Consider the following 284,306-nt stretch of genomic DNA (forward strand, 5'->3'; position numbering starts at 1 on the left):
ACGCAAGTTCAATAATGACACAAGGTCATACGTATTATCCGGTCATTAGCTCCATTAGATGAAATTCAATACGCATTGTCTAAAACGACTCCAATAAAGACACGATGTGGTATACATCATCTAAGTCAAAGTTCGATAAAAATACATAATGATCTGTATAATCCGACCGGTATAAAACGAGACAACTACACACTGATTTGTATCATCATATACTAATAATAAACACACACAATAGAAAAGAAACTGTCACAGTTTCTCAAGGTTATCTATAACAAAATATAAATTCTTTTTGAAATAGCATTATGATTCAATGTGCTATTTTTAATATAAAAATAAGATGATGTGGTATGATTGTTAATGAGACAACTCTCCATCAATTTAAATGATATTCATTTTAATTTTAATCATTTTGATAGAAATAAAGATAGCATTTGCACAATATACACATGATGTACTCCATATCCTTTTTAAAAATTAACAATTATTTAATATCATCTGAAATTATACAAAAGATTTTTTTTTTTTTCATTTCGTGCTTTATTGATTTTGTCTATCCAAAGTTTAACTGTAAATATGAGGTAAACATGAACCTTTGCAAGTACAAAGCAGGAAACTAAATTATCAATCTGTGGCAGTTAGATTTCACACCTAGACATGCTAGATGACAACCTACTAATTTGCTTAGCAGGAAGCATTATTCAATTTTCCTAACATTCCATGGTTTATGACCCGATAAATAAATGCCTGGCATCCAATTTCAGACATAGAGGATGCTGATGATTTGAACGCTGATGATTTATCATACTATGTCCCAGTTTGTACTGTATAAACTAATGATACATTCATTTATATGTTTCGGAGTTCAGTGTGACGCTCATTTTCACTGAACTAGAACACGTTTTTGTTTAGGGGTCAGCTGACGCCCACATCCAGGTGCGCGATTTTCTCGCTGTGTTGAAGTCACATTGGTGACCTTTGGCTGTTTTCTGCTCCTTGGTCGGGATTGTTGTTTCTGTGACACATTCCCTATTTCCATTATCAATTTTAATGATATTTAGTTGATAATAATCAACTGATAACACAATTAATGTTTTAAACATAATTTGTGAGACCATAATAAGCGCTGAATAGACTTTTTTTTTTATCTCGAAGCTTTTGATAGTTATTTATCGCAATTTATAATCATTAAACAAAAATTGAAAAGTATTCTTTTGTTATTTTGTTATTTATTCTATTGGTAATCATTTATTTCAAGATTTGAAGGGCCTAAATTCGACATATTCAAAATGTTCTCCCTGGTAATGCCATATCTGCTTGTGAATCGTTTCTTAATATGCTTTTAACAACATTGATTAGAAAGCAAATGTTATTCGATGTGTTTATCATAGTCTTAAAGAATTGAGAGGACACAGTTAAAAGAGAAACCCTTGGTTGTTACAAAATCTATCCCCCTTAATTCATTTCATAACATACCACTTTTCTGCACAATCACGTGTTTATGGGTTGATGATGATCACTTTCATTACAATACAGGATCTTAAGAAATTAGGAACTTATATTAAACGTCCACTTTCTCTTCAAGTTGCATTATTAACACCCAAATTATTCTTCTATATGTAGTACAATTCACGAACTTTTTTCGAGAATCTAATTAATTGATGATTTATGATCATGGCAAAGATTACTATTTTTTTACTAATTCTATAAATATTTCGTCTATAATGATAGCGAGAGGTCTTTTGGATCAACCTTCGACTACATTTCATCAAAGATAATGTTTTTTTAAATTCTACGGCATTGACGTTTTCTTATGGACCAAAAACAAACTGGTTGGCTTTGAGTAGTTACATTGTGAGATAGCACTTTATTAATCCACCAAAATTGTATTTTTATTATAAATCAGACGTATTCAAATTTCATAAATGCACTGAGAAGATATCATACGATATTATAAAGCTGTGTATGTTTATATATAGTAATGTTATCGAAAATAAACTCATTATAGATACTAGGATTAAAATTGTGTACGCCAGATGCGCGTGTCGTTTACGAAAGACTCATCAGTAACGCTCGAATACAAAAAGTAAAAAGGTTTTGTTAGTCATCAATTAATCAGTCATCAATATATCAATATTTCGAGTAGCAGTACTAGTGTTTGTAAATTTGTAAACTGTTTGAAACCAGAACACCTGTGTAACTAATTTCTTGATAACTTTGAATGATATCGTTAGAAGATTACTGCTTGCATGTATGTATGTATGTAAAGGTATCAACATAACATTGCCTAATAAAAAAACTTTCTTTATCAAGTATCCTGATATACGCGTTAGTCTCAAGAGAGATCGGTCATTTTCACTCCATTGAAGAGATATATCATATGATAAGAATGTCAAAAAATGCTCAGTTTTGTGTTTTGACTTTTTTGACTTTTACACCAAACCGAGTAGCATATTTTGGTAGGTACATTAAGGAGATACATTTGTATTCACTTGATGGATGATATGTCATGGTAACTATAATTGGAAGTATAAGATACTGAATTGCAACATCGTTCAAACATGATTTAAGTTGCTGAAAGACAAATCTGATAATTTGAAATACATGAGCAATCGTTTCAATAATTCTATACAAAAAATAATAGATTTTAGAAAATAAAATGCATTCTAAGTTATATGGTCAAGTTCGGAACCTTATATGAAGATATTTGGAAAAGAAAACAAAAATAAATATGTGAAAGCTAGGGATGTATTTATATCATAAAACGTTAGCAACTATATGACCAAAAGGAATTTAAAACGGTCGGCCAAATATATCTACGACCAACTTCGCTGGGAAAAACAATAATATAAACTGATATTAGATTCAAACGTTTTGCCACCCCGAACAAGTAACTCTCTAGCAATGGTTTTGCAATGAGTTGTGGACGAACACTTTTGTTTAATCGTCTTGCTGTATTACAAAATTATTTTCAACAAAGTGCTATTAAGACTCAAAATTAGTGTAGCATTTGTTCATTCCTTCCCCGCAATCGTTTGAAACTAATCAATTGATAACTAACATAGCATTATTTTTTAAAATCAAATTGAGAAACGTTTTGTTCATTTTTTTTTAATGTTCGGTACTAATAGCCAGATGTGTTTATGCACAGTCATCATAATTGTTTGTTATGTTAATGTTCCGTCATGCTTATCACTGTATCTGTTGGTTTTGTTGATTTTATTGTATCTTAATAACAGATAATGATTCAATTCTAATGAAATATCAAAAAATGAAATAGGTTTATCAATTAAACGGCACCAGTTTAATCTTCATGGGTACCAATTTTCGTGGATTGAGGAAAACTTTCGTTTTCGTGGTTTTGCTAAAGTCTGCATACAAGCGTAAAGGAAATTTGTAATTCGTTGATCATTTAAATTACAAAATACACAAAATTGGTATACCATGGACAATAAGGAATCCACAGTACTTTGACGTATACATGCGAAAGATATTTGAAAATAATTCTGTGCTCGTCAAAATTATTTCGACGTAAGAATTGAGCCGATATATAAGGGGGACCTCTTTCAAATATCCAGATCTGTTTCTGCTTATCAAACAAATATAATAAAACAATTATGACATATGTGTAAGGCAACTTAATAATTACCAACGTTTTTCCACACAGGGATATTGACAGACTGATTTATGGCTTTTGTATAATTTTGTATAGATTTGGAACAGTATGTTTAAATATCTTTAGGGGAGGACTCTTTCAATACTAAAGTTTATTCTTATACGATGTTTTCAATAAAAAAAAAAACAAAATAGTTACTTGTTTTGCTAAACGTATTCTGATATTTCTCCGAAATTTTGAATTATTTGATATGCACAACAAGATAACAAATAAACTTGCAGATACCTGTATTGTATTGTTAGCTTTGTCGTCAAAATTTTGGTTTTATTGTGGCAGTTAACAGCTTATCGCGCTCATTTTCGATAGTTTAACTCGTAATGCGATTAAACAATACGTTTCGCTTATTCAAGCGTGAATGTTATAAGTTATCTGCTGATATTAAGATTATCGACAAATCTTCATTACCAGTAGAGCAAAAAAGAGTGCAACATGTATACTATTATACACAATGAGTTAAATGCCCCTGTATTCACAATATATCAATAAACAATTATACTTGAAAACAAATCTTGAGAAAGGAAAGAATTGTAAGACTTTAACATCAAGAAAAAAAAAAAAAAAAAAAAAACGCATGTCTATCACTTGATAGAAATTGAGAGACTGAACTGATACGGATTAACGTTGATGATTTGATTTTGAAGCAATTACACGGTTGTGATACACACAAATTCAATTTAATGCAGGAGAAAGAGTTTTTTTTGAGAATTCATTTTGTTTTTAAAATAGAAAAAAAGAGTATCAATCTGTGTTCTATCGAACATTCTGATTTTTTTATTAATCAATAGATAAAATTAAATAGTTTGACCAGATTGGTACATAGTTGTATTATGTAATTTCATTGTGCCTTTATGAGCATATCATAATTGTCAAGTTTCTGCAAATATGGCCGTGTTCGCCTTCAAATTGACCGAAATGTTGAATTACTATTTCTTTTTGATTGACAATTCTTTAATAATCATATTTACCTATCATAGAAACTGTAATCCGGTCAGAACCTCCACAAATTTCTGAATTGATTCCTGGGCAGTTCAAACGACATTCATCTTCTGATTTCTGATGCTTAGGACCTGGAGCAGGTGTCGTTGTCCGACAATAGCAAGCATCTCCCTTAAAAAAAACATGACTTAAGGATGTGCTTAGGTGAAATTAAGAAAAATCTAGAATTTAAAATTGATACTATAAGTCAGAAGAGCATTAGTTAAGGATCTACATTTGTAAATAAGCTAAAAATATTGATAGGGTATGGAGATCCTTTTCGAGATATTTGATTTTTAAAAAATGGCGGGAAAAGGCTGACTTCGAAATTGAATTACGTCAACGTGGTTCGTTTTATTTACGCAATATCATAACTTGAGACTCCGAAGACGAGGGAGGGGATTAACGATCTTGACTATCCAGGAGTGTTGCACAGTCGGTCAAATACTTTCCAATTGTCTTATTTTTGTTTACAATAAGATATAAATTTGTAGTATTTAAGTTATTAAATGAATTATAAATTTAAATTATACAATGAAGTATACTTTTAGGTTATTTATCAATTTAATTACTCGATCACATTAACAAGGGAGGTTACTACTTAACTGATAAGAAAACTAGCTCAGTCGTTAAAGTATACTCAGCAGTTATCAGATCAAAAGTACATGTAATTACATCGGAGATAAAGTCGACGAATGAAAAAGACTTGAAAAATCTTAAAATAAGGGTGCATGATCTATTCTGTTAAGTATTGAACTGTTGAATGATGATTAGAATTGATCACTAATGTCCATCAGCCAATATTACACGAAGATTTAGGACAATTATATATATATATATATATATAAGTGCCTATAAATAGCAGCACATGACATACAAATCTATGGGAGTGTGGATTAATCAGTACAGAGATTAATTCAATTACACAAATAAAATTATAGATTGCCTAACAATGTAATTTCAAAGAGATAAAATTCACACTGTCTATTTAAATCAGGATATGAATGATATCAATACAACAAACCATAAGGTCCCTAGAAAAAGAAAATTCAAAAGACGGAAACAAAAAACTGAAAGCATTGTTGTAAATTTGTCATCTAAAGAACTTACACGTGCTGAAGAATCTCTTTTAAGTAAAGGTTTAAACTTCTGTCCTATCCCATCAAATGTAAATAACTTTCAGCTAGACGAGGACTTAGACCAATTCGCTAGACGTTTACGCTTGAAAGATTTTTTCTACAATAGGGGCAAGAAAAACCTTGAAGAAGCTGGATTAACAGATTGAGATACTGACACCAATGAAGAAGTCACGCCCATCCCAAAATTTAAGAAAAAAAGTTCATGGAAACCACCTAAGAGTAAAAATGATAACTTGGAGTCATTCATTAACTACGTGAGGTCTAATATAAAGTCCTGTATAACAAATACAAGAAATTATAATTTATCCAAGTCAGAAAGCATTGCTTTGAAAGCGTTAAAAGATCAAGAGGATATCGTAATAAAACCTGCCGACAAAGGGGGCGCTGTAGTTGTCATGAATAAAACAGATTACATAGCAGAGGGAAATCGCCAACTTTCAAACTCCATTTTTTATAAACAATTAACCACAGATCCAACACTTAATAATATTCGAAGGATCAACACCATCCTTCAAGAGATGTTCGACAAAAAGCATATAGACAATGACACCTTTGATTATCTCCGACCTCTTGAGAACGAAGCAAAGGCCGGAAGATTCTATATGTTGCCTAAAATACATAAAACGGGCAATACAGGTCGACCAATTGTTTCAGCAAATAGTCATCCAACTGAAAAGATATCAGAATTTTTAGACCATCATCTAAGACCTCATGTGAAAGAACTACCCTCTTACATCCAAGATACGACTGATTATCTAAAGAAAATGGAAAGCCTCAATCCTCTACCAAGCAATACTATACTTGCATCCATGGACGTGTCTTCTTTATATACCAACATTCCACAAGACGAAGGAATAGCAGCGTTTGAAGAGGTATGGAACACTCGTAGTGAAAAAAATCCTCCAACTGAGTGCCTTGTTACACTTCTGAAACTAGTGCTAGAGAACAACAACTTCTCTTTCAATGAAAAACATTATCTCCAGATAGACGGTACTAGTATGGGCACAAAAATGGCCCCGTCATATGCCAACATATTTATGGGCCAACTTGAAAAACGCCTCTTGGCTAGTGCTCCATACCAGCCCTTATCATGGTTCCGATTCATTGACGATATTGATTTCAAATGGACAGATTCACAAGAACATCTTAATGAATTTCTAGGACACTGCAACTCTTTCCACCATTCAATAAAATTTACATATGAATCATCTATGGAGAAAATAAACTTCCTCGACACTACGAGTTACATCAAGAACGGAACCATTATAACGGACCTTCATACCAAACAAACGGACAAACATCAATTCCTTTCTCCTAAAAGTTGCCATCCTAAACACTGCTCCCGTGGCATCCCATTCAGCCAGGCATTGCGAATCAAGAGAATATGCTCTACTGAAAATACGCAAAATGCTAGACTTGGACAACTACGTAAACATCTAGTTGTTCGAGGATACAATAACAACATCATTGATAGCGCTTTCGAAAGAGCAAACAAAACTAGTCGCCAAGAACTTCTAGAGTACAAAGATAAGAATAAAGCAGCTAACAGAACACCCCTTGTACTCACTTACCATCCTGATTTTAAAAATGTGTCTTCCATTGTTCAGAAGCATTGGAAAATTATAGAAAATGATGCAAATCTTAAAAAAGTATTTTCCTCACCACCAGTCATGGCCTTCAGAAGACCTAAAAACATCCGTGACAAATTAGTGACATCTGTATTAGCAAAGCAGCCTACTCCATCTCCCGGTTGCTACAAACAATGTGGTCGAAGGAACTGCTTGTGTTGTAAAGCTGCCAATACAAGCAGTTCTTTCATCAGCTCCGTTACTAAACAAAATTATACCATCTACTCAAATTCCAACTGTAAAACGGAGAACTCAATTTATATATTAACATGTGACACATGTGGCATTCAGTATGTGGGAGAAACAATGGACAAATTTAATATTCGGCTCAATAACCATCGTTCATGGTACAAAACAAACAAAAACTGTCCTCTCACAAGACATCTTCGTTCAACGAAACATTCTTTTGATAATGTTACCTTCCAAATCATAGAAGTCAACACCGAGTGGGACACCACGGCGAGAAGGAGAAGAGAAAATTTTTGGATCCACCAACTCCACACTTTAGAACCTGATGGTCTTAACGAAAAAGATGAGAAAAGATACAGGAAAGATAAAGAATAATTTAGTACACAGCATTGTCCTTTTTATCCTGTAATATTGGCCAATGGACGTTGCTAACTTCAACTACCAATTTTGTAAAAATCTTGAACATCATCCAAATTATGTATTATTTTCAAGGCAGCTAAATTCAAGTGCAACATATACATTGAGCTGCAAAAGTTTCTTATCATCTACATCCGATTTCACCTGGATAGATGCACGCTTGATAAAGCTAGTTAGTCTAGCGAAATATTGCGTTTATTTTCATCATTTTGTAAATATTTTAAACATTCTTATATTTACATACTAAATAGTGTGTTAAAATTACATTGTTAGGCAATCTATATATATATATATATATATATATATATATATATATATAAAATATGTATACGCTATTAAGATAATTTTCAACACAAAAGTCGAGGTTTAGCATACCATCTTATGAATCACCAGAAAGCAGTCCAAAAGAGGATGTGTATAACCATGTTCTGTCACATAATGGTAATTCCCGCCTTACTTAATATATATCAACATATATAATATGATATATGATTGATTACTACGTCTTTTGTTTTATTAAGTCGCAAATCACAAATCATAAGGTTATGGGAATTAATCGAGTTTGTTCGGTTTCTTTATTATGTCGCCTAAATAATTGGTGATTTGTTTTGCTGGTTATTGACTTTGATTGGTGGCAATAAAGATATTATGTTAATCACTCATAACCGTGAACTTGTTGGACCTTTTTGCAAGCAGTAAAGCATCGAAACTTAATTTTTTGCATGATGATGGGTCAACCACAGAAATTGCCAAAAGCACATGCTCTTGAGATACATATGTATACACCCCTTTTCTCCCTTTTCTGTTTTTGAGAAAGGGGGGGGGGGGTCTTTAAAAGAGACAAGGCAAACCTTCCCTGGGCTTATTTCACTCAAAGGGTCAACATCTAAAATTGATCTAAAAATTCAAAATTGAAGATAACGTTATATAAGTTTGTTACAGTTTTACATATTTCCCGAATATCAAAATACTATTCAGTGCTATATGTTTCTGTTGAAAGCATTTTAATACAAAATTGCAAACAGATAGAACCAATTTCTCCAGTATGCGTCACTCACAGGTTTAAATATTTGCTTTAGATATCTTTATTTTACTTGAAATTTAATATTAAAGAGTGTATATCATGTAATTAAAAATTTTTTTGTTAATAATTTAACGCATAAATTTCCTTAACTCATAATGCTATTCAGCGTAACATGTTGCTGTTGAAGACATATGGATACAAGTTTTAGAAATTTGTTTGTTTTTGTTAAATTTGCATTGTAGGACATGATTACAAACATAAATTACTTAGTGTCCGAAAGATAATACATAGCTTTACTTTCAACATGAGTTTGGTTGTGATTAACAATGACCTTCTTATGCATTTTAGGAATAAATGCCAAACAGCAAAAATTAGCAGAAATTGCGGTTTTGAGATATATCAAGGCTTTAATTAGTTGGTGATATGTTTAGAATTAAACGATTACATCGAAAGAAAAGTGTACACTGTGGGCTGTGGTACTATGAATCTAAATAAAAATTGAAGTCCGATGGTCGCGCTGAAGTGCGATGGTTTGACGCTGAAGTGCATTTTCGATTACGCTGAAGTGCGATGGTGCCATTGTGACGCTATCTGATTGATAGCTACGCCGAAGTGGGTTATGGTACCGCTGAAGTGCGATGGATTACATCAACTATATTTTCAATGTTTTGCATGTTCACATGTCGATAAAGACGTCAACTTGTTTGTTAAAAGAATATTTTTTGATTTTAAGTAAATCATCGAGAGATGGCAGCAAAATTAGATAGAACGATTTCTCATTTAGTATAAAACTAAGGACATACATAATATGAAATATACTTTTTTATTTCCAAAGTTGCATACACCGTTTAAAATGATGTACAAACTCTTCTGGACCAAATCTAATAACACTTGGACACAAGCATTATTGGGTTATCTAGTTTAAAAAATATGTCCGATAATCACGCTTGTCAACCAATATGGCAGACATGGTTGAAAATAAAATATAGGGATAAAATTGAAGTTTGTTTGTATTGAAACTGTCAGACGAATTCTTATAGGAGTTATTGCCCTTAAGGTAGATTAAGTTTTTCATGCATAGTCCATACAAAAAATCTGATAATTTTTAACAACCTGTAGGTTGAAAAAAGCCTCGTTACCCAAACTATTTTATTATATGTTTCGGACAAGTTCCAAAACCAGTGTATATCAACTATGTATAACTACTTACTGTAAGATTGTGTTGATGAGAGTAAATGCAAATAAGCTAAAATATCTAAAATAATTTACTGAATCGTCACCACAAGAAAAGAAAAGTAAGAGAACAAAAGGGGGTCTATGCCCCAAGTGCATGTGAACAAGAAGTATACTTGACCCGTTAATGTATTTTGAAAGTTAAGATTAGGACAGGGGTTAAACTATTGTTAAATTAGATAGTAGCAATACGGCATAGATCTACAATTATAACTGTAAATTGTGTATGACACAAGATTTCTATACACCGCTATGCATGACACTGGTCCTTTTGCTTTTTACTTTTGTATGTTTTTTTGTTGTGCATTTACTGATTTTGTGTCATGGATGGATACCCAATATCCTTTGTGTTTCTTTAATAGAATGCTTCATTTCATTTTCGAATTCTAATTTGTAATGTATCTATGTATATATTTATTTGTTATTTAAAGACGTTTGTCAATTAGAGTTCCTTGCAAAGACATTTGAATATGCTATATGTTTTGACAACTTTATATTTTGCTGAAAAAAATTTCATTAGATTTGATTCTTTATGACGTCATATCTTCTCCCTTTCTATTTAGCTAGTTTTGACTGTCAACAGTTTACGTTTTAGAATAATTAGTAAAGTTTGTTATTTTGTAGAGACGTCTCGTGTTCAAGGGAATCGCTATAAAAAAATGACAATAAGAATAAAAGAAACTTACAATTGTCCCTGAAAAATTGTATTCTGTATTGGCAGCTTTACATCGATTTTCACACCAAATGTTAGTAACGGAATTATTCTGAAGAATATTTTCCCACTTTGGGTTGTAGAAGTCAAAACAGTTATAAAGAACTGCACTATCTACAAAAAATATAAAAATTTGAATATACAACTATAGAATTTATTTGACTGTGCTCTATATCAATTAAACGTGTCTGCGGATTTCTTAATCTTTCATTTCTTAATTTAAACAAAAATTATGGTCTTAAATTGTTTATTTCGATATGAGTCGCAATGGAAATAAAATGCCGTATTTCTGATTCCATCGAAATTAATCTGCTACTTGTGTACAAAATCTAAGTTTCAACAAACTCTTGGTTAGTCCCTCAGTATGTTATATTTAACAGTTCAGGAATATGACAGTTGTTTTCCATTCGTTTAATGTGTTTGAGCTTTTGACTTGCCATTTGATAAGGGACTTTTGAATTTTCCTTGGAATTCGGTATTTTTATATTTTTTACGTTTTTGGCAATCCATATTCTTATTTTGTTTTATAAAGCAACACATTGAACAGTTCATGTAAGACGCAATCTGTCATGTGCGATAATCAAATTATTAATCTAGAATTATTTATCTCGTTCAACATCACCTTATCTATATAAAACAAAAAATGTAATCCCATCATTTTGTTATAAATTAAACATTAACAACAATTAATTTAAGAATGTTTAAAGTTTTTTGAAAGCGACTGTGTCAGAAAGAACAGACCATAAGCCGATATCTAAAGAATGAATGCTATCCACTTACTGACAGACGTTATAACTATACTTCCATTGAATTTCACAGTACTAGAAAATAAAAGAGTACAAACGAAAAAAAGACGATAATACAATATTTGTAGACAAAACAAAAGCTTAGAAAAAAAACCTGAATTTTTCGAGTAGACTTAAATGTTCGTCCGATTTATTTTGTATTATATTACCTTTGGGAATATCATGAACACAAAACGGAACAATACCAAGTACGTCGACTTTAGTCAGTGAATCATTTTATGTAAAAATCACTAATACAGCAAGAAAAAATGAGTGGTACTATATCAGATAAAAAATGCAATGGATTAAAGAAGGAGAAAAGCAATCTAGTTTTTTCTTGAATATGGAATCTAAACATTTTATAAATAAAACCATTCCCAAACTAGTTAACAAAAAAGGGGACACAATTTGTAATCAAGATAGAATATTAGAAGAGGCCAAAAATTACTATAAAAATTGTATACTAAAACAGAGAGCTTGAGTAATCCATGATCCCTGATTCTGAAATTGAAAAGTTAAATGATACCTAAAATAATCTTTAGAGGGGAGATAACTTATAATGAATTGACAACAGCTTTGCGTAGAATGAAAAATGAGAAAAGCTTTGGGTCGGATTGCTTTACAAATACATTTTTAAATTCTTTTGGGCAAATGTAGGAAAATTTGTTTTCAGATCTATAATTTATGGTTATAAAAACAGGGATTTGTCAATAACCCCAAAACAGGGTATTGTTAATTGTTTATCAAAAGGCGATAAACCTAGGCAATTCATGAAAACAGGCGACAACTGGATAGGCAAAAAGAAATATAGTCAAGACACCATGTGTGTAAAATGGGGATTGGAATAGGGTTCCAGTAGGTTCACATTACTAGGAATAAACTTTTCTGACAATTTGCATGAAATGGAATTGTTGAACTATGCTCCAAGAATAAAATAAATTGAAAATTTTGGTCTAAACAAACATCAACACCATTTGGAAAAATAACAATCATAAAGACACTAATTATTTCAAAATTAAACCATATGTTTTGAACATTACAAGCACCATGCAAAAATACTTTTAAACAACTAATTGATAGAATTTATTCATTTATGTGGGAAAACAAACCTGACAAGATAAAAAGAGAAATATTATGTTTTGAATATAAAATAAGAGGCTGAAAATGCTAGATATTGACAAATATATTAAAAGGTTGAAATAAACACGGATTAGACGGTTGTTAAAAAACAACCCCAAAACTAAATACGCTATTAGAAAGTACTGAAAAAATTAGTATTGAAAGCCTAGTATATTAAAGCCCAACAAAAAGATGAAGAGTTTGCATCAGATTCGCTCTAGAATAATAAACATATTAAAACATCTATTTCCTATGAAAACTGGGCAGATAACGGATCTTTTTTGATACATGATCTATTAGATGATGAGGGAAAACAAATGCTTTTTCACCAATTTTGCCAATCTCTGCTAGGAACCCCGTGCTTCCATTATTAGAATAGTTTATACTAAAACAACTTAGCATTACCTTATGTAATGCTACTGTGTATATTGTTTAGCCTTCTCAACACTACCATAAATGATCTATATATTATATTTTCACATGTTGTTTATTGCTTTTTTTCCCTGTTAGTGCTTATAATCACAATTTAGTTTTGACCAATATTCTGCTGCCAAAAATCCAAACTTCAGTATTTTTTGTTTTTTGATTTTTTTTTTGCTTTTGTTTTTGGTTTATTTATTAGTATTAGTTTCTCTTCTGTCTTTTCTTTTTCTCTAAAATATAGTTCTCTCTTTATTGAACAATACTATGGAAATAATGGATACATAATAATATAGTACTGTATATTTCAGAATTTAGAATACTAACAATTACTAACTAAATCACTCGCTACGCGATTTCATACTAATTAAAACAAGTCACAACAGATAACAAAACTTCCAGTTATTTTTTTCTTATCAGATGATTGTTATGGTAAACGTTTCAAGTCCACAAAAACATGTCACTTTAGAGTTGCGGCAAACGCACACCGTATCGGTAAACCAATTTAAAAAATCTTTTACAGAAATGTTGAGTAATTCTGCGTTCGAGGATTGATTTCCATTATATCAATTCTCTACGAAATATCTCTAATGGTAAATAACCTCATTATAGTCTGCCAACCACAGTAACATCAAGGTTTACCGAGAAATACGCAAATAAAACAGACCAATAAATCATTTTACGCAAATCATCGAAAGAAAATCAATGACGATAGAACAATATAAATAGAAAAAAAATGCAAAAATATCCGTATAAGGGAATATCATTGCAAAGCTCTGCTCGAATCATGAAGTTATTTAAAAAAGTCTATATTTCTTTCCATTATCTTTATTTTTTTTTCAAACTCGTTTGTTACTGTTTTAGTTAAATCTTAATATGTTTGTCCTTTACGGAATAAAGATTTGAAAGGAAATCTTGTACAGTCTTATTAAATGTATTTGCGCCTTGTCTTAACCTGATACAATCGATATTTTTAATACATACATACATGTTCAGGATTAACAAAAAGGATGTTTAGATCCCACGAAATCATGATATGCAAATATTGATTATCAAAAATATGCTAAAAATACTTCGTGCTTTCATGAACTGGTCAGTTTGATTCAGATGTTGAAAAGAAAGAAAGATATCTCTTTTTTTTTATAAATTTGCTACGGTGGGACTCAGATAAACCGTATACAATAACATGTTAACCATGCTTTTTTGTATAGCAGTTTAAATGTCAGCAAAAACAAAATTATAAAGAGCCTCCATCCAGTTTTGGGAGTGTTATTCAAAATATAATTGCGAAAATACAATTATAGCATGTTCACGATAATTAGAAGCTTATCTAGTCACTTTAAGTCATCAACCGATAAAAAAGACAACATAATTATGATCGTAATATACATTTCAGCAAATGCAACTGAAATTGTCTATAATTTTTTTTAGTGTCTCAGTAAGATGATTTATATTTCAAATTTCATACAGTAATGTGACATTTTTAGATGAAAATGAGATAAAAGTTGAACTAAAAACAATTTTTAAATAGCTTTTCGTTTAGATTATAAAGTTATATTGTATAGTAAATGAAAGTATTCAGATATATCTGAAATATGATAGAGTTACAAAATAACCAAACACTACAAATGTCACAACGAAGTATATAGATACCATTCTGTTTTTGTTTTAAACTTGTCAATGAATTGTCGTTCAGGAAAAAATATGTATAGTTTCACACAATGTACGTTGGATGATGTTGAGTGCTAACCTCTAATTACCTTAAATATTAAGAATAACAGATAAATGATGAATCGTGAAAACAAATAAGAAATCACAAAAAATTTGAGATTGAGAAACACAAACTCCAGGAAACACTAGGAGTGACGAACATAATCTTTATTGTAATATTAAACTGTAGTTTAAAAAAGTTACCAAGGACTATATGAATTTTAAACGGAACCTCGAACTACATTTATATTAATATAATAGACGAACAATATCCCAACTTCTTGGTAAACTATACTAAACTATTCCGTTAATAATCTGCGATAAAATTAAAAAGACTTACTGCTGATATAATAATCTAGCTTGTTTTACATTTCAGTGTCCATTAATTTTTAATTGTGTTTGTATTTTTATTTGTTTTGGTGTTGTCACCGAATTACTTTTTGTTTAAACTTTGCTGTCTCAAGAGGAAAATATAATAGCACAAGAGTTATGGTGGTGGAAACTTTATCTAAATTATATGCAGGCAGATTGATCGATCTGCAAACATGTTGTCCCTTTAATGTTGTCATAAGGCATGCTCGTCTTTTCCGTGAAGTCACAAAAGAAAAATGAGAGAAAAGCAAACAATGTTACGTTATAATTGACGACAACGAGGCTTTAGTACATTTTTTAGTTTCTAGTTTAAACTGCATCAATTTGAAGTCAAACGCACGATAGGTTTTTGTTAATTATTAACTGATTTTAAAATTTTGTTTTGTACCGATTGAATTAATGTGATGATATTATTTCATTAAAATGGCTTTATCGAACGATTAAACTTTCACACACGTTCACTTAATAGCCCTGGCAATCTCATTAAGCATTATAATTATGAATTTTACACTTGGCAGTGTCATCATATTTTCCGGTGAATACAAACTCCCATGATTTGAAGTCGAAAGTTATTATTTTCAACATAATCATTAATTTTGATTCTTTTATCTCCTCTTTTATATTACAATTAAAAACGATAAATTGTTAAGATAAAACTGTAATTTTCAGATCCACAAAAACGCCAATAACTTCAGAGTACCAATTATTGTTGCAAGATTAAATTTTTGAATTTTAATTCAAAACAGTCCTAATATTGGGAAAACACCCTTTGGGACCAACCGTTGATGAGCTTAAACGCATATTAAAACATTTTTAAACGTACATCAGATTTAACAGTTAAGCGATGACTTCTTCTCTTTATAATAAATAATACTTATTTTTGAAAAACACAACTCTATAATACTAAATACAAAAATTACAGCAGAAGAATGAAATGATCTATAAAAAAACTATGAAAAAATACGTTTTTCTTTAGAAAAAATACAAACATTATTTTACAATTGTAATAAGTAGATGTATGCTTAATTCAACATATAAGAGAGACAATTATCACAATAGTGATGCCATTTATGCAACAACTTAAATGTTTTTGTTTTCATTTTTTTATAATGACATTTATAAACAAATAAAATGGTTGATACTGCTTTATTGCTTTTTTGTCGATATATACCCTGTTTTTGTAAGACTACGTTTTCTGTTCTTATAAAAGTGCATTGCAGTCCGTATGATATAGTTACAACATATATACTCGGGTTTAAATATTAAGCAAAATGATCTAATAAACCATATCAACTTTTACTTAAATGTTTTAATACCAGAAATATGATTGTGGCTTCGAACAGTTGTGTAAAACTTCTGAACTGAGATATATAAATGATTTTTACACTTTCCTGCAATAACTATTTTAACGATACATTGATGTCTCGCCGTAATAGCAGATGAAGAATAGTACAACTGAAACTTAAAAGACCCTCTTGAAATAGGACAATTTTTCAATCTTACGATATTGAAATTTTTTAACTAAACGAAGTTCTCTTTTTAATAGTATATTGTCGTTGTGTTTTATTTGGGGACATTACATGTGCAATTCGACGCCTGCACTAATGAGCTTTGTATCACAAATAAACCAATTTTTATCTGAAACGGTCATTTTGATCTTAACAGGATCTGAAAATTCTGAAGCATAAATTGTTAAGTCATGTTCAGCTTTTTAGTCAATTTTCAAACTTGTCCACTGCGGTAAATTCGATAACAGTTCGCTAGTAGTCAATTCAGTACTGTTCAGTAGCTTTTCAGACAATTCAGTATGTTGTCGACGCGAACAGATAAATAGCAGCTACTTAACTGTCTAAGCGAAGACTGAACAGATATTAATTGACTGCAAGATAAGTGTCTGAACAGTATTGAGTCTGCCGCAGTGGTTAAATCTGATCAAAATTGGTTTACTGATGTGTGCCACTGAAAATTTCATCAATTCAAAATTCGAAATGATAATAATATAAGAAAAACAAATAATCACTTACTCGCGTATGACATATCGTAAACATCTGAATATTAGTCAATTGTCCATCTGTGTTAGATTCACGTAAAAGATCCTGATATGAAGCTGACCTTTTGTTGTCAACCTCACTTAAAAATTTAAGATTGAAGCACTTACTGAAATGTCGGTTATTAAGCGACAGGACACTATCAGTATATCTGATTGAAAAACAAATAATAATCTTGCAAGATTATTATTTGCATTTGTCTTTCACAAGTTTTTACAAAACAACGTATAAGAGCATTACATACTTGAAATGCATCGATAATTTTTCTGCTGAATTAGTAGAACTTGAAATGGAAGCTAGAATATCACCAATTATGTCAGATTTCAAGAATAGTTGATGGAAATCTTCATTATCAATCTGAAAGAACAACATGATTTTCCCGTTTTAATTATGAGTCGAAACATTTTTTACACTTTAAGTTTAAATTATGTCGGCATTGTGTATAAGCGGGAAATCCCCAAATAACATTTATTGATATTTCATCTAAGTCTGTCAATCAACACATACACACTATTCTTTTTGAAAATACAGTTTTTGAGATTGACGGATAAAACGGCTCATACTTTCTGATATTTGTATCGATAAAAAATGTTTAATGAGTAGTTTAAATATTTCTAACGACAAATACGTATTTATCTTATTCTTTATTTATGTTAATTTGTCAATTTTAAGTATGAATAATGTCCTCCTCGAACAATTTCAAATGAAATAACGTAAAATTTCCACTTGTCAACTGCCTGAATGAGAGCTTTGAAAAAGGAAAATTATCAGTAAGTCAGCAACAGGGGCTAATAGTATGTCTACCAAAGGAAGGGAAAGAAAAGCATTTCACAAAAAAATGGCGTCCAATTACTTTACTTTGTGTGGACTATAAATAAGCATCTGCCTGCATAGCAAACCGATTGAAACGTCTACTACAAAATATAATAAGTCAGACACAAAAAGGTTTCTTAAGAGGAAGATACACTGATGAATGTGTTAGACTTATTGCTGATGTGATAGATAAATTAGAAGAAGAAGATATTCCAGGATTATTAATACTGGTTGTCTTTGAAAAAGCCTTCCACACGGTCGAATGATCCTTTATCGAAAAAAAACTTATTCATGGGTTTGGTCCCACACTTTGTAAATGGGTAAAATGTTTTTATACAGACATTACCAGTTCTGTAACAAAAAGGCCATCTATGAGATTTTTTTACATTTACTAGGAAGGGGGTAGGCAAGGGGATGCTTTATCCCCTTATTTCTTCGTTCTTGTGTTGAAACTACCTAGTGCAGCTTTAAAATATGATCCAAATGTATCTGGTGTCACAGTAAACGATTCGGAGTTTGTACTAAGTCCAGCTGCAGACGACTCCTCTCAGATTCTGGATTAAAATGAGGAATCTCTGCAACAAGCTTTCCATATTTTTTATTGCGTTGCTGCTTGTGATTGTTTGAGAGTAAATGTAGATAAAACTGTAACAATATTGGTTGGCTCAAGATTAGGCCGTAATGAAAAACAGTTACAAAATAATAAATTATAATTGAATACATCAGGAAAGTTTAAACTGTTGGAAATTCGTTTCAATCTCTTAAATGAGGATAAAACTTTAGAAAACTATACAGAAAAAAATAAAAGCATAAAAAGCCTTCTCAATTTATGGACATATATGAACTTGACATTTATTGGCTAAACCATTGTTATAAAAACTTTGGCTCTCCAACTTTTGGAACAAGTTTGACAGTACTTCCAAATCCACCAGTTCAGGTTATACAAGAAATACAACAAATTTTCATCAAACATAAGGAATGGAAATCCAGATAAAACAAAAAAGAAGGTTATTATAAATAATTATGATGAAGGAGGTTTAAAATTCCCTCATATAGAATGTTTTTGTATGTCCCGTAAAATGTCATGGCTTTATAAATTACTAGATCCCTTAAATCTTTACCCTTGGATGTTATATAGAAAATAGGGGGGATAAAATCTTGCACATGACAAAAGAGGGTTAGGAAACTATTGCAAAAAGGTTAAATCCTTTTTTGATAGACATTTTTTTAATCTGTCCACATTGAAGCCGGAAAATATGACAAATAAAAACAATGCCATCAACGTCCTGAGTCAACCCATTTGGCTGAATATTAACATTAACAGAAAGTCATTTATTTATTAAAAAGTAGTGTAAAAAGGGTATATTTTTTATAAATGTGCACTTTTTGCACTGAAAACAAAGAAAGCTTATTTTAGGAATGTGCATGTAGTAGAAGTATTTGGATTGCACTTCTAAACGTCTTATCAAAAAGTGGGTTTACCCTGAAACAGATAGATGCAAGGGATGTTTTTTTTTGGAATTGGGGAAATAAAAAAAGATAAGAAGGCAAAATGAAGTACCAAGTTGAAGACCGTTGAGGTCCCGAAATTTCGATAGTTTTTATTGGCCAAATACAGCAAGAATTATCTATTACTGGGGAATATAATCCTTAGTTTATCGAATAAATCAATTTTTGTAAACAGTTTTTTAGAGGTGTGACACCAATTTTTATCATAATTTAAACAACAAAATATTTTGGACAGAAATTTAATATCGTAAGACAAAACAAAAGAACATTCTACGAAACTTTAAGAAATTATGCCTTTAAATGTTGATTATCATCAGTTCTTTGCGTGTTTTCCCTAATTGTAAAGGAATTCAAAACATACTTAAGCATGTCTAAGCACTTATCCCGAACAAAGGAATACATAAAACTATTCCACGACATCAGTTTAGGCATATGCAATGTATAAAGAATACGTTTTACATTTCGTGCTTTCATAAGCTGGTCAGTTTGATTTAGATTTAAATAATAAAAAATAAAATGGTTTGTTTTTAATCAATTTGCTACGGTCAAACAGTAATAGCACTTCATCCAAGCTTTTGTGTCTTGAAATTTTGAAGTCAGCAAGTAAAAAATTTATAAAGAAATCCCCCCATTCCTTTTTAAAAGTTTTATTTAGAACATGGAGCTAACATATAACTGCAAAAATTCATTTTTTTTTGCATTTTTGCGATACTAATATTCTTACCTGCATTCTTTGAGTCAAAAACAGAGAAAATAGACATCACAATTATGAATGTGTTGTACAATTCAGCTAACACATCTGAAGTTGTCAATCACTTAAAAAGTAATATAATTGAACGCAATTTCTTTTTAAATCATACTGCACAGTCTCGGTCTCACCTACGTTTTTTCTCTAATGGATGGATTTATATTAATAACGTTTCCATAATTCAAATTGGCTGTTTAGATTTTGCAATATATTTCTCGTTAATATTTCAAATGTCATGCATGAATGTGACATTAGAAGATGAAAATAAGATGAAACTATTAAATTTCTAATAGTTTTTTGTTTTAGATTATCACGTTATATTGTGCAATAGATGAAGGTATTTGGATATATCTTAAATTTGACAGATTTATATAATAAACAAACACCTGTACTGTCATAACGGAGGTTATTGATATTTTTAAACGTACATCAGATTTAACAGTTAAGCGATGACTTCTTCTCTTTATAATAAATACTTATTTTTGAAAAACACAACTCTATAATACTAAATACAAAAATTACAGCAGAAGAATGAAATGATCTATAAAAAAACTATGAAAAAATACGTTTTTCTTTAGAAAAAATACAAACATTATTTTACAATTGTAATAAGTAGATGTATGCTTAATTCAACATATAAGAGAGACAATTATCACAATAGTGATGCCATTTATGCAACAACTTAAATGTTTTTGTTTTCATTTTTTTATAATGACATTTATAAACAAATAAAATGGTTGATACTGCTTTATTGCTTTTTTGTCGATATATACCCTGTTTTTGTAAGACTACGTTTTCTGTTCTTATAAAAGTGCATTGCAGTCCGTATGATATAGTTACAACATATATACTCGGGTTTAAATATTAAGCAAAATGATCTAATAAACCATATCAACTTTTACTTAAATGTTTTAATACCAGAAATATGATTGTGGCTTCGAACTGTTGTGTAAAACTTCTGAACTGAGATATATAAATGATTTTTACACTTTCCTGCAATAACTATTTTAACGATACATTGATGTCTCGCCGTAATAGCAGATGAAGAATAGTACAACTGAAACTTAAAAGACCCTCTTGAAATAGGACAATTTTTCAATCTTACGATATTGAAATTTTTTAACTAAACGAAGTTCTCTTTTTAATAGTATATTGTCGTTGTGTTTTATTTGGGGACATTACATGTGCAATTCGACGCCTGCACTAATGAGCTTTGTATCACAAATAAACCAATTTTTATCTGAAACGGTCATTTTGATCTTAACAGGATCTGAAAATTCTGAAGCATAAATTGTTAAGTCATGTTCAGCTTTTTAGTCAATTTTCAAACTTGTCCACTGCGGTAAATTCAATAACAGTTCGCTAGTAGTCAATTCAGTACTGTTCAGTAGCTTTTCAGACAATTCAGTATGTTGTCGACGCGAACAGATAAATAGCAGCTACTTAACTGTCTAAGCGAAGACTGAACAGATATTAATTGACTGCAAGATAAGTGTCTGAACAGTACTGAGTCTGCCGCAGTGGTTAAATCTGATCAAAATTGGTTTACTGATGTGTGCCACTGAAAATTTCATCAATTCAAAATTCGAAATGATAATAATATAAGAAAAACAAATAATCACTTACTCGCGTATGACATATCGTAAACATCTGAATATTAGTCAATTGTCCATCTGTGATGGATTTATATTAATAACGTTTCCATAATTCAAATTGGCTGTTTAGATTTTGCAATATATTTCTCGTTAATATTTCAAATGTCATGCATGAATGTGACATTAGAAGATGAAAATAAGATAAAACTATTAAATTTCTAATAGTTTTTTGTTTTAGATTATCACGTTGTATTGTGCAATAGATGAAAGTATTTGGATATATCTTAAATTTGACAGATTTATATAATAAACAAACACCTGTACTGTCATAACGGAGGTTATTGATATTTTTCAGTTGTAAAACTTGATGTTAAAATACCAAGTCAGGAATATGACAGTTGTTATCCATTCGTTTGATGTGTTTTTTTTTTATTTTGCCATTTGATTGGGGACTTTCCTTTTTGAATTTTCCTCAGAGTTCAGTATTTTTGTGATTTTACTTTTTGATAAAGCTGATCTCATGAGTCAATGAATTGTCGTTGAAGAAAGAAATATATAATTTTACTCAATGTAATTTTGATGATGTTGAACACTTATCTTTATCAACCTATAATATTAACAATGTCGGATAAAAATGGCAAGGCCTACTCAGGATAAAAAAAGCGGGTCATTTCGTGTAAAATTAGCAAAGTCAGTGACGCAAGTTTTCAAAGTAATTGTCACTGGTGATTCAGGGGAGTCAATGAAAACAACATTTAGGTATGGTCTTGTTGATCTTAAATGGAGAGTTGCATTGCCACTGACGTAAGCTTTCTCATATTGTGTCGCATGAACTGGATCAGTAGAATTACGGAAAAGGGCAGTCGTAATGAGTTGCTTACGTTTGTGGGGACGGTGGTGGTCATCGGTTTATTTCGAAATTGATCACTCAACAATTATCTTCTGATAATAGTATTGGTTTTTATGTCATCGTATTTATAGAAATGTAGAAATAACGTCGTTAGTCATGAAGCTTGCTAGAAAATCTAACTTGAATTGTTCTCATAGCAAATAAATGGTATTGTCAAAGACGATTGTGATAGGGTAGAACGTTTCAAATATCTAATTTAAGTAGGAAATGGTTGTTGTTAAATTACATGGTAGGTTTGTGTTTTTGAACATGACTTAGTTAATGTAGCAACACATCAAATCTATATGTCTTTAAATGTGTTTAAGTGTTTTGCTTTACAGGCAAAGACAAATTTTGTAATACATGTAAGATTGCTACGTATCACTGATATGCGTGACTTTAGTACATTTCCGTGGATTTTTACGAAAATGCGAGTCTATTTTCCGATTTGACCTGCAATAATGAGAATCAAACGATTGATAGGCTTTAATTAAGTGTTGATTGATTTTATAATTATGTTTTGTATCGATTAATTTTATGTATGGCGATGTTATTTCGTGTAAATGGCTCTCATTAAGCATTTAAAGTATGAATTTTATACTCAACAGAATAATTGTATTTTCCAGTGAACAAAAGCCTACCATAATTTGAAGGCGAAAGCAATTTTTTTCAACATTATGCATATCTTTTATTCTTATATCTCTTATCTCATATTACAAATTAAAACGATTTATTCTATAGATAAAACTATAATTTTCAGATCCATCAAAAACCCCTATTTCTTCAAATACCAATTACTATTATGAAATGATTGAAAATTAAGAAAATACAGCTTTGAAAGATCAATCCAGATTTTGTTTTATTTTATTTTCAATCATTAATTATGTTGTTAAACATTTTTTAGTAGTGTATTAATCTTCAACCGGTGTATAACGCTGCTTTACTGTTATCTAGCGTGACTTTACGTCATTCCCAACAACTTTAGAAAAGTAAAACTAACGTTACTATGCATGTGAAAATATGATAAAGCGATACAATCGAAATGACATACACGATATTCTGGTAAAATAATAGCGATGATTTGTTCAGCGTTTTATGCATACTGTTAAGTTGTTTATGTGTTCAAAAATTGATAAACAATTATAATAAATTTTACAAACGTTCTCGTTAAGTTGTTCCTGTCTATCCGTTTTAGTAGATTTTGTGCAATTTTTCAACTTACTAATGCTCTAGAATTTAATGATCGACATTCAATAATTATTTTGGATAAAATTTTTCTAATTTTAAGTCCCTCCTTTTATATATGATCGGATAAAAAACACTTGTTTACAAACGATATAAATAGGTTTATTCATTTGTTGTATGATTCTTATTTTATAAATTCACAAGTACGTATTTAACTTCTTCCAAACATATATTATACACATTTCTAATGTACAATCAACCCTTAGAAACTCGTTCTGTTATCTATTTTTTATTACTTCAAAATTTGAATTATTTACACATGATCTTCTCATCAAGAATTATTTATTTTTCTTATTTTGTATCATTTGTGTGTTCTCGAGGTATTGTACAATTCGGAACTTTTGTTTATAATAGTTTATAATTTTTATAGATATCTGACTTCGTTCTTTTAAAACTTTGTATTTTAACTAATTATTTATTTCTCGATTTTTTAAATTGCTTTTACTTTTCAGGTCGCTGAAACTATGCATTATGGCTTTTTCCTAGTTCAACCAATTGTAAATGGTTGTGATCGTTTCACTGAATTAACTGCATTCCGTCATAATTCGGTTGTTAATTTTTATTTTGAAACCGTGTCTGTACGATTATGATCATATGAAAAACAAAGTATATAGATAAATAAGCGTAGCAGGCTCACACAAAAAAACAAACATTTTCAGCAATAACATGAATAAGATCACCGACACAATATCAAAAATGATCAAATCAAATAGCAATTATATATTTGAGAATGTCCGTATCAGAGAATATCCTTCCAAAGTGTTGAAACACATTTCATGAGGTTGTAAGAATGTATTTCCTCTTTTGATTATCTAATTTTAACTCATCAGTGGGTGTCTTAGTAATTTGCTTGTATGTTACTCTTGCTGTTGAAGGGAAACATTGAACAATCTAGGTAAATGTTAAATGTATCCATTATTTGTCTGGACCTGCTATGGTTAAAATTTCAATACATATTTAGGCACTTATCCAAAACAAAGAAACACATACAATAATTCCACGACATAATAATTCCAAGAAATCATTTTAGGCATATCCAATTTATTAAGAATACGTTTTACATGTTGTGCGTGCGTCAACTGGCCAGTTTGATTTGATTTAGAAAATACAAATTCAACTGTCTCATTGTTAATCATTTTGCTACGGTGAAACATTAATCTAATGTAACATCGCTAGAACCAAGCTTTTATGTCTGGCAATTTTGAAGTCAGCAAATAAAAAATCCATAAAGAGCCCAATCCCTTTTTTGAAGTTTTATTCTAAATATAACTGCTAGAATACATTTTATAGCATTTTTACGATAATAATGATCTAACTGCACACTTTAAGTCAAAAACCGAGAAAATAGACACCGCACATATGATTGTATTGTACATTTCAGCAAACATTTTATGTATTTACTTTTTACGAAATTTTCGTCGATTTTTATTGTGCTTTTATTTTTGAATTTGATCTGCAATGAGAAGTAAAAAGGTTGATAGGTTGTATTTAATTGTTTATTGATTTTATAATAAAGTTTTTCACCGATTAATTGTATGTATGGAAATGTTATTTCATTTAAATGTCTGTCTTCGGGGATTTACCTTTTTTCCACACGTTCACTTTGAAGCTTTGTCAATTTCATTAAGCATTAAAGTTATTAAATTTATACTCAACATTTTAATTGCATTTGCGTTTTCAAACCTCCCATAATTAGAAGTCCAAAGTAATTATCATTAATTTTAATTCTTAGATCTATTGTTTCATATTTCAAATTAAAAGATTCATTTTATAGATAAAATTGTAATTTTAAGATCTATTAAACGCTACTAACCTCAAAGTATCAATTATCATTATGAAATAAAATTTTGAATTTTCGATTCAAAACAATGTTAACTGAGGAAAAATATCCTTTGGGACCAACAGTTGAAATAAATTTATTTTTTCTTTTGAACAACGGTATACTACTATTACCCTTATTCAATAGGACCTGCTTTCGCTTCCGGAGCACTTGATATCACCCCAGTTTTTGGTTGGTTTGTGTTGCTCAGTCTTTAGTTTTCTATGTTGACTTTTGTGTACTGTAGTTTGTCTGTTTGTCATTTTTCGTTTTAGCCACGGCGTTGTCAGTTTATTTTCGACTTATGAGTTTGAATGTCCCATTGGTATCTTTCGTCTCTATTTAATATGCTTAAACGAGCATAAAATATTACAGTTCAACGATGACTTCTTCTCTTTTTTAAATTAACAACGCCTACTCTAGTTGTGAAGGAAACAACTGTATAATACTCCCCCCTCCCCCCCCCCCCCCCCCCAAAAAAAAAAAAACCCAAAAAAAACATAAACATCAGAAGCATTAATAATATATGAAGAAATCCAAGAAAAAAACGAACCCAACCAAAATCGGAAGTAATGTCAGGTGCTCCTGAGGTTAAGCAGAAGAACAAACCAAATACTTCATTTATTGACGCCATTGCTGCAAAAAGTTGCATGTTTTTCATTATCTGATAGTGACATATTAATTATAAAAAATTACATTGCAATTATTTTGGAATATTGTCCTGTTTTACTAGGACTATTGTCTCCTTTCTTTTGTAGTAATCACATTTAAACGAGGGTCAAAATGTTACGCAATATGTCATCATTGAAAAAACACATACCTGTATTAGGTATATGTATATTAAAAGCACGATGCTACATTCGTCAGGAATAAGCTCCAAAAGTATATGTATTGAAATGAAAAAGAAACGATATGGTGTAATAATTCTTCATACAACGTAAACAAATATCTAAATCTGATATTGTAACATTTCATTTGTAGTTTTTGTGGCAGATTAATACAGTCTGATTTAAATCACACCTCTCACTTGTTATCATTTATTAAAATGTGGCGCCCGATCGCAAGTGAAAGTAATGATTTCAATCAGACTAAGATTAATATAGAATTGTGTATAAGTCTGAGGACGAATGCCTGACCCATAAAGTTTCAGAACGATTGTCGAGTTATTATTGAAAGGTTGAAAATTATATTTCACAGTTTAACTTAAATGGTTTAATGTCATACATCTGTATTTGACTTTGACCTGTTCATTGCTGTTGTCTTGCTGAAACATCTCAATGAAGTGTGACAATGATTTTACACTTCACTGCAGTAACTTTTTTAAGTTTCATTTTTGACTCACCGAAGTAGAAGCCTTAAACCCTAAGTTTAAATACCTGCTTGAAATATATCCATTTTTCATTCTTACGACATCAATATCCTTTAACTATAGGAATTTCTCTTTTGTTATCGGTGTGTTTTGTTTGGGTGTATTACAAATGAATTACGACGCTCGCACTACTGAGATCTTGTGCTCATGTCAATTCTACGTTGAAATGAAAAGTAAATACAACAAATAATCATAACTCGAGTATGACATAATGTACACATGTGGATTGCTTATGCTTAGTATTTATCAATAGTATTTACTAATCAATATTGTAAATTAACAATCCTGCGCAGCATGGCTCATCAACATTGACCGCAGACGTTTTATTTCAATAGTTTTACGTGCGGGTATATACATATATATATTCGTTTGTCTAAGTGGTATTATCAATATCTATATCAATTAGTATGTATACTTTTGGGATATTTTCGCAATTAACGGAACAAATAAAAATAACACATTATAAACTCCATGCGTCCGAAGCGCTTTTCTTGGTTTACCTTCATTTGGATCGTCTAAGCCAAATTATTTGAAAGCCAAGTATGTATTACAACCGAAATAATTGAAGAGCTGTATGACTAAATAAGGACAAATCAAATCAACAAACATTTTGAACCATGAATACTTCGTTGTAAGAAAAATAGAGAAGGGAAACAAGACCTTATCGCACACCCATGTGTTTAAGCGGAAAACATTGACATTTATGTTATAATAAGAATAATAAAAAGAAGGAAAGATGCATTTCGATTTAGCTATGAAATTTTCATTATGGCATTTTAAGGCAAATAGTATCAAAGAAATCATTCATAGTTACATAATAATCGACAATATGCATGACATGTGTGGTATTAATCTTAAAAGACATGGACAATGAACAATTTTTGCCCAAATCCGGTACAACAATTATTTAGATAAATCTGCATCCGGAACGATCAAACAAACAAAACAATAGTCCAAGATTTATAAACACTGGAGTATCTGAGGAGGTAGTACACATTAAACACGAATAGAAAAATCCTCCCAATGTCATCTTTGACTAAGAAATGTGGAAGATCTTTTTAAAATATTATTTGAATGTTTACACGGTGAAATCAAGAATGATATGTTACAAATCATGTTAGTGCCGCAGAAGGAGTTTTTAACAGTTATTCGTAACAACAACACACAATGCCAACTAAAGCTGATTCCTAAAATAAAATGGACATGATTTCAAAGATATCAAATGATTTTGATATCAATACAATCAAACTTTTAAACCAAATATCTGTGTACTTTTAAATATAGTTAAAATGTTTAAATTTTGTTTAGCATAAGCCCAGACTTCCAAAACTACTAATTATACATAGATATCTCTGAAGTTCGTGAAGTCATTACAGACACGGACATGGAAAACGAGCTAAGAAATATGAAAACCGTACAAAAGTGCCTTAAATGGAAATAAAAATGGATAAAAGACCCAAAATGCATAGCATTCAAACTTCGTTTTTGTATCTTTGGCTAAGGGTTATACCAAAATAACGGTTAACGTCAAAATTTATAATGGATATCTTTTCGTGATTCAAGTGTGTTTTGTTAGGGAGTAATGCTTGTCAGTACGATTTTGTGTTAATGTGTTATATGTTTTCCGTGACGTGTGTTTTACATTTTCCTCTTGGTATTTATTCCTTTTTGGAAAATTATAAAAACTGAGATGTATTTATCTGGTTTATTTGGTTCCATAGTGTAAGCGCATTGTTTGCGTCTGACGTTATAAATGTTCGATTTATTTGCAACTCGAAACTCTCTAGCTTTCAACGTACTGATGCAGGTTTTTATCGAAATCCGTGCCTATAGCATAGACATCGGTAAATAAAGTCCTGTAGACATGGAAAATGTTTTTTAGTCATTTAGATTATAAAAAAGTCAATAAATCAAATTAAAAAATTATAAATTTGTACACAATCAGGTTAATGTTGTTGATATAACTACATGCACCCCTGTTTAAAGCGATGTTACAAATCAGTATAGTATGTTTTCAGTGGTTTGTTGTTTATGGTTCGTGTATTTAAAAATGTATATTTAATTCCAAAATGTGATTTTCAGAATAACATTTTGAGTGTGCCGAGTAAATTAAGAAACTGTTCGATATTTTATCCTACAATATACCTGAACGCATTCAATTGTTTCCTTTGATATTATTTTGTCTCAGTTATAAAGTCACCAAAACTGACTCCACCTTATACAGTGAAGAGGAATTAAACGAGACAATCTGCTGTCAATTATTTTGGTCAGCGGTTTTCCAATGTTTCGACATGTATATGGAATACTGTTTAGGGTTTTGAATCATCATTGACTACGAACAAAAGGTGAGATTCATCTTTGTAAATTCTTTCGTGAGGAGTCTCGTCTTGGACAAAGTGTCAAAACATCAAGTTTTAGTATCTAATTGAAATCATAATGTACTATTTTATGCTATGGTCATGGATAGAACTATACAGCATAGCAATGACAAAATCAGAAATATGATTTTCCGACTAAAGAGTGATAACTCTAACAATCATCATTATCTATTTTATAAAGCAATCTGTTTTTGTAGCATTATGATAAACACTTTGAAGTTAGCAAAGCAGAAGGAATGCATCACGTCAATTTAGGAATTAATTGAAAACGTAACTGTAAACTCGGGTAAGAGACAGATAACCAAACAACACATATCAATAAGTATCCCATCGTATTTAGATCGATCTTCAAAATGCTTTGGCATTCTATTCTTGAGGGTACATGTACTATTAAGACGGTATACAACTAATATGTTCTATTTTCAATACGCTTCTGAATTCAGTTTACACGCTATCTACGGTATATCTTTGACGGAGAGAAAAGGATAATTTCTATAAAAATCGACCACGATTAGCATTCGGGACTACATGCATTTGGTGTAATCATTCATTCCTTAGATACTGCGATTTTCTGTTTTTATGAATTGTTTACATTTTGTTTCTCCACTGATCAAGATTCAAGTAGAAAAAGAGGGGATGAGATTAAACAAACAAGTCTAAATCCGCCAAATGATAATGTCTCTGTCCGAAGTCAAAAACATTAAACTGTTAATCTTTAGCTAATCATACTGTTCTTTTAGGAAGTGGTGTTAAGTTGATTCACAATTTTGTTAGACACGGGATGATATAAATTTACAAAAGAGAAGGTACAAATGTATGATAAGGCAAATGTTTTGGCCGTTTTAATTTAAATATCAAAAAGTACCAAATGACCACCTTCAGATGTTCCTAACAGATTAGGCTGTCGGACATCAGTATTCATAGTTTTCAATTATGTTTTATATGTTAACGTTAGGACTTCGAGATTTTATATTTAGTGCAAAGCAATAATTATATCAGAGAAAATTATGAAATGGGCTGTTAACACAAAAATGCCTGTTCTTCAGCAACTGCACATGTCAAAATTTTTCGTCAGTCGTTGTATTATCTATCTATATATATTCATGCAAGTGTTTCTTAACTTGTTTTTCTTTTTTATGTATCATTTTAAAGTTTTAAACATCTTATCTTGATTAGGCAATTTACAACTCGACTTGTGGTACGGAAATTTTTCAATTATAAAGACTGATTGTATGTTGACCTATTGACGTTGTTGTTAGAGTTTTGTTGTTTTAGGTTCGTGTTTTAATGGATGTATACCCCCAGAAAATCCAGTTTGGCATGCAAATCATGATAATTTTAAAAGAAGTCTTTATTTACAAACTATGTGTTTATTCGCATAGAGTACTACATTTCTATATTATTCATACTGTTCGTTAAGGAAAGAACATCACTCTCATGAGCGCAGTTTAAAATATGACATGATGAAAAATTAGATGTACTGCATCCATTCCATTCTGCTGTGCTGGTCTTCCTGTATTCTCTGATATGTTTCTTGTTTCATTTCGTCAGGATGAAAATTATTGCCAAATTTGCTGGCATAAAATTTCTTGGTGATACTGACATTTTCTTGCAGAGGCTTTGAGCTATCGCTCTGATCTTGAATGTTAGAAATTGCTCTAATTCGATTTCTTTTCCTTCGACCAAGGTAAGTTTGGAAGTGAATACAGCAGTTAAGTATGTCTATGGCAATAAGGAAACCCATTGGAAGAATGACAAAAACAATGCAGCCCCATCCTATAGATTGTGCAGATTTTCTTTTGTTTACCGAGGAGTGTTTCTTTCGTTCCTCTTTTGATACAGTTTTCTTGTCAACCGTGATCTCGGATTTTACATTCTTGTTGAAATCTTCGAGGACAATTTTCTTTACTTCTGAATTCGTTATATTTTTTCCATCAAGGACGTGCCATTTTGTATTAATTAACCTCTTTGGGCATTTACATAGCAGTTTCCTTGGTCTCATTCCTGAAATAACAACAGGAATCTTCTTTTTATCTTTCCGCAATATGTCATTGTTTTAATAATTAGTTAAATAAAATAAACAACCAAATGATATAAGCTATGTTATCAGCTAAATAAATGAATAAACAGTAATTATAGAAACAAGAAGATGTGGTATGTATGCCAATGAGACAACTCTTCACCAGATACCAAATGACATAGAAGCTGATAAAAAAATCAGTTGAAAGGTAAGGTTATATGACGAAATTGTGTTGATAGATTATCTTATGACGAAATAAGTAAATATGTTGATTGAAGCATAGGAAGGTTTCAAATGTTAAAAATAAAGTAAGGTATACTATTAGAACAAACAATTATATACAATGTCGAAGGACTACAATGAAATTACTCGAAAAAGAAGAAAATCAACAACAAATAACTCGGAAGTAATCAAAACTTACAAATGTAATAAAATACTGGCTTATCTAAAGTGCTTCAGAAAGGAGAATCTGTCTGTACTCAATGCCTGTAAGTGCGTTTGAAATGTATAGTCTGAATAACGATGTGTGAACTGTATTGCTACATGCGCGTAGAGTTGAATGACTTAAAGCAAGGGATGAACTCAAATACATTATACGTCGAGAAAATGACGTTTAAATACCTTTGCATATTCCCGGCTTTTAGCATGGTCTCTCTTCTATTTCTGGGCCAGAGCATTTTGCACCATTACATTTTCTCCATCTCCTCTGTATACCTTCGGTTTTATCCTCACGAACGCAGTTCACCTCACAAAATTTCCAGGAACTCCATTCTCCATTTGCTTCTAAACATAAAAGTTCATTAGATAAAAACGTTTTGATTATAGGACAATATGAATATCAACCTATATCGGTAAATTTGAACAAAAATCAATCAAACAATTTTATCAGTAAGGATAAATTACAAAAGGCATTTTGGGGTAAAAAATGTATTGTATTGGTCCAAACTACTACTTTACTTGAGATTTCTACACCTCAAAATAAAACGAAGTGAACTGAAACATTTTATTTGAATGAATGTCTTAAATGAATTCCTTGTGGCATTCAAAACAAATTGTTAGCTTCCCTTCCAAAAAGGGTCAACATGAAATTGGTATTTTTTTTGGCACTCATCGTCAGTAGAATGTTATATTTTCATCTTCTTTCCTGAAAACTTTTGACAGGATTTCAAAGTAATGGTCGTTACCAATATATCCATCTATGAAAATATTCAGGTAAATATTTGTATTTCACTTCAATCACTTTTTCAATAAATATGGACATAAACTGATCTGGAAAAGCTTTGAATACAAACACAAATATTTGTTATTTATAATTTTCAACCTGAGTTTTCAATTAACTGCCTACCAGTTTATTTTTCTTATTTATCAAGTTTCAAATATTCTGATTTTGTTCTGAAGAAGAAACGCAGACTTAAGCTTTACAATGTGTTGATTTTAATCAAAATAATCTAAATAAAAACCTCTTTATTTTTGGCAGGGAACACAAGTATAACAAAAATACCGTACTCTAGGGCAAATTCAAAAAGGGGCAGTCCATAAAAAATTATAAAATCAAACGCTATCAATCAAAGTGAACAACAACTGCCATATTCCTGACTTTGTACAGGCATTTTCCAAAGAAATGGTGGGTTAAAACCAGATCATGCATCATTATTATCATCATATGCTTTTCCCCTGTGCTAAGTTGAGTATAGGCCAAATACTTGTCCAGGAATATGTCCGTAAAAATGCAAACGGTGAATTTTCATTTTTATTATCTTTATTGGTTAAAATAGTAGTTGTTGTACACAGGAAAAATTGCAACATATGTTTTTCATATGTTTTCAAAACATATGAAAAACATATGATTTTCATATGTTTTTCATATGTTTGTCCCAAACATATGAAAAACATATGTTTACAAACATATGTTTACATATGTTTTGAAACATATGGAAACATATGGAAGCAAACATATGTTTTCATATGTTTTAAAAAATATGTTTACATATGTTTGTAAACATATGAAAAACATATGATTTTCATATGTTTTCATATGTTTTAAAGGACATGTAAAAAAAAATGTTTTGAGAAAATGTCAAAATTTGTCATTTAATTATCACATACATTTTTTTCATTCATTATCTATATAGTGTATTTCTCAAACAGGAAAGTGCACTTTCTACTCTTCCCACTAAATCCCACATCATCATGATGATATAAGCATGTCAGCCCTCAGGCTATGTGACCCCCACAGCAGAGCTATCTAATTCTGAATGGAACATAATGTAAAATAAATGAATGAGTTATAAATATTAAATAATAATATGAATAAATATTCTTTATTTAGTTTGTTCTTTATTCTCAATTCTTTTTTTTTATCAATAATCCCATTATTCTCTATGATTCTTTATTCCATATTTCTGCTTTTTTTAGTATCTGTTCTTTATTTTTTTTTCTTTATTTTGCACTTTTTGTCATTATTTTCTATATTCTTAAACCCCAATCTTGATTCCAGACCATCATATATATATATATACGTAAATGTACGAAAGCTTGCATGGTGCGTCGAATACGGAAACCCGGAAATCTTTTCACCGTTACCATTTATTATTTTATGACGCAAAATCCATGGACGCTCACGCGATCGCTGTTGTCATTTAAAAAGTTTGAATGGACAGAGACAAGATGATACAAAGAACTTTGGTTTTTCAAAATGGTGAATCAAAATTTATCATAAGCAGATAAATTGAAATGGGTGACTTGTCGATTAACTGGAAGAAACCGGGGAACGAAACATAGAAAATTTATAGAAAGTCAACGCAACGAAACAGCGAAAGTGATTTTGTTTTGATGGTTGTTTTATGTACCCTAAAAGCACAACGAAAGGTAAATATTATTATGCACATTTTGTTTAATTATTGGATAAAAGCAGGAAGATGTGTGTGCTTTATTTTTCACGAAAAACTATTTGACTAGATATATGTAAACCTGATATTTGTATTTGTTTATCAGTTGTTTTAAAAACATGGGGCATGACACTGTGCAGACGACTTTATAATCTCTTTAGCAATTAGTAGCTATTTTACAATTAATAGATAAGGGTGCCCCTGGGGATCAGTTACTCCCCCCTTTTCATTTAACTTAGATTTAAAAAATGTATATACCTTTTCATACATTGCGTAGGTAATAATGTACATGTAACCAGAGACATATAATACAAGAGATTCGCAACTCGGCGAAATCCCGTAATAACACGCGGCCACTAGTTTAACATCGCGAGATCTCCTTAGGTAATAAAGTCATTAATAAAAGTATTAAAAGTACTCGAAGTAAGGACGAATGTTTAAGCATAACATAAATTGTTTCAGTGTTAAATTTATCATAATTAATTAAATATAATTTGAGTACATATATAATTATTTATTTTAATGTAATTTTGATTTTAGATTTGTATTATTGAAAAAGAGACATAATTTGATATTGTATAAAAAAAAACTGATATTAAATAATTAACACTTGATAAATTGTGTCAGAGTTCATTTTATTTGATAGTTACATAATGGGTTTCTGTTGAATATACACCTGTCTGGGAGACATAATTTCACAGTGTGACATGTATATTAGGTTTGAATTATTCGATGACCAGGTAAATCACGAACATGTTATAAATAATGAGTTTTAATTGACACCTTGTAAACAAGAAGTTGTCACACCACAGGTGTCCACACTCTTTCCAAAAATACAAGTCACAAAATGTATAATTAATTAATATGGAAAAAAACTTAATTTATTTGTTAATTAATTGTTAATCATGATAGGCTTTGTTTTTTATTCTTGATATTTAATAAATTATTAAAATTTTATTTTTTTTATATTCCTCATTTATTGGGCTTTCATTGAGTTTTTTTTCTGTAGGATTGTCGGTAAATGGTTGTTTGACAGTTTTATCATATAGGCTTGCATTGAGTTGTATTTTTATATTCCTCATTTATTGGGCTTTCATTGAGTTTTTTTTCTGTAGGATTGTCGGTAAATGGTTGTTTGACAGTTTTATCATATAGGCTTGCATTGAGTTGTTTTTTTAAATGATTGTCGGTAAATTTATGGTTTCTTCATGTTCGAAGTGTGTATTGAGAATTAATATTTAAGAAAATTACAATTAATTTCTCATTTGAATAAAGCTTCATTCATGTGCACGCAATATGGAAAATTCCGATTTTATTTCGTGGGATGACAATCTTAATTTCGTGGGATGACAATCTTAATTTCGTGGGATGACAATCTTAATAGTTACGACTTAGATATACTCCTAGTTGAATAAACTGATAACGAACTCTTTGTTGATAGTGAAAAGGGCGAAAACATAAGCGAGAGACCCACCAACAAAAACAATTGACAATACTGCATACATAGATGGATATGTGTGTCCTCGAAGCAACAAAAAATCTATAAAAAAAACACAGGTCATACATCAAAGCAACACGGAAGACACTATTTAAAAAGTATTTTATAACCTTGTTATCACGAGACAATCATTTGTAGTGGTTTTTGTCTTTTAATCATTTATAGCGGTTTTTGTCTTTTTATTCTGGGGTAAAGAGATGGCAATTTAAAAGTAAGATTGTTTATGTGTATACATATACAAATCCTTGGTGTAAATAAAATCTTTTATTATCAAATATATATATATATTGACTCTTTCAAAATTCAAGAGTCTATCCTAAATTGAGGTAAATTATATGGCCTTCCAAATACCGTTTCGATTCCTAACATTACTGAAGAGACATTAATTGTCGAAATCCGGATATGGTGTACAAATTCTTGCACTTCATGTTTGCGGTATACCATCTTTTCCGCAAGTTTATTGTTTTCTGTTTAGTAATAATTTAATAATAAGATCTGTTTTGTTACATCTTGTGATCCGTTTATTTGGCAATCGCCAATGGCAGTCAGCAGGGTTTAAGAACATCAGTTGTTCGACCTGCTAGTCAAATGCCTTTTGTTAAAATATACTTTTTCACTCATTTGGTCTTTTGGAAAATGTTGAATGTGCTGTATTTAGATCCCTCTACCAGGAAATTTGTTTTGCATGCACACGTATAAAAATTGCAGTTTTTATCCAACGCAATCATAGGTTTGAACGTTGTTTTCAATTTAGACTTGTTTATATTTTTTCGTTTGGGCTTGTATTATATTTGCCTTCGGGTTTATATGATCCGTTCATCCTATTTTGACTCTTTCAAAATTCAAGAGTCTATCCTAAATTGAGGTAAATTATATGGCCTTCCAAATACCGTTTCGATTCCTAACATCACTAAAGAGACATTAATTGTCGAAATCCGGATATGGTGTACAAATTTTTGCACCTCATGTTTGCGGTATACCATCTTTTCCGCAAGTTTATTGTTTTCTGTTTAGTAACAATTTAATAATAAGATCTGTTTTGTTACATCTTGTGATCCGTTTATTTGGCAATCGCCAATGGCAGGCAGCAGGGTTTAAGAACATCAGTTGTTCGACCTGCTAGTCAAATGCGTTTTGTTAAAATATACTTTTTCACTCATTTGGTCTTTTGGAAAATGTTGTTTGTGCTGTATTTAGACCCCTCTACCAAGAAATTTGTTTTGCATGCACACGTATAAAAATTGCGGTTTTTATCCAACGCAATCATAGGTTTGAACGTTGTTTTCAATTTAGACTTGTATATATATATATATATATATATATATATCTTTTGCAGTCACCATTGCCGTGAAATGTCCTCAATACGATTTTAATTTAAAAATGAATTAGGTTCATGTTTCGAACGAGAAGCGTAGTCTGAAACGACAACAGATGCATATGAAGCTCATTCATAATATTACGACCAGCAGAAGGTTTCCTTTACTAGGAAAATTTTACTCCTTTTGTAAATTTACTGCATTCGTTCATCTTTGGCACCCTAAAAAGAAGAAAAAAACAATGACTTCAGAATAGGAGAAAATAAACAACTTTGCTATAAACAGAATGAAAAATGAATAAAATGTCTAACAAAATGCAGGCTATAAATTTCAAAGTGCACAAAAAAGAAGGACTGATTTAAGGAAACTTTTGTCCATGAACAATTTCAATATTTAGCCAGTTTAATAAAAAATTGCGGGTATCAATCAGAAAAAATCGCCACATTGTTGGATCAAATTTTACGAAAATAGTCTTATTTTCACGAAACAACATTTGGGAGTACTATTGGCCCATAAAATTATATATTTATTGGCATATTTTCAAGTTTTAAGAAAAAAATTGGGAGATCAAATGGTTTCTACGGCAATAGGTGAAGTAAAATGGGCCGAGTTTTAACTTTGTTTGTATTTGATTAATCTCATCATTAGAACACATTTTATCAATAACAAATTATTAGAATTAGTTTTTTGTAACTTTTAAATATACTTGCATGCTTTAGCTGTGAAAGGTATCGGCATATTAGAAAAATCGTGAGGCGTAGAACCTTTTACACAACAATACGGGTTATTACCCATAAATCCATCGGATTAATCGGCTTTCCGGTGGCCACGTCATTTCATTGGCTGTTATATAGACTCTACTAGAGTTGCGAATCTCTTGTATTATATGTCTCTGATGTAACCTTTTCCAAATTTTAATTATGAGTGATTCCAGGACATGCTGGAGCGGACAAGAATCACATTCTAGCATTACCGTGGAAAATCATCACATTTGATTAAAGCTCTTAAGGCAAATCAATACTTGCAACTAAGAAAATTACAGGGCTTTACATATGACAAGTACAATAAGCCTTAATTATCCTGAGTCTGAGACTACTTTTACTGAGTACTAGTGTGAAAAGGCTTAACTCATCTGACATCAGATCTGTATACGTACAAAGCAGATTTAACCACTTTGATTCATCACTTCATACAACGGTCATATGGATTTAATAAACAATTAACATAAGATGGATTATAACATTCAAATAGTTTAATACTTTTTATATAGTTAATTTTTTTTCAGGGCAAGTCTAGATCTGTTGTTCTTGTTTTAAAAGATCAAAATAAGCCAATTTTGTCATATAAAAATATTTAAGGCAATAAATTTGGCAGATATATTAATATTGTAACTTCATTTTATTATACATTTGTACATGTCATACATTATTTCTTTTAGCATTTTCAATGAAAGTACATTTTGTACTTCAAGAAGTAGAAGAATCTAAGCAACAGAACAGAATTCATTTGAGGCATTGGTTTCTAGATTATATAATGGATTCATAGATTGTCATATTGATTTATGTGCATATAAGGAGCAGCAGGCAATAATTATTTTGTGATGAGAGGTATGTAATGAAAAGGATAACTGTTTAAATATTTTGTTTATTCATGTAATATTTATGTATACCAAAGGTTTATTATATATACCAGTAATGTCTTGGATAAATTATTTATACAGGAATTACTTCACTTTGAAATGTAAATTCTATGGAAGATAACCAGTAAAGCACTGTTATGGTTACATTTTTTGTCAGATATTTTTGTAATTCATACCATACATGTAGGTCTATATCAGCATAGGCTTTTATGAGTTAGAAAATAAGTGCTGATCATATATGTTTACAGGAGTTATGCCTCTTGGAAATAGATATTGTAAGAAAAATTGCATTGCAAGCAATCCCACACATCTTCATTTCTTTTAGATTATTTATAATTTATGAAAAAGGTTAAAAGAACATACATATTTTTTGCTTTTTGATAGCAGATTTTATACATGTATATCCATCAATTGGCGAGGTACATTGAAAAGCTGTTCTTTTATTAAATGCATGAAGTATGGACAAAAATTGATGGATGGTAACACAAATGACAACATATTATGTTCATGAGTTAATATTTCCTTGTCGGAAAATAGTATACGCGAAGTACATTGTACTAACATTGAACTATGGTAACGTTGTAGTGAATGACGTTATTGTATAGATTTCATAGCTACAACGACGATTAAACGAACATTGCAATCATAAGTATTTATTGAGATTCCACAACATGCCTATAAATGGTGTATTTAAACAATTTTGCCTATTTAACAGGAAATCAAGATTTACTAAACATCAAGAGTTGAGGCCTTAATGTTGTTTTTTATACGACTGCAAAAAAAATTTGCAGTCGTATATTGGTTTCACGTCGTCGTTGTTGTCCGCGTCGTCCAAAGACACTTAGTTTCCGGACAATAACTTTAGTTTCAGTGAATGGATCTCTATGAAATTTAAACACAAGGTTTGAAACCACAAAAGGAAGGTTGGAATTGATTTTGGGGGTTATGGTCCCAACAGTTTAGGAATTAAGGGCCTAAAAAGGGGTCAAAAAAAGCATTTTACCAGTTTCCAGACAATATAACTTGTGTGTAAGTGTATGGATCTTTCTGAAATTGTACCACAAGGTTCCATACCAAAAAAGGAAGGTTGGAATTGAATTTGGGGGTTATGACCCTAACTGTTTAGGAATTAGGGGCCAATAACAATACTTTTCTAATACTTTGTATAAATTGCTTATTTCTTGACCAATTTCAATGGGGTTTTATTCTTGAATTCTTGGTTTTTTTTAATATGCTGAATCCAACCATGTATTCAGTTTTTGGATTTTGGGTCCCGTTTTTAAATTGGTCCACATTGAGGTCCATAGGGTCCAAAATTAAACTTTGTTTGATTTCAGCAAAAATTGAATTATTGGGGTTCTTTGATATGCCGAATCTAACCGTGTATTTAGATTTTTAATTTTTGGTTCCGTTTTCAAATTGGTCTACATGAAGGTCCAAAGGGTCCAAAATTAAACTTAGTTTGATTTTAACAAAAATTGAATTCTTGGGGTTCTTTGCATTGATATGCTGAATCTTAACATGTATATAGATTTTTGATTTTGGGTCCAGTTTTCAAGTTGGTCCAAAGTTAAACTTTGTTTGATTTCAACAAAAATTGAATATGAGGGATTCTTTGATATGCTGAATCTAACAGTGTATTAAGTTTTTGGATTTTGTGTCCCGTTTTTAAATTGGTCCTCATTGAGGTCCAAAGGGTCCAAAATTAAACTTTGTTTGATTTCATCAAAAATTGAATTATTGGGGTTCTTTGATATGCCAAATCTAACCGTGTATTTAGATTTTTAATTTTTGGTCCTGTTTTCAAATTGGTCTACATTAAGGTCCAAAGGGTCCAATATAAAACTTAGTTTGATTTTAACAAAATTGAATTCTTGGGGTTCTTTGATATGCTGAATCTAAACATGTATATAGACTTTTGATTATGGGCCCAGTTTTCGAGTTGGTCCAAATCGGGTGCAAAATTTAACTTTGTTTGAGTTTAACAAAAATTGAATATATGGGGTTCCTTGATATGCTGAATCTAACCATGTATTTAGATTTTTGATTTTTGGGCTCCGTTATCAAATTGGTCCACATTGAGTTCAAAAGGGTCCATAATTAAACTTTGTTTGATTTCATCAAAAAATTGAATTCTTGGGGTTCTTTTATATGCTGAATCTAACCATGTATTTAGATTTAGGATATTGGACCATAACAGGTAAATGTCTAATTTAAAATTTTTAACTTCTTAGACCACATTCATTCTGTGTCAGAAACCTATTCCATGTATGCTGTGTCAAATATTTAATCTCAAACCAAATTCAGAGCTGTATCAAGCTTGAATATTGTGTCAATACTTGCCCCATCTGTTGGTCGTATCAAACTGCGCCCTGGGGAGCATTTTATTTTAAACTGTAGACAGCAGAATAGATCATTTTATATTAGAAAAAGTTCATACTATACTGAGACGGGCTTAGGCTATACATATATTATTAATATTAGTTACACTTTTGATCTTTTTGTTGTTTGTTGCATATTGTTTCCATTCACTCAAAAGTAAAAATATAAATTAGTGAGCAACAGTTCATACTACGTCTACAAAAATGATCTTGTTTTTGTCTGGACTTCTGGATTAAATTAAGATTTACAATTTTAGCTTGTTACCATGGTTACCAAATGAAAGGAAAGTACAGTATTAAAATCACTGGTGTACATGTAGGTGCGGATGTTAGGCAAAAAGAACTGGTATCAAAGTAAGTTCATCTGTAGAATTGCAGTTAATTTAAATAATTTCATGTTATCTATTTAAAACTTTTTCAAGTGTAATTGTACATGTTACAGCATGTATACCATGTATACTGTTGTTTATTTATGTCTTTCTGATGTCAAGTATGCATCAATTTGGTGGCCTTCGGTTGTTGTCTGCTCTATGGTCGGGTTGTTGTTTCTTTGACACATTCCCCATTTCCATTCTCAATTTTATCAAGGAATCCTTCTTCTGCTCCACACACACACACGCATGAGATGTCAGAAGTTAAAATAAAGCATTTGCTTATATTACAATGTATTATGAATTGTATATTTAAAAGTTGTTCTCGTCTTGAATATACATAAAACATTTGCCACTGAACATTAAAATAAGCTAGAAAAATCAATCAATTATTGTTTTTGCATTATAGGAAAGAGTTTTCAAACATATAACAATTGAATAATTTCCTTTTAAGATTTTTTATGAACCAGCATATAGATATAACATGTATAAGGAGATGAGGTACATGTATGATTTTCAATGTGACAACTATCAATTAAAAAACCAAAGGACGAAGATGTAAACATTTGCTGGTCACTGTACAGCCATAAACAATGATCATTATCCATACCATAAAGTAACCAATTATGGCTATAACTTGTATAAGGATGAAAACATGTGAACCAATGAAAAAAATAAAACTACACACAGTATGGCAGACAGCACCCAACATAAGAAACAAATGTCAAAATCAGCCAGAAAGGGCTGGACTCATCAACAAGCACTTAAAAAGAAATAACAAAATAATAAAAGATGCAAAAATTATGTTTTTTTTTCCAAACTAAAATATCTATCAATTCACCTTCAACAGATTTAATCAATTAATGTAACAACAAAACATTTGTCATTTCAAACAGTCTAAGAAAGCATGACTTTGTGTAATGCCAAAATATTGAACACACAAGAATATGTAGGACCATAACAGCATATAAGTATTAATAATTGCATAGAATTTTTATTTCTGAAATACAAGTTCTGCTTTTTGTCAAGCTTGCAAATTTATTTCGTGAAAGCGAGACAGTGATCCTAGATTCTGCCAGGGGCGGCGTCGCTGTCCTAAAGTTTAGGTTCAGTCTGTGGTTAAAGTTTTTTTGTAATGTTAATTTCTCTCTTATTAATATTATTTATAGTAATCATGGTAATAGGATATTTCTATTTACTTAGTATGTGGGTACCTTGCAAGGTCCTGTAGCTAGTGTCTGTCTACTCTGTCAGAAAGTTTTTGTGGTCAAGTCAATACCTCAGGTAATATAAGCAATAAGTTATACTTACTATATTTGGTGTATGGAATTATTGTAAGGTGTAAATGTCCAACTGGCAGTTGTAATATGATGGCCAATTGAATTTTTTGAAAAGAGTTATGCCTCTTGGAAATATTAAATTTATGGAAAATGGCCTCGTAAATGCTCTCAATTTATTTTATTAAACTTATAGTATACCATTATAGAAATGCCCTTGAAGGTCAGTTTGAAATATTTAGTATACAAGAAAAAGAACCTTTTTTTCCCCCAAGCACATTTTTTACTTATAAATATTTTGTTTTTTTTTTTAATCATGTTAATATTGCCCCTTGATAGATAAACTAGAGGCTCTCAAGAGCCTGTGTCGCTCACCTCACTCTACTTGGGTTTTTGAAATCATATAAAAAAAGATAAAAATCATAACAGATACTTATAATAATGTTTGAGGCCAAATTTGGTTTACTATTGCTATGTTTGCTTTCATTCCATTCAGTGGTTCTCTAAAAGAAGACATTTGAATGTATTTCCCGTAGGGTCCTTTGTTAAACTAAGCCCCCGCTGGTGGCCATCTTGGATGATGGATCGGCTACAAAGTAACAACACTAGGTCAGCACCTAATAAGGAACATTCATGCTATGTTTGGTTTCATTCCATTCAGTGGTTCTCTAAAAGAAGACATTTGTATGTATTTCCCATAGGGTCCTATGTTAAACTAAGTCCCCTGCTGGCGGCCATCTTGGATGATGGATCGGCAACAAAGTAACAACACTTGGTCAGCACCTCATAAGGAACATTCATGCCATATTTTGTTCCAATCCATTCAGTGGTTCTCTAGAAGAAGTTAAAAATGTAAAAAGTTAACGACGAATCCGGACGACGACAACAGGTGCCAAGTGATGAGAATAGCTCACTTGGCCCTTCGGGCCAGGTGAGCTAAAAATGTGCAACTAGGTGGACATTGAAACTCTGTTCTTTTATTTCTACTTGCAGGAACTGAAAAGTAAAGAAACAGAACCAAAGAACATTAATTTTTAATTAATACAATATTGAGCTCAAAGTCAATCTAGTTGTCTTTCTTAATCATACAGGATATTTCCAAAAAGCAGCTGCATACACATGCACCAGTATTAGCCAGCAGTGTAGACAATTACATATCTGTGTATGGTGATATAGCAATAGAAATATCTCATACATCATTGGAAAATATAGTATAGACAATAGAAATGGAGTACACATGTATGTCAAAGAGACACACATATGAAAATATAATATAGACAATAGAAATGGAGTATGTCAAAGAGACAAACATATGAAAATATAATATAGACAATAGAAATGGGGTATGTCAAAGAGACACACATATGAAAATAGAATATAGACAATAGAAATATGGTACAATGTATGTCAAAGAGACAAAAATATGAAATAGAAGAGACAACAACTTAATAAAAAAAAGTTCTACTTTATATAAAAATTATGGAGCACTTATTGTTTTTTATTTGTTTGAGCTTTTGATTTTGCCATGTATTTTCTGTGGAATTTGGTATTTTGGGTTTTTTACTTTTTATAGCAACAACTCATCACAATGAAGTATTTACACTCAAAATGAGTTCCTGACAGAAAAAAAAGATGACAAATTAAAGAAAAACATATTAAAAAACATCAAAACATTACCCTTAAAAACCTATCGCAAAAAAAAAAATACATATATATAAAAACCATGTTAAGAATCTATGAGAAAATAAATGCATTTGAACAATTAAAAACATATAAAAAATAAATATATTTAAGACCAAGATAAAATCATATGAAAACATATGTTTGGGCCAAACATATGAAAACATATGTTTAGGACAAACATATGAAAACATATGTTTAGGCCAGGTATGAAAACATATGAAAAACATATGTTTGTAAAAAACATATGAAAAACATATGTTTTTCATATGTTTACATGTATGAAAAACATATGTTTTTCATATGATTTTAAAAACATATGTTTTTCATATGTTTTCCATATGTTTTTCATATGTTCGAAAACATACGTTTTCATGTCGGGCCTAAACATATGTTTACATATGTTTTCAAACATATGAAAAACATATGTTAAACATATGAAAACATATGTTGCAATTTTTCCTATGTAGTAGTAATTATAAAAGACTACATGGTACGTTGAGTTTCGACAACAAATTAGTTAGCATAAAGATATAAATAAGAACGACAGACCGATCAATCAAACTAAAAGTAATCGTTTCAAAGTACGATTTTAATCTTCGATTTAGACAAAAGTTCGCATTTTGCAATTACTTATCTTTTTTTTTAAAAGCAAGATTCAACTCAAGATCTTTTAACACTCTTTATTTTTCTGTGTGATAAGTAACTTTAAAATGAAAATTCATTAAATACAATTAAATGCAATGAAATTTGGTTTAAATTTATTATTATTATTATTATAATAATTATTATTATTATTATTACACAGGAAAAATTGCAACATATGTTTTTCATATGTTTTCAAAACATATGAAAAACATATGATTTTCATATGTTTTTCATATGTTTGTCCCAAACATATGAAAAACATATGTTTACAAACATATGTTTACATATGTTTTGAAACATATGAAAACATATGGAAGCAAACATATGTTTTCATATGTTTTAAAAAATATGTTTACATATGTTTGTAAACATATGAAAAACATATGATTTTCATATGTTTTCATATGTTTTAAAGGGCATTTAAAAAAAAATGTTTTGAGAAAATGTCAAAATTTGTCATTTAATTATCACATACATTTTTTCATTCATTATCTATATAGTGTATTTCTCAAACAGGAAAGTGCACTCAATTCTTTTTTTTTTTATCAATAATCCCAATATTTATTCTCTGATTCTTTATTCCATATTTCTGCTTTTTTTAGTATCTGTTCTTTATTTTTTTGTTCTTTATTTTGCACTTTTTGTCATTATTTTCTATATTCTTAAACCCCAATCTTGATTCCAGACCATCATATATATATATATACGTAAATGTACGAAAGCTTGCATGGTACAAATGTACGTCGAATACGGAAACTCGGAAATCTTTGTATTAGATACAATACAAAGGTAACAAAGAAACAGGCCGGTAACAACCGTTGCCGGATAGTTTTTCTGCACGAGTAGTCAGGTCAAGGTCCGAGGCGATAGCCGAGGACCTTGACCTGACTACAAGTGCAGGAAAACTATACGGCAGGTTGTTTCCGGCCTGTTTTTTTGTTACTTTTGTTTTGTATCTGACTTGTACGACGTTTCAAGAAAGTAATAATACATTTTGCAAGACTAAACATTCGAGAAACTTAGATAGCCATAAAGCAGTAAATGTAAGTTATAGTATAAACACATTTTTTTTTCATTTTCCTTCAACCGAGAGTTTTTTTCAAGAAAAAAATCAGGAATCTAATAATTTGATAAAAAAAGAACCATTTCAAGTAAAAGATGAATGTTGTACACATTTAAGACTTTTTAAAATGCAACTTCGTAAAACAGTAATATATTAAAGAAATATTTTAGTGGTAAGTAAGCTGACGTTTGATTTTTATGGATGAAACGGAAAGCGGGGAGGGGGGCCTAATTTAATTTAAAATAAACAGACTGTGATCTTTATTTTGATGAAAAAATGCAGAATGTGCCATTCCATCCCCCCATTCCCCCTAATCGTAAAAATCGCACGTTTGTTGCCAAATACATGAATTCAATATTTAGTGGTGGGGGTCCCGGGGGTTGTAACACCCCTTTTTTGAACTTTCGATTTTTTTTTTAAATTCATAATGTCTCTAGATTTGCAAGTGTTGATCGGGATTAAACACGTGTTACTATATGATCCAATCGCAGCTTACCGTCCACAATTGATGACATAAGTTGAATGATTTTCTTCTAGATTTGCTGCTTATTTGGACGTGTATTACACGAACACTTTTTTTATAGGATCAATCGTGCATTGGTGAGTTGATAGGGATTTTATCTTTTGATAAGATTCGATTTTTATTTACTTATTTCCTGTCTTTTTTTATTGAAATATGAACGTCGGTATCATCATTTCTTTACTTTCAGCATTGTCCAAAATACTATTCATGTCCATATATTGAAGAAAACATTTATTGACCGATTATTTTGCTTCATAAATGGGGCGGTATGTTCTTTTCTGAGTATATTAACTATTTACTTTTCAACGCCCTCACCCAAATATTTTTGTTTAAATTAGCACTATACGGTATTCGGAAAATCAGGAATCATGCAGAACATTAATTTGTCATCTGCTTGACCATAGTAAATTTTTTCTCATAAAATTTGGGATCAAAATATCTTTTTTTAAGGAGAAAACCATACACACCCCTCCCCCCCCCCCCCTCCTTTTTTGAAGTTAAATGTCTAATCCCTTAGTGTACTGATATGAATAGTATTTTACTGAAAATGTTTGAAAAAAGATATTGATGCTAACGTAAATATTTTGTTTAATAAAAAGACAGGAAATATGTCGGTGAACCAAAAAGTTCAAATCTAATTGAAAGTTAAAGTGCCCATGAACTCACTGATCATGCACGAGTGAATCTATTCATAAAAAGTGTCCGTGTAAAAACTAAAAAGAGTCCGTGTATCATCTAAAAAGAGTCCGTGTAACACCCGTTAATGTACTGTTTTTCTATAGCTCTGCGGGGGGCAAAGTCGTACAATCACCGTTACCGTTTTTTTATACTATGACGCAAAATCCATGGACGCTCACGCGATCTGCTGTTGTCATTTAAAAAGTCTGAATGGAGAGAGATAGATGATACAAAGAACTTTGGTTTTTCAAACTGGTGAATCAAAATTTATTATAAACGGATAAATTGAAATGGGTGACTTGTCGATTAACTGGAAGAAACCGGGGAACGAAACATAGAAAATTTATAGAAAGTCAACGCAACGAAACAGCGAAAGTGTTTTTGTTTTGATGGATAGTTTTACGTACCCTAAAAGCACAACGAAAGGTAAATATTATCATGCACATTTTGTTTAATTATTGGATAAAAGCAGGAAGATGTGTGTGCTTTATTTTTCACGAAAAACTATTTGACTGTAGATATTTCACATAATTGTAAACCTGAGGCTGAGTCTGAGAACGATATTGTAATATAAATATAATTGCATTGGGTAATCCGTTTCATTATCTGTTTATATGTCAGAATGAGAATGTTACAGGATTAAGACACAAATACATCCAAAATAACCATATAATTTGTAAACCCTTTGACAATAAGACAAACTTGGAAAGGGGGGGGGGGCATCATATACTTGATGTAATGTATTGAAATTGTTTATCTAATGTCACTACAGAACTTAATAATTTACTTAATTACTTTAACTGATGCTGACCTGCATAATCGTGTCTTATGGTGTGTGATATTTGTATTTGTTTATCAGTTGTTTTAAAACCATGACACTGTGCAGAAGACTTTATAATCTCTTTAGCAATTAGTAGCTATTTTACAATTAATAGATAAGGGTGCCCCTGGGGATCAATGAATCCGTGTCCGTTCGCGCCCAATCACGTTCACCCCCCTTTCACTTTCCCACCCTACACGTTCGCATCCTACACGTTTGCGCCCAATTTTTATTGGTTTTGTGTTTAATAATTTGTAAACGAGTTTTGTTAAATGTATTGCTATAAATATATATTTATTCATTGTTTCTAAATAAAGTGAGATTCTGACGACCAGTATTTTATTTTTGTGTTGAATAATTTTTAATCATGTTTAGGTAAGTGTATTGCTCTATATATATCTATATATATATATATATAAATTATTTTTGTTCATTGTTTCTAAATAAAGTGAGATTCTGACAACGTTTTTTTAGGTGTTGATAAAATCTTAATCATGTTTTGGTTAGTGTATTGGTATAAATATTTCTTTTTTATTGTTTCAAAAGGAAATGGGATTCTGACAATGTTTTTTTTATGTGTTGAATAATTCGTAATCATGTTTTGGATAGTGTATTGCAATAAATATTTTTTTCATTGTTTATGAATAAAGTGAGATTCTGACACACATGAGATCAAAGGAGCCAAGCTGTTAAAAACAATTATCTTTCATGTTTTTTATTTTCAAACTTTTACTCATACCAAGCTAAATACATGCAGTATTTACATTTAAAGCAAGTTAAAACAACCATGACAACAATCACGATTTTTAAACACTCAACAACAACACCAAATTAGGCTGTGTATAAATACCAATTAGCAGTAATCATACATAATTAACATTTAATAATTAACCATCATATCAATTTAAAACAATATTTCATTTAAAAATTCCCAAATTTTTATTTATGAAAATAAAAATATTTTGATAGAAACATCTACAAAACATATAAAAATTTATCAGGTTTTTGAATAAAAAAAAAGGGTGCGAACGGACCTAGGGGGCGAACGTGTGGGGTGCGAATGTGTAGGGTGCGAACGTGTATTGGGCGCGAACGGACCCGATACCAGGATCGATTACTCCCCCCTTTTCATTAAATTTAGATTTAAAAAATGTATATATATACCTTTTCATACATTGCGTAGGTAATAATGTACATGTAACCTTTTCCAAATTTTAATTATGAGCATGATGAGTGATTCCAGGACATACTGGAGTGAACAAGAATAACATTCTGGCATTACCGAGAAAATCATCACATTTGATTAAAGCTCAAATCTGAGGCTCAAATTCCTTATGTTATGTTAACTATGCAAAACAAGACTTGCAACTAAGAAAATTACAGGGCTTTGCATATGACAAGTACAATAAGCCTTAATTATCCTGAGTCTGAGACTACTATTACTGAGTACTATAACAATAAACATCTAGTAATTCTCAGCCTTATCATACATGTCATACATGTATTATACTTCTGATAGTTTTCCACACCTATTCACATATTTTTAAGCTGAAAAATATGACCCAGGCTATTACAGCGGCAGGTCTTATCACCTGGTTGAAGTTGTACATTATAAGAAGTGGACCCCTAGAGTGCATGAATGGTCTACTTTACATATACTTTAATGTGAATATAAAAATAAGAAGATGTGGTACATGTACATGTACAAATGATGTATGATTGCCATTGAGAAGAGTCCAATTCTCCACCAGAGATCAAATGACATAGAAGTTAACAACTATAATAAGTTATGGTACAAGATGACTTCAACAATGAGCAAAGCCCATACCACAAAGTCAGCTATAAAAGACATTTAATGAAAATGACAAATGTAAAACAATGCAAATGAGGAAACTAACAGACTGATACATGTAATGATTTATAACAAAACAAGGAACAAATAAACAAATATGATATACAGCAACAAAGTGAACAAACGACAACTTGAACCGCTGAATTACAGGCTCCTGACTTGGAACAGGAACATACAGGATGTGGTGGAGTCAGACTAGTTTATTGGTGCCAAACCTTCCCCTTAAGGGAGCTATAATTTGTTTTTTATGTGTGTGTGTGTGTGGTGGTGGTGGGGGCGGGGGGTCTAGGATGAAAATAGATCAAAATAAGCCAATTTTGTCATATAAAAAATTTTAAGGCAATAAATTTGGCAGATATATTAATATTGTAACTTCATTTTATTATACATTTGTACATGTCATACATTATTTCTTTTAGCATTTTCAATGAAAGTACATTTTGTACTTCAAGAAGTAGAAGAATCTAAGCAACAGAACAGAATTCATTTGAGGCATTGCTTTCTAGATTATATAATGGATTCATAGATTGTCATATTGATTTATGTGCATATAAGGAGCAGCAGGCAATAATTATTTTGTGATGAGAGGTATGTAATGAAAAGGATAACTTTGTTTAAATATTTTGTTTATTCATGTAAAATAAAGGCAACAGTAGTATACCGCTGTTCAAAACTCATAAATCGATAGAGATAAAAACAAATCCGGGTTACAAACTAAAACTGAGGGAAACACATGAAATATAAGAGGAAAAAACGACGTAACACACACAGAAACGAACTTTAATATAACAATGGCCATTTTCCTGACTTGGTACAGGACATTTTAAGAAAAAAATGGTGGGTTGAACCTGGTTTTGTGGCATGCCAAACCTCCCGCTTTTATGGCAACATCAAACAAAACACCAAAACGACAACATCACATGACAGGACCACAATACAAATAAATGGGAGAACATATAGGACAAAGAAATACACGAATAATAGCTAACAAAAGGTACTAGGCTTAAAATTCAATACGCCAGACGTGCGTCTTGTCCACACAAGACCAACCAGTGACGCTCAGATGAAAAAAGTTTGAAAGCCAAAACAAGTACAAAGCTGAAGAGCACCGATGACCGAGGACCAAAACTTCCAATAATATTTATGTATACCAAAGGTTTATTATATATACCAGTTATGTCTTGGATAAATTATTTATACAGGAATTACTTCACTTTGAAATATAAATTCTATGGAAGATAACCAGTAAAGCACTGTTATGGTTACATTTTTTTGTCAGATACCATACATGTAATTCAAACTATACATGTAGGTCTATATCAGCATAGGCTTTTATGAGTTAAAAAATAAGTGCTGATCAAATATGTTTACAGGAGTTATGCCTCTTGGAAATGGATATTGTAAGAAAAATTGCATTGCAAGCAATCCCACACACGTCTTCATTTCTTTTAGATTATTTATAATTTATGAAAAAGGTTAAAAGAACATACATATTTTTTTGCTTTTTGATAGCAAATTTTATACATGTATATCCATCAATTGGCGAGGTACATTGAAAAGCTGTTCTTTTATTAAATCGATGAAGTATGGTTTGTAACACAAATGACAACATATTGTGTTCATGAGTTAATATTTCCTTGTCTTAAAATAGTATACGCGAAGTACTAACATTGAACTATGGTAACGTTGTAACCCTAATGTTGTAGTGAATGACGTTATTGTATAGATTTCATAGCTACAACGACGATTAAACGAACATTGCAATCATAAGTATTTATTGAGATTCCACAACATGCCTATAAATGGTGTATTTAAACAATTTTGCCTATTTAACAGGAAATCAAGATTTACTAAACATCAAGAGTTAATGACTTAATGTTGTTTTTTATACGACTTCAAAAAAAATTTGCAGTCGTATATTGGTATCACGTCGTCGTTTATGTCCGCGTCGTCGTAAGACACTTAGTTTCCGGACAATAACTTTAGTTTCAGTGAATGGATCTCTATGAAATTTAAACACAAGGTTTGAAACCACAAAAGGAAGGTTGGAATTGATTTTGGGGGTTATGGTCCCAACAGTTTAGGAATTAAGTGCCTAAAAAGGGGTCAAAATAAGCTTTTTACTAGTTTCCAGACAATATAACTTGTGTGTAAGTGTATGGATCTTTCTGAAATTGTACTACAAGGTTCCATACCAAACTAGAGGCTCTCAAGAGCCTGTGTCGCTTACCTGTATTTACTGATGCTTTTGAAATCATATAAAATAAGGTTAAAATCATAATTAATAGTATTAGATATTAGATATTATAATGATATCTAAGATAATAATAAAAAACTGCAAAATTTCTGTAAAATTACTAACTCAGGGGCAGCAACCCAACAACCGGTTGTCGGATTTGTCTGAAAATTTCAGGGCAGATAAATCTAAATCTGATGAACATTTTTGCCACTGTCAGATTTGCTCTAAATGCTTCAGTTTCAGAGATATAAACCGAAAACTGCATTTTACCCCTATGTTCTATTTTTAAGTCGGCCATGATGGTTGGAAGGTGGGGTCATCGGACACATCTTTTTAAACTAGATACCCTTATAATGATTATGGCCAAGTATGGTTAAATTTGTCTCAGTAGTTTCAGAGAAGAAGATTTTTGTAAAAGATGACAAAAATTTACGAAAAATTGTTAAAAATTGACTATAAAGGGCAATAACTCCTAAAGGGGTCGACTGACAATTTTAGTCATATGACTTATTTGTAGATCTTACTTTGCTGAACATTATTGCTGTTTACAGTTTATTTCTATCTATAATAATATTCAAGATAATAACCAAAAACTGCAAAATTTGCTTAAAATTACCAATTCAGGGGCAGCAACCCAACAACAGGTTGTCAGATTTGTCTGAAAATTTCAGGGCAGATAGATCTTGACCTGATTATTAGTTTTACCCAATCAGGTTTACTCTTTATGCTTTGGGTTCAGAGATATAAGCCAAAATCTACATTTTACCCCCATGTTCTATTTTTAGCCATGGCGGCCATCTTGGTTGGTTGGCGGGGTCATCGGACACATTTTTTAAACTAGATACCCTAATGATGATTGTGGCCAAGTTTGGTCAAATTTGGCTCAGTAGTTTCAGAGGAGAAGATTTTTGTAAAAGTTTACGGACGCAGGACACAGGATGATGGACGCCAAGTGATGAGAAAAGCTCACTTGGCCCTGTGGGCCAGGTGAGCTAAAAAGGAAGGTTGGAATTGAATTGCGGGGTTATGACCCTAACTGTTTAGGAATTGGGGGCCAATATTAAACAATACTTTTCTAATACTTTGTAATAATTGCTTATTTCTTGACCAATTTCAATGGGGTTTTATTCTTGAATTCTTGGGGTTCTTTAATATGCTGAATCTAACCATGTATTAAGTTTTTGGATTTTGGGCCCCGTTTTTAAATTGGTCCACATTGAAGTCCATAGGGTCCAAAATTAAACTTTGTATGATTTCATCAAAAATTGAATTATTGGGGTTCTTTGATATTCCGAATCTAACCGTGTATTTAGATTTTTAATTTTTGGTCCCGTTTTCAAATTGGTCTACATTAAGGTGCAAAGGGTCCAAAATTAAACCTAGTTTGATTTTAACATAAATTGAATTCTTGGGTTCTTTGATATGCTGAATCTAAACATGTATTTAGATTTTTGATTTTGGGCCCATTTTCAAGTTGGTTCAAATCGAGCGCAAAATTTAACTTTGTTTTGAGTTTAACAAAAATTGAATATATGGGGTTCTTTGATATGCTGAATCTAACAGTGTATTAAGTTTTTGGATTTTGTGCCCGTTTTTCAATTGGTCCTCATTGAGGTCCAAAGGGTCCAAAATTAAACTTTTGTTGATTTCATCAAACATTGAATTATTGGGGTTCTTTGATATGCCGAATCTAACCGTGTATTTAGATTTTTAATTTTTGGTCCCGTTTTTCGAATTGGTCTACATTAAGGTCCAAAGGGTCCAATATAAAACTTAGTTCGATTTTAACAAAATTGAATTCTTGGGGTTCTTTGATATGCTGAATCTAAACATGTATTTAGACTTTTGATTATGGGCCCAGTTTTCAAGTTGGTCCAAATAGAGTGCAAAATTTAACTTTGTTTGAGTTTAACAAAAATTGAATATATGGGGTTCTTTGATATGCTGAATCTAACCATGTATTTAGATTTTTGATTTTGGGCTCCGTTATCAAATTGGTCCACATTGAGGTCAAAAGGGTCCATAATTAAACTTTGTTTGATTTCATAAAAAAATTGAATTCTTGGGGGTTCTTTTATATGCTGAATCTAACCATGTATTTAGATTTAGGATATTGGACCATAATAGGTAAATGTCTAATTTAAAATTTTTAAGTTCTTAGACCACATTCATTCTGTGTCAGAAACCTATGCCATGTAAGCTGTGTCAAATATTTAATCACAAACCAAATTCAGAGCTGTATCAAGCTTGAATATTGTGTCAATACTTGCCCCCATCTGTTTGGGGTTCGACCTCTGCGGTCGTATCAAGCTGCGCCCTGGGGATCATTTTATTTTAAACTGCAGACAGCAGAATAGATCATCTTATATTAGAAAAAGTTCATACTATACTGAGACGGGCTTAGGCTATACATATATTATTAATATTAGTTACACTGTTGATCTTTTTTTTAGTTTGTTGCATATTGTTTCCATTCACTCAAAAGTAGAAATATAAATAAGTGAGCATCAGTTTATACTACGTCTAAAAAATGATCTTGTTTTTGTCTGGACTTCTGGATTAAATTAAGATTTACAATTTCAGCTTGTTACCATGGTTACCAAATGAAAGGAAAGTACAGTATTAGAATCACTGGTGTACCATGTAGGTGCGGATGTCAGGCAAAAAGAACTGGTATCAAAGTAAGTTCATCTGTAGAATTGCAGTTAATTTAAATAATTTAATGTTATCTATTTAAAACTTTTTCAAGTGTAATTGTACATGTTACAGCATGTATACCATGTATACTGTTGTTTATTTATGTCTTTCTGATGTCAAGTATGCATCAATTTGGTGGCCTTCGGCTGTTGTCTACTCTATGGTCGGGTTGTTGTCTCTTTGACACATTCCCCATTTCCATTCTCAATTTTATCAAGGAATCCTTCTTCTGCTCCACACACACACACACACGCATAAGATGTCAGAATTTAAAATAATTATAGCATTTGCTTATATTATGAATTGTATATTTAAAAGTTGTTCTCGTCTTGAATATACATAAAATATTTGCCACTGAATCTTAAATTAAAATTATTAAGCTAGAAAAGTCAATCAATTATTGTTTTTGCATTATAGGAAAGAGTTTTCAAACATATAACAATTGAATAATTTCCTTATAAGATTTTTTATGAACCAGCATATAGATATAACATATTTAACATGTATGAGGAGATGAGGTACATGTATGATTCTCAATATGACAACTATCAATTCAAAAACCAAAGGACGAAGATGTAAACATTTGCTGGTCACTGTACAGCCATAAACAATGATCATTATCCATACCATAAAGTAACCAATTATGGCTATAACTTGTATAAGGATGAAAAAATGTGAACCAATGAAAAAAATAAAACTAAACACAGTATGGCAGACAGCACCCAACATAAGAAACAAATGTCAAAATCAGCCAGAAAGGGCTGGACTCATCAACAAGCACTTAAAAAGAAATAACAAAATAATAAAAGATGCAAAAATTATGTTTTTTTTTCCAAACTAAAATATCTATCAATTCACCTTCAACAGATTTAATCAATTAATGTAACAACAAAACATTTGTCATTTCAAACAGTCTAAGAAAGCATGACTTTGTGTAATGCCAAAATATTGAACACACAAGAATATGTAGGACCATAACAGCATATAAGTATTAATAATTGCATAGAATTTTTATTTCTGAAATACAAGTTCTGCTTTTTGTCAAGCTTGCAAATTTATTTCGTGAAAGCGAGACAGTGATCCTAGATTCTGCCAGGGGCGGCGTCGCTGTCCTAAAGTTTAGGTTCAGTCTGTGGTTAAAGTTTTTTTGTAATGTTAATTTCTCTCTTATTAATATTATTTATAGTAATCATGGTAATAGGATATTTCTATTTACTTAGTATGTGGGTACCTTGCAAGGTCCTGTAGCTAGTGTCTGTCTACTCTGTCAGAAAGTTTTTGTGGTCAAGTCAATACCTCAGGTATTATAAGCAATAAGTTATACTTACTATATTTGGTGTATGGAATTATTGTAAGGTGTAAATGTCCAACTGGCAGTTGTAATATGATGGCCAATTGAATTTTTTGAAAAGAGTTATGCCTCTTGGAAATATTAAATTTATGGAAAATGGCCTCGTAAATGCTCTCAATTTATTTTATTAAACTTATAGTATACCATTATAGAAATGCCCTTGAAGGTCAGTTTGAAATATTTAGTATACAAGAAAAAGAACCTTTTTTTTCCCCAAGCACATTTTTTACTTATAAATATTTTTTTTTTTTTTTTTAATCATGTTAATATTGCCCCTTGATAGATAAACTAGAGGCTCTCAAGAGCCTGTGTCGCTCACCTCACTCTACTTGGGTTTTTGAAATCATATAAAAAAAGATAAAAATCATAACAGATACTTATAATAATGTTTGAGGCCAAATTTGGTTTACTATTGCTATGTTTGCTTTCATTCCATTCAGTGGTTCTCTAAAAGAAGACATCTGAATGTATTTCCCGTAGGGTCCTTTGTTAAACTAAGCCCCCGCTGGTGGCCATCTTGGATGATGGATCGGCTACAAAGTAACAACACTAGGTCAGCACCTAATAAGGAACATTCATGCTATGTTTGGTTTCATTCCATTCAGTGGTTCTCTAAAAGAAGACATTTGTATGTATTTCCCATAGGGTCCTATGTTAAACTAAGTCCCCTGCTGGCGGCCATCTTGGATGATGGATCGGCAACAAAGTAACAACACTTGGTCAGCACCTCATAAGGAACATTCATGCCATATTTTGTTCCAATCCATTCAGTGGTTCTCTAGAAGAAGTTAAAAATGTAAAAAGTTAACGACGAATCCGGACGACGACAACAGGTGCCAAGTGATGAGAATAGCTCACTTGGCCCTTCGGGCCAGGTGAGCTAAAAATGTGCAACTAGGTGGACATTGAAACTCTGTTCTTTTATTTCTACTTGCAGGAACTGAAAAGTAAAGAAACAGAACCAAAGAACATTAATTTTTAATTAATACAATATTGAGCTCAAAGTCAATCTAGTTGTCTTTCTTAATCATACAGGATATTTCCAAAAAGCAGCTGCATACACATGCACCAGTATTAGCCAGCAGTGTAGACAATTACATATCTGTGTATGGTGATATAGCAATAGAAATATCTCATACATCATTGGAAAATATAGTATAGACAATAGAAATGGAGTACACATGTATGTCAAAGAGACACACATATGAAAATATAATATAGACAATAGAAATGGAGTATGTCAAAGAGACAAACATATGAAAATATAATATAGACAATAGAAATGGGGTATGTCAAAGAGACACACATATGAAAATAGAATATAGACAATAGAAATATGGTACAATGTATGTCAAAGAGACAAAAATATGAAATAGAAGAGACAACAACTTAATAAAAAAAAGTTCTACTTTATATAAAAATTATGGAGCACTTATTGTTTTTTATTTGTTTGAGCTTTTGATTTTGCCATGTATTTTCTGTGGAATTTGGTATTTTGGGTTTTTTACTTTTTATAGCAACAACTCATCACAATGAAGTATTTACACTCAAAATGAGTTCCTGACAGAAAAAAAAGATGACAAATTAAAGAAAAACATATTAAAAAACATCAAAACATTACCCTTAAAAACCTATCGCAAAAAAAAAAAATACATATATATAAAAACCATGTTAAGAATCTATGAGAAAATAAATGCATTTGAACAATTAAAAACATATAAAAAATAAATATATTTAAGACCAAGATAAAATCATATGAAAACATATGTTTGGGCCAAACATATGAAAACATATGTTTAGGACAAACATATGAAAACATATGTTTAGGCCAGGTATGAAAACATATGAAAAACATATGTTTGTAAAAAACATATGAAAAACATATGTTTTTCATATGTTTACATGTATGAAAAACATATGTTTTTCATATGATTTTAAAAACATATGTTTTTCATATGTTTTCCATATGTTTTTCATATGTTCGAAAACATACGTTTTCATGTCGGGCCTAAACATATGTTTACATATGTTTTCAAACATATGAAAAACATATGTTAAACATATGAAAACATATGTTGCAATTTTTCCTATGTAGTAGTAATTATAAAAGACTACATGGTACGTTGAGTTTCGACAACAAATTAGTTAGCATAAAGATATAAATAAGAACGACAGACCGATCAATCAAACTAAAAGTAATCGTTTCAAAGTACGATTTTAATCTTCGATTTAGACAATAGTTCGCATTTTGCAATTACTTATTTTTTTTTTTAAAAGCAAGATTCAACTCAAGATCTTTTAACACTCTTTATTTTTCTGTGTGATAAGTAACTTTAAAATGAAAATTCATTAAATACAATTAAATGCAATGAAATTTGGTTTAAATTTATTATTATTATTATTATAATAATTATTATTATTATTATTACACAGGAAAAATTGCAACATATGTTTTTCATATGTTTTCAAAACATATGAAAAACATATGATTTTCATATGTTTTTCATATGTTTGTCCCAAACATATGAAAAACATATGTTTACAAACATATGTTTACATATGTTTTGAAACATATGAAAACATATGGAAGCAAACATATGTTTTCATATGTTTTAAAAAATATGTTTACATATGTTTGTAAACATATGAAAAACATATGATTTTCATATGTTTTCATATGTTTTAAAGGGCATTTAAAAAAAAATGTTTTGAGAAAATGTCAAAATTTGTCATTTAATTATCACATACATTTTTTCATTCATTATCTATATAGTGTATTTCTCAAACAGGAAAGTGCACTCAATTCTTTTTTTTTTTATCAATAATCCCAATATTTATTCTCTGATTCTTTATTCCATATTTCTGCTTTTTTTAGTATCTGTTCTTTATTTTTTTGTTCTTTATTTTGCACTTTTTGTCATTATTTTCTATATTCTTAAACCCCAATCTTGATTCCAGACCATCATATATATATATATACGTAAATGTACGAAAGCTTGCATGGTACAAATGTACGTCGAATACGGAAACTCGGAAATCTTTGTATTAGATACAATACAAAGGTAACAAAGAAACAGGCCGGTAACAACCGTTGCCGGATAGTTTTTCTGCACGAGTAGTCAGGTCAAGGTCCATGGCGATAGCCGAGGACCTTGACCTGACTACAAGTGCAGGAAAACTATACGGCAGGTTGTTTCCGGCCTGTTTTTTTGTTACTTTTGTTTTGTATCTGACTTGTACGACGTTTCAAGAAAGTAATAATACATTTTGCAAGACTAAACATTCGAGAAACTTAGATAGCCATAAAGCAGTAAATGTAAGTTATAGTATAAACACATTTTTTTTTCATTTTCCTTCAACCGAGAGTTTTTTTCAAGAAAAAAATCAGGAATCTAATAATTTGATAAAAAAAGAACCATTTCAAGTAAAAGATGAATGTTGTACACATTTAAGACTTTTTAAAATGCAACTTCGTAAAACAGTAATATATTAAAGAAATATTTTAGTGGTAAGTAAGCTGACGTTTGATTTTTATGGATGAAACGGAAAGCGGGGAGGGGGGCCTAATTTAATTTAAAATAAACAGACTGTGATCTTTATTTTGATGAAAAAATGCAGAATGTGCCATTCCATCCCCCCATTCCCCCTTTAAAAAAATCGTAAAAATCGCACGTTTGTTGCCAAATACATGAATTCAATATTCAGTGGTGGGGGTCCCGGGGGTTGTAACACCCCTTTTTTGAACTTTCGATTTTTTTTTTAAATTCATAATGTCTCTAGATTTGCAAGTGTTGATCGGGATTAAACACGTGTTACTATATGATCCAATCGCAGCTTACCGTCCAAAATTGATGACATAAGTTGAATGATTTTCTTCTAGATTTGCTGCTTATTTGGACGTGTATTACACGAACACTTTTTTTATAGGATCAATCGTGCATTGGTGAGTTGATAGGGATTTTATCTTTTGATAAGATTTGATTTTTATTTACTTATTTCCTGTCTTTTTTTATTGAAATATGAACGTCGGTATCATCATTTCTTTACTTTCAGCATTGTCCAAAATACTATTCATGTCCATATATTGAAGAAAACATTTATTGACCGATTATTTTGCTTCATAAATGGGGCGGTATGTTCTTTTCTGAGTATATTAACTATTTACTTTTCAACGCCCTCACCCAAATATTTTTGTTTAAATTAGCACTATACGGTATTCGGAAAATCAGGAATCATGCAGAACATTAATTTGTCATCTGCTTGACCATAGTAAATTTTTTCTCATAAAATTTGGGATCAAAATATCTTTTTTTAAGGAGAAAACCATACACACCCCCCCCCCCCTCCTTTTTTTAAGTTAAATGTCTAATCCCTTAGTGTACTGATATGAATAGTATTTTACTGAAAATGTTTGAAAAAAGATATTGATGCTAACGTAAATATTTTGTTTAATAAAAAGACAGGAAATATGTCGGTGAACCAAAAAGTTCAAATCTAATTGAAAGTTAAAGTGCCCATGAACTCACTGATCATGCACGAGTGAATCTATTCATAAAAAGTGTCCGTGTAAAAACTAAAAAGAGTCCGTGTATCATCTAAAAAGAGTCCGTGTAACACCCGTTAATGTACTGTTTTTCTATAGCTCTGCGGGGGGCAAAGTCGTACAATCACCGTTACCGTTTTTTTATACTATGACGCAAAATCCATGGACGCTCACGCGATCTGCTGTTGTCATTTAAAAAGTCTGAATGGAGAGAGATAGATGATACAAAGAACTTTGGTTTTTCAAACTGGTGAATCAAAATTTATTATAAACGGATAAATTGAAATGGGTGACTTGTCGATTAACTGGAAGAAACCGGGGAACGAAACATAGAAAATTTATAGAAAGTCAACGCAACGAAACAGCGAAAGTGTTTTTGTTTTGATGGATAGTTTTACGTACCCTAAAAGCACAACGAAAGGTAAATATTATCATGCACATTTTGTTTAATTATTGGATAAAAGCAGGAAGATGTGTGTGCTTTATTTTTCACGAAAAACTATTTGACTGTAGATATTTCACATAATTGTAAACCTGAGGCTGAGTCTGAGAACGATATTGTAATATAAATATAATTGCATTGGGTAATCCGTTTCATTATCTGTTTATATGTCAGAATGAGAATGTTACAGGATTAAGACACAAATACATCCAAAATAACCATATAATTTGTAAACCCTTTGACAATAAGACAAACTTGGAAAGGGGGGGGGGGGCATCATATACTTGATGTAATGTATTGAAATTGTTTATCTAATGTCACTACAGAACTTAATAATTTACTTAATTACTTTAACTGATGCTGACCTGCATAATCGTGTCTTATGGTGTGTGATATTTGTATTTGTTTATCAGTTGTTTTAAAACCATGACACTGTGCAGAAGACTTTATAATCTCTTTAGCAATTAGTAGCTATTTTACAATTAATAGATAAGGGTGCCCCTGGGGATCAATGAATCCGTGTCCGTTCGCGCCCAATCACGTTCACCCCCCTTTCACTTTCCCACCCTACACGTTCGCATCCTACACGTTTGCGCCCAATTTTTATTGGTTTTGTGTTTAATAATTTGTAAACGAGTTTTGTTAAATGTATTGCTATAAATATATATTTATTCATTGTTTCTAAATAAAGTGAGATTCTGACGACCAGTATTTTATTTTTGTGTTGAATAATTTTTAATCATGTTTAGGTAAGTGTATTGCTCTATATATATCTATATATATATATATATATAAATTATTTTTGTTCATTGTTTCTAAATAAAGTGAGATTCTGACAACGTTTTTTTAGGTGTTGATAAAATCTTAATCATGTTTTGGTTAGTGTATTGGTATAAATATTTCTTTTTTATTGTTTCAAAAGGAAATGGGATTCTGACAATGTTTTTTTTATGTGTTGAATAATTCGTAATCATGTTTTGGATAGTGTATTGCAATAAATATTTTTTTCATTGTTTATGAATAAAGTGAGATTCTGACACACATGAGATCAAAGGAGCCAAGCTGTTAAAAACAATTATCTTTCATGTTTTTTATTTTCAAACTTTTACTCATACCAAGCTAAATACATGCAGTATTTACATTTAAAGCAAGTTAAAACAACCATGACAACAATCACGATTTTTAAACACTCAACAACAACACCAAATTAGGCTGTGTATAAATACCAATTAGCAGTAATCATACATAATTAACATTTAATAATTAACCATCATATCAATTTAAAACAATATTTCATTTAAAAATTCCCAAATTTTTATTTATGAAAATAAAAATATTTTGATAGAAACATCTACAAAACATATAAAAATTTATCAGGTTTTTGAATAAAAAAAAAGGGTGCGAACGGACCTAGGGGGCGAACGTGTGGGGTGCGAATGTGTAGGGTGCGAACGTGTATTGGGCGCGAACGGACCCGATACCAGGATCGATTACTCCCCCTTTTCATTAAATTTAGATTTAAAAAATGTATATATATACCTTTTCATACATTGCGTAGGTAATAATGTACATGTAACCTTTTCCAAATTTTAATTATGAGCATGATGAGTGATTCCAGGACATACTGGAGTGAACAAGAATCACATTCTGGCATTACCGAGAAAATCATCACATTTGATTAAAGCTCAAATCTGAGGCTCAAATTCCTTATGTTATGTTAACTATGCAAAACAAGACTTGCAACTAAGAAAATTACAGGGCTTTGCATATGACAAGTACAATAAGCCTTAATTATCCTGAGTCTGAGACTACTATTACTGAGTACTATAACAATAAACATCTAGTAATTCTCAGCCTTATCATACATGTCATACATGTATTATACTTCTGATAGTTTTCCACACCTATTCACATATTTTTAAGCTGAAAAATATGACCCAGGCTATTACAGCGGCAGGTCTTATCACCTGGTTGAAGTTGTACATTATAAGAAGTGGACCCCTAGAGTGCATGAATGGTCTACTTTACATATACTTTAATGTGAATATAAAAATAAGAAGATGTGGTACATGTACATGTACAAATGATGTATGATTGCCATTGAGAAGAGTCCAATTCTCCACCAGAGATCAAATGACATAGAAGTTAACAACTATAATAAGTTATGGTACAAGATGACTTCAACAATGAGCAAAGCCCATACCACAAAGTCAGCTATAAAAGACATTTAATGAAAATGACAAATGTAAAACAATGCAAATGAGGAAACTAACAGACTGATACATGTAATGATTTATAACAAAACAAGGAACAAATAAACAAATATGATATACAGCAACAAAGTGAACAAACGACAACTTGAACCGCTGAATTACAGGCTCCTGACTTGGAACAGGAACATACAGGATGTGGTGGAGTCAGACTAGTTTATTGGTGCCAAACCTTCCCCTTAAGGGAGCTATAATTTGTTTTTTATGTGTGTGTGTGTGTGTGGTGGTGGGGGCGGGGGGTCTAGGATGAAAATAGATCAAAATAAGCCAATTTTGTCATATAAAAAATTTTAAGGCAATAAATTTGGCAGATATATTAATATTGTAACTTCATTTTATTATACATTTGTACATGTCATACATTATTTCTTTTAGCATTTTCAATGAAAGTACATTTTGTACTTCAAGAAGTAGAAGAATATAAGCAACAGAACAGAATTCATTTGAGGCATTGCTTTCTAGATTATATAATGGATTCATAGATTGTCATATTGATTTATGTGCATATAAGGAGCAGCAGGCAATAATTATTTTGTGATGAGAGGTATGTAATGAAAAGGATAACTTTGTTTAAATATTTTGTTTATTCATGTAAAATAAAGGCAACAGTAGTATACCGCTGTTCAAAACTCATAAATCGATAGAGATAAAAACAAATCCGGGTTACAAACTAAAACTGAGGGAAACACATGAAATATAAGAGGAAAAAACGACGTAACACACACAGAAACGAACTTTAATATAACAATGGCCATTTTCCTGACTTGGTACAGGACATTTTAAGAAAAAAATGGTGGGTTGAACCTGGTTTTGTGGCATGCCAAACCTCCCGCTTTTATGGCAACATCAAACAAAACACCAAAACGACAACATCACATGACAGGACCACAATACAAATAAATGGGAGAACATATAGGACAAAGAAATACACGAATAATAGCTAACAAAAGGTACTAGGCTTAAAATTCAATACGCCAGACGTGCGTCTTGTCCACACAAGACCAACCAGTGACGCTCAGATGAAAAAAGTTTGAAAGCCAAAACAAGTACAAAGCTGAAGAGCACCGATGACCGAGGACCAAAACTTCCAATAATATTTATGTATACCAAAGGTTTATTATATATACCAGTAATGTCTTGGATAAATTATTTATACAGGAATTACTTCACTTTGAAATATAAATTCTATGGAAGATAACCAGTAAAGCACTGTTATGGTTACATTTTTTTGTCAGATACCATACATGTAATTCAAACTATACATGTAGGTCTATATCAGCATAGGCTTTTATGAGTTAAAAAATAAGTGCTGATCAAATATGTTTACAGGAGTTATGCCTCTTGGAAATGGATATTGTAAGAAAAATTGCATTGCAAGCAATCCCACACACGTCTTCATTTCTTTTAGATTATTTATAATTTATGAAAAAGGTTAAAAGAACATACATATTTTTTTGCTTTTTGATAGCAAATTTTATACATGTATATCCATCAATTGGCGAGGTACATTGAAAAGCTGTTCTTTTATTAAATCGATGAAGTATGGTTTGTAACACAAATGACAACATATTGTGTTCATGAGTTAATATTTCCTTGTCTTAAAATAGTATACGCGAAGTACTAACATTGAACTATGGTAACGTTGTAACCCTAATGTTGTAGTGAATGACGTTATTGTATAGATTTCATAGCTACAACGACGATTAAACGAACATTGCAATCATAAGTATTTATTAAGATTCCACAACATGCCTATAAATGGTGTATTTAAACAATTTTGCCTATTTAACAGGAAATTAAGATTTACTAAACATCAAGAGTTAAGGACTTAATGTTGTTTTTTATACGACTTCAAAAAAAATTTGCAGTCGTATATTGGTATCACGTCGTCGTTTATGTCCGCGTCGTCGTAAGACACTTAGTTTCCGGACAATAACTCTAGTTTCAGTGAATGGATCTCTATGAAATTTAAACACAAGGTTTGAAACCACAAAAGGAAGGTTGGAATTGATTTTGGGGGTTATGGTCCCAACAGTTTAGGAATTAAGTGCCTAAAAAGGGGTCAAAATAAGCTTTTTACTAGTTTCCAGACAATATAACTTGTGTGTAAGTGTATGGATCTTTCTGAAATTGTACTACAAGGTTCCATACCAAACTAGAGGCTCTCAAGAGCCTGTGTCGCTTACCTGTATTTACTGATGCTTTTGAAATCATATAAAATAAGGTTAAAATCATAATTAATAGTATTAGATATTAGATATTATAATGATATCTAAGATAATAATAAAAAACTGCAAAATTTCTGTAAAATTACTAACTCAGGGGCAGCAACCCAACAACCGGTTGTCGGATTTGTCTGAAAATTTCAGGGCAGATAAATCTAAATCTGATGAACATTTTTGCCACTGTCAGATTTGCTCTAAATGCTTCAGTTTCAGAGATATAAACCGAAAACTGCATTTTACCCCTATGTTCTATTTTTAAGTCGGCCATGATGGTTGGAAGGTGGGGTCATCGGACACATCTTTTTAAACTAGATACCCTTATAATGATTATGGCCAAGTATGGTTAAATTTGTCTCAGTAGTTTCAGAGAAGAAGATTTTTGTAAAAGATGACAAAAATTTACGAAAAATTGTTAAAAATTGACTATAAAGGGCAATAACTCCTAAAGGGGTCGACTGACAATTTTAGTCATATGACTTATTTGTAGATCGTACTTTGCTGAACATTATTGCTGTTTACAGTTTATTTCTATCTATAATAATATTCAAGATAATAACCAAAAACTGCAAAATTTGCTTAAAATTACCAATTCAGGGGCAGCAACCCAACAACAGGTTGTCAGATTTGTCTGAAAATTTCAGGGCAGATAGATCTTGACCTGATTATTAGTTTTACCCAATCAGGTTTACTCTTTATGCTTTGGTTTCAGAGATATAAGCCAAAATCTACATTTTACCCCCATGTTCTATTTTTAGCCATGGCGGCCATCTTGGTTGGTTGGCGGGGTCATCGGACACATTTTTTAAACTAGATACCCTAATGATGATTGTGGCCAAGTTTGGTCAAATTTGGCTCAGTAGTTTCAGAGGAGAAGATTTTTGTAAAAGTTTACGGACGCAGGACACAGGATGATGGACGCCAAGTGATGAGAAAAGCTCACTTGGCCCTGTGGGCCAGGTGATCTAAAAAGGAAGGTTGGAATTGAATTGCGGGGTTATGACCCTAACTGTTTAGGAATTGGGGGCCAATATTAAACAATACTTTTCTAATACTTTGTAATAATTGCTTATTTCTTGACCAATTTCAATGGGGTTTTATTCTTGAATTCTTGGGGTTCTTTAATATGCTGAATCTAACCATGTATTAAGTTTTTGGATTTTGGGCCCCGTTTTTAAATTGGTCCACATTGAAGTCCATAGGGTCCAAAATTAAACTTTGTATGATTTCATCAAAAATTGAATTATTGGGGTTCTTTGATATTCCGAATCTAACCGTGTATTTAGATTTTTAATTTTTGGTCCCGTTTTCAAATTGGTCTACATTAAGGTGCAAAGGGTCCAAAATTAAACCTAGTTTGATTTTAACATAAATTGAATTCTTGGGTTCTTTGATATGCTGAATCTAAACATGTATTTAGATTTTTGATTTTGGGCCCATTTTCAAGTTGGTTCAAATCGAGCGCAAAATTTAACTTTGTTTTGAGTTTAACAAAAATTGAATATATGGGGTTCTTTGATATGCTGAATCTAACAGTGTATTAAGTTTTTGGATTTTGTGCCCGTTTTTCAATTGGTCCTCATTGAGGTCCAAAGGGTCCAAAATTAAACTTTTGTTGATTTCATCAAACATTGAATAATTGGGGTTCTTTGATATGCCGAATCTAACCGTGTATTTAGATTTTTAATTTTTGGTCCCGTTTTTCGAATTGGTCTACATTAAGGTCCAAAGGGTCCAATATAAAACTTAGTTCGATTTTAACAAAATTGAATTCTTGGGGTTCTTTGATATGCTGAATCTAAACATGTATTTAGACTTTTGATTATGGGCCCAGTTTTCAAGTTGGTCCAAATAGAGTGCAAAATTTAACTTTGTTTGAGTTTAACAAAAATTGAATATATGGGGTTCTTTGATATGCTGAATCTAACCATGTATTTAGATTTTTGATTTTGGGCTCCGTTATCAAATTGGTCCACATTGAGGTCAAAAGGGTCCATAATTAAACTTTGTTTGATTTCATAAAAAAATTGAATTCTTGGGGGTTCTTTTATATGCTGAATCTAACCATGTATTTAGATTTAGGATATTGGACCATAATAGGTAAATGTCTAATTTAAAATTTTTAAGTTCTTAGACCACATTCATTCTGTGTCAGAAACCTATGCCATGTAAGCTGTGTCAAATATTTAATCACAAACCAAATTCAGAGCTGTATCAAGCTTGAATATTGTGTCAATACTTGCCCCCATCTGTTTGGGGTTCGACCTCTGCGGTCGTATCAAGCTGCGCCCTGGGGAGCATTTTATTTTAAACTGCAGACAGCAGATTGATCATCTTATATTAGAAAAAGTTCATACTATACTGAGACGGGCTTAGGCTATACATATATTATTAATATTAGTTACACTGTTGATCTTTTTTTTTAGTTTGTTGCATATTGTTTCCATTCACTCAAAAGTAGAAATATAAATAAGTGAGCATCAGTTTATACTACGTCTAAAAAAATGATCTTGTTTTTGTCTGGACTTCTGGATTAAATTAAGATTTACAATTTCAGCTTGTTACCATGGTTACCAAATGAAAGGAAAGTACAGTATTAGAATCACTGGTGTACCATGTAGGTGCGGATGTCAGGCAAAAAGAACTGGTATCAAAGTAAGTTCATCTGTAGAATTGCAGTTAATTTAAATAATTTAATGTTATCTATTTAAAACTTTTTCAAGTGTAATTGTACATGTTACAGCATGTATACCATGTATACTGTTGTTTATTTATGTCTTTCTGATGTCAAGTATGCATCAATTTGGTGGCCTTCGGCTGTTGTCTACTCTATGGTCGGGTTGTTGTCTCTTTGACACATTCCCCATTTCCATTCTCAATTTTATCAAGGAATCCTTCTTCTGCTCCACACACACACACACACGCATAAGATGTCAGAATTTAAAATAATTATAGCATTTGCTTATATTATGAATTGTATATTTAAAAGTTGTTCTCGTCTTGAATATACATAAAATATTTGCTACTGAATCTTAAATTAAAATTATTAAGCTAGAAAAGTCAATCAATTATTGTTTTTGCATTATAGGAAAGAGTTTTCAAACATATAACAATTGAATAATTTCCTTATAAGATTTTTTATGAACCAGCATATAGATATAACATATTTAACATGTATGAGGAGATGAGGTACATGTATGATTCTCAATATGACAACTATCAATTCAAAAACCAAAGGACGAAGATGTAAACATTTCCTGGTCACTTTACAGCCATAAACAATGATCAAAATCCATACCATAAAGTAACCTATTATGGCTATATCTTGTATAAGGATGAAAAAATGTGAACCAATGAAAAAAATAAAACTACACACAGTATGGCAGACAGCACCCAACATAAGAAACAAATGTCAAAAACAGCCAGAAAGGGCTGGACTCATCAACAAGCACTTAAAAAGAAATAACAAAATAATAAAAGATGCAAAAATTATGTTTTCCCAAACTAAAGTATTAATAATTGCATAGAGTTTCTATTTCTGAAATACATGTTCTGCTTTTTGTCAAGCTTGCAAATTTATTTCACGAAAGCGAGACAGTGACCCTAGATTCTGCCAGGGGCGGCGTCGCTGTCCTAAAATTTAGGTTCAGTCTGTGGTTAAAGTTTTTTGTAATGTTAATTTCTCTCTTATTAATATTATTTATAGTAATCATGGTAATAGGATATTTCTATTTACTTAGTATGTGGGTACCTTGCAAGGTCCTATAGCTAGTGTCTGTCTACTCTGTCAGAAAGTTTTCGTGGTCAAGTCAATATCTCAGGTATTATAAGCAATAAGTTATACTTACTTTATTTGGTGTATGGAATTATTGTAAGGTGTAGATGTATAACTGGCAGTTGTAATGATGGCCGATTGAATTTTTTCAAAAGAGTTATGCCTCTTTGAAATATTAAATTTATGGAAAATGGCCTCGTAATTGCTCTCATTTTTTTTTATTAAACTTATAGTATACTATTATAGTAATGCCCTTGAAGGTCAGTTTGAAATATTTAGTATACAAGAAAAACAACTTTTTTTTTCCCCAAGCACATTTTTTATTTATAAATATTTTTGAGAACAAAACAACATGTTGTTTTTTTTAATCATGTTAATATTGCTCCTTGATAGATAAACTAGAGGCTCTCAAGAGCCTGTGTCGCTCACCTGACTCTACTTGGGTTTTTGAAATCATATAAAAAAAGATAAACATCATAACAGATACTTATAATAATGTTTGAGGCCAAATTTGGTGTAATATTGCTATGTTTGCTTTCATTCCATTCAGTGGTTCTCTAAAAGAAGACATTTGTATGTATTTCCCATAGGGTCCTATGTTAAACTAAGTCCCCCCGCTGGCGGCCATCTTGGATGATGGATCGGCTACAAAGTAACAACACTTGGTCAGCACCTCATAGGGAACATTCATGCTATGTTTGGTTTCATTACATTCAGTGGTTCTCTAAAAGAAGACATTTGTATGTATTTCCCATAGGGTCCTATGTTAAACTAAGTCCCCCCGCTGGCGGCCATCTTGGATGATGGATCGGCTACAAAGTAACAACACTTTGTCAGCACCTCATGAGGAACATTCATGCCATATTTGGTTCCATTCCATTCAGTGGTTCTCTAGAAGAAGTTAAAAATGTAAAAAGTTAACAATGACGACGGACGACAACAGACGCCAAGTGATGAGAATAGCTCACTTGGCCCTTCGGGTCAGGTGAGCTAAAAATGTGCGACTAGGTGGACATTGAAACTCTGTTCTTTTATTTCTACTTGCAGGAACTGAAAAGTAAAGAAACAGAACCAAAGAACATTAATTTTTAATTAATACAATATTGAGCTCAAAGTCAATCTAGTTGTCTTTCTTAATCATACAGGATATTTACAAAAAGCAGCTGCATACACATGCAACAGTAATAGCCAGCAGTGAAGACAATTAAATATCTGTGTATGGTGATATAGCAATAGAAATATCACATACATCATAGTAAAATAGAATATAGACAATAGAAATGGAGTATGTCAAAGAGACAAAAATATGAAAATAGAATATAGACAATAGAAATGGAGTATGTCAAAGAGTCAAAAATATGAAAATAGAATATAGACAAAAGAAATGGAGTATGTCAAAGAGACAAAAATATGAAAATAGAATATAGACAATAGAAATGGGGTATGTCAAAGAGACACACATATGAAAATAGAATATAGACAATAAAATTGGGGTATGTCAAAGAGACAAACATGAAAATAGAATATAGACAAAAGAAATAGGGTATATCAAAGAGACAAACATATGAAAATAGAATATAGACAATAGAAATGGGGTATGTCAAAGAGACACACAAAGTCATATGAAAATAGAATATAGACAATACTAGAAATGGTGTATGTCGAAGAGACAAACAAATGAAAATAGAATATAGACAATAGAAATGTGGTACAATGTATGTCAAGGAGACAAAACTATGAAAATAGAAGAGACAACAACTAAATAAAAAAAAAAAATTCTACTTGATATAAAAATTATGGAGCACTTATTGTTTTTTATTTGTTTGAGCTTTTGATTTTGCCATGTACTTTTCTGTGGAATTTGGTATTTTGGGTTTTTTACTTTTTAAAGCAACAACTCATCACAATGAAGTATTTACACTCAAAATGAGTTCCTGACAGAAAAAAAAGATAACAAATTAAAGAAAAACATATTAAAAATCATAAAAACGTTACCCTTAAAAACCTATCGCAAAAAAAAATATATATATACAAACCATGTTTAGAATCTATAAGAAAATAAATGCATTTGAACAATTAAAAACATATTTAAAAAATATATATTTAGGACCAAGATTAAATCATATGAAAACATATGTTTGGGCCAAACATATGAAAACATATGTTTAGGACAAACATATGAAAACATATGTTTAGGCCAGGTATGAAAACATATGAAAAACATATGTTTGTAAAAAACATATGAAAAACATATGTTTTTCATATGTTTACATGTATGAAAAACATATGTTTTTCATATGATTTTAAAAACATATGTTTTTCATATGTTTTCCATATGTTTTTCATATGTTTGAAAACATATGTTTTCATGTCGGGCCTAAACATATGTTTATATATGTTTTCAAACATATGAAAAACATATGTTAAACATATGAAAACATATGTTGCAATTTTTCCTATGTATTATTATTATTATTATTATTATTATTATTATTATTATAATTATTAAAATTATCATTGTTACTATAATTTTAGATTTTTGTAGGTTCTCTCGTGATCTTGTAGCAAACTGAGACCTCTTAATCAGTGTTGATGGAATGTAACTTTATTAAAACAAAGCTATCAAAAAGCTGGTCCTTTGCTTGAATTTTATCATTAAAGTTCAGAAATCTTTTTTTATGAGTTTATACTCCATATCTATTTTTGCAAGTATAATTCACTGTCAACATGGACAATACCTGTTGTTGCTTGTGTTGAAGACTCAGTTAGTAAAGTTGAAATGGCCGTATTTGAATAAGCAGATGTTGTACTGAATAATTCCGGTGTAGTAGAAGGCATAGTATGTGTTACTGCCGCAGGAGATGTGTTGTTCGTTATCATGTTCATAAAATCTGACGTTGATTCTTTTAAAGACGCAGACGTTGTACTAGTTGCTTGTGTATTTGTTACAGTCTCAGTTTCAGTTGATAGTCCTGCAAATAGTGGAAATATGGATGTTTTAAAAGCCGAATATACCAAAAGGATAATAGATAATAATAAGTGGGGAAAAAAATCAGTACCATGGCAACAATAAACTAGTAAAACACAACAAACAGTCTTTAACATCCAATTAGTAAAACTAATAGTTCGAACCCTACCAATAATCAGGGTTGATATCAAATATTTCAATTCATTTTGTTAATCTTGTTCGTATATATAGAATTTCCTAGCCAAGTTAGTCTTGGCGGAGACGTTGAACCCGATGCATCGTGAAGAAAATGTAAAGCCTAAATGCACACAAAACATGTAAAAGAATATACCATGATCATCATATCTTCTTTTTGCAGTGACAGACATTATTTCCCGAATAAATTTCCTCTGGTAGGGCATTAATTAAATACAACAGTGATTTCCTTATTCAGTATTAGAAAAACGAAGTAAAATAAAGTATTGTTTTAGACTTCGAAACTAGAAACTTCTAGAAATTGTTCATATTCAAAATTATGAATTTTCACATTTGTGAAATGTACAACCAAATGATTTTTATGTGAAATGTAAACATGGTAAAGGAAAAAACATTTTGTTCAGTTTGGTTTCAGTTATTTTAAATATCGGTTTAATGTTTATAGATTTGAGCGTTCCTGATGAAGGTAAATACAGAAAAGCGCTTTGGACAAATGGGATTTATAGTGATGTTTTCATTTCTATTGCATATTTTATACTGATTATATAATTTTGCCATTGGTGTCATTTTATCAAAACTGTGCTGCCATACATATAGTTTCTACTATAACCATGTATATGTAACTTACTTCAATGTACTTTTTCTGGTAATTTTTAAAAATAAGACAATGTGGTATGATTGCCAATGAATGAACTCTCCATCAGAGACCAAATGACATAAAAGTTAACAACTGTAGGTCACCGTACGGCCTTCAACAATGAGCAAAACCCATACCGCATAGTCAGCTTTAAAAGACCCCGAAATGACAAATGTAAAACAATTCAAACAAGAAAACTGACGGCCTGATTTATGTACAAAACAATGAACGAAAAACAAATATGATATACAGCAGAAAACGACAACCACTGAATTACAGGCCCCTGACTTGGGTCAGACACACACATAATGTGGCGGAGTTAAACTAGTGTGTTGGCTACAAACCTTCCCCTAACCTGGGATAGTGGTGTAACAGTACGACATAAGAACGAACTATAAAATCAGTTAAAAGGGCCCTAACTCATCAGATCAATACAAAGCGGAAAGACTTCTAAAAAAAAAAAAAAAGAAATAAAAACTGACAGATCTGAGAGTACTCGCAGTTAGTGACAGCTAGTTCAAAGTCAAAAACAACTAATACAAAAAATCATGCATCAAAGACTAAAATATCAATCAGTACACACCCAACATCCAATGGATCTAGTTTAAAGACGTCATTAACAGTCAGAAAAAACATGACCTTGTGCAATGTCATGATACAGATATCGACAGATTGTAGAGCCATGAATGTGCATATGTACATACAATAATATTTGATATATTTTAATTAATTTATAACATGATCAATATTATTACCAATTAAAACAATATTCAAAGATCTAATTAGAGTGTTGAATTTGTAACCTTTTAGAATAAGTTTATTTAAAGAATTGATAAACATTACCCGGATCGTATCTAAATTTCCGGGGTTTGTAAACAACATCTCTGTAAAAATTAGGTTGTGCTATCCTGTTTGAAATAAGTTTTCTACAAGTACAGCCAAACTTCCAAAAAACCAAATATTTGTATATATGGAAGAATTTAGTAAAGGTAGTGAAATCCCTGACTTAATTATTTGCCAGTAATACATAGATTACAGTCATTGAAATCCTAAACGTCGCAACAGATACGGGGATAGAGAACGAGTTGTGATATATAAACACCGTAAGATGGTGCCAAAAGGAAGATCACCGTCCTGATGATTTAACAAAAACTATCATCAAGATAACGGTAAGTGTTGTAGAATTTGTCAATTAAATGCAATTTGGACGGGTCTTTACTGAGTTTTGTCATAAACTATGATTCACAGTAGTACAAGAACAAGTCTACTATTAAAGGAGCGCAATTGGTGCCCATAGAAATACCTACAACCTATTGATAAACTTTATTGCCAAATAGTACATACATATTATCAAGGAAATTAACAGCTTGAATCGTTTCAACACACCTCCAGTAAGTATATCTAGCATAGTTATCTTTCTTATTGGAGAAGAAGGCTTTAAATGAGTATCAGCAAATATATTTTTACTCAGATTTACCAAACGATCATTTAATTAGATAGGAAAACTGATGTTTGATAAAATTGAATGGAAGTTAGTGTAAAGAGTTGAATTGGAAAAAATGTCAACAGAATCAAAAGGACCATCAAAAGCACGTTGTTTATCTAAAACATTCAAAGAATTTTGTACACTCCAAAAATAGTTAATTCCACTATTTAAGTTCTTTGATAGTAGTTAAGGAACTAGTTAGAAGCACTGAAATATTAGTTGTAGAACGATAACTAGAGGCCGAGATATAACGATATTTGACTGGTTTTCTGTGTAGTTTAGGTAACAAATAGTAAGGACCTTCAAATGTTCAGACGAGGCCTTAAACTGAGATGTGGTTATGATATCATTGTTTACTATACTTCTCTGTGCAGCGCATGGACTATAATGTAGGAGAATTTAAAACTTCATCCTTAAGATATTCCCTGTAGTATTACGACATACCACGACCACATTGTTGGCAGCTTTGTCGGCCGATACAAACATAAACCGCTTTGCATATACGTGAATTTGGTTTCTTATTCTAGAAATAGGCGTATTATGTACTCTTTTATTTATTTCTAAATTATTTTCAAACTGTGATTACCTATTTTCGAAACTGTAATCCGTTCATTCCATTTACTCCAGTAAGAACCTCCACATAATTCCCGGATGTTGCCTGGACAATAGAACTCATAGTAACATGTATACAATTGTGTGTTATCAATCAAAGTCGGTTTGGTTGCTCGACAAAAGCATCGATTAAACTGAAACAAAGAAGATAATGGAAAATATAATTTGAAAAAAATAGAAGATATCAGAGAAACAATCAAACATATAGATGATTTACAAAATGTAAGTTATAACAATTATTTTTTACGTAAAGACTTTTTACCTATATATCTTTGTATGTGTTACGAGGTTCGTCAAATATATCCAGAGATTCTTTAAGCGAAGTTTTAATTTGAAAACTCTAAAACGGCCTTTAAATGGACTGACGTTTATTTTTTTAAACGGATCCCTCACCTGTTTTAGTAGTTCTAGTATATATAGTTGTTATTGTTTGTGTTCGTTAAGGAAAAAAATAATAAGAATCTTGAAAAAGATATACAATTCCAATGTTATACAATTACTGTCTTTTGATGAGGTAAATCTGTGATTTTATTGACTATTGAAAACGGATATTCGCTGAGGTGAACGCCCTTTAGTTAGAAGAGAAAACAATGTATTTAATGACAAATGTTAACCATCACCAATTGTACCAAAATTATACAGTCATGACAAAAACCAATCAATGTTTAACGCGGTGAATATAACTTTTCTTCTGGTGATTTTGCTGTGTTATTTAATTCAAATAGAAAAACCTATTAACATAATACTAATATGGTATATTCTTGATAATATCTAATAATATCAAAGTTCTGTATAAATCTAATGGTATTATATCCGTCACAGACTGATAGTTTATCACACAAATTGCTATACTAATACTTATGAAATGACTTTTATAGTATTTATTCTTCACCTGTAAAAGGTGTACTGTTTACATATTCATTGTGCATTATTATATTTTTTGTAAATGATTTGAATGAAACAAATAAGGCGATTATGAGTAGTAAAAACTTAGTTTAACCCTGTTTTTTGTTAATATGCATGTCAAAGTCAAACTCGTCGATGGTTGGTTTTACCTATATAAAAATGTTAATATGTCCTTAGAATTTGCTATTTATCCTTGGTATATTTCACTTATACGGTACGTGTTAACACTTTAGACAATCTGACTTTGACATATGGTGAAAAGTAGCGTTGCAACAACTATATCTCTTAATATCTTTTTCTGTATTGATAATTTATTAATCCGTATAAGTCTGCAATATTCAAATGTTTTTGAATCTTCAGACAGTTAACTTCATGAAAATCAATAAATTTACTTAAGAACAAAAGGCTACATTTTGTGTACATGAAACTTTCAAACGAAAAGATAAAATAAATTAGACAACAGGTGAATATTTAAGCGTTGACTGCTTCTTTTTGTAAACTGATTGGAGTTGGCGGAAGCACATTTTTCACGAAGATTGGAACCAAATAAATTTGTTCTACGGGAAAGTTTGAACGGGATTATAAATAGTGAAGTAAGACCAACACAAGAAGGAGAACGTTTGATGGCTGGGATCAGACATCTTTCCTCTAAACAGGCAACCTGTTTTACTGCCCAGAACTGAAGAACTCCAGGGATCACCACATTTCTATTCATAAGTAAACTATGTGTATGGTTTTAAATAAAGAATTTTATCTTAAACGTTTTGAGATTTTGATTTTGCCATTAGTTAAGGGACTTTCCGTTTTGAATTTTCCTTCGAGTTCAATATTTTTGTTATTTTACTTTTTTTCTTTACGTCAAATTCATTCTTATTGGCCAAAAACCTCACATTGAACGAATCTTTGTCACTTTTAAAAAAGATCAAAAGTGACAACATTTCAACTACATGCGCCAAAAAAAAAACTGCTTGGTATGTCGCAAAACAAAAGCAGAATTAAGACGGCAGACGAAAATTAAGCAAAACGAATAAAAATGTGCTCCTACAGGAATGTTGTAAAAATTGAAAAGAATTTGATCAAAATCAAAACGACTTTCCACAGAGTGGTAGAAAGATGTAAAAATGATATATACAAATGTCGCTGAATTTAAGGCCACGATTCAAATATTCCATGACTATAAGCATGATAAGTATTAGTCATAACAACATGAACATGTACAAATTGGCAAATAAGGTGGAACATCCTGACCCCAGATAAGGAAAAATAAAGAGAAACAAATGAACATGCTAGTGTTTTCATTAAATGTCTTTCAATCAGTCCTTTCTTCTATATATCTTCGATTTTTAAAAGTTCGATTGACATCGATCTCGAAAGGGTTTTTTTTCAAGAAAAGCGCCTTGAATGTACTTAATATAACTTGACTATATATCTTTTTGATTTTTATCAGTACAGTTTAAATGACACTCCTCGATTCCTGCAGCAAATTGCATAGGGAGTATTGGTTTCATTACTTACAAAATATCTCGGATTAGCTGCTCCACATACTGATTTTTTTATCTCAAGTTCTGACCCAAAGTTAATTATAGCAAAATTTCAAGTTTAAGTATGATGTAATTTTTCTTAAATTTAGGTTGCAACTGCCAAAGCTAATTGACCATCAAGAATGATGCTTATTTTGATAACGCTGGCCGTGTTTTTATGCTTTGAACATTTTTGTTTACTTTTGGCTTAACAGATGTTAGTGCCGATTGTACTGAATCCAGTAAACATGTGTATTGTGCATGAACATCTACCTTAATAATGCTATTCTAAGCTTAAAAACTTACAATTGTTCCAGAATATTGATAATTGATATCAGCAGCATAGCACTTGTTTTCACACCAATTGTTAGTAACGGCATTATCCGTGGTAAGCAAATACCAACTTAGGTAGGAGACTGTATAGCATTGATAAACCACTGCACAATCTAAAAAGATGAGACAATTTTTATATGACACTTATAAATCAGCTAGATCTGGTTTTTGCGTTATCTTATTCCCTTATAAACCTTAAACATTGTATACATGTATGGGAAAATTCTTCATCAAAAATTAAGATTTCCTTACGTTATCTATCAAAAATATAATTGTTGTAAATTCCCTTTCTTTGAAGCAAATTGTTCATACAATGACGTGCTATTTACTTAAGGATTGCTTATGTTCAGGTGACTAAACATTCTTACTTTAACCGTAACCTCGGCAATTCCTCAATACAAAAATATACATTTGGAATATTTTTGAATGGTGCAAATCATGTATGAGTTAAATGAGAATGGTTAATAGAGCATTGTATAATGTATGGAATGATGCAAATTGTAATAATGTATGGCGTATGATGCATGCGGTAATGGTGTAAGGGGTAATGGTGTATGGTGAATGGTGAATGGGGTAATGGTTTAAAGGGTAATGTTGTATGGTGAATGGTAAATGGGTAAATGTTGTATGGGGTAATAATGTTTGGCGTATGATGCATGGGGTAATGGTGTAATGGGTAATGTTGTATGGTGAATGGTGTTAAAATGGAAAGTTTACATCAATCAAGGACTGAAAGTATACCGTACGGTATGCGCTTTTTTTTAAACAAAATGAATGTGCCATATCTCAATTTCCATATTGAAAGTACATGGAGACTATACGGAAAATACATCAACTTTAATAACACAAACAAAAGAGAAAATCAGATGTCAACTTAAAATTTCTAACAGTTGAAAATTGTCTTTATCATTTCCCAAGTTATAAAATAAGACAATATTAGTCTACTGATGTTTAAATCTGATGAATTGCTTTAGAAGAAACAAATCAAGGTAACAAACATAAACTGTGGAAATCGCTTGAACTCCAAGCGAGAAAGGGTTCGTCGACAGGACAAACGTTTTCCCTGCTATGGCCCATCATCGGCGATACGAATCAACACTCAGTCAATTTTTCACAATCGGGAATAGAACAGAATCGGTAAATATTCAGGTCATACAACTTTTAAAGATCTAAGACCCGGAGAATATAACGCTAGTGATATAACCTCCACTTTTCTTGTGCAGTCTTGGTGTCTTATTACCTATGGTTTGCCAGATGGGATGCGTTTAGCGGAGATAGTTTACTTATTAACATATTCTAATTGTTATAGCTTTCAATAGTAGGTAATACATTTAGTTTGAATATTTAATCAAACTAATAATGTACATTTGAAATATAATATTGTTTGATAGTTTACACGCACTGTCATAATTGGTCTTGTTTTAGTTTTTTTCCACAAAACTAGATCAGGCGGCAATCGATTGTTTGTAAGAGAAAATGAGTCGTTTAACTCCTTGGTATTTGTTGTCGTCTAAATTTTTGTATCGTTATCCTTCTTTATGTCCTTTATATGTATATTGGTTGGGATGACAACAGTTGCTCGGGAGGGCAAGAAGTATATGTTTAAATATTAGCCTTAGTCTTGTAACTAATGGCTAGAGGATTAAGGCTTTAACAGGTAGAACATATCCTTGGTCATCTGGGACATACTTATCAAATACACAGCCGTTACGTACAAATAGATAATGTATACGCCATACAATGAGGCAGATGGCATGTTTATACTGAGATATAGGAAATGGTCAAGTTGTCAAGTTTGTAGTGGATCTCAAAATTTATGTAATCTATTTATCTGGGTTGGATTCAAGTAAAATATCTTGCTTTTACAAAATACTGTGTTCGATAATTACAAACGTGAATTTCATCGAACAAATATATGCCGAATCAGTGGAGATAGGAATGGAAGTCAGAATATTTCCATTTCTGTAAGATTTAAAGAAATATTACTGAAAATCTTCCTTATAAATCTTAAAGAACACAACATGATTTACTCCGTGTAGATATGAAGCGAGATATTTATGACACTTTAATTTTAAATTATGTTGGCATTTTGTATAAGTAAGAAATATCTAAAATCTATCGTTTATTGATATAACATTACAGTCTGTTTATCGACAAGTGCACGAAATAGTTTTTGTACATACATCATGTGAGCTTGACGGTTTAACTGCTTGCTCATATTGTCTGATTGTTATATGGAGAGAAACAAGTATAATGAGTATCTAAAATTCTCCAAACGAAATTAAAATTGTTATTTTCATTCTTGTTTATGTCTAGCATTCAATTTTATGTTACTAAAACATAGATAATGTATTCCTCTAACATTTGAAAGATCCAATGTTTCTGGTGCAACTAGATTTATAACTTGCAAGCTAGCAGCTAGCTATGTTTGCCAAAAGACTGCATTAGATCAAAAGTTATTTCAAGATTGCTAATACACATTCAGACCAGTATCGGTTTAGGTAAAGACTGGTTTAGCCGATTTGAAGACTCAAAACTTGTATAGTTTAGCGTAAGACCACTGTCCTACGTTAGGGTGTCGTCAGGCGCTTAAAACAATGTTAAAGTAGATGAAGAGTCTACATTCAAATAAATAAACAAGTTTAATTATTTTCCAAAATGTAAATTATGTCGAGCTTTCTTTCAAAAATATAATGAAAAGTATTTGTCAGTGAGCTTTTTTCATGCTTCACCTATTATTGTCAGGTTTGTACAGATTATACATTTAAACACCGACTTTTGTGAAAGAAAACTGAAAGATATAATTTTAAGATAAACTTTGTGCTTTCAGAAAATTAAAAGAAACATTGGGGTTTCCTGGACTCGTTTTCGTGCTACAAAACAAAACAGGGAAATTCCTGCAAATTCTTTTGAAACAGTAAGCTTTAATATAGCTGCTTAAATGCAATTTTTGGCTTTTTCACGATAATAATAATCTTACCTGCACATTTTATATCAAAAATAGAGAAAATAGACACCACAATTTTGATTGTATGGTACATTGTAGTAAACACAACTGAAATTGTCTATCATTTCTAAAAGTATCACAGTAACTTAAATTGGCTGTTTATATTTTGAAACATATTTCTGATTAAATATAATTTAAATTCCATGTATGAATCAGCTGGTATGAATGTGACATTAAAAGATGAAAATAAGATAAAAGTTTATCAAAAATAGATTATCAAGTTATAATGTGTAATACATGAAAGTATTTAGATATAACTCAAATATGACAGAGTTATGTAATAAGATAAACAAACACTTGTACTGTCACAACAAAGGCTCTTGATATCATTCAAGTGTTTCAACTTAATAGTTCTGATCTCGTTTTCTTGAATACACTCAAGAGTCAATGAATCGTCGTTTAAGAAAGGCATGTATCGCTTTACTCAATGTATTGATGTTGAGCACTAATCCTTATCAGCTTAAAGTATAAATAATTGCAGATACATAAGATTTCTCATATTTACTCGCATGAACTGGATTGGTAAAATAAAAGTTGTTAACGTCCGTTGGAACGGTTATGGTCGTTGATTTATTCAGAAACTGATCTTATAACAATTATTTTGTGATAAAAGTATTAATTTTTATGTTAAATGAAAATAAGGACATGAGGTATGATTGCCAATGAGACAACTATTCACCAAGTTAAAATGAAGTAGATGTAAGCAATTACAGGCAATCGTACGGCCTTCAACAATGATAAAAACCCATACCGTATCGTCTGCTTTAAAAGGCTCCGACATAAAGGAATATGAAACAATTCAATTGAGAAAACTAACGGTCAAATTTATAACATAGTCTACATAGAAATATAGAAATATCGTCTTTAATCAAGTTGCTTGTTAGAGAGTCTACCTGGAATAGTCCAGATAGCAAGTAACTTATATTGTCAAAGAAGATGGCGATTTAGAAGAACTTCAAATATTTAATTCCAGTAGGTAATGGCTGTTGTTGAATAAATGGTTATGAAATAAAGAATAAACACTTAATTAATGTAGTAAAACATCAAATATATATGTCTTTATATGTGTTTAAATGTTTTGCTTTACAGGCAAAGAAAAAGGATGTATTACAGGTGAGAAATTTGCTAACTAAAATACTGTCCCACAACTACGCCTTTTACAAGTGACAAGTAAGCATAAAGACATTAATTTTGTCAATTCTTCATAATAAAATTCATCAAAACATTACCGGTACTAATTTGTTTAACACTATATATGCATTTTGATAATCAAACCTTTCGGAGCACGAAATTTATTATTGACAAAAAAAATTGTAAAAGATGGTCATGAATAGTTTTAGTTAGTCATTTGCCGAAAAACTGATGTGGTTAGGTTACAAAAATAAGGAAAGGTTTTTGTGTATTCAATTGCTGATTGTCGTCGTTAAACAATGGTTATTTGGTTAACTTGAAATAATCGTACACACAGTAGCTATGTTTATGCTCAGGTTGATTTTGTGGATGTTTCATATGAACTAAATACATAACCAGTGACTGATGCAATCTTATGAACTCAAATGTACGTCATCATTGGTTAAGTATCACAATTAAGCGTGGTTTTACTATATTTCTGTCGATTTTTATGAAAATGTGCCTCTATTTTCGAATTTGATTGGAAATGAGAAGTCAAACGATTGATTGGTTGAATTTGATTGTTTATTGATTTAATAATAATGATTTGTACCGATTATTGTATATATGGACATGTTATTTCTTTTAAGTGACTGTCTTCAGGAATTTACTTTTTTCCACACGTACACTTTATAGCCCTGTAAATCTCATTAATCATTAAAATTATGAATTTTCGGTGAACACAAACCTCCCATAATTTGAAGTCGAAAGTAATTATTATAAATTCTAATTCTTCGATCTCTTATTTAATATTACAAATGTTGTGGTTTGTGTACTGTTCTTTGTCTGTTTGTCTTTTTTTTAGCCATGACGTTGTCAGTTTATTTTCGATTTATGAGTTTCAATGTCTCCCTGGTATCTTCCGTTTTTCTTTAACATGTTTAAACGAACATAAAAAAATACAGTTCAGCGATGACTTAATCTCTTTTGTTAATTAACAAACCTTACTTTAATTGTAAAGGAAACAACTGTATAACACTAAATACCAAAAAAAAAACAACATTAGGAGCATATATGAAGAAAACTCAAGAAAAAAATCCCTTTTTTATAAACAAACAAAAAACACCAAAAAACAAAACAAACATAATTTTGTTAAAGAAGAGGTGAAAGATACCAAAATGACATTCAAAGTCATACGTCGAAAATAAACTGAAACCAACATGGCAAAAAAAAAAGAAAATAGACCAAAAGACCAAAAACACTACAGAAAGCACAAAATAGAAAACTCAAGACTTAGCTACATGAGATTGACGGTCTAACTGCTTAACGTTACAATATATTTTTCAGTGAAGCGAAATACATTTTTTTGATTTTATATGATGAGGGTTCCAAAGTTCGCAAACACGTGTGTTGCCGGTGATATATATATATATATATATAGCGAAGGACGCAGAAGTAGAACAAATATATATTTTACAATTGAATGTCGACTATAATATTCTAGCCCACGAGTTCGTTCAAAGATAGACACAACATCTACAAAAAACGATAAACAGTAACAAGAGAAAAAGAACGTATACCAATGAAGACACCCTTCTCTTTCAATTTTATTATGTTTAAAAATAGACCTATCAGAATGCCTTAAACGTTATATAGGAATGTTGTTTTTGTCATTTTGATTCACAAAACACAGATGAAGTTCTAATTTTGGTGGCGTCACTTTTTCCGTTCTTGAGTTATGCCCCTTAATATATGGAAAAATTGCTGAATTTTTCTCTCCCATTCTGTAACTTCAGTTTGCCTTAACTAAATTATTTGACACTTTTACAGAATGCTTATTATCACAAAACTCAGATCAAGTTTGAATTTGGGTAGTGTCACTTTTACCGTCCTCGAGCTCTCTTTATAACGTTATCTGAAGCGGGTACATCATCTGTGTCCCATGGACACATTCTCCTTCTTTTTTTATTATAAATTTTGGATATGACATTGAAGAATTAGGGAACTTTATTCGTTGAAAAAGCGAAGGGCGTATCGTGTGCTTATGGCACAGCTTTTTATTATCCTTGTACGAGGCTGCGTATTTATACATCCAGTTGTGTGAAAACCCTGTCTAAGCGCGTTTTTTTTTTGTCGGACTAGGGAAATCATATTTCTATACCCACGATGACGTCCAATGTCATTCACGTCACATAAGAAAATATTGAGGAACAGAGTATGTATAGTTTTGCAAGTCGAGGAAGTTTCCTCTCCTTTTGCCTTTCGATGATATTGTAGCCGAAAAACTCACTCTCGTTCTCAAATCAATAGATAATCGACAATTAACACTCAGTCGAAAAAAAGTGAATACATTTGAGGTCAGAGTACTTACAGAGAAGTTAAGTATTCTGTTTTGTACATGAACAAGATCTTCTGAAGGTTCCAGTAAATGAAGTTTATAACTATTCATACGCACAAATAAATTGAATGTACGTATAAATGTTTGTCGAATTGGCATTAAAGTATGGACCGTGTCAAAAGTAGGAGGTTCGGCAATTACAGCCAGGTCAAACAACTTCACCCGTTAAATGTTATGTTACAAATATAAAAATTTTTTTGATCTGCCTCCTTGAAATCGACATCAAAACATCTGTGCTGTCACCATCGCGAATTGATTTACTGAATCGATGTATATTATGTCGCAACTCACCAGAGACATTTTTTTTACGCAGTTCTAATAACGTCAATGTTTGAAGATAATAACATCTGTGTGTCCAAATATAAAATATGCAACACATCCATTAGTGGAGCCTATTTAGTTGCACGCTCTGTGCACAGGATTTAAATTTCATGAACGTACATATCAAAATAGGAAATGACAGTATTCAATGTATTTATTGATAGAAATTTGAAAATAAGTGTATTGTTATTCTAAAAGTAATACCATCCTATACAAGCAATTTGAATGACATGAATAATGAAATATTATAAATATTTAAAGGATACCATACGTAAAATGTATTAGCTCTTTTGTTATCAATGTGACGCAATATTTCAAACATTATATACATAGACTTTCCCTCGAAGTTTGAAGGAACGAAATGGATGTGTTTTAATATTCTAAATATTTGAAACATATGTAAATACTTCATTTATTAACCAAGTTTTTAATCGATTCTGAATAATATTAATTAAGAAACGAATCAAAACAAATCTGCTGATATCAATTCTGATTTTTATTCATCGTGTACATAAAAATAAAGTATTATTATATTAGGTCATTTTCTTTGGTCGAGTATAACATGTATTGTTAATATAGGAAGATAGTTGTATTGCCATCAACGATAGAGATAGGGGAGAACGTTTTAAACCAATAATTCCCATAGCTTATGATTGTAAGAATAAAATAAAAGGTTAAGATGTCTGTATTTTAACATGACTAAATTAAAGTAGCAAAAGTCAAATTGGTGTGTTTGTATATGTGATTAGAAATTTGCTTTACAGGCATAGAAAAAGGCTGTGTATTTAAAGTAAGAAGTTTGCTGCGTAAAACATTATCCCATAACTGCACCTTTTAAAGAACTCAAAAAGAAAACGATGAGAGATCTATTTTGTCATTTTTTCATAACAAAGTTTATTCTATCATTATCGATATCAATGTTCTGTTCACAAGACGTACATCTCGACAGTCAAGCATTTCTGAGCACAACATTTATGAAGAGTTATTTTCATCTTAAGTCTTTTCAGTAGTGCTAGAAGTCAAATTATTCGAATTAAAAAGGTCAAGACAAATGTTAAATAAGTATGTGTCTGGTTATAAAATGTACGGCAGTGAAAATTAAAATAACAAAATAACCAAACTCCAAGGAAAATTCTAAAAGGAAAGTTCCTAATCAAATGGCAAAATCAAAAGTTCATCAACAGTTTGGGGTCCTTCCGCCTTTAATAATTAAATTAAGGCACAATGTGTTACTTGCATGTGACTCACAATGGTGTTGAAAGTTGCGTTAAACAACAATCAATCAATCAATTAATCAGTCAATCAATGTCAAGCAAATTTCGAATTACATATAAAAATTTACACATACCAATTTGATGTTTGCTACGTTAATTCAGTCATGTTAAAATACATCAATCCTAACCTTTTATTCGAAATAGCCATAAGCCATAAGAATAATTGGTTTGAAACGTTGTTTCCTATCACAATCGTATATGTCAATATAAGAAAATTCCTATGATAACAATTAATGTTAGACTTTAACAAAGAACATGTTTTACTGCATTCCTGTGTTTACAATAAATAAAACCAATACTAATTTTTTAAAAACATTCCCAAATGTAATAGTTCAAAATCGATTTGAAAAATTGGTATATAAAGAAGCATTATCACAAACAGAATATTATTGCACCTACATTTAAATTCTTTAAACGTCGAAGGAAGGTTCATTGATATGATCTTTAATTTCTATTGTTCATCAAAAACATAACAAGAGTTAAATGCATTTGCGTACCTTCAAATTATTTTCAACAGATGGTATTACTGTTAAAAAAAAACAATATACTTATTTCAAATTTCTAACAAAAAATACTGTTATTGTGTCATTCGACATTTTGCTATTTACTCTCGTGAAATTTAACTCTTGTAAACAGACCATCCAGCTGAGCATTGAATGGGCTCTCCACTAATGGGTGTTTTGCATAATTAACTATTTATGCATTTACTAGATTGTTTTATCTGCAAACATTGACGTAATTTTAACAGGTACAAAATATATCCGGTGAGTTGTGACATGTAACACATCGATTCAGTCAATTTATTGTAATGATGACAGCACAGTTGTTATGGTGTCGATGTCAAGGAAGTAGATTAAAAGCATTTTTGTATTTCTAATGTAACTGTTCAAGGTGAGAATTTGTTTGACCTGCATGTAATACGCAAACCTCCTACTTTTAAGAAACTCCTTTTATTATGCCAATAAGACAAAAAATTATACGCACATACGCATTTAAACATGGTTATAAAATTCATGTACTGCAACCTTTAGAAGATCTTATTCAAATACAGAAGCCAACATCACTGAGTCAACAGCTGCCATAAGCTATTGTAGTTATCTTTTTAAAAGTTCCTTCATTTGCAAATGTAATAAGTTATTACATCATGATTTAGTTCCTTCGTTGTGGATTATAATTTTTGATACTTTTAACTGACTGCAAGACAACGCGATAAATTAACCATGCGATAATGGATTACAAATTAAAGTTAAAACTATAAATTAGAAGCGCATAATTGGAAGTATCCATAGGCAAAGTTCTTAGGACATATAGATCTAGATTATAATTATATATATTAATTGATACCAATATCTTTTAGTTTGTTTTGTCGTGTGGTTGCTGCTGTTTCAATGCCTTTTCCATAAACCCCTATATATTCATAAACAGTTTTAGTTTATTTTCTTTTACGGATGAAAACTATTGTGCATAATAGTGGCATGACAAAAACACGACTAACACATGCTTGTTCATCCTCTTTGATAGACGGGTCATCAAACATAAAAATATGAATGTTTTTATATTGAAACTTGCTGTTTTAAGACTTTTGAAATACTGTTAAAGTTAATAAATATATATCCCTCATACTAAGCTATGATTCCTTGTTTGGATTTGGCTATACGTAAGGTATTGTTTTTTATTAGCTCTTCCAACGTTTTACTAGGTTTTGGATTGTCAAATATTTTGGCCTCGAGCATCAGCGAAGAGAAATTAATTGTCGAAATGCGCATCTGGTGCATTAGATTTGGTATCGTTAATAGTATTACTACTACTTGGTAGATACTTCTGTTGGTGGATTTTTGATATCCGAAGGTATCACACGCACAGAGGCCAGTACTTCGGTACTGCTATGAAGATACGGATATTGTTATTTTGAAACGTGAAAATTTATCATTCTTATTATAACGATACTTTGTAACTACATGACGTTCGTTTTTCAATGGTATATGGTAGATATATTTTATTATTTTGTCTTTATCTCTATCGATTTATGAGTTTTCGAACAGCGATATACTACTGTTGCCTTTATTTATTATAACTTATGAAAATCGAATACTAATGCATCAATAACGTCTTTGTATGTTAATAATCCTGCATACCATGGCTCACTCATTGTGATCAGCGGACATCAGAACACCAAGGGATCACCCGAGCTATGGAAGAGATCTATTATATACCGACTGTTGTTTTACCAATAACTAAATGAATACATGATTCTGACGAATGATGTTTATTAATATCATCCTGAAACACTGTGCAGGACAAATTTGACATTCCAGAGTTGGCAAATCTGGCAGGTTGTTTTACAAGATAACTAACGTTTTTTTGGCCAAGTGATAGATAATTAATAGAAAAATAAAGTTTCCCATCTGCCCAAACATGTCACTGTTGTCACTGTTGTCATTAAAGCTGATCATAAGTACATTTTCTATGGGAAAATTTAGTTTCAATGGGAAAAGGTACTTTACTTTAAGCCCCAACATGTCACTGTTGTCACTGAAGCTGATTTAAAGTACATTTCTAATGGGAAATTTAAGAATCTCCATGGGAATATAAGAAGTTCCCATGGACAAATTTAATGTTTCCATGGGAAAAAGTACTTTTCTCACTGTAATTCTAAAGTTCCCAAATGGAACTACAATTTCTAATAGGAACATTTGTAAATTGTTTGTTCCTATGGAAAATCCTAAATTTTCCAAGGGAACTAATTTTTCTTCCCATGGGAAAATATTGTTTCCATGGGAACATTTATTTTTCCCATTGGAACATTTAGTTTTCTTCTATGATTTTTCGAATTTTTTAAAAGCTATATAATAACGTAACGAACTAGCGTGTAATGATAACCGGGAGCAGTTTATAACTTTTTTTTTTCGATAAAAAAAAATATGCAATTATACTATATTAAAGGTATTTGTATCATACTTTTACATTCAAAAGTCTTTTACTGTTAGTAGATGATTGATAGAAATACATTAACTGTATTTTATCGTCGTAGATTAATTTGGTATAATATAACGTCCATCGGCAAGTATGACACATCGATCGCCATTTAGATTGTCAAATGATTCAAAAGAAAATTAAAGTTGGATTTAGGGAAAAGGCAGATCATTATGCTACAATTGTAACCTTTAACTGACATCTTTTACATGTGTGTACAGATAAAAGTGATATGAACATGCATTGCTTTGTTCAAGAATGAACCGGTGAGCGTATGTCGGCAATAGGTTATGTCTACCAGAAGACATTATTTGTGAATTCGATCAGAATAAACCAATGTTCCAAGTTTACTCATTAATATTGGGTGCTTTCGGGAAAAAAAAAGAAAATACCAATCTCGATTGAGCGTGATTGATTGTTGAACAAAAAACCTTCCGAATTCCGGGAGAGCAAGCTGCCGAGACTATACAGTTACTAATTGTAAGGAATATTAACAACATCAGTCGTATACATAAATTAAAAGATGTATGCTGCTGTTTTCCAAAACATGATTTGAACGTTGAATTTATCGTGTTTAAGAGATGCTCTGACTCTACACATTAAATCTTTCTTTTTTGCTTTCGATTGTTATTATCCTGCATTTCATGTAATATTGTTCGCTACACTGCCAACGATCATAGCCGAGACTAAGTCTTTGTATTTCGGAATGTAATGTATAGATAACATAAATGATAAATCTGTATGAATTAATGTACATGAGAAATCATAAATCATGTTTTATGTCGTTTTCCAGCTATAATCCTTGAATTAATGAAATTGACAACATAAGTGTTATTAATGTAATTATTCTTTTTCATCTACGCAACTCGATATGCGCCACTTTATTTAGAAATTTTATTTCCCCTCGAGGATATTATATTCCATTTACAGTTTGAAAGGGCATTATTGGTCTTTTGCAACTAGATCAAAGAATTACAGAATGTTTTTTTCCGATTGCATAAACAGGTAAAAGAACTATTTGATTTTAAAATTAAAAATAATTTGTGGTGTTTTTAGTACGGAAAGAGACATATTATACACATTATATTATATGTCTCTGGTACGGATATAGAACTATTCCAGATTTGTTTCAATTTGCAAAAGTTATTGAAGAAATTTTCTGCACAGTATTTTGTTAAAAATCGTTGATGTTTGCCTTTATTCTTTATTTTGACAAGATGTCAATTACTATAAACAGACCACTCGAAGAATATTATTGTGTCAAGCAATTCCAAGTTCCTATGCATTTTACGACGATTTCAGTATCAATTACACAAAGATAGCTTAGATTTCATCTAAACATTTGTAGAAACTACATGTTTTTGAAATGAAATCGAATATTTAAATAATAGGTAAGACTAGCAGACGCAGACAGTTTATCCCTATATAGGACATGACAATGATAATAAATATGTTCTTACATGTATGCTTTAGGTTTATTATGGCGAAAATAAATGCTAATACAATGTTTGTTTTATTCATTCTATGTTGACGTAGATATTTTTAGTATAAAAAGATAGATGCGGGTTGTCTGCTTTATTTTGAAATCTCATGTGAAGAACTGAAAATAAATTAGAAAACAATACATATTATTTATAAAATGAAATATGTCACAATGTTGTAACACTTCAATGTTATGTTATATAAAAATGAGGAGATGAGGTATGATTGCCAATGAGACTACTATCCACCAAAATTCAAATAAAGTGGATGTAAGCAATTATAGGCAACCGCAATGCCTTCAACAATGAAAAAATACCATACCGTATAGTCGGCTATGGTTCTTTACCTTAGATATAGGACAAATACTTTCTATCAATACCAACCACCAGAAATGATAGGGTACTAATTAAGTATTGTTTAGATCAATAAATTAAAAAAATGAACCTCCCTGGATTCTTTTTTCCACCACATATTTTAATTATCATAATTATGAAAACATGTACACATGCACATAATTCAACCCGTAAGATATCAATCAAAGCCAAAAAACATTTGACCTCTCTTACTGAGCAGATTTGAAATGCTTCTATATATATGAAAGGAGAATGTTTACAAGGAACTGAAATTGCGCTAAGATTTTAATGTTTTTTCATCAGGTCAAAATACTACAATTTCCACATTGAGATATTTGTCATATGAGTATTAATAGAAGATAAACTGTTTTTTGTCACATCACACTATAAACTATGAAGTTATGACCAATAAATTATGCATTAATTGTGTTGTAAAGCCAGTTGTGGTCAAATTTACCCTTAACATAAGACAGTGTTTAGCTTAATAAACGTTTGCCGCCATCCATGAACCAGCAACTTATTATATCTAGTAGTTCACGAGAAAAATTGACACCATTTTATTAAAGAACATTTTTGATCGTGGGTTGCGGTCAAGGTTTTCTTAAGGATTTTAGACCTAGAAAATGCTCACCTTCACGTATGATGATTTCTTCAACAATTGCTGACATTGGAGCCTACGATTTCTATTTTGAAGAGCTTTGTATAATATAGCAGTAATACTTTGACATGGTCCATTTAAGAACCAACATCTTTTAATGAATTAAACATTATTGCCAAAAATTCAATATTCCATCATCCATGAAGATTCTTAGATTTGCAAGTCTATTTTTTTGACAATTCTATCAGCCCTTTATGCGTATAAGAAAATTGAAATAGGTAAATATGTTGATTGAATAATCGGTGTGCATCCAGTTGTTTTTTTTCCGGTAAAGTGGAACAATGTGTTAAATGGAAAACAACATACAGGCTGTTAAAATCTATGATTGTTGCGGAAAAAAGGATTTGAGTACTTTTTTCGTTCTGAATGTATTGCAAAAAGTTCTCTACAATGATTTCCACCTTATCACTATGATTTGTGCCTTTAGAGGTAACAAGAATTTAACAAGTACTAATCAACAAAGCTAAGCACGTTCGAGTGTATTTTTACCTCTTTGCTGTCGAGGTTTATGTATTAAGCAGTTTTATGTGATTTCACCAACATTGTTCCATAGAAACAGTTAAAATTTTATCATAACTCATACAGCGGAAAATGGAAACAATGCTGTACTGTATTTCTATACTTATATGGAGTTAATTTCTTTCAGAACGTCAGATCATTTTTTTGACAAAACAACCTAGACGACGACAAGTTTCAAAATCATTATTTTCCCTGATTAAAATATAGTTACATTGCATGTATGTTTCACCAAAATCCGTTAGTTTGATTGGCTTACAACAATTGCGCGTCATTAAAAAATTAACCTTCATATCAAAATGAATATTACATTCGTGATGACACGTGCTTCAACAAAAGTGCAAATGTAAATAATGAAAAACTTAATAAAACTTTTGTTCATTGTCTTATTAACATAAAAATGTAATTATAAGAAATGAATGCTTCTTTTTGTGATTTTATTGGGGTGTTGATCGTGCATACGTTTTTCGATTTTTAGAATGAAGCGCGGAACCATACACAATGTGCTTCGGTCAACACTTTTACACCCCAATAAAATTACAAAAAGAAGCATCTATTTCTTAACAGTTTGCTTAATCATTTAATTCATTTGATAGTTATTGTGAATTGTTGTCAATTGCGATTTTACTTTTCAATTTTCTATTTCTAATATGTTTAAAGCAGAAGCAATCCTTTCCTTCGTTTATTCGACTGAAATACGTGAAATCGGCGTTAAGGCCTATCTTTACTTTAGAAACAAAAAAGGTTTGTTAATTTATCGCTATAATGAAGAAAAATGATATGATATAGATTTGTTTATGCAAAATTTTTCCTACGACTTTTAAAATGAGCCAAATTTCATTACATTCCGGTGAAGGATTTTAATTACAATCATTTGTTTACACTGTATTGGAAGTCGTATTTCGATATATCATGGATGTCCGTTTTTCGTGATACATGTACATTACGATGTTGTGCTCTCCTGCTTTTCTCGTACCAGTTATTGATTTTTTACCTGTTGGTCTATAGAATGACAAACTATTCTCGTTTTTCTTCAAGGGAGCAGCCACGTACTTTAAAATGGGGAGAGGGGGGAGGTTATAAAATTGTATCCTGATTCTTAATTATTGAAGAAAAATTGTATTGCCAGACAAAAGGAAATAAACAATTATTCCGAATAGTTCGAAAAAAGTTGTAAGAACATTATCTGCCTTTCCGAAGTGAAGATGACATTGAACAAGAGGAAAAACATCGTATTTTAAACAGTTAATATAATAAATAACTTTCAAAATGACTTGTATATTTCATACACAGTAATAATTTATGTTCCATGCTTCATGCAATTACAGTACTATTTTTATTGTAACTGGACAGTGATTTCCAAAGGTTGTATCTATTTTAATTAGTGAGTCTTATTTCATATTATGTATAAGCCGTAGTGCGTATTTGAACATACACACATACAAAAAAGAATATCCAACTTTAATGATACTGTAAAATAGGTTACAATCCTGCAAATATTTGGTTACAATAATATCTATTTAAGTCGTGTAATGCATATTTTCAGGGTTTTTTTGTGGTATTACACACTTTTGGGTGTTATACTACAGAAAAAAACCTTAAAAAGTGCATTATCTATGAATTATATTCACCAAGAAGACTCATAGCCAAATATTTAAAACCCAAGTATGTATCACAACCGAAACAGTTGAAGAGGTACATGGAAAAAAAAAACAATACAAAATAATAGCCATCTAATGTCAACTTTCCCTGGGGATAACAGCAAGCTGAAATTCCCCTAATTTATGACAAGTTTATCGTAATTCATTCAGCTAGCTGAAATTTTCTTATTTTATTGGAATTGATGGACGGCGGTAAAAAAAATAGAAATTGAAATATATCAAATCTCATGACTTAGACATGTTAGAACTGATGTTCTTAAAATGTACATTTTCAAAATCTAAAGCTCTATTGATAAGTATGAAATTGTTTATTTTTTCAATTGAAATTAATTTGTAAAATAAGAAAAAAAAGAATGAATGAATTGAATGTTGGTTGCTTAACGTCCAGTGGGAGAAAAAGGAAATCAAACTTGAATTGCAATCTAGCAATTTATTATTAAATGATTTTCATAAATAATTTGTAAATTGAAAAGTTAATATATGACATGTATGAACATTTAATACAGAAAATGAAACCACTGATTTGAAATGCAAAAGTATCATCTTGAAAAAGACAAAGTCATGTTGAAATAAATAATACCATCGTTTATTAGCAGATCTACCATGGGAAATAAATTATAAAATGGCATGAATAATTTAAGACTATAATAGTTAAATGCAAATAGCTCTTTTTGCATCGTTTGCCAAAAAAACTTAAACAAATAAAATTTATTAACTTTCAATCAATATTCTAAAAAAATTGTCGTTGTATTATTACTATTTCTTTAACCACAGATAAATCCTTACTTTAATACATCGCGTTTTCATACATTCTACTTACTTGTTAGTAATGCTTGAATTTAGTCTGATAAACAATGCTCATACAAAATTTAAAATAATAAAGGTAAGGACGATGACGGACGAATGCATACTTAAACACTCGACTAGCTATATGATGAAAAGGATACAAGAAAAAATAACCAAATCCGTTTAATGTCAACCTTGCCTATATCAACAATAAAAAGAAATGACAGTGGACATCACAAATAATATACAACAAGTAGATATACTGGTAAACAGATTGACGAGTGCATGGCTAATAAGTAAGGACATTGCAATAAGTAAGGACATTTGAAAAAAGACATACATTTTTCTAAACTTATATAAATCTAATACAACTCAATCCAACCATAAAATATCAAAAATAATATGAAATGTGATAAATATTCTTGTCAGCAAAATTATACACATGCTTACCAGAAACACGTATACCATCAACTGTACTTCCACGTCATTTGAATGTTAATACCCACCAAACAACCATTCTTCAATTGATTTGCTTTTTAGCGATATGTGTTGTCAATACTTAAGAAAATCATAATATATACTTTGAAGTCAATTATTAATTGTTTAAGTCATATATTAAACATGATAAAGGTGTGCATTCATACATGGATTTTCCACACTATAGGGTAATTATTTGCCATAACAGTTGAGTATTGAGGTATGATGCAGGTGAAACTGAACATAACTACTAAACAAGTCAATTAAATATTCAAGCCCCTTTTTATTACAAGTTTAACTAACTTATACTTTTCTTAAAATTTATATAAATTGACCATTTTACATTTATTTCGTTCATTGATAGATACGGCGTATTTTGAGGTTGTTCTTGTCGAATAACTCACCGAAGGGTGTCAAAATTGATCAAATGAGAGACCAATCGTATGGAGACCTTTCATTGACAATCCTGACACCAAAGATGTGTTATTCGAAAATAAAGTCTGGATTATCTGGCTTATATACCGTAAAATTGTTATGTTCTGCAAAGATTTGCCAAAAATTGTATGATACCAAAATCGAATATTTCTTTGTTTGGCCTGTAGGTATCACCACGCATAACAGCTCAATTATATCTCGAATAAAACTCACAAATCTAGATATACACGTTGGATCACTGTCCAAATATACCAAGAAAATGACATTAAGCAAAAAAAAAAATAAATGCATTTTTCACTGTAGGAAAAATACAAGTTACTTGGTAAGTCATTTAGTATATTTATAAAAGGGGTACCATGCTTTTGTTTCATGACATTTTCAACTTCCACCGCCGAAAAGTAGGAAATAATGTCACTATAATAAAGAAAAAAAGTAGTTCATTTGTTAATCTAAATTAAAAAAAATGTATCAAAATTTTTCTTTCGGTTTAAAGATTTTTAGTAGAAATTAGTAAATTTTTCAAAAATTTCTCATTTCTTTTCTTCATTTTTTTTTACACTTCTAAAGTAAATAAATAAAAGACCAATTTTATAAAACCAACCATTTCGTTTGCTTGATTTATTTTACTGTTGTATATTTCATGTATTGCCAGTTAAAATATAGAGACCATTGTTTAAGTCTTGTTTTCCTATCTTTAAAATATTTATCTTGTTGTACTTTATATACTTGGTAATTTAAAGAGAAGTGTTTTATAATATTGATCTATACTGTGTAGCAGCTGCATGGATTTTGACAGAGAAATACAGGTCGTGCAAATGTTATCCTTTCATTGGTTTTCCAAACTTATTAGGAGCCCGAAATGATGATGGATAGCTGTTTAATGTTTAGTGGCAAATCCAGATAGAACTCAATAGGATTATTATTTATGAAATGCGCAGGGTACATGATTTCACTAAATGAACTACTGTAACTAGTTACATTTAGCAATATAACGGAACTATAAATAACTGTCATATAAGTTGAAGGATGAGCTAGCTATTACAGTTTTATCCCAACACTTTCGTCAGACAAATGTCTGATCCAAGTCTGGAATAAAGCAGTTGTTTTTCTCTTGTTCCGTTAATTGATATCGTTTGATTTTGTCAGTATTTATGAACTTTCCCTTTTTGAATTTGCCCTGGACTTTGGATTTTTTGTTATACGTTTTTTGACCAATGTTCAGAATCATATGATCATTATTAAATTTTAACACAACTTCTCTATCATGATGTTAAACAGTACAAATATCTCATAACGGTAGATGTTTTCAATCAAAATAAAGACATTATTCCATTATAAATCAATGTGAACAAAATTTTGTAAATCTGTAGTAAAAGAATCACAAAAAAATACCGAGATACTGAGAGCACTTATTCCAAATGATAACATGTTGCCGCTATTAATTGATGCAGAAAACATTCTGAGCTTGTTAAAATGATGCAATTATTGAACATTTTAATGCGTAAAAGTAATATATATATATTTTTTCATAGAGCACTGAGACCAATTCGCATTATCGGTAATGTTATCTTTGCCGAGGCCCATGAGCGGGTAAATGTTTGTTTCATTTACTATTTCTAATTATATATTTATCTATCAGATCTTTGCATATAAGTAATTGAATGATCAATTGCTGACGGTAGTCACGGTTACTCTCAAAACAATTCGTCAGATAGTTTAAAAAAAATGTATTAATGACCAATCTCCAAATGACCAGTCACGTTCACGTTACCGATCATTCGATTAGTAAAAAAATCACCTCAAATAGTTACACCTAAATTGTTTGGTTTTCTTTTTTGTCTGTCGGAGTTTTTTGTACAATTGTGTTGTTTTCGGGATATTTTTTTTTATAACAACAACAACAACAACCATTCTTGATTTAAAATTCTTGATTTCAATAAAAAGAACCTTGCACAAATATCATGCATGTAGAAGATTAAATAATTTGACGCTACATTTTACGCGTGATGACCATTTAATGCCTTCACATAGACCTATCTTGATGAACATTAACGTTTACGTTTTTACGTGCTATCTGTTTTTTTTTAACTATAATCAACACTTTTGATATGCAGACACACACACACAGCCAGACAGACAGACAGACGAAAACATGACAAGAAAAATAAAAAACGGACAGAAAAAAAAGAGGTATAAACACAATAAACACAATGAGGAATGAACCAATAAAAAAGTAGTACAGAGGTGGCCCGGAAAGTTACTGGTTCATATGCTAATCATGAAAATTACCAGTCATTTTTTTCAATTGTCTAAAGTATATAGGAGAAACAAAAACCTGCAAAGGTGAAAGTTAAGAACATGATTTTGACCTCAATTTAAAGGTCTTGGTCCAATCATCTTTAATCTAGGGTCAAATATTCAATCACATCAATCGACATTTTTCAAATTTTTCAAATTCAAAGAACGGCTAAAGAAAAAATAAACAAGAATGGGACTTAATAATATATAAAAAAAAAAAAACAATTGTAACACACAAAAAAGAAGAAGAAAGATATTGACCCTTGATAAAAAAAAGTTACTCCCTTTTTTATAAAGATAGCTTATCTTACACAGATACAAAAAATAGATAGGATGTGGTACTTTTTATTGAACTAAGGGAGATAAGAGAATCGCATTACTGCAAATAATTTTGGATTACTTATAGTAGCTTACTTTTAACTCATTCGTAAGATAATGGTTTCCATATTATTTATCTTGTTATAAAGATGATTATTTGCTACTGCTCTTTATATCAATATTTTCGAGATTTCAAGATCTTACTCTAAAGGCACAATGGCTTTATTTAGAACCAGTATGAAGTCAAAACCAATGTACTAATATATTATTTATTATTTGAGTGTACTAGATTAAAAAAAAACGTGGTGTATACCTGTATACTTGAAAAGAAATTTTATAATTTAAAAGTTTAAAATTTTATAGTTTAAAAATTTACAATTAATCCAGAAAATTTATATTCTGCAGAATATGCTTTACAGTAGTTTTCACACCAAATGTTAGTAACGGTCTCATTCTGAATTGTATGTTCCTAAAAATTCAGGTAGAGGGAAAAAAATTTGTAAAGCACTTATAATTTTACATGCGATCTGGATGTCTAGCTTTTTTGTGAAAGCTTATTCCTGTTTCAGCCCTTTATATTGGATGCATGTGTATTGCAAAAAATGTGCCTTCTAAAATTTTAATTTTTGATCTTAAAAAATATGTGTTTTTACTTTTCTTTTCTTTAATTGAAGTAACCTTTAAAAAATGTGTTATCTAATCTGCTGTTTGTGTGCTGTCTTCTTTAATATAACCTCTGAATTTCTTCAGTTAATATCATTTAAGATTTTGAATCAGAATTTTTCTTCGAAAAGGGTGGATGGTCTTTTCCTTTATGAAGGTATACATAGACGTACTGCTGGAATAAGTCCCTGGCTGTGTTTACATTGAGCTAATGTGAAGGTGTACGTACCACTTAAGCTAAACTCTATTACGTTCCCATTGATACATAACAAAGTTTACATATAGTTTCGATGAGGTTTTCACAACATGCAGTCGATACTCAACCTAGGCACAAAAAATTATATGTCACCGACCTTTCAAAAACTTATGAGCAATTCTCATGTTTTGTTTCTCGTTAGTTTCATGAAAAAGAGTTGTCTTTCTTCAAAACACCAAGTCTAACATAAGTCATAGTACAAAAGAGGGACGAAAGATACCAGAGGGACAGTCAAACTCATAGATCGAAAAAAACTGACAACGCCATGGCCAAAATTAAAAAGACAATCAGACAAATAATAGTACAGATTTGTACAAGTTTCCTGCAATTTTTGCAAATATCGCAAATTGGACGTTTGAAACGCACATTCAAATTTCAATAATAACAACAATATATAACTGCTGTATTATTCTGTAATACAAGAGATCCCATTTATGCATCAGTATTTGGCATTCTGTTGCCGTACAAATTTAGCATTCAATTAAAAAGTTAAATTGTTGGAAATCGCCTTCTTCTCGACCTTATAAAGGAAAGTTTGTCTTTGCTCCCCACTCTCTTTGACACAAATATTGAAAATTAAAAAGAAATTAAAATGAAAGATGACACTGACGTACTTCCTGACTATTAGACTTAATTAGATTATATAAGTGTTTTTTTTTTGCTTGTCACTTTCTGAAGTTTGTACCAGCTCACTTTTTCAATCTATTCCTTCGACAATGTTGTGTTGACTGACGGACAGAAGCACAAACGAACTACGGCATACCATAATACGTCCCGACTAACACAAGCGTATTCAATCTATTCCATCTAATTTGTGGATTCATTATTTCTGTATATCTATAATCTAAGGAAATTGAAATGATAGGTAGAATCAAGTATGTATTTTTAAATAGTTACATGTATTTAGCCAAGTATCATAAAATACAATCTCTGTTAGTACATTTTTACAGGTCTTGAAAAAATGAGACAGTAAATAAAAATTAGAAATAAGCCGGAAAAGACGTTAAGTTTAAAACTAACAAGCTTTTATTTGAACTGTTATGAATAATTTTCCGATGGAAAATAAAAAGTCTGTCGGTCAAAACAGTATATATGACAATAATTCGAAAGAATCTTATGAATCGAAATTAATTTTTTTAAGAAAACAAAATTCATCTTTTACAATTGCTGGCATTGAAATCTTTCATTTTTTTTTCATTTTATTTAAGCCAAGAAAGTAAAAAGATTAATGTTGGATTTATACATTGCTATACCCTGAGCAATTATTTTTTTTTACTCAGTTAATATTACAACAATTTAGTTTTACAAACCTTATATTTCGATTTCAATTTGCATTCAAGTTTGATTTCTTAAAAATGTTGTCTCAAGCTTCAGTTAGAATAAGCGCAATCTTTGAACTTTTTCACTTCAGACAATTTTAAATGAAACATATGACAAAATACAATGCATCATTTTTGTTTTTAACGATTTGTTTTTTAACTTTAGAAGTATACATAAAATTGAACTCAATTACAAAAGTACAAGTTCGAACAATATTTTACGGATATCAGTTTAACTACTCAATTCAGGGAATAAGAAAAGATTCAAAATTGGTGCCAGTATTGATTGAAACTACCGAAACCATATTCTAAATTCAATTTTTCAAATGTGAAAATCACAAAAGTTCAATTTCTAGTTGTTTGTTATGCACACACGTAAAACATTTCAACATTTAACGAAACTTTCAGTAATTATGCCTTCAATGGTGGATTTCGTCGTATAAATTCTTTACGAGTCTTCACCAATTAGAACTTAATTCAAAATCTATGTTGTCTACCAATGATTATATTTCTAACAATAAAGCACAAAATTACTCACCTTTTTTTGTCAACTAAAAACATGTTGATTTCGAACAGTTTTATCATATACCCAGTCCGTACGATTTTGGTGACATGAATAACAATGTGTATAGAGGTATACGCGTAAAACAAACGAACAAAGGATAAGTAAAACGTTTTCTTCATAAAGATAAGTAAGACAATATCATAAATAATAAAATCAAATAGAAATATCTTTGAGAATACCCGTATAAGACAATATCCTTTCAAAGTATTGAAAGCGCGTTTCATAAAGTTGAAAAAACGTTATTTTCATTCTTTTTATTATATAATATGCAATCTCACCAGTGGTTGTTTTAGCTATATTGTAATATTTGTGTACTTTGTTCAACATATCCACTGCTTAACTTAACCTGATATGATTTAATTTTAATACAAACTTTTACTTGTTTAAGCACTTATCTCGATCAATATAACAAAAATAATGACTGAAATATATGCACGAAATGATATTATACATATACACTTAATGAAGAAATTGTTAAAATATTCACTCTTTCATAAGCTGGTCAGTTTGATTTTGATTTTTTAAAATAAAAATTTATCTGGTTATTTTAAGTCAGTCTCTCAGACAAATCTAATGTAAATAGCACGTTAACCATGCATGTCAGCAAATTAATTAAACTAGTAACATGACTAAGTTCAAATCATTGTAGCAGATTACATACAATTTCAGCCTTTTCATGATAATTATATTCTTACCTGTACACTTTAGGTCAATAACTGAGAAAATAGGAATCACAATTATGATTGCATTGAACATTTCAGTCTATTATTTTTTAAACAGAATATCAGAAAAAAGAAAAGAAAATATCGAAAGTCAATTGTTGAAATCATGCTGCTCAGTCTCGGTGTTTTAGTGATTTTTCTTTATTTTTCTCAGTTGGATGCTTTTATGGTAATAACGATTCCATTATTTAAACTGACTGTTTAAATTTCGCAACGTATTTCCCGTTAATATTTCAAATTTCAATAATGTTTGGATCTAACATTAAACGATGAAAAGAAGATATCTACGTTGGTCATTCTTTTTTATTGAAACAAACCAGGTCCAATTCTTTCAACTTGGTTAAGTTGGGAATTGGGAATACAGGCGTAAAGGGTAGAAAAGTCGAATGAAAAAGGCTGAAATACTCCAATGCGAAACTAAGATACAAAATAATAAAACATTTAACATTTTTAACATTTTCAAATTTGCCAACATTAATAAATGCTTATGTACCAATATTTTAACTGCATGAGTTCGAAATGTTGTTTTTACTACAACTATAGTTCATTAATAAATATGTTTCTCTGAATACGATATAAGTCTGAAGTTCTTAGAAACATTGAATGCACAAGCGTTAATTGAGCAAAAACATGTATGCCGACCTGAATGACCTTTATCTCCAAACCAAACTTCTTTAACTATGAATAAACACCTGTGTTAGCATAATGATCACTATTTCGTTAACAAAAAGTCATTGACTAACTTTCAAAAGTAGAAATTAAATCATATGATTCAAACAATTAATAACAAAAATGTATTACTATTGTTCACCCCAACCAACCATTAAAGGCAGTTGTGCAGTTTATATTTTTCAAATCAAAGGTATAGTAACAAGTGCCATATTGGAGACCTCGAGTGTAAAGATATCAAATGATTCAAGACTTTCAATAGTAAGTCTTGTTTCTGTGTTTACCGTATCAATCAATCATTTTGTTATTTTAATGATAAGGAAGTAGAATTTTATTTATTTATTTTGTATAAAAGTTTATATGTGAAAGCTATTGAAATTTTCCCAATGCGTGTTATATTGACCAAATACAGTATGCAGAAATGTATATTAAGGTAGATTAAGTATATCAACACAAACAGCTGGAAACAGAGATTATATCACTACGTGAATACAAAATTCTCCCTCATATTGCATGTTGGTGACCTGATTCTAATATGTTTTACTAATTATTGGATTAAATTAAACACAACTAGAATAAATTATATTTTTTTTTATATGACCTATTCTTAAAATTAGAATTTTTAATGTCAAGTTATTATTATACCTGTATATCTGTTGTTATACATAATATTCGAAGTAAAAAGCTAATACAAAAATGTTTTCAATCGTTACAATTTTTGACATTTCAACCTATCATGTCTGTTTGTTTTGCTCACACATTATTTTCAATATATTGGAATTTTATGCGACTGTCATACAAGTGAGAGGTTTAGCTAGCTACAAAAAAGGTTTAATCTACCATTGTCCACATAAAGAAAAACCTGTAACAAGTCAGGAATATGACAGTTGTTTTCCCTTCGCTTGATGTGTTTGAGATTTTGATTTTGCTATTTGATAAAGGACTTTTCGTTTGTGTTAAGCTTTTAATTAATTTTATATACCACTTTGAATATTAATCAATTTTGATTTATTTAAATGAAATCAAGTGCTTACATGTAATATAGGGTAAGTGCACGTATAGATTTTTATATTGCACGAACGTTCGAGTGCAATATCTATTCAACAAGGGATGATATTAACAAGTATTCATACAATAACCCTTTTGTTGTAAAATAAATATTGAAAACTGTTTGAAAGATTTTTTTTTTTCACTCATGAGGTCGAAATGAAGGTATTTTGCAATAGTGAAATGAACGCTAACTTGTGTTAAGTTCTGTGGAAGATATTGTGTTGCTGTACAATAATAAAGAATATATCCAGAACATTTTGATGTACACTTCTGGCAAGCTATTTTGATGCATAGTCCTATCGTTTGACATATCTTTTAAATCAAGTGCGGAATATGTACTGCTCAGCTGAAGCTCAACGACTGATATTTGAACTCTAGGCGCTGCAGATATAAACTCGAGTGCAGGATATTGAAACTTGAACGATAACGACGCTGCAAAGTTGTAAAGTCTAGCAAAGCGGATATTTTAACTCGTGTGATGGATATTTCAATCCAGTGCTAAAGTTGAAAAATTCTAGCTCCAGCATACTTAGGGATGGTCAATCAAGTGCTAGTTTTGTAGATGTAACATTCAGCACTTTAGATATAAAGGGAAGCTCTGCAAAATTGTAATCACCAGAGATGAAGATTTATATCCAACACTGAATTTGCAAATGACACCCTTGGAAATACAGTCCAACACTGTAAATATGCAACCCTGGGCTGAAGATATTAATTTCACCTCTTAAGGTAATTGTATTAACAAACAATTCTCACTGTTTCAACCTACCTGTTGGCTTCATACAACTATAAAAAAAATCGCAAACGCCTGAGATGTAGAATCTATTTATGAAGATGTACAGGCTAATTATGAAAATGCAAACCTAGTACTGAAACACAATTCTAGCGCTCAATATTTTATGCCAATCGCTAAAGATAATTGCACTAGTGCGATGAATGTGTAACGATTATCACTGGAGGGTTTTAAAACACACAGAGCTTTGATAACCAAGTCATGTGCTGAAGACATAAACTTCAACGCTTAAGATTTGAAGTCCATTGCTGCTGATAATCATCTCCACCGCTCAAAATATGAACTCGATCGCGGAAGATATCTTAACGTTAGATATTAATATCAGCTCTGCAAATGTAATGCCAAGTGATATATACTTTGAAAATATAATCTAGAGCACAAGACATTAAGTTCCAGAGCTAGAGATTTAAAAGTAACCTACAGCGCTTAAGATTCATACTAGAGCGAAGGAGATGTTAGGTTTAACGCTGCAGATTTGTAAAATACATTTGTGAAGATTAAAATCCAGCTCTGAAGTTGTAGAGTGTAGTTCTAAAACATAAGTAGAACGCTGTAGATAGAATTTCAGCGCTAAAATTGTAAACTCCAGATTTAAAAATTGAGACTAACTATATATACTGTTAATCCGTTAATGTACAATATGGCTCTGAAGATAAATGAATAAACTCACCATAGATACTAGGTTTACATTTTGAACGCCAGACGCGCGTTTCGTCTACAAAAAACTCATAAGTCCCACTTGAATATAAGAAGGAAAAAAGAATAAATAAAGAACGAAGTGTACGAGCATTAAGAACCAAATTCCAAAAGGTTATTACAGAATACAGCTTAAGTAATCTATTCCATTTGGTAGACGCTCCTTGGTATTTGAACGACAACCAAGATAAACATTTAAATGAGAACTCAGCCCTATAACACAGGACATTGATACATTTAAATAAACTCTAAAAGTAAACTGAAAAAGACATGACTCATCAAATCGGTATCAAACAGAAAAACAACTTGCAATATATAAACATGATAAAAGCCATAAAGTACAGTTGGGTGCAGACCAAGCATCACATGTAGACGGGCAGAAAACGTTAACGCGGCGTTTACTCGCGTGCATTTCATGTAAACGCTGCGTAAACTCTGCGTTCACTCCAAAATCCAATAGACATTAAATGTAAACGGGCGTTTACTTTCACGTATACCTCCGCGTTAACGTAAAAAAACGGCGCGTCTTCTTTTCTTGTAAAAAGTAAACGCGCGTTTACCGGTTGCAGTAAACGTTAATGCAGATTGACATCGTATCCCTGATACACCGACCTATCATGTGACATGACTAGCTACGTAAAAATGTGTAACTGCACAATTTCGCCAAATATATAGATTAACGATCACAATGTATGACACGTATTAAATTAATTGAAATTTCAGAACTGTACATAAGTAACAAAAAGATATTTCTTCTGGAAGCGTAAACTTTTTTTTCATTTTTTTATTAGTGGAAATGAATTTTAAAACGATGACATGGTCCGAAAACAAAATTTTTAAATGCACGTTCTGTTCTGTACAGGTATGATCCTCCGTTATGTATTAGAGCACTATAGACTTAACACTTATTTACAAAGATATTTACATAGTGCATGATATTTCTTCATGCCTGACCAAGATTAATTTGCTGTAAAGAATGTTGTCAACAGTTGATCACTTACACCTATCGCTATATTAAATATTATTTTTACATCTGCTAACAGTTTTGCATTACATGTATTCATTTTGGTATGTTTTTTACAAACATTTTGTGTGAAACAATAGCAATTCATTTATTATTTCCAACATAAAAATTTGCAGTTGAAGATTACACTTTTTTGATTATCTTGTACTAGCCCGATTATCGAATACTTTTTATACCTACACCTACAAATGGATTGTTTGTAGGCATCAACAAAAGGTGCCAATATATATGTAGGACTCCAAAGTGCGATGGCACTCTAAAGTGCTATGGTCACGCTAAAGTGCGATGGTCTACGCTAAAGTGCAATGGTGTAAGACCCTAAAGTGTGATGATTGTTTGTTTTTTTAAGTGCGATCAGATAAAACGCTAAAGTGCGATGGTATGACACGCTTAAGTCCGATGGTGTAACGAAAATGTGGTTCAGGCAATGGTTTTCGTTTGTTATACTACATCTTCTTGGTTTTTTTTAAAGTACGATAATTGTCCAAAAAATGTAATGGTTACATTGCAATAGTTAGTTTATTCGGAATTTAGTAGTAGTCGTTTGTTGTCAGCATCAATATATGGTGCCACTATTTTCCTTGTTTCTTGAATATAATGTACCGGAACTCAAATTTGGTTCTTTTTGGTACATCAGGATGAATGGTTTTACAAAAATTGAGAGCTCTTCAAGTCTATGGTTACTTATACTTATGTTCATAACAATAAAAAGTGACAATATTTCTTATTTTTTATAATTTTCTTGCAGGAGCATGATATTTGAGTATTTTTTACCTCCTGATGGACTTTCTTATATGAAAGGAAAGAAGTTTTAGTTTAAACTAAAATCATTTTATGTCATCTGTTTTATTTCAAGTCTTGTCGCATTGTCTTGTTAAATCTCCAGTAATGAATATTGTTGTTAACATATAAAACTTTCTTTTTTTTTTTTTTTTTTTAAAGTTTTGCAGTATTTAATGATAAATTATGTTATGTGTCTGTGGTTTAATGTTGCAAAATTTGTTGTCGGCATTAATATAAGATGCCAATATTTTACCTTTTCTTAAAATATTATGTAACAGCATTACAATTCTGTTCTTTTGGTACGTCACGAGGGATATTTTTACACAATTGTAGAGCTCTTTAAATCTACGGTTACTTATATGTATGTCGATAACATTAAGCTTTGCTAATATTTTTTTTTATATAATTAAAGTGTGTACCATTGTACTTGCTAAATGTATTCTCTTTTTATACCTTAGGATGGATTGTTTGTCATAAAAGGGAAGGAATTATTTCGACGATTGTTTTTAATAAAAAAAATCAATTTCTGTTTTCTAAAGGGATGAACAGGTTTAATAAATTTCACACTACAATTCGTATATATAGATGTCGATCAACACCATCATTTTTAAATGCAGTTAACCATGAACTTTGTCAAATATTTTGAAATGAGTGTATTGTCTGAAAACAAAATTTCATAGATCATTTTATGTCATCTGTTTTATTTCAAGTCTTGTCGCATTGTCTTGTTAAATCTCCAGTAATGAATATTGTTGTTAACATATAAAACTTTCTTTTTTTTTTTTTTTTAAAGTTTTGCAGTTTTTAATTATCCAATAATTCATGAAAATATTTTTTTAGCCAAACTTTATTCATTTGCAACATATGAATAAACCCTTTAAAAAATCAAGATTAACATAGCTCATTAGACTCTGATCATGCTGATAGAACGTACTTTTAAAAAAATGTGGTTTTAGATTCAAACTTTGAAAATAAAAAAAATGTCTAACAAGAAAAAAAAAGTATCCTATAATTTCCACAAATAGTTAACGGGAAGAGTAAACGCGTGTTTTCTAAGTGCACGTACAGGTAAAGATGTAAAGGTTATTGCAGCAATAAACTTAGATATCATAACTATAACGCATTGGTTGTTAATATGACACAAGTATTTTGAGAAAAGAAGAATCCTATGTAATGGTAAACGATATATATCAATAGGATGTTGCATCTAAAGCTTAAAAGCTGCTTACAATTATAAATTTTCATCCGTTTTAAAATATTTTTCCCGGTCAATACAATCGTTGTACGGCTAGATAACGGAGAAAAGAAACGGGATAACAAAACATGCCATTTACTTTAACTAACAATCATTTAAGTTCGTAGAGACTTTTTTAGATAATTGTGTGATGAACATTCGCACGACTGTTAACGATATCAGACAGAAAAAACAATAGTTTTCTTTAGAAATCATTCACATGAGCACAGTTTCAAATGTTATAAGGATAGTTAAAACTATATGTACTGCAACCATTCATCTCTGCTTTGCTGATAGTTGTCGTCCCTTCTTCTTCGATACGTTTCACGTTTCATTTCGTCAGGATGAAAATTATTGCCACATCTACTTGCATAAAATTCCTCGGCGTTATCGACATTTTCCTTCGGAGGATGTTCACTATCTTCGTGATCTTGGATAACAGAAATTGCCGTAATTCGGTTTCGTTTCCGTTTCCTTTGACCAAAGCGTATTCGGAAGTGAATGCAACAGTTGAGTATATCTATGGCGATCAAGAAAACCATTGGAAGAATGAGAAAAACAATGCATCCCCATCCTATAGATTGTGCAGATTTTCTTTTGTTTACCGAGGATTTTTTCTTTCGTACCTCCTTTGATACAGTTTTCTTGTCAACTGAGATCTCGAATTTTATGTTCTTGTTGAAATCTTCGAGAACCATTTCCTTTACTTCAGCATCTGTTATTTTCTTTCCATCAAGAAAGTGCCATTTTGTATTTATTTACCTCTTTGGACATTTACATAACAGTTTCCGTGGTCGCGTTCCTGGAATAACAACATGATATTATATGTATCCTTGTGTAATATCTTATGTTTTACATATTTAGTTAATAGAATAACAACCAAATAAATTTAATTCAGTAGCTAAAAAAAAGAATACACAGTAGGTTTATATAACAAAAGGAACTAAAGTGTACTAATAAGTTAATACATTTATGATACAAAAGAAATACATCAAATACAATAAGTACACATTATCCCAGGTTTAAGATATAAGAAAAAAACTGACGTAATTCAGTTGGCAATGCTATACCTGTTGATGCATGTGTTACGGTCTCAGTAAAATCAGTTGATATAGATGTTTGTGTATTTTCAGAAGTCGAAGTCATTGATTTTCTCGTATTTAAAGACGTACTGTTTGTTACTGTTGCTGGAGATGTGTCGGTGCTTATCATCTGCATGAAGGTTGAAGTAAATGGTTCTCCTACAGCCATAGGCGTTATATTAGTAGTTTGTGTAACTTAAGCAGTTACTGTGTGCTGTGGTCGATCTGTGAAAGCGAAAAAAATGATTGGCAACATAATACAATTACAAGCTCAAAACTACTAGTATCATTTATGTTTAGTAGTAACTTGCCCATCTATTTTCTTTGAAAGAAAATGACTAAAATGGTTAAATCAGAAAAAAAAAACAACAACTAAAAACAAACAGCATAAAATACTGCAAAGTTCTTAATTGTTTCATGCAAACGCAGAAAACATTTCTTTCATTAAATTGCAACTGAAACTTAACGATATACATGTGCACTGACCTAGATATCGTTTTTGTTATTAACATATCTTCCCTTTGATCTTTGGGAAAAGTTGTGTCATCTACAATCTCACAACATGTCACATTCTTACTATTCCTGGCAGTTTACGATAAGTTACTTAAGCAAAAATAAAATTGACATCAAAGTTGACTCAAATTGGATTTGATAGTTTTTATATATTGCGAATTTGGCTACCTAAACTGTGAGCTTTACATAAACCTGATGACGGTAATGTCAGAAATACAAGTATACGAAAGAAAAATTGTTATACACATCATTTCGCCTCTCTTTTTAACTTTTCTTGTATATTCAGATTACTTTTATATATATTTCTTTTAAGTGAATATCAAGTAAATGTAAAAATAATAGATATTGAAAACATTGCAAATCTGTAACTAAGAAATAAACAAAAAATATGGCATTACTGCATAACATAAACAATAGAAATCTCAACTGATGCTTTACCCATTTACGTATAGCAATATTGATTGTTTTTAATTTCTAGACAGACTCTTTGTATTTGGATTCTTTGACGTTTGAATGGGTCTACCAAATGAAGATTATTTCAAATGTAACTTTTGGGCGTATTGAAGTACGAATCAAACGTTTAATGTAAAGCCAAATGCGTGTTTATTAGTATTACAATATGACAGAAAATCTTGAAACAGATGATACATATTTTGGACTATCGTTCGATAAAGCAACCCGGTGACATTTAAAAGACAGCGTTAATCTTTTACATTGCAAAACATATCATTCGGCTGACATTCAAAAACAGATAAGATGCAACTACTATTGTTTATACATAATTTAGATACAGTCATCTTTGTGTTACTCCAATCTGGTCGGCGATAAAATAATCAAAAATAATTCAGAACATCACGTTAGAGCGTCATTGTGAGACACCCTAAGGTAGCCATCGTAAATACCATAAAAACACTATTGAAAATACTAATTATAACTTTGTAATTGTATAACAAAACGATTTAAAATGTTATGAAGAATCGCTAGGAGTGCAAAAATTAAAGTAATACGTTGCATGACAATTTCATGGTTATTGGATCCTGCGATTAAAGATGTAAGTGATTGTAAGCTGTTCTGGAATATCTTGACACAATTTTAATATTCTTTGTGAAGGAGAAATTGTTATTGGTAGTTTGCTGAAACATAGATATACTTCAGCATTTTATTCTGATTTAACTAAACATTTCTACTTAGGTTTATATTTCCCCGTTCATGGGTATATTTCTATGAAATAACAGTCATATTGGTAAAGACAGAAATAACATAAAACCCTAACTATTTGGTACAACCTTAGTAATTTTGTCGAGCACAAAAACGATATTTACGCAATGAGTGTGTTGTGAGTTTTTTTTTTTTTTTTTGCTGGTTGATGTGCCCCTTTTTGACAAACTTAGGCAGTTAGTGTTTAATTCGGCGCAGGTTTCGTATGTTTTATAAAACTGATATGAATTTCTTATACGTCAGAGTCAATTTCATTATTTAATACGCTTAAAAATTATTCATCTTTTTACTGAAGGCGCTTATATTTCAAGTTTGATTGATCTGTATATAGGTGACAAATTGAAAATATACCAACAATTACCAACCATATCATCTATTTCTAGTATATGAAGTCCATATTTTCTTATATCTCTCATTATTAAGCAGTAAATAAATGCAGCATTAATTTATCAAATGTATTGATAGAAAACGAAATGTAAGAAGAAATTTTATTTTGACCTTAAAACTGCAAAATTACAGTAGTTTATATTCTCTTTAAAATTATGATTTTTATTTTCCAATGTTCATGCAGAAATGCTATTGATAATATCATGGTGATTTTTGTATAAAAATTGTGAAAGCTGGCAAAAAACGTTGCACTATCACAGATGTGCCTCCAACTTTAACAATACGCATGTTCACTTCCTAAAATGTGCTTTTTCCGGTATAATTACCTATTTCTGCGACATTTATAAGCTTGTTATGTGTCCCTTCACACTCTTCCGTCCGGTTACCTTGGCATTGTATAGTACACTTATTATCCAGCATTTTGTCAGAAACAGACAGTTCCTTGAGTCGACAATAGCACACCTTGTCCTGAAAAATGTTAACATGGAAAAACAAAAGAAAATACTCCTTGTTATATTCAAGATATTATTTTTATAAAGGTCATTTGAAAAATGTTTTCATTACCATACTACGTATGCGAACATTGTCTACCTTAATATACAGCTTATACTTATTCCCATTGTTTGACTAAAATTTCAATATATCTGTGAATTTTAAATTTTGAACTCCTGAGCTTACCTTATCAAAGACATATTTTTCATTTAACCAATTGTTAAAACAACTTGTAATATATTGACTTGGGTATGAGCATAACTTATCTTAAACTGCTGAAAAAGTACACCAATCTTTTATAAACTAACGGATATAGTAATATAACTCGCATAACCGATAGTCATTTCTGGGAACTAAAAACATCTTACTTTTGAATGATACTTGCAAATATAGTTCGATGCAAATAAAAAAAAAAATCATAACCTTGATAATTTGTTACTGTCGGGTTGTCGATGTTATGTCCGGTTTATCGTTTCAATGTCTCCAAACCTAGTGCTAAAGATCCATCAATTTTTCTTGAACAAAAACCAATAGTTTATATATCTTAATATTCCAGGTGATTAACAATTATTAATTGATCAAATTTGTTTTTATCAATATATTTATTCTTTGTCCTATTGTCAAAAACATTTTGCTTCATTTCTTGTTCTGTTTATCTAATACAGTTTATGACAAAGGTCTTAATCTGAAACGTCATTGTCATAGTTCAAAGATCACAAATAAACAGACCCAAGGTCTATAATAACTTTGGGTTAGGAGTTATACTCACAAGCTTCTTGTTCTAAATATTTAAGAGAAGCAATCCTCTATAAAAGTCACAAATGATTAATAGCGACAAATTTGGACAGACACTGGAAAAAGAACTATGCTGGATAGTTAAAGACATTTTGCTTGTAAGGATTTAACGACCAGACAATTCTTCGAACTTATACATTCAGAACAGATACAACAAAAATTCTTAAGCATGGCACTACCGGAATGAGACTACTCCAAGGGTCACCATAGTTATATTTCCAACTAAACCAACTATATTGTTTATAAAAAAGATTGTCAATGTGGCATTTTGCTTCTATCTAATTTTTCATCTTTTTGCCCATAGACGCCATATCGAAAGACTTTAGATTTAAGGTTTGTGAATATGAATAACAGCGATAAAAATAAATGTCCAATGCGTCAACTATTAAACTGTTATAACTTCATGCGGAAGAAACCTTTAAGTATGTCCTGAATCATTAAAAAATTCAAACGGCAAAGACAAAAAAAAAATGCTTCCACATGAATGTTGTAATACTCAATGAAATCTGAACAAAATAAGGGTAATATTGAAAGCCTCAACAAACAGAACAAATTTGAAAGGTCTTTCCAAAAGAAATGCGGAAAGACCTAGTTATCGACAAAAACAATTAAGGTTAATATAAGGAAAGATTGACACACGTAATAATAAAATGTAAAGTTGTCTGCAATTAAGGCCACGTTTTGCATTTTCTTTGACTACACATGTCATTTGATAACTAAAAAGTAAAATAATAAAAATACCGACTCCAAGAAAAATTCAAAACGGACGGTCCCCTATCCTGTAAATAGACCTGTTAAAATGACCAAGCAATGGGTGAAACACCATGACCCAAAATGAATTAGTATAATAAGAATTGAATCAATATATTGTTTTTAGTTTTATTGGATACCAATTAGCGCTAAGTATATTTAACCATCGTTTGAAATCCAGAGTCAACAAACATATTTTGAAACTTCCAATTTAGTATTAAATCTTATATAAAGAATTATTCCTCTAGGCTTTCATCGATAAATATGTACTCCTGCCAATGTAGGTTAAAGTAAAAAAAAAGTCATTTTATACCAGGGACAAAAGAAGTGCTTTGTGTATAACCCTCATCAATTATGTTCCAAAGTCTCAACACTTCTTGATCGGAACACTACCAAAAACCAAATAATCATAAAGTATGATGTCTGTCGGCTTTAATTTAAGTAAGTGCGACATAAATGATATACATGCAGTAATAAATGTTTATTTTTATATTTCAATACCATTTGGTCAGATGGTACTGGTACTATTTAATAACACACAATGATTCAATTTCTTGTTTAAATGATATGTAATTGTACTTAAATGTAACTAGAAACTCCAATATAGCCCAAGTTGGCTATTGACTGTATAGTTCTAATAATGATGCTGTTGTTTTTGTATGTTCAGAAACTTTTTCTTTTTTTTTTAGCTTACCAAGATTTTGAAGCCGAATGAACTGGATTTAGGAAGAATATACACTGTATCATGTTTATGAAAAAACAACTTAAAGATATTATTAAAGGTAAAATAGACTTACGGATGTTCCATAATACCGATAACGTGCAAGAGTTTGTTTACACTGGTATTCACACAAAATATGATCATTATCTTTATCATTCGTACGAATATTTATCCATGACGAGTCTAATTTATAACATGATGTAACCACTACACAATCTGCAAAATGAGACAATGTGCATATGATACTGATGCATTTACATCGATTTGATTATTTCCTTTTTTTGTGTTGTCCCTTTCATACATAAACCTTGGACATTGAATATAAATCAGTATTGAACAATTATTTTTCTAAATTCAAATTGCCTTTGAAGATCTATAAAAATATAAGAGTTCTTAATTTGCTTTCTACAAGGCAAACTGTTCATGGCATGATTATTGTGTACTTCGTCGGTAGGTAATCTTTAGTTTTATTATTCTCTTCCCCTTCAACCTCAAAGCTCGGCAATTAAACAGTGAATATTTGGTAGTGAAGATTTGCAGTACTATTCTCGTTTTATTTCCATTAACTGACAGCAATTGTGTAAATTTCCCAATAAATAGGTTTGGTTGAATTGGGTATTATGTATGGTGTATATCGAACTTGTTTGTAAGTAATGGGCAAACATGTATGAGTCAAATGGGAAAGGTGCAATGGAAGTGGTGTATGGTATGGTGTATTATGAATTGTGTATATTACAGGTAGTAAGCTAATTTCGATATGTCTTGTAGTAATCTGAATTCGTCACTTGTGTCATAGATCTTAGTTTTAATTCGCTTATCTGTGTCGATTTGAAGAACAGATATCATATTATAAGGAAAACATTCTAGTGTCAATGATATCTTAAGTGTGAAGTTCACTTTCGTTAATGAGATTCTAACACTTGATAAAGGACTGATTTATTGAACGACAGGATATCTTCTGAATACCTGAAAGTGAATAAATCAGCTTGGCCAAATTTTTTTTGTCTTTTTCTAAAATATTGTTAGAAAATTAGTGGGTCTGACAATGGAAGCCGTAATGTCTCCATCTCTTTCAGATTGCGACTACCGATAATGAAAATCTTATGAACAAACCTAAACGAACAACATCATTTTGCAAAATTTTAAAACCATTCTTATTTCAATTTCCATTGCCTTAGTTTATAAATAGATAATCCTGAAATATTATTTATTCTTAACATATCCTAGTCTGTTTATCAACATTCGCATATAGAGTGAATGCACTTTTTTTAACATACAAAAGTTCAACAAATTAACGGTTTTATGTATCTCGTTATTATATTGAGAAAAAAGGTAAGGAGGACTTTACATATAAACATCACAGACTTCTAACTTTCTAACTCCATTTTGATAGCTATTTGTCAGTCAATCATGTTTGCATTTTATCCCAAATTTAACTACTAAATGTTTAATACGATACTTTCATATATAGTATATACGTATGGCACCAATTTTGATTATATTAAAAAACAAACAGAACATTCAGAACATTGATTGAACAACTAGGAGTAACAAGGAAAAAATCGTCTTACTCGTGAATTGTAAAACAGCGGAATTGGAATATGACTCACATTTACTTTCTTTCTTTTGATCAGACGACTTTGCTGATGTCTTGATTTCTAAAACCACGTCGCTCGAGAGTTTTGATCGCCGCATATAGTGTCTGTCAAACAATTAACAAACAAAACGTTCAAGGATTGATTTGTACCCAGTTGTATTTTAACGAGTCGTAACCTATTATACAAACATCAAAATAGTTTACAAATGATCTTACTTCTCCTAATGAACCACTATGCAAACCCTTCTGCAACTCAAACTTTTCACTTGAGGTCACTCCCAGTATTTGGTGGGGTTCCTGTTGCTCAGTCTTTAGTTTTCGATGTTATATTTTGTGAACTATTGTTGTCTTTTTCTTTTTTAGCTATGTCATTGTCAGTTTATTTTCGACTTATGAGTTTGAATGTCCCTTTGGTATCTTCTCTTTATCTATAACTTTCAGCTCTCTTTTTTAAACAAATCCCAGGGATTAGGTTGTTGATCTCGAACAGTTGTATTCTATACCTCTTAAAACATTTTTGTGACGTCTTTCTATTGTTGTACCCGTTCTTGATTTCAGTGATTGGACTATCATTTACCTGTAAGAAACCACTATGCTACCTTTATCTGTCGAATTTTTTTTAAGAATAACCCTCCTCTTTCTTAGAAATATTGGACAGCTGAATAAATGACAATTAGACAAAATCATTTTATTAAAGTCACTTTCCAATACAATAACTTTGTCACTCAACAAGACGGTTTCTTGTGAAAAAAAGTACTCTCAAATTGATTTTAATACTGCCAATACTTATTCCACAGCCATTTTCTCATGTTTTGGGTTATCTCTTTTAGCACCAATTTGGTTGAGAATGCTCGTTGTAAGTTTTGTTTTTTGTTGCTTTTAGGTATTTATTGTTGCAAAAGATTATCCTCGTCCGTTTAGGATATAAACATTGACCTATGGTGTTGCTCTCATTCTTCCTAACATCAATTTCAGCTACAATTAAAATGAAAAAATCAAATAATGCTTCTAATGCTTGATAGATCATGTCGCAATTCAAGGACCACAAGTAAAACAATTGTATTACATGTTTCATAATCAAGATTAAATGGTTCATCTGAAGTAAATGTTTTACCAAGTGTTGCTGTGCAAACCACATATTGTTCCTTGTACAAAATAGCTAATCAAGAATTTGATTTACAACCTAAACCACACTCTGTGTACAAAGGACAAATCGAGATCTTGCTTCATGAACAAGGGGACTGTAATAGTTCTTTTATGATTTTTTTAATCGGATATCATTGCCTGTATAGAAATATAATGCAAAATTTCGCTTATCAACGACAATGAATATGGAAAGCTGAATAAAGAAACACGTGACCGCAGGTTATCTGTTAAACAAATCAATCATGTGTCCGATTTGCACTTTGTTCGTAGTGATCGTTTTTTTGTATTTAAACCGATGTCCTCTCTTGAAACTAGATAAAGGTAGGTGCTAGATTTAATCATATGTTTGTTAAATAAGTTTGAGACAGTTTGATATAAATTTGAACATGAAACCCTTTCCTGCATTGAATTGATTGAAAAGGGGGATTAATAAAAGTAGTTTTACTTTATATAACATCAAAATACGAATTACATTTGTTTCTTTCCAATGTACTTTTCGAACAGTCTCAGACACTTTCCTTTAGTTTATATCTTATAGGTAAAATTGACTGAATGCAATAATTATACATTAAGCACAGAAACAACGATATGTACACCTACAATGCTTTCTTTTGCAAGAAAAAAGAAAGCATCATTTGTAAAGGGAAATCGAGAGACAAAATTATGTTCCAGTAACATGAAAGGACACAGGGGACATTAATACGCAAACAAACAAAAATAAGAGCAACACGACCTTGCAGAAAAAAAACAGTAAACAGGGGGATATTCAGGTGGTACCGTTTGGGTTTACAATAACCGTCTCATGCAAGACAACCACCGAGTCGAGATAAGTTTTGGTGAACGAGGAAGGAAAGAAGGGGCCTGTATCATACTGTCATACGGGAAAATTGTGAATATATATTTTTTTCATGTATAGTTGGTGAATAGGTCTGATCAATTTATTGATCTCCCGACAATTCATGGCGATGAGTTTATATATTATAACTAAATTAATTCATTTTTAAATTAAAAGATACAATATTTGAATCTTAATTTTCTTAAAATTCATTAAATTACTATAAGATGGGTAATTCCGATGAACAACAAAATAATTTAAATTGATTGCACGCTTGTTATCTCTTTATTTGTGCATATTCATTTTATTTTATAGTGTTATATTTGAAATGAATTGATTGAAACTTTTTCATCAACGTGACCTGTCTTCACATGTTTTTCTTTTTTGTCATTCACCTAATGAGAAATAAAACCCTTGAAAAAATAAGGAAGTAATAGGAGATAACTACAGTTTAAAATCTATATATAAAACTTGCCATTATTAGCTGTTATAACTATATCCTCTTCGTTGTCCGCACTGAAATCGAATATATCTGAATACCCATTAGATCCTAATCCAAAATTTATAACAACACAATCACTAATTACGACATCACTTTCTTCGTTGTTTTGCATTAAGAATATACTTCCATCGTCTTTATCAATTTGAAACACCAAACACATGTGAAGGTATTCACAGAAAATATATAAAGTAGTACTCGCGCATGCAAAAAGCATTATACATGTGATACGCATACACTGTGTCTACATGTACATTTAGCAATACATGTTGCTAACCTTCAACTATACTTTATTTTTGTTTATTATTTGAAATTGAGCTACTGTTTAAAGTGACCAACATGTAGGATAATTCATAATAAAGTTTATCCACAAAACTATTTACACACTTGAAGAACAAAATCTTAACAACAATTTGCATTTGGTTGCTTTTTTTTTGCCTTTTGTTGACATGTTAAACAATGTTTTAAGTAAGATATAAGACTCTAACAGTCCGTTCTGTAAGATATTGGACATGTCAGGCCAAGTAATCACTAAAGCACTACTAATGACGATTAAACTCATCTAAATATAAAACTATGGAACCATACCTGTATCAGAGAAAATATTTTTAAAGTGTCGTAAGCGCATTTTATATATTGAATTAAAAAAAAAATCGTTTCAATATCTCTGTTTTATTCACTAACTCACCAATAACTGTTTTTTTTTTAATCATAAACTGTCTTACATTATTCATCCTTTCATAAATGGTCGGATTGATTTAGTTTGATAATAAAAAAAATTGAGCGTAATTTGCTCCAGTGGAATTCAGAAGAACTGTATGTAAAAGCTATAAAATACATGAAATTTAGATATAGGCAAATTAAAAATCGACATAAATTCTAAATCATTATTTTGAAAAATTAAATATAACTGATATTTAACGAGTTGAGGATTTTTATAATCTTACCTGAAGTCTTAGGGTAAATAACTGAACTAACTAATACCATAATTATTACTGAATTATTCATATCAGCATTGACAATAGTACACGTCTATTCGTTTTGAAAAATATCTCAATACAAAATTCAAAAATCAAAAGTTTAATTTCCAAAATCATGTTGCGCAGTCTCGGTGTATCTTGTAATTACGCCTTGTCATATCGGATGTATGAATCATAGTTACGTTTCCATAATGCAAATTGTGTATTTAAATTTGCAAGTACTTCCTTGCTGTTATATTAATTTGTATTCATGTTTGGATCGAAAAACAGAATTTGATAAGAAAACAAAAGTTTACCAAATAAAACATTTTCATTTTTTAATAGCTTCTCGATTTAAAATATTATGCTATATTGAATAATTAACAAAGGTATTCCGATATCAAAGATAATAGTATAATTATAAAATAGACTTGTACAATCATAATGAAAGCTATTGATCTCATTCCGGTGTTTAAAACATATAAAAAAATGAAATGTTTTTTTTTTTAGAAAAATACAATCTGTCCATGGGTTTCAAATCAATTGTAGGAACGAAATATATCATTAATCTAATTTACTTCTTCCGTTGGTGAACACGTACCTTACGTTACATACAGTATTTAAAATACCAGATACGCATTTAAAACATAAAAAAGCAAATATTAATTGATTGTTCTTTGCTTAATGTCTAGTGGTTCCACACAGAGAAGGTATAAGAATGAACAAATGAGGATTGAAATTATGGTTCTTTGTAAATTAAAGAAAAAAAGACACGGCAAAAACACCTAATCATACAACGAAACACTACACAAAATATTTAGAATAAATCAGCACGAACTCGTTTGAATAAGAGCTGACAGTAGTTTACTGACGTTAAAATATCATTAATTCATTCGGACAGAATTCAAGGTAATAGGCAAATCTGATAGAATAGCGTAACAAATAACAAACCTGATGCGCCCACAGGATATGCGTCTCATGATATGTATGTCTGACCCCATCACGAAAATACACATTAGATCGAAATGTCATATAAAACCCCAGTTTAACAGACTCTTGACAGAAACAAACATAATGTGCGGGGTTAAACATGTATGCGGGCGAACAACCTTCCCACCTGGACAGTGTAAAAGAAATTAAGAAAAACCTATCAAAATCAGTTGATAAGGGCATGACTCATCAAGTCGACCAAAACCACAAAAACAACTAACAAAAAAGACACAGAGTACCGATCCGAGAGTACTATTAGTTATAAATAAATTAGATGCAAATTATTAAAATGCTCGTTATTGAGTGACAATGCAGTTTATGTAGTATTTTGTTTTAAACGTATATTATTAAAAAAGCGATCTAGTTGCTTTTGGAGTTGATGTGATTCCACTAGCTGTTTTCACTATATTTGTTTATAAGAAATGGATTTGCGATTTTTTTTCTAATTATGTTAATGTATGTAAACGATAAAACTTGTTGAAAATGATTGACAAAACAAGCAGAAAGATCAATAAAACGGACTCCAATTACGGCTTAGTTAGATGCTCTGATTACTTGAGTCAAATTTCATAAACGAAAAGCCATATGGTAAATGGAAACAATTCAATTATTTATTTGAAATTAGTATAGTGATATCTGAGACTTCTTAACAGTAATACCATATGTAACAAGTAACATGAAAAATGAAATATTATAAATATTAATAGGATACCATACGTTAGATACTTTCAGCTCCTGTTACAAAAAAATATAAATGCACTTTCCCTCAAAATTAAATGTAGACATTTACATGTTTTGCACGTACAATTGAAAAATAAATGCAGTGTGCTTGATATTGATTTAAAACCCAACACAATGTTTTTATGTGGTTATGTATTTGAAAGTACTGAACTATATTTCCTCTCATGTCAAATTTAAACAGCTCACAGACAAATCGTGTTTTTACTTGAAAATATTTACCTACCGATAAGGAAACTATGATGTATGGAAAAGCATGTTTGATAAATACAAGAGCAGGTGCATTACAATGCAGAACTACATTGTTTTCAAAGTGTTAAGACTTATTAATAATTATATAACGTTTAACTTTTTACGAATTTGTTTGATCAATTTAATCAATGACATGGATCATCCACATGAATTATAGGACATTCTACTATTTTGATAACAACAATTGGTTTTGCTTTAAAGTAAAATCCTACATTCAGACTAACTGTTAATTTCCAACGTATAGTAATTATCTTAATAGATTATCTTTGTATATTGTTTTTGCATGCTTGATCGTGATTGTCGAGATGGATGATAACGGTAAATGTTTGAATTCTTTACCAGAATTACTTTATTGATATTACAGCGAGGTAATAGTTGAGCTACGTGTTAAAGGCGTTACTGTGATTTTGGGTCATGGGTGGAAGCCCAGATTCTTTTTTTCTCTCTACTAGATGACGTAAACTTTCTTAAATCGTGGTGCTTGTAATTCGGTGGAGTCTCATGCAGTCAGTTTTGCGGCTTTTTGTTCTCTTTTGAAGTTGAAAGTAACGTTGTAATCTGCGTTAGATTTGACATTTTAAGTTTTGAAAGTGGAGTTGGTAAATAACGAAAATACTAAATAGTGATGAATGGTTTACGTCTTGAGTAGTACTCATCGTTTTGTTTATAAACTGATCACTTAACAATTATCTTCTAATACTTACATTGATTTGTATTGTACGTGTACATACAAGTCATGTAATAACATCCTTTGTTATGTTGCTTTTTAAGAGTCTAACATGAATTGTTTACATACAAAATGTAGCATGTTACTTATATTGTGAAAACAAAGGAAATGAGGAAACGCTTCAAAAACTAATTCTTATAGCTTATAGCTTATGACAAGCAAGGTTAACATTGATTAATAAAAGTTTAGGATTTGTGTTTTGATCACGACTTAATCAAAGTAGCAGAATAATTTTCTGTCTGTTTACTTATTAAAAGTTTTGATTTACAAACGTTGCGTAGATGGTCGATGAGGTTATCCTGAAAAGAATAAGAATGTACCAAAGGAGCAATTGAAACCCATTAAGCACCAAGAGCACTTTAAAAATCCAGGGTTTGAAAATTCAGATTTGATTGGTAGAGGGAAACAAAAACAAATGTTATTAAAAGTGAGTTATGCATATCTGTAATCTGAGATTTCCATGGAATTAATTGATAGCGTCTACAGATTACGGGGGAAAGGAAAATAGAATATACTAAACGGAAATTATCTCGTAATGTGATGGTTGTTTAGTTACCATGAATAATTAATAAATCAGTAGCTATTACTGAATAAGTCAGGAATCTGACAGTTGTTATCAATTCGTTTGATGTGTTTGAGCTTTTGATTTTGCCATTTGATTAGGACTTATATCTAGAAATTGACTATGGGGGTCGGTTGAAAACACAACTTAACGACAAAAGGGATGATTTCAGCTTCGTAATTGTGACCTTTTCATTTTTAAACCAATAGATCCAAATGGTGAGGTTGTAATCATCACTTCGTAAATATTACGGACGCCATCACGAGTTGGTTGACCGTTATGGAATATTCGTTATACAGATGATATCGGATATGTTTCTTATGTCGTAACTACAATCCCCTTCCCTTTTGACGAATGTGACCTACCGAGTTAGACTATTTACCGGTTTTGTAACAACATGAGCAACACGAAGGGTGCCTCGTGTGGAGCAGGATCTGCTTCCCCTTCCGGAGCACATGAAATCACTCCTAGTTTTTGGTGGGGTCCGTGTTGTTTTTGAACCCCTATTTGTGACATTTTGTTCACACATCAATGTCAATATAATGGAAATTGATGCGACTGTCGTACAAGTGAGAGGTTTAGCGCTGTAAAACCAAGTTCAATCCACCATTTTCTACATTTGAAAATGCCTGTACCAAGTCAGGAATATGACAGTTGTTGTCCATTCGTTTGATGTGTTTCATCATTTGATTTTGCCATTTGATTAGGGACTTTCCGTTTTGCATTTTCCTCGGAGTTCAGTATTTTTTTGTGATTTTACTTTTTACTAAAATTATGTCGATTTTATGAGCGTTACACATGAACTGTATATATGACCAGTGACTGATGCTGTCTGGTAATCTCATATGAACGTAATTATTTCTCTTATGCAAGGATAAAATAAATGACCATCGATTTATTCGAAAATGTTCGTCTTTTACTACATGATCTGCATCAATGTGATTTCAAACGTTTGAAAGCTTTTTAATAATTGCTGACTGATTTGCTAACTATATGTTTTTAACAAATTAATTTGATAAGGATACACTTTTGTGTTCAGAAGTACATGTGTTTCAAGAAATTAACTTATTTCCACAAGTTCCTGTTATACCCCTTGCAATCTCTCCTGGAAAAAAAATAATATTGAAATTATGAATTGTATACTTTATAATTAGTCGATAAGATCCGATCAACAAAAACCTTCCATTATATGCAGTTACACGATACTGTATTCAACCTAATTATTAAGTTTGAATCTTAGATCTCTTGTATTCACTACAAATTAGTAAAAATCTGAAAAAGCCTATATCTGTACTCGGTTTAGTTTTATAAATTGTGACTTGGATGGCGAGTTGTCTCGTTGGCACCCATACCTCATCTTCTTATATCTATCGACTGTACTGATTTTTACTTGACAAGTCTGAATTGGTCTGAAATTTACTTGATATTACTCGACTGAATTCTGAACCATATTTAACAGTCTGAACTTGCTCTCGACCTTTACTCGATCAGTACTTAACAATTTTATAAGTGTCTGAACCACTTTAGACCAAGTCTGAATCTTGCTCTACCTAATCTGAACCATACTCTACCTAATCTGAACCATACTCGACCAAAGCTTAACCAACTAAGATCTATTTCTGTATCTATTGTATTTCATCAATTTAGGAACTATTTTTAGTTGTTTCCCTTGGCTTTAAATTTGATCAACAATTTGAAATCCAAATTGTATTTAATATAGCATTGAAACCTAAATTTCACAATACACATAATATAATCATCAACACCATATTCATTATATATACTGTAAATTCAGAAATTATTGCGTGCATATACAATGGCGATTTTAAACGAATGGACAACATTGCACGATTAATTATTTCGATTTCAAGAAAATCTGCGTACAGACATATATATTGAATTCAGAATGCGAGTTCTTATTATTGCTATAATCACCCAGTCGTATTATTCGCTATAATAAAAACTTCGTAATGCTCTCTGAATTTACAGTATCACCTCTAAAATAAAAATAAAAACAAGATGATCAAAGGAAATGATTTCTGATCCGATTAAAAAAATATCATGTAATAAATTAAGTGCTCAGTTAAATGCAATTTTATATACATGATTTCACATTGCATTATGTACATCAAAATTACTAGAATGTTCGACCATTATACAAATATCATACTAGGAAATTTTCAACAATAACATAAGCCTGGTAAAAATTTAGGTAAACAGAAAGACACAAGTCACAAATTTGATTGGAAAAAGTCACAGGACAAAAATTCACAAATAATTTTGTTTATAATTGTTTGAATATATAAGAGAAAAATCTTGAAATAAATACTTTTTATTACATTTATTCATGTTACAGTTAAGAAAATTGTTCATTAGCCTTGATAAATGAAGATTTATCAAATTCAAATCATGCTAAGGATATAATTCTTGGCACCATGAAGCCATTTTAGTAACAAGCAACTTTGCCAAATTATTTTCTTGACATTTTTTTATCATTATTGATTTTTTTAGAAGACATTTCTGTTTACAAAATTGCTTTCATATATTATAGTTGAACAAAAATACAAAATGTTTTTGTCTTTTATTACATTTTTCTTGTTAATACAAAATATTTTTGTCCCGTGACTTCTGTCTTACATTCTAAAATTGATGGTGTCAGTCGAGTTTAATTAGATAACGCAATGATCGTTTTGTTTTAATTCTATATAAAGCAACTTAATACATTTTCAAAATGACACCCTTGTTTTGTAGCACTTAACATTTAATATTATAGAACTTCCATAGCAATCCTTGATAATCTTTTAAAATAGAAATTGTTTTCCAAAGTTTCAGTAAAATGTAGATTGAATAATTAAGATTCTCAAAATTTAATATAAGAAGTACCTTAATAAAGTTTAATTACCTCAGTAAAGGTGTGTTTTACGGGTAAAAAGAAATCCTTTTTTTTTTCTTTAAACTCGTGTATTATCTTTCTTGTGGATTCAAAAGTCCCTGCGATTTAAGTTTTGCAACATGTTGTTTTATTTTCAAAGGCTGTTAATTAAAATTTGTCATTATCTGACCAGGTGTGCTCTTTTAAATGAGTGTGGCCCAAGCAGGAGATATTACTTTATAGTTTATCTCTAATCAGAAGAACAATTTTTAATCATTTCTTAATTTTTTTATCCCTTTTAAATATAAATATAATATATTCAGTCTTTTTTTACCAAGACTCAGACTAAGAAAAATTAGATAATTTTACTATCTTGATCTGATAAATCTAATAATCATGTAAGGATGTAAAAGTCTGTAAATATAGTTGTACTTTATTGTGGCTGTTGTCATATCAGTTAAAAAAAAATTAGTTACATGAACAGTTAAGATTAAAAAAAAGTTTATTGGTCAAATATGGTTTAGACTAGTCAAGCATTGTTCAGACTTTTGGTCGAGTATTATTCAGACTGAAAAAAAGGCCGAGGACAGGTCGAGAATAGGTTAAGACTGTTTCAGACTGGTGGAGTAATAGTTCAGACTTTTTTCAATGGCAAAGATAAGTTCAAGTACAAATCAGTACAGTCGAGTATGGTTAAGATTGGGGTCGAGTAATATCAAGTAAAATTCTGACCAATTCAGACTGGTCGAGTACAGATATAGGCTATTTCAGATTTTTACTGGTTTGTACTGATTATATAACAGATAAAAACGATTTATACTTCAGATAATACTACTACTTCAAAAATTGTCAATTACTTCAAAGTACTAATTATTTTTTGTAAACGATAGTTGTCGATAAATATCAACCAGTACAGCTTCGTAGTACTTGGTTGGCGATAGGTTAAAATGTAAAAAATTGCGGTAAAGCAGTCAACATTGTGTTATATTCCTAATCACTTTAAAAACAAACAAACATGTCAACAAAGAAAAACTAAAAGGCATATAGACAAAGCACACTAGCAAAAACGAAAGACAAGATTACAAAAATCCACCACAGCACAATAACACAATGACGTGATGTATAAGTACCGAGCCACGTCAAATGGATTACGCCAAAAATAGACTAAACAGTAAAAGTAATAATTTACAAAGATAAATAAAAGAATACTATATCACGTTATTAAGATGATAAACAACGTCTGTACCTATAATCTATACTTCAAGACCATCGTGTAGTATTTGTGAAGTTGATACGGAATATTTATCAACAAGGTCTTGATATCTTTCGATGAACTTATTTATAAAAAGCACGATACGTTCTTTGACACAACACCTGGTTCATCATTTTTTTTCCTGCTCAGACACTGGTGACGTTTTACAAAGTCTGAGTAGCAGCTGCAAGCTCTTGAATACCGAATGAGTTGGAAATGTATATCCCATATACAGGTAAAGTTGGTATATTGATACAAAGGTGGGGGAAATTGATGATTTCAAAATTATAATCGTCTCGTTTCCAAAGATTCTGGTACTGAGATGACCGCTTAAGTCAAGTTCGTGGTATAAGTCTAAAAATGAGGCAGAGAAAGCCGTGTTTGTTGTTTCTTTAATTTCTAGTTCTGGAAGATATATTGATGGAACCCAATAAGGAAAGTTTGGATTGTTAATGGAAAGAACATCATCAATATATCTGAATTTGAAAGTAAAAATGATCTGGTTTCTTTGATCTTTTTTTTTTGGACAACTGTCTGAAGTAACTCCGACTCATATGAAAATAAAAAGCGGTCGACAAGGAGAGGCGCACATTTCGTTCTCATAGGAATGCCGACAATTTGTTGAAAAAGTCTAGCATATTTTACTTTTTTGTTCACTATTAACAAAATATGCCGTATGGTATCCCAAAGTAATAGATTTATAGCGTATGCTACCATTTTTATTTTGAAAAGCATCGTGGATTATTTCTTTTAGGGAACGACCATTTAACTTCAACGGGGGGTTGGGGGGTTGGAAGGGGGGGAGGTATGGTTTTTTCCATACCGATGTGGTAGAGTGCCAATAAGACACCTCTCCATCCAAGTCACAATTTGTAAAAAGTAAACCATTATAGATCGAAGTGATCACATATCATTAGAAGTTTGAGTAAAGTATAACCATGTGTGATGACAGAAGATATATATGAATAGGATGGTGACTCATAGGCTTTGGAGCTGATTAGCATTATATGTGTTGCTAAGTATTGAAATATGCTCCTGGTCAAGTATAATACGAATGAAGAAAGCAAAAAGTATAATGAAAGAACACGAAGAAGTAGTTTTCATTGACTACCATTCCTTCAAGTTTATAGTAAATCTTTTCAGATAATTTCGTAATGAACATAAGAACGACTGTGAACGATATCAGACAGGGAAACAATATTTGGAATTCAAATTTTGGCATAAATTTATGTTTTTTACTAATCGGTCGCTTTAAGATTCGTTAAGTCATTATCTAAAGATTGAAGTAAATGTCTGACGCAAGTTCAATCAATTCGTCAAACACTCTGAAGATACGGCATTAAATCGTGATATCATCCAAAGGGGCAGCAAACAGAAATAGTGTGTAAAAAAAAGTGTATGGTTAAGTACATGCACGTACTTCCAAGATTGTATAAGTTACATTATGTTATGTTTAAAAGTAATAAACACCTTTTCTTAACTTGAGGCAATTTAGAACTAAACGGGTAGTAGAGAAATTGTACAATTTAACGTATCTATCGTATGCTGACCTATGGACGTCTTTTGGGGATATATATTTTTGTAGGTCAGCTGTTTAAGGTGGATGGGGGGTCTTAGTTAAAATCCATAGAATTTTTTAATTATTTGTCAAAATGTAGTTTTATCATGCTTTTTCCAAAATATAATAAAAAGTATGGGTCACCGAACTTTTTTTACGCTACAGGTTCAGCAAAACTGTCAGATTTTGAATATTATGCATGGACAATTTAGTGTGATAAAAAGAAAACTACACACAAAAATTTTAAGATAAAATTGAGAAGATAGCTCTTATAACATGCTTTCAGATAAGAATAAGAAAAAAATGGGGTCACCGGACTTGTTTTCTTGCTACATATCAAAATAGGTAAATTCACAACACTTTCTATTATAAAAATTACTTTATCTGAGTTATCTCCCCTACTGAGTTATCTCCCCTTATGTGTCAAATTTGAAAAAAAATAAATCAAACAAAAATATTGTGTTTTTTAGAAAATACAGCCGTAATTATGGTAAAATAAATAATCTTATATATCAATATAAAGAATTTACACATGAATTACATACTTCTCTCAAAATTTCATTAAAGATCTAGACCAATTGTTATCTGCTACTTCAAAATCCAAGATGGAGGAAGACACCCAAGCCACCTTAATTGGTGTATACGCAGAATTTTTTCTACTTATGTAAAACATGATAATTTGAAGAAAACAAACTTTTTTATATAAACTATATATTTATTTCATAGAGGATTATTTTTACATTTAAACACAGTTAGTAAAGTAAAGAACATCTGCATTTAAAAATCATTCTGATGAGTCCAGTTTCAAATGTAACAACGATTGTTAAACAATAAGAACGCGTTAAATGTACTGCAACCATTCATCTCTGCTTTGTTGGAAGTTGTCGTCCCTTCTTCTTTGATAAGTTTTGCGTTTCATTTCGTAAGGATGAAAATTATCTGCTGGCGTAATAACTTTCGGTGACATTGAAATTTTCTTGCAGAGGCTTTGGGCTATCTCTCTGATCTTGGGTGTTAGAAATTGGCCTAATTCGGTTTCGTTTCCTACCATCAAAGCGGGTCCGGAAGTGATTGAAGCAGTTCAGTATGACTATGGCAATCAAGAAAACCATAGGAAAAACGAGAAAACAATGCAGCCCCATCCTATAGATTGTGAAGATTTTCTTTTGTTTACCGAGGAGTTTTTCTTTCGTACCTCCTTTAATACAGTTTTCTTGTCAACGGAGATTTCGGATATTATATTCTTGTTGAAATCTTCGAGGACCGTTTTCTTAACTTCAGCATCTGTTATATTCTTTCCATTAAGGACGTGCCATTTTGTATTAATTAACCTCTGTGGGCATTTACATAACAGTTTCTTTGGTCTAATTGCTAAAATAACAACACGAAATGTTTTTTTTTTTTATCTTTCTGCAATATCTTAATGTTTTAATAATTAGTAATATAGAATAAAAACCCAAATAATATAAGCTAATAAGCTTTCAAAGGCTCAGAATTAAGTAAGAAATACTACGAGGAGGAACAGTTGTATACAATGTCAAAGGACTGCACCGAAAAGACTGGAAACGAAAAACAAAACCATCAAAAGATAACTTACAAATACACAATAATACTGGCTGATCTCATGTGTTATATAAATGTGGATCTTTGATATTTGAATAACTGTAAGTGCGTTTGAAATGTGGAATCTGAAAAAAACTGTTTGTGAAATTAATTCAATTATTAACCTTATTTTAATGCAATATTCAACTCATATGAGATCTTCCAACGAACACTTTATGTTTTCTTTTAATAATGAGCTTTAAAATGAACAATTTATTTAATACAATGAAACATGATATAAAGGTTTACTAGTATCAGTAGTGATGGCATGTAACTTAATAAAAAAAAAAGATATGAAAAGGCTGGACCTTTTGCATGACGTTTTGTAATTAAAGTGCAGATAAGTTTATACACCAAATCTATTTTTGCAAAGATAACACACTGTCAAAAATGGACAATACCTGTTGTTGCTTGTGTTGAAGTCCCAGTCATTAAAGTTGAAATGGCCGTATTTGTATGTTCAGATGTTGTACAGGATAATTCCGGCATAGTAGAAGGTGTACTCTGCGTTACTATTGCTGGAGATAAGTCGTTGGTTATCATGTTCATACAATCTGCCGTTGTTGACTCTCTTATAGACACAGATGCTAATAGTTCGTTTAGACAAGTATCTACACAGTAAAGTATGTATTTTTTTTCGCTAAGACAAGTACATACTAAGTAAGGTTGGTATTTGGTTCGTTAAGACAAGTATTTACAAAGTAAGGTAAGTAATTTGGCTCGCTGAGACAAATATCTATAAAGTAAGGTAAATATTTGGTTCGTTGAAACAAGTATTAACTAAATAAGATAAGTATTTGGTCCGATGAGACAAGTGTTTACAATTTAAGGTTTGTATTTGTTTTTTTTGAGAGAAGTATCTACAAAGTAAGGTAAGTATTTGGTTCTTTGAGAAAATTTCCATTAGGTGAGGTTATATTTGTTTCGTTCAGACAAGTATCAACTAAGTAAGGTAAGTATTTGGTTTGTTCAGACAAGTATTAACAAAGTAAGATATATAAGTATTTGTTTTTGTTCAGACAAGTATCTGCAAAATATGGTAAGTATTTGGTTCGTTCAGACAAGTATCTACAAAGTAAGATATATATATATATATAAGTATTTTGTTTCGTTAAGACATGTATTTACAAAGTAAGATAAGTACTTAGTTCGATAAGACAAGTATCTACGAAGTAAGTTAAGTATTTGGTTTGCTAAGACAAGTATCCCCAAAGTAAGGTTAGTAATTGATTGGTTAAAACAAGTATCTACAAAGAAAGATAAGCATGTTGGATCGTTGAGACATGTATCTACAAAGTAAAATTAGTACTTGGTTCGCTGAGATAAGAATCCACAAAGGAAGATAAGAATGTTGGTTCTTTGAGACAGGTTCTACAAAGTAAGATAAGCATGTTGGTTTGTTCAGACAAGCATCTACAAGGTAAGATAAGTACTTGATTCGTTGAAACAAGTATTTGTACTAGACAGACACAATGATTCGGATTTAAACGTGGTATTTCACAAGTTGACATTACCAAGAAATATATTCACCCTACCCGGACACATAATCCTGGCTCCAATCCGACCAGTCTTTGGTCTTTCTCCTTAAGACCGCCAGATTAGTATATAAGAAGCAAACACCTAATTTCAAGTCCCTGATTTGGCTTGACTAGATAAAGAGCTTATGACTTCCAGCACTCGAGGCGACCACGAGACACTCGGTATGGTTCTTTATACTATAAATTATTAAAAAAAACTAATATGGTGGGTATGTTGATGTGATAATCAAGTTTATTTTCAAGATCAACACTATAAACTAATACAGCACATGAAGTACATGGTAGTATACAATTTTGTTTAGCTTAATTAACGATTTTTGACATACTTGTTTGATTTTTGACAAATCTTGTTTCCTTTGGGTATGTTGATGTGGGTTGTCGATTGGATATACTTTTGCTTTTTGAGTCATATACATTTTTTTATGAGGGTAACCACATTATTGACATTTAGTTGGAAAGGGTAAAACTCATCGATTAGTACGAAACAGCTTATTTTGCAACAATTAACAAAAAGGCAACAGACAAAAAATACGATCGAAGCGTACTCGACGTAACTGAAAGATAGTTAAACCCAAAAATTCCAACCAATGAATAAACCATATTTTACAGCTGACCAAATGTTAACAAACTGTTTACATCAATTACAAACATTTGGGGGGTATATACTCTAAATTTCATTTTCAAATGAAGTAAATATATCTCTACAGTGTTTTATTCCAAATATTCGAAGTTTTCTGTTTAATGGAAACGCACGATGTTAACGTAAAAGTATATGACGTCTTTACTGGGGAGAGAGCTGTTTTATTATAATTTTGAAGTTGTGCACCCTTTACTTACATTCCAAAATCAAAATATCGCAATTTTATTAAAATATCTTTCATAAATACCAGGCTTATAATTTGTGATGCAATATTCGCGTTTCGTCTTCCTTAGACTAGTCATCGCTGTTGTAATCAAATTAAGATAAAATTAAGGAATTGAAAACCAAACATTACGGAGAGTGTAAATGCAGCTCAAATTCTTACTTGTCTTTCTTGTTTTAATCAATGAATTTTGTTTGTTAATTACTAATGATGATAAATCGATCGATGCAAAAACAACTTTTAATTTCTATACCTCGGTTGTTAAAATTGAAAACATTTTCACGTTGTGAGTCTTTAAACAGTGTTAGATATGATATTTATAAACATGTTTGGATATGGAGCAATCTAAAACAATGCATTAATGGCCGCCAAATTCAAATAGAAACTAAAATTCAAGCGGCTAAGTCCAATGTATTGGTATGATTGATCACTTTATAGCAAAAGAATGAAATTTTGCACAGTGTTATCTATTATGTTTATAAACTGTGTTGACATGGAGCCATCTAAACGGATTAAAAACTTGCCGCCAAATTCAAAATGGCCGGAAAAAGCCAAGAGGATAAGTCCAATTGGTATAATTTGACCATTTTATAGTAAAATCATGAAACCTTGCACAGTATAAGTTATGATGCTAATCAACATTTTTGTATATGAAGCCATCTTAAAGAATCAATAATGACCTCAAAATTCAAAATGGTCGCCAACAGTCAAGAGTCCAAGTCCAATATATTGTTATAATTGATTTCATAGCAAAAGGATTAAACAATTCACAGTGTTAGTTATAATACAAATGAACATTTTATATGAACTTATCTATACATATCCATAAAAAGCTTCTGTACCAAAGTCCTTGTTTTCATTAGGCAGTATGATTCAATCTGGACACAACATGTAGGATCATTCATATGCTCAATCGAAATTTATAATAGCAAAACTTCTGATGTATAGGTGTACAAAGAAAAAATCCAACCGTCTCATGAAAGATGATGAACCTCAAGTATGTGCTTATTTGGAAAACACGATCCACTGTAAGACTAGAAAACGTAGACACTTGTTTCAAACTTGGACTAACTGTTTCCTTCAAAAGAGTGTAAGAAATTTCTACTTCGAGGGGCAATGATGCTTGTCGTCGTTATATCCAGAACAGTATTGTTTTCAATACCAATTTACTGCAAAATGTATTCATTTCGTCTGTTGTAGCCATCACTGACATCAATATAAGTAATATATCATCAAAAAATTCAGTACAAGGTATCTTTATTCCAACATTTTTTGAAGGATGTTAAAGGAGTTTGGCAAACATCTGACCAATCTGTAGCTATATCAAAGTGTCCGTCAAAGACTGTATCCTTTTTACAAGAGAGTTATTCGAATCTTCCACCAGCTGTATTGAGAATCTGCAAATCAGATATCCCAGTAGTGGAAGGGTAACTATCAAATGATATGTCTTCATTCCCAGTTGCATCAAACGGGGAGGTCAAATTACTCAAAGATCTTGCGAAAAATTCAATTGTTAAGGCTGAAGATGGGAGAAAACATTTCAAGGTTCGCCCATCATGCTCTATTGTTTCCAGATGGGAATAACCTTAAAGCAATGATACGACATTCATTGAACGTATTTGTAATGCTGTAATGAAGCTAAATCTTTGAGTGTACAACTTTTAATTTTTGTCATTTGGTTATTAATTATTATCATTATTTTTATTAAAAGTACTATTCATTTTTTTCAATTTAACTTTTATTGTTATTTTTTATATTTTATTGCTGTATTTGTTCAATATTTCAATTCATAATTTTAAAAAAATTGTTAAATGCAATACAAAACTTAAAAATATTAGATTATCTTTATAATTCTATTCCAATACAAATATGTTTCAAATTATATATATAAGAGTCTTAAGAAATCAATAATCAGCAAAATTTGCAGGCATCGGGTCGTCTGGAACTGAAGATACTACACACAAATGAACATCTCAAGGTGAGTGCAAAGATGGTCTGATAACGATACGGTTCATCTTATTCGTTATACATACTTTACTCGTATCTTTGTATAAATCTTTACACTTTCATGTAAGTCAATTCGGCAAGTTGCAAATTTTGTCTTTAGTTTGCATGATTCAAAATATACATTGTGATCTTATAAACAAGTTATATAGTCTTATCGCAGCTTTTCTAAAAAAAACTGTTTGTACGACATTAAAATAATACATTACCACAAGTAATCAATAATTTAACAATCATATAACATCTCTTGACATCATGACCAACAAGTGTAGTCACAATTTAGCTTGAAAACATTCAACGGCAATCAACACACTGACTGATTTTTTTCATCCTACGGTTTCCAAAGTCTAATAGGTTGATAATGCAGTAGTTTATGATGGGAAAGAGTTAAAAAAGTAGTATTGAAAATATTCCTGTCATTTTTTTTTCATGTTTGATATATAAGCAATCATCCTGTAATTATTGCCGTCTTGTTTTTTTGTCATATTTCAGATATAGTACACTGAATTTCTATAGATTTTGAAACAAATGAGTAATACAAAATTTTAACGGTTTCTACGCGTACATTTGTTGGCAGAAATTATGCTAAATTATCTAAAAACGAACTTGAGCTAATACTATAACTATAAAATGAATAAAACGGTAGTGTCAAACTTTTATATTCTTTTGAATGATAAAGTAAACTTTGAATAGTCTATCAATGGTCTATCAATTACGATACGCTTGTCTTGATTTTCCTTCATCAGGAATGCTTGTAGTTCAAATATTTTCTTTTGCTTAGAAGACTTTTTTATGTTTGTTTCCTTCTCTTGTTGCGGGAGGGATTGCATTCAAACATTAATAGTTAGAAGCAACATTGTCAATATGTTTTTCAACGCATTCTGCAGTTTGTTCTGTGTTGTTGATGTTGTAGTATGAAATTTAGTCCGGCCAATTCGTGCATATTCTTAGAAGAATTGTGGGTTTGATGATAAAAGCATAAAACTATGCACAATTCAATATATACATATAAATGAGGTAGTCATTATATACAAAAAAAAAACAACACTGAGTCAAGGCTTTGCTGATTTTTATTTCTACTATCGAATTGCACTTTGAAGTTCATACAATATTCTAGGGATTACGTTTTCATGATATATGAATGCTGCTTCAAAGATAATTATAGAGCCATTCTCTGTAAAAACCAAAGAAATCAATGGGACTGCTTTCACCAATGTCACAGATTTTCAATATCTTTTCAATATTAACTCCATATGATGCCTTCATCCGAAAGTTACAGGTCCCATATATTTAGCAAATATAAAATGTTTACCTAAATCATGGGTATGCTGAAGAAATATAGGTCTTGAATAGCACATTAAAATAAACAGACTTTATCTTGAATCCATTCCAAACATGAAAACTTTTATCTGAAAAGTGCTGATTTTGCAGTTTTTTAAACTGCTGAAAAAAAAACAGTTTTTTGAGCAAATTGCATTGTTTCATTTTTTTCCCAAGATAACATTTTATTGTAAAGTCTCCAAAATGGTCTTCATATATCACTCTCTTAACAAGAAAAAATTGAGTATGTGTTTTATTTTTAGCTTAAAAAAAAAATTGTCCAAAATTTTCAGAATATTGGAAAAAAGCTTGAAATTGCTAAGTGCAAATTGCAAGAAAGTAAGTGTTTGTATTCATCAATTTCAAAGTTTTTTTTATTAAACTTTGTAAAAAAATACTGATTGAAAATTGTTTTGATTCACAACTAATATTATTTAAAATAGATATCAATAACAGTTGGTATGGAAGCGCATTACAAAGTACTTCCCAGTCATAATTTTGAAATACAATTTTCAAAGGAATTGCTACGTTTTCATCCATTATGTATTTTTTCAAGTGTGCCATAGTACTATTACTGTAGATATGTCTATTAGTTAAAAATTGTACTATTTTAAAAAAAAAAATGTTTTTATACTAACATTGTATGTAATAGGTTTAAGAGGTAAAACATGCAACTATGACAGTAAAATTGGCTTTAATAAAAGAGATTAACAGGAAACTTGAAATCAATTTTATTTCGCAGCTAGATGTCACATTGACAGTTTTAACTACCAAACTCTAATAAAACAATAAAACACAATAAGTTTTCATCATTTCCAAAAGATGCCAAAAATCCATCATTTGTACAAGTGAATAGGTTCTCTGTTACAACCTGCCGATTTGAATTTTCTACAAAGTCTGCTGAACGCTTGCTTCCTAAAATTGGATGGAAGCTTATTTGGTCTGGCTTTCAAAACAGTGAAAGGTTGGAATGGAAGGTATTTTCTCCTTTGCAATCAACAATTCTGTCGAAAAAAGAACAGTATGTTATCTAATACTTTAAAATTTAAACTTCTGATATATAAAAAGTCTCCCACTTTGCTAGCATATTGTATAACTGATGATGTTAAAATTTTCACAAATGACTTAGAGTTAAGATGTAATAGAGGAAAACTCCTTTATTAACAAAAAAAAAACAATTAAAAAAAAATAGATTAGAAAATATACTTGCAAGAATTCTTCTCAAGTTTCTTGGGCAAAAATGATACATATTTTTTAAACATCTGCTATTTTAGTTAGTATTAGCTAGCTTGTAAAAAGTGTTAATAAAATCAGGTAAACATGCATATACCAAAGTTTTAACAGTAATATTTTGCAAAATGTGGAAACTCCCAGCACAATATCCTATTTATAGAAAACATGTGTACATTTTTGTGGTCTATTTATAATCTATCAGTGGTTCTTTTGTTCAATACTAAATTTAAACTTACTTTTTTATAGATCTAATTAAATTCCTTCCAAGTTTTTTATGATAATATTTGAATACATGAATATGTATTTTGTTTTGCGTAACGGTAATTGTTTGAGTCTTTAGTCTGACATTAATTAATTACCTGGACCAACACCATTAGCTTTCCAAACAGGTGAACATCTCTCTTCAAACTGAAAATTTGAGTAGGAACCAATGGCTGGTATGCCCTAGAAAGCTGTCTTCTTTGGAGGGTTGTACTCTACTACACTCTGTATTTCACGTTTTTATTGCAGTTTCAATAGCCTAAAATTAACATAAAAATATCATTTATGAAATAGTTTCTACTTATTCTAAGAAAAGCCATGACTACAATTATGTTTCAACAGCATTTACGTAGTTTTAATGTGGACCCTTGATGTTTAAAACATATTTGTGGTCCTGATTTTTTTTTTTTTTTTTTTTTTTTTATTTTCCGTCGATACACTGTTTTAATTAAAAAGTAGATGTTTGATTGGTTTGGGTTTAATTTTACTGTTACAAAGTATATAATGGCAACCAGAAAAAATACCTATGCTGTCACTAGTTATAGCAATAGTATATTTTTGTTTCAAATTGAAATATACCGGTACCTCACATTACTGTTGTAATTAAAAATAAAATGTTTGTCAAAACTGAAGTTTAGGATCCAAACAAAACACAATGTATGTTTGAGGGGTTCGCGCTTATATATTTGCGAGTTTTGGAAGCTTCTATGGGCCATTCGATATTCTCGGATACAAGATTCTCGGAACGTCTCGAAAAGTTTCGATCATTTATACAGGTAGTTGTTTATGTCTTTGACACGGCCCATCTTTGGATAGGCTACCAAGTGACAGTGTATAGTTCAACGATCGAAGTTCATCTGTAGTTCGTAATATTGCAAAAAAATAAAAACTAGATTGCAGTAAAAAATCATTTAGATTTTGACACCTATTTGCCTTTTGGCAGAACATATGCGTTTTTGACAATGCAAAATAATCAGAATGTTTATTAGATATCAAGTAAAATGATAATGTAATTATATAATTTATGCTTGCAGACGGCCCCTGGGCGCGTTGTGTGTGTATTTAATACTACTTTCTATTGTGTATTGAGCATTGTGACAATAAACCTGGGAGTAGTATATTAATATATTATGTCTCAGAATAAACAGATTATTATCGCTAAACGTTTACCACGTGACATAATGTAAAGGCAAGCTTGAAGAAAATTAACAAAACGATATTTCTGTTATAAGTATTTATCTTAGGTTGGAAAGCATAATTATAATTAAACAAATCGATGTTTCTAACACAATATTTTATTTCATTAAGATAAAATAACAGATCAAGAAAATGTTCATTAACATTATTAAGTTTATACTAAGACGTAATTTGTCATTGATAGAATATATTGTATAATGTTATATTATGTCCGACATGTCTGAACAATAAATACATTTTGAAAATTGTATACAACATATGAGCACCAATTATCAGAGATGCGTACACATTAGTTAGTTAGTTGGTTGTAGGAATAATTTGAAAGTCCCTTCCTATCCTCCCACATACATTTTATTGGAATAGCCCTTAGGAAGTTTATACCCGTCTTGGTTTATTTACATTATATTACATCCTCTTGCGTTTACACACATTTCGGATAAAATGCCCATGAATCTGGAGTCAAAACACTTGAAGTAGGTAGTTTGGTATCAGAATTCAACTAGCATTAGATTTGAGGCAAGAATAGATATACGTGATAAAGCAGATGCGTGTAGTATCAGAATTCAACTAGCATTAGATTTGAGGCTAGATTAGATATACGTGATGACGCAAATACGTGTTATTATCCAGAGTATCAGTGAGTATGCTTTCCAATTACTATTGCTTGCGCTGCGCAAGAAAACCACGTGCATGCATAAATATTAATTTCACTCGCGGACTGTAAATTTTTGCCTTTCTTATCTAAATTTAGGACACGGCAGTAAGAGCTTGATACATGACGTTGAATCAGGGTCATCATAAGTTAAGGTATTCTGACCTCTAGTTGTTTCTTTTTTCTTTTTTTTTCTTTTTTTTTTTGAGTATGGTTTTATAAGTATCATATTGTAAACTTTGAAATGTTCGAAAGACTAAAGATTTTCTTCCCAAGGAATAAATAGATTACCGTAGATGTATTTGGCAAAACCTTTGTTTTTGAAATTTTGGGTCTTCAACGCTCCTCAACTTCGTACTTCATTTGTCCTTTTTAACATTTTTTATTCGAGCGTCACTGGTGAGTCTTTTGTAGACGAAATACTCGTCTGGCGTACAACATTTTAATCCTGGTATCTATACAATTTTATATATCTACATAGAGTATCTTTTTTTAATACTAATTGTTTTTTTGAGAGCATATTCAGGTATTCATAAAACTTCTTCAGAACTATAAGTTTTTCCTATAGAATATTTGGATTGATTAAAGTAACTTCAGGAAATTCTAAAAATTTTAGTTGTTTTAAAAGACCAAAATAATGGTCAGAATATAAGAGGTCCCAACAGAGCTGGTGTGTTACTCTCAAAACCAACATACAAAAAAGTCTTAAAAGTTGCATGCCACAGAGTTACACTTCACATGGAAATTGGACTTTCTATTTCTCTATATACAGAATCTACCACGAGTAAAGACTACAGCTTCAATAATCATCATAAGAATAATTGAAGCCACCAAGGAAACAAAATATGAAGATATGATAGATGAAATAAATACATTCTGATTATTTTAGCAAACTGAGAGCTTAAATTTATATTGCGATTGGTCTGTGCAATTTGCTTTAGACATTCAGTTTGCAGAAACTAAGAATTGAATAGGATTAGGACTTTGTATGTTTAGTAAAAACGAAGAAAAACTAATGTACACTCCCAAGTAATAAATAAAATAGTCAAGCCTCAAAATGTAAATTCATATAGTAGCTGTATACAATTTTCTGTTTACAACTAAAATTGAATTATGTAAGAATCTTTACACAATAAATACTTTCAATAAAAGTGTTTTAACGTCATCAGTACCTTATTCTAATCAGTCAATTATTTCAAATCTAATGCCAAAATAAAAAAAAAACAGCAACATTTTTTTTTGACAAATCAGCTATCTCGGGTTCACGTATTGCTTTTCTTTTTTTAAAGGAAGCAATTTTTTCTTTTTAATTCCACAAAAATTCAATTATGAACAATAAAACAGACAAGACATTTTATTGAGTTTACTCTTGTTTTTAAAAGCGGTCACCGTTGTTTAATTTGTTAATTCAAAAAATTACATTGAAATCTGTTCGTAGATACTGTTTACACTGCAGAATGGTACTGGCTTTTCTTGTTTTACATGAGGCTCAATTGTGGACACACTCAGATATTTTATTGATACACATTGAGTTATATATTAACTTACAACTTCTGAGTAAGCAGTATACTCAAACTCCGTCTGAACTGCAGAATTGATCATACATTTAGTTGGTTCATTTACCTGAAAAAGAAAACCAAAATGGACAATGAGCTAATTCTGTCCATGATACAATATACTGATGATAATAGGTGATTTACCATAAAATTCATATATATGTAATTGTAAATATGTACAAAAGTTGCAAACTATATCGGAAATGCAATTTATATATTGAATAGAAACCATAATACTATAGATACTATTAGTTTTTAAAAGTGACATTTCTTTGTCCTTTGCATCATCCATTTTTCGCATAGAAAAAAAAACATAAACTATTCAGTTTAAGTATCATTTGTGAAATAGATGAAGTACCTTTTGTGAAAAAGATTAGACTCTCCAACATACTATATTTTTGTCTAAGCTTCTTGACTCAGATAATGTGGTAATATGAGCCTCTATCCTAGCATGTGAAGATTTTGTATAACATAAATTACTAAAAACATGCTGAACCTTTTGTGAAGATAAAAGGATTAATTTTGAACAATACATTATTATTACCTCAATTCTCTCTTCATTGATATCTATTCTTATTTTCTTCAGACACAAAGTACAACATGCTGGACAAAATGATAGCCTTAATCTATAAATCTATAGTAAAACATTGAAACAAGTCCTGTGCTAATCTATACATGTTTTGCTGTTCCAGATTTATTAATATGGCATACAAATTATACATTTGTTAGAGTGAAAGGGTACCAACACCAAACAATATAACATAATGTCAAATAGATGTTCAACGGAGTACTCATCTATTGGCTATCATAACACAATTTTTCAAGAATATATTTTTCAATATCTCTTCTTTTTTTTGGTGCAAGCTGGTTGTTTACAGCCTCGAAACATTGATAAAATATCCCTATTTAACATGCTTAAAAAAATCAAATCTCAGGGTGGGGGAGGAGGGATATTGAATGTGTATCATATCTTGGGGTGGGGAGTGGGATATTGAATGCACATCAAATATGTATATTCACAATCAAGGTGTTATGTAAATAGGGTTTTCAAAGTTTTGACAATTTTCCAGCGAAGTAATGTTTTTAAATCAATATAAAAAAGTGTAAAAATAATAGATTATACCACGCATTCTTAAAAACAAATTCAGGCACCTGAAGAATGTTAATTTTAATTTTGAAAAGAGTAACAATGATTGATACACAGTTGACATAAAAGAGGGGCTGGATGGGGGTTACCAAATAAAGAATAATGCCCAATCAAAATAATGAATAGAGAAAAATAAGAAAAAATATATAGAATAGAGAATAATGGGATGCAAAAGTATGAAGAATAACTGTGGTAAATAAAATAATAATGTAATACAATACTGATTAATTACAGAAATGAAGGACGAAGAGAATAAAGAAATCAAACTATAACAGAAAATTTAACTGTAAAATCATTTTCCTTAGAATTTTACAGAATAAGTGTTTGTTTTAAAGATATTATGAAAAAGGCCTTAAAAATTTTAAGAATACAGAAATTAGAGGACTCCCATCCTTACTCTCATAAAAGGGGTTAATTTTATCTGTTTTGAAAGAAAGACATTAAAAGTGATCCTTTTTTCAAAGGTTTGCATTGTCTTAGTAATTTAGGATGTTGACCAAATAATCAATGATTCAAGATGAATGTTAATAATGAAAATTTGAATATAACATAAACTAATCAAAACTGAAAAAGGGGGAGAGTAGGTCAAGTTCTATTATTTTTAATACTCACGTGTATTAACTGGGAGAAACATTCCTGTCTGATTGATAAGATGAAGAACATCCTTTTCCTTTAGTCCTCTCTTATAGGCTAGTTTTGTTGGGTAACGTTTTGAGTCCAGAATCCTTGGTGTGGTCAATATCTGGATGAGTACAAAGGCGGAATTTGGCATAACCCGCGACGTGCACATTTTGAATTGTTTTTAAAAAAAATTTGAAATTGCTGGTACAAATAGATTATTGATGTGTAAGTGCTAAAGGTAGTTTCAGTCCATTCTTAGACAAAATAGAAAATATTTGTTCTGAAGTGTATTTGGCAAGAGACTGAATGAGGTAATCGCATTTCACAAACTTTGGAGAGAAACTGAACTCCATAGTATCTACCTTTGATATCTTATTTTTACCAACATTATGATGGTTTAATCAGACTCTGCATGTCGTCTGCACTATATTTTGGGCATTAACCTTGTACTTCCTGTTGTTCCTTTATGTTTCCAATGAAAAAGAACCATAAGGACAGATAATTCAAAGAAACATAGTTGATTTTTTTTACAGATTTCAATCCACATTTATTTTCTTAAATCAAAAAACACATCCCTGGATTTTTTTTCATTTTTGAATGGGGGGTTTTATCTTTATGATTATGGCAATATTTTTTATAACCTTTCTCGGAAATTTTGTCAATACTTCAATCAATTTTGGTATAATTTGGTTTTTATTCAGATGTCAGAATCACCCCCTTCTCCAATAAAAAAATACGCATATGTACACAATTGTCAGCCAAATGTGTGATTTTTAGAAAGGTAAAGGTAACAGCTTTTAGATGTGATAATTGTCTGAATCATTTTATGTCAGCATTTTTGGGATATAAGCAGCGGTTTTAAGGGTAAATTTTAGAATTTTCATTGAAAAAAAAGCCCAAAATCAAAAATGGACTCCATTTCCATAGTAACAAATCCCAAAACCAATTTCTAAAGTTTCAGTTGTAATGTATATAAGTTATTTAGTTTGTGTATAGAGAATGATAAAAAATTGTGACATGGGTGTAAACACTAATTTTGGTCCTTACAGAGAATGACTCTTAATCAAATATCCCATAAATGGAAAGATTAGAACAATTATCGGGACGCCATCAGCATTTGCTTGACCATTAGGTACCATCTAAGTCACAAATGATAACGGATACGTTCCACTTCTCCTTACCACAATCCTTTCTTTTTCCCCGATTTTTGTTACATTAAGATGCTAAATTGAAACGACTTATCACCGAATTTCTACTGGCGATGAGTAACATCAAGAGTGCTACCAGTTGGCAAAAAAAAATTAACACCTTTGCGAACACCTGCGTTGACCCCAAGTTTTGATGAACAGGCACTGGTGTTGTTTATGCTATATTGTTGTGTAATTTGCTCTTTATTTTTTAATGTCTGTGTTGTCAACCAGTGAAAGTCTTGTTTATCCATCGTACTGGCATGGAAAACCTTATTTCATTCCCAACTTTCACATTCGGTCAAGGTTTAGATAATTTACATGTACCAATGGTTTTACATGTTTTATATTTTTGTGAATTCTAGAGTTAGAAAAAAGATATTTATAAATCCACTATTATATGATACCTGCCTAATTACTTGATATGACTCATCGATCTATTTTAACAAGAGCACATAAGTAAGTGTCATTTGTAAAACAGGAACTAGTGACCCTTCTTGCGCGCATGAAATAATCCTCAGCTTTTAATTGGGGTTGGTGTTGCTCAATTTTTTTGATTTTTGTGTAGCGATTTATGTTAGTCCGTTTTTGCGTTTTTTGTTCCTATCTTGTTTTGTTTTACTTATGATTCTTAAGTGCCTAAGTGTCCTATTCATCTTTTTTTATTATCTAGATAACATATTTTCCCAACAGTTTTCAGAATGTTTCTTAAGGACAGTCCATTTAGTGTTTGCCTCACTGCCTGCCACATTATAAACAGTACATAACATCATTGTCCTCGCGATTTCCGTTTTATATCTATTAACCACAGTGTATCACCCCATTACAAAAGGCTGATCCTTTTGTAATAAATGCCAAAGAAGGTATATGCCATCCGCATTCACTCAAAGTAGAACTTTTGGAAAAAGGCTGATAAATTGCCCTGCCTAAAAATGTCACATGCTTTGAGAATGTTCTGTTTTTGCTTTTAACCCATTCATGTTGAATACCCATTGGTGGCCTTAGGATATTTTCTGATCTTTGTTCGGGTCGTTGTCTCTTTGACATTCCCCATTTCCATTCTCAATTTTATTATATAACATTGTGTGGATTACCTGATCACGTTATATTATTTCAAAAGTGGATTGAAACTTGTTAATTACTATCGCTATCATGATTAAGATGATAACACAATGTTGACTGCTGTACCCCTATTTTTGACATTTTTACCTATTGTGTCTGTTTGTTTTGTTCACGCATCGTTGTCAATATAATGGAATTTGATGCGACTGTCATACAAGTGAGAGGTTTAGCTAGCTATAAAACCAGGTTCAATCCACCATTTTCTACATAAGAAAATGCGTGTACCAAGTCAGGAATATGACAGTTGTTATCCATTCGTTTGATGTGTTTGAGCTTTTGATTTTGCCATTTGATTAGGGACTTTCCTTTTTGAATTTTCCTCGGAGTTCAGTATTTTTGTGAGTTTACTTTTTCCAGACAAAACACTATTAAATGCTGTAGTTGTGCAGTATTGATGGTCAATCCGATTGCCTCCGTCTTCTTATTTAACTAGTGTGTAATTCTAGCCATGGGCTTGTTCTACATTTACCATTATCAAAATACGTTTGCAACATTTAAACAGTATAGTTAAATGACATAATATCGCGCACGGGTAGTGAAAGCCATAATCTGGATAGAAAATTACAAAGAACCAATTAATAAGCAGTACAATGGAATCTGTATACACCTAGAAGGAAAATTCTTTTAATGATCTCACATCAAAATGTCTAGTTCAATCTTTAATGTTACAGACCAGTTGTGGTAAAGTTGTCCATCAATTTCCTTCTTATTACTCCATTCTTTGAATGTTAAATAGTTCTCACCAGGGTCTCGTTCCTCAGTAAAAATTATGTCAGGAGCTTGGCATAAGAATGAGAAGTACACCTACTGTAATCTCATGGAAATATCTTGTCCATGATGCATTAGAGCTTCTGGAAAAATCTGCTATTCATTAAGCATTTTTTTGTATTGAACCACTGTTTTCCAAATTCCCATAAGGTTCTTAACGATACCATTTCTATGCTATTTCTATATGAAGACCTTAAACAAAAGTATTCTTTGTTCTGCTAGAAATATGTTTGCCCAGTTTGACTGTTCCGATTTAGCAAAAGCAAAAAAAAAAAAACGATTGATCAAAAGTGATAATTGATACATGTCTCGGAAAAAAATAACACATTGCTGGATTGTATTCATGGAATGTCAAATCATTGTGACATATTTGATCTCTTTCTGAACCATCTGTTAATGCGGACTGACATATAAAGGCATATGACCATTTGTCTTGGCTCTACATGCATGGAATGCTGTCCAGACATATCTAATGTTTTCATTATTATCTGCTTCAAGCCATCTGTTTTATCATTTTGTTAACTCATTTATTCCATGTAAGGATAGAGCTGCATACTTGACTAATTATATCAGGTTGGTATACATGTATTGTTGGTTAGACAATTGATAGAATGCATGTCCATAAAACTTTTATTAATAATTGCAAGCATGATACGCATGGGTATATTTCCTTTGTATTAAGGATATATCTTATTATATAGTAAAATATATACTAAGTTATAAAAAAAATATAAACAGTTGTGCTGGCACATAACATATTGGTTAAAGCAACAAAGATTATTAGTAAAATGCATATATTTCAAAGCAAAAGGGTATGACGAATTTGCCAAGTTATACAACGAAAAGGCTTAAATATGAAAATTGTCTCACTGTGTAACGATCCTTTAGCCGTATTTGAACTCTTGTTGTTGTCAATATTATTCACGGCTGCTGTTGTAAAACCTACAGGTTTCGCGGGAGGAACCACATATTCGTGTAAATGTTGAATGTTTCATAAATAGAATCTTCTAGTGCAGTAGATAAATGGATAATTGGACCATTCACAAACGACTTTTAGTACCTCCTTCCCTGGTCCTAGCATCCAGTAGAAGTCCTATATACGATATGATATGGTTTAAGTTCAGTTGAATGTAAATTTAAAGAAGAATAGAGAAACAAATCAGAACTTTGAAATGGATAGCGTTGTATTTGCCTCAATGAAATAACTCGACTGCCTCTGAATATTTAGCCAAACGATTATCAGATAATGTGTTTAATGACTATTGAAAAGACGTTCGCCTATATCACGTCTGTTTGAATTACCTTCATGTGCAGCTTTTTCAAGTATCTATGTCATACAAACAGTGTGTCGCGGTTGCTTGTGAAATTGCAACTAAACATAAGAAGCAAGCACCTCTCTTGTTAATGGCCTGGCAAGTCTGAGATTACAGCAATGTTTAGATCATTACTATGTCCTCTTCCGAATCAATGTTGTTAGAGTTGTTTAGTCTTTGATGAATAGTTTTCTCATTGGAAATTATACCAAATCTCCGTATTTATATATTTTAGTAAATATGAAATACGTGGTGGTGGGAATCTCATATAAGAAATACAACAATAAAAGCATTAACCTGAGAAAAGGTTTTATTTCTTAACAAATAGAGGTATAAGATACACAATTTGATATAACTATAAGTATGGATACACGTTTTTAACACAGGCTGTTTATAATAAAGTATTACATAAAAACAAAACCAAATAGTTAAAGAAGAAATATGAGGAGGCATTTTGTAAACATAGTTCAACACAGTTTTAAAACACGCATTCTTCTCTAACGAAATCTTTTAATTCATTAAAATAAACATCCTTTGTTACATGATATATATTACGTGAAGAAGTAAAAACCCTTTTTGTTAGGAAATGCCTGTACCAAGTCAGGAACATGACAGTTGTTTTCCATTTGTTTGATGTGTTATTTACATGTGTCATGAGTTAGGAATGCCTGTACCAAGTCAGGAACATCACAGTTGGTTTCAATTCGTTTGATCTGTTATATACATGTGTCATGAGTTAGGAAATGCCTGTACCAAGTCAGGAACATGACAGTTGTTTTCCATTTGTTTGATGTGTTATTTACATGTGTCACGAGTTAGGAAATGGCTTTCCCAAGTCAGGAACATGATAGTTGTTTTCCATTCGTTTGATGTGTTATTTACATGTGTCACCAGTTAAGAAATGTCTGTTTCAAGTCAGGAACTTTGCAGTTGTTTTCCATTCGTTTGGTGTGTTATTTAGATATGTCACGAGTTAGGAAATGCCTGTACGAAGTCAAGAATATGACAGTTGTTTTCCATTCGTTTGGTGTGTTTTTTAGATGTGTCACGAGTTAGGAAATGCCTGTACCAATTCAGGAACGTGGCAGTTGTTTTCCATTCATTTGATGTGTTAGTGTTATTTAAGACTTAGGTAAATATAACTTTTATTATACAAGTAGGCTAATACATGAGATAATTAACTTTTGTTGAAAGTTGATCAAAGTAAAAAAAAAGTAAAAAAATACCGAACTCCAAGGAAAATTTAAAACGGAAAGTCCCTTATCCAATGGTAAAATCAAAAGCCCAAACACATCAAATGAATGGAAAACAACTGTCATATTCCTGACTTGGCACAGGCATTTCCTTATGTAGAAAATGGTGAATTTAATCTGGTTTTATAGCATGCTAGGTAAACCTCTCACTTGTATGACAGTCACATAAAATTTCTGAAAGTTGGTCACCGGAGCAGGTTTTGATGAATAAACTTACGGTGTATCATTATTTATTTTCACCTATATTTACCTAAGCATATCGACAAAATACATAGGGGTAAGAAAACAAACGGACAGCAGTAAAACAATCAGAAAAAGGCAATATAAACACAACTATTCTACTAAAAGAGCCCCAACCTCCCGGAATGTATGCATTTTAATATGATATAAATTTCTAAAATAATAGTCCTCATGTACATGTAGATTTTGCATGAGTTGATGTAGAACTATACAAGAATTGGATGAATCAGGTGATTAGATACAAAGAAAAATGTTTAAATGGAACTCCCTGAAGTAGCCGTTCGATTAAAAAACTTTTTTTTTTCTAACAATGACAATAAATAGTGTGTAAAAGTTTTATGTGTGAAACTTATAACGATAAAAAAAATCAAATATCTATATCCTTGAACTGATGGAATTTGAAATGAAAAATGGACGGGGAAAATACAGTAGCTTCAAAGGTTGTATAAGCGATATGTCTGCTAGGGAACATTGAATATTTTACATCGACATATAAAGATATATATTAAAATCTGACAATAAAGAGTTTAATGTTTCTATGAGCAATCGTTTATTGAAAGGCACCTTGAAGGTCAAAAGTTATATTCACAGTAGGTATAGTGTTATTTTCGAATGATTTGAACGGGGTTTTTTTTTCGAGTTTGACCACGTTTTTTTTTTTTTTTTTTTTTTTTTTTTTTTTTGAGTGAATATGTTAAAAATTGTAAGCAGGCTTTTCTTCCCGAAATGCACGTGAAATAGATGCTTGAACTTAATATACAAGAATATACAAGGTTATTTAGTGTTTGCAGTAAAATGTATTATCAGCAATACATTATTTTGTGTTATAATAGTTTAATTTAGTTTTACAATGCTTTTATTATAAAAAAAGAAAACGTTATTTGTTTACACATAGCAAAGCAAATGTCAAGGAAATGCCTTTATGAAATCTATATGTCCTTAGATATGCAGACACTTTACAAACAAATCCTGTTATTACATTAAGAAGGAATTTTGAAAATAAATTTATTTTTATATACCTGGGTTTTTCGAGATCTGTCCTTGTTTTTCTGTTGTGCGGTCCAGGTTTAATCAACTGAATAAACAAAATGCTGATGGATTAGAATGGTATATGTAAGTGCATATACGTTTAAAAAATGAAAAGGTTCAAATGCGGTACGAAACAATTGCATTAATGCAATTTAATAATGCTGCATTAACACGTACATTTCATAAAACTGAAGCGTTCATTTGTGTATACAAGTATTTTTGTTTGCAATATCTTTCATCTTAAATACATGTATTACATGGATACAGCATATATATATTTGGAAAGATCAAACATATCTGCGCCCAAGTAAATACTGTTCACATCATGCACGTCTACTGGTATAGAACCACTGATTCGGACCCAGTCAGACAGAACACAAGAAAGTAGTACACATTTTAAACAAAATAGATCCTACGCATATCTATAACTTTATCAATAATTAAAATATTTGGGTAATTTTGGTATCAAATGAAAGCTAAATGACTTGGATTCACTGTAGAACCCTTTCCGAAATTTATTTTGAATAATGGAAAAAAAATGTATGAAATTATAACAGGAGGGAACATTTGACCTGTTGTTCAGATCAGAAGTACCCTTTTTTTGTAATAAAAAACTTCCGAAGACCAGTCCGCTCTAATATGTAATTACAGGTATGCTGATTTTTTTCTTAAATGAAGCAATAAAGCACCATGCTAGTTTCCTTTCTATCCGGATGAAGTGACTTAAAATGGAAAATACGGATTTTATTCAACTAACACTTGATTGTGAATAAAAAAAACGATCAGGCGCGGAATAAGTATGTGGCTTTTCACCCTTATAATAATGTAGTACAACGTAGGACTTTAAAACGAAAGTGAAAGTGCATATATATAAACGCCTTTATGATTCTCATTTTATCGATTTAATTTAGAACAAATATTTTGATGAAATAATGTTCTTTATTAATTGTTTTAAGTACCTACGTTGTACTTTATCTTGACGTTCAGAATTTTATAATGATACCGCTAGTAGATGGTAACGACGGCGCAAGCACCCATATCCATGAATACCTGTGAAACAGTGAAACCAGTAGGAAATCATAAAGGTCATTTTAGAACAATTTCATGTCTTAATATACAAAATACGATTATTTATATTGAATATAAATGTTTAGTGTTATATTACTCGAAAAAGAACCGGTCTACATTCGAAAAAATAGGACCCATTCACTAAACAAAACCTCGATCTCAGCCGCACACTATACCTACCGTGTATAATTATTTATTATTTTACAAAACAATTACTTGTATAAAATACAGATTAAGATTGCTGATCATTTAAATCTTCTTAACATAACAAACAGGAATATATATGGTTTAGTCCAACTTATTATGGAACCCTAAGTCAAACTGGAAGTCGGTTTTGGAGAACAAGGTCAAATTTAAAAGCGGACGGAAAAGGAGAAGAAGAAGAAGAAGAAGAAGAAGAAGAAACAGAAGGAATTTTGTTTGGGAAACTGAATAAACAAATCCATGTTATGTTTAATTATATAGGATTTTGATTTTGATGTGTAGCTTTGGTAGTGCTTTATGACAGAGAAGTATTCAAGTTGTATAGAAATCCATTAAAAGTGTGTATTTTGTTAAGATTTCTCGTCTTTGGAGCAAAAACTTAGCAACTTCGACAGAAAAAAAACTTTAATACATATATTTCTTCGTTCTTTGTGCATTTAAAATCGACAATTGATAGACTATTTTTAAATGTATTTCTGCAGTCATAACATGTGACCCCTCTATTACAATTATATTTCTGGTATTCCCTTTTTACTTTGTCTATATTTCTCAATAATTTTGATTTGTGACAAGTTTTAGTTTTGATCCAACGTGACTTGAATTTCAACTCTATCATAACATATAAAAGGCCACAATTTGAGCCTTAAATCGGTCTTAAAAACTTAATTGCTAGGTAAAGCAAAAATATTGTTTTATAACACAAATCTCTTCATTAAAGAACATTATGAGCTTCAAAATCAGCACACGTTGAATATATTGTCTGTATGTACTGACCTTTTCCATTTTTCACACCTAAAAATATTAGCGAAACATTTGCCGCAACCTAAGATCCGACATATTTTGTTATCAGAAGATGTCAATGCTGATATTGAATCCGTAAACACTACACGTTGCTTTTATCATGGACGGCGATCAAAGTGCATTATACTCAGAGCAGTTATCTATAATAATAAATGAACCAACAACTGATGATACAACACGTAATGGATATCAAAAGGTCATAACTTCGTAATATGTAACGTGACGTAAAAAAAGGTAATTTTGTATTATGAGTTATATCACAACTATTTGTATGTGAAATTTGTAGTATTTTGTGGCTTGATTGAAAACATTAAATCCTTACGGCCAATTCTAGCCCTTCGTAAACCTCATTTTTATATTGTTAGCTCAGATTATTGTTCTTTTTTGTTTTCCGTATTTCCAGTAGGACAATAATATCAATACTTAAACAAATTTCACAGCATATAAATCTAAATGTGTACACAGAAGAGTGACTTAAAGTGTGTTTGTTTGATAGGTTGACCATACTTAATCAATATAACCTTTTTTTACAAGGTTGACTGAAACAAATTGTTGTACACTTTTTTATTTACGGTAGCCTAGAACAACCAAATTGTTAAACTTAAATTGTATACACAAAGAAATCTTTCAAAACTATCAGCTGTAAATAAAATCATTTTAGCACCCGAAACTCCTAAACTTTGAACATACTAATGAAGGTGTTTTTATTTTTAGATACGTGCCTATAGCAATGACATCGGTAAAATACGCCTTGTAAATGTTTTGCAGTCGTTTAAATGATAAAAAAGTCAATAAATTAAATACAAAATGATGAAGTCGTACGCAATTAATTTGAAGTTGTTCATATTACTACTTGCACCCATCGTAGGAAGCAGCTGCTTTTTGATTGCGAGTTTCCGATGGTACCATCAGTATAGTATATTTTTAGTGTTTTGTTGTTTTAAGTTCGTATATTTTTAAAAAGTATATTTAATTCCAAAATGTGATTTTGAGAATAACTTTTTGAATGTGCCAGATAAATTAAGAAAATGTTCGATATTTTATTCTACGATATACCTTAAAGTATTCATTAGTTTCCATTAGTACAAGTTTGTTTCCATTTTAAAGTAACGAAATCTGAATAAACTTTATAAATGCAAGAAATATTATACCAGGCAATGTGCTGTCAGTCCTCAATTCAGCGGTTTTCAGTGTATTTTGAATACTGTTAAAAGTTTTGAATCGTTATTGACAATGCAGCAAGGTAAGATTCGTCTTTGTACGCGCCTTCGTGAAGAGTTTTCTCCTGGAATAAGTGGCAAACATCAAATTGTAGTATGTTATGTACTTTGTAGATCATCATGTTCTATTTGATGATATGTTCATGGATATTATGCATAATAGCAAAGAGAAAATCAAAAAAAATATTTTCCGACTAAAGAGCGATAACTATATACATCAACTTTATCTATTTTATAACACATTCTTTTATCGTACCACTTTTATAAACACTCAAAACTGAGCAATACAGAGGCATTATATTGTATTTCGGAATTAAATGAAAACTTGACTGTAATCTCGAATAAGTGACAGACTATCAAACAACAAATGTTAATAATAAACCCATAACGTTTCGATCGATCGACCGAGAGAACAGACGCCATGATGCCGATACCAAAATAATATTTTAAATTTTCAGTCGGCTTCCGGATGCATTTTACATGCTATCTACGATATATCTTAGATGGAGATAAAAACGTCCTTCGCTTCTCTTTTTTGTACCAAATCATCAAATTATGATATGATTTCTATATGATTCTGGACAATGATTAAGAATTTTAAATCAATCGTTTGTTTGATTTTCAGATTTATGTAGCTTCATACTGCCCTTTGAATAATAATTTAAAAAGACAGTACACCACAAAGTGTACAGTGAAAAACGAGATAAATGTATGATTGGTTTTATTGATCAGTAAAACCTTTAACTGTAAATTCAGAAATTATTGAATTTATTTATTATTGCGATCTTTAAAGAATGGACAAAAATGCTAGATTAAGTTTTGCGATTTTGAAATAAAGCAGTATACTGACCTTAGTATCAGATATTAAAATGCGAGTTCGTATTATTGCGATATTCACACAGTCTCATTATTCGCATTGATAAAAACCTTGCAATTATTTCTGAATTTACAGTATGTAATAGCACTAGGGAAGCAGAATTAAATTTATAACACACATTTAAAGTAAATTTTATTCAAATACCCGTGTAAGTGTTGAGCAATTGACTTTTGAAATGAGTAATTGTTGTGAAGTAATTCGTTACACTAACATTAGAAATAACACACAAACCCAACTGAATTTTTTATCCTTTAATAATCCATTTGTATCATGTTACATCATTTATTATCTGTTAACATCTAATCAGTATTATAAATGTTCTTGTTTATATATAAAATATATCTCCGTTAACTCCGTTGCACGATTTTATAATGAGTAAATAACAAAAGAAAAAATACAATAACAGGAGTCATTAAACAATTAACGGAGTCAAATTATATTATATTCAAGCGGAGTTAAATGTAAATAAAGAGGAGTCAGCATTTCGTAACACTCCCGACCAAAGAAAGTTCTTAAATCGTTTCTTCAAAATAGTCACATATAAAGTCCACTTCAAATAAAATAACGAATCACACACATAATTAGAAATCCATATTTACAAGAAATCCATCTCAGAATGAAGTACCTATTTCTGTAATATCGATTTGATTTTCTGCTTTGCAATTTCTGCAGTTAATCGTTTAGGTCTTGCAATTGAAACTGGATCCTTGTCAAATTTCTTGACTTCCTTGTTTTCAGTATGACAATCCAATTGTAGAGGATAAAGAAGATTCAATGGTCTTCCTAATATTTGTCCAGTAGACACCTGTATTTTTGCACTCCTAATTTCACCATTATTACTTGATATAAGTTTCACTATTCTTCCCATTCTCCATGTTGATCTGGGTAAATTGTCTTTTATAAGCACAACATCTCCAATTTGTGGTAGAAATGATGACTGGACTCTGCAACTCTTTAACTTTGTTTGCATTCTTTCCATAAAAACTGAGTAAGTATTCGTTTCTCCATAAATTCCAGAATGAATCTAAGAGTGTCTGTCCTTTTTTCCAAGCTTTTAATAACTTCCCCTTTGAACTTTCTAAAGATGAATAATCTGGATCGTCAAGATCGAAATCAACGTCTGGTATCCCATTGGTTGGATTTAATGTTAAAAAATGACTTGGTGTCAACGTTATTTTAGAATTGATGTCTTCTCCTACGTAAATCAGTGGTCTACAATTTACAACAGCTTCAATTTCCTTGATAATAGTTCTCATCTCTACATCAGTTATGAGTCTTTTATTCAAAGATTTTCTTGGAGAACGTTTCACAACTCCGACTTACCTTTCATAAAAGCCGCCCATCCAGGGAGCTAATTCTGTTATGAATTTCCAACATATTCCTTTATTCATGGTGAAATTTTGAACATCTTCACTTTTTATCACATGATTCCATACTGACTTTAATGTTTCACTTCCTAATTTGAATTGAGTTGCATTATCACTTAGTATTGTACTCGGGGTACCTCTTACTGAGATAAACCTTCGAAATGCATATAAGAATTCCTCTGTAGTCATGTCACTGATAACCTCTAAATGTATTGCTCGTGTAACTAAACATGTAAAAAGGCAAATCCACCTTTTGCTGTTTTCACCGTTAGACTTTGTAATCAAGGGTCCAAAATAATCTAAGCCAGTTGAAGAAAAAGGAGTTGACTGTAAAACTCTTGATTTTGGAAACGGAGGCATATCAGGCATTCGATAAAGCCCTCCTTCATGCTTACGACAAATCAAACAATATCTCAGAACTTGTCTCACAGTTGATCTGCCTTGGGGTATCCAAAATCCGTGTCTGACTTTGCTTAAGGTTTGTGACACACCACAATGAAGTTGTTCCTTATGAATTTTTTCAACAAATAACCGCGTGAGGTCCTCCCCACGGGGAATAAGAATAGGTAGTCTAGCAGATTCAGAAATATCTGCATTTTCCAGTCTTCCTCTACAACACAGAATTCCATCTTGAGAAATGACCAATCCGAGTTGTCTTTGTAGATTATTTCTTTTGTGCTCGTTTATTGCTTCAAAAACATCTAAGTAATGTTTCTCTTGAATATATTTTATCCAATTCATTTCGGCAACTTTCAATTCTTTGTATGTTAACACTTTTCCAGTACTGCATTTGTCTTTTTTCATCCTTGAAACAAATCTTTGAATCCACGCAGTTACACGTATTACTTTTGTGTAAAACGAAAACTCTCTGCAGTCTATGCCGAAAGGTGGTCTATTTTCTTCTTCGGTCTGATTACAAAGTAAGGTACTACATCTACCCTTTTCACGTTTTATTTCAGATTGATACATTTTTTCCACTGACGAATTGTCTTCAAAAGAATCATTTGTCCATTTGTGTGTATCATAACTTAACCATGTAGGACCATGCCACCAAAGACTATCATTTTTAAGTTTAAAACTGTAGTTCCTCTTGTAGCTACATCAGCTGGATTCTCCTTTGTGTTGACATACTTGAATTTGATATCCTTGCTCGCTTTGATTTCAGCTATTCTATTTTTCACGAACACATTTAGTTCTTTCTTAGTAGAAATCCACTTGCGAACGCACTGAGAATCACTCCATAAGTACATTTCCTCAATGGAAATATTTAATTCACTTTTCACAAATATTAAACTCCTAACACCAATCAAGACGGCCATAAGCTCTAGTCGGGGAATACTCATCTCCTTCACTGGTGCTAATCTAGACTTCGAAAAGATGAGATCACTTCTAGAAGATTGTTCACAAGTTTGATGTAAATACACAGCTGCTGAATAAGCTCTTGCAGATGCATCACAGAAACACAGAAGTTTGCATTTTTTATCATTTGAGTCTGAATGCAAATACACACATCTAGGAATGAAAACTTCAGAGACTCGTTTCAGCTCACTACTGATGTTGATCCATTTTGAAAGGTCTTCTGTAGAAAGTTCATCGTCCCATTTCAAATTTCTTTTCCATAGATCTTGTAAAAACATTTTTCCACTAATAATGATAGGAGAAAACAATCCAATTGAATCAAATATTTCTGCTAGTTCCATTAAAGTTCTACGTTTAGTTGTCTTTCCTGGACAAACTGTAAATTTTGAAGGTTTCACTGCTACTTTATCATCCTCGATATTCCAGATGTGACCGAGAACACCAACTTGTAAAACATCGGTCTTATCACTGGCTGGCAATAACTCATTTATAGAACTACTGTTTGATATCCATTCCCTTAAATTCATTGCCGCTTCCTTAAAGATATATTTTGCCTCAGAATAGAATTTCAATGCTTCTTGAACTGATTCACATCCCGAAATGAGATTTTCTACATATATATTATTCTTGATTTTATCTGCTATTGGTGTATTATACATATCAACATGATGTTCTATTGTTGCTGCCAATAGAAATGGACTGGAAATTACACCGAATGGCACTCTACATAATCTGTATTCCTGTATACTTTGTCTCTCTACATACGTATAAGCACAATCTTTCAGCCACATGAATCGTGTAACATCTCTATCATCTTCTTGTAATCCTACTTATAGGAACGCTTTCTCTATGTCAGCGACCATAGCAATCTTGTGTAGTCTGAATCTCATGAATATTCCACATAAATTGTTCAGAAGAACGGGACCTCGGTATAAACATTCATTCAAACTTGTCATTTCCTTGTTGATTTTTGCCGATGCATCATACACTATTCTCACTTTTGTTGTTGATTTCTGTGGGGTTATCACTGAATGTAGAGGAATATAATGTTTTCTTCCATCAGTCTTAAACTCATTCACTTCTTCAACAATACCTTTCTCTATCTGATCCTGTATGATAGTGTCATACTTTGTTAACAGGTCAGGTTTCTTTCTCATTCGTGCTACACATGACTTCAATCTACCAAGAGCTAGTTCACGATTGTCCGGAAGTTCTGGCGTATTTTCCTTCCATGGCCATTTAACATAGTATCTTCCATTTTTGAATTTTAAAGTTTATTTGAAATATTCCATGGTTTTCTTGTCACTAGATGTCTCCATATTTTCAGTAATCCCTATCGACTCAAGGTTCCATAAATCACATATACCTGCTTGGGCAACAATCGACTGATCTGGGTTTTCAATGTCCGATATTTCGAACGAGCTAGTGTTGGAAAGAATAAATAAACCAGTCTCTGACTTCTCCTCATATGTTTCACGAGTCCTACCAGTTACAATCCATCCCAATTTTGAGGCTAGGAGATATAATCCTGGTTGAATTTCTACTTTGTTTGAAAGAATCAAATCAAGATAATAATCATTTCCAATTAAAAGTTCAATGGACGATAATTCGTTCTGAAATGGCAATTCATCTGCAAGTTCAACTTCTTTCACAAAGTTTTTTAAATGTTCCATTGCTGAAGCATCTAGACTTTTTCTATGTACACATCCACTAATCACTGGCACAATGTTCGCTACAAGGTTGAAATTCTTCCCGTTATTCAATTTGATCGAAAGATTCGTCGATGATGTTTTCACAATTTTAGGTTTCTCACTTCCAAACGTAACAAGTTTCAATTCTTCTTTTTTGTCTCCTTTCACATTCAGCTTTGATGCAAGACTTTGAGAAATATAAGTTCTCTGTGATCCTGAGTCAAACAAAATTCTTGTCTCCTCCTTTTCCTTATTCTTTGGATTGACCACATCATTTTTTGCTGTTTGCATAAGTACCATTTCACTTGATGAAACTAACATATTCTCTATAGGGTCTTCATTACTTTCCATATTTACAGAAAATTCTTCCTGTCTTCTTAATTCTTCGATAGAATTATGACTGTTTTCTTCTGATAAATGTACACTTGTCATTTTCATTTTGAATCTCTTTGGGCATAAGCTCCGGTGATGCGAATTTTTTTCGCCACAATGAACACATAATTATCCTTTCTTGCAATCAATGGATTTGTGACCATATCTCAGGCATTTAATGCAACAGCCTTTTAACTGTCGCTTTCTATCTTCAACAATCTTAAATTTTCGGCATTCATCACTCCAATGTTGCTCCTGGCAATATCTACACTTATCGAAATTTCTAACATTTCGTTCTGTCGAAGCGACTAAGGCTTCTGCTGAATTTATATTTCTATTTTGTGTTCCACCTCTAAAATTTCCGTTTTGTTTTCCATTTTTATTCTGCCATGGCTTGTGGGAATTCAATGATCCATTAAAACTCCCTTGTAAGTTTGAACGATCCTTTTCTGTTTATGTTTTATCAGATATTTCTCTTGCTACAACATAATCTCGTAATCTGTCACATAATATTTTAACCGTCCATTTTTCTGTTGCTCCTTTTTGGATTTCTAGTTGAAGGAGAACCTGCTCCGGTAATTTAGACTTAACCATGGACACTAATTTGTTCACATAAACCTTCAATTTTCAATGCATCTTGATGATTTTAACACATAATCTTCTGGTTGAGAAGGAGGAAATTCCAAATTGAGAATATCATTTTCTACTTGCATTTCGGTTTTAAGACTATTTCGGAATCTTGTTCTGACACCTTTCAAGTAACTAACAACAGAAGTCATCTTGCTTGTTTCAATTCACTTTCTTTGTTAAAATCCCGGGTTCCGGCACCATTTAATGTTGTGAAGTAATTCGTTACACTAACATTAGAAATAACACACAAACCCTACTGAATTTTGTATCCTTTAATAATCCATTTGTATCATGTTACATCATTTATTATCTGTTAACATCTAATCAATATTATAAATGTTCTTGTTTATATATAAAATATTTCTCCGTTAACTCCGTTGCACGATTTTATAATGAGTAAATAACAAAAGAAAAAATACAATTACAGGAGTCATTAAACAATTAACGGAGTCAAATTATATTATATTCAAGCGGAGTTAAATGTAAATAAAGAGGAGTCAGCATTTCGTAACAGGAATTGACTCTGAAAAGCCACCTAAAGTTTCGTTTTTAGTTTAATAAACTAGCTGTTATACTGTGATTTAAATCAATTTTCCGAAAAACTTGCATTTCATTTCATGTATAGCATTTCAACAAAAACACCAGACCATGTCTAGCTGTTTTTGATTTTTTTATCCCGTATGAACAAAAATGTACTAACATGAGCAACACGACGGATGCCACATATGGAGCAGGATCTGCTTTCCCTTCCGGAGCACCTGGGATCACCCCCAGTTTTTGGTGGGGTTCGTGTTGCTTGGTCTTTAGTTTTCTATGTTGTGTTTTGTGTACTATTGTTCGTCTGTTTGTCTTTTTTCTTTTTTAGCCATGGCGTTGTCAGTTTATTTTCGATTTATGAGTTTGAATATCCCTCTGGTATCTTTCGCTCCTCTTTTATCACACTTGGCCAACAACAAAAACTAAATGTTAAGCTGAATAATACTTTGATGACCTTTGGTGAAGGGGTTCATTATGGTTGCCTTCCGAAGTGTTTTGTGTCCTTTTTTGGAAAATAAATGTGCAATGTGTACACGTTTTAATCTAAAATTCGAAATGCTCTGCAAAATTACAGGACATGTTTTGCAGCCATATCCTGAGTAGTTGTCTACATCTTAAAACGATTGGCAAGCTTCCAAAAAAGAACTGATGAGTCATTAAATGAAAAATTCATGTTAGTGTTTATATGGGCATTCAGAATAGGTTGCAATCTTGTGATTGACTGCTCCTTAGGCTTCCATGCAAAACAGCTGATGTTTGAAATCTTTTTAAAATAAAATGCTAAATAGAAAAAAAATTTCATGTGCATATCATGTATGTTGTAATGTGAAATTGTGATTTAATCGAAAAAAAAGTGGATCATGCCGAGAAAAATAAAAAGTTAATTAACCCTGAAGTCAAAACTAATTTTTTCTACTTTCTGTTTGCTGTTGTTACTAGGCCGCACCACTTCCAGTAAACATGATATCCTTCCATGTTCCTTGTTTGATATCTCCAAAAAGATTTTTTTTAAATCTAAATATATGTTTCAATTCAGCATAAGCTTTTAATCAAACAGAAAAAATTGAGTCCAGAAAAAAATTCAGAAAAAAATTGACAATTTTATTTTACGCCATGTTTTGACATGCATTGGGAACTGGAGTTGTAATACAAGACTAGTACCTATAACTGTAATGACATGTCTTAAAAAATAAATCATTTATTTTGTTTCATTAAGTAGCCATATTTGAACGTAAAAAATGCCATTAAAAGAATTATTTAGTTGTATTATTAAATATAATCTCATTATTCAAGTAGTACCGTTTTCTGAAACAAGGCAAAATTTGGAAATAAGTCATGTCTATCAAATGATCTGTAAATCTCATTCTAGTTATCTTTATGAATGTTAACTAAATATGTGGATACTGTGAAGCCAAAAAAGAATTGTTATTTATCATTTTTATTTTTTTCCTTCTGTTTGATCGAACCACATTCAATAACCCCATAACTTTTTCATATTGAAGAATTTGTTCCAATACAACTATTAAAAGACAAGCAAGACTATACCGTACCTTGACCTATAATGGTTTACTTTTATAAATTGTAACTTGGATGGAGAGTTGTCTCATTGGCACTCATACCACATCTTCCTATATCTACTTTCTCTTTTTTGACAATACATGTCTTGATACATGCCTACTATATGATGGTTTTTGGTTGTAATTCACACCCCTATGCATATAAAATTTGCAATAAAATCCTAGAATAAACAAAATGAATACTCAAGTTGGTGTTTTTGGTAAGAATATTGATTACTTGTCACACCTAAGCACAAAAATCTTTGTCATCATGGATAGTATTAGAAAAATTCTACTTTTTAAACAAATTTTTAACCCAAATATGGAATTTTCAATTAACGATGCAGTGCCGCAGACAAGAAAAGAAGTCATAGACTCTTGTAAAGTGAACATTTTGTGAAAATCTTTTCACCAAAGTTTATTTTATATATATTCTACCTAAATGTCAACAATTGAGCCATAAAAATAATAACACTAAAGAATAAAATTACTTTTGTATCTATCTGTCTATTCAACTTTACATTGATTTTCAATGAAACTGCTCAACTAGAATTTTCATCACAAGAAGAAGTTTTCATGGAGGAAAAAATCTTTCTATGTTCTTTCTGATTGAAAATCATATATGTAATACTACCAGAATCTCAATTTACCTCAAACTGTTGTGCTTTATATCTTTTTATACTTTTTTTTATGGTGTCTTGTATAATAAAATCATAATTATTACATAATTTCAGTTATTTCAGTGTAACTTGACACCCTATGGTTTTTATTTATTAAAATGAACTTAAATCATGGTGTTTTGTCATTCTGGGCACACAAAAATCCACATGAGCTACTTCCTTGGAGTGAACATAGGAAAAAATTCTCCTATGCAGGATGCAGTCTTGAAATTGACGATTCCATAGGCTAACATGCAAAACAGCTGATCTTTGAAAATGTTTTAAAATAAAATGCTAAATAGAAAAAAAATTTCATGTGCATATCATGTATGTAGTAATGTGAAATTGTGATTTAATTAAAAAAAAAAGTGATTCATGCCACGAGAATAAAAGTTTATGTAACCCTGCATGCAAAACTATTTTTTTCTACTTTCTGTTTGCTGTTTTTACTAGGCCGCACCACTTCCAGTAAACATGATATCCTTCCATGTTCCTGGTTTGATTTCCCCAAAAAGATGCAAGATTTTTTTTAAATCTAAATATATGTTTCAATTCAGCATAAACTTTTAATCAAACACAAAAAATTGAGTCCAGAAAAAAATTCAGAATAAAATGGACTATTTTATTTCACGCCATGTTTTGACATGCATTGGGAACTGGAGTTGTAATACAAGACTGGTACCTATAACTGTAATGACATGTCTTAAAAAATAAATCATTTATTTTGTTTCATTAAGTAGCCATATTTGAACGTAAAAAATGCCATTAAAAGAATTATTTAGTTGTATTATTAAATATAATCTCATTATTCAAGTAGTACCGTTTTCTGAAACAAGGCAAAATTTGGAAATAAGTCATGTCTATCAAATGATCTGTAAATCTCATTCTAGTTATCTTTATGAATTTTAACTAAATATGTGGATACTGTGAAGCCAAAAAAGAATTGTTATTTATCATTTTTATTTTTTTTCCTTCTGTTTGATCGAACCACATTCAATAACCCCATAACTTTTTCATATTGAAGAATTTGTTCCAATACAACTATTAAAAGACAAGCAAGACTATACCGTACCTTGACCTATAATGGTTTACTTTTATAAATTGTAACTTGGATGGAGAGTTGTCTCATTGGCACTCATACCACATCTTCCTATATCTACTTTCTCTTTTTTGACAATACATGTCTTGATACATGCCTACTATATGATGGTTTTTGGTTGTAATTCACACCCCTATGCATACAAAATTTGCAATAAAATCCTAGAATAAACAAAATGAATACTCAAGTTGGTGTTTTTGGTAAGAATATTGATTACTTGTCACACCTAAGCACAAAAATCTTTGTCATCATGGATAGTATTAGAAAAGTTCTACTTTTTAAACAAATTTTTAACCCAAATATGGAATTTTCAATTAACGATGCAGTGCCGCAGACAAGAAAAGAAGTCATAGACTCTTGTAAAGTGAACATTTTGTGAAAATCTTTTCACCAAAGTTTATTTTATATATATTCTACCTAAATGTCAACAATTGAGCCATAAAAATAATAACACTAAAGAATAAAATTACTTTTGTATCTATCTGTCTATTCAACTTTACACTGATTTTCAATGAAACTGCTCAACTAGAATTTTCATCACAAGAAGAAGTTTTCATGGAGGAAAAAATCTTTCTATGTTCTTTCTGATTGAAAATCATATATGTAATACTACCAGAATCTCAATTTACCTCAAACTGTTGTGCTTTATATCTTTTTATACTTTTTTTTATGGTGTCTTGTATAATAAAATCATAATTATTACATAATTTCAGTTATTTCAGTGTAACTTGACACCCTATGGTTTTTATTTATTAAAATGAACTTAAATCATGGTGTTTTGTCATTCTGGGCACACAAAAATCCACATGAGCTACTTCCTTGGAGTTAACATAGGAAAAAATTCCCCTATGCAGGATGCAGTCTTGAAATTGACGATTCCATAGGCTAACATGCAAAACAGCTGATCTTTGAAAATGTTTTAAAATAAAATGCTAAATAGAAAAAAAATTTCATGTGCATATCATGTATGTAGTAATGTGAAATTGTGATTTAATAAAAAAAAAAAAGTGATTCATGCCACGAGAATAAAAGTTTATGTAACCCTGCATGCAAAACTATTTTTTTCTACTTTCTGTTTGCTGTTTTTACTAGGCCGCACCACTTCCAGTAAACATGATATCCTTCCATGTTCCTGGTTTGATTTCCCCAAAAAGATGCAAGATTTTTTTTAAATCTAAATATATGTTTCAATTCAGCATAAACTTTTAATCAAACACAAAAAATTGAGTCCAGAAAAAAATTCAGAATAAAATGGACTATTTTATTTCACGCCATGTTTTGACATGCACCGGAAACTGGGGTTGTAATACAAGACTGGTACCTATAATATTGTATATTATTGTTTTAGAATTGTCGAAGAATTTTGAAAATATTGCAAAACAGGAAAGTGAAGTATAACAAAACAATGTATCAAAAGATAGAACGCCAGATTATTAAATATAACTGAAATATCAAAAATTAACTTTCGACGCAAAGTGTTTGAGGTTTATTTCGTTAAGTCACATGAGCTTCTCACTATAATCTTATACATTTTTGTAATATGAAAATCACCGAATAACACAAACTTAAATCAATTAGTAATGAACCCAGAATGTTGCTTAACACTGAAACACATCTGGGAACTGATATGAATCAATAAACAATCAGTTCTACTTGAACCATTACTGCTTTTTAATCAAGGGTGCTACATCTACACCAGAGTTAAGTTTTTGATAACTCAATTAACAACGGTCAAAAGGGGTGGAATAACCCTTGATACGAAACTAAAATACAAAATAATTAAACAATTACATTTTATATTTTTCAAATTAGCCAATTTCAGAAATTGCTTATGTGAAAACGTTTTTCAAATGCACTAGTTACACACGTTGTTTTACTATGTAAGAATTAATATTTCTGTTTCACTGTATACGATACAAGTTGTGTTGTTTTGGTAAAGATTGAATGCAAAAACAATAACTTAAGAAATAAAAAAAGAAAAAACACGACCTCTTAACCAAAAGAGTAAAATTTGAAAAAAAAACACCCGTCTCTGCATGATAATTACTATTCAATTAATCAGAATCGTCCTTGACTTATTCAAAAAAGTAGAAATTAAATCAATTTAACGGAAGTGTAATAGTATTGATTATCGCGACAAAACAAATAAAGCACCTGTGGGGTTTATATAAATATATATATTAAATTTTAAGATGAATGTATATTTGCCATATGGGAGATCTGGAGTATATAAATGATAAATGATCTAATATTTCAATTAATATTTTTAATAAGTCTTTTTTTGTCTTTTAACTGTATCCATCTGTCATACGATTTATAGCTAAATGATTAAACAGTAGAATTATATTTAATTTCTATGTATGAACATTGATAAATAAAAACAATTGACATTGTTTCAATGATTTTTATACTAACCCAATAAAGTCTGCAGAAATATATGTTAAGTATGACAACACACACATCTGGATATATTGATTAAATCAGTACGTGCTTACAAAATTATCACTTATAATGCATGTTACTCCGTGATTCTAACAGGTTTGAGTATTGGTTGAATAACTTTAAAAACTAAACTACAATATAAGTGCAACATTTTTTTTCAATTGACGTATACCTAAATTTTCATTTTTTATTGACCAGTATCTTTTATTGATTGCAATGATCATGTTGGTATTGTTTTTATTATTTGAAGTGAAAGATTAATAAAAATACTGTTGATCGTTGAAATTTGTAATGCTTTTTACTGATTATCATAAATTTCTCTGATTATAAATCAATTATCTTTATTGATTATGAAAAAAATCCAAAATCAAATGCTTATAGTTGTTTACCTCTTAATTGAAATGATGTTTTCATCAGTTTCTGTTTGATTTCTTCTCTTGCAGTGATATTCAAAATATACGGTTATTGCATTAATATTTGTGAACTTTGTCCGAAGTAAATTTTTATCCGATGTTTATATTGTATGAGCTTGAGAGTGCAATATATATTATACGAGGGATGATATTCAACAATATCCATACAATAACCTTGTCATTGTATAAGGAAAATTGCAAAACTATCTTAAACCTAAGGGGTTTTGTTTTATTGATGACGCCGACAATTTTAAGCTACAATGTACACGTGCACTAGCACTATAGAATATTGCACACTCACTTTTCATAACGTTTTGTGGTACATATCCAATCATATCGGATGTATGCAGATACTCTTCATTAGTGCGACTAATCGATTAACTAAAACATATGTTAAGTATGCGTCCGCTTTTCATAACGACAGTTATGATTTAGAAAAAAATTGCATTAGTGAACGTTTTAGGGATGTTTAATGCTCTTGGTTTTGCTTCATGAAAGATATTCGGAATCCTCTGGTTTTTTCATTATAGTGCCATGAAACTTTGCTTGCTAACCCCTTTGTCCTTTTGATAATTTTAATACATATAGTTTAAACAGTTAACTATTCAGAATCTTATAAAAACCTTGTTTGTTCAATAGTTTCAGAAAGAACAAATGTTCAAATGTTAAATGTATGAAAATTCTAGAAAGATTTATTTCCCGCCAAATTTTTCAGAGCTTATATCTCAAAAACAAGGACACAGACCTTTCATTTTTCAGCTCTTTTAGTTCTGTTTTTTACATATTATCCATTCATAGGAGTATTTTAAAAAGCTTGTTTTTTTTAAACAGAGTAGCAAACTTCCTAAATACTTAAATGTATTTTCAATCATATTTGATGCAAAACTATTTATATATATATATATATATATATAAGTCTGAATTGAAAACAACGTTCAAACCTATGATTGCGTTGGATAAAAACCGCAATTTTTATACGTGTGCATGTAAAACAAATTTCTTGGTAGAGGGGTCTAAATACAGCACAAACAACAATTTCCAAAAGATATTAAAGAATATATATATATATAGATTGCCTAACAATGTCATTTTAACACACTATTTAGTATGTAAATATTAGAATGTTTTAATTATTTACAAAACAATAAAAATAAACGCACTATTTCGCTAGAGAAACTAGCTTTATCAAGCGTGCATCTATCCAGGTGAAATCGGATGTAGATGATAAGAAACTTTTGCAGCTCAATGTACATGTTACATATGAATTTAGCTGCCTTGAAAATAATACATAATGTGAATGAAGTTCAAGATTATATACAAAATTTGTGGTTGAAGTTTGCAACATCCATTGGCCAATATTACAGGATAAAAAAGACGATGCTGTGTATTAAATTATTCTTTATCTTTCCTGTATCTCTTCTCGTCTTTTTCGTTAAGACCATCTGGTTCTAAAGTGTGGAGCTGGTGGATTCAAAAGTTTTCTCTTCTCCTTCTCGCCGTGGTGTCCCACTCAGTGTTGACTTCTATGATTTAGAAAGTAACATTATCAAAAGGATGTTTCTTTGAGATAAGATGTCTTGTGAGAGCACAGTTTTTGTTGGTTTTGTACCATGAACGATGGTTATTGAGCCGAATATTGAATTTATCCATTGTTTCTCCCACATACTGAATGCCACAAGTGTTACATGTTAATATATAAATTGAGTTCTCCGTTTTACATTTGGAATTTGAGTAGATGGTATAATTTTGTTTAGTAACGGAGCTGATGAAAGAACTGCTTGTATTGGCAGCTTTACAACATAAGCAATTCCTTCGACCACATTGTTTGTAGCAACCGGGAGGTGGAGTAGGCTGCTTTGCTAATACAGATGTCACTAATTTGTCACGGATGTTTTTAGGTCTTCTGAAGGCCATGACTGGTGGCGAGGAAAATACTTTCTTTAGATTTGAGTCATTTTCTATAATTTTCCAATGCTTCTGAACAATGGATGACACATTTTTAAAATCAGGATGGTAAGTGAGTACAAGAGGTGTTCTTTTGACTTCTTTATTTTTATCCTTGTACTCTAGAAGTTCTTGGCGACTAGTTTTGTTTGCTCTTTCGAAAGCTGTATCAATGATGTTGTTATTGTATCCTCGAACAACTAGATGTTTACGTAGTTGTCCAAGTCTAGCATTTTGCTTATTTTCAGTAGAGCATATTCTCTTGATTCGCAATGCCTGGCTGAATGGGATACCACGGGAGCAGTGTTTAGGATGGCAAATTTTAGGAGAAAGGAATTGATGTTTGTCCGTATTTTTGGTATGAAGGTCCGTTATAATGGTTCCGTTCTGTATGTAACTCGTAGTATCAAGGAAGTTTATTTTCTCTATAGATGTTTCGTATGTAAATTTAATTGAATGGTGGAAAGAGTTACAGTGTTCTAGAAATTCATTAAGATGGTCTTGCGAATTTGTCCATTCAAAATCAATATCGTCAATGAATCTAAAACATGATAATGGCTGGTATGGAGCACTAGCCAAGAGACGTTTTTCAAGTTGGCCCATAAATATGTTGGCATATGACGGGGCCATTTTTGTGCCCATACTAGTGCCGTCTATCTGGAGATAGTGTTTGTCATTGAAAGAGAAGTTGTTTTTCTCAAGCACTAGTTTCAGAAGTGTAGCAAGGCACTCAGTTGGGGGATTTTTTTCACTACGAGTGTTCCATGCCTCTTCACACGCTGCTATTCCTTCGTCTTGTGGAATGTTGGTATATAAAGAATACACGTCAATGGATGCGAGTATAGTATTGTTTGGTAGAGGATTGAGGCTTTCTATTTTCTTTAGATAATCAGTCGTATCATGAATGTAAGAGGGTAGTTCTTTAACATGAGATCTTAAGTGATGGTATACTAATTCGGATATATTGTCAGTTGGGTGACTATTCGCTGAAACAATTGGTCGACCAGGATTGCCCATTTTGTGTATTTTAGGCAACAAGATGCAAAATCTAATGGTAAACCTATAGACTTAACGCTTTAGATGTTAATTCCAGTGGTGAAGATGTAAGCTCCTGGTCAGCTCTGAAGTCTAGTGTTTAAGGTGTTACGAGATATGCCAGAACTGATGACTATGGATCATTTGTTAAAGCACAATTTAAAAATTTCAAATCCATGACTCGATCTATTACTTAGAATTGTTCGTGTTTAAACTGCATGTACTCTACATCTAAATTATTCGAATGTATACTTCGTACCTAAAAGTTAGCTTTGTTTTATTTTTTAGTAATACAATTCTTGTTTCCTATTGCAAATGATATAAAGCTATTGCTTACGCATATCTGGGTGTCCTAAGCAGGAAAAATTAAGATCTGCAAAAACTAGCGCTGGAGATATAGAGTCCAACAATCAAGATGTAAACTTCTGACCAGCTCTGTTAACGCAAGTCTATTGCTGGAGATATTTTAAACATCATGGAAGACGTAATGTGCAGCTCATGTGATAAAAATATGAAGTTCAAAGCTGAAATTTGAACTATAATGCTGAACATTTGAACTTAAACTATAAAGATATAAATAAAAGTGAGAATGGGAATTGCGAATGTTTCAAAGAGACAATAACCCGATCAAAGAGCAGAAAACATCCCAAGGCCCCCAATCGGTCTTTAACACAGCGAGAAAATCCCGCATTCGGAGGCGGGCTTCAGCTGGCCCCTAAACAATAATGTATACTTGTGAAGCGAAAATGTACGTCACACTAAACTTCGAAACATTTAAATGAACCAAAATTAAAAAAAAAAACACAGAAGACGAAAAGAGGGACGAAAGATACCAGTGGGACATTCAAACTCATAGATCGAAAACAAACTGACAACGCCATGACCAAAAATAAAAAGACAAACAGACAGTACAGATGACACAACAAAAAAACTACAGTCTAAACAACACGAACCCCACCAAAAATGGGGGTGATCTAACAAAGGCCAGAGGCTTCTGACTTGGGACAGGCGCAAAAAAGCGGCGGGGTTAAACATGTTTTGTGAGATCTCAACCCTCCTCCTATGCATTTAGCCAATTTGGAATAAACAAGCACACAGCAATTCGCACAGTAAAACTCGGTTTAAAAGAAGTCCGAGTCCGATGTTAGAATAGATTACAAAAGAAACTAAGCAAAATGACAATGATCACCATAAATTAAAAAAGAACTACGAGCAGTTACTGACATGCCAGCTCCAGACCTGAAATAAACTGGTTAAAAGATTATGTCTTCATCATATGAAAATCAAGCACAATCCCTCCCGTTAGTGGTTTAATATAGTCCCATTATAAAATTTACGAGCACAATATAACCCGTATCATGCCATTAACTGGTTTTATAAAAAATGTGTTTATTTTCGATGCAAAGACCCTATGAGTGAATCAATATTAATTTCATAGAATACTGTCTTTAATGACCTGACAACAGTATCGTAACTATGTCCCTTCTGAATAAGTCTGTTTAAAGGTTTGATTAGCTTTTGAGGTGAATGACGACATTGCTGTGCTTTGTATAGAATATTACCATATAACATTGGATATGAAATACCTGCACGAATAAGATGTCTGTACGTTGATAATATTTACGAATGATGTCAAATTTATGATATCAAAAACCCTGATGTAATAATTTTTTCAGTAATACAGAGACGTCTAGCACAACAGAGATCGATGTAAACTCCTGTAGATTTGAATCCAGTGCTAAAGGTTAAGAAATCTAGCTCTACAAATTTAAGGTCCAGCACAAAAGGTGTTAAGTCAAAAGCTACTCTAGGAATGAAGATTTAAACTTGATCGCTCAAGGTTTGAGGGTAAATTCTGCAAATGTGTTTACACAATTGATGAAGATCAATATCCGGTGCTGAATTGTAAAGGACAGCCTGTAAATGTTAAGTTCAACACTGTAGATAAGAATCCCAGCGCTGAAGATGTTAATTCCAACATTGAAGGTGATTTTATTCATTAACAATATTTAGTGTTTACAAATCCCTGCTGGTCTCATACAGCTTAAACGTTAAGTGTTAAAACTCTGCGCAGGAGAAGAAGATTCTAGCTCTCAAGATGTACAGGCTAACTCTAAAGATGACTATCTAGAGCTGAAGATGTGAGCTGCAGCACTGAATGTGTAATGTATAGCGCTGCAGATATACATATGATAAAGCTAAGTCAAGCACTAAGTATGGATAAACAATAGTGCTGATTATGTATAGATTATCGATGAAGTTATATTACAATTTGTAGCTGAAGATGTAGGGCTGTGATAATACAATCATCTGCTGAAGGAATACATTTCAACGCCTCGGATGTAAAGCCATTCGCTGCAGCTATAAATTCCAGTGCTGACAATTGAAACTCGAGCGTAGAGTATTGAGGAAAAGACTCCGGCGATAAAGATCTAATTCCGCGATAGTGATATCAAATCAGCTGTGAAAATATAAAGTTCAGTGCTCCATATGAGAGGTAAACTCGAACACAAGACATGTAAATTCAGAGCTAGATATATGTTGATGTAATCTCCAGCGGTGATGCGTTACACTGGAATACGATACAAAGTCTAGCGCTGCAGATTTGTAAAACACAATACTAGTGAAGAGGATTAAAATCCAGTGCTAAAGTTGTGAAGTGTAGTGCGGGAATTAAAAAGTACAGATCAGAAGACGATTTTACAGCTTAAATATAACATGTGTCAATACAGTAAACGCATGATTGGAGGTCTCATTCAGATGTTAAATATTGCTTATAGTCTAACACTATAAAACTGAAATAAAGCTCTGAAGATGCAAAATATAATGGTAAACCTATAGACTTAACGCTTTAGATGTTAATTCCAGTGGTGAAGATGTAAGCTCCTGGTCAGCTCTGAAGTCTAGTGTTGAAGGTGTTACGAGATATGTCATGTTCAGCGCTTTAGATGTAAAGTATAACGCTACATAGTCAAGTCTAGCACTTCAGATATATAGTCTAGAACTGGAGACTAACATATTTACTGTAGTTTCAGAGGAGTTTCGGATATCAGAATTACGGATATATGAATATTAATGCTGACCATATTACAAGCTCTAGCACGGAGATGTGGTTAAATTTGTTGTGACTTAATGTAAGATGTCTGTTCGTTTATATTCAATTGTTCATTTATAATTTGACGACGGATATGTTCCAATCGTCGTTACTACAATCCCGTTCCCTTTTCCCCGAATGAGACCTGTCGAATTAGATTTATCACCGTGTTTGTACTTTAGATGAGCGACAAGACGGGTGCCACATGTAGAGCAGGATCTGTTTATCCTTCCGAGGCGCCTGAGATCACCCTTGTTTTTGATGGGTCTATGTTGCTCAAATTTCAGTTATTTTATATTATTTTTTTGTGTACAGTACTGTTGTTTGCCTGTTGGTGTTTTTCTTTTTTAGACATGGTGTTTTCTGCTTATTTTCGACTTATGAGTTTGAATGTTCCTTCGGTATCTTTCGCCTCTCTTTGACTACACTCTTATATAATTAGACTTCAGCCAAATAAAGACATCAATGTGTATATTTGCTGATGAATGATTACGCTTATTTACATTTCCTTTCACTTCCCTTAATAATCAAGTTCATTCTTAAACGGCCATTTTGATCTTTACATCATCTGAAAAGTCTGAACAAGAAAATTAGGTCCAAAATCTCTGTAAATGGTCCCTGGATAACAAATTATAAAGCAATTCAAAGGAGGAGATGAATTTAGGAATTAAGGCAAATAAATTTACCGAAGTTTTCAACCGACGACAACCATTGAACTACATAACCCTGATGTAGGAAATGCCATAAAGGTGGATGTGTTAAACATTTCAATGAGAACTTAACCCCATAATATAGGACCCTGATGAAACAGAACAACCTTAGAATAAACGCCAAAAGCAAATTGCAAAAGACTTGGCTCGTCAGATCGGTACCAAATAGAGAACAACTTGCAATTTACAAAACCATAATATACCTATACAAAATTACTTGAAATTATTGAAAGCTAGAGCAAAATTCAATTTCAATATTAAACTATTTTATGATTTTCTGACTTAGATATCACTGAAACGCATTGATTGTAAAGATATCATAAGAAGTTTGAGAAAAGTGTTAACATGTGTAAAGCTAAAATATATCACTAAAACGCAATGATTGAAACATATCATAAGAAGTTTGAGAAAAGTTTAACCGTGTGTAAAGCCAAAAGATATATATTAATAGGATGTTGAGTCATAGGTTTTAAAGCTGGATAGTATTATATGTTTTGCTCAGTGTGAGAACATTTTTTCCTGGTCAATTGGATTAAGGTTAGCTAAAAGAGAAACCAAAAGATATAACAAAACATACCCTTTACTTTGACTAACCATCATTTAGGTTTTTAGCGAATCTTTTCAGATACTTGTGTGATAAATATTCGCACGACTGTTTACGATATCAGGCAGGGAACTATATTTGGTATTCATAATTTATATTTCTAATGAGTTTTCACTGATCAGTCACTTAAAGTTTGTCAACTAATTTCTAAGTATTGAAATAGATGTCCTATGCAGCAAGTTCGATTAATTCGTCGAACAATCCGAATATACGGCATTAAATCATGATATTATCCAAACTCGATAGTTATCCTGGTTTATACATGTAAAAGTACCACAAATTCAGCAAAATGGACGACATATATAAACCTTACTCACATTGTTAAAATATAGGAAGCAAACATTAGATGAAGGAAACAACCGTCGAAATAATCAGGCATGTTTTTTTTTAAATGCGTACATTCAAGAAAATATTAAAAGGGGCAGCAAACAGAAATAATGTGAAACAAAATATGTGCATGGTTAAGTACATGCACGCACCTCAAGGGTTGTGTAATTTACATTATGTTATGTAAAGTGATACATATCTTGTCTAGAATTGTGTCGATTTAGAACTAAACAGGTGGTAGAGAAATTGTACTATTAAAAGTATTTATTGTATGCTGACCTATTGATGTTTTTTTGGGAAATATATTGTTGTAGGTAAGTTGTTTAATTGGTGTGTACACAGAACTTTTTCTGTTAAGGTAAAACATGATAATTTGAAGAAAACAATATTTTTTTATATAAACTATATATTTATTTTATAGAAACTATTTTTTTTAACATTCAAACACATTTTGTGAAGTAAAGAATATGTTCATTTAGAAGTCATTCTGATGGGCACGTTTTAAAACGTAATAAGAATAGTTAAACAATAAGAACATGTTAAATGTACTGCAACCATGCATCTTTTCTTTGCTGAAAGTTGTCGTCCCTTCTTCTTTGATAAGTTTCAAGTTTCTCGTCATCAGTATGAAAATTATTACTACATCTGCTGGCATAAAATTCTTTTGTGATATCGACATTTTCATTCGGAGGATTTGCACTTTCTTCTTGATCTTGGGTGATAGAAATTGCCGTGATTCGGTTTTGTTTCCTTCTACCAAAGAGTGTTCGGAAGTGAATGCAACAGTTCAGTATATCTATGACGATCAGGAAAACCATTGGAAGAATAAGAAAAACAATGCAGCCCCATCCTATAGATTGTGAAGATTTTCTTTTGTTTACCGAGGAGTTTTTCTTTCGTACCTCCTTTGATACAGTTTTCTTGTCAACCGAAATCTTGGATTTTATATTCTTGTTGAAATCTTCGACGACCATTTTCTTTACTCCAGCATCTGTTATATTCTTTCCATCAAGGAAGTGCCATTTTGTATTTATTAACCTCTTTGGGCATTTACATAACAGTTTCCTTGGTCTCATTCCTAAAATAACAACACGAACTTTTTTGTTATCTTTTTGCAATATCTCAATGTTTTAATAATCAGTTAAATAAAATAAAAACCAAAATAATATACATTGTGTAGCTTAGGAATTTTTAAAGGCTAAGAATTGAGTAACATATACCACGAGGAGGAACAGTTGTATACAAAGTCAAAGGACTGCACCGAAAAGCCTAGAAATTAAAAAGAAAACCATTAAAATTACTTACAAATGCACGATTATACTTGCTGATCTCATATGTTAGATACAAGTGGATCTTTAATTTGTGAATAACTCGATAACTGTAAGTGAGTTTTAAATGTGGAATCTGAAAACTGTTTGCGAACTTAATTCAATTATTTACCCTTATTTTAACGCAAGATGCAACTCAGATTATGAGATTTTCCAAACGAACTCTTTATTTTTTTTTTTGTGTTATAAGGAACTTTAAAATAAACAATTGATAAAATACAATCAACATTGATTTAAACTTTTTTTAGTGTTGGTGGCATGTAACTTAATTGTAAATTAGTTGATACTCTATTTTTGCAAAGATAACTGCGTGTCAATATGGACAAAACCTGTTGTTGATTGTGTTGAAGTCTCAGTCATTAAAGTTAAAATGACCGTATTGGCATTTTCAGAAGTTGACTGAATAGTTCCGGTATAGTAGAAGGCGTTTTCTGCGTTACTGTTGGTGGATATGTGTCGCTGGTTATCATGTACACAAAATCTGCCGTTGATTCTCGTATGGACACAGACGTTGTACTAGTTGCTTGCGTATTTGTTAAAGAGACAATTTCAATTGATAGTCCAGCAAAAAATGAAATTATTGATGTTTTTAAAAGAAGCCGAATATTCCAAAGGGACAATATACAATAATAAGTCGAAGAAGATCAGTACCATGGCAAATATAAAAACTACGAAAACACGAAAACAATTACCGAAGTTAATAGTAGATGCACCAGAGATTCTCAACTTTTATTTCATTATAGATCATAGAATTTGAAAAAAAGAAGCTCAAAATAGGCATGAGTAGAACATGTGAATATTCTATCCATTTACCATATATGTAGCTTCATATTTGGGATTGGTCCCCTGTCCTCCAATAAACCGCATCTGTATTACTTCGTTCAGTATTTCACGCATTTAGCTACTTTGAGTTTCAGACACGAATAGGCATGATGAAGGAAATACTATTAATAGGTAAGAAAGTGAAATCGGCATCATACAAATTAAATGATATTGTTTACAATTCCACTTTTAATCACTTACTTAGATATCAGTTCGCTTATGCAATGAATAATACTTACTAATTTAAACGCATGATTCAACTCATATGAGATCTTATAACGAACCATTATGTTTCGTCTAACAAGGAACAATTGTTACAATTTAAACATGTAAACATTGTTAATTATTTTGAATTATCATTATCAGTATTATTATTATTATTATTATTACTTTTATTATTATTATTATTATTATTATTATTATTATTATTATTATCATCATGATATTTATTATTATTATATTGTGTTACTATATTTTTAGATTTTAGTATGTTCTTTTATGGTCTCTCAGCGAAAAAATAGCCCTTAAGTAGAGTTGAAGGAATGTGATAGAAGACAAGAAGCGCTATGAAAAAGTTGTACCCTCGAACTTTAGTCACATGATTGTATATATATTTGTTGATTAATTTATTCCACATATTTATCTTTACAAACAAGTAATGTCACAAGCTACATATGCAATACCTTTTGTTGCATTTGTTGTATTCTCAGTCATTACAGTTGAAATTGCAGTATTTGCATTTTCAGATGTTGTATAGGATAAGTCCTGTCGTATAGTATAAGAGTTACTCTTCGAAACTGTAGCTGGAGATGCGTCGCTGGGAATCATGGTTATAAAAGCTGCTGTCGCTGAGTCTCTTTTCACAGTCACAGTTTCAGTTGATCGTTCTGTAAATAACGGGATATTAATTGTTATCTAAAGAAGCCGAATATAAAATAGGGTTAATAAAAACATATAAGTTATTGAAAGTCCGGTTAAGTGCCATGTCAAAAATGAAAAAAAAAACAGCTCTTAATATGCTTAAAATCAGATAATATAAAATAAGAAATCTTAGACTGAATAATCGATTAAAAGTGCAATAACACTTTATAAATTTTAAACAGTTTTTGGAATGTAAGCCCTTCAAGAAAATCTTTGAGTGATATGTAGGTTATCTATGGAATGATAACTTATATACACCTACCCACCATGTCCTCTTTTTAAGGCAAAAGTAGTGTACCGATGTTAAAATCTAATACATTGATTATGAAGACAAATCAAGGTAAAAAAAAAAAATCTGAGAAAATCGCATAGATTCCAAATGAAGCATGACAGTAACATCGGCAGGTTGCGTCAACCTGTTGCATCAAATTAACACACCCTAGCCAAACAGCCTACAGGAATTGTGTTTTGTGCTTATCTATCAGCTGGAAAACACATATTTTGAGTACTGAACGTGACTTTGTTTGTCAAATTTGCCTTATTATAATAATCTTATTGTATAACAGTAACATCCTTTATTTGTTAAATTTTCAAAATTGGAGAATGAGTTGCATAATCATATTGACGACTGGCCAAAACACTTTTTAATCCTTCAGAAATGTTGCTGATACGTATTTGTATGATTTCCAATATGAGTATTTACATTTGAATATTCCTACAAATACACTTGTTCTAAAATTAAAATCAAAGACACAAAGTTATGTTATTTTGTAGTCATTTATTTATGACTGTCATATGACATCAAGTTGATTTTAGATTTTTTATCTGCTTTTCTGATAAATTTCTTTGAAAACATTGAACTCTACAAAAAGAACTTTTTTCTAGGTTTAGTTGAAGGAAGCCGATTCTTAAATTTGCTTGTACATGTTGTAATTTGGTTCGAAAAATACAAATACAAATAGATGCTAGCAGAAAAGCTTCCTATAGCACTTTAATTGAAAAAATAAACCGAAAAGCTTTTATAATTTAGAATTATAGAAGCAAGAAAATACAAGAGAGAGAGAGTTTTTCCACTTAAAAACACTTTTAGCCCCTATGCAAATTATATATTTTGAATGGTAGTTTTACAACCATTTGTATTAATGTATATATTTTTTTGACTTATTCATGTAAACAGGGCAAACACCATGTCTTTTGTTGCTATATTTCTTAAAAACTCTATGCCACCTTGGTCAGACGGTGCTGAAAAGGTGAGGTAAAACCCTGACACTTAAGAAAATGCATTGTAAATAAAAAAATAAGTATGCATCTTTCAAAAGTTCTCATCACCATTCTTTTAATAGTAATTGACAGCAGATAGACAAAGTTTGATGAGGTATGTTCTACTAGAAGTGTCAACCATCTATAGATTTGAAAAATTATAAAGATCTACGGCAAAATCTTCGATCTCATTCTTTATAATTTTGCAGTAATATCACCATTTTTTTATTTCTGTCTACGCTTAACACTACTGTATTCCATAGATATAAGAAGATGTGGTATGAGTGCCAATGATACAACTCTTCATCGAAGTCACAATTTGTAAAAGTAAATCATTATAGATCAAAGTACGGTCTTCAAGACGGAGCCTTGGCTCACACCGAACAACAAGCTATAAAGGGCCCCAAAAATGACTAGTGTAAAACCATTCAAAAGGTAAAACCAACGGTCTAATCTATATAAGAAACACTTATGAACCACATCAACAAACGACAACTACTGAACATCAGATTCCTGACTTAGGACAGGTGCAAACAAATGCAGCGGGTTTAAACGTTTTAGTAGGTACCAACCTTCACCCTTATCTGAAACAATAGTGTAACATCACAACATAGAAAGACACGCTATAAAATATCAATTGAAATGGCTTAACTCAATCAAAGACATGTTACACAAGAGAACATACACTGAACGAATAAATTTGATCTATGATACAAAATCAATAAAATAAGGGGTGAATAAATAAAGGCAACAGTAGTATACCGCTGTGAGATGTTAAACAATTTAAAAAAAAAACAACAACCTTGAACAAAAAGCCTTCAAATAGAATAATATACACAGGTAAATAAAAATAATTTTGTTGTATGGTATACAGTTTAAATGGAGAACGGAAATATTTTTTACAAATAAAACGTACAAGAAGTGAAAATTTATAGTCATACCAAACACTTATCAAAACTGGTATGTAGACGAGATATAACCCTGAATAAGTAAACATTAAATAACACAAAAGCATTACAAATAGTATCAACAGGTCAAATTAACAAGAAAGTACGATTTGAGAGTACTCGCAGTTTACAGCTAGTTAAAAGCCAAAAAAAAATTAATAATAAAAAAATCATGCATCAGAGACTAAAATCAACTAAAACACATCACAGGGATTTAGTATTTTATGAACATTTTAAATATTGACTACATCGTCTCATTGAACAGGTTTTTTGTCCCATAGGAATCTTGTTTCAGGGAATAAAAATTTGCTTTTTGAAGAACTGTATTAATTCGGAAAATTAATAATCGAGGATTATATAATCAAAATGCTTGACATTTTGATCAAAGACATAGTGCATGAATTTGGTTGGTTTCAACAAACAGTCGGTATTTCAATGGGTACTACTTATGCAACCCTAATGACCGTTTGTAACTGTATGAAGCAGAATTCATACAAAACTCTCTCAAAAGACAACAATAAAGAATGCATTCATAGCAGGCGACGCTTACCCTGTTGACGTACTTGGTCTTGCTCGCTTTGGACTTCATGCGATTTTCTCAGTTTTTGTTTGATACTTTGATTTGGCTTCATATCGATTTGTAAGATCTGAACATCGGTTAACTAAACTACTGTCGCCTACATTTGCAGTAACAGTCATAATTTTCAAGTAATTGTTCCGTTTGGTCAGTTGTTAAATACAACCTTGATTTATGTAATTTTTTTATTAAGTAATAAGAAGTTAAAGACAAACATATACTTTGACTTTAAGTCTGAAAAAAAATAAATGTTCATGTCAAATGTAAAGGATGTAATACTATGTAAAGTTTAGTTCATTTTATAGTTTTATTTGAACTTACTTTCTGGTTTAATTACCTATTTTCGAAACTGTTATCCGCTTGTACGTGACCGTGTAAGACTTGTAATAACCTCCACAAAATTCCGATATGTCACCTGGACATTGGTTTTTTTCTGTACATTGTGCAAATGTTGATGTGCTATCAATCCATTCCGGATCTACTTTGCCACAAAAGCATTTATTTGACTGAAAAAAAATGTGTAAATATAAAGACGATGAAAAAGTCACAATCAAACCTGAAAATTTTCCAACTTTATTAAAAATCATAGTACAATTTTAATATATGCTTTACAAAATGATTCGTGTAAAGAACTCAGAAACGAAATACAATAAAAGAAAACAAAACTAAAGTGTTTTCATTTTTTTGTTTTTGATCTCTTCATACTATGAGAAATCGACAAAGTCATGATTGTCATCTTAAGTATTTAAAAAAATAGCTAGTCATTACTTGTAAGTTTAACATCATGAACATTATTTAAAATAATATTCCGAAACAATATCTTTTTAATATATCTTTTTCAACAAACTCAGAATCTGTGTCAAGTTGTGAATTAATTTTCGAATAGTCCTTTCTCCGCTTTTAACGATTGGCAGACAGGGATGTTTAATTATTTTAAAAATAAATTTATTAAGTTACAATTACTTTTCTTATAAAATGCAATCGATTACATAACTGTTACACCTAAATTCAAATGTAATCGTTTGCATAAGATTATTTTTGTTATAGTAATCATTACAATTTTCTATAACTAATTACACTGTATATTGTGAAATCTAATAAAAAATTCAAACATTTGTTCACATACAAAACCTAATTTGAGTGATAATTTTATGTTTTTAACATTTTTGATATATATCAAAAACTTAGAACAGGAACAGTGAAATATCTATATTATTTTTATAAAAGGAAGATGCAAAGATTATCTTTACTAGGGCATCCAGGGCGTTCGTTTAACTGTGCGGAATGTATAAATACGCAGCAAGGTTTTGTTAGAATGGGGATGTTCAATCCGATGCCTCGCATTGAAAGAGTGCAATGCAAAATTTTAATAAATAAATCAATCAATCAAACAATTAATCAATCATGCATGTTATGTGTTAAATAGGGGTCTAATATTTTATTTCTGTCTTTATCGCATGTTCATGTTGTTCCAGGAGTCCGGAATCCATGGGTTTTTTCAGTCAGTCAATCAATAAATCAATGTTTCGGTCCTATGTGTTTAATAGGGGATACAAATGTCATGCCTTTTTCTTTTGCTTGTTCCAGTCAGTCAACTAACAAACAACCAACCAGCAAACCAATCAATCAATCAATCAATCAATCAACCAATCATGTTTCGAAGGGGAAAGACCGATTGTTTTTGATTTATTATTTTGTTTGTTCCGCCAAACACAAAAATTTACGACAAAAGGTTTGATTTTTCTTTCCCTAATGTTTATTTTCCTTTTTTGACGGTAATGTTCCTCTAGGACCATCTAACGGCGTTTATGTATCCCAACTCGTTCGTTATGCCGTGACGTTTTGGATTTCTATGAGCGTAATCTATGTATTACTGGCAAATTATTAAGTCAAGGATTTCGTTACCACAAATTACTTAAAACATTTACTAAATTCTTCCATAGATATAAATATTTGGTTTTGAACTTTGGTTGTACCTGTAAAAAACTTATCTCAAACGGGATAGCACATCATAAATTTACGGAGATGTTTTTTACTGATCCCGGAGGTTTATATACGATCCAGGTAAACTTATCAATCCTTTAAATAAACTGATTCTTAAAGGTTACCTATTCAACACTGTAATTAGATCTTTGAACATTGTTTTTATTGGAATAAATATTAATTTGTTATCAGTAAATTAAAATCATACTAAATAGTTTTGTTATACACATATGCACCTAAACGGTACAACAATCTGTCGATACCATTATTTTGTTATTGCACAAGGTCATGTTTTTCTCTGACTGTTAATGAGGTCTTTACACTAAATCCATTAGATGATTGATGTGTACTGATTGATATTTTAGTTTTAGATACATGATTTTTTTCTTAGTTGTTATTGGTTTTGAACTAGCTGTCAGTAACTGCGAGTTCTCTCAGATCTGTACTTAGTGTACATTTTGTGGTTAGGGATGAGGGAAGGATAAATACCCTGCCACGTCTGGTCTGTGTTTTTGTTTGATGTTTTTCTGCTTTTTATCGATCTGATAAGTTAAGCCTTTTTTCAACTGATTTTTATAGTTTGTTCTTATGTTGTGCTGTTACACCACTGTCCCAGATTAGGGAGAAGGTTGAGCGCTCACAAATATGTTTAACCCGCCACATTCTTTATGTGTCTGTCCCAAATCAGGAGCCTGTAGTTCAGTGGTTGTCGTTTGTTCATGTCTGTCATATTGTTTTGTTATAAATTAGGCCGTTAGTTTTCTCAATTGAATTGTTTCATATTTTTCATGTCGGGACCTTTTAAAGTCAACTATACGATATGGGTTTTTTTCATTGTTGAAGGCTGTATGGTTGCCTATAATTGCTTACATCCACTTTATTTGAACTTTGTTGGATAGTTATCTCATTAGCAATCTTACCACATCTCCTTATTTTTATTTTGACAAGATTTGCTTCCGTAACCGTAAAGCATGCCCCTTTTAGGTTCATAAATTGTATCGGTGTCACAAAAAACCCATCCGGGTACATTTCTTGGCGAAATCATTGTAATTTCTCCCTAGCAACACAACTTTGTCCACAGCAACAGAAATTTGTTTTCTCTTTTACAAGATTCAACTTTTTGTATGTTGCAACAAAAAGATAATTCAAGATGCACATTGTAATAAGTATCAAACTCCAAGAAAATGTCAATGCTGACATATCAACAAAGAAAACTACAGACAAACAACTAAAAATCTTCAAGGGAATGTGGTAATGAAAGGCACTTCTAGAGTCCATTTGTGGAGTACAAAAATGTACCATTGCCCTTATGGTGAAATAGCTGGTTATCACATTTTTTCATGAATTAAAACGTGTACATCATATATATTCTTTTAATTATTCCCGGTATAATTGATGTTAACAGATTTTATCTCTTGTGCTGGGTGGAGTCTTTTAAAGTTATAATGCCCCCGTCGTGACAGCGGGGGCATAACGGTTTACCCTTGTCAATCCGTACGCCCCGAAATTGGTTTCCGTTCTCTAACTTTACTTTGCCACAACCAAATTTTCTGAAACGTATACAAAATCCTTATTACTATCAAACACCAGATGAAGTTAGAATTTTGGTGGTGTCACTTTCACTGTTCTGGAGTAATGTCCCTTTATAAATGGGAAAATCAGCGAATTGTGGTTTCCGTTTTGTAACTTTACTTTGCCACAACCAGATGTTATGAAACACATATCAAAATCAAATTTTGGTGACTTCACTTTCACCTTTCTTGATTTATGGTCCTTTATAAATGAAAAAAAGGCATAACTGCCAAATTAGCATTCCAACTTCATTTTGCCTCAAAGATCAATATAAAAATAAGAAGATGTGGTATGATTGTCAATATGACAACTCTCCATAAGAAACCAAATGACACAGAAGTCAACAACCATAGCTCACCGTACGGCCTTAAACAATGAGTAAAACCCATACCGTATAGTCAACTATAAAAGCCCCCACCAAGTTCGAATAAGGGTGGCATTATTTTCACCGTTCTAGAGTAACCCCATTACTGTTTGTTACAATAAGAGCAATCAAACCCCAGAGTAAACAATTTCTGTCTCGCCTTGACTGAGTCAAAAAGCGAGACTTAGTTATGCTGTTTCCGACGGCATCAGCGGTGTCAACAATGTACTAGTTTGTGATCAGGTCAGTTTATGGGGAACCAATAGGGTAGGTCAGTAATATTTGTTATGCAATTGTATTAGCATATGCACATCTCATTTCAATGGCGATCAGTTGCCCCTGCCCCCTCCGTCATGGTCTATTGGTTTAGAAACTTTTGCTAACTTAATATGTATTAGTTTGTGAATAAGTCGGTTAAATGGGGAACTACTAGTGGTAAGTCAATGATATTTTATATGCAGTTGTATTAACATTGGCATATCTCATTTCAATTGAAATTGTTTGGGCCAACCCCCTCAGTTATGGTCTATTGAAAATGTTTCGCGTAGTTTACATGTTCAAGTTTGTGATTGGATCAGTTTAAGAGGAACCATTCCATTAATGTTATGACAATGATAGTATTAGCATTTGCACGTCTTCTTTTTAATGAGGATTACTTAGCCCCACCCCTATCATGGTTCATTCACTTTATACAAGTTAAAGTTTGTGTTTAGGTTAGTATTGAGGAAGCCACTTATGATAAGTCAATGGTATTCGGTATGAATTTTTATAAGCATTGGCATTTCTCATTTCCATGGACTGAGGTTATTCGGTCGTGCATCTTAAGTCATGGTTCATTTACTTTGAATGTTTTGCATAGTTAATATTTTAAATATTGCCATTTGGATTTCATATCTGATTTATACTATGAAAATTACAAAAAGGCGAGACATATCTCTGTGTCAACAGTTAATTTGCAGTGGGGTACTGATTTTGTTTACTCTAATTTTGTATCTGTCGAATCGGTTGACCATTCATGTCACATGATGCTACATATATTGTTTATAGCTCTAAAAGTTATTATTTAACAGAAATTTAAATTTCTGGATAACGAAAGCATATTATAAGATAAGTTTTACGTACTATATAGCAACTTGGCTAATACAGATTCAGAGGTTCCGAAGGTTTTTAGGACCTCAGTGATCATTTGGTACAGTAATTATTCAAGCATTACTGTTCCAGTCAGTATTTTAACAGTCTTATACATTATGAGTATTATAAAATTATCTCACTAAATAATTCCAAATGTGTTGACAATGTTGAACGCATCTATCCCATCGAACTAGAGATAAAGGATACAACAGATACAGTTAAGTCTGCCTCATATCTTGACTTACATCTAGAAATTGACAATGAGGGTCGATTGAAAACAAAACTTGACGACAGACGAGATGATTTCAGCTTCCCAATTGTGAACTTTCCATTTCTATGTAGCAACATTCCAGCAACGCCTGCATACGGAGTATATATCTCCCAATTGCTACGATATTCCAGGGCTTGTATTTCCTATCATGATTCCCTTGATAGAGGGTTGCTGCTCACAAGGTAGCTATTAATCCAAGAGTTCCAAGTGGTGAAGTTGAAATCACTTCTTCGAAAATTATACGGACGCCATCATGAACTGGTTGACCGTTATGGGATATCCTTTTCACAGATGATAGCGGATATGTTCCAAATGTCGTAACTACAATCCCGTCCACGTTTCCCCGAATGTGACCTACCGATATAGACTTATTACCGGGTTTTTACTAATATGAGCAACTCGACGGATGCCATATGTGGAACAGGAACTGCTTAGCCTCTGAGATCACCCACAGTTTTTGGTGGGGTTCTTGTTGCTCAGTCTTAAGTTGTTTATGTTGTGTTTTGTGTACTATGATTGTCTGTTGGTCTTTTCTTTTTTTAGTCATGGCGTTGTTAGTTTATTTTTGACTTATGAGTTTGAATGTCCCTTTGGTATCTTTCGCCTCTCTTTTATATCTACACTGGTCATTTGGTCCAGTAAATGATCTCATTTTACTTGACCAAACTATTTATTACTGGACATTGCCACATGTCTAACGGACCTTAAGAATGACTGTAGATTAACATGTAAAAAAAGACAGCACCGTTCTCTGTCTCCTTAAACATATATGTATAATTTGAAATTTTACACATTTGGTTTATAACCAGTTTTTGTGTTTAAGTCTCATCGTTAAATTCTATGGCAATTTCAGATCTCACATCATTAACGAAAAATGATGAACATGATGATATCAAGTGCCCAATCAAAGTGGCTCGTGTAAAGGCATATGCCCCTCCCTGTTATGATCGCCAACAGAATAAATTTCATGTTTCTCACCAATTATGTAAATTTAAAATCTTTTAAATCAGTATATTTTGTTTTATGGAAATATACCCCAAATCTCCCTCCCCCCTCATTTTTTTCATAAATCATGAATCCGATCCTTATACCAGAGAAGATTGTTTCATTTCGAACACCAAATTTTGAATTGAGATAAGCACAAAAATTAATAATGATCAGATTTTGTTATTTTATAAGTCTATCTAAGATTTCATATTTTCAACAACAACAAAAATGTTTTCCTCAAAATTATTGTTGACTCCCCTACAATATGTAGTTCATTGCTTTTTTTTTTTTTTTTTTTTTTTTTTTTAAAGCTAAACTAGTTATATTTACGAAAATAATAATAGAAATTCATGTTACCTATTCATAAGCGAAAAGGTAAAATTCGTTTAGGCATAAGAATGTATGAATCAAAATTTGCATTTTAAAGGCAAATTTCAGCTTTTAACTGCTCTTGCTTGGTTACGAAAAAATATAAAATAAACTATTGTACCAACCTTGCACCAAAAACATTTTGTATCTGAAGTTTATAATGTATGAACTTTCAAAAAAAAAAATTCAAATTTGTGCAAGATTGGTGCGGTGGTCAAAAATGTACAAAAACCATCCCAATTTCTTTATTTTTTTCTTATTTTCCAAATTATGAAGTCATTTACACCTACCATTGTGACGTCATTAATCATTTTGTGTTAGGTAAAAACAGTGTTTTTAAAATCATTGCCTCATATTCCAATAATTAATGGAGAAAAATATGCTCAGTTTAAATTGTTATTATTTTGTAAATCTTGGGTCATTAAAGCCCCTACTCCTTGCGTTTTATTTGTTGTGTCGCAACATGTCTCTTCTTTATTTTACATATGATATCGAACAATTATTGCGCTTTTAAAGTTCATCCTGTTAAACCAAACAGTTTTATTGTAAGAGTTATCTCCCAAAACACTGATTTACTTGTTCCTACATCTCATTCTTAACCAGAATAGGTATCGACAAAATTCTTTTTCTTAATTGTTTGCTACATTTTCAAGAAGTTTCGACTGATTTGGACCGAAGCGATCTACTGACATCTGATAGGAGTTATCTTCCCTTTACAATTAAATTTTTCTGTATGTTTTTATAACTCATGAACCGTAAGCCGTGTAGACCTAGGGTTGTTATATTTGAGGTCCATCGGTCCTAACTTACAATATGAGGTAAATGTCAAAGGGCGGGGTCGTGACCTTTGCTTGTTCCTGCATCTCATATATATATATATGATACATTTGGTTTAAAACAATCCAATGAGGAGTTATTGGCCCTGAAATCTTTTAATTTAAGGTTAATTTATTATTACTTCAACATTGTACATGATAAATCCATACGGTCTTTTGCAAAATGTTTGGCTACATATGACCTTGCCAACCTGAAGTGACCTGTAGTAAACCGAAAGTAACTATTTTTGGATTTTTTAAAGATTTACCAAGAAACCATATAATTTTATGTCCTTAATTGGCTTTTAATTATTTTTTTTTTCTTACATAACATTTCAAAGCGAAAAACAAAAATATGATCGTAACATGTTTCCTTGCAACATATCCCAACTCTGTTACATTTTGATCGACGCGATCCATTGACTTCTTATATTAATTTTCTTCCCTTGAATATTTTACTAAGCGGTAGGCTGAGGTATCTTATATAAGATAAGCCGTAAAGACCTTACGTCTTTTGATGTGGGATCATTTGACCATAACATGAAAATTTAGGTCAAGTTCAAAAGTCAAGGTCATTGTCTAGATTTTGAAATTGCATTGTTTTAAAATTGTAAGGAATAGAGCAAGTTGAAAGTGTACTATATGTTTGGGTCAGTGATGGGCAGCTTTTATATATTTTGACAGAAGTAATTTGACCTTTCCTTAAGGGACATAACTAAAATTGATAGTTTGTTAAAATACATTTCTAACTATTACTCGTAAACAAAATGTTCTCCACCCATGGGTTCTTTTACAATGAAATCGTTGACTAATAATCTTGATAAGGTTGAAGATCACATTCCAGATAATGAACTTGGTATTTTTAATCCTATTTTAAGGGGTTTATGCATTTTTAAAAGCTTTTCAAAGCATTCTGCGTCTATCTCAATTGTTCACGAGGTATTGGCTCTGATTTTGAATTTTCTTGTGTTGCAGGAACCAGTTACTTTATAGTTAAAATTTAAAATGTCATTGATTTGGGATTTTACTTGTTAACAATTCATTCAAGCATGCAAATATGCAAAACAAAATTATATTTAGGGGTTACTAAGATGTGTGTGGGCTTATGTGAATATAGAGAAAAGCAATAGATAAGGGTATCTGTCTACCACTTTTATATATGCATTAAAATTATTGCTAATGCCAGTGAAAAATTTTAGGCACATTTCAAGAAAAAGATGAATTAAAGCCTTGTCCGCACCTATCCTCTCAGTCCAACATATGAAGGAAATCCTTAACCTGAGTATGCAATCACTTTCTTATGTTGTACAATAACCAAGAATTTACATTATTTTGTTTTTTTCCTAAATCCATATGAAGCAATTACATAATTTTTAAATCATATATTTAAACGTTGACAGATGCCAATGGAGTAGGGGATTGTCACAAGTGCCATGTATGCGTAATTCATAAATATACCACTGAATTATTCCAATCAAGGAAAATCACCAGTATGTTGGCACGATGAGTGCATGAGAATATTTTTAGGTATTACTCTTGACTAAAGGTTATAGACCCATAGGGTCTTATGTCGTGAAATCAGGGACCTTGATACTGAACTTGTGTTGTTGATCTTATTTTAAGGATTTTATGTTTTGTCAAAGCTTTTCAAAGCAGTCTGAGTCTATTTAAATGTTTCTTTTACATTATGAAAATGAAAGACAGTTTAATAGATATCTGCATTAAACAAATTTGAAATTTGCCAAAATGTATCAATATTGTAGACATGGTACCCTTGCTGACATGTGTTGGTCCATAGGCACTTGTGTTTAAAAATATACCTTTATAACTTTACATATCTTTGTAAAGCTAAATATTGGTATTCATTTTTTTACAGAGACAAGGGACCGTGCTTGAGCATGTGCTATGCTAAATCTGAAATTATTAAATAGTAGATAGGATGAATCATATTGAATCATGCTTATCTTTGTGAACACTAGTTTGCTAAATTTCGTGTACATGCTTGTATATACAAAACAATTTACAAGTATTCAAAATAACTGATGACATGTGATCATTGCAAAATCTTTTTGAAAACGGCTTATGACGGTTACCAATTACTACTATCCCAGGCTTGCTGGCCAAACAAAATAATGGCAATGTCAGAATGATCAGTCCTTAAAGCAGGTATATTTTTGTTCTTTATATCAGATGATATATTTCATCCGCTGCTAAGAAATGTCTAGTCGATTTTGTTTAATAGCAGGGGGTTGACGCTTAGTAGAGTTTTTTGTCAATGAGGGAGTTTGTTCGCCAATAATCCAACAATTCCATAATTTCTTATATCTTTTTACGAAAAATACAAAAACATATATGTATTTAGATTGCAGTAATGGATAATATCACAATCACTACATAATGGTACCGTCATTTTCATATAAGGCTTTTGATATAATATATCATCACACAATAATATTTTATACATATTATATCTATATAGATATACTTAAGTCATTCTCTGTTGAAATGAGATCAATTATAATATTTGATCAACTTTAGTGTCAAAAATAGTAAAATCTAACACCTTTTAACTCGATACTATCTACAGCACTTATATTGCTATGTTGACAAAATATATTAATATTACCCTATTCCTCTCCCCAAATTGTCTACATTGTATAAAAGAAGTAAAAAAACAGAGAGCAAATAAGTCAAATAAAAAAAGTTATAAAGTATGTAGTGCAAACACATTTATACACCTCACATACAATAAGATGACCCTTGCGATAATGAACAAAACGCATCGGATTGGTTTCACAGTGTTTGCGTAAACTATGAAAAGAGAAGTGCCATGTGGATGTATAATTATATGCATAAAGGTAATATGTTATTTATTAGATATTCTATTTCGGCTTAATAACTTACAATTGTCCCAGCATATTGATAATTGGTAGCATGAGCTTTACACTGGTCTTCACACCAATTATTAGTAACTGCATTATTCTCAAAAAGTAATGTCCACCTTAAGGGAACGAACCAATAGCATTGATAAACCACTGCACAATCTGAAAACATGACAATTGTCATATGAAACCAATGAATTATTCAGATTTGTTTCTCTGTTTTTTTTTGTGATATCTCATTCTCTATATATGTATAAATTTCCAACTATATCTTTAAAAGAATTATTGTTTTGAATTCGTTTGTCTTGGAAGCGAACCCTGTATAATATAACGTGTTGTTTTCTTAGGGATTGCTAGTTTTCAGTTGACTAATCTTTTTTTTTAACCGGAACCTCTGCAATTCCAAATTAAGAAAAATACAGATTTGGAAAACATATTTTTACAATATTTCCATGTAAATAAATACTGGTGTATGGTGCTTGTGGCTATGGTTTCAAACAATGAAGGTAACTTTGAATTGTGCAAATCGTATATAAGTCAAGTGAGAAGAGGTGAGGGGATTCTTGTATGGTATATTGAATGGGGATAATTGTTGTGGTGTATGGTGTATGACGTATGATATAAAGTGTAAGGGTGTATGGTGAATGCTATACAGATTTACACCATTCATGCAATTAACGAGACCGAAAAATATGTTTCCCTTCATGCTACTGATGTTTCTGGCATTAGATTATAATAATTGTTTTAGTTCGTACTTATCATGATACATATATACAATGTTGATTACGTTATATTTATCCTTTTTTTATTTTACCCATTTACCGTTATACTTTTAATTCCAATTGCTCACACGAGAAATGAAGTGTGTCGATTTCCTCAAACAAGTAATTGTGAAATTTGATACAAAGTGTCAAATATTAATCGAATTGTAAAATCGGTTCTGTAAATATGTAATTACAGATATTACTAAATACACTAAACAAAACGATGAACACTAAAATATACCACTAACGCATAAACGAGCTTTTATGGTATCGATCATCGAATGGTTTATGTTATATACTTTCGTTCGTACATGGTTGGTTAAGCGTCAGTACACCGTCCGCACAGCGTTTTTGTTGCGTTAGTACATCGTACATGTTATTGCAGCATTTGGGTATCGTTTGTACAAAAATATTGGACATCTTTTGTATCTGACTATCAGATCAGTACTTTGTGTTTTTAGAATATGTATAACTAAAGCTGTTTTTGTGCTTGGTATCGATTTGATGAGACAATCCATTTTCAACCGATTTTTATAGTTTGTTGTATTGTTGTGCTGTTACACAATTCTCTCTTGTTATGGTTAGATTGTTCGCCCGTAATTATGCTTTACCCTGAAACAGTTGTAATGTGCATGTCCAAAGTCAGGAACATGTAATGCAGTGGTTGTCGTTTATATCTGTATATGATATTTGTTTATTTATGTTTTCTTTTTTACAAAAGTTTTCGTTTGAATTGTTGTATGTTTTGTCATGCCTTATCTAGCTTGCCTAGCGATATGGGGTTCGCTCATTGTAGAAGGCCGTACGATAACCCATAGTTGTTAATATCTTACTCATGTGGTCTCTGCTGACTCGTTGTGTGATTGGCAATCATACCATAAATCCTTACTTTATCTGAGAACAAAATGTTATGTATATCATATTTTTTTAAATATGTTTTTACATAATCCATGCTTTCATGAGCCGCTCATTTTGATTCACATTTTGAAAACAAAAATGCAATTGTTTTACTTGTGAGCAATCTGCTCCGTTGAAACACTGATAAATCTAAAGTAATAACTCATCAACCAATCTGTTTCCTTGGCATGATATGGCGTTTTTACAATAATTAAATATTCTTGCCTGCACACTTTAAGACGATAATTTGAAAAAAATAGAAATCACAATTATTATTTTTTTCATTTGACATATCAGCAAAAGCAACAGAAAATGACTATTGTCTTTTAAAAGTCTATCAACTATAACATCGAACGTCAACTTTTGAAATCATGATGCGCAGTCTCGGTGTCTGTTTGACCCAAGCTATATCCAACTGGATCCGTTAATGGTTATAGCGTTTCCATGATCCAAATAAACTGTTTGTATTTTGCAAAATGTTTTTCGCTAATATTTTAAGTTTCAATCATATTTATATTTAACATCAGAAGATGAAAAATGGATAATAATTTACAATTAAAACGTTTTCAATTTTGTAATAGCTTCTCGTTTTCAATTATAACAGTATACTGCATAATTGATAATAGTATTCAGATATCTGTAAAATATAATACATTTATATATTAAATATGCGCTGTCATAATGAATGCTATTGATTACATACCGGTATCGTAAACTTAGTAAAGCTTGTTTTGGTTCCTACACAATACAACATGGAAGAAATGTATCGTTTGATCAGTGTACTTTTGTTGAGCACTTTACTGTAGTTAAAATAGTATTAAAAATTACAGAAAAGTAGTTAATAGGTATAAGAAGAAATCAAAGGAGAATCATAACAATCCACAGATAATTGAAAATAAAGCAAAACAAACCCCATTAAACACCTGGAGTGAAGTACATTGTACATGTTGTAAGGTTCCCTATAATGGTAACCATTGTCCTCTCCACTCGTGGAACCTACATATTGATCATGGCAATTACAAAGTTAGTGATCAGTCTAATTCGGTAATATCAAAATAAATGAGGAAAACATGACTGTGACTATATCAAATGAAATAATCTGTGATCATAAGTGACACATATTAATCCAAATGGTTAATCATATCATGATATCGACAGTTAAACATTTGTACAAGGGACTTCAACTGTATTATTAGGAACACAAGGTTCAATAGTTTTCACAAATACTAAAAAAACTACTTTAAAACAAACTATCAGTACAGGAATAAATTATCTGATTGTATCTGTAGTGCTGTTTTAACATGTTTAAGAAGACACTTTTAGGGAAAGTTCACCGCAGGACAATGACTTTCTCTGAAAGACTTACCTAAATCGTTCAGATAGCGAGTGAGTGAAACAGTCATAGGTTTGCTGAGGATTTTCACGCATGTTGATCCTTGCAAAGCTGTCGAATCACTTGGTTTCGTTTTTGTTTGGGCTTCACGTCATCCCTAGCTGTTGCCATGTGATTTGTATATTGAATATTGATTTGCTAGATCTGTCTAATTATGTTAATGTTTGGAGATAATAAAATTGTTTGATACCGATTATAAATAAGGATCAAATCAAAGATGGCGGAGCCGAATAACTACATAGTTGTAAGCAATATTTACCTATTTCAATTTTCTAAACTCCGTCAAAGCGAAAATTCAAATAGTCTGTTGTTTCAGATTTGAATTTTTTTGTTGTGGTTGAAAATTAATACCATCCTTTGGAAAATGAATTATGAGATATAATAAATATGTAAAAGATACCATGCATTGAATAATTAAGATCCGGTTTCCGCTTTAAACATAACAGTGACGCAAACATTAGAACTTTGCACTAGTAACATGATAACGTTTCGGTGATATGTATCGTTTTTATAAACAGCTTACGTAATTTTCAATATGTTTTTATTGATATTAAAATAGTTACTCACGTTACCATCTAACTGCAGATTTTGTAGATAGTTTACTAAATAACATATTTTAAATGGCATGGTTTTCCTTTTTAGGTAATGCATTTAGATTAAATATTTATGAAACTAATAAGGTATATTTTTGCCCTCGTTTTATAAAATTTCGCGCCCGTATAGCAAGTGAGAGGTTTGATTTTAATCAGACTAAGATTATTATAGAATTGAATATCAGTTTAAAGACGAATGCTAGTATCATAAAGTTTTAGAATGATTAATGACTTATTGTTGAATGTTGAAAAATATATTTTACAGTTGAACTTAAATGTATTAATGCCAGACATTTGTAATTATTTTCCGTTGAAAAATATAAAGTATTTTTCAAAACAGTATATATGACAAAGATTCGAGAGGATTTTATGAATCTAAATTGTGTTTGATGAAAAAATGATATCGTCTACAATTGCTGGCACTGAAAATACATATTTTTTTTCAATTTGTTCATATTATTTTAGCCAAGAAAGTGAGAAAAATAATGTTTGATTTATACCCGAAGCAATCATATTTTTTCTTCTAATTAGTTAATATAATTACAAACCTTATATTTCGATCTTATTTTAAATTCAAGTATTTATTTCTTAGATTTCACCCCAAGCTTCAGTTAGAGCAAGCAAAATCTTTATCATTTTTCACTTCAGACAATTTTAATTGAAACTAATGACAAAATACAATGCATATTTTGTTTAAGGTTTTTATTTCACTTTTGCAGTATAAATAAAACTGAACGTCATTTCAAGTTCGGACAATATTTCACGGTAATCAGATAAACTACTCGATCCAGGGAACAAATAGTAATTGGTGCCAGTATTGATAGAAACTACTGAACCCATATTGTAACGGCCTAAACTTTTAAAAGCTCAATTGTGAGAATCACAATAGTTCAATTTCTAGTCGTTAGTCATGTACACAGTTCAACATTGCAACATTCATCGAAACTTTAAGTAATTATGCCTTAAATGATGGATTTTCGTCGTATGAATTCGTTATGAGTCTTCACTACTTGTAAATGCATTCAAAATCAATGTAGTCTACACATGATTTTATTTCTTACAATAACGAACAAAATTATATACCCTTCTGTAACCTAAAAATGTCGATTTCGAACAGTAATATTATAAACCCGATCCGTAAGATTTTGATCACATGAACAACAAGGTTTATAGAGATAGATGCGTAAAACATACACAAAAAAGAATTAGTAAAACATTTTTGCAATAAGGTAAGTAAAGCAATATCAAAAATAATAAAATCAAATAGAAATATCTGTGAGAACATCCATATAAGAGAATGTTCTTTCAAAGTATTGCAACGGCGTTTCATGAAGTTGATTAAGAAATAATTCATGGGGGCTTGAATTTATCGTGATTTTACCACGGGTTGGCTCTTTATGCTAAATATTTTACCAGGAGCCACAGCGTTAATATTTCAAATTTCAATCATGTTTGGATCGAACATTTAAGATGAAAAGAAGATACTTACGGTGGTCATTCTTGTTTATGAAAGCAGGAACCATTCTTTCAATTTGGTTTTAGTTTGGATTTAGGAATACAGGTGTAAAAAGTAGAAAAGTCTAACGAAAAGGGCTGAAACACTCCAATGCGAAACTTAGATACAAAACAATAAGAAATTTATCATGTTTAACTTTTCAAATTTCTCAGCATTAATAAATGCTTATGTACAAAGATTTTTAACTGAATGAGTTCGGAATGTTATTTTTACTATAAATATAGGCTGTATAAAAAGGCAACAGTAGTATACCGCTGTTCAAAAGTCATAAATCGATTTAACAGAACCAAATCCGGGTCACAAATCAAAACAGAGGGAAACACATCAACTATAAGAGGAAAACAACAGAACAACAGAAACACTGAACTGCTACAAAAAACAAACACCAACATACATAGAAACGGACTATTTGATAACAACTGCCATATTCCTGACTTGGTACAGGATATTTTAAGAAAACAATATGGGTTGAACATGGTTTTATGGCTAGCCAAACCTCCCGCTTATATGGCAATGTTAAAATACCGCTAAAATGAGAACATTACGTGACAGGAACAGAGTACAAATAAACGCAAGAACACTCAGTATCATCAAGAGTGCTATTAATATAGATGTTTCACTGTATACAATTTAAGTAAAGAATCTTTGTAAAGAATCACTCTGATTCAAACAAAAAATTCTCTGAAACTGACATTATCAAGATGCTTGATTTCTTGATTGACAACATATTTTTTACGTTTTGAGGACGTGTTTTTCAACAGACTGTCGGAATTCAAATGGGAACCAATTGTGCCCCTCTTCTTGCCGACTTGTTTCTTTATTATTATGAGGCTGACTTCATACAGGAACTTCTTAGGAAGAAAGATAAGAAGTTAGCAACATCCTTTAACTCTACGTTTCGCTATAAAGATGATGTATTGTCACTAAATAATACAAAATTTTGTGACTTTGTTGAAAGAATCTATCCCATCGAACTAGAGATAAAGGATACTACAGATACAGTTAAGTCTGCCTCATATCTTGACTTACATCTAGAAATTGACAATGAGGGTCGGTTGAAAACAAAACTTAACGACAAAAGAGACGATTTCAGCTTCCCAATTGTGAACTTTCCATTTCTATGTAGCAACATTCAAGCAGCGCCTGCATACGGAGTATATATCTCCCAATTGATACGATATTCCCGGGCTTGTGTTTCCTATCATGATTTCCTTGATAGAGGATTGCTGCTCACAAGGATGCTATAAAGCCAAGAGTTCCAAATGGTGAAGTTGAAGTCATCCCTTCGTAAAGTTTACGGGCGCCATCACGAGTTGGCTGACCGTTATGGAGTAACCGTTTCGCAGATGATATCGGATATGTTCCTGATGTCGTAACTACAATACCCTTCCCTTTTCACGAATGTGACTTACCGAATTAGACTTTTTACCGAATTTGTAATAACAAAAGCAACACGACGGGTGCCACATGTGGAGCAGGATCTGCTTACACTTCCGGATCACCTGAGATCACCCCCAGTTTTTGGTGGGGTTCGTGTTGCTTAGTCTTTAGTTTTTTATGTTGTGTTATCTGTACTATTATTTGTCTGTTTGTCTTTTTATTTTTGGCCATGGCGTTGTCAGTTTGTTTTCGATCTATGAGTTTGACTGTCCCTCTGGTATCTTTCGTCCCTCTTTTAAGTCTGAAGTTCTGATAAACATTGAATGCACAGACGTTAATTAAGCAAAAACATGTATGCCGACCACAATGACCTTTATCTCCAGAACAAACTGGGAAAATATGAATAAAAAGCCGTCTCAGCATAATAATTACTATTTCATTAACAGGAAGTCCTTGACTTACTTTCAAAACTAAAAATTAAATCATTTAATCATACCCACTTTTTACGGAAATGTCGTACTGTTGTTCACCCCAACAAACAATTAAAGGCAGCTGTGCAGTTTATAGTTGTCAAAGGTATATTAACGTGTGCCATATGGAAGATCTCGAGTATACAAATATCAAATGATTCAATATTCCGATAAAGATTTTTAATAACAAGTTTTATGTGTGTTTTATCGTATCAATCTATCATTTGTTATTTTAATGACAAGGGAGTAGAATTTTGTTTATCTCTTTTGTGTGAAAATTTATAAGTCAAAACAATTGAAAATTTGCCAATGCGTGTTAAATTATCCAAATAAAGTCTGCAGAAATGTATAGCATGTATGTCAACTAACACATCTGGACATATAGTTAAATCAGTACGTGCTTACAAAATTCTCCCTTATATTGCATGTTGCTCCTTGATTCTAACAGATTTGACTGATGGTTGAATAACTTTAAAAACTAAACTATAATAATAGTGTAATATTTTTTCCAAATTTGACCTATATCTAAATTTCAATTTCTATTGACCAGTATCTTTTATTGATTGCATAAATATTTTTTTTTATTATTTGAAGAGAAAGGTTAATAAAAAATACTTTTGATCGTTGAAATTTGTTATGATTTTTACTAATTTTCATAAATTACTCTGATTATAAATCAATTATCTTCATTGATTATAAAGAAAATCCAAAATCAAATGCGTATAGTTTTCAACCTCTTATATTTGATTAAAATGATGTTTTCATAAGATCCAGTTTGATTTCTTCTCCTTCAGTGATATTCAAAATATACGGTTATTACATTTATATTGGTGAACATTGGCGGGAGTAGATTATTATCCGATTTTTCTATTGTAAGAGCTTGAGTGTGCAATATATATTCTACCATGGATAATATTCAACAATATCAATGCAATAACTTTTTCATTGTATAAGGAACATTGATAAACTATTTTAAACCTATGGGTTTATTTAATGATGACGTCGAAAATTTGAAGCTACAATGTATACGTGCACTGGCACTATAGAATATTGCACCCTCACTTATCATAATGTGTTGTGGTACATATCCAATAATATCGGATATATGCAATTACTCTTCATTAGTGCGTCTAATCATGCAACCAAAAAAAACGTTTAGTATGCGTCCGCTTTTCGTAACGACAGTTATAATTTAGAAAAAAAATGCACTAGTGAATGTATATTCGGAATCCTCTGGTTTTATCCATGTAGTGCCATGACAAATTTTGTTCGCTACCCCCTATTTTTCTTTTGATAATTTTATTACATATTGTTTAAAAAGCTAATGTTTCAAAATCTTATCAAATCCTTGTTTTTGTTTAATAGTTTTTGAAAAAAAGGTACGAATGTTCAATGTATGAAAATTCTAGAGAGATTCATTTCCCGCCAAATTTTCAATAGCTTATATCTGAAAAACAAGGACACAGACCTTTCATTTTTCAGCTCTGTTCTTTACATATTATCCATTCATAGAAGTATTTTAAAAACCTTGTTATTTAGAAACAGAGTAGCAAACTTCGTTAAATACTTAGATATATTTTCAATCATGTTTGTTGCAAAACTATATAACGTAAAGACTAATAGCATGATTGCTTTATAATAACATTTCAGTAAACCAAGTGTCATTTAAGAGTAATAGAAATCAAATGTGTTGGTCGGTCATGATAATAAATCGTCGTAATGCAATGTCAAAACACTAATACATAAAAACAAAAAGAAATACATAGCTTTTTCATTCCTCAGAACTGATGACTATACATAGATTATTGGTTTAAGCACATTTTAAAAATTCCATGACTCGATCAAGTACTAAGAATTGTTCGTGTTTAAACTGCATTTACTCTACATCTGCTTCATTCGAATGTATACTTCGTATCGAAACGTTAGCTTTGTTTTATATTTTAGCTAATACAATTTATGTTTCCTATTGCAAGATTCCTTACGCATATCTTGGTGTCCTTAACAAAAAAAAAAGATCAGCAAAGACTATCGCTGGACATATAAACTTCTGACCGGCTCTGTTAATGCAAGTCTATTGTTGGAGATATTTTAAACATCGTGAAAAACTTGATGTGAAGCTCAACGCCTGAAATTTGAACTATAATGCTGGCGATTTAAACTCGAACAATAAAGATCTGAATAAAATTGCGAATGGAAATGGGGATGTGTCAAAGAGACAACAACCCGACCAAAGAGAAGAAAACAGTCGAAGGCCACCAATTGGTCTTCAACACAGCGAGAAAAATCCCGCTCTTGAAAGCGGGCTTCAGTTGGCCCCTAAACAACGATGTAAAATAGTTCAGCAAAAATGGACGTCACACTAAACTCGAGCTCCGAAACATATAAATGAACCAAAATTTTTAAAAAATCACAAAAGTCTAACAAAGGCCAGAGGTTCCAGACCTGGGACAGGCGCAAAAATGCCGCGGGGTTAAACATGTTTTGTGAGACGGAAAGTGAATTGTGTATTCTTTCAAATAAAGCACTAAAACGTGTATGTCACCAAACTTTTCCTTTTTTTTCCTCATTTACTTTCAAGAAAACAGTTGTCTTTCTTCAGAACACGTAGTCAGACGTGATAGTACAAGTTTCCCGCAATTTTCGCAAATATCGCAAATTGGACGTTTGAAACTCACATTCAAATATTCAACAATAACAACATTGTACAACTGCTTTAGCATCCTGTAATACAAGAGATAACATATCTTTGCAAATGCTCATATAGCTTTCGAAATATATTAAAATATTCAAAATTAGTTGTTTTGTCGTTCTATTTAAATATATGAAAGGCCGCCTTTTACATTAAAATTACAAACATCTTAAAACATAAGCAAAGTAGACACTTGTATTTGCTTTCTATTCGCATAGTGTGTTAGATATATACAAAGCTTTCCCATATCTTTGCAAATGTTCAGATAGCTTCCGAAATATATATAGATATTTACCTAAAGTAGTTGTTTTGTCGTCCTATTTAATGATATGAAAGGCCGTCTTTTACATTAAATTTACAAACAAAGTAGATATCGTATTTGCATAATCTCTAAAACGTGGTTAAAATGTACAAAAAGGTTTCCCATGTCTTTGCATATATATACGTATTGATGAATTTATACGCAAATTCTAGACTGATAGAAAAATAGCTTTATGACCTTAACAAATAAAGACAGGCCGCCTTTACCATATATTTTACATACATAAATAAATATAATCAAATGTTTTGCATAGCTTTGCTTTGTAAAGATTTTTTATTTTTTTTGCAAGCATTCGTGTAAGTATGAATTGATAATATGTAAAACTGATCCGATAAATATGACCTTTAAATACATGACAGACTACCTTTTGAATGAGGGTGTAGATGTGGTTTACAGAATAGAGAATAATGAACAAAATGTGCAGAATAAAGGACAAAAAAATAAGAATAGAGAAAAAATGGCAAAAAAAATAAAGAATAGACAATACTGAGGTGCTAAAATATAAAGAATAGAGAATAACAGGCTAAAATTATAAAGAATAGAAAAAAATGGCCTAAACATTTTTACAGATATGAAGAACCCCCAATCCTGACCCTCATAATGCGTTTTACATTCTTGAATAAACATAAATTATCCAGATCGTATGTAAGAATTTAATACATATTGATATTCAAGCCAAATACGTGTAAAGTTTTTTCTAACTGGTATTCACTCAGGCCAATTGACGTTTAGCGCGGCGAACTTCACTTTTTTCAAATGAATATGCTGTTTCATTCAAAATCCAGTTCATATAGAAAAACGTACTACAATAATACCAGTTTGGAATAATCTATTACCAATATTCTTTTCTATATTTTTCTCTCTTTCTTTTGGTCGAGTATTCACTAATATGTACTCATACATGACTTTTTTATAACATGTAATACTTTTGGTGTTTGTTCAATTTCATGGTTTCCAAAGATTGCCGTGCATTTCAACATGGAAATATTATATTGACTTTCATTTTACTTCCATGATTTGAATAAATGGTATTTACTCCCAAAAATACATATGCAGAGAAAACAATTGACATTATTATAATTAGATAAAAATAGGGTTAACTATTAAGACAAAACTTCACTATAATTTTGACATAAATCCACTTGTTTTGAGTTTTATTTACATGATGTATAGAACCTAAAGGTATCAAGATTTCGTTAAAAGAAAGAAAATACAAGATATTTTTTAATTGATAAATCCGGGAACCAACTCATAACTTGGTCATCTAATTTTTAATATGTTCATACGTTTTGAGCAGTTTTTGTATTGTTTATACAATAAAAGCAAGTAAAGAATAATTTTTGCATGTAGGACAATTGTAAAATCCCAATAAATATAGAGAAAAAGGAAGATATATATTTATAATGGAGACTTTAAAATATTGTATTTCGTTCGTTGTGTCCATAAAACCATTTGTAGTTTTCAGATATGGGCAATGCCATTACGTAACCAGACGACGTGATTCTTTTGACTGTTTCACACGGGTGTTAATTGTTAAGCATCTCTGCATGTTCTGATGAAAATTCTGTTTTAAGTTTTTAATGTTAGGATATAACAGTGCGATATCACTTTGTTGTTTTATGAAATTCACACCTCTGTGTACACAATCTTGTACGATTTAAAAGTTAACAAAAATATTAACATAATTATGCGAAAAATCTTAATTGAGCTATGGAACTATTATAGTCAAATTATAATGCTTCAATAATTGAACTTACTTGTCCTGCTGTGTAGAAAATACAGACGAAAGAATACGAGATGCCCTATTTCACGGTATACTAAACATGGACGTAAGAGAGTACAAATAGTTTACGTTGCCTCCGCCGCAAGATAAGCAAAATAACAAAGGAGAAAGAAAAACAAAATAATAAAAGTCAGATCAGTTGATATATTAATATCTCTACACTAGACAAAGAAAAGAGCTACTCCTTTAACACTACGTTTTATAAATTAATAGTGTATAGTTATTTAAAAGCGCATTTAAAGTAATGACCAGCTAATGTCCTACTCTTTAATATACTAATATAGGCCGCTTAACATACTTCCGAGTTTATTTCATATGAGTACTGTCAACGTATATTTGTTCCGCCTAACAGAAGTTCCACTGGAAACTTTGTTATAAACAATGTCATAATATCTGTTCCTGTTGGAAGAAATTTTCTATACCATTTATTCCGTTAAGAACATTTACTGTAATATTTATTCCAGTGGAAATAATATTCCAGAAAATTGTTTCCATTTGGAACTTATATTATGAAGGAACTTCTATTCCGTGGCAGTACGCCAACAAAAAAGATCATGCTCAAAGAATAAGTTATCTCTTGCCAGCATGCATATAGCATAAGTAAATCATACATAGGATTTCAGTAGGTATTCTGTGATGGCCCCATTTAAATTTATTTAAATATAATATGTGCAATAAGTGTTAGGTCTAATCAATGTGGTTCTAATCCTAATACAAACTTATTGGTCTCATTATTTACAAATATGGGTGTGACATAAAAAGATATAATTGGACGGACTTGCTGCTATTTTGACATCCATGTAGTCGTCTCTCTGTACATTTGCTTTTATTGGTATTTAGTGAACAAAGTACTGTATAATATGAAGTGTGCGACCCTACCCCATATGAGTCTAAAACTTAGATATTCACAGATAAAAAAATGTTTTTTTTTTTATGTTATTGGGTTGTTGGCTCTTTGGCACACTCACCAAATTTGACATAACGCATATTATACATGAATGTTAAATAGCTATTTAGTATAGTTTGTCAAATCGAACAATTGTATATAACCGCTTACTAGGATAATAATCGACCGATTAACCGGTTAACCGATATTAAAGTTGATGTTCACAGACTATGTCTACAGTAAACTAGTATACTTTAAGAATCAATTTTAAATTATCGTAAAATTCTTAACTAGATCATTCTGTATTGTCTGCATGTAAATGGTACGATTGATCGATTGATTATTTGGTTTTACGTCAAGTGGCAAATATTTCATATGAAAATAAGAAGATGTGGTATAATTGCCAATGAGACAACTCTCCACCAGAGACCAAATGACATAGAAGTTAACAGCTATAGGTCACCGTACGATCTTCAACAATGAGCAAAACCCATACCGCATAGTCAGCTATAAAAAGCCCCGAAATGACAAATGTAAACCAATCTAAAAGAGAAAACTAACGGACAGTGTTGTAACGACACAGACCAAGAGCAAACTATGCAAACCAATAAACGAAAAACAAATATGAGAAACAGCCAAAAACGACAACCACTCAATTACAGGATCCTGACTTGGGACAAGCACATATAGAATGTGGACTAAACTAGTCTGAAGGCGCCAATCCCCGCCCCCTTTAACCTTGCACAGTGGTGTAACAGTGCAACATAAGTTCACACTATAAAAATCCGTTGAACAGGGATTAACTCATTAGATCAATACAAAGCAGAAATACATCTAACAAAAACACAGGCCAAACGTGGTAGGGTACTCAACATATCATCCCCACAACACTATAAGTACAGATCTGAGAGTACTCGCAGTTACTGACGGCTAGTTCAAAGCAATTGATAACTAACAAAAACATCTTGCATGTTTAAGACGAAAACAAATTTTAAACAATTACTTCAATATGGTGTTATTATCTTATTAATTTAGATAACCCTTTAATTATTGCTGATCATATATGAGAATTTTTAGACAACATTCGAATGGTTTATACGTATTACAGAAAAAAAAATCAGATTTCATTAATGGATTGTTTTTTTGTTTGCAAGACGTCGTTTGTCAAATTTTAGCGAATATTCAAAACGGAAATATAATGCATTTAAGGAACAACCCTTTCATTTAAAAAGAGGGTGTATGGTATTTTGGAGAAAAAAATAACGAATTCCTAAGGGAAGAAAAATAAATAAGCTGCATTGACCACACTATTCTGTTTTACAAAAAGAAATAATATTTTGTCTCAAATTTAGAAGAAAAATAATTTGGTTTAATTGTGTCCATCTGTTGAAAAAAAAATCATACTAATATAACCCCCTCTTGAAGTTAAATCTTCTTAAGTAAGTGCATATTCTATTTAGCTAAAAATAAAACTTGTGTTCAGTATATTCAAACCAGTAACCCCAAATGTCCAATCTGACTTGCATTTGTTAGCAAATATATCACAAAGACAACCACTCAATAATTTTGATAACATATTTGACTCAATCATGGAGGTATTATACTTCCATGACTCAATGAACCATAACAAGTTTTTACAAATTGATTTGCTCGCGTAATGTAATGTGAGTTATGCATTTTCTTAAACAATTTAAAGTTCCTACAAATATTCTTTCATGTACCATCGATACGTTCAAAAAAGCTTTAAAACCCCTTAGCAACATCTAAGACTAATATATTTAGTTGAAATAAATCAGGTTAAACGACCAAAGACAAAGTAATAAAAAACAATAATGGTTAAACTTGTTTCAGTTTCATGCAATTCATATAACTTCAAAGTAAAATATAACAACTTGCTGACCGACAACTTCAAAGAAAACAACATTTCAAAACCAGGCATTGCATGATACTTTATAATTAGTTTAATACTGGTAATTTAAGCACTTGAATGCATGCAGCGTTTAATTACAGTCAAACTTGTGGGCGGGTATCCAATTGTGTGAACATAATACATCAATTTGATTGGTTAAAATGCATTATAGATTTATATGTAGAAAAGACGCGGGTGAATTAAAATCAAATAGGCATTCTTTTAATAACTGTCAAATAGTACCGCACGAGTCCAACCTAGACATGTTAGAGCATACTGTATCTGTTAAGTACGTTCAACATCGCTAACCGACGTCGAACTGTTGAATACCAACAACCAGGAACCATTTTTCATCGAGTTGTTTAATCGCTCTGATGTGGATCAAAACGGAATTAATATTTTACGTGGATTGTTATTAATGACGGGATGATATTTTTTGGATCAGATTTGTAGATAATACAAGGATTTGAAAAATAGATAGTCCTTGGTTTCCATATTAAATAACATGAATTATAAAACTTTCAATGAGTCAAAAAAGTAGCCCAGGAAGAAACATCAACAAACCAGAACATTTCCTTCGGCCTTTTCTATTTTTCGCTCGTCGCTTATTACAGCTGAGCAAGAAGTAATAATAATTATAGGAGTAAGAATTTTTCGTATTTAAAAACCCGGATTGACGCGTTACCAGTGTTTTCAGTGAGATGAGATAGCAGCCATTTGATAATATTTGTATTATGTATTAAATAAAAAGATTTATCCTGACTATATGCATATCATGTATAATCAAACAACACCATAGCTACAAAATCTTTAATTTACAAAACTGCGAGACCCTATTACCCAACAGCAATTTGTACACAAAACAAGTATTTAGACAGAAAACAAGGAACGAACTAAATGCAAATATAACAATAAATTTTACAGTTCATTTCAATAATATCAATGATTCCAAATAACAACCTTGCAAATCATTTGCACACCACATAAATGTTTATGTTTCCTATATATTTACAAAGGTTTCGCATATATGCAAATTTCCACAATGCCGTTATCTTTAGATAGCTTAAAAATTAATCACAAATGATAAGGTTGCCCATTACTTTATGTTGGTCTGAAATATGTAAATACTTAAATATTTGCTTTATCGGGTCACCAGGTTCAAACTTAAGATGCCTCACCATATTTGCATATGTATGCAAATGAAATACTGCTTAAACCTATACAAAATTTGAAATTTAACTTTGACACAAAACCTGTAAAATTAAAACAAAATATCAATATTAAAGAAATATTTAGTGCTTGTAAAAGATAAACGATATATCAATTTTAATTAATATTTTCTCAAGCTATAAATCATTTTAAAAAGTCATATTTCCATCAATAAAAAACATAAGCATTTACTTACTATTGCAAATTTAACTATTTCCATACAATACCACACGCTAGTAAAATTTAGCGTATGGTCACGTTTAATAATAATGTGATTTTTTGTATTTGTATTGAATTCAAAACTATTGTTCAGGAAAGAGAATCGTAACAGGTTCACACACTTTACCCACGTTTTATATGATATGTAAAAGGCGGCCGCGCCTACCTGCAACACCATGGATGTTTAAAGGGAAATATTAAGATTTATTGTCAACGAAGATAGCACAAACATATTCACAGCCTAGTAAAGTTTATCTAAACATGTGCCTTTATTTATGTTTATCATAAATTTACATACGTATGTAAATCGATCTTTTCATGCAGTGAAAGAACATCCAACGATTTAATTATGTCTTTAATGATAGATGTTTATCGCATAATTTTTTTTACGAGTCTTCACTAATTGTAAATGAATTCAACATCCATGTATTATACCAATGACTTTATTTCTTACAATAAATCTTGAAACTGCACCCCTTCTGTCATCTAAGAAGATTTCGATTTCGAACAGGTTTATGCTAAATCATGTCCGTATAATGGACCACATGAATTTCAAGGTGTATAGAGAAATATGAGTAAAACATTATCTCAAAAGAATAAACAAACATTTTCAACAATAAGATCAGTAAAGCAAATATTGATAAAACCCAATAGAAATATATTTGAAAATACCCGTATCAGAGAATAACATTCCAAAATATTGAAAGGGCATTTCATTTAGTTCTAAGAAAGATTTTATCATTCGATATTTAGTGTTGACGGTAACTCTTTTACAGACCGTTAAATGTATCAATTTCTTGTCTGGACATGATATGATTGAAAGTGTAATACATACTTAAACATGTTTCACCACTTATCCCGATCAGTGGAACAAAACATTATGTAAATATTTGCACGAAATCTTATTATGCATATACAACATGTACAATTAAAAAATATATTGTCATAATTCTTCTTTTCATAAACCGATCAGTTTGATTTGGATCTCGAAAAAAAAATGCACAGCTGTTTTTTAATCAATTTGCTACGGCTAAACTCAGTTAAATCTAATGTAATGCCACGTGCACCGAGATATTTATTATCTATCAGTTTTGAATACAAAATCTATAAAGAAACCCCTTCTCTTTTTGGAAGATTTAAATTAGCTCAGATGTTGCTGCTGAAAATGTCATTTAAAACATTGTCACAATAATTATAATCTTACCTGCATTCTTTAAGTCAATTACCGAGAAAAACGATACCACAAATATGATCGAAATGTACATTTCAGCAGCACCAACATAACATGTCTACAACATGTAGTTTTGAAAAGTATCGCAATTCAATTAAAAAGATAAAAGTCTACTTTCCATAATCATTCTGCGCAGTCTCGGTGTCTTTTTTTACCTCTGCCTTGTCCTCTACGATGTTTTGATCATGAATCATAATAACGTTTCTATGAAGCATATTGGCTGTTTACATTTTGAAATCTATGCCTTGTTAATATTTTAATCTTGTTTGGATCGAAAAACTGCATTTGAAATGAAAACAAAAGTTTACAAAATAAAACATTTAAATTTTGTTATCACTTTTCGTTTTAAAATATCAAGTTATATTGTATAATTAACGAAGGTATTTTGATATATTCTAAACATAATATAGTTACACTGCAATAAATAAACCTTTACCATCATAATGAAGCTAATGGTCTCTTACAAGTGTTTTAAACATTTTGAAACCGAAATTGTTTTTTTTAAAGAAAATATGACCGTGGCTAGGGTTAACATGTATGAATCATTTTCAGGAACAAAATGTGCCATTTTATATCAATGTACATTGACTATTGTTTAGCACTAGAACCATAAGTGGAAGAAAAAAAAAGACAAGGCAAAAAAAAAAGAAACCTAAAACCAAACAACAAAACACTACACAAAAAGTTTTAAGTAAAGCAGCACGATCTACATTAAATTATATCCGACATTAGGTTACCGATGTTCAAGAATCATCAATTCATTGTGAAAATAGCAATCAAGATAATAAACAAGTGTTGAGAGAATTTCATGGACTTCAACTGCGACACTGGTTGTATCGACGGAGTAGGCGTGTTATGCTTCGTATGTATCATCTATTTTGTATATCAACATTTTGTCGAACAAGTATAGAATATATTTTTTAAATTAACAGATCTACCAACATTTTTATCATAGCCACGAAAACATGTCCCTAACCATTTGAGACGCAATCATAAACGTGATAATGACCATATACTTATACACTGTCAATTTCAGTTGTTCTTCCTCACACCTCTGTTTGAGCAGTTTCCGTGACAGGGGCACAACCCTTTTCATAAAGACCGTTAATTGTGAGCATGGACAAGTGTAACGTAAGATACGAGATATGTAACCGCAAAACGATGGATTAAGGGGGTTTTCTGATTGAGAAAAGGAAGCTTGTAATTGCAGATTGTCTTGTCTTTGCATTTTTGATTGTGTTATTTCTTTCTTTTTTTTATTTCCTTTTGTTACTTCTTCGTATTTCTATTAATGTACATGTGGTCATTGCATTTCTCTTCGTGTTCTTTTTATATTTCTCTTCCTATTTCTTTAATTTGTGTTTTGTTCCTTCCAGTTCTTATTGTATCTTTGGAACAGACATGAGCAAGTAGTAAGTTTTGACCAATACTCCTTATTTTGTAAAAAGTGTTTTCTGACGCACGCATTTAGTTTCAATTAAAAAAAACAAACATACCGCTTGTAAGTAAACGTTATCGCTCTGCTTCTGAGCAAAATCAAAGAAAAGAAAGAAAACTTCAGGTTATAATCGAATTTCAACCAATGTAGATTTTATTTCTAGCGCACCACTCGATAATACACAAATATAGCCAACCGTTCGAGGAAAGTTTAAATCAAAGCTAACAATTGCAGAAAAAAAGATATATACGAAATTCTGATGTTAATTTTTTACGTGTGCTCAGTTTAACTTGCATCCATTGAGTTACTATCATTAACGGTAACAATGTTTATTCACCAGATGTGCAATTTCACAATCGATGTCTTTTCAGTGTTGCTCGAGGTCGAAATATTTGAAATTCAAAAATCTTATGAAAATATTGGAAGAGCTTATTAAAACAAGAGGGAACTTAATTATAGTCAAATGCGGACAACGAATCAGGGCTTTGAATGAGGGAGGAATATTTCAAAATTTTAAAAATAATTTTCAATCTGGCAACATCTGTATCTTCATGGTAGTATCGAAGTACTAGTTACTGGGCTAGTGATAACCTCGGATGGGGAAGAACAGTCCGCCAGCAGAGGTATCGACCCAGTGGTAGTAATAACATGAAAGGTGCCAATGTTTATGCAACAGACGCACATATCGACAATAAGTGTCTCTTTATCGAGTTCGAGATATTTGATAACTCAAAACATAATAAAAACGTTGGAAGAGCTGATCAAAACAAAAGAGACCTCAGATATAACCAAATCCTAGCAGGAAATAAGAGCTTTGCATGAGGGAGATATATTCCTTAATTTATAAGTAACAGCAAATTTCAATCTAACAATATCCGTATTTTAATGTTCTATTTTTGACAAGTTTACCATACAGGATGAAATAGCATGTGTTAGAAGCATTGTTGTCGTGCCATTAAAACATTAATGATGATACGTAAAATACGATAGACTACAACTGTATGAATAGGGAATTGTGGAAAATGCGATGTAACAGCAGCAACCACATGACAGACAAACTAAAAGAGATTTTCATCTATTAATATCTCTAATTATAAGCTAGATCTATACGTCGTAGACTTCTGCTTTTTGATACCTCCACTCACAAGGAAGCTATTAAACCAAGAGTTCCAAGTGGTGAAGTTGAAGTCATCCATTCGTAAGTTTTACGGACGCCATCACAAGTTGGTTCACCGTTATGGAATATCCGTTTCACAGATGATAACGGATATGTTCCTAATGTCGTAACTACAATCCAGTACCTTTTCCCGAATGTGACCTACCGAATTAGACTTATTATTGGGTTTGTAATAACATGAGCAACACGACGGGTGCCACATGTGGAGCAGGATCTGCTTATCCTTCCGGAGCACCTGAGATCACCCCCTGTTTTGGTGGGGTTCGTGTTGCTCAATCTTTAGTTTTCTATGTTGTGTTTTGTGTACTATTGTTTGTCTATTGGCCTTTTTCTTTTTTTAGCCATGTCGTTGTCTGTTTATTTTCGACATATGAGTTTGAATGTCCCTCTGGTATCTTTCGTCCCCTCTTTTCCAAATATGCGCTGCAAATGAGCAGTTTTTACATTCAGTTTGTACTCGATTATCCATTATCGGATGGTTTTTAAATTGTCGATTTATCTCGCGGTCAATTTAAAATATCAAAAATTATAATCCATAACGAAGGAAGTAAATCATGATCCATCTATCATCAAGGCGAAGAATGCACCCATAACAGGAGGCGTTTACCCTGTGAACGCACCCGGTCTCACTTCTTTTGGATATCTATAATGTTGTATTTTCCCTTAATTTGTCTTTTACTAATGAGTTAACCATCGGTAAACTACTGGCACCTTAAATTAAATGAGCATTTGAAATAGTAATTTATATAAAATATGCAATCATACGGAGCTGATTTATTAGGTTGGAGTTGAGAGGATTACATAGATGGTGGTTTTTGTGATAACAATGGTTAACATATGTGATAACACTGGTTAACATATGTGATAACACTGGTTAACATATGTGATATATGATATAAACATGAAAAAATATCTGATTTATTAAGACACAAACGTTAAAGAAAAGTTTTCACCTCTTGTCAATGTAATTTTTAAGAATGTATACAAAAATCCCGACTTAGTGTTAATTATCGACTATCAAAAGGCGAAAGGTGAAGAAGTTTCCCTGATTTGAAATATCAAAGATAATCTATGCATTGCTTTTGTCTTATTAAACATCAATAACATAGGCTTATGACGTCATCGTGTTTTCACTCTTTTTGACTGAGATAAACCATTCTCAGTGGAATACCTAAATATGGATACTAACCACACACAACAAACAAATTAAAGTATAAAAATAGCAACATTATTTGAGTTAGATTACTACCAGAGGATTTACGAATAACTTGTTACATTTGCAAATGGGGGAAGGTTAAACAAACACTGCCACTACCCAGCTTAAGGCCTCTTCCGAACATTTGAAAGTCCCTACTATGTACTGGTTACCTAAATTGCACAAAAAACCATTTAAATTCCGTTTCATCTCCGCATCTAGTAAGTGTTCTACTACTAATCTATCAGTGCTTCTAACTACCTCCCTTACTACTATCAAAGAACTTGTTATTAACTTTTGTAATAAAGCTTATGAAAATAATGGTATTAATTATTTTTGGAGTGTTGAAAATTCTTTAGAGGTTTTAGATAAAATACATGCTTTTGATGGTCCTTTTAATTCTGTTGACAGTTATGATTTTTCTACTCTCTATAGTACACTTCCACACAATCTTATCAAGAAAAAGTTTTCATATTTAATTAAATGGTCTTTTGAAAAATCTCATTACAAATTTATTTGCTGTAACTCGTTTAAAGCCTTTTTCTGTAACGAAAAAGGAAAGTATGCTAGATACACTTACTGGAAATGTGAAGATATGATTGAAGCTTTAAATTTTCTCCTGGACAACATATATGTACGTTTCGGCGATAGAATGTATCGACAGGTAGTAGGTATTCCTATGGGCACTAACTGCGCCCCTTTAATAGCAGATTTATTCCTGTATTGCTATGAATCTCAGTTTATGACCAAACTCAGAAAAGACACGTCATTGTTACATTTGGTTGATACATTCAACAATACCTTCCGTTATCTAGATGATATTTTTTCGTTAAATAATCCAGAGTTCTCTAAATATACTACCGAAATTTACCCAATAAAACTTACTTTAACTAAATCTAACAAACAGCAGTAGTTGTCCTTTTCTGGATTTGGACATTTCAATCTCTAAAGGAAAACTCCATACGAAAATTTACGACAAAAGAGACGATTTTTCATTCCCTATTGTTAATTTTCCTTTTTTAGACGGCGATGTTCCTTTGGCTCCATCATACGGTGTATATATATCCCAACTCGTTTGTTATGCCCGTGTGTGTAGTGATGTCATAGATTTTAACGAACGTAATCAATGCATCACTGGTAAATTATTAAATCAAGGATTTCGTTACCATAAATTACGTAAAACTTTTGCTAAGTTCTTTCATAGATACAAAGATTTGATTAGTAAATTTGGCTGTACTTGTAGAAAACTGATTAAAAACGGTATTTCGCATCCTAAATTTTACGGTAATATTGTACTTAAAGCGCGGAAATCACTATGTGATCTGTGTAAACTCATCGAACCTTTAAACAGGCTTATTAGTAAAGGTTATCTTACCAATGTTGTAATTAGATCTTTGAATATAGTTTACATTGGCACTAATATCGATTTTGTCATCAGCAAATCAAAGCATAACTAAATTTGTATTTTTTCAAGTGGGATGTATAAAGACACACCCACGTTCGTTTAGATCTATAAAGAGGTTAAACTCCTAACTATCCTACTGTCTGTCGATACATTTATTTTTGGCATTACACTAGTCATGTCTTCTTTGACTGTCCATGACGTTAAAATACTAAATCCCTGGGATGTGTTTTAGTTGATTTTAGTCTCTGATGCATGATTTTTTATTATTAATTGTTTTGGCTTTTAACTAGCTGTCAGTAACTGCGAGTACTCTCAAATCGTACTTTCTTGTTTATTTGACCTGTTGATACTAATTGTATTGCTTTTTTGTTATTTAATGTTATTCAGGGTTATATCTGGTCTATATACCAGCTTTGATAAGTGTTTGGTATAACTATAAATTTTCACTTCGTACTATGAACATCAAAATTATTTATTTTGTAATAATATTTCCTTTCTCTATTGGTACTGTACACGTATACCTAACAACAAAATTATTTTCATTTACCTGTGTTTAAAGTTATTGCAAATGGATGGTATTTTTGTTCGAGCATATTGTTTTTCTTTAATTGTCTAACATTTCTTACCGATATAACATGTTACTTTTATTATTCTTCCCTTAGTTTATTTATTTTGTATTTACATTGTGTCATAGGTCAAATTTATTTGTTCAGTGTATGTTTAATGGTGTTAATATGTCCTTTGATTGAGTTAAGCTATTTCAGTTGATATTTTATAGTGTGTCTTTCTATGTTGTGATGTTACACTATTGTTTCAGAAAAAGGGTGAATGTTTGGTACCATTAAAACGTTTAAACCCGCTGCATTTGTTTGCACCTGTCCTAAGTCAGGAATCTGATGTTCAGTAGTTGTCGTTTGTTGATGTGGTTCATAAGTGTTTCTCGTTTCTCGTTTTTTATATAGATTAGACCGTTGGTTTTACCGTTTGAATGGTTTTACACTAGTAATTTTTTGGGGCCCTTTATAGCTTACTGTTCGGTGTGAGCCAAGGCTCCGTGTTGAAGACCGTACTGTGACCTATAATGGTTTACTTTTATAAATTTTGACTTGGATGGAGAGTTGTCTCATTGGCACTCATACCACATCTTCTTATATCTAATTATCATAGTTAATGACAGCTAATTACTCAGTTATGGTCGCTTCTGTACTTGAGCAAGATCTTCTGTAGAATCCGTTTGATGAAAAGAGAGGCGAAAGATATCAAGGGGCATTTAAACTCATAAGTCGAAAATAAACTCACAACGCCATGACTAAAAACAAAAACGACCAACAGACAAACAACAGTACACAATATACAACAAAGAAAACTAAAGACTGAGCAACACGAAATCCACCAAAAACTGGGTTGATTTCAGGTGCTCCGGAAGGGTAACTTGTGGCACCTGTCGTATTGCCCATGTAATTACGAACCCGGTGATAAGTCTAATTCGGTAGATCACATTCGGAAAAAAAGGACGGAATTGTGATTTACACATCCATCGTCATCTGTGAAACAGATATTCTATAAAAGGTAACGAACTTTTGATTGCGTCCGTAAAATGTATGAAGCCATGATTTAAACGGACAGTTACGTTAGAAATATTAAAATGGTTTTAATCTGCCTCCCAAAAACCTGTGCTGTCTTCATTACAAATTTGACGGAATCGATGTTTTAAATGTCGCAACTCACCGGAGACATTTATCGCGGTTTTAATTACGTCAATGTTTGCAGATAACAAAATATGTTGATTCCGGATATAAAATATGCAACACGTCCATTAGTGGGGAGCCCATGTAATGCTTAATTGAATGCTCTGTTTACAAGAGTCCAATTTCAAGAACGTAAATAGCAAAGTTGCTAATGACAAAAATTTGCAAAAAGTATATTGTTTTTTTAAATGTAATTCCATCCGTTACAAACAATTTAAAGGGACAATGAAAATACTGAACTATTATAAATACTAACTTATCCCATTGCAATGACGTCAGCCTTTTTTTCACGTGGTTTCTTTTTCTAGAATCCACACTTCCGAAATCCGTCGCTGAAATGGACTCACCAAATTATATTCAATTGTTTCCTTTGTGTGCTTAATTTCATAAAGTTAGATTGGCTAATTTACTGATTTCATTTAACGAATAGATATTTTTTTTAAAAAAAACCTATAATTTTTGTAATTTTTATATGCCTTAACTGGGAATCGAACCCTTCCTTGAAGTCTGTTATGTATGTCTGTCATCAACACATCGACGAAACCTCACGACTACCAACGGGTAGTAATATAATTGTCTATATTATATATATCAATGAGCATATCATACACATCGGTACAACAGACACACTCGGCTTGTTCCTTTATATAAACATAATAGACAATCGATTTTTGGATTAATGTTGGCTTTCTTACTGATTTCAAAAGAAAATATAATTTCTATAACATTTCTCTAATTCATAAAGCAGAATCGACTGAAAACCTGGTTTATGAATGAAGCAATAAAACATACAGAATTTAATAACACCAGTTGCAAGATTAAAAACAATTTCTTATTGTATTCTATAAATATACATATTTATAATATTTAATTATTCACGTCCCTTCAAATTGTGTGTAACGGGTGGTATTTTGTTTCCAAAAACAATATACTTTTTGTAAATTTTAAACAAAAATACTTTGAGTTCTGCCATTTGCAATTTTGCTATTTACGTTTGTGAACTTTGACTCTTGTAGACAGAGCGTCCAACTAAACATTACATGGGCTCCCCACTAATTATCTGCCTACATTCAAAAATAAAATTACAAAACTATGTTTACATGCAGAATAGCAAACGAATGTATATGTAACAATATACAGTCAATGAATACAGTAATAGAAAGATTGTTCTTTGGTCGTTTATATATAGAAATAGCAAAGGAAAAAAAGGGGGAAAAAGTCTTAAGAAAAATTAAGGGTTATTACAGAAAGAGACAATATTCCTAAGTAAGGAAGGAGTAAATTAATAGAACTGTTAGATTGTGGATTTAAATCGATTGCTACTGATTATAAAGTTTTGCACAGCTTTGTTTATGATTTTATTTTAATCTACTGTTAATCTATTTGAACCAAAAAGTAAATCATTAGTAGAAATTCTGATGAGAATTCCTAGGTTATGTATGTGTTTTCGACGAGGTACGTTGAATCTTTGGTATTTTGATAAATAGGTGTTCCGTTATTTCTGTTTCTCCACAAACACACTGTTGGGATTGTATCAAGTTTCTGTCAATAGAGGTGTTTGTTGAGTCCGCTACAGTTTAATCTTATTTTTGAATGAAACATTTGACCAGACCGGGAACCACAATTTTGATAAAAAAAAAACATGCTTAATTTTACGGTTACCTTTTAAAGTAATTTTTTAATACGGAAAGGGACGGACTTTTTTGTAATTCAATAGTCTGTGAGTTCCAGGATTTCACTGTTTAGGAGAGGAAACAGTTAGAGTGTAATGTTGTTTTTCTCACAATAGGTTGAAAATCAATAGCATTATGCGTATTATGTTTATGCATAGTTCTGCAACTTTCAGGTAAAACTTTTTTTAGATAAGTTGGAGTAAAATTGTATGTCATTTTGTACAAACATGAAAGTCTGTGTGCCTCTCGTCTATCCTTTAGTTTTTTTCCCATTTCGTTTCTTCATAAAGTAAATTAATTGATGTTAACCGTGTTCCTCCAGTCACAATCCTTGCTGACTCTATTTTGACGCTTTCTACTTTATGAATTATAATTAATTTAGATGTATCCCACACTAAATCTGCATATTCATGAATTTGCCTTATATAAGAAAAATAGAGTTATAAGTATAGATATTAATAGATTTAAATCACTTTTATTGTGTTTTAGCCTATGGTTGCTGCCGTTTCTTTGCCTTTTCCATAAATCCTTATGTATTTAAAAACAGTTGTTGTCTATTTTCTTCTCCGAATAACATTATTGTACCTAATGGCATGACAAAAAAAGGGAACAAAAGCATGCAATTTCATCCTCTTCGATAAACGGGAAATCAATAGAATATTACAATATGGATATTGTTATGTTGAGGTTTTCTGTTATAAAATTGTTAAAATACTTCTGAATTAAGGAATGTATCTTCCTCATGATAAACTCTGATGTCTTGACTGGAATTGGCTATACGTTATGTTCTTTTTGTTTTATTCAGCTCTTCCAACATTTTTATTACTAAGTTTTTGATTTTCAAATATTTTGGCTTCGAGCATCAATCAAGAGACATCAATTGTCGAAATGTTAATCTGGTGCTTTTAACTTGGTCCCGTTAATGTTATTACTACCACTGGGTCGATACCTCTGCACGTTAACTGTTAGTACCAGAGGGTATCACAAGGTACTTCGGAACCGGCATGAAGATACATATATTGTTCAATTGAAATATGAAAATATTTATTCGTAATTCATGTACAATGAAACATTTTAATTAAACAGTCGTTGATTTTCATAGGTTAGAATAAAACATATGGGCTTTATGAAGCCACTGCAATTTCTGTATCAATCCAATACTGATTAGAATATAGGAATGAGTTTATTCAAAAGATGAATGAGTAAACAATAAACGTATCTAAATTTAAAAGCTTTATAAATTTTACACTACAAATAAAGCTGTGATATCAGTTTGTAATAAGATCTGTCAATATTGATGTTCATTATTTTCTAAAGCAGAATTATTAGATTTAAAAAACAAACACGTCCCTTTTTTCGACGCACCTGTGTTAAATATTTCATTATCACTCAATAGACAAGTTAGCTGAATTGGTGGCAGGTTTGATTTTTAACAAAAATCAACATCAGGTATAAAACAACTACTGATCTGCATCAAATATGTATTTCTTGTATGAGATTTTTCATATCTCCTCCTGATGAACAGTTGCATGTTTACTTGAACTTGGAAATAAGATTTACATATTCAAGTTCATTTGTCATTTGTTCTACATTTTTCCTGATTGATTTCTTTGATGATTCTTTGTTGAATCTATTCTGACAATTGATAGCACTGCTTAAATTAAATCCACTACCCCCTCCCACTTAAACCCCCAACCCGAACAAAAGGAATAGCCATAGCAGTTTTTTAAATATAGATATTCTAATAATAACAAAAAATACTCCTTACAGTAAACAAATAAAAAAATTAAAGCAATTTCTTTTAAGAATAATTCCATTTTCCGCTTCAGTCTGTGTCGGTAAAGTTATTTATAACCTCATACTTTATTGCATTGTTATATAAATATTGATACTACTACAGAAAGTACCGTTCCCGGCAGGCACTCAACGTTGAATAAACGTTGAAATGAGATTGAAATGGTGAACAACGTGTATTCAACGTTGAAACAACGCTACATTTTCAATGTTGAGTAATAAACATTAATTCAAAGTTGAATTAACGTTGATCATTTCAACGTTGAAATTGGAAAGTTGATTCAACATTGAATAAACGTTGACTTTTAATTTTTTTAGTATTTACTATAGGCCTATATAAAAAAAAGTAATCGTTAACTCAAGTCAGTACATGCAAACTATAGCAGTATATACTTATAAAGAAAAGAATAAAATAGGTTTTCGATTTTCACAACAATATTATAAAATCAGACCTTATATTTTTAATATAAATTCTTTGAAATAGGGGAGGGGGGGTTATATTGTTTGATACTGAATTTCTTGGAAAAAAAAACTGCATTAATCATATCTCACATGGGAATGTGTAAAAGGCAATACAGAGATACGAGATACAGCAATACAAGATACAAGATACGAGATATCAGATACAATAAAATGTAATATGAAATAAAATCAATTGTGTAGGCCTACACTAATCAGTTTTCATTGAGACAGATTAAAATGAGAAAAAAAGTTTGAATTTTAATTGCTACATCAAATATCACCTCTGGGAACTTAAGATAAATTTGTCAACACCGATTTAAAACACAAGCATGAGAATCATTGTAAAATAACAGTTGCAGATAATACTTTCACTTTACTTGAAGTTATTGGCCTGTGATATTACTTCCATGGTCATACCAAATAATTTTTTGCAGTTTGATATTTATTAAAAACAGATACATGCACCAGCTTGTTAAATATAGACTTATATATATATATATATTAATATTCTCAACTTTAAATAAATTTAGTTTTAACCAAATAATCATAGGACATACACTAAATAGTTTACCCTTTTAAAAATGAGCTGTTTACTTTCATCTCATTGTTCTAATTGAAAGCCACATATATATGTCATCTGCTGGAGTTCAAAATGACACATAATACTGCTGTGGAATTTCATCTAATTGTTGTTTTGTGAAATATTCTTACCATTGCACTTTATTGACAGCCTTTTCATTCTCAAAAAAGGTAATATAAATGTCAGAAATAAATAAAAGAGTACATAATACGCCTATTTCTAGAATAAGAAATAGACGAGAACTTTCAAAGCGATTTGTGATTAATTGGATTGATGTGAGCAATTACAAGTCTAGTAATACTAGCATCTTCTTTATCATTATAATGTAATATAATAACAATTAAATACTATTTATACATATATGGAGTCTTCCGAATAAGATTTTTTTAGCATTCAGGATTTGGAATGCGTGGATGTTAGGTGTCACTTATATACAAAGAAGCGGTTTGTGATTGTACCAGCCGACAACACAGACAACAATGTTTCAAGTAAAAAGTTATAACCTGTTCACTATTTTAAAGCCCCTACAAATACATGTGACCTCAACTTCGCATGTTTGAAGATACACGTATCACCTTACGTTAGTTATAATATTGGTACAAAGTACATGTACATGTATTATCAAAATCATATCATAATCAAAGAATGAAGTAAGAAGTTGTACTAAACATATATGTTGTAAGTTGCAGGGCCGTTGGAAGGTTTAGATTTTTTTTAAAATGAGTTAGCCAATTTCAGGGTTATATGCGTTTTCAGAACGTCAAATACATGAATATCCATACTCTTCCAACACGCTTTTAAACGGTTATTTGGCTGATATGTACTTTAGGAAAACGTATAAACCATAGATCGCACTGAAGGTACTATTTATTTCAACATGTTATTGGCTTAAATCAATATAACAGTGGCAACGTTCAAAGTCAACTTTACAATTTCATTCATATGATAACGACAGAGACCATGCACCCATCACCTTTGTTCCGCAATTATTCCGGATAAAATATAGCAATACATTCTTATATACACATATACAGGAGTGTTTTGGTCATTGGTGTGTCATTTAATTTTTCAACGATACAAAAAGCGTATTTAATAAGATTTTGGGGCATTATGCTGTGCTCTTGGGTTTAATTGTTCTTGTTTTGTTTGGGGCCATACAGAGCTGTCTGTGTGTATGTGGGAAGTTCCTGCTCTATTGAAGAAGTTCATGTTGCTAGTTCTAGATTACTTTTTGTGTTACATTTAATGAATAGGGGAATGTCTTTGTGCCATATCGGTTCTTTTTCATATTAGCTTGGGACATTGAGACCTAAATGACATAGAATCACATGCAGTATAACTAAGTTACTACATATATTAAACAAATCACTTCTGAAAAATAATGTTTTCCAATTCCATATTTCTTGGATGAAGTTTACAAATAAACTCATCATAGATACCAGGATTAAATTTTGTATTTACGCCAGACGCGCGTTTCGTCTCCAAAAGACTCATCAGTGACGCTCGAATCCAAAAAAATTAAAGTCCAAATAAAGTACGAAGTTGAAGAGCATTGAGGACCAAAATTCCCAAAAGTTTTACAAAATACAGCTAAGGTAATCTATTCCTGAGGTAGAAAAGCCTTAGTATTTCAAAAATTCACAAGTTTTGTAAACAGTTTTTCAAAATGAGTCGATGATCTTTTCATATGAATGATCAAAACCATATTGAATGTGTATAAGTGCAAGAGCACTTAAACGTTCACCGGTCATCGAGGCTCTATTATAATGATGGAGCCGTCGAAAGGAGCTGGCAGATCGTTCGCACTCGGCACTTGTTACGGGTGAAGTACACGCCAATTTAAGCAATAATTCATCACAGTTCTTGATTGCTTTCGAACATGAATCTGGAAGAATATTATCTGAACCACTTTGAAGTAGGTGTTTGTATGATAATCATACTATCCAAGGCATCCGGACTGGCAACATCAGTTAAAGAGCTGCACAGAGCTCAAAGTTTACTTACTTACTTACTTACTTACCAGAGCTGGCTACATGCAGGAAAGTGGGTTAATACTTCTCTGTTGAAGTTAATGTGGTTAGCACTCGATTTCTTTTTGTATTGCATGTAGTGAGTAAGTTGGTGATGTCTTCGTGTCGTTGACCCATGTCCGTTCATTTTCATACGTTATGATAACATTACTAATTGTAAGTTCCGATCAAAACCAGCTGACAGTGCGAGAAAAGGTTGTTGAACATTTGCAAATGAAAAAAAAAACAACAAACAATTCCAAGTAGCCAGAAAAAATGTAATTTGCCGATTCTATAAATAATAACAAAGATGAACTCTCAAACTGTATCATAGGTGTCTTATTCTGTGGCAGCATGATCACAGTAACCCGTGGAAGTGCTCATTCGTGCCTGAAAATTATCATTATAGCCCCCCCCCCCCCCCCCGTATCTTGTATCTCGTATCTCGTATCTTGTGTTGCTGTATCTCGTATCTCTGTATTGTCTTTTACACCTTCCCTATCTCACATAGTATTTATGAATAATTTCAACATAAGGATAACATGTAAATAAATTTGAAATAATTGATTATTTACAAAAATCTCTGTTTTATTTTTTATTCATATTTTCGCGGGATTTTAACAGGAAGTTAGTTACCGATGCGCATTACTTATACCCGTTCTTTTCCTGTTTAAAAGATAGAAAAACAAAGAACGAAAAACTATCCTTATAGAAAGTAGATGTTTCTTTGTGGCTTTAATGGTTTTTCATATGTATAAATTGTTTTAAGAAATGCTGAATTGGTATCAGTATTGCACAGTCAGAGAAAAATATAACGTCAACAAATGTAGATAGTAGAACACAGGGAAGGGCCATATTGAACAATATAAAATATAATTTCCACCAATTCTACTATCTTTAAGAGCATTTAAGACGGAAAGCATATTTGTTTCTCTTTAGGTAAAATTTGAGACATTAATATGCTTGAAGTGTCGGATAAGAAAAAAGGGGGTGTACGCAAGCGCTTTACACTGGTAAATTTGATCTGGTGTTCCCAACACGTATACTATAGATATGTGTCTTCTTTTAGTTTAAGGCTAGGTAAACTGCACGCTATTGTTGATTATAAGCAATAAATTTGGACTGGACAACAACATATTGAACAATCATGTGCAGGAATTTAAAAATTAATAAAATGTGAAATTAATATTATTTTTACAATTACGTTAAATAATACCACAAAGTACAAGTACTTCACGCTATGAGAAGGAAACTAGGATGTTCATTCATAACTTTTCACCTAATTAACCTATCTACACAAGTCATTCTTTTTTTAAAACAAATCTGTCTGACCCTTATCCGATCTTCAGGTGATCTATGTGTAATACGAGAAATTAGGTTAACATAGCATGTGCGCCCAATCAATTATTTAGATATAGGAAGATGTGGTATGAGTGCAAATGAGACAACTCTCCACCCAAGTAACAATATGACTACTTTAAAATCAACATGACCATGCACCTAAATAGAAGTATTAAAAACAAAAAGACGACACAACGTTAAGTAAACAATAACAACAAAAGGATAATATTATATACATTAGAAACTTTTAGCAATTTGTTTACTAATAAATTATAACATTATCATATGCAAGGCAGACACACATTCAACAAAATGTATTCTCTACAAAGACAATTATGTATGTGAAGTGTTAAGACAATCATATATAATACAATAAAAAGAATAAGCAGATTTCAGAATAAAGGAGGTAGCCAAGATTGCGTTTAACATAAATGAGAACTTACACAGTGGAAACTATCTTGACAATATTCGTAGACTTCGTATTCATAAAACATTATCATGTACTCGTCCTGGATTTGCATTTAACCTGCCGCTCGCTGAACTTTAACTTACAACAGCCTTCCATAATCGTGAACATGTATTATCTATTTTACAGAAGTTTGTCAAACAAAGCAATGGCTGAAATGAATCTAAGTGGTGCAAAATCAAAATTCAGTTTTGGGAATTCCAATCTATAAAATCATCAAAGGTAGGTTTTTTGTGTTCCTTGTTAAATACGGCGTATCATGCGCTAATGGCGCAGTTCTTTATTAAATGATGATAATAACAATAATTAATAATTCTTTATTTAAAGAGGGTTACACAGTTAGTTACAAAACTAATCTTCCCTGAGGTTCTCATGAAATACATTGAAATATAACAAATAAAGAATTACAAAATAATCGAACAAACACACACATACGAAAAATGTCAATGAACTTGTGCAGTTATCAATTAAAAAACGTGAAAGGTAAAGCGTTTTCGGGGTAATAAATTACAAAGTCAAACCTGCAATTTAACAAATCTCGGGTAGAAGCTTCTTCATTTAATATCAAAAACTACCAATAGTAAATATTTATGTATTTTTTTATTTCTCATATTTTTTCTATTAAAGATTAGCTTATTTCTTTATGTGCTTTGCCATTATGGTTTTATTTTTTATTGCTTCTTGATGATATCTAGAAACAAATTTAAGGTGGCTCAAGTTTTTGATATTTTTTTCAGGACTTACAATTAATATTTATTATCATCTTATCTTTTCAAGAGGTTTAATATACTGCAAAAGTATGAAGACGTCACTGAGAAACAAATATTATATAACGACTCCTCCTGCTTGAAGTCTGCCGCAGAAAGAACTCGAGGTGGTGGAAGAAAGTTGACATGCAAAAGGGACAAAAGAGACAAAGATAACAAATGATTTTATAAAATAAATCTAGAATCAAAAGAAATATCATTGTATTTATACTATAGTTAATGTTTTTCTTCAGTAAATTTGTATTCGTGTAATGGATTATACTAATTATAGCCTTCAGGTGTGAGGGTAATATATATATCAACAAGGACATTCGCTTTCTTGTGGAGAGTTATCTGGTTAGCAGCCATGGAGCATCTACTTATTTTTATATGTATTGCGATCATCCTGCACACTCGTTAGATCTAATAATGTCTTCACTCTTCTTGGGATATACTACTTTAAACAATGGCTTAACATTTGGTCAGTCGATTAACGAGGACAACTTGTAACGTGTGAGAATTAATTAGAATTATTCAACATCTTCTTTCTGTTTAGTGATGCTTGCTGTGGTGGGAACAAAGTGTGTTTCATAATTTTTATGCAAACTGTGTAATCAAATTCATTGAATCATTTGTATTTTATAGCTATATAGCTTATAGAACAAGAAAAACTACAAGTAGGAATAGATGAAACGATGGTGTGTGTCCACTCGTATAACCATATAGATAATTAGGTCTTTCCACTTTTCTGTGGAAAGACCTATTGTATTTGTTCTGATTATTATTATTAGGTCTTTCCACTTTTCTGTGGAAAGACCTATTGTATTTTTTCTGATTATTATTATTATTTTTTTTTTTTTTTCTTCCGCCTAATTTTGTTCTTGCGATAAATATTTGTTTCGCAATATGTCGCTTAGATATTTCTCATATTGTATCGTACAGTTTATGCGCTTTTAAATTTCACCCTGCTTAGACGAACAATTTTCTTTGTAAGAGTTATCTCCCTATTCACTGTTTATCAAGTGTGTGCATCTCGTAACAAAAAAAGATATCGACAAAATTCTTTTTCTAAATTGTTCGTTACATCCTCAGGAATTTTTGGCTAATTTGGATCGAAGCGATTCAATGAAATTTTAAAGGAGTTATCTACCTTTACCAAAAAAAATTGTCGGTATGTTTTTTTATCTCATAAACCTTTAACCGTATAACCCTGGAATGTTTTTATATGAGGCCCCTAGGTCCCAACTTAGAAAATGAAGTCAAGGTCAAAGGTCAAGGTCAAGTTCTAAATTTTGACTTTTCCTTGTTTTTGCATTTTCTCAAACACTTTTAAAGATATATATAAAAGAACAAGTGCAAAATGTTTGCTTTATTGTAATGCAGATATGATACATTTCGTCTGAGACAATCCAGCGACATCTTATTTGAGTTATTGCCCCTGACATGTTTTATTTTAAGGTAAATTGATTATTACTTCATATTGGTACATGATAAAGCCATAACATCTTTTGCAAAATGTTGGGTGACATATGATCTTGAAAAATGTCAACCGGAAGTGATATTGAGTGAACCGGAAGTGGTCATTTTTGCACTTATTTCATGTAGAAGTACATAGAAACCATATATTTTTTGAATGGTCATACATTAATCTATCATTTGAGACCGGAAGTGATATTTTATAAACCGAAAGTACCATATTATCTCCATTATTACAGGCATAAGTATATATAAACCATATATTTTTGGAATCAGTGTAAATAAGCTATCATATGAGACCGAAAGTGACATTTTCTAAACCGGAAGTAGCCAATTATCTCCCTTTTTACAGGCAAAAGTACATATAAACTATATATTTTTGGAATCAGTGTAAATAAATCTATCATATGAGACCGGAAGTGACATTTTCTAAACCGGAAGTAGCCAATTATCTCCCTTTTTACAGGCAAAAGTATATATAAACCATATATTTTTGGAATCAGTGTAAATAAAGCTATCATATGAGACGGGAAGTGACATTTTCTAAACCGGAAGTTGACAATTACCCCCTTATTTCACGCAAAAGTCTATAGAAACCATATGTTTATTGAATCAGTATGAAGAAACCTATGATTGGACGCCAATAGTAGCTTTGAGTAAACCAGAGTTAGCTTCTCATCAATTATTTAGAAAATTGATGTGGAAAGACCTTCAATTGTTCTTTGAACAATTGGTTTTTAATTATTATTATTTTTTTTTTTTTTTCTTCCGCCAAATTTTGTTCTTGCGATAAATGTTTGTTTCGCAATATGTCGCTTAGATATTTCTCATATTGTATCGTATAGTTTATGCGCTTTTAAATTTCACCCTGCTAAGCCGAACCATTTTCTTTGTAAGAGTTATCTCCCTATTCACTGTTTATCATCTGTGTGCATCTCCTTCGTAACAAAAAAAGATATCGACAAAATTCTTTTTACAAATTGTTCGTTACATCCTCAGGAATTTTTGGCTAATTTGGATCGAAGCGATTCGATGAAATTTTATAGGAGTTATCTACCTTTATCAAATAAATTTGTCGTTAGGTTTTTGTTACTCATAAACTGTAAGCCGTATAAACCTATAGTCTTTTTATTTAAGGTCCTTGGATCCTAACTTCGAAAATGAGGTTAAGGTCTTTTGCTTGTTTTTGCATTTCCCCCGATATTTTTAATGTTATATATTAAAGAACAAGTGCAAAATGTTTGTTATATTGTGATGAAGATATGATACATTTGGTCTGAGACAATCCAGCGACATCTTATTGGAGTTATTGCCCCTGACATGTTTTATTTTAAGGTAAATTGATTATTACTTCATATTGGTACATGATAAAGCCATAACATCTTTTGCAAAATGTTGGGTGACATATGATCTTGAAAAATGTCAACCGGAAGTGATATTGAGTGAACCGGAAGTGGTCATTTTTGCACTTATTTCTTGTAGAAGTACATAGAAACCATATATTTTTTGAATGGTCATACATTAATCTATCATTTGAGACCGGAAGTGATATTTTATAAACCGAAAGTACCATATTATCTCCATTATTACAGGCATAAGTATATATAAACCATATATTTTTGGAATCAGTGTAAATAAGCTATCATATGAGACCGAAAGTGACATTTTCTAAACTGGAAGTAGCCAATTATCTCCCTTTTTACAGGCAAAAGTACATATAAACTATATATTTTTGGAATCAGTGTAAATAAATCTATCATATGAGACCGGAAGTGACATTTTCTAAACCGGAAGTAGCCAATTATCTCCCTTTTTACAGGCAAAAGTATATATAAACCATATATTTTTGGAATCGGTGTAAATAAAGCTATCATATGAGACCGGAAGTGACATTTTCTAAACCGGATGTTGACAATTATCTCCCTTATTTCAGGCAAAAGTCTATAGAAACCATGTTTATTGAATCAGTATGAAGAAACCTATGATTGGACGCCAATAGTAGCTTTGAGTAAACCAGAATTATCTTCTCATCAATTATTTACAGAATTGATGTGGAAAGACCTTCAATTGTTCTTTGAACAATTGGTTTTTTAATTATATACAGTTATTGTTATACAAGTGGACACACACAATCATTTCAGCTATTCCTACTTGTAGTTTTTCTTGTTCTCAAAATTTTCAAAATCAACATAAATTTGACATCGTTTCAACGTTGAGATACAACACTGTTTCAACGTTGAATCAACGTTGAGTGCCTGCTTGGTTACTGCTGAAACGTCAAATTTAGTTTTTTTTGTTAAGTTCACTTTTAATCTAAATCTTCATGAGTTTTTTTTTTTTTATAATAAGACGATTGGTTATTTTGTCTTTGTTAAAACTTTTATTCACTTGTTTTGCTTTTTTCTTCAGCACATGCCATTAACATTAAATATGTATCATAAAAGTGTATTTCCAAAAAGCATATCAACAAGTTAATTAAGCTATCAAATAAATCTTAAATAATGTTCAACACGAATAAGCCTCATTATAGTAAACATACATCTATATTGTAAAAAAGTGGTATTCACACACCTATCATAAATAGTGTAAATGTATATACTTTTTTAATCGTACGTAAGTATTTTCATTTGTACATGCATATTGATCGATAACACTTATGTCCATCTGTTACATGAATTGTTTTGAACATTTTGTCTTTCTCAACTTAGTATACACGACATGACAAACAAATGTTTTTGTCCTGTAAACATTTAGAGTAGAACTTCCAATCATTAGCAGACTCCGTTACCACAAGTTGTGCTCCGTCAATAATCTCACAGTTCTTTGTTCCTGTTGTACGGTAATTGAACCCAAGACAATCATCGCTCCTGTCACATTCTAGAGCACAAAAGGTTCTGATCTCCTGTGTTGATACACTTAACAGGGTCATTGATGCTCTAGTGTTGGACACACCACAGAAATATCCTGAAGGATTTGCTGTAATAAAAAGAATAATGAATAGTTATTAGAAGATATGGTGTAACTGCCAATGAGACAACTAAATACTAGATACACCAATCCTAATGTTAACTTTGTAAATGTTAGTCGAGCATACTGTGCGACCTTAGTATCGAACTGTTCTGTGTTTTTCAATGCCCTTTGATGTCTTTTTCACTTCATTTTGGTTGTCATTTTGGTTGCTGCATTATTGACGTACATGTATACCAAATATGACTGTAATATAAATGTCTAGTGAATATTGACAGTTGATTGTCATTTATGCATATAGTGTGTACATTTGAATTCGATTGAAGTCTCTCATTTATGCACCGTATGGTGTTCCATACAGGTATATATACATTTTGAATTAACTTTTTGGAATATATATGTCATGTTCCAAAGGATATTATTACAACTTATTCTTTATTATACCTTGAATGTTTCGATATATCTACTTTTGCAAGATAGATTACTTAAGAGGAACATGTTTGTCTCTCTCCGAAACTCAGATGACTGATAATACCAATACCAGTTTAAAAAACTGAAACTGCTTTATTTTGATTTCAAAGATCATGTACAAGTATAATTACACGTATGCCTAAACTCCTCGGCAAAAGAGAAAGCTGAACAATGTGATGGTATGTATAGGAATCAAATGAATGACATTTTAAAACTTTAAGGATGTTCGCTCCTTTTGTTTTAGATTTTTTGCCAGATATTCGGAATCCTCTAGTTTTATCCATGTAGTGCCATTAAACATTTTGCCCACTAACCCATACTTTTCTTTTCATAATTTTATTACATATAGCTTAAAAAGCCATATTTGAAAATCTTATAGAATCTTTGTTATTTTTTCATTGTTTTTGAAAGAAAAAAGGTGCCAATGTATGAAATATCTAGAGAGAATCATTTCCCGCCAAATTTTTAATGGCTTATATCTCGAAAACAAGCACACGGACCCTTATTTTTTTTTTGGCTTTTTTAGTTCCTTCATTTATATACTATCAGTTTATAACAGTCTTTTAAAAAGCTTGTTATTTTGAAACAGAGTAGCGAACATCCTTAAAAAGTTTGAGTTGTTTTCTACTCCTTCATTAAATAAAATTTAGATATATCATACATGTATATCAGATAGTTTTCACTCCACAATTGCAACGCGTGATGGACACGTAAAATACATGGAACTCCGATAGCCTTCTATTCATATGATCAAGTTTAGTTTTCCTCCTTATCGTGGGTGCGATAAGATTGCTTATGTATAATATGTTCGTGTGTTTTATATTTAATTTGTTTTTGTTGGATTATTTACGTTCGTGTTAAGAAGCGATTAGTGTTTGTTAGATGACCAAACGTTCATACATAATCGATAATTATTTGCTAATTCAAACAATTATAAAGATCGGTGATATTCCAGGTAAATGATTAATCAGCAATTTCGCAAAATTTATCAAAAATATAACAATTTAATATATTTCTCCAACATTAACATGATAAGTACAAAATATTCTATGGCTGTTGAGAGACGAATGGCAAACGTGACTTTAACTGACCAGAATGAAACAAAAAATCGACACATTAAACAGTCAAATATTTGACGATTCTACCGATCCGATTCTTAATAAATAAACGTAGATGTCCCTGCAAAAGTGTTATTAACCAGATTCGGAACTTTTGAACTCATTAATTGTGGCAATCTTAATGACTTAATTCTGGTGCTACATTAAAGGGCTTTTATCACTCGTATGGTAAATTAAAAGTACAGCTACCTTCAATGTTAAGTTTCCATATACCATCAATATTGAATGTTGTTATTATTCCAACTCCACGTATGTTGAATGGTTGATAATCAGTTGCGATGAGTAGACTTTTCTCTTCAGAAATCTCAGAATCTACTCCAATAGAAATCTGATCATGATCCCAGATGACCCAAATGTTGGAAAATCCACCAGTACAATTGAGAAGAGACGTTTTCAACAAATTTCCCAATTCTTTTGTAGTACCGTCTTCGTTTCCTCGCCAGATGTTCAATATTCTATTGATTTGTGCAAAACATATCTCATAGAAAACATTTGATGTTAAGTTCTCTGTATCGGACAATAGGATACAGGTATCGCGACATGACTTTACCCAAAAACTGGTTTGATTGTCACTTAAGGTTGGTTCCAGTCCAAATGATGTCAACGTTGTATAATAATTGTATATTTCATTTGTATTCCCACTTCTGATGTTACCTTTGTTCAATGTTTTCAGGTACACTTGGTTTATCCTTCCACCATGCATATCTTTAAAAAATTGAAATTAGTGAAAAGTAATATTCACGTACAACAACAAGTAGCGAAATACGGTGAGCAAGAAATTGTGAAGAAGTAAGAGGTTTGTCGTTGACAAATGCTGACACCTCTTCAACATATTTGTTAAGACGTTTGAAGAATATGCAGAATAAATGTGCAATATACTTATGGTCCAATAATTTTGATGTTGTAGTTGAGGTTTGTGTTGCTCTGTGTTTGGATTTTCCATGTATTGTTCGGTAAACTTGTCTGTTTTTTTCCATGGCGTTGTGAGTTTTACCTCAACGTTTGAGTTGGAATGTCCCCTGGGTAGCTCCAATCTTTCGCCTTTTTTCTAGAATTTTCAACAAACCATGCGACCAAAAATAATCATATTGTTTATGCTCTTGTAATTGGAACTCGTATGACTTCAAGCATTTTGTTGGACGATTTTCTGTTAAAAGTCGTCTTCTTGTTTCGAGTGCGTCTTTATACAAACTAGAAAATAAATATCAGTGGACCTATCATGATTTTAATGGGGTTCGTTTTCTGAATTCTTTATGAGCTGTTTTCTGCTCTTTGGTCGGTTTGTTGTCTCTTTGACGCATTTCCCATTTCCATTCTCAATTTTATTTAGTTTTCTATGTAGTGCTATGTGAACTTTCCATCGTTATTTAACCATGGTGGTGTCTGTTTTTTCTTCGACTCGTGATATTTGATTGCCTCTTACTATTTTTCACTTGTACTGCCTCTCTTGATTTCAAAATTTTTTTTAAATATTTAAGTTTGAGTGGCTCATTTTCTTCTAATATCTACACTGAAATTTGTGACAATAACGATATATATATGACAGTACAAGACTTATTTTATAAATAAGACTTCAAAAACAGTCGAAATATAATATATTTGATGTTTAATCTTTCAATGATGGGTCAGGCGAAAATATGTGATTGGTAATATTTTTTTATAATTTCAAGGTCTTGACGAAAAGACCAACTCTTGAACATCGATTTTTAACAAAGAATAATTAAAGTGAAAGTAAATGATCGATTCAAAGGAATCATTAACGATTACAATATATCAATTAGTAGATAGGGATAAAGATCGTTGATTGGTTAGTTCAATGGTCTTAACTCTTACCTCTTACTTTAATATTAATCGCTATATGGTGACGATCTTTTTTTACTAGAGTAGGAAGTCGTGTACACGACGATAAACGTCAAACTGCAGTAGGAAAACAACCGGAAATCATTGTCCCTTTGAAGACAGATGAATTAATGTTTAACTCCGCATAACGTTATAACTCATATATATATCATCATCAAATTCAGAATGGAAATGGGGAATATGTCAAAGAGACAACAACCCGGCCAAAGAGCAGAAAACAGCCCAAGGCCACCAATGGGTCTTCAACGCAGCGAGAAAATCCCACACCCGGAGGTGGTCCTCAGCTGGTCCCTAAATGAAAATGAGTACTAGTTCAGTGAAAATGGACGTCATACTAAACTCCAAAACATATAAATGAACTAAAATTAAAAAAACATACAAGACTAACAAAGTCCAGAGGCTCCTGACTTGGGACAGGCGCAAAAATGTATATATATGGAAAAAAATATTGTATTAAGGTAGATTCATGGTATACCGCCATCTTGGATTGTTCTATCGCAGTACACAATCAGTCTAGTTATTTGCCCAAATCTGCAAATTTGTAGACAGATGTGTAATTTTATTGGTTAGACTGTCTATTATATGAAGAAAACTTGCTGATTTATTGCATTATCTAAAATATTCAAAAAATACTAAACATTTCTGTTTAAGAATCAATTTTTGCAATAAGCCATGTAAGGGAATCTAACTCTTTTGGTGAAAAATTTATACTGGACTGATAGGGAAATTTTAAATTTTTACTTGTAGCAAGAAAACAAGTTCGGTGACATCATTTTTTATTTTCTTTAAACATATTATAAAACCTATCTTCTCACAATTTATTTCAAAATTCTATCTAATAGATTTCTTTTAATGCACAAAAATGTGTTTTTTCATGATCATTCTAAGCAAATTTATTCAACGACTCATCGCTTGAAAAATAGCACGGTGACCCATCCTTTTTATTATATTTTTGTAAAGAGCATAGTAAAATCTTCATTTTGGCAAAGTATAAGAAAATTCTATCTCAGGAAACATATACCGATGATCTTCCTTAAATTAATACGCAAATACTATTCTATTCGAAAGCTCATCATGTTTATCTATATTGAAATATGTGATAGACAATAAAGCAGTAGTATGCAAGTGTAACATTTCTGTAAAAAACTAAATCACTTATCTGAAACTGAAAGTATCACATGTATCAGTCTATTTTGATATTGAAACATAACATTTGTTCATTTTTTGACACTTTCGATGATTGAATGATTAAGGTCAACTTTGACAACTTTCATATTGTCGTGCCACCTGGTGGATTTCACAAGAAGGGCAAACAAATATAAACAAGCTTGCATAAGGCTTGCGGAAGGCTAATTCAACAAATAGATAAACCATATGTTACCATATAAGGATTATGTATAGCTCAGAAAAAATGAATTATATTTTATATAAAGACATCATATGCAGTCTTTCAAAAGAATGAATGTGTACTCTGGATCAGCGCTTTACTTACATTTCAATTGCACCAATTTATATTTCCTTATAATTACGTATGTATACGCTGACTAAATGAGATGCTATGAACAGGAACAACAGGACGGTCATCAATAGAAAAAATAGGAAAATGGTTGTATTACAGGAGAACCTGCGTTTGTCCTTACGTCTTATGGGAAAATATTGCCAAATGTTTAGTTTTCCATGAACTATATTTCTTTTACAGTTGATTGTATTTTCTTCAATACCTTTTAACCTTGGTTTCATCTGTCTTTTCTAGACTGATAATTTTGCTATTTCACCCTTGTAATCCCCTTATCTGAACACTGTAGAGGCAAAATTAAAGAATTTAGGGCAAGAGTACAAGCTTTAATCACTGCCTGATTTCTTCACAATGAATTCTGACTGTGGTTTAAAATGTTGAACGTCTGCTTAGGAACAACGGTACCTTGCTATAATTATTTTCCCCCGTTTAAATCCTTTTACCGAATTTGTCGCGTAGGTGTTCGGCAGTTTGGACGACCGTCAAAACATAATGCACAGATAATGACCCACCGAATGGTACAGACTGCAGTGGGGTATAGCTGCTTGTTTTCCTGATACATTATACATGTAGTTCTTTGCTAAAAAAAATTGAGAATGGAAATGGGGAATGTGTCAAGGAGACAGCAACCCAACCAAAGAGCAAAAAACAGCCAAAGGCCACCAATGGGTCTTCAACACAGCGAGAAAATCCCGCAACCGGAGGCGGACCTCAGCTGGCCTCTAAACAAAAATGTGTTCAGTTACAATGGACGTCATATTAAACTCCGAAACATATAAATGAACTAAAATTAAAAAAAATATACAAGACTAAGAAAGGCCAGAGGCTCCTGACTTGGGACAGGCGCAAACATTCGGCGGGGTTAAACATGCTTAATGAGATCTCATCCCTCCCCTGTACCTCTACCCAATGTAGAATAAACAAACACACATCAATACGCACAGTAAAACTCAGTTTAATAGAAGTGTGAGTACGATGTCAGAATAGGTTAATAAATGCCTTTTTGACAAAATTATGTCACTTGATTCTGTTTCCATACAACATAATGACAATTGCATGATATATGTGCCAACATTGGCAACAACCAGCTTTATATCTTAAGCCTTGAGTAGAAAATACAGAAAAAAAATATTTTTTCAACTGATTTAGTAAATTAAAAGTATCTTACCACATATCGCCATAGTACAAACATACAGGGCAAGAACAACCCACCACATTCTTAAAAGGTACAATCTGTACCTAGCACTTTGTAGTATGAATATGTTTTATATTCAAGGAAGCCTTGTCACAAAATAACTATGAAAGACTATTATTTCAGAACTGAAATGTATATTTCGACTTCACTAAATATCGATGTGAATCGGCAATGTTCGGAAACAGCATATCATTAACACGTGTTTGTACAGTGAGTATATGCGCATTTCCTTATAAGTTGCTGATTTGTTTTAACATAACACTTCAATGTTTAGAATTATCATAGCAATAGCAATACATTAATTCATTATTAAAAGTGACCGATGAAATTTCGCAAAAAAACACCTATCATTGAGTCATTTTACAAAAAATGTAAAATATTCTGTATTTTAATTTTTGTTTTTTTTTTCATTGACGTGATAAAACTGTCACTGTTTTATCAATTAACTCTTATCAGTAACCAGTAACTGAATATTTAATATTTTACAGGACAAAATATGTATTAAATAACAAGTAATACGCATTGTATAATGATTAGATATAAGCTCTCATTTTTTTCACTCAAAGATCCAAAATTATGCATCTAGCTTTACCATAATATGAATAATTAATTGAAATATAATGCTGGATTATGTAGTTATCAGCTCTTTTACGTTAAAGTTTTTCTTATTCCCTGTATCATTTTTTTTTTCTTATGCTTAAAAGTGGCAATAAGAACCAAACAATCTGATAGAACTAGTTATGGGCAAAGCCTAATGTTGATATATATAAAACAAATAATATAAAAAAAACAACAAATTATGAAACAAACAAAAACAGAGGTGTAACATCCAATAATAAAGTCACAATAATCACTTAAACAGACAAATAATGGCTTGCCTCCAACTGATCATGATATTTGTTTATTATACAATAGAGGATCAAAGGACAAACGTCTCAACCGATCGTCATTTGATAACTGGAAGACTCATTTACTAATGGTAAGTTGTAATGGCTCTTAGATGAAGAAGTTAAAAACATTTAAATTCAACAATGAACTAATCGTTTATTGCTGATAGCAATCCACAAACATCGATTATTTAGAAGCTCTCATTGTGAGACAGACTTATAAAAACAGATTTGACAGGGGTTAAACATGTATATGAGCGCTCGATACTTCCAAAAGCATTAGAATAAACTTTATCAAATCATTTGGAAAGGGATCAATTTACCAGATTGACATTAACCACAAAACAAGACACACTGTAACTTTCAAGGTGAATGCGCGGTTCGGAAGGCTTATTCAACTAATAGATAAACCATATGTTACCATATAAGGATTATGTATAACTCAGAAAAAATGTATTGTATTTTATCTAAAGACATCATATGCAGTCTTTCAAAAAAATGAATGTGTACTCTGGATCAGCGCTCCAGCTAATCAATTTTAAGGTGTTTTTGGGTACGCTCTTCTTCAACATTCGACTATTTACATATTGTGGTCGTATCTTGTTACCATCACTTTGTCCTGTATAATACATAACAGTTCGTTTTTTATGTAACATGAGATTGATATGTACATTTGTATCACTATACTGACTTATCACCAAATCTGTACTTCTCGAGCAACACAACAGGTGTCACGTCAGGAGTAGGATATGCTGATTTTACAAAAAATGAAAACAACAAGTTATAAATTGTATGCGTCCGAAGCGTTTTTCTTGATTTACCTTCATTGGGAACGCTCAAGGCCAAATGTTTAAATGCAAAAGATGTATAAGAACCAAAACAGTTGAGGATCTGTGTTGCACGTTCTTTTGTGTATCTAGGTGTAATACCACCAAATCATAGTACGTCATATCCGGTTGCATACGAAAAAGGGTCGAAAAAAATATCCCCTTGAATTTGACAGTTGTAGGAAATTAATCCTACTTTTCATTGCAGTAAAAAAATTCTGTGTCATAAACATATATCTTGGGTGTTTCAAAGTACCCTTATTTTTTTATTTGGTGTTTTTATAGAATATTTTGGAAACTTGAGGTTACATGGTTACTAAAGCTTGCACACAGGAAAAAAGGGGTGAAAACTTGATTGGTTAACTTCCAGTGATGGTTATTTTCTTATATGCAATGAAATGTTATGTGAAATTTTGTCTATAGTACTGGTAAGGATCAAACATTGCTCATGTCAAGTATTTCTTTATTTAAAACAAAGATAAATTCTGCACAATTTTTTGAAAAGTGCAAATTTAACAAAGACAAAAAAGGGGAAAATCAATTGTGGTATTACACCTCTAATGATATTTTACTGTTACAAGGGAACAAGATAAAACAAAATCTGCTGTATAACACGTGCACTTAAGATCACATCTGGTTATTTGTGGGGTTCGTGTTGACCAGTTTTTAGATTTATGTGTTGGATTTGGTAGATGTTTGTATGTCAGTTAGTATGTTCCGCCTCTCTCTTATACTCAATTCATAGCACTTCTAAACATAAACATAGTTTTATTATTAATTATTCTGTTGTACGTTCTTTTGTGTATCTAGAGTTATTTTACTAAATAATAATAAAGGAGCGAGATAAATCAAAATCTGCTACATGTTCATGAGCCTGTCACAGGGGTTAAGTCCGGTTAATACTTTTTCTTTTTTATATCTAAATGTTTTCCGATTTAAGACAAATGGTATCGATTAAAGATCTTCGAAAGGCTCTGATAAATCAATATATAACTTTTTTAAAGTGGTACATAACACTACAGGGAGATAACTCAACGTTTTAATCACGTTCTATTGTTAAGGAAATATTAAGTTTCTTAATGATCAAAATTAGTGTTTGTAAAACTGCTATATATATCCATGAAATTTTTCCGATAAAGTGTGTGGTTCAAGTTTTTTGAAAGAGGTAGGGCCAATTTCCCCATGATTTTTTTTTTCACAGAAGGGCCAATTTCAAAAAGTGCTGAAAGAATAAAATTTACGATAAAAACAAGAAATAAAAATGTTTTGTGATCAATATCTCGATGTTTATATATACTAGTCAACAAACGAAACGGTACAAGGCAATGTATTTTCCATATATATAATAAAAAAAGTTACACTGTACCAAGGTAAATAATTGCCCAATTAGTCTAATATTTACAAAGTGTTATGTTCTTATCAAAACCATTGATTTGAGGCAAATACGCGAATATTTTTTTTCCTTTTTTTTTATTTCAAAAATCGTATTTTCAACCAAAAATTCAAAAATCGATATTAGAACTTAAAACTTTAAACGTAAACATGGTCTGCTTAAAATTTTGAATGCCTTTGCAGATATTTGAATGCTTAATTCTCATCTTCGAAATTAAGCCGAGTTTTGTCATCAAATTCCGCAAAATTATTTTGACCCCTGTGTTCAATAACACGGTAGTTTCTCACTTTCCAATTTGGTCAGATTCTTTTAATCATATGCATTTTCTGTGCAAATGAATGTTTTTTATTGGATAATTTAACAGTTTTTCCTATTTATTATATTTTATGATAAATTTGAGTTCAAACTTGTGTATCGTTACTTTTGTTGACTAGTATATTATGATATGTCTGAAAAATAGTAGATGTAACCCCCAAAAAATATGAAAGTCAAATATGCGGAATTTACCGTGTTTTTAGGTTGGAAAAACAGGGAATCCCCCATGAAGGACATTTCAATCCAAAACAAAGTTAGTCTTGTGTGGACGAAACGCGCGTCTTGCGTATTAAATTTCAAACCTGGTACCTCTTGTTAGCTATTATTCGTATGTTTCTCTGTCCTATATATTCTCCCATTTTTTTGTATTGTAGTACTGTCATGTAATGTTGTCATTTTAATGTTATATTTAACATTACTATAAAAGCGGGAGGATTGGCTAGCCACAAAACCAGGTTCAACCCACCATTTTTTCTTAAAATGTCCTGTACCAAGTCAAGAAAATGGCCATTGTTATATTGTAGTTCGTTTCTGTGTGTGTTACATTTTAATATTGTGTTTCTGTTGTGTCGTAGTTCTACTCTTATATTAAATCTGTTTCCCTCAGTTTTAGTTTGTAACCCGGATTTGTATTTTTCTCAATCGATTTATGAATTTCGAACAGAGGTATACTACTGTGTTTTTTGTTGTTGTTGCAATTTATACAACTATGTTCCTCCAAATTGAAATTGGTTAAGTGTGTCCTTAATACCTAAAACAAACTTTTTTAATAACATCACTAAATTGTACCTACATAGCTGCTTAATAATAGATATGTCTCCAAGAGTAGCCGTGGCTACATCGGTAGCGCATAGAACTGTAAGTGACAGATTGTTTTTAAGAAGGGGTTCAAATCTCTAGCAGATTTTTTGTATTTTTGTGTTGAAATAGTAAATTGTAATGTTTCTATCATATTTTTTCGGATGTTTGTTTAATTCATTAAGGAGTCATTATGGATCATTTTGACTATATATCATTTCATTAAAGAACAAAAAATAATGTGTTGCTTATTGTGTGCGTTCCTATTACTATCCATACTCTTGACTTACTTCCTATTCCTGTGTTATCATTGAATATATATATATGCAAGGACCATTTGCCGTCAAACTGAAGTAGGTGCTTGTACATAACCAATAACACGATAATTGATTATATAGCAATGAAGCGCAAATGCTGTGTGTGTAATATACACATAACGAAAAAAGCCATATCAGAAACATGTCTCTGGCTTGAATTAAATGAGAATAATGATACCCATCCAGTTAACGGTTGGTTTTATGTAAGGAGGGAGCCCGAACTGTGGGATACTGTGCCCATGTAGCTATGATATTGTGGTGCATGGGATATACCAGACATACAGAACATAAAACAAAAACAGGCAGATATTCCGCTGCATTTAAAGATGCCAGTATAGACATTGAAACAGATAAAGTATAGAATGGAAATGGGGAATATGTCAAAGAGACAACAACCCGGCCAAAGAGCAGACCAATGGGTCTCCAACGCAGCCAGAAAATCCCGCACCTAGAGGTGGTCCTCAGCTGGCCCATAAATAAAATTGTGTACTAGTTCAGTGAAAATGGACGTCACACTAAACTCCAAAACATATAAATGAACTAAAATTAAAAAACATACAAGACTAACAAAGGCCAGAGGCTCCTGACCTGGGACAGGCTCAAAAATGCGGCGGGGTTAAACATGTTTTGTGATATCTCAACCCTCCCCTATACCTCTAGCCAATGTAGAATAAAGAAACACATAGCAATACGCACAGTAAAACTCAGTTCAAAAGAAGTCCGAGTCCGATGTCAGAATAGATAACAAAATAAAAAACTAAGCAAAATGGCAATGATACATAAATAAACAAAGGACTACTAGCAGTTACTGACATGCCAGCTCCAGACCTCAATTAATCTGATTGAAAGATTATGTCTTCATCATATGAAAATCAAGTACAATCCCTCCCGTAAGGGGTTTAGTATCATACCATCATAAAATATATGAGAAGAACATAACCCGTATCATGCAAATAACTGGTTTTAGAATAAATGTGTTTATTTCCGATGCAAAGACCCTATGAGTGAATCAATATCAAAGACTGATCTTGAATCAGATTAGCTGATTTATATCAGATAATTAGATTATTTAATGTGTTTTGTATTTCTATTTAACCCCCTTTTTTATTATTTTGTTAGTTTTAAGTTAAACAACGCTATAAAATACATGTACGCTACAAATGACCTACCAACATTAACACGCTAACTGAAGCAACATGTTTTTTTTTTAATACAAAACTAATTTTGAATATCTATTAGTTGATAATTCATATTTTAATGCTCCTCAGGAGCGTTAACAAACAAAATCAATATTGTTTTTGATAAACCAAAAAAACATTAGTCGTGGCCTTGTTTATTAAAACAGGTTACGTATTTTCATGTACTATAATTAGCATTATCGGGCTATTTTAAAACATGATTTACCTACCTAATCAAATGAAAAAAAATCAGGGGAAAATGGCCCTACTTTTTTTTATATTTTTGTCAAAGGGTCAAAGTAAATACTTTGTCAAAATTTTATGAAAATTAAACGAGCCAAATTAATTTTAGTCAAGGTGTTTAGTACTACCTTATAACGCAAGACACTTTGATCTTTTCGAATTACTAAGATAATGGTCTTTGTGTGAAGACCGTATGGTGACCTCTAGATGTTTATTTGTTGTTGTTGTTGTTTCTATGCTGTCTGATTTATGTCTACAAAGTTATCTTTTAATTCATCAAATTGATCAACATTTTACAGAAACCTATAGATAAGGGTTTTTGAAATACTAGGTTGTTAGATAATGCTTTCAATACATACTTAGAATTATTTTCATTACCATATTGTTTGATTTTTGGTAGGACTATGATGACATAATTTCAGTTCTTTTATATTATGCCGAACCCTTGAACAATATTATTGTTTTAGTAAAAACATGGGTAAACCCATACCATCAATACTGTCAATTATTGCAATTCCTGCGTGTATTGATATATTGGATTTCAAAAAAAAAATTGTTATATATAAAAAAAAAGATAGTTGAAACTCTATATGTTATGGATTGAATTGTAAATCTTAACGAAATTGATATTTAGTGGAAATGACGAATTTCGACATAAAATATGAACACGCCGATACCTTTTCTGGAGTTTGTAAAGTGAAAGACACCAAAATGATAAATAATTCACAGTTAATCATTCCACGCAGACGCAAGCATACACATTACAAATAATGTAAAGGCATTACATTCTATTATTGGTGATATAGAAATTTACTACAGAATGAAGACAATATGCTTCATGGTGACTTTTGACTGTGTCTATATTTTTACAGCGGTCTTAGGTAAGATAGTTTTTTTTTTTTTCATTTATGACATTATTTATCAGCTTTTAGTTTTTTACTTTTGTTTATACCTTTCGGTATTCTCCAGATATATGTACTGCCATGGAAAATAGTTATCAAGGTCATGGTTATAGTAATTTGGTTTTGTTTGTAATGCTAATGGTATTCTTAGGATTTAAGTATTGGCATAAGTCATACTTGACACTGCGGTATGACTTTTGCACATTGTTGCAGACCGTATGGTGACATAAAGTTAGTAAGATCCAAATTGTTTGGGCTGTGGTAACCATACCACATCTCCTTATTCTTATATAAAACAAACATTTTGTTTGAAATTAATATTTTGTTGTAAGATTATCTTTTAAAGTTATGATGTATTGTCCAGATTTGGCTACATTTTAGGTCCTGTTGGATTTGATCAGCTTATCAACGTTTGTATTACTATCAGTTTTTAAAGTATTTGAAATACAGATAATGATTTGTAGTCACGAAGGGACGACTACTCTTGCGACAAATTGACATATGACATTTAAAAGTACATAATAAAGATACAAAATGTTGTGTGATTGCCAATGAGAAAATTTTCCATCGGAAACCAAACGACGTAAAAAGCAGCAACTATTAATCACCGTGCAACTGTAAGGCTAATTTTGATATCCAAGTCTACAAAGTCTCTTCAGACTTCGAGTAGATATACGCAAACAAACAATCTATTAGTATCTAAGTATTATTTGTATGATAATGTAGGTTAGTTGTAAGAATTCGCTTGTGTTATAATGATTGTGCAGATCATATATTTTCCTATATAGCCGTGTGTATTACAAACTAACGCTTGGCACTGACCATGTTGACACATTTCAACTTCACTGTTCAGTTCACATTTCCAAATTACTCCAACTTTGAAAGATTGGACCTAAATGATGCCAAGGATGCCCACATTCCAAAAGTACATAGCTTTTTTCAGACAATTGTGAATAAACAAAATTTTTATAAACATTACCTGTATGATTTTTTTTACTTTTATCAGCTTGATGTTTGAACCTTCTAATGTAATTCCTTAATTTAATGATCGGTAGAGTCAAACTTGTCATATTTTCTTTGATACTGCTGCATTCTAAACAACAAACGTGAATAATACAGATACTTTTTCACTGTTTTAATGACTACTTTAGTAAAACAATCAAATGACTTCCAATACATTAGTAAGAGTTATCTCCCATAAGACAGTCAACACTGAAAAAGTCTTATCACTCACCCTCGGTGTTTGGTGGTGTTCATGTTGCTTTAGTTTTGTTTTTTGTTTTGTAGAATGTTGTTTGATTTTTTTTTTTTTTTTTTTTCGTTTTTCTTTCTTATCTTTTTTTTTTTTTGCAATTGTGTAATGAGTTTATCTTTGACTTACAAGTTTGCATATCCATTGCATACTTCCGTCTTTCTTCTACCAAAAGCGCACTATTAAATGTATTGTTTACCATGTTTACTGTTACAGTTCAGTGCTATCATATGCAATTATTTTTTGGTTTTATTTTTCAACAGTGTACAAATACTGTGTAATAAATATGCATGTGTATATGTAAATATGACAGATTAACTCCTGTATTTATGTTTCATAACAATTATATTTTGTGAATTTAATTTTTAGGAAACCGCATAAATGAAGTTGTTATTGATACCTTTACGAATCGTTCTAGTTATTATGCTGAAAAAGAATTTTACAAATACTACACAAACTTAACACCGTTTGGGCTTGTTCCTTCGGTTTCAGAAAATGTAACCAGCGTCGAAATATACCCTTATTGCTTGGGTGGTTGTATCTTTCTCAACAACGCCGTGAATTTGGAAGGAAACACTTCGTATGAGATTTGTTTTCTTAATTTTCATAATTTGGTAACCATTACCAGAATATCAGGCGAGGATATAGAATTGTTAAAATATACAGATATTAGGAAGATACTACACTCTTGTGACGATTACACAAAGGTCTGGGTTAGTTGGAATGATGGTGTGATTGCATTTGGTATTGGTAACGTAGGTATGAATGAGGAAATAACTACAACTGATTCTCAACATTTCCTTGTTGACGGCGTTGGCGTCACGTCCTTTACAAAGGCTGTATGGAAAGTTAATATTAAAGGTAAATTTATCTCAGTATCATCATAACCTCTTGTTATTAAAAACGCGTGTTCCGTTTTCATAATACTCATCGGTGGTCTTTGGTTCAAAACAGTTGGAAGTCATATCAAATACGAGGTTGAAGTTTATTTAAAACTTAACAATTCGAAAATGTGTGCCACAAAAATAAAAAAAAAGGGAGGCGAAAGATACCAAAGGGACAGTCAAACTCATAAGTCGAAAATAAAACTGACAATGTTATGGCTTAAAAAGAAAAAGACAAACAGACAAACAACAGTTCACAAAACATAACATAGAAAACCAAAGACTGAGCAACACGAACCCCATTAAAACTTGGAGTACAAACCTGTTAATAAGTCTAATTCGGTAGGTCAAATTCGGTGGAAAGGGACGGGATTTAGTTACAACATCCGGAACATATTATCCGCAATCATCTGTGAAACTAAGGCACACTATGGCATGTATGTCCTGGAAAGAAAAAAACATAAGTGCTTCCAATAATTCATCTTATAATAAACAGAGGATAACTTTAAAATAAGCGTAACAAATTTATTACATCAGATGCGCATTGCGACAATAAATGTTACCTCAGTGATACGCGAGATCATAATATAAAAAAATCAAAAATATTATAACAAAATTTATAACAAAAAAACCGAACTCCAAAGTAAATACAACATAATGGGAAATCGATAGAAACTGACTATCTCAAACGTTCTCAAACAACAGAACAAGTGAAATACATCTCCATATTTCTGACTTGGTACAGGCATTTTCCGAAGAAAATGGTGGGTTAAACCTGTGTTAAACATTTACGGTACTAATTGTACTCTACTAGATGCTCATGTCTACAATTTATGTCGTCAAAATATTTCATAATTTCAAATATCATGAATTATTTGTGTAAAAATATCACCCTGCACTTCCAGTTATTTCCATATAGCAAATAGTGATCGTTTCATTTTCTAATTTTACGGAAGGCAATCTTTCAACTAACAAGGATGACGAAAAGGATTATTTCATTCTAGAACACTAAAATGATGCAAATGGACCAACAGATAGTCACCAAAACAGACAGAAACCGTATCACAATCCTTGTTTCAACATTGCCAAAGACTCACTAAAAGGACATCCAGTTCATCTTAACTTTTGTGTATTGAAAAAAAAACTATTTTGGAAAGAGGTTAATGTCTCTGGATTTGTTAATGGCGCCGACATTTGAAAAAATTAAATCTATAAATTTAGAAAAAAGATAAGAAAGAATAGCTAAAACAACAAAATATTTAGATACAAATTTTAGAACAATAAATGAAACCATGACTAACATTGTTTGTTGGCAAGTTTTTCAATATAATACAAACAAATTTACCTCGGTAAATACAAATTATTAGTTATACAGGAAATAAAAGGAAGCATAAAATTGTTTTCCCGTAATTTAAATGTGTGTTTTTTTCTTTGAAAGGGAAACATGTATCAGATGTGTAAGATTTTCTGTTCTGATGTGCACATATAACCTGTACAATAGCTAAGAATTAAGGTATTCACATGAACATTCGGATATTGCTTTTGTACTAATTGTAGTTATACCAATAAATAAAACGTATGAATTTCAAGAATTCATCTTCCTCTTTCATAGTTCTGATTCCTTGTCAATATTCTGCTTTACCATTTGATTTACCTTTGTTTTTTTAATTGTGTATTATGTTCCTGATGTCCTTGGGATCACTGAAGAGACACAAGAATTGAAAATGGAAACAGGGAATGTGTCAAAGAGACAACAACCCGTCACAACCACGAAAAAGTACTAGAGAGCAACACGAACTCCACCAAATATATAAAGGTGATCACGAGTGCTGAGGTAGGGTAAACCATGCTGCTTCACAAGAAGGTTACGTCCCTTAGTTGGCCTACTGAAAAATTAGTATATACAAATAAATTACAACAGTTTAAATGATTTTTTTTTTATAAATCTTATCTATTTTTTAGCCAATCCTACCGGATATTACTGCGCACTTGCGTATACATATTGCTACATGAAGCTTTTGTCAGTATCAACGCAACAGATTAGAACATTTTGTGCGTTAGAATGTCAGATGTCTAAGGACTGCATTGGATTCAACTACCGATATGGAGGCAGTATGAACTGTGAACTTATTGAAGGTGGAGAATTAATTGAGACAGTTGATGATTATGAATGGCATTACTACGCAAAATGCTTACAAGACAAGAGTGCCTGTCTAGCGTGCCGTTAAAATAAAATGCTCAGAAGACAATTTTGAATGCTTTAAGAATCATTTGACGCCTACGGGCCTTTTTCAAGATTTGGTCTACGTAATTAGTTTGTCAAAATTAAACCATTATCAAAAATCTTAAGTAAAATTTTATCGAGTTGAATACTGTTGTTTTTCTTTTTTTTTTTGTCATGGCATCTTCACCGTAAAACGTATGGTTAAATTGCTTCTTTTTTTTTTGAGTTTTTTTTTTGTTTTTTGTTTTTTGTATCTTTGTGATCTAACCCCTTTTTTTACCTTCGTTTACCCACCCAAGAAGGGCGATATGACTTTTTTCGAGAAAGCGGGATTCAGCGTTTATTGGGAATTCGGGATGACACTTCTTACTCCACATCATTACATTATCGGTTTTCCATCTCTATTAAATCATTGAAATACCCAAGTCGCCTTAGATGGTGTTGTATATTTTTGTAACAGGTCATCATTATATAAATAAGGAGATGGGGTATGGTTGCCAATGAGACTACTATCCACCAAAGATCAAACAAAGTGTATGTAAGCAATTATAGGCAACCGTATGACTCTTGGTAAAAAATCCCGATAAAATGTAAATAACACAACTCAAAACACCTTTTACCACAGCAGTGTATATGTTTAACTCTAGAAACCACATAGAAAGTGCACGAACCATGAATTTTGTGTGTAAATGAACAAACCTATGGAAATTTTTCAACGAGACCACACAACAACAACGACAGCCATGAATACGTGGACGAATATTTAATCTAATATTTTTCAATTTGACTTTGAAGACTTTGGTGATGCATATATATCACACAGCTGGTTTCTAACTTACCGACTTCAAACTGAAAACTAAAATATTAATATTGTACATTTATATATATATATATATATATATATATATAGTGATTGTTTCATAACCGTGTAGATGAAGGGAGGCGACTCCGATGAAACTTACTCAATAACCCCATTAAACATTAAAAAACGTCGACGTCGAAAATCTTCAAGGCCATCACCGTCGTCGCAAGTTGAGGACAAGCGACAACGTACAAACAGTGAAAAAAGTTCCGAGTCGGACACAAACAGCGAGTCAGAACAATCAGATTACAATTCTAGAGAAAAAGACGAAATGAGTAGTCCATCAGACTTGTTACCTAAAGTATCCCTTACTGATGGGGATATAGTTAAGATAGCTGAAACTGTTAAGCAGCTACTGAAAGACGATATTGAGAAGACAGTCGAGAGGGTTGTAAATGAAAAACAAAAACACTTAATAGACAGGATAAACGACATAGAAGAAAAACAATGTAATATGGAATCAACCCTTACAATAAAAACAAACCAACTAAACGAGCTGCATGTAAAAAACACTTAACTACAACAAAAAGATGACGATCTCGAACAGCATAGTCGAAAAGGTCTTCTCTGCTTAAGTGGTGTACCTTTCTCTAGAGGAGAAAATACTACAGAAAAAGTGGTAGACATAGTAAAAAAAATAGGAGTGAACATAAAAGTTGATGACATTAGCGTAAGCCATCGCACAGGAAAATACAAAGAAAGTAAACCGCGCCAAATCATTGCGAGGTTCCCAAAGCAAGATTTAAAAGTCGAAATTCTAAAATCAGCTAAGAAACTTAGAGAAATACCAGGACTTCAAAATATATGTATCAACCAGGACCTTACGAAGACGCAAGACGAAATAGCATTCCAAGCTAGAGCGTATGTGCGCAACCACAGACTCAAGGCAACCTGGGTTGTTGATGGAAAAATCATGGTTATCGGGAAGGACAACAAAAGCACGCCGTCACGTGTATGTATGATCTGCATGACCACGTTTTCCAATCCGATAACTTCACTGAAATAAATGAGCTTGAAGATAACCAAGAATCAGAAATGCAGTACGCGTCAAATAGTCCTGACAGAGTCAGTGAACAACCAGCTAGTCATGTTCCTGTTTAACTTTATACCAGTGCTCTTGTTACTTACACACGATCAACCAATTAATTACGATGAACATAAAACACATCTACAATGTTCTTCGGCGTACGCATGTACTCATTTGACATACCAGTACTTATGAACATTCAAACATATTGTTATTTTGATACATGTAAAATTTGCCAAAAATATTTATGTTACTACTACATGCAACTCTAAGTGTCATTGTATTTTACCTTTAAGGTTGAAATAAGTCATTCCCGTTTCCCTTTGAGTTTTGGTTTTTTTTTCGTAGGTTTATTTTGTTTTGGGTTTTTCTGGTTTTATCTGGTTTTTTTTTTTTTTTTTTTTTTTTTGTTGATTTTTTTCCCCTTGTTTTCGCATTTTTTATCCTATACTAAACATACTTGAATTCCTACAATACTTTTTTTTGATGAAATATCAGTCACGATGATAGGAAAACTCACCATTTCATATGTTACATAAAAAAAAACAAAGACGAAAGACTTAGTGTTTAACTAATAAAAATGACTAAACATTATTAACACTACGTCAACTATTATTAGTAAATAAGGGTGATGCATACATATTCACCTCCAAGCAATGTTAAATTAGTTAAAAAGATCAAATGAAAAGTATGATCTCTTTTTAAAAGCTTCAGAGAAAGCCAGTCCCTATTTTGTTCCTAGCAACTTGGCGGTCAATTCAAGCATAAATTTTTTTTAATTATTCCATCTATTGACTTGAAATACGAAAAGCCTCTTGATGTTCAAACAGAGTTAATACTATTTATTTTCTTTTAACAGTACAACCATCTTTGGCACTATTGTGGTAAAATCCTGTATTTCTTATTACATGTTCCATCCCTTTTCATTTTGTATATATACTACTTTATTTTACTTACTTTTCTTCTCAGTCATCAACATCCTACTATTTTTATCAGTTGTTGACAGTCACTGTTGCCTCCCACACACGAAAATCAGTTTATAGCCATTATTATATTATGAGCCCTCTTTGTCCCCAAGCGTGTCCTATATTACACACAGTAGCTACTTTAATAATACCGTTATGTCAAATGTTGACGTAAATACATATAGGGCACGCGTTGGGTCAAATTACTCGCGGTCTACTCGATTGCCTAAGCATCTACGCCTAACTCTAGATCAACTTGTAGTAATACTGATTTTAACAAATTACGAATCTTTTGGTGTACATTTATATGTCTTATGTCGAATAATATGCAATATTGAAATTACAAAGTTATTTTATGCTTGAATGCAAGATTGAACTATTACTCAAAACAAGAACATAAACTTGATGATTTTCAGAACATGAATTTGAGCGTATTGTCATTGTTGGTGATTTTACTGACCATCATAAAGGCAATAATTATTGCCACGTGTTTATTGTTATTTAATCTTATGTATAGAGCTGGTGATATAAAAAAAAATCCCGGTCCAACTGTAAATTCTACAAGCAGTTGTAGTAGCTGTTCAACATTTACCGACTCCTTGCTCACTGGTGGTCAGTTTCTAACCTTTACATGTTTAAATACACAAAGTTTCATAGCAAAACGAGACATAATTCAAGCTGTGTTTAGCGACAGAGATATTTTGTTATTTACCGAAACCTGGTTCAATCAACATACTGATGAAAGCGATATTAAATTGGAATCTTTTAATAAACCATACAGAACTGATAGAAATCATAAAGTAGGAGAGGGTGTGGCTATTTATGTGAAAGAAAATATTTTAAGTGAAGAAAAACCTGAATTTAAAATAAACGGATTGGAATGTGTATGGGTCAAAATTCATGTTAAAGGAATAAATATATTGTTTGGGAATTTTTATAGACCGCCAGATTCAGATAACCAAATCTGGGAAAAAATAAATTATTCAATAGATCTCGCCATAAATTCGAATGCAGATGAAAATGTAATTTGCGGTGATTTAAACGATGACCAACTTAATCATAGCAAACAAAAGTAAAGAGAAAGATGTAACCAAAATAGCTTATATCAAGTATTAACTGACGCTACATATTTTTGTGAAAGGTCAGTGTCGTTATTAGATCTAATTATGGTAAATGATCCGGATATGATACTGTACTCAGAAGTTGGAGAAAACATCCTTGCAAATTCTGTACGCTATCATTGTCCTATAAATGCAGTAATAAATATCGAAAAACAATTAACAAAATCCTTTAAAAGGAAAATTTGGCAATATCACTTAGGCAATTATGATTTGTTTAAACACGAACTCCTTGAAGTTAACTGGGATACTCTAATTGATAATCAAAACATAAATACCGCGGCAGTAAATATTACGGAAAAAATTCTTGAAGCGGCAGAAAAATCAATACCAAATAAACTGGTTCAGGTTATGAAACACGATCCACCTTGGATGAATTCGAATATAAGAAAATGATTCGAAAGCGTAAGAGATTACATAAAAAAAGCAAAAATAACAAAGAATGAAATTGATTGGACAAATTTTCGACGAAGATGAAATAAATGCATAAGCTACGTTCGACAAACAAAATCTTGGAAAAGCAAGTCTAAAAGTTGATAGTATACACACAATAAGCACAAAACAATGGTGGAAAACCATTAAAAATTTGATCGGACTACCAAATAAAAAATCAGTCTATCTTACTTTAATTTTCAATAACCATTATATAGAAAGTGATTACTACAAAGCTAATTATTTTAACGATTAATTTTGCGCACGTTCATCTGTTGGTGATTCAAATACTGTATTACTAATATTAGAATATGATGAAATTAGAAAACTAGAGGAACTGATTATAAGTGAGCAGGATGTTGACGATGTGCTTGTAAATCTTGATATTTCAAAAGCTACAGGGCCTGATTTAATCAGTCCAAGACTCCTGAGGTCGGCAGCAACTGTTTTGAAGTATCTGTTTACAAAACTTTTTAATTTATCCCTTCTAACAAGGAGATTTCCAGATGTGTGGAAACTAGCAAATGTTATCCCTGTCTATAAGAACAAAGGTGGCGCAGAATTTTTACTTAATTATAGATCAATATCTTTGCTGTCTAACATTGGTAAGACAATGGAGAGATGCATTTTTAAATACCTTTTTAACTTTATTATTACAAATTCTTAATTAACAAAATTCCAGTCTGGTTTTATCCCTGGTGATTCGACGGTAAACCTACTGCTATGTATAATCAACGATTTTGGTAAAGCATTAGATGCAGGAAAAGAGGTAAGGGTAATTTTCTGTGACATAAGTCGAGCTTTCGACCGAGTCTGGCATAAAGGCTTACTCTGTAAGCTTAAAAAAATCGGAATTAATGGAAAATTGCTACTCTGGTTTGAAAGCTATTTAAACTCAAGAAGGCAACAGGTTGTTATTTGCGGAGAAACGTCCAACAACGAGCATGTCTCAGCTGGGGTACCCAAAGGGTCTATCCTGGGTCCTATTTTATTTCTTATTTATATAAATGACATATTTATTGATATATAATGTGATATTACACTTTTTGCTGACGACACTTCAATTTATATAGTGGTTGATAACGAATATGAAGCGGCAGAAAAGCTAAATAAAGATATTTGTGATATTATATGAGAAAATACATAATTGGTCTAAAAAATGGCTTGTCAATTTCAAGCCAAACAAAACAGAAATAATGACCATTTCAAAAAAGCACCTTAAACCTCATCACCCACCAGTGTATATTAATAATAATATCATAAAAGAAGTTGAGTCGCACAAGCATTTAGGGGTTATTATAAATGAAGATGGAAGCTGGAATAATCATGTAAAAATGATTATTGATAAAGCTATTCCAAGATTAGCATTATTCCGAAAGCTAAAGTTTAAACTTAAAAGGAAATATTTAGAAACTATTTATTTATCTTTTATACGCTCAGTCTTAGAATATGGGGACATTGTCTGGGATAACATACCTGATTATTCAAAAACATCTCTGGAAAAGTTATAAATAGAAGCAGCAAGAATTGTTACAGGTGGTACTAAGATAACATCGAGACAGTTGCTGTACGATGAAACCGGTTGGGAAACTCTCCAGTCTCGGCGTAATAAACATAAGTTATTAAAATTTCCCCAAATGTTTCACGGAGATTGTCCTGATTATCTTTCTGTATTAGTTCCAAATCAGAGGCTAGATCTACACGACCACAGGACTAGGGGGTCTTCAAATTTACAAACTATATATTATGCAGAACAAGCTATTACCAAAAGTCATTTCTACCAGCCGTTATAAACCTTTGGAATGATATGCCAGACGACATTCGTTTAAATAAATCAAAATCGGGTTTTAAGACGTATCTCTCTCAAAATATTAATAAAATACCTTTGTATTTTCACTTAGGCTGTAGAAGAGAACAGATATGTTTAAAAAGACTCAGACTCCAGAGTAGTGTTCTAAGGGACCATCTCTTTAAAAAAAATCTTATCGAAAACGCACTGTGTTCCTGTGGTCGTGTAGAAACTACCTCTCATTACTTCCTCAAATGTCCAAAATATAATGAAATTCGAAGGGATACTATCGGGACGGTCTCTTGTTCTAATCATAAGATTATCTTATATGGGGACAGTTTAAAGTCTGACATGGACAATATGCAAATATTTCATAAAGTTTCTGAATACATAAATAAAGCAAAAAGTTATGAAAGTCGATCTTGTATATATAAATATATATATATAAACGATGTAAAATCGAGTGGATTGTCCGTCGTAAATGATTATAATCGGACTTGCGTGTTGGTTCAAGTGACTGTCTATCAAGAGAGTAAAGTAGAGTTGATTGTTTCATTTTATTTTTTTTTTTTTTTTTTTTTTTTCACATTTTCTTTCTTTTAATTTATTTCATTTGTAAGTTGTATTTTTTTTTTTTTTTTTATTTTTTGTGTGTATTTATTCAATTTATCATATGCTACCTTAAACTGAATATACTGTTGGCACGTAATATTGTTTGTTAAATCAATTTACGAAAAAAAAATGTGACAGACATTAACCAACGACAACAACTGAACTACAGGCTCCTGACTTTGGACAGGCACTATTTGTAGATAAATACTATGACAGAATTCAAAATCTATTTGTAGATATATACCATGACATAATTCAAAATCCCAAAATGCGATTTAGTGATAATCAATGGGAAAAAGAGAAAATCAAGTTACCGTAATTATCATATTCAATCGTTGCGAGAGAAGCTAAAATTAAATGTGTTGAGAATCGTTTGTTTGTTTCTTTGTTGGAACAGTTATTTGTTTTTATAGTGATTAAGATTATATTACAATGTTGACTGCTGTACCCAATTTTTTTTTTACTTTTTACCTTAAATGTCTGTTTGTTTTGCTCACACAGTGTTGTCAATATAATGGAATTCTATGCGACTGTCATACAAGTGAGAGGTTTAGCTAGCTGTAAAACCAGGTTTAATCCACCATTTTCTACATAAGGAAATGCCCGTTCCAAGTTAGGAATATGACAGTTGTTTTCCATTCGTTGGATGCGTTTGATCTTTTGATTTTGCCATTTTATAAAGGACTTTCCGTTTTGAATTTCCCTTGTTGTTCTGTATTTTCGTTATTTTACTTTTTGTTTGTAGGTTTCAATTTTTGAAAAGATATCAACAAATTAGTCAATTGTATGAACTACATAAGAAGCGATATCCTTGCATCAACAAGATTAACATCTCTAGCAAAGCAAAACAAAAGAGATGGCATATAATAAAAGAGAACCAAAAATTCATATGTCGAAGAGAGTCCAATTGATTCATGACGACTGAATGAATACCAAACGACAAAGAACAGTTTACTAAACACAACATACACAACTAAAAATTGAGTGACACAAACATTAACCAAAAAGTAAGGTGATTTAAGGTAATTCAGAACGGTTATTAGATTTTCTTCCCTTTTTTGAAACCGTCGTTTTGCTCCTAGAAAATTCAAATTTGGAAATAGGTCAACAAATTACAGCATATCCGTGGTCATCTGTGACAAAACTGTTCCATATGGCGATCATATATTTATATATTTTCGAAGGTTTGACTTCAACTTAATTGTTGGTTCAATAGCTTCATTGTAAGCAGCAACTCTCTTTCAAGGAAATCGTTACAGAAAACGCAAGCTCTGGAATATCGTATCAAATTTGGAAATATAATTCCATATCCATGCGATATTGGAATATTGTTTCAAAAAATAAAATCAAATAAAAAGTACACCATTGGAAAGCTGAAATTATGTCTTTAGTCGTAGAGTTGTGTTCCCAATTGACCCTTATAGGCAATTTCCTGATATAAGTCGATGTATGAGGTAATCTGTGATATTTCAAGTTTATTGGGATAGATGAGGTTAACATAGTCACTGAATTTGAATTATATAGTGAGAGATAATTATTCATATATAGCAGAACGTCAAATTTAATGGTAGCAAAAACCTCTCAGTGCATAGGGTCTCGCTGCTTTGAGGGTTCATGCGATCCTTTCATTTTTCTAATCGCTTTATGATTTTTTTTTAATATCGGTACATTCATGTCAACTTAATTTGACTGAAGATTTAATTACACAGTGATCAACAGCTAGATAAAAACGAGGTAAACATCTATACAATAGACTTCCTTGCAAGGTAGTATTCTAAAACTTATATCTAAATATATATTGATAGTATATATAAAAAGAAAATGTGGTATGATGGCCCATGAGTCCACTCTCAACAGAGACCAAATGACACAGAAATTAACAACTAGGGGTCACCGTACGGCCTTCACCAGTGAGAAAAATTCAAACGAGAAAATGTATGTACAAAATAAAAACGAAAAACAAATATATAGCACAACAACAAACGACAACCACTGAATTACAGGCTCCTGACTTGGGACAGGCAAACACAGAATGTGGCGGAGTTAAACTTGTTTGAAGGCGCCAACCCTCCCCCTAACCTGGGTCAGTGGTATAACAGTGCAACATAAGAACAAACTATGAAAACCAGTTGAAAAAAGGCTTAACTCATCAGATGGATACAAATAGAAATACATCTAACAAAAACACAGTGTGGACGTGGATGGGTACTTATACATCCTAACAACAAAAAGACACTAAGTACAGATCTGAGAATACTCGCAGCTACTGACAGCTAGTTCAAAGCAAATAACTAATAAAAAAAGGCATGCATCTAAGACTAAAACATCAATCAGTACACTTCCAACATCCAATGGATTTAGTGTAAAGACGTCATAAACAGTCAGAGAGAAAACTTGACCTTGTGCAGGTATCGACAGATTGTAGAGCCATGAATGTGCATTTGTATATACAAATAATATTTAGTTCGATTTTATTTTACAGATAACAAAATCAATATTAATACAAAAAAAAACAATATTCAAAGATCTGAGTATAGTGTTGAATTGGTAACCTTTTAGAATAAGTTTATTTAAAGGATAAGTTTACCAGGATCGTTTCTAAATTTCCGTACTCGGTAAACAACATCTCCGTAAAAATGAGAATGTGCTATCCCGTTTGAAATAAGTTTTCTACAGGTACAACCAAACTTTATAGCCAAATCTTTTTATCTATAGAAGAATTTAGTATAGGTTTTAGGTAATTTGTGGTAACGAAATTCCTAACTTAATAATTTACCAGTAATACATTGATTACGTTCATTGAAATCTAAAACATCACAACAGACACGGGCAAAGCGAACGAGTTGTGATTTATAAACACCGTAAGATGGTGAAAAAGGAACATCACAGTCCAAAAAATGAAGATAAACAATAAGGAACGAAAAGTCGTCCCTTTTGTCATAAATTCTAGTGTAGAGTTTCTCGTGTAAAACTAAAATATCTAACTCTAGGAAAGGACAGTTATTACCGTTTATATTTGATTTATTTAAAGTAAGTTCCTTTGGGTAAATTTCGGCAGTATATTTAGAAAATTCTTGATTATCTTACGAAAATATATCATCAAGATAACGGTAAGTGTTGTTGAATTTATCAATTAAATGCAATTTAGACGGGTCTTTACCGAGTTTGGTCATAAACTGTGATTCATAACAGTACAAGAACAAGTCTGCTATAATAGGACGCAATTGGTGCCCATAGGGATACCTACAACCTGTCGATAAACTTCATTGCCGAAACGTACATAAATATTATCAAGGAGAAAATTAAAAGTTTCAATCATCTCATCACACCTCCAGTAAGTTTATCTATCATATTTACCTTTCTCATTAGAGAAGAAGGCTTTAAATGAGTTGCAGCAAATATATCTGCATTCAGATTTACCAAACGACCATTTAATTAAGTAGGAAAACTTTTGTTTGAAAAGATTGTGTGGAAGTGAAGTGAGTGTAAAGAGTTGAAAAGTCAAAGCTGTCAACAGAATCAAAAGGACCATTAAAAGCACGTAATTTATCTAAAACATGCAGAGAATTTTTAACACTCCAAAAATAGTTAATTCCACTATTCTCATATATCTTATTACAAAGGTTAATGATAAGTTCTTTGATAGTAGTTAAGGAACTAGTTAAAAGCACTGAAATATTTGTTGTAGAACACTTACTAGAGGCCGAGATGAAACGATATTTTACTGTTTTTTGCGTAGTTTAGGTAACCAATACATAGTAGGGATCTTCAAATGTTCAGAAGAGGCCTGAAGCTGTGATGTGGTTATGATATGTTTGTTAACTATATTACTCTCTCTGGAGCGCACGGACTTGAATGTAGAAGAATTTAAAATTTCATTTTTAAGAACGTCCGTGTAGTATTTACGGCATACCACCACCACATTGTTGGCTGCTTTGTTGGCCGGTACAAACACAAACCGCTCTGAAAGTACTTGAAGTTTGTTTCTTATTCTAGAAATAGGCGTATTATGTATTCTTTTATTTATTTATTTATATATTTCATATTAAATACACTCATCAAATATACTAGCCTTTTATTTGTAAACCAAGACGCGCGTTTCTCCTTCAAACTACCTTATAGTGGGACAAGAATCAAACTACCTTATAGTTGGACAAGAATCAAACTACCTTATAGTTGGACAAGAATCAAAACCGTTGGCAGGCTAAACCTAATACGTAGTGGAAGAGCATTTAAGGATGTTCGCTCCTCTTGTTTTTTAATTTTTGCCAGATATTCGGAATCCTCTGGTTTTATCCATGTAGAGCCATTAAAAAATTTGCCCACTAACCCCTACTTTTCTTTCCGTAATTTGGTTACATATAGTTTAAAATGTCATTTTTGAAAATCTTATAAAATCCTTGTTATTTTTTCATTGTTTTTGAAAGAAAAAAGGTGTCATTGTTAAATGTATGAAAAATCTAGAGAGAAGTATTTCCCGCCAAATTTAATGGCTTATATCTCGAAAACAAGCACACGGACCCTTCATTTTTTTCTGCTTTTTTAGTTTCTTTTTTTTATATACAATCAATTTATAACAGTCTTTTAAAAACCTTGTTATTTTGAAACAGAGTAGCGAACATCCTTAAAACCGAAAAACCGAAATTTCAAAACTTTGTGCCAAAAACAGCTTATGCAATATATGCATGGGATAGGAATACCTTAGTGTCTCAAATGATTTATCATTTATAAACTGTCTTAAAATCGACTACAAAATTGAACCTGACAAAATATATTCTTCAGAGTTTTTAGATGAAGTTATTTTCAAAATGATACGTTGAATATGTATATGAATACTTTACTGTGTCCAGCAATTCTCTGCCAATCAAATTATTTCTTCCAAATAGATATAAGAAGATGGTATGAGTGCCAATGAGACAACTCTCCATCCAAGTCACAATTTGTAAAAGTAAACCATTATAGATCAAAGTACGGCCTTCAACACGGAGCCTTGGCTCACACCGAACAGCAAGCTATAAAGGGCCCCAAAATGACTAGTTTAAAACCATTCAAACAGGAAAACGAACGGTCTAATCTATAAAAAACGAGAAACACTTATGAACCACATCAACAAACGACAACCACTGAATATCAGGTTCCTGACTTAGGACGACCTTTTATATTAATATAAAAGTGCGAGACAACTATCCACAAGGGTAACCAATGAAGAGTTAAGCAACTGTAAGCAACTGTTGGTAACCTTAAACACTCAACAAACCCGACACCGGATAGTAAGTCATTAAAACCCCTACATGCCAAAATGTAAAACAATTTAAAAGAGAAAACCAAATGCAAGACTCATAATTAAAAAAGAAGAGAAAAAGGAAATAAAGCAGACACAAACGAACAAAAGGCACCAGACTTGGTCAAGCACATATAGAATGTGACAGGGTTAAGCATGTGTGAAAGTTTTAAATCCTCCCCTTAACCAAAGACGGTTGTGTTAACGTACAACATTAGATCAAAAAGAAACGAGATTGTGTCCATAGTAAACAGATGTCCCACTCGCACTATCATTTCCTTTGTTCCGTGGACCGTGAAATTGGGGTTAAAACTCTAATTTGGCATTACAATATGAAAAATCATATCATAGGAAACATGTGTACTAAGTTTCAAGTTGATTTGACTTCATCAAAAACTACCTTGACCAAAAACTTTAACCTGAAGCGGGACAGACGGACGAACGGACGGACAAACGAACGGACGAACGAACAAACGAACGAACGAACGAACGGACGCACATACCAAAAAACATAATGCCCCTCTACTATCGTAGGTGGGGCATAAAAAATCAGTTGGAAAGGGCTTGACTCATCTCCACAACTAAAACAATCATCCGGGAAAGAGACAAAAAGACAAAAGACACAAAGTACTGACACAGGAGGACTCGCAGTCGCTGACAGCCATTTCGGAACTATGTATAACTAATAAATAAATCATGTTTTCGAAGACTAGATTATCAATCAGTACAAATCCAACAGATTAAGTATACACATGCCATAAGCAATCTGAGAAAACAATGATCGTGTGCAATACGAATACATTAGTAACGGTAGGATGTAGGATCATACGTGTTGATAACTGTATAACTGTAGTAACGGTAGGATGTAGGATCATACGTGTTGATAACTGTATAACTGTAGTAACGGTAGGATGTAGGATCATACGTGTTGATAACTGTATAACTATAGTAACGGTAGGATGTAGGATCATACGTGTTGATAAATGTATAACTGTAGTAACGGTAGGATGTAGGATCATACGTGTTGATAACTGTATAACTATATGTAGTTGGTTATGTAATACATTAGTAACGGTAGGATGTAGGATGATACGTGTTGATAACTGTATAACTGTAGTAACGGTAGGATGTAGGATCATACGTGTTGATAACTGTATAACTGTAGTAACGGTAGGATGTAGGATCATACGTGTTGATAACTGTATAACTGTAGTAACGGTAGGATGTAGGATCATACGTGTTGATAACTGTATAACTGTAGTAACGGTAGGATGTAGGATCATACGTGTTGATAACTGTATAACTGTAGTAACGGTAGGATGTAGGATCATACGTGTTGATAACTGTATAACTGTAGTAACGGTAGGATGTAGGATCATACGTGTTGATAACTGTATAACTGTAGTAACGGTAGGATGTAGGATCATACGTGTTGATAACTGTATAACTATATGTAGTTGGTTATGTAATACATTAGTAACGGTAGGATGTAGGATGATACGTGTTGATAACTGTATAACTGTAGTAACGGTAGGATGTAGGATCATACGTGTTGATAACTGTATAACTGTAGTAACGGTAGGATGTAGGATCATACGTGTTGATAACTGTATAACTGTAGTAACGGTAGGATGTAGGATCATACGTGTTGATAACTGTATAACTATATGTAGTTGGTTATGTAATACATTAGTAACGGTAGGATGTAGGATGATACGTGTTGATAACTGTATAACTGTAGTAACGGTAGGATGTAGGATCATACGTGTTGATAACTGTATAACTATATGTTGTTGGTTATGTAATACATTAGTAACGGTAGGATGTAGGATGATACGTGTTGATAACTGTATAACTATATGTAGTTGGTTATGTAATACATTAGTAACGGTAGGATGTAGGATCATACGTGTTGATAACTGTATAACTATATGTAGTTGGTTATGTAATACATTAGTAACGGTAGGATGTAGGATCATACGTGTTGATAACTGTATAACTATATGTAGTTGGTTATGTAATACATTAGTAACGGTAGGATGTAGGATCACACGTGTTGATAAATGTATAACTATATGTAGTTGGTTATGTAATACATTAGTAACGGTAGGATGTAGGATCATATGTGTTGATAACTGTATAACTATATGTAGTTGGTTATGTAATACATTAGTAACGGTAGGATGTAGGATCACACGTGTTGATAACTGTATAACTATATGTAGTTGGTTATGTAATACATTAGTAACGATAAGATGTAGGATCACACGTGTTGATAACTGTATAACTATATGTAGTTGGTTATGTGTTTATTTATTGATAACAAAGTTCATGTATGTACTGAAACAAACTTTATTCAAAGATCTTGCTACGACCTTATAGTGGGACAAGAATCAAACTACCTTATAGTGGGACAAGAATCAAACTACCTTATAGTGGGACAAGAACCAAACTACCTTATAGTGGGACAAGAATCAAACTACCTTATAGTGAGACAAGAACCAAACTACCTTATAGTGGGACAAGAACCAAACTACCTTATAGTGGGACAAGAACCAAACTACCTTATAGTTGGACAAGAACCAAACTACCTTATAGTTGGACAAGAACCAAACTACCTTATAGTTGATAATATGTTTACATGGATTGTAATTTAGTTTACGTACTCTATAAACAATATCACCGTAACATTTGGATATGTTATCGTTTCTAAAAGTATAACTTCCAAACCAAATCTTTTTCCATGCTCCTTGTTTGCCATGTCCTTTACTTATGATTTCTTTCTGAATATGGCGTTAATTACCAAAAACTAATTAATCAATCGTACTAAACTACCATAAACCAAAACTTAAGCCTAATAAAGACGTACGGAATAGCAAACCGAGAAAAGTGTTATTCTTTCGTACGTGGGCGCAATAAAAATATCTGGTGAGTGGAAAAATTTGAATAAGTACTAAATGTCTTTGTAGAATCGAACAATAGAAATATACAGTTACGAATATACATTTATCTGAAAATAGTTTTTTTAAGCTACGTAGGTAAGCAACCGATCAATGCTCTTTATCAATGCAAGCTATACCGTAGTTTGTCTTTTTTGCCAATATAAGATTTCATACGAACAAAATATTTTCGTCTTGTCAAACAAGATATAGTATTATTTTTCTAGGGATTGAATTATTAAATTATGCTGCATCTGTTAAGGTAAATGTGATATTTCTTTCATCAAAATAAAACAAAAACAGAATTCGTGGTTAAAAAGATAATAAAAATTCATATTGTTTTCAATGACAAGGACACAAATTTACGTCGAAAACAAATTATTACATGAATTAGTGATATAAATTAATGTTCATGAATATGAAATAGCACATTATAATGTTGTACATATGTGTGTTGGTGGCCTTTTGTTGTGCCGACTATCTTAAAGGCGTTCTAGGTAAGAAACTTTCATTTATCTTAATATTCGTTTGATATTCTTCCTGCTTTACATTTCGAAAAGGAGAGGCGAAAGATACCAAATGGACATTCAAACTCATAAGTCGAAAATAAACTGACAACGCCATGGCAAAAAAAAAGATCAAAAGACAAACAACAGTATACAAAACGCAACATAGAAAACTAAAGACTGTGCAACATGAACCCCACCCATTAACTCACATTCCATGTGAAGTATGAGAAGGTATTCACAAAATAATTCAATGTAAACCTTTTTTTTCTGGAGTATGAAATCACTCCCGATGTTGCCCAGTATTTGGATTTCTATGTAATGTTTTGTTGACTTGTTCGTTTTGACGTCGTCTTTCGTTTGTTTTTTTTTGTTTTTTGTTTTAACTTCGTAATATCGATTTGGCTTTGCAACTTTTTTGGTTTGAGCGCCACTGATGAATCTCATGTAGAAGAATCGCGTTTCTTGCGTCTAATATTATAAGCCTGGTAACTTTTACATGTTTAAATCGTTGTAGTATAATCATGTCGTTAGTTTTTTATTTCGCATTTGTCATTCTGTCGTCTTCTATAGCTGACTATTGGGGTATGGTATTTGCTGACTGTTGAATTCCGCACGGTGATATGTAATTGTTTACATAATTTCCCTTTGGTCTTTATGAATAGTTTCTCATTAGCAATCTACTAAATCTTCTTTTTTCAAACTTTTCATCAAAATTAAATATGACATGCTATTATAATATTTTCGCGAGCGATTTATTTTCGCGACTTTCGCAAGAAGAAGTATAACACGAATATAAATCGCCACGAATACGGAAAACTTGGATCTTTCTTATTTGACTACATCCAATACATTTGAAAATCGCGAAATTAAATCGCCATGAAGTGGAATCGAAAGGGTTAAACGCGAAATAAAGTATCCGCGAAATAAAGTATCCGCGAAAATAATTTGGTTTATAGTATTTTGTGTTATACTGGTAAAGTGTACCTTGTGATGTTAATGAAAATGTAACACTATTTGATTAATAAAGTTTGCAAGTTACCAATATGACTGACCACCTTTTTATGTAAAAGGTCAAGGAATTACAGATAAAAATTGTCCGATTTATTGATTATAATGAATTATCTAGAAAGAAAATATGAGACATTCGTTGTTGGTAGGTAGAGTGCATTGTGTAGAAGAAAGCTCAGATTGCAACACATTTTCCATTGACGAAATGTAAATTTCTAACTTTTTCAGTCAATGCTGTATACGACTAATGTGAATTAATCATGTTAATGTTTTTAGGTAATAGTATAAATGAAGTATATATTGAAACATTTTTCAATGATACAGCAACCGTTGGTACAAAAGACGCTTTCAAAGGCTACACAAACCTTACTCCATTTGGATTGATACCGCCAGTTTCAGGAAATGTAATCATCTTGGAATTTGCTTGCTTTGGTGGCTGTATTATACTTTCTGATGCAACTGATCTTGCAGGAACCGAATTCTATGAAATTTGTTTCGCATTCTATGGTGATTTGATTATCATGTGGAGAACTTCAGACGGGGAAGTTGTTGAACTGGCAAGAAAAGTTGTTCGTAACCTTCTGACTTGCTTTGAAATGACTATGGTATGGGTTACATGGAATAGTGGAGTGATAACGTTTGGTACCGGGAATCCAGAAACAACCAGTAATGGACTTCTAACAGGAACAGATTACAGACCCTTTACCATTCACGGTATTGGTGTGACGTCCACCACACTTGGTGAATGGAAATTCATTATCAAAGGTAATAATCTAAGTATTAAAATAAACTTTATCTAAAATATTGGATTAAAAATAAAATTTCTAAAAACTATTTTTTCAGTTCTGCTTGGTTTTTACGTAGTTTTTAGATATCCTTTAATGAAACTTCTCTGTTTCAACAACATTGAGGCCTTTGATTTTACAGCGTTTAAGACTTAATTAGGCCAAAAAGAAATTAGGTCAAAGACGTAATGAATACGCAACCAGTAAAAACCCAACAAGGTTTTTCATGGGTGCTTATCTTTCGTAAACCAAGGAAATATTTACCAAATTTGGAATGCATTATCTATCAGATTGGCCAATTTCAACACAACAATTTGAAATCAGAAAAAAAAAAAAAAACAAATGTTAAATTGTTCAGCGAAAGTTAAATGCATAGTTACAATAATTATGTTGCTCTTTTCAGAGTGACATTATTTTGTATTTTGTTTTAAAGTTGTATTTTGATTTTAACTTTTGAATACAATCTACCATATGAAACAAATGATAAAGAAAAAAACACTAGCTCTGAATGGACTAATAAGAAATGAGGAAAAATGATTATAGCCCGATTTTACAAATGACAGAACGGACAAAATCTGATATTATTTTAATTTTATATAATATATAGAAAAAAAGGAAATTCGGTCTTTACCATTATAAGCATTTGAATTCTTATAAATGCGAATTTAAGGTGGTACCTAACACTACAGGGAGATAACTCTGTAAAAATCAGCGAAACGTTTTAATCACGTTGTATTGTTAAGGAAATATTAAGCTTCTCAATGATCAAAATTAGTGTTTGTCAAACTGCTATATAACCAATGAAATTTTTAAAGTGGTTGGTTCAAATTTTTTGAAATTTTTATATTTTTGTCAAAGGGTCAAAGTAAAAATTTTGTCAAAATTTTAAGAAAATTAAACGGGCCAAATTAATATTAGTCAAGGTGTTGGGTACCACCTTAAAAGGCTGCTGCGCACGTTTATTGTATATACAGAATCACATGTTTAATTTGCGCTCGTTTTAGAAAATTGTTTTTAGTTGGGGTGATGCATGTTAATAATAATACCGTTCCTTAATATGCTTAATGTAACATACAATTTGTATCACTGTCCCTTCGTTTGATGTAACATCTAAATAGAGTCTAAAATGTTTTGAATTGATGAAAAAATGCATGAAATAAGTGTAGTACCTGCTTTTTTTCTTAAATAACTATATTAGTATATGTATACACCTTTCAGCCAATCCTACAGGGTATTACTGCAGAATGTATCATACTTATGCAACAGGATATCTTACATCAGTAACAACACAGAAGACCAGAACATTTTGCGCTATAGAATGTCAAAAGTCTAATGACTGCCTTGGATTCAATTACCGGTATGAAGGCATTATGAACTGTGAACTTGTTGAGGGTGGACAACTAGTTATAAAAGATGATGATTACGAATGGCATTTTTACTCAAAATGTTTACAAGACAAAGATGGCTGCATTTCATGTAATGTCAATTAAGCGTTCAAATCACAAATATAAATTTCTTGCGCGCTGCGCATTTGAAGCACTTTCAAAAAACAAATATCAGAGCATGCGTTTAGCAAAATAGTTTATTGAGATTTTGAGATTGGGAACAGCAACACATGCGCTGTTCCTTTTGCTTTTAATTTTGACAAATGCGAGTAGAGACTTTGTGTCATGAATTAATGTGATATCATGAACATTTAGTTTGTAATATTATATGACATGTTTTTCAAAAAAAGTATGTTAAAGCTTGTAAGACTTACGACAGTTAAGTATGTTACCGTACACTAAATATCCAATTATGTTACGGGTTTTTTTTAATAATTTTATGTGTTTATGTGTTGTTCTTGTTTTTGATAAAATGCCCTTTGACTGATCATATCTACAATTATTACATCGATTATCTTCAATATAAAAAGGAGATGTTGTATGATTGCAAAAAAAAGATAACTATCAGACCAGACCAAAGATCACGGATGTAAAAAATCACAACTCAACGTGCGGTATTTGACAATGAGCGCAACCCATACTGTACAGTATGATGTAACGGTCCCCGGTATAACAAAATGTAAAATCATGCAGAGAAGAAAACCGACGGTCCGAGTGTTATTACAACAAAACAGCTTTATCATCTAATGACATACTTAAAGGAGAGTAAGAATAGAATAAACAAATCACGTGACAAATATCATTTCTGTTGTACAAATATTACAGGTATTCTTCCATATATGTTAATATTGAATCATTTCAACGTAATCAACAACCATGGCAGCATTATCACCCTGCCATGAACTTTGCCATTGGTTTCGGTGCTCCCAAAAATCTCTTTTTGGTTGGCGAGACGAGTCTGTCCATGGGCGTTGATAAGCATACTGATAGTCTTTTTTAAACCAATTGCCTCCCACAGCGACATTAAGTATTAGCTGAAACTAAGAAATAAAATAGCATCGATTGATATGCATTTTTTATTAAACAATTATTACTGAAAAAATTAGATTATATAGGTTAGGTGAAATACAATTACACATTGTAAATATAATACAGGAGGGTGTTGTGTGATTGCCAATGAACCATATATCAGAAAATGTCCAAATGTCGTGCATATAATAAACTAGAAGGTCACTATACGGTCTTCGACCAGGAGAACAAGCCATACCGTATATATAGTCAGCTACAAAAGGCCCTCATATGAAATGATGTGAAAAAAAAAACATCATGAGGTATGACAAAAAAAAACAATAAAAATCAGCACCAACAACAACCACAGGCAAATATAGAATGCAGTAGGTTTAAAAATTTCATTTTTCTGAGCGTTCAACCCTGCACCTCACATTGGATAGTGGTGTTACAAACAAGCTGTAAACATAATACGGAAATGACAACTTATTTATGGCCGTAGTTATTAAGTCATGCCTTATATAACTGCTTTACTGTAATCGTTTTTAAGTGTGAAATTCGAGTTCCAGGTATGCTATTTCTATATTTTCAATTCTATCACATTTGGCTATTGTATAGGTCTGTTTCCCTCAAATCCGTATTTGTTTTCATTCGGCACTACTGGTGTGTATTATGTAGGAAAAAACGAATGTCTGGCGTTCAATATTATTAGCCTAGTTTCATGTAAAATTGTACAACCACTTGACCGATGCCAATTCTGGCGGACGTTTTGTCACCTGGAGTTTCATCCGCCAAATAGAATAAACATACACTATCATTGTAACGGTCACTTTCTGACAATTGTCTGTTTATGAAACACTTAGGTTTTTCTACTCCCAAGACATAGATTGCTTTAGTTGTATCAATCTTCTGATATCTCCCTGGTTTGTCCGCTTCCGCCGAGTGGCCCAGTGCTTCTCTCCGAGTACTTCGGCTTCCTCCACCACAATAACAGACTTCCCGGTGTCCTAGCACTCCCTTTGTGTTGGGTGGGGATTGATCGTCCTTGTAAAAATAATTGTCGTATAAATATACGTTAGTGACACATCTCCATTAATCCCAATAGGGAGTGTACATGGATGCCACTGTTCCCTCGCAGCTTTCGAGGGGTTCTTCGGATAACGGAGGCATTTACCAGTACATACATACATACATGTATAAAGCCCTATTGTTTGGATTGTTTGGTTTTCGTTGAACTTCTACTCTGATTTGGCCTTCCCACTGTTATGATTTGATGGGTCTCATGTAGACAAAACGCGTCTGCGTAACAAATTAAGCGTTTTCATTGCTTTGAGTCAATGTGATGAGATAATTATCAACTTAAGACCAACTGACATATCAAGCAACTACAGGTCACCGTATTGCAATACCATGAACAATGAACAAAAAACAACTTTATAGTAAGCTATAAAACGCCCGACATGAAAAAATGTAAAATATTTAACACAAGAAAATTAACGGCCTGATCAATGCACATAACAATAAAAGAAACAAATATAAAGTAGCAAGCAACCAACGACAACTACTGTAATACAGGCTCCTGAATTGGGGCAGGCACATGCATAATATAGCGGGGTTAATAATGTCTGCGAGCCCTCAACCCTCAACTTAACCCGGGACAGCAATGGTACATCACAACATAAAAATAAACTGTAATAAACAGCTGCGCCATGAGCGCATGATACGCCCGTCGTCTTGTGTGTGAATTTTTATGCAATAAGCATAAATAGTTTCTGACATACGGCGTGACATGCGAAAACCCCCTTTTTTTTTAACAAAAAACTCAATATCTCTAAAATAAAATTTTGAATCAAAACCAAAAAGTATACAGATCTTTAGATTAATATAACTAAGAAGTGTGTAAAATTTTAAACAATAATCATAAATCGTTTTTGAGAGACGGCGCGACATGTGAAAACCCCCCCTTTAAAAAAAAAAATCAGTATCTCAAAAATAAAATTTTGAATCAAAACCAAAAAGTATACAGATCTTAAGATTAATATAACTAAGAAGTGTGTGAAATTTTAAGCAATAATCATAAATCGTTTTGAGATACGGCGCGACATGTGAAAAACCCCTCCCCCTGTTTTTACAAAATACTCAATAACTCAAAAATAAAATTTTGAATCATCACCAAAAAGTATACAGATCTTAAGGTTAATATAACTAAGAAGTGTGTAAAGTTTTAAGCAATAATCATAAATTGTTTTTGAGATACGGCGCGACATGTGAAAAAAAAACACGTAACTCAAAAAGCTTTGATCTTATTTTCACCAAAAAGTATACAGATCGTTTGACCATCATAAGAAACAACTATGTTAAGTTTCATGAAATTTTTATGTCATTCTCAAGTTACGGTGCGACATGTTTACGCCGGACAGACAGACGGACAGACAGACAGACGGACAGACAGACGGACGGACAGACAGACGGACAGACAGACGGACGGACGCCGGACATTTGTATACCATAATACGTCCCGTCAAAAATTTGACGGGCGTATAAAAACCATTTGAAAAGGCTCGACCTATATGAGATCGACATATATCACACTTACATATTGATCAAACGGAGCATCGCGACCGCCATGTTTCCAGATGTTGTCACCAGAAAAACCTCCATATGACCAATAACTATTACTAGGTGTGTCAGCCTTCAATATAATTTCATTGTCAACATAGGTGCTAGAATAGATAAGGAAACAAGCATAAGTTTATTCATTTATACACGTAGTCATTTTGCATTCATAACGACTTTTTTCCCACATCATGCATGCCTCTAATTACATAAAATATTTCAAAATGTTTACCCCAGATGAATTAGGCTATACCTTTTTGTATCTCTTTTTCATTGAGCTTCACACGTTTCTATGTATTTATAAAGCTTTTACTTTCATATGATTGAGTTTCACGTTCTTGATGAAGGTTAATCCAGAAAAACGCTTCGGACGCACGAAATGTTTAGTATTTTTTTTTTTATTTTTTTTTTACTTTACATAGACATTTCTTTTGTTAATGTATTTACGATCTCTTCCTTATTATTTATTGTGCATGTTGGAACATTTATCTTACTTCATAAACAGGCGCATGTACACTAAGTGCAAATTTACATTTTACTTATTTTGTTATAAAATTGAGTCGCAGAAAAGTACATGAGACAATTAAACGCAAATTAAGGCAACAGAAGTTTATCGATTTTCAAACAGATAAGAATCAAGTAACTGTTTCCTACGAAAGCCTATTAGGGTCACAAAAAAAAATGTATCTCGTAATTACGCGATAATTATCTCGTTATTACGAGATAATCATTGTTTTATCTCGTAATTACGAGATAACTATCACGTGATTACGAGAAAATCATTTTTTTATCTCGTAATTACGAGATAATTATTGCGTAATTACGAGAAAACTATCGCGTAATTACGAGATAAGAAGTTTTTTTATCTCGTAATTACGTGATAAAAATTCATTTGGCCAAGTAGATTAAGAGGAGAAAGATTTTTGTAAAAGATTAAAAAATTTTACTTAATTGCAGAAATGACTTTAAAGGGCAATAACTCCATAAGGGGTCAATTGACAATTTTGGTCATTTGACTTTTTTGTAGATCTTACTTGGCTAAACATTTTTGCTGCTACAGTTTATATCTTTCTATTATAATATTCAAGATAATAACCAAAAACTGAAAAATAATCATTAAAATTACCAATTCAGGGGCAGCATCCCAACAACGGGAAGTCTGATTCGTCTGAAAATTTTTACCCTGTCATATATGCTCTAAATGCTTTAGTTTCAGAGATACAAACCATAAACTACATTTTACTCCCCCCCCCCCCCCCCCCATGTTCTATTTTTAGCCATGGTGGCTATCTTGGTTGGTGGGCGGGGTCTTTGGATACATTTTTTTTTAAACTAGAAACCCTAAGGATGATTAAGGCCAAGTTTGGTTCAATTTGGCCAAGTGGTTTCAGAGGAGAAGATTTTTGTAAAAGTTAACAGACGACGACGGACGACGGACGCCATGTGATGGGAAAAGATCACTTGACCCTTTGGGTCAGTTGAGCTTATAAAAACGAGCGTTTTATCAGGTGCCCGGAAGGGTAATCATGATCTGTATAAATCTATATATATATATATATATATATATATGTAATTTTATCTCGTAATTACCAGATAGTTTTCTCGTAATTACGAGATAATTTTCTCGTAATTTCGCGATAGTTATCTCGTAATTACGCGATAATTATCTCGTAATTACGCGATAGTTTTCTCGTAATTACGAGATATTTATCTCGTAATTACGAGATAAATATTATTTTTTTTGTGACCCTAATAGGCTTTCTTAGTTTCCTCATCTGATATAATAAGACCATATTAACAATATACAGATTTGTTCTTACATTGTGATGTAAGCATTAGTGACGAAAAAAGGAGCATAAGAGCTCTAAGTAGTTTAATACTGTATCACTAGATTGACAACACCGAGTTTAAACCCCGCACGTGGTAGGTGCGTTCATCTCCAATCTTAATTGACTAGGCTTTCCAGTTTTCCAACGACTTCCTCTGCCAATAAAAAGTGACCGCCACGAAATAGCTAGTAGTGCTCAAAGTGGCATTTAACACCAATCAATAAGTTAACTAATACCAAAAAAAGGGTTCACGTTTGTCAATGATATATGAAACCGGATATAATCAATATATATGACACCGAATACTACTGAATCAAATATAAATGAAAGTGATTATAATACAGTAAAAGCATGTAAACACAAAACATGTTTAACCCTGCCGCATGTTTGCGCCTGTCCCAAGTCAGGAGCCTCTGGCCTTTGTTAGTCTTGTATGTTTTTTAATTTTAGTTCATTTATATGTTTTGGAGTTTAGTGTGACGTCCATTTTCACTGAACTAGCACACAATTTTATTTAGGGGCCAGCTGGGGACCACCTCCGGGTGCGGGATTTTCTCGCTGCATTGAAGACACATTGGTGGCCTTCGGCTGTTGTCTGCTCTTTGGTCGGGTTGTTGTCTCTTTGACATATTCCCCATTTCCATTCTCAATTTTATTATAATTGTTAAACACCAGTAAGAAAGGGAAAAAGTTCATTGTCTTAACGAATCGAGTAAGGTAAACAGCTAAGTTGTAATGTAAACATGTTTTTTCTATAGCGGTCCGCATACGCGTAGAAGGTCGACCAGGCTGAATGGTTGGACATTTTTTCTTTCACTGGTAAATAGTGATTTGAATAGTGGTAAAATGTTTGCCTTACAATTGTAAGTTTTGTCAACGTGCCGAATTTATCATTTTAAATAAAACACAGCTGACATCTCCATTCCCATAGTAACACATTCTAAAGGAATTTAGTATATATGTTCATTCCGCACAGCCAAACGTACCACTTACAGAGATAGAAAGGCAAACACATGGACCAAAATCTATACACCCGGGGCTTTTTAAATACTACAAATTGTTTGGAATTTAAAGTTTTGCTACTTCATCATAACTTGAGATTAATAAAAAAGCTTAAATTGTTAATGTCAACATAATGAAGGCTTTGAAACCGTAAGCAAGGACATACAGTGTTAATAAGTGATATACAGAGACAGTATACCTTTAACTGAAATAAAAAAGGCCGAGAAAATTTCATTCCGGAACCATGATATCTAAAAACATAGGTCTAGTATATGGCAAGCCGTTTTACTATTTATTCTAACTTCATATGAAATATCTTATATATTATATGGGATATCTTGAAGTTAGAATAAATAGTAAAAACGGGTGGCCATACTAATATGTAATAAGTACGATAAACAGGATTTACTATTTTAGCTGCGTAAATTGAGAAGGACTCTGTGGAATGTACCATGAATTTGTGTACATCTGTTATTGCATCGCTTGCTTTGGCTGATTTGAGTAGTACAAATGTTAAGTACTTACTACAAATGGTCAGCTGTCCACTCTAGAGTATATACATGGAAATCATCATGCCAGTCACCACTAGATTTTCGTCTGAAATAAAATAAAAACAAGGTTCTTGTTTTTTTTTTCTTTTCGAGGAGGGGAGGGGGGGGGGAGGGGGGGGGGGTGAGTTTTAAACTTCTTTTCGGTTTGTATTATGAAAAGTCTCGTTTTTTGTTTTTTTTTTTTTTTAAGAAAATATGTTCATTGAATTCTCATTGTCGTTTAAAAAGAAAACACCAATTCAATACTAATTCAAAACACTCTATATACACATTATCAATGTCTACTTTGAATTGAGATTTTCAAATTCAGTGTACCAATAAAAATGCTGTTACGATCTATGTTACACTATTTTATTATTGAAGTACTCTTCATCCTTTTCTTGTTAACCTAGAACAAAAGTAAAATAACAAAAATACCGAACTTAAAAGAAAATTCGAAACTGAAAGTCCCTTATCAAAAGGCAAAATCAAAAGTTCAAGCACATCAAACGAATAGAAACAACTGTCGTATTCCCGACCTGGTACAGACATTTTCTTACGTAGAAAATGGTGAATTAAACCGGCATATGGTGAATAGTTGTGTCATAGACCATCATACAACATCTCCTTATTTTTATATCATGTTACATCTTGTTCACAAATCCACATTAAAGCTTGTCAAGTCAAAATCATTTCAAGTGACAGCTGCATGACAAGAAATAAAGAGATACAAAACAAATATAACCTACTTCATAAAACACGTCAATCATCCAAATACTCATTTACAAAAAAGTACCTCTAAGGTGTTGCCCAGAGCCTTTTTATATTATAATAGATATAAGAAGATGTGGTATGAGTGCCAATGAGACAACTCTCCATCCAAGTCAACATTTATAAAAGTAAACCATTATAGGTCACAGTACGGTCTTCAACACGGAGCCTTGGCTCACACCTAACAGTAAGCTATAAAGGGCCCCAAAAAATTACTAGTGTAAAACCATTCAAACGGGAAAACCAACGGTCTAATTTATATAAAAAACGAGAAACATGTTGAAGAGTATCTGTGTACCCTTCATGATAAAACATCCGGTTTATGGTTTGGATTCGTGTTGCCTAGTCTTTAGTTTTCCTTGTGGTGTTTTGAAGACTACTGCTTGTCTTTTTCCCTGTTTTTCATTTATTTTTACAATAGTTTCGTCGGTTTGAAACAGCCTATACAGTGACACATGCTTATATGATGAAACATATAACTTTGTCAATAAGACCAAATCCCAAATACATAAATACACACAATTACACACACCATGCACACAAAGTAATAGATGGAAAATTGACAGAAGAATGGTTATTCTAATTGGAATACATATTAGGTTATCTAGAGGTATAGGGGGAGGGTGAGATCTCACAAAACATGCTTAAACCCCCGTATTTTTACGCCTGCCCCAAGTCAGGAACCTCTCGCCTTTGTTAGTCTTGCATGCCCGCCTCCGGGTGCGAGATTTTCACGCTGTGTGGAAGACCCATAGGTGGTCTTGAGCTGTTTTCTGCTCTTTGGCCGGGTTGTTGTCTCTTTGAAACATTCCCCGTTTCTATTCTCAATTTTACCTGTAAAAACTCCTGATAGTGCCCATATAACTTTAGAAAGGGATGACTTTAAATTAATCACTTGGAATCCTGGTTCAATATCTTTCTTGTATATTAAAGCAGCAGCTCTCTATCAAGGAAATCATGATAGCAACGACAAGCTCTGGAATATCCTCTGTATTGCAAGATATAAACTATATATGCAGGCGCTGTTGAAATGTTGCTTCATTGAAATGGAAAGTTCACAATTTGGAAGCTGAAAGCCACTTTTTTGTCATAAAGTTTTTTTTTTCTCAACCGACCTTAATTGTAAATTTCCTTATGTTTGGGCAAGCCTCAGTATTTGCCTATCTAGAAAAAATATTGTACAAGTAAACAAAATTAAAAACCTGTACAGCCCAGTAAACAAAAGGATGACCATTACAAACAAGGAAACAAACAATGGCACATAATTTATAGTTGCTCAAATCCTTTTCATATCTTTTCGTTAGTTAGTTGTCTTATTTAAAAAAAAACCCATACAATTTCTTTTCATAAAAAAAACTCCACTAAATTACAGTTTTCAATATACGGAAAGTCCTTCTAAAGGTTATAAAAACAATTTAAATTATATAAAACAAATGTGGTTAACTTACTTAAATACCTGAGTTTTGTAAAATTGACTTGTATCTCCATATGGCCCCCAATCTAGTTTGGACATTACTTCATTAACTCCATGATTAACGCCGCCACCCATGACAACAGCGTTACCTGTATATATTAGAAAATATATAATAATAATATATATATATTAAATGTAGAGTAACAAAAGACATGCCATATTTTAAGATAGGCTTTGCACAATGTTTAAGAATTGTTGGTGTGTAACGCTCTCCAAGTTCGTATAAGTTATGGCCTGTCAACTGTTTTGATTCAAATTCAAAGATGACATAAATAAAGATCCCCATCCAGACCCTCATACATACTACTGTATGGGAGCGACATCGGATATTGGTACCAGCAGAAGTTGAGAGAGATTATAAAATTTTGTAAGAAATCCAATTGGTTATGCAATTGTAATTATTGCATGCGTCTTGGGATTTGTACAATGATATGTTTGGAATTGACCTGATCTCCAAATCATTTAGGAATGGTAGACATCAGCGTAAATAAAATCTCAGATGAAAAACTTGCATCTAGTACCAGAAGAAAGAGGTCTCGATTACTTCCGATCAAGAAAATTAGCCGGTTTAATGTTTCTAAAGATTTGATATTTCTTCTTATCATATACTTAGAGTAAATAACTTCTAATTTTTACAGTATGATAATAGCATTAAGGTGGCTCGGGTGTCTTCCTCCATCTTGGATTTTGAAGTAGCAGATAACAGTTGGTCTAGATCTTTAATGAAATGTGCAAATTGTGAGAGTAGTATGTAATTCATGTGTGAGACTTTTTATGTAAATATGGAAAATTATGTGTTTTATCATATTTACGGTTGTAATTATTAAAAAAACACCATATTTGTGTTTGATTTTTTTTTTTTTCAACTTTGCCAAATAAGGGGAGATAACTCAGATAGTAGGGGAGATTAAGTAATTTTATAATAGAAAGTGTTGTGAATTTACCTATTTTAATATGTAGCAAGAAAACAAGTTCGGTGACCCCATTTTTTTCTTTTTCTTATCTGATAGCATGATATAAGAGCTATCTTCTCACATTTTATCTTAAAATTCTATCAAGTAGTTTTCTTTTTATCACACAAAATTGGATTTTCCATGCATAATCTATACAAAATCTGACAATTTTGCACAACCTGCAGCGTGAAAAAAAGTTCGGTGACCCATACTTTTTATTCTATTTTTGAAAAAAGCATGATAAAAACTTCATTTTGACAAATTATTAAAAATTCTATCAGTTTTGATTAAGACGCCCCAGCCACCTTAAATTTACGTGAACTCCATATTTTCAAAAATGGTGCTAAGCGGGCTGATATGAAAAATTGCTTCCGGCTATTATTGCATGCCTTTGTTATCGCATGGCATTCCAACTTGACGTTACTCGGCAATTTCCGGAAAATACACATCAATGGCACGTTTTCAGTGAAAAAACATAACAAAGTAGGGTACAAAACAAATATTAGGAAATAGGAAAATTTATTATGTAAAATGCAAAACAAATGATACAATAAATGCATTTTTCAAAGTTACTTTACGATTGTTGACTTTTCGGCTCTTGGGATGATATTTAACTTTGGGCTGATAATACACCTAATATGAAAATTGCCATGTAATAATCTGATACTATTATTCAATAATGTTGAAAAATACACAAGACCATAATTTTCATAAGACCTTAAAGTTTAGTAAATTACAAAATCAAAGTTTCGAAATTGCTTTATCTACAAGAGCACTGTCATGTGTTCATTCCTTTTTTCCGTTTGGTAATAAGACCAATAATTGTTGTCGGGGCCTCGTTGGCCGAGTGGTCTAAATAGTATATCTATAACAATCGTTAGCCTGTCAATACTGAGGTTTTAAGTTCGAACCCTGCACGTGGCAGATATTTTAGACTCCGATCTCAATCGACTATGATTGTCAGTTTTCCTGCCGAAGACCCGTGATTCTCTCTTGGCTCCCCGGTTGCTTCCGCCGATAAAAAAACTCGCCGCCACGATATAGCCAACTGTGTTGATTGTGGCGTTTCACACTAACAATTGATCAATCAATTAGTGTTGTAAACTTACAAAAATGGTATGCTTTATTGTAATATTGATAAAATCAAAAATGATTTCTAGAGAAGAAATTTACATGTAAGGTTTACATCTGATCGTGACTTTCTGTGGTTTTTTTTTAAACATGGTGTTATTAATGTGTTTACTACTGAAGCAATAAAAAAAATCACAAAATAAATGTATAGAAAATATGAAATATCTTATTCCAAGTTCACCTCTAGATTCCATGATATCCATAGCACCAGACTGAGGCCAGCCACCATACTTTTTATCACGTGGCAATGTCCAGATTGCTGAAATTTAAAATGAACCTACATATTTCTGTCTTCCATGTTCACTGCATACCAAGTTGTGGGATTCAGAATCTATGCAGGCCACAGAGAACTATCTAACGGCCGCGAACTTCCGTAATATTTCGATTCGGCGGTTGTCCATCAAACTTAAACTTGTTATATTGTAAATGTGCATTAAACTATGATATATGACACGCTTAATTCTGTTGTCAGAATCATTCGTAACCAAAGTTCGTGACCTAATGTCATTTCTCGAAAATGCGACTTGAGTACCTTGTGGTATGTTAAGGTATACAAGTATATTTTTTTTTCAAAGACAAAGTGCCTGTGGTTTGGGGCATATGTTGTTCAATGTTGTATTTCTAAGGTACAGATTGTAGCTGGCATTACTTATTTTAACCTATGAAATTTTAGTGAATAATCAATTTGGCAATTACCGATTTGAGTCTTTTATATCACACTTTTGACATAAATTGCTTCCCATTGTCAATCGTAGGCTGGTACTATACCGGACACAATTGGCTTCTGCCCACTCAAAGCATGATAAGTTAAAAGTGACATATCGGCGTTTTAAATAATTTTTAGTGAAAAATAACTATTGGTATCAAAAGTGTTTAGCTTAACAAAAAGTTAAATGATTTGATAAATATAAAGGTTACACACATTATGCAGATCCATTGGCTCTCTCCGTTAGTTCTCCGTTGTCGATCAGAATTTATGTCCCTCCTAAGGAAGACAATTAAAAAGTCGATCTCTTATTACAGGGTCAATGACGGGAATTGGCAAATATACTTTTCGAATGTACATACCAAAATCGAAACCTCACGCTTTAATTATATACCTGGCCATGTCCAATCAGCTTTTGGAAGCTTTGCCCTGACATTGATTCGTCCGTATTTGATGGCCGCTTTAGTAGTTATATATCCTGACATAACAGGTGGTAGAATATCCTGACCGCCATGTTTGTTACATCCGCTGTTACTCGCTTGTGTACAATACCCCCATAGTCCTGTTAAGACAAATGAAGTTTTACATTTTGTAACAACATATATATAAATTATCCACATTGGTGTATGCTGAATAGTTTAAATTCAGTTTGTAAATTTTATTAAAACAATCATTTAAGATGAATACATGTACATATAATTTGAAAATTAGAAAAAATTATGTTTAAATTCAAGTGGCTATTTGCAATAGTAAGTATATAAAGCAACTGTCTTAAACATCATTCCTAAGTTTTATTTTTTTAAAGGCAATATTTTTTTTTCTTTGATGACTGCAGAAGTAAACTGCGCATCAATAAACCGATTTCAGAGTATACCATAAAATACGGACAAAACAACCAACCAAAGAAAGATCGAACAGATTGGAAAATTTTCAAATACGACAGAAATTACATATTATAAAACATTTTAGAAATGAAAGAAATTATTTGAAAAGAAAAACAAAACAACAAACTTAAAGAAATAACCTGAAAAGAACAGCTGAAAAATAACATACCATTCAGATCCATTTGTCCATGGTACAGCTTCCCTTCGTCAAAATCAGGATGATTCACTGTCAACGTCTGATAAATATGTAAAAAGCGCAAACAATGAAAATGAGACTAATTTCTTTTTACATTGTAAAATTAACAGTCTTATTAGAAAGTGTATTTTGATTTTTTATAAATAAGAAATATACAATTTATAGATTTAACTGATCTAGATAAAATCAAATACATGTATATCTTCAACCCTAAATCATAAATTCAGGCAAATAAGCCTGGTTTCTTTTTAAAAGTGAATATAAGTGAGGACAGGGGACTCTTGAATTATTTACCCAAGGTCGTGTTACAGTAGAATGTCACAGATTTTGGTGCATACAACTTTGGCTTGTTGTACTTACATGTATATATATATTTCCGTATTAATGATGTGAAATAATAATAGGGTCACTTATTGATCTTTTTACAGCTTATGATGTGGTGTGTGTCACTAAATATTTATTTAATATACTAAGTATATTGTTTTGTAACAACTAACAGGCATACTCCTTATTTGGTAGGTTTTTTTTCTTTCAAGAAATTGCTCTCACTGACTTTAAGCCATCATCTCCGTATGTCATGACAATTTTACTGTACACTTACAGGTTTAATGTACAAATGGCCATTCTTTGTGAATAGATTTGCCTGTCCGGGAGTATAAACCTGTAGCTCGTTGTTCTGTAACAAATAAAAAAAAATTTTTTGGTTATTTAAAGCTACTTTCAATCAATGACATAGTTTTCAAATGTATTCATTCTCTTCTAGCTCCCTTACTGTTTGTATTAAAAGGGTTGTTTGTTCTAATTATATTCAAACGAAAAAAGGTATGTATGTTTGAATTATCAATTGAGCTAATATTGTAATTAAAAGTTAATATTTTTTGTTGGATTTTACGCATTCAAATTAAATTTAAAGCTTATCATCTATATTAATGTACACTTTTAACCTTACACTATATTTAAGAGTTTTTTTTTTATCATTTCCACAATGCATAACACATTCGACTTGATTTAAAAAAATAAGGAGATGTGGTATGATTGCTAATGAGACAAATATCCACCAAATTTCAAATAAAGTGAATGTACACTGACTGAACCGGATCTATAGTCCCGCGCGAGAGGTCATGACTTAAAATCCTGGCTTTTTCAACGGAAATATCCTCAAAATTTATATTTTCTGCATCTATCAGCACCCCACATTGAGGAGTGAGAGCAAAGACAGTTTAGCTAGGAATCTGCATAAAACATAGGAAAATATGTCTTTCTGAGGGCCATTACGTTGAGAGCTTTAAAACCAGAATCTCGACTCGTCCTAAGATCGCGTACTCATAATTCTTTAACATATTGCCCTGGATATGCATGTAATAGTTCTTGCTGGACGTTAATCCCATGTCACTCAATCAATTCAATCATACTATCCGTTTAATCTATAAGGGCTGAAAAGTTGAAGTTTTATTCTGTTATATGTTGAATTGCCGTGTTTATATCAAAATTAATACTGAAACAATTGCCTTTATGTCATTTTATTTTTTATCATAAAATATGTCAGAAGGTGACAAGTCTGTCGTCGTTTCAGATCCGATACCTTGGGTAGAATATGATGACATTGTGCTTTTGAACGTCATACCCAGAATGCAAGATTTTAACATTTGTTTATTTACATCGTTTAAGCAATGCAATTCTGCTAATGTGTATTTAAATCGTTAAAAAAATGCTAATAGCCTTTTTATTAAAAAACATTTTTTTAAATCAATCAAGTTCGTTTATCGATGCTTGTCATCGTATTTGATTATGAGTTTGTTTCCCTTTCATTATTCCTTTTTATGAGAATTACATTACATTATGTATTCAGTAACTATGTTCAAGCATTGTTATTCAGAGCATAGTTCTTTAAGCCACGGTTGTTTTACAACAGATATTCAAAAAGCATTCAACACAAGGCATATAGAAAATCTATGTTATTGGAGTAAGCAAAATATCCTTACCCCTCCTCCCCAAGCAGTGCAAGCCACTTGATAGTTGTTGGCATTCCAACTGTTAAAGTCATCTCTAAATGCTGTCACAGATCTGATAGTCTTTGGTGGTACAATGGCTCCTGAAGTGTACATGATGGGTATCTTTTAAAATTAAATGAACATTTATTTTAAAATACAAATTTACTAGCATACAAACCTTAAGGTTGTTTAATATAAATAAACATGATAAATGTTGTACATGCTAAAATACATAGTCTTATTACTATTGATTTATTTCATCTTTTAAGAAGAAGTAAAGTGTTTTCTAAAATTACAAACAGCTGATCATGACAACAGCATGCATAAAATAACATTTTTTTTAGTAATCTACATTTGTATAAATAAATTCATGTGTGTGAAAACCGATTACAAATTATTCATATTGGTCAGAAGTTATCATTTACTTGTACAACGACTTGGATAGACTGTTCGTTACACGTTGAATGACCAAAAAAGTAAATAATACAATAAATGAGTATGTTGTGCAAAGTGCGTGTGTCGATCAGTTGGGAGGGAAATAAACTCTTCATAGATACCAGGATAAAACTTTTGTACGGCAGACGAGGGTTCTGTCTACAAACGACGCTCGATTCTAAAAAAGTTTAAAAGGCTCATTAAAGGTCAAGGTTGTAGAGCATTGAGGACCAAAAATTCCGAAAGGTTTTGTATAGCTAAGGTAATATATTCCTGGGATAGAAAATCCTTAGTATTTCGGAGGCGGGTTACACGTGGCGGAACAGATTTGCACATGCAGTTGGTAAGTAGTAGTAACAACACGGGAGGAAAAAGTACACACACTGATCTGATTGATTGGTTGATTAATGGTTGTTAGCTTTACGTTGAGTTGCAAATATTTCATACATGTTCAGGCCGGTAACAAATTAACAATATTAAGTAAAATAGGTCGGGGTCGAGAGGGATGATGGGCGGAAACTTCGAGTACAATTAGAAGATAAGGGTACATACATTTTGCCTTTGAACAGGACACTTATGGACCCCTCAAGGAGTTGTTACAACGGCTCTTAGCGTGTAGCGATATTGGGACTCTATACAAGTTATCGGATTGAACATTCACATTTTTACAGGCCGTGGCTGAAAATTTACACATTCTGCACAGCCAAACGGACACCCCTCTTTCTTGTGGGTTTCACTGTCGGTCGGGAGAAGTGATGACCATATTTTCATACTCCAGTGATACGGGTTTTTACATAGAAACGGGGAAAGGTTTCAACATATTTTTCGATTTTTACACAAGGGTAAGGGTAGAACTGTTCTCTTCATTTTGCTTCAACATATTAAAAGAACAGTAACAAGAAATTGATGGAATCTATATAATTTTCTTCTTTTTATCTCAATCTTATAATTATTAAACCAGTATGCATTTTCCCAACACCTTTACAGTTCTATCATACCTGCAGTTAATGTTCGGCTGCTATTTTGATCTGTTGTTTCCCTTTCGTGTTGACCGCTTTCAAATGAACCTTCGGTAGGAAAGCTTAAAGCCAAAAGCCAAAATACATTGAGAAGACTAAACATTTTTAACCTATATACCTCAAGTAAGTTAGAAGTCTTCAAGATTATGTCAATTGACGAAATGAGACGATGTCCTGATAAGACGTGAATGTACTAACTATAGTACACATTATATTGCAATAAGTCATTGAACCGACTGGTACATGTATTACCATAATTCAAATCCAGATCTCAAGGTATCTACAATTTAGAGCAGATTTATGAAGGTCTGGATGGGGTTTACAGAATAGAGAATGTTTGACAAATAGTGCAAAATAGAGGGCATAAATTATAAAAAAAAAGAATAAAGAAAAATAGACAAAAAAAATAGATAATAATGGGGTGCTAAAATATAAAGAATGGAGAATAATGAGCAATCTGTATAGAGAATAGAGAAGAACAGCTTAAAATTTTAAAGAATACAGATCGAAGACCCCCATAAAGACCATCATTTGTTACTGGCTGTGCATCGACAAAACGTTACTTAATTGCTGTAGCTTCGAAAAAAGAAAATTAACAATTTAATTATGTTGATGCTCAGTCCATATATTATTCTAAGAAGAACGAATAGAATGGCAAACCTTAATTACAAATCTAAATATTATGGTTATTCTTCAAGAAACTCAGTGTCCTTAAGAAAAACGTAACCTTATTGAAGTTATCCGAATAACAGATGCAGACACACTTTTTTTGGCTCATCACAGCGTCCACAAGGAATAGATTACTTACAATAAACCATGCATCAATAAATATACATGTATCAGATCAAATCATGAAAGAAGATACAAAACATTGCTTTTTTGTTGTTGATTACTTAATGATACATTGTAATAATAACGCCCCTCCCCCAAGTACAAACAACAAATATGATGAACTAGTAAGTAATCAACCCACTTGAGCAATTGGACAATTGTACTCCAATAGACTTCTCGTTTATAATCTGTTAAACAGTTCCCACATAATACAGCATTCTCAGACTCTACTACACATGCATTGTGATTTGGATGGGGAGTTGTCTCATTGGCACTCATACCACATCTTCATATTTATATCTACTGACTATCTACGAATCGTATACTATACCGACTTGTATTGTCTTCTTGTTGTTATTGTTTCATATATTTCGTGAATGCAAAACCTGTGGAAACATTGCCCTCTCACGAATTGGAAATACCTTGCTTCTCAGTCATCTATAACTATAACAATGTCAGAGTCAAAAGAAATCGACACAATTGAAGCTGACATTTTTTTTTAATCTTTCCACAAACAACATCAGTAAAACAGATGATGGTTTAAATCACGATCCTTCTCAGATCAAATCTCTTGAAAATTCAGGTAAATTATTAAAGTTGTGTCAAAATATTTTTTATTAATATGAGGGTCTAGGTGCAGTTCACAGAACAGTGAAAAATGGCCTGAATTAATTAAGATCAGATATTTAATGGGTGATTGAATATAAAAGAAAAGAAATTATGGCCGAAAAAAATTAAGAGTTAAAAAATCAATACCATATCAAACCCCTCATAAGAAAATGTTGTTGTTTATCATAAAGTCTTCGGAATTTCACACTGTACAGCAATAGTGTAAATGTTTCTGTTAGTACATACTTCGACGGTTGTCACTTTCAAAATGATTATAAGTTCAAAACCTTGTACGAAAATGTAAGTGTGTCAGCTCTTCGGTCCAATTCGCAGACCTTTCAACAGATATCAGGGCGAATCACACCTTATCTTCTAGTTTTTTAAGTTTTCAGGAAACTTGTTGGTCAATCCCCTGTTGTGTTGTGATGATTGATCATCTAATTGTTAATTCGTGGACCACGAATTAACAAATAAATGATCATCAAACAATGATTTAAAATAAAACTGAATTGTATTACCTGGTTCTGTACCTTCTGATCATCGAACAATGTCGTGTCTTCCTCCTGGTTTGAAGTTGCTGTGTCAAATCTAATGTGACAGTGAAGGAAGTACAGCGAGAGATATTAGAGTGTAGGACGGCTAGATTTTAATTCATGAGATCGCGTATTTGAGCTAGCTTTCACTACTTGCTAGCATTCTATCGTGACACATGTTCATGTGCCTGTCGAAGTCAGGAAACTTGTCAATGGTTGTCTTTTGTGATAACTTCATATGATTTGTTATTTGGAGAACTTTGAGTTGATTATAGATTAAATATTCTCGGTTTAATATATTCTCAACTTTCTATAGCCTCAGGACAATTTAGAGCTTGACATATCATATGGACACATGAGATGTAATGAAGAATGTATGATGACCTACAGATGTTGTATAGTTATTTGTTGTTTGGTTCCTGTCGTATTGACGTATACACCATCCAACATCTCTTTCTACTTGTATGCTTATTTCGTGTATAGCATTTAACCGCTATTATTTCATAGCGTCAGTTTTTTCAAAGTTTTAGGTTTGTCTGTGACTTGGAATCAGCCTGCTGTCTGTGTGTTGTTGACTTTTAAAGGACATTATCTGAACACACTGAATCATTTTAAACCAAACCTAGTTTGAATCATCGAGAGGACTCGTGATAGCGGGATGTAAAAATGATGAACCAATGATAAGTGACACATTATTGAAAAAAGCTTTAGAAAAAGTACATTGCTGCTCTCGTTGTTACTCAACACATACTGAGCTTTACAAGTCGTTTGACTCAGCCTCTACAGAAAACCCACTGTGAATTATTAAAGCATTGCATATGCAGAAACTTCATTAATGAGCAAAGGAACGATGCCATATGCGGCATTGTTTTGGAAAAGATGAACGTATTAGCCACATGTGACAATATCCAATAAGAAAAACCAAGAACGGTTAAGAAAATGACAAAGCGCTCAACTGCAGTGGACGCTTCAGACACGGTCAGTAGAAAAAACACACACAGCCAGTAAGTACTTCAAAATCGGTGGATGGCTTACTGAAATCACCTTAAAAACCCACTTGCATACCTTTCTGAATCGTTTGCTCTAACAGATACAGACTACTAACCTAATATTAACACAACCTTTCATCTATTATCTACGATGCCAGAGAATCCGTTCCATTTGAAATATAAAAATACAACGATGTGGTATAATTGTCAATGAGACAACTCTCCGCCAGATACCAAAATGACGTAGAAGGTGGCAACTATAGGTCATGATGCTTCCTTCAACAATGAGTAAAACCCATACTGTAAACCAAGCTATAAAAGTCCCAAATAACAAATGTAAAACAATTCAAACGAGAAAACTAAAGACCTGATTTATGTACAAAACAATAAATGAAAACAAATATGATAAAGAGCAACAAACGACAACCACTCTATTACAGGCTCCTAATCTGGGAAAGGCACCGGGTCCGGGATTTCTCGCTGTGTTGAAGACCAATTGGTAGCCTTGTGCTGTTTTCTGCTCTTTGGTCGGGTCGTTGTCTCTTTGAAGCATTCCCCATTTCCATTTTCAATTTTTCATGTAGAATATGTCGGGATTAACATGTTTGCGATTGCCTAACCTTCCTTTTCTCCATTTAGATGATTTAAATTGTAGAACAGACAAACAATGACCGAAAATCGATTAAACGGATTGGCCTTAATGCACATCCACAAGAATAAAGACATTGATCATATTTCAATATTCTACTTTCATCAATAAATAAAATGCACACATGCTTCCGATAATTAAAAACTACAAAAGATATTCAGTCTTACACAGAATGAGAAACAAAAATAGATAACGTCGGAGCTTGACATATTGTAAAGACAGTCATGTCTATTGTTTAAAACCTTATGTCGACCTCTATTTGACTGTTAAATATTCATGTTGTTGATTTGCTGTCTCATAAACGTTCATCACATACATCTCCTTTTACTCATAAGTTCACTGAAAGAATTCGATTTGGGAAAGTGGTAAATATTTGTGAAAAACTTTCAGTATTCATCTGTACAGTAAAGGGGGCCTCGGTGGCCGAGTGGTCTAAGTAGTTACTACTGTAATCACTAGCCAGTCAACACTGAGGTTGTGAGTTCGAACCCCGCTCGTGCGGGTGCACTCGACTTCAATCTTAATTGACTAGGATTGTCAGTTTTCCTATCGAAGGTCGGTGGTTTTCTCCGGCAACTCCGGCTTCCTCCACCAATAAAAACTGGCCGCCACGATATAGTACAAAAGCGGTGCTTAAAAGTGGCGCTAAAACACCAAAAATCGAAATCAAAAATCAAATCTGTACAGTAAAAATATATATGTTCCAGTAATCAACTAATCAGTCAGGGGTA

At 31.6% G+C, this 284,306-nt stretch overlaps 3 protein-coding genes and 2 long non-coding RNA genes across 10 annotated transcripts; 1 reads left to right on the top strand and 4 right to left on the bottom strand.

Annotated features, from left to right (window-relative positions):
- Positions 1-31,280: 31,280 nt before the first annotated feature.
- On the bottom strand, positions 31,281-207,039 carry LOC127722375 (uncharacterized). Its single transcript, XM_052229253.1, has 5 exons — positions 206,824-207,039; positions 189,612-189,751; positions 179,553-179,721; positions 176,194-176,397; positions 31,281-31,813 (listed from the first exon to the last, which is right to left on the bottom strand). The coding sequence occupies exons 1-5, from the start codon at positions 206,882-206,884 to the stop codon at positions 31,281-31,283; spliced, it is 1,107 nt and encodes a 368-aa protein (XP_052085213.1). The 5' UTR covers positions 206,885-207,039.
- On the top strand, positions 34,675-71,116 carry LOC127721653 (uncharacterized). Of its 6 annotated transcripts, none has more exons than XR_007991376.1 (4): positions 34,675-34,697; positions 64,381-64,549; positions 68,785-68,882; positions 71,050-71,116. It is a non-coding gene; the product is annotated as an uncharacterized LOC127721653 (long non-coding RNA). The 6 variants fall into 6 exon arrangements; XR_007991375.1 differs by lacking the exon at positions 34,675-34,697 and adding an exon at positions 47,817-48,217; XR_007991372.1 differs by lacking the exons at positions 34,675-34,697; positions 64,381-64,549 and adding exons at positions 47,825-48,217; positions 50,883-51,051.
- LOC127721657 (uncharacterized) lies at positions 108,068-119,382 on the bottom strand. Its single transcript, XR_007991380.1, has 5 exons — positions 116,559-119,382; positions 114,535-114,674; positions 112,027-112,168; positions 109,571-109,807; positions 108,068-109,302 (listed from the first exon to the last, which is right to left on the bottom strand). It is a non-coding gene; the product is annotated as an uncharacterized LOC127721657 (long non-coding RNA).
- Positions 207,040-226,531: 19,492 nt separating the features above from the next.
- On the bottom strand, positions 226,532-229,619 carry LOC127722376 (uncharacterized). The gene is made up of 2 exons (XM_052229254.1): positions 229,106-229,619; positions 226,532-227,336 (listed from the first exon to the last, which is right to left on the bottom strand). The coding sequence occupies exons 1-2, from the start codon at positions 229,617-229,619 to the stop codon at positions 227,065-227,067; spliced, it is 786 nt and encodes a 261-aa protein (XP_052085214.1). The 3' UTR covers positions 226,532-227,064.
- Positions 229,620-264,261: 34,642 nt separating this feature from the next.
- LOC127722377 (beta-1,3-glucan-binding protein-like) lies at positions 264,262-278,624 on the bottom strand. Its single transcript, XM_052229256.1, has 6 exons — positions 278,502-278,624; positions 277,121-277,195; positions 276,493-276,559; positions 275,834-276,001; positions 274,915-274,992; positions 264,262-264,428 (listed from the first exon to the last, which is right to left on the bottom strand). Exons 1-6 carry the CDS (start codon positions 278,622-278,624, stop codon positions 264,262-264,264), a joined length of 678 nt encoding a protein of 225 aa, XP_052085216.1.
- Between the last annotated feature and the right edge of the window lie 5,682 nt (positions 278,625-284,306).

The sequence above is a fragment of the Mytilus californianus genome, unplaced genomic scaffold (genome assembly GCF_021869535.1).
Source record: "Mytilus californianus isolate M0D057914Y unplaced genomic scaffold, xbMytCali1.0.p SCAF_12, whole genome shotgun sequence".
In the NCBI taxonomy this organism is placed as follows: Eukaryota; Metazoa; Mollusca; class Bivalvia; order Mytilida; family Mytilidae; genus Mytilus; species Mytilus californianus.

Bases quoted from the DNA above. Each gene is read 5' to 3' on its own strand.
- LOC127722376 (XM_052229254.1), bottom strand. From the start codon at position 229,619: ATGCATGGTGGAAGGATAAACCAAGTGTACCTGAAAACATTGAACAAA. The intron at 227,337-229,105 runs GTAGCTGTACTT...TTTTTATTACAG, and splicing joins ATGGAAACTTAACATTGAAG to CAAATCCTTCAGGATATTTC.
- LOC127722377 (XM_052229256.1), bottom strand. From the start codon at position 278,624: ATGTACACTTCAGGAGCCATTGTACCACCAAAGACTATCAGATCTGTG. The intron at 276,002-276,492 runs GTATGTTATTTT...TTGTCTTAACAG, and splicing joins TGGACAAATGGATCTGAATG to GACTATGGGGGTATTGTACA. The intron at 274,993-275,833 runs GTATATAATTAA...TTTAAATTTCAG, and splicing joins AGCTGATTGGACATGGCCAG to CAATCTGGACATTGCCACGT.
- LOC127722375 (XM_052229253.1), bottom strand. From the start codon at position 206,884: ATGTACATTTCGATCATATTTGTGGTATCGTTTTTCTCGGTAATTGAC. The intron at 179,722-189,611 runs GTAAGTTATTAA...ATTTTTTTTCAG, and splicing joins ATCAATATGCTGGGACAATT to TCAAATAAATGCTTTTGTGG. The intron at 176,398-179,552 runs GTAATTAAACCA...CGTTATTTACAG, and splicing joins GATAACAGTTTCGAAAATAG to AACGATCAACTGAAACTGTG.